This window comes from Chamaea fasciata, unplaced genomic scaffold (assembly GCF_029207755.1).
Source record: "Chamaea fasciata isolate MVZ Bird 193981 ecotype frontalis unplaced genomic scaffold, bChaFas1.0.hap1 SCAF_21, whole genome shotgun sequence".
NCBI classification, from domain to species: Eukaryota; Metazoa; Chordata; class Aves; order Passeriformes; family Sylviidae; genus Chamaea; species Chamaea fasciata.
In genome coordinates, this window is record NW_027094106.1 from 9,599,597 (window position 1) to 9,880,308 (window position 280,712).

The following is a 280,712-nucleotide window of genomic DNA, read 5'->3' on the forward strand; positions in this document are numbered from 1 at the left end:
CTCCGCCGGGAGAGGCGATGGGAAGGGGCGGCCGCGACCCCCGGGACCCCGGCGGGATCCGAGCGGGGCCGGGATCCCGCTCCGCTCCGCCGCGCTCCAACTCTGCCCCTTTAAAACTCCTCCTGCCGCTCGCGCTGACCATGCGGCTGGATTTATGGAGAGAGATGTTTTAGCAGAATCCCCCCGAGTCCCCCATCAGCCCTAAATCCCCAGCCCGCGCTCCCCGGGAGCCCTCCTGACACAGAGCATGCCAAAACAGCTTCGTTTTGCCTATGCATTAGCAATCTATTTTACCTTTTTGACATCTCTCACACATAAAACCGTAAGAGAGAAATAAAATATCTGTCTCTGGGCGAAAATAAAGCTTTGCCTCCCTCCTGATCTATAGGATATAAAATAAAGCCATGGCTTTGATAGTGGCTTTTCCTTAGACCCGAGTTGCTTTTGCACACACGGAGACAATGAAGATGGATGAGCCGGGAGCGGAGCGTCCTCCGGGGGTTCGCTTCACCCTCTTTTTTTTACAGCCCCCACCCCTCGCCCCCTCCACCTCTCCACTTTTCTTTCTTCCCTCTTTTTATTCGCCTTTTATGCGCCCTTTAAGGAGGGAAGGATCCCGCTCCGCTGTCCCACAGCCGCAGCCCCCGGCCGGGCTCGGGGACCCCCCCCGGCCACCCCCGGCCACTTTCCCGTCACTCAAAGGCAGAGCCGCACACCTCGGGTTTGTAATTATTTATTAACCGGATTTCCCATAAACAATGCATGAGCTCGGAGTGTAAGCGACAACATTTAGCGACGTGGGAAGGGAGCCGGGAGGGCTGATCGCGGGGGAGGGGGGCAAGAAAATAAATAAGGAAAAGGAAAAGAAAATGGGAAGGAAATAAAAGAAAAAGGGAAAGGCGAGCGGAGCCGAGGGGCGACAGTGTGGTGTTTACCCTCAGCATCGACCCGAGTGTGGCAGGATAAACTGAGACCTTCTAATACATAATTTAAAATCTTTTTCTTCCTTTTTTTTCCTTTTTCTTTCTTTTTTTCCAAGCTCTTTTAAAACAAACCTGGGGATGGGTCCTTGTCCAGCCGTGGGGTTTATTGCGCGGGGATGTTCTACAGGCTTAATTACGTCTTAACTTCAATATTTGGATAGTGCATTAAGCGCATATATATTTAATCAGGCGGAGGCGCTCTTTCTGCGGGGGAAAGTGCCGGGGACGGGGGGAGAGGTGTGACCCCCTCCTTCCCCGCGGGCTGTCCCCACACAGCGTCACCCGGGGTGGCTCCGCCGGGAGAGACCCCCGGGATTGAGGAGGGGTCGGAACGGGAGCTCCGGGAGTCCCCCCCCGTCCCGTCGGGGAAGCCGCAGCTCACCGAGCAGCCCCGAGCCCGAGAGCGGGGCTGGAGAAAGGTTCAAAAGGAAAGGAAAAACAGAAAATAAAATTTAAAATGAATGGGGAAAAGAGGGAAAACTTAGTGCTGTCGGGGGTTGGATGGGGTGGAAAGCGTCTGCCAGGGAAGTTTTTGCCCGGCTGGAGGTGCGGGGATGCTCCACAACGAAGCGCGGTGGGGGTTCAGGGGTTGTGCAGCACCGGGACCCCGTAAAGGAGAGAGAAATCCCATTACTGAGCGCAGCGGTGGCGAAAGGGGATGATAAACAGGGTGATGTTTAACTAAAAAGACGGGAACGACACCCATAAAATGCAAATTTAAACTCGCCTGAAAGGGTTTTGGTTTGGGTTTTTTTTTTTTCCTTCGGTATTAGATTTAAAATTAATCTGAGTTTGGGTTTGTCTGGCTATTTTTTTCTCTTTTATTTTCCCCTCACTTTATTTGGATCTCTCAATTTTATTTGCATTCTATATTTCTTTAAAATTTTTTTCCTCTTTTAATTTCCATCCACTTTTTTTTTTTAGTTTTTAGTTTTTAGTTTTTAAATATCCCTTTTTAAAACACCTGCTTATTTCCCTCTTTTGTTTCTTTCCTTTTTCACTCTCCTAATGTCCCTCCTTTCCAGCACTGCGGCCAGCCGGGCTTGCTCTGGAACATCCTGGTCGGGTTCCCTGCGGGCCTCGGGTGAGCTCAGCCCCGCGACCCGGGAACGGACCCGGGCGAATTGCAAAATACAGTGAAAAACAAAAAAAAAAAAAAGGCCCCCGTGCCCAACAGCCGGCCCTATGAGGGGTTCCCGGGGGGCACAGGGGGCCGGGGCAGCCCGGGGGTGGTGGGGTTTGATTTTCGGGCATTTCGGCCTCTCAAACGCCTGCTCAGGGTCGGGATCCCCGCCGGGGAGGGGGTGAGGCAGAGGGGACACCCCACTGTCCCCCCCCGGTCTGTGCTGCCTCCTCTCCCGAGCTTTGGGGGCTTCGGGTACCCCGCGGGGAGGGGCTGGGCACGGCCTGCGCCCCCCGGGGAGAGCGGGGGAGAACCAGATGCTTTCGCTAACGCCTGGGAAAGGAGGAGGAGGGAGGGGGAAAAAAAAAAAAGAAAAGAAACAAAACCGCTGTGAAAAACTGGTGCTTGATGGACACGAGCTGCTCATCCCCTTCCCCTCATTCATCCCCACCGACACATGGCACCGGGGCGGCGGGGAGCGCTCCCCTGACGGCAGCCCGCAGCTGTCGCCTTCCCGGGCGGCCCCGGGCCCGCGCCTCGGCATGAGAAGCGCCCATGTGCGGGCACCGGGCGGGGCGAGCCCCGGCGCTATTGATCCCCGGCTGCGGCCCCGAGCGAACCGACAGCTGCGCGGGGCCGAGGATGATAGCGCCCGTGGAGCCCGCGGCTTTTAAACACCCGCAGCAGCTCCGAGGAGATGTCTCGGCCCTGGAATCGCCTCTCCCGGCCCGGGCAGGCTCAGCATCCTCGCCGGTCCCCGCGGCGCCCCGCGCGGAGCGGGTTTGCTGCTTTCCTTTTTTTTTTTTTTTTCCTGGCTTCCAATTTATGCCTTCCCCCTCTATCTTTTTTTTCTTTTTTCTTTTTCTCTCTCTTTTTTTTTTTTTTTTTCCCCCTCAAGGACGAGGAAAACAGACGTGAAAGAGAGCGAGGGCGGTGGGGATGCTGCGGGCTCCGAGGCGGGCCTCCGGGTGTTGTGTGTAACCCCGGGCACGCTCGGACCTTTCCATCCGCCGTTCCCTTCCTAATTCCCCGCCCGGGCTCAGCCCGCTGGGACGGGAGGGGCCGGGGCCAGGCGGTGACACCTCCCCGGAGCGGGGGCTCCCGGCGGGCAGCAAAGCGCCGAGGAAAGAGAAACCTCGTCCCTCCGCACCGCCCCGGTACCGACCGGCCCCTGGAAGGTAAAAGCGAATTAATTTTTATTTACCAAAAAAAAAAAAAAAAAGAAAAAAAAGAAATAAAGAAGGTAAATCGCGGTGGCCGGTGCTGCCCGGGCCCGGACGGGCTCTGCGAGCGCCGGTAACGGAAGCACGGCGAAGTTCCCGGCGCCTCCGCCGTACCCGCGGTGTCCTTCCCACCGGCGCGGCCCCGCCGGGGCGTCCCGGGCCGCAGATCCCGGCCCCGCCGCGCCGCTCCTCCCGGGACAAGCGGCCCGTCCCGGGCTTCCGCTGGACTCCACGCCCCGCGGAGACCCCGCGCCCTCGGGCCGCGCCGTTTGCCGCGGAAAACCCCGCGCCGAGGCGGGATCTCGTTCGCCGGCGGTCCCTGGCGAGGCGCTCCGTGACCCCGCGGGGCCGCCGGACCACAGCGAGCGGCCGCGTCCGCCCGCGCGCACCGTGCCCGCGCATCCCTGACACCTACCGCCGCATCGCGCCGGGGGGCCGCGCCGGCCGTGGGTGCGGCGCGTCCGTCGGTCGGTGCGTCGGTCGGTGGGTCGGTGGGTCGGTGTGCCCGCGGCCCGGCGGGCGGAGGCGGCGGCGGCGCCCCGGCGGCTCTATAAAGGGGCGCGGACGCCCCGTCCGGCGGCGGCGCGGCGGGCGCGGGGGGGGGCGGCGGCGGCGCGGATTGGCCGCGGCGGGCGGTGACGTGCCAGCGCGGAGCATTAAGGCCGCGGCGGCGGCGGCGCCGGGACCATGCAGAGCCCCTGCGCGGCCGGACGGCGGGGCCGCCCCTCTGCCCCGCGCCCTCCGCCCGGCCCGGCCCGCACCGCGCACCGCGCACCGGGCCCCGCGCTCCGCCGCCGCCGCCGCCGCCGGGCCATGCCACGCCGCGCCCGCTCGCCGGGGACACGGGCGGCCGCCGCGGGTAGAGATGCGCGGGGGTAGGTAAGGACGGACGGACGGACGGACGGACTGACGGACAGAGCCGCCGAGACGTCGAGGGAGAGAGAAAGAGAGAGAGAGAAGGAGAGCGAGGAGCGGCGGAGCGTGTCCTCGTCCCCGCGTGTCCCCATCCCCGCATCGCCGATGTCGCCGCGGCAGCAGCCACAGCCCGTCTGACCGCCACCGCCTCTCCATGTCCCGGCTCGTTATTTATTATTATTATTATTATTATTGTTATTATATTTTTTTTTCCTCCTTTGATTTCTCATCGGGAAAAGCACTTTGACTCCTGACTGCTCTACCTCAGACCTTAGAAAAACTCATCACGCTCGCTTTTTTGGCGGTTTTGTTTTTAATTTTTTTAATTTTCAATTTTTTTCTGAGCGCCGATCTTTATAGCCGTTATTGTTTTATTGTTACTATTATTATTACTATTATTATTATTATTATTACTATAATTATTATCCGTGTGGTTGGTAGCGGCCGGGATCCTGCGGCTGTGTCGAAGCGCTGGGCAGTGGGGGGTTCTGCTGTGTACTCCTCCTAAGACACTCGAACGAAGATTTTTCTTCTTCCTCCCTTTTTCTCCTCCTTCACTTCTCCAAGGCTTTTAAAACATACATACACTAAACCAAGAAAAAATAAGAGAGAGAGAAAAAAAAACACAACAACAAAAAAAAACAAAAACAAAAACAAAAACAAAAAAAAACCTTCGTCGGTGTTGTCGTCTTTTTGAAAAAAAAAAATTGTTTTTATTTTTTTTTCCTTGATACCTGGGAAACCGCTGCCCCCCTCAGAACTAACCAAAGACAATGGTTCACTGTGCAGGCTGCAAAAGGCCGATCTTGGACCGGTTTTTGTTGAATGTACTGGACAGGGCTTGGCATGTGAAGTGTGTTCAGTGCTGTGAATGTAAATGCAATTTGACAGAGAAATGCTTTTCGCGAGAAGGCAAGCTTTACTGCAAAAACGACTTCTTTCGGTGAGTACCGGCCTCCGCCCGCCCCCGCCGCTCCTCTCCATTCGTTTTCCACCTCCATTTTTTTCCCCCCTTATTTTTGTTGTTTCCCCCCGTTGTCAGCGGGACCCACAAGCGCCTCTTCCCTCCCGTGACACGCGAGCATCTCCAATCGCGGCTGTTCCTCCCGCTGCTCTCGGAGGGGGGCACGGGCGGGAGTCGGGCCCGGGCCCCTTGATGCCGCCGCTCTCCGCGTCCCCCGGCCGAGCTCGAGTTGCCCAAAGTTCCCTCCGAACTATCGACCGGCGGGCCGGGCCGGGCCCGGACTGGGGAACGGGGGAAGCGTCCCGGGCCCGGTGCAGCGGAGCGGGGCTGACCCTGCCGGGGCTCCCCGCGGCCGTGAGCGCGGCGCTGCCCGGGCCGGAGCCCGCCGATGTTCCCGGTGCCGCCGGCGGGGAAGGCCCGGGGCGAGCGCTCCGCGGGCCCAGCGCATCCCGCCCACCGGAGCCAGGCCGGCCCGAGGGCAGCGACCCTCCGCCGGTGCCTGGATGGATGGATGGATGGATGGATGGATGGATGGATGGATGGATGGATGGATGGATGGATGGATGGATGGATGGAGAGGGAGGCGGGGACCGACGCTCGCTCTCCCCGCGCATCCCGGCCCGCAGCGGCGCCGGCATCAATCCCGGGCTCCGAGCGGCCGCCGGTGCCGGTGCCGCTGCCCCGCCGGGTCCCGCCGCCGCACACCGGCCTAAGGGCAGGGACCGGCTCGGGGCCGGGGTGACCGCGGAGCCCCCGCCGCACACCGGGACAACGCCCGGCCCGGCCCGGCCCGGCCCGGCCCGGCGGAGCGCGGCCCCGAGCCTCGCCGCCGCTTCTCCCTGGGCACGGGGCCCGGCGCTTCTCCGAGCTCCACCGCTTCTCCCCGGGAATGGGCCCGGCACTGCTCCGGTCCCGGTTCCCGGAGCGCCGCGGGGCTGAGCGGGGCACGGGAGGCCTCAGGCCCCGGTGCGGATCCGGCCCCGCCGTCCCCCGGCTCCCCGCGCCGGCCTTGCCCGCACCGGCGGCTCCTCCGGCCGGAGCGCGACCGCGGCCGGTTCCGACATCCAGGCCGTGTCGAATTAGTGCGAGCTGTTCGTCGGAGCGCCCTTAAGGCAGGTGTCGGGGCGCGGGGACAGCCGGGCAGCGCGGCCCCGGCGCTCAGCGATCCCCAGCGCAGTCCCGCGCCCGCCGCTCGGGCCGGGTTTGTTTTTTATTTTTAAAAGCTCTAATCACGGGAGGAGAGAGAGCGCTCTGCAGGGATGCTGTGTTTCGTTGAATCCCGTTTTGCATGGCCGAGCAGGGTGCGCGGGGGCCGCGGCTCGGGGCCCGCGGGCGCTGCTGACCGCTGCCCGGCCTCTCTCCGCAGGTGTTTCGGGACCAAGTGCGCGGGCTGTGCCCAGGGCATCTCCCCCAGCGACCTGGTCCGCAGGGCGCGGAGCAAAGTGTTCCACTTGAACTGTTTTACGTGTATGATGTGTAACAAGCAACTCTCCACCGGCGAGGAGCTCTACATCATAGACGAGAACAAGTTTGTCTGCAAAGAAGATTACCTAAATAACAGCAATACTGCCAAAGAAAACAGCCTGCATTCAGGTGAGGGAGCGCGGCCGGGGCGGCGAGGGCGGGATGCGCTCAGCACCGGCCGCTCCTTGGGATGAGACCTCCTCTTCTTCCTCCTCCTTTCTTCTCTTCTTTCTCCTGTCTTCTCTCTCCTCTCCCTTTTCTTCTTCCTTCTCTTCTTTCTCCCTTCACTCTCCTATCCTCTTCTTTTCCTCTCCTTCTTGTCTTCCTTTTTTTTCTTCTTCTTCTTCTTCTTCCCTTTTTCCTCTCCCCGGTTCCTGCCGCGGCCCGTCCCTCGCGTTCGGTATTTTTCCCCGACTGAGCGTGACCCGGGTTTGTTCTCCCGCAGCCACCACCGGCAGTGACCCCAGCCTGTCCCCGGACTCTCAAGACCCCTCCCAGGACGACGCCAAGGACTCGGAAAGCGCCAACGTGTCCGACAAGGAGACGGGGAGCAACGAAAACGACGACCAGAACCTGGGGGCCAAGCGGCGGGGACCCCGCACCACCATCAAAGCCAAACAGCTAGAGACTCTGAAAGCCGCCTTCGCGGCCACCCCAAAACCCACCCGGCACATCAGGGAGCAGCTGGCACAGGAGACCGGCCTCAACATGCGGGTCATCCAGGTACGGCCGCCTGCGGGCACCGGGCACCGGGCACGGCTCCGGGGGATGCGGGGGCGTGGAGGGGCCGGTGCCCGGCACGTTCCGCACTGCGGGGCCCGGGGAAGCCCCGCCGGCCTTTGAAATCGTTATTACCGAGGCGTCCCGGAGCTTCCCGGGGCTTCCCGGAGCTTCCCGGGGCTTCCCGGTCCCCCAGCCCCGGCCGCTCGGCGGGGACAGAGCCGCGGGTTTATTGATAAAAGTCCTAAAGAAGCTTGCAAACAGTATGGAAATTAATAACCAGAAATGTGAGGGGTTAATGGGTAAATAAGAATGACAACGCGCTGGAATTATTAAAAGGTTTATAAACCCGCAGCGCTGGGGTAATGGGGGGTTAAAGGACCATTACAGACGAGGTTAGATTGGAGAGGCTCAGTGTGAGGGTAATTAGCAGCAATCTTGTCAGAGTAATAAGAATTAACTCAATCATTCTTGACCTGCAGTCGGTGGGGAGCGGGGCCGCCGTCACGCGTGGGTTCGGCCGCACTTGGAACCCGGCATCGGGCAAGAGAGACCGGGAGAGGGGAAAAGCGCAGCCCCGGGATGGGGATGGAGATGGGGATGGAGGGGAAGGGAGGAGCGGGAGCCGCGGCTCCCGTGACCGGCGCCTCTCCCGCCGCCCCGCCAGGTCTGGTTCCAGAACCGGCGCTCCAAGGAGCGGCGGATGAAGCAGCTGAGCGCGCTGGGCGCCAGGCGACACGCGTTCTTCCGCAGCCCGCGCAGGATGCGGCCGCTCGTGGATCGGCTGGAGCCCGGCGAGCTCATCCCCAACGGGCCCTTCTCCTTCTACGGAGGTGGGTACGGCTGTCCCCGCGCCGCCTCGCTCCGTGCCGGGCTGCGGGCTCCGGGCTCGGCTCCGGCCGCCGTCCCGCCCGGTTCCCCGTGCCCACGGCGGGACTCCCCGCAGCCGGGAGCGGCCAGAGGGATCCCGCCGTTCTCCCGCTGTTCCCCTGGCGTTTTCGGGAGCGCTGCTTTGTGCCGGTGTCCCCGCTGCTCTGCGGGAAGGGGGTCCCGGGGCTGGCCCCGGTCACACGTTTCCCCTCGGGTTGGCGGGTGACACCCCGAGCCCGCCCTGGGAGCGCGCCCGTGTCGTCCCCGCTCGGGTACCTGCCCGCCTGTTACCTTCCCTCTGTCTCTCTTTGTCCGCCAGATTATCAGAGCGAGTATTACGGCCCTGGAAGCAATTACGATTTCTTCCCGCAAGGACCGCCTTCGTCTCAAGCGCAGACCCCCGTGGATCTCCCGTTCGTGCCCTCCTCGGGGCCGTCAGGGACCCCGCTGGGGGCCATGGACCACCCCCTGCCCGGACATCACCCCTCGAGTGAGGCTCAGCGCTTCACTGACATCATGTCGCATCCCCCGGGAGACTCGCCCAGCCCCGAACCCAACCTGCCCGGGTCCTTGCACTCCATGTCCGCAGAAGTTTTTGGCCCCAGCCCCCCATTTTCGTCGATATCCGTCAACGGTGGTGCTAACTACGGCAATCACTTGTCCCACCCTCCAGAGATGAACGAAGCAGCTGTGTGGTAGCTTTAAAACGAACTGGGTCTAAGTAAGTGATGATCATCTAGTCTGCTTATTGTTATGGTGTACAGAAATGAATTCATATAACATCTCTCCCGCCCTAAGACAATTTTACCTTGGGAACGAACTGAATCCAATCGCTCCAAGGCAAGCTTTGCTCTAGACCAGGACAATCTCCATGTTATGGTTGTATCAAACAAGCGAGGGGACTTTTTTTGTACCATTGACAAAGGAACTGGGGAAGCTGTACAGTAAAAGTGCTGCCATTCCGTAGGATGGCGTAAGTTTGATTACCCTGTTGGATGTCATCCTAAGAGCCACAATCCTTAGAAACTTCTCGTTTAAAAAAAAAATTAAAAATAAAAAATAATTGAATGAAGGAGAGGTCAAAGAAAAGGGGAAAAAAAAAAAAGCTTCAAGAACTCTCTATAGCGTTCCCGGTTAAGGATGGTTCTGGCATTATGAATCTGTTTGTTCATTTTTGTCTCTCAGAAAGTTCGACAACAAGAAACTCTTTTTAGCTTCAGCCATTTCAGCCTGCTGATGATCAGGTGGGACAACTTTTCCTTTTTCCTTTTTTTTTTTTTTCTTTCTTTTCTGTTTTGTTTCAGTTGTTTTGGTTTGGTTTTGTTTTATTTTGTTTTCCAAAAATAGCAAATACTAAATGTTAAGCCCTCAGCACCAACTCTTCTACCTTCACAAAGCTACACGTACAAAACCTCCTCATCATAGCAAAGGTCACCGCCCAGACCTCTAACGAAAATGACTTGAAAAAACAAACAAACAAACAAAAAGTATTCTACCTTCACAGAGAGAGAAAAGCTAAACAAAAAGACTCTATTGAACTAAGAAACAGTCAACTGTTTACGTCTAATGTTAAATTCAGGAGCTCAATGTTTTACTAATAAATCCTGTTTTAGAAAAACCTCTTGTTCAAAAGCAAAAGATTTTGAGCAGCCAACCAAAATAGTTCATTTTCTTTTCTGTAGATGTTCTAACAGATTGCAGGGCTTGTGGTTCACTGTGCTAGTTTGTAAAAGGTGTTGTTTACAGAAGGCAAAGAAAAAAAATCCACAAAACCCAGACAGTTGCCAAATAAAGTAAATATATAGCACAAATACTGTAAGGTGCTTTGCACCAGCAACCCGAGAAGGTGTTTAAAAAGTGTTACAAGGTTAAAAAGAAAAAAAAAAAAGACAAACATCTTTGCTAATTTTTAGTCCTGTTGAACATTCATGGAATTGTTAATATGACTTATATAGACCCACACAGGTTTTATTTTTGTGTCTTTAAAATAAAAGTCCAAAATATTTAAATTTTATGGTCAAATATGCAGTCAACAGCTGCTACTTTTTTCTTTATATATTAAATTTCTCATATGTCTTTTATTGTTCTAATGAACCTAAGCTTGTGTGACCTCCAGTGCATATTAGACCATTCACTGTATGAAAGAAAACATGTTGGATAAAATTTGTGCGTTTTTAATAAAATTAGAAAATCTGATGTTTAGATAACTCGTGTTTCATTTGATGTTTTAAGCAATTTTTCGAAATCGATTCTCCGGGGTAAAATAGCCCTGAGAAGAAATGATCCACTCTGCTGCTGATCCTGGGCAGCTCTTTGGCTCTGGTGGAAGTCTAAGCCCTGGTGTCGATGCAGACAGCGGCCAGAGGCAGCTCCAGCCTTTCTTTCCATCTCCAGACTCAGCTGTTGAAGTCCAAATACCCTGTTCCGCTGCATTTTAGATTTTAAAATTCAGGAATAATCTGATTTTTCAATATCTTCAGTTATTCGCATTCTGTGCTAAGAGAGAACATTCGAAATGCTGATTTTATGCATAAACAAAAACACGTTGTAAATGTGAAGTGCTTGCAAAGATACTGTTTGCAATTGATCCAGTTTTAGTTAATTCTCCAAAGGTAATTTGACTTTTTCTTTTTTTTTCCCTCCTGATTGGATGGTTTGGACACAGCATAACCTCAATGTCCTGAAAGTAATTTTAATCCTTTTTTCTTAGAGCTGAGGCAGAGTCAATGCTTCGGCGGCGATTGGTCGTTCTGAAGTTCTCTAAAGGGCAGCGGGAGAGAATATTTTGCTTTGCCTCATTCTCTTGGAGAAAAATGAAACAAAACAAAACAAAAAAGATCCTGGAGCCTTGCGAAATGCCAGATTTCACGTTTTAATTTTCAAGCGTGGCAGAACCCTGAATATTCAGTTCTTCAAAAGCAAAAGTCCCGCTGATCCCGAGAGGACTCAGAGCTGTGCTAGGGACAAAGAGTCAGGTCCGGTTCTGCAAAGTCTCTGGTCTGAATGTTCCACCTGCTGGGTTAATGGAAAGGGATGAGCTGCGATTGCATCTCCTCCTTCCTCTCTCGACTCACCGGGGCTTGGGCTGGCTTCTCTTTGATTTGATGTAGACGCAGAATTTCATGCCAAACCCCAGACTTCCCCATTCCCAGTGATCCCATTATTTCTCTCTTTGGACTGGGCGTGGGAAAAGACCCAACTCCAAATGCTTTTCAGTTGTATAGTTTGTAATTTTCGATGGTGGTTTTTGATTTTGTTCGCTACCTAATTTCTACGGCCGGCAGAGGGGCCACCTAGATGAAGCAATAGTTCACTTTAAACATGAAATGTCTTATATAATAACAATATAAAGATAAAAAAACTATCTGCAAGGGATCTGTTAGTGTTTCTAAAGAAAATAATTCATGCTTTATTAAATACAGGGGAGACTTCTTAAACTCCTGGACTCCGTGTCTAACTCATTTGTTTGTCTTTTGTGCTATTGCCGTGTTTTGTTGCTCTGGTTTGCATTTATATTAGCGGAGGAATGGGTGATTTATTTATTCCAAACTTCTGCTTATCTGGGAAAGATAAATACTGCTGTTTGTGCTGCTGGGCTGGGCTGCTGCTTTATTGTTGAATCAATGATTTAAAATGAGGATTTCGCCAAATATGTTTGTTTTGGAGGAAATTTTGAGGGGTTTGTTTTTTCTTTCTTTCTCTCTCTTTCTTTTGGTCCTTGTGCAGTTTATTCTGTGTTCATTTGGGCAGTGACAGAGCTCGGTTTAGGTCAGCGTTAGGCTCGATTTAGGCCAGTGTTAGGCTCCGTTTAGGCCAGTTTAGGTTGTAAAAAGGAGAGTTTGTCTTTTTGTGACGCTCCCATCACTTCCTTGGGGCTTTGCAGTGTTTGGGGGAGCCCAGGAGCCGTTCCCATGGCCGAGGCCGAGCCTTAGCCCTGTGGAGATTGGAATTCTGCACTCCTCAGAGCCAGCTCGGTGCGTCTGAAGCCCCTAATCCAGCAACAATTGCACAGTCAAAACTCCTTTTGAAAGCATTGTCACGCTGGGTTCTTGTAAGTCCTTGTTTACAAGAGCATTTCCATTGACTCCGGCAGCGCTCCCGTGGATGGAGGGAGGGATGGATGGATGGATGGATGGATGGAGGGATGGATGGAGGGATGGAAAGATGGATGAGGGCTGTAGGAGAAGGGCCTGGAGGGATCCCAGGATCCTGCCCTGCCTCTGCCGTGCAGTGCCCAGCTCTGTGTCCGTGCAGAGCCCCCCAGGAGCCTTTTGGGAAGTAACTGCTCTCTTTTGATCTCTCCTGCTGCCGTTACCGTGACCTCGGGGCCGTGTCCCCGCTGAGGGCAGCGGGGTGATGCCGCCCCTGCCCCGCCTGGCTGCTCACCCGGCTCGGGGTGGCCAGGGGTGCTGGGCCCTGGAAGGTGCCAGGCTGAAGATGTGAGCGCAGCCACATGTCCGAGCTGCTCCAGGCCCCAGGAAAAGGCTTCCAGGCACATCCCGTGAGTACCACCCCTGTGCAGCTGCTCTGTGTGAGGGGGGTTTTTGCATGTTGATCCAAGTCCGTGAAATGCCGCGAGTTTCCAGCAGCCAACCCCCTGCTTTTGGCTCCAATGTCCCACACTGTCCCCACCGAGGCTCCTCTCTCCCATCCCCACCCTCCCCAGGCTCTGCTGGGATCTGTTTGCTTGGGGATGGAAAGGGATTTGGGAAGATCTGTATGCCAGGAGTAAGGATGTACTTAAAAGATGATTTGTGGATAACTGATTTGTAATATTTTAATGCCCGTACCCAGGTGCTGAGCAATGGGTACAGGACACAAACTGATAAATAAATATAATTTTAAAATAGCAGCGGTGATTGACATACTTTGGCCATCCTGGGTAGTGGCAGATATTGCAGCGTCCTCTCAGGAATGGTTCCTTTTGCTACAGTCTGGATTTTTTATCTTGAATAACTGTGTTGTGTTTAAGCTTTGCATGTCCTTACAATATGAAAATGCAGCGTTTGCAATTTCCCCTTCTGTTCCTACCCCTAACAGATACATTCACGTTTACTAAGTTTAAACAACTGATACAAATCCTTCTGTGCTGGTGAGCTGGGAACAAGGAATTGTGATGCTGGGGCGGATTTTGGAAGGTCCTTTCTTTGTCTCTGCCATGGCACTGGGGTGCTCGGCATTCCTCACGCCAACAAAACACCCATGAAGTTACAAATGAAATTAGCGGGCCCATTAAAATGTATTTTGACTATAAATCTGGGATTTGTATATTTGTTGATAGTACTCGTGGTGGTTTAGCCACAGAGCGTGGGCTTGGAAAGCGGAGTTTGGTGTGGCCCAGAGAGCTGTTCACTCATTAAATGCAGAATCGTAACGCAGGAGTTGGAGAGGAGATGTGGCCTTGTGGTGAGGTGGCCTCCAAATTCCTAAATCCACGTCCCTGGGCTTGCTGGGACCGTGGTTTGGGGTGTTCTTGGGGTGCTTTTAGGCTGTTCCCACCAGCAGACAGGATCCCAGTTGTTGGTTTTGTTGGCATCTCGTGGTTTTGTTGTGGGAGCATCCCTTGGTGACACTGCTGGGACAAGGGAGTGACTGGGCTCTGTGACAGCTTCTGCTCCAGGATGTCACCAGATTCAGGGACAGCTCTGCCTCGGTGCCACTTGGGCACTGTTCAGTTTGGAAATTGTAAGAATTAGGGACGTTTTTGCTGCTTGGTTTCACTCCAAGCTCCCTTCCTGAGGAATCTGCCCCGCTCAGAGGCCGCTGGATCCCACGTGGTGTGGGAGGAAATCCGTGGCTCGGCTCACCCGGGAGCCCAGGCCTGTCCCGGGGTCCCTGGGCAGTGTGAGGATTGTGACACAGTGCAGGCTGGAACCTGGGCTGGAAAATCCCCCCTGCCTTCCTCAGAACCGGGGTAAGAGGAATTCCCAGGGGCTGTGGGGAATTTCTGGGGGTGAAGCCCATGGGAGAGGCTGTCACACACACTTCCCTTGTGCCTGTCTGTGTGCTGGCATGGCTGTGCACAGGAGAGCACACCTGTGGTCCGCTTGAAAATCAGACATTTTGCTCCTTCTAAAACCAGTTTTTGTCTAGTTTTTAGATTGCCTTTGGGTGGCCTTTAAAATTCTTATCTGCTGGAAGCATCTTTGGGCTGTGCATCTCCTCAGACACACTCTGTTCCTTCTATTTTTCAATGTAGGAACCATTAAGGATTGATAAAATCTTTAAAACAATTGTGTTTTTTGAATGAGGGATGGGTTAGGCATAGCAGAAGTACTCAAGTAAATAAAAGCACAGAAGAAAAATACTAATAAATATTTATAAGGAGAGGTTTTTTTTATGTACATAATCTAAATTTTATGTAATTTGTTTTAGTGGATGGGGTTTGCTTGTGTTCTTTTCTGCTTCTCCCCGGGTTTTTTTTTTTCACTTCTTTTTTCTCTCCTTTTCATGGATAAATTGTGTTGCTGGTTTGAAAAGGAAATTTTAACAGAACTAGCGTGACTGAGATGATAAAGGTCAGTTTGGAAAAGGACATTTGCTCGCCCAAGCGTTGGCGAGATCAACCCCAGCTCGTGGCTATTTTTGGCCAGCACGAGGCCCTCTGTATATGGGTCAAATTTTGCTGTTGATGAAGGAACTCAATTAACTTCAGCAGGGGTGGGTAATTCCCATGGATCTGGCCGGGAATGCTGATGGAATGGGCGCCTGCAGCCGCTGTGGGGTGAGCTGAGCCGGGAGTCCCACACTGGCAGTGCCCGAGAGGCTCCTCGTTTCCACCCCGGCCCATTCCTGTGTTCTGCTGAAGGAATCTGAAAGATGGAATCCTATTAACAAGCTGCAATTATACAGACACGGGAGGATGGTGCAGCTCTGCCCTGCCCAAGCTTCCAGCTCATCTGAGAATTTCCCAAAAGCTGACGAGCTCCACGGGCACGGCACTGAAAGGAGCCGAGTGGGAGGAATTGGAGACCCCTTTTATAGCCCAGCCCGCTCCACGGCCCCTTGTTCATCTGCTCTGCGTTCAGGGTGTTATTCCCGTTTTAGCAGACAGGCATGCCAATCAAAAAAGTAAAATTAAGAGGGAAAACGCCAAAGAAATGATGTCAGTGAGGTTGATGGAGTTTCTAAACAGGCCAAGGGTTTCTCTGAGCCGACCGTGAGGCATGAAAAGCCTTTCATGAGCATCTGAAATGAAAATGTATCGATAGAGTTTTCGTACAAATATTCCCCCGCTCTATTCTGAGTCCCAGGCACGGCAGCATGGTTGGAGGGCACGTGAACCAGAAATTAAAACCCAGCCCTGGAGTCTGATTTAATTACCCTGCTAAGTGAAAGGCAGAGGAGAGAGAAGAAACGGCAGCGAGGGTGACTCTGTGGGTGAAATATTTTAACAATCCCCGGCTTCCATAGGCTGCAAGTTGCCGTTTGATGTGGCTTTGCATTGACTGCATCTCCACCTGAAAAACTGTGAATTAACAGGTGCTGTGGCTGCGGGAGTGAGGTTGGGGTGACCCAGTGGTGGGGGGTCCCCCCACACCTGAGCACACGTTTTGTTCTGCACGGGTGTGAGTGATGGATGTGGCAGAGAGGAGGAACAGGCGAGCTCTGCCAGGACCCCTGAGTTTACAGCTGTGGACGTGGATTGGAATGCATTGCTGGGTTCGGGATTTATATGGAGCAATTGTCCCATTAGTCTCAGTGGGTGAAATCCTGATCTCAGCGGCCTGAGTATCAAAAACGCTGTGACTTCAAGGAGCTCATTTTTTACTCCAAAGGACTAATGCAACTCGCTTGTATTTTTTATTAATTCTACTGGGTCTGTTTTATTTAACCATCACTAAAAGCCTCTCTCCCTTCATTAACAGGGCAATCCATTATTGGTGAGGGGAGAGAACATCCCTTTTCCACTCTAAGAGTGCAGAGGTTTGAAAATGCAATTATGCAGGAGAGCCTTGGCACTAGTTCTTTGGTTTGTGTGAGTGGTTAGTTACTCAGAAGTAACTGCACAGGTAAGCACTTGTTCCTGCTACTTCATTTTCCTCGGATTTATTTCTCCAGGCTCCTCCCTTTGTTTATGGTGGCATCTGGGAACAAAATACCAACCAAGTCAAAGGGGGAAAAAAAAAGAGGAAAACCTAGAAGCAAAGCCAGGGAAGATACACTGTGCACCTCTCCTGGTTTACAAGTTTCTTGTTTTTTCAAACCATGTCTTAGTAAATAAATAAATTTTTAAAAAATCAGTGTTTAATTTCTCATTGCTGGAGCAGGGGCACAGATTATGCAGAGCATTAGAGCCATCCATCCTGCCGTGATAAAATAAATACGAACTACAAAACTGAGCTGGATTTTGTGCCGTTGAATATTTTAAAGTTGGGGGGGGAGATGGTCGTGGTGAAAATGTGCGTTTTCAGTAAAGACCGGGTTTTATATAAATCGAGCTTTATTTTGTCATCAGGGTTCCCAATGGCACCCGGGTTTGAGGGGAGGGTCACAGCGGGGCTGAGAAGAGGAGGGCGACGTTTGGGTTTTTCCAGCCGGCTCCATCTCGGTGCCTGCCAGGTCTGTCCCCGGCTGGAGGCGATGGGAATTCCTGATATTCCTCTGCCCTCTGTAGGAGAAGCGCCCGCATGAGCCGTGCTGCGGGATGGATCCGGCACCGTCCTCCCCGCACAAATCACCTCCGGCTCGTCTTTCCGGCCTCCAAAGGCACCTCGGGGGCAGGGGAGGAGAGAAGGGGATGGGGGTCAGCCTGCTCAGGCTCACAGCGGGCTGCTGGAACCCGCGCAGGTGAAATCCCAGCGCTGGATGGGCAAAGCCCAGAGCTGGAGCCCGTGCTCATTGCGGGCTCTGAAGCTCAGAGCTACATCTGCAGCTGGGATTGGGGAGGATGACTTGGGTCCCTGCTCACGGAACAAAATCCGTGCCAACCTCGAGTGCTGTTCCCCAATCCCAGGGAATTCCTCGAGATTTGGGGCCACCTTAGAACAACAGCAAGGGGCCGGGAGAGGCTGTCAGAGGGCAAACCCAGAGATCCTGTCCCTGCCAAGGCTCTCTGCAGGTCACGTCTGCATCCCTTGGCTGCTGCTCCTCGGACAGAGTTTGACCCCAGGAGCCAAAATTCCCGAATTCCCTGTGTAACTCAGGTGTAACTCAGGTGTAACTCAGGTGTAAGGATCTATCAGCGTGCGAGGCCTGACCTGAGAACCCAGCTTTGGGACCCCACTGCTGCGGGAGGTGCTCCAGCCGAGGGCGCAGAATATTTAACGCAGGACGGGAGGAGAATTAATTCAGTTCTGCGCAGCGGGAGGGGCTGAAAAGGTTCGACGTTGATTTAAAGCGGTAGTTGCCACAGTGCGCATTATTAATGGGGCTTGGCTGCTGCGCTGCCGCCAGCCGGTACCGTGAGGGCCCGATCCCCACGGCCCCGCTGCCCTCACGGAGCGGCAACCCCCGGCTGTGGCGGGGGCCGAGGCAGCGGGCAGGGCTTCGGAGGGTTCCCGGGAGGATTCTGGGTTCATTCCCGGTTGGATCCCGGGCTCATTCCCAGTGTGGCCCCGCTATTGTTCCCGGTTGGATCCACAGTCCATTCCCGTTTGGATCCCGGGTTCATTCCCGGTTGCATCCCCGGATAATTCTCCTGGGGACCCCGGTTTCATTCCCGGTTGGATCTCGGTTTCATTCCCGGCTGGATCCCGAGTTCATTTCCGTTTGGATCCCGGGTTCACTCCCGGTTGGATCCCGGTCCCATTCCCGGCTGGATCCCGAGTTCATTCCCGGCTGGATCCCGGGTTCACTCCCCTTTGGATCCCGGCCCCGTTCCCGGCTGGACTCCGGGTTCACTCTCGGTTGGATCCCGGTCCCATTCCCGGTTGGATCCCGGCGGCACCGGGCTGGCCCCACTGGCCCCGCCCCGTCCCCTCACGGAGGCCCCGCCCCCGGCCCCGCCCCGGCCCCGCCCCGCGCTCCCCCGAAGATGGCGGCGCCCTTGGCTCTGCGGCTGCAGGAGCTGCTGGACCCCCGGCCCTGCCCGCGGGACCCCGAGGATGATGCGGAGGAAGGTGCGGGAGCACCGGGGCACGGGGGGGTCGGCACCGCGGCCGGCGGGGCGGGAGGCGGCCGGCGGGGGCGGCCCGGGCGCTGCCGGAGCGGCCGCACGTGGCGGCGTGAGGCGGTCGGGCTCCCGCTGTGCCCCGGCCCGGGGAGATCTCAGGGAGCGGGGCTGTGTCGGGGCTCGGGGACTGAGTTCATCTCGGGGATCGAGCCAGCTCCGGGCACGGGGATGTGTCCAGGATCGGGGCTCGCAGGGCCTGGGGCCAGCTCCGGGCTCGGGCCTGTGTTAGGCTCAGCCTGGTTCTTTCCTGCAGTCTGTGAGAGCGATGGTGACTTGTAAGAAACGTTTTCGTAACCACCGAGGGAGTTCCCGCGGTCGGCAGAGGCGTTTTCCCATTTTACTAACATGATTTCGTTCCAGACTTGGCAGAATCCCAGCCTGGTTTGGGTGGGAGGGAGCTCGGAGCCCACCCAGTGCCATGGCAGGGACATCTTCCCCTGTCCCAGGCGGCTCCCAGCCCTGTCCAGCCTGTCCTTGGACACTCCCAGGGATCCAGGGGCAGCCACAGCTGCTCTGGGGAGAACTTCATCCTGCGGTGGTGCCGAGACTGAGGATTCCAGGGGATCGCTGGAAGGATCTGCCTCTGCCCCTGCTGCCCGGCCCCTCCTGCCCGCCCAGCATTTCCCCTGGCTGGAATGACTGTGCTTAGAGCAGATTTAGTCGCTTTGGTTATGAGCAGGAGATTTTTTTTTGCCCCCCTCTGCCTCTAACAAACGCTCGGAGCGAGGCATTAACATTTCCAAACACACGTTGGGAGCACTCAGCGATTTGAGTCGCTCGGTTGCCCCAGCAGAGCCAACCCTGTAATTTGGCACAGGGTGCCTTGCACACGGATGAAAGCGGGGTGGGAGGATGGTGGGATGTGTTCTCTGGGCTGCCCTGCTCCGCTCTGTGTCCTGGAGAAGATGGGCATGAAGGGGGGCAATAACCACAGCGACCATTTCCTCTGTTGAGCTTTTCTGAAATGTTTATGTGGTTTGTATTTGTAGCAAGAGGCCAAAGTGCATCTGAATCGGAGTTTTCCTCTTTTAAACTGCAAGCATGAAGTGAGTGAAGGCATTGCGGCTTGGCAGAGTCCTGCACACGAAGGGCTGTACTTCTCAGAGCCCCTCCTGCCTCCTTGGGTGGGCTTGGGTGGGCTCAGCTCCTGTTCTGCCTCAGGCAGGAACCTCTCCCCCTTGCAGGGAATTATTTGTGTGCCTTTCATGCACTTTTCAAAGTTCCTATTCCTCTGTGCAGTGCACTGTTGTTACAGAGCATGAGGAGCTTCCCAGGGCTCCTTCCAGACTGGAATTCAGTTCAATTTCAGACCCTCTTCCTCTTTCTTTTTCTTTTTTTCCCCCCAACAGCTACAGTTGCCAAAGTGATTGACAGATTTGAGGATGAAACCGGGGATGAGGTTTTGCCTGTTGGTAATATCAGGAAAAGAGCTTCAGCCTCTCTCCTGGAAGCTGATAAGAGGTACAGTGGGAAAGCCACGTCTCGGAAAGCTCTGCAGGAGGAGCTCTGGGGAGATGCTCTGTCTGAAGAAGGATCTGGTAAGAAATCTCATTTTTTCCCCTTTTTTTTTGCTGGCAAACCATGATGTCAGCACGTGACTGAGCATGGCAAACCTCAGGGCCCTGTTACAAGGAACAGCAGCAATTAACTTGGACATCAAATAGCCCAAACCTGTGCTGTTGCTGATGAATTTTCCTGCTAAGTTAATAACTTTTTTTTTTTTCTCTCATTAATTAGCTGAAGAAGCATTGGATGACTGGTACAGTGACAATGAAGGCACAGAAGAGGAGGACAGTGTTGGCAGCAAGGCCAGGGAGAGGCCCAGCAGTGCTGGCAGTGGGCAGGAGGGTGACTTGGAGGATGAGGAAGAGGCCAAGGCACCAAAGTTCAGCTTCCAGAATATCACAGACTTTGAGAAGTTTACAGAGGGGATGGACGATGCAGGGAGCAGTCAAGGGGAGGATGAAGATGAGGATGAGGATGGAGATGATGCTGACATGGAAGAAGGAAGTGAGGAGGAGGAGGAAATTGGGAGTGAAACCCACGATGATGGAAAGGAAACCAAAGACAGCGAAGATGATGGGGGAGTGCTGACCTTCTCCAGAGGACAGGAGTCTGAAGAGGTGGAGAAGGGCAAGGCTGTGAGGAACCAGCTAGGTTTGTGCATGTTTGCTGTGTGTTTTGTGGCAGTGTAAATAAAACCAGCCGTGCTGGTGAGGTGCTGTCAGCACCCTGCTCGTGCGTGCTGCAGCAGCCCCACGTGTGTGCAGATGTTCTGCCACATCTGCTGTCACTGCTGCTGTAACAGCTCATGGTGTGAAGTGTGTTTATCCATTAGCTGCACTGAACCAGTGCTGGATATCCTCGTGGGTTTGGGAGCTCCCTGCCCTGCTCCTGCTGTGATCACTTTGTTTCTTTCCAAAGTGTAACTCCCCAAACACCATTTCTTCATTCATTCATCTCATTCAAATCATTGCAGATTTGCTTTGTCCAGGCACACCTTGTGGGACCCGTGCAGTGCTGCTCGGTGCATGCCAGGGCTGCCCTGAGCAGTAGTGCAGCCCAGAGAGGGCCTGAGCTCTCAGGTCCTGCACCAGGAGAAGGTCCTTTGTCTTGCTAACTGATTCTTTCATTTCCTTTGTGTCGTAAAGCCCTGTGGGACCAGCTGATGGAAGGGAGGATCAAGATGCAGAAGGTGCTCCTGACAGCCAACAGGCTGCCCCAGCCAGACACCTACCCCAGGTTCAGGAAGGAGGGGGGACAGGACTTTGACAACGCCGTGGAGAACTGTAAGAGCCTTTTCATCTTTCTCCTTTGCTCAGAATCTTATAAACAACTGCTGTTCGGTGCGCTGTCCAGTGCTGCTTTGTCCAGTGACACTTCTTACCAGTTTTATGCTGGGCCAGTGAATGCAGAGGTTTACCCAGAGCAGGAGTAATGCAGCCCAAAGGAGGGTGTGTGCAGGTGAACTCCAGCATGGAGCTGCTTCATCTGTTCACTCCTGAGATCCCTGCTAATGACACTGATCAGATGAGATCTGTAGGAGATTCTGCAGTGTGAAATCAAAGCATGCAGGCTCCTGGGTTTTGGTGTGGTGTGGCTCTGTTCAGTTTTTGTATTTGGACACACTTATTTTCTGGCCTTGAGGTGAATGCACAGGGAGAGAGATCAGTCCTGGGTCATCAGACATGGCCCTGACCCTTGGCTCTGCAGCGGGTTCTGGCTGAGATCCTCTGTCCCTGCCCAGGGCAGTCAGCTCACCTGCAGTTACAGGTGAGCTCCTTTCTGCTTTAAACTTGGCTCTGCTGCTTTAAATGAAGTGATTAAGGACGAAAAGGCAAAACTCCCACCAATGCTGTGCTGACCTTTCAGTGGAACACACGTTATTAATGTCCTTAATGAGATACATTACAAAGTGCCCCAGCTCCGTGTTTCATTACAGGTCTAAGATGCAATATCATTAAAGACCTTTAACAGAAACAATGGTTGACATTTTGGTATTTCCCATAAGCAAAATACACCCAAGTGCATGGAGTGTAATGGCCCCAGTGCTGCAGAGGCTGCTCCCTCAGTTGTGCAGAGCTCTGAGGGAGCCTCCACTGCTGGGAGCTGCTGAAAGATCCCCTCCTCCTCCTCCTCAGGGCAGGGGAGTTGGGGGAGTTCCCTCTGATGTTCCTCACAGCTTTATGTCCTGTGGTTCATCTGTGAGGGCAGGACGTAAAGCTGGAGTGGCCTGGGCAATGTTAACAGAGGAAATCTCAGGCTGGCAGGTGGGAAATGCTGAATTTAGGGACATTCTGCTACTGCTGCTGCACTTGTACAGCTTCAGCCTTGGACAGGGTTTGGGGTCATCATGGCACAGACATTATTTTGGCCTGGATGATGCTCTCCTTTCAGGGAAGCCTCAGCACTTCTGTGCATACCCACAGGGTAGATCTGGCACGTTTTCATCATCCTCACTGAGCAGGAGGGAATGATTTGGTGCTCCAGTTGCATGAAGGACTTGGTGCCAAAATCCCAGACTCTGGGTGAGCCCTGCAGGATGCTGGAGTCAGGAGGCTCCCAGTGCTCTCAGAACTCCTGCACAAGAGTGTTTCCAGTAATTTTCCCCAAATCTTTCCGTTTCTCATGAAATTTCTGCTCTATGCTCAGAGGAGGATTGAATTCTTGGAACTGGAAAATGGTCCTTTGTGTATTTTCCTCTTGGGTATCTCCTACTCAGGACAGCCCTGTTGTGGTGCTGGAATTCCCTAAGGGCTGGAGTGTCATTGTGTTAAAGACTAGACAGCAATTCTCCATCCATTTGCAGTTTTAAAGCCAAACCCGGGGGGAAATGGCAAGGTCATGCTCATTTTCCAGATTTTGAGATCAGAGGTTACGAAACCTAAAGTGTTTAATTTATTTTTTTTGTAATCTTTTATGATTTTTTTTTTTGTGTGTGTGTTACAACATGCTTTGGACAACCTTAGATTCCTGAGATCTCAGGTTCTGGTAGATGATTTACTGCAAAATTGCTTATAAATTGAAGTAGAAAATGTTTTGCAGACCTGGCAGCTTTCAGGCTTCACACCCATTTGTCACCCAGCATTTCCCTTTGTGTATAGAACAAGAATTAATTAGGCTGCACTGCAGGAAAAGTTTATGGCCATAATTTATATAGGATGAATTTCTGTTTAAAGAGACAGCATTGCTTTGTTTGTGCTGTCTTACTTTTTATTTCCCCCCCCCTTTTTTTTTTTTAAATCTTTAATTATATCCCAGATTTTTTTCTTTCCTGTCACCCTTTTTACATACAAATGGGAGACCAAACTGTGGTAGTGGAGCTCATGTTTATTCCTGGTTTTGCACCCACTGAGAAAGTCTGGATGGTTTTTAGTGCTGAGATCAGAGTGGCTGAGCTCTGAGAGCAGCACAAATGTCCAGTGCTCAGTGCCCTGCGCACACAAACCCTCCCAGCTCACAATTCCAAGGTGCTGCTGCCTCTTCCTCCAGGACAGATTTGTATTCCCCTGCACTGCATCTTCCACTCTTGTCCAGGCCTTGAGATGTTGCCTCTGTTTGGGGTCTCTTGCACGTTCAATTAATGTTTTTCATAATCAATGCGAGTCAGAATTTGCAATCTGCTCCTGATTTGCACATTAAAGAGACCCATTAATTAAAAATTCCAATCCCTGGCATGTTCCCGCAGGATCCCTGCGTTATTTACATAGAAAAGGAGTGCAAGGTGCAGGTTGCTGTGGCTGTGGCTGTGCACAGATTGCAGGCCTGCCACTCAGATTTCGCTGTGCTGCGAGGCTGGGAGGGGATCTCCTGAAATTGGCTCCAAAAATCACCTCAAGGGCAAGGGAGAGCCAAAGCAGAGGTGGAATAAGTGTTGGTGGAGCCACGTCCAGTGTCAGGAATTAAACAGTTGCAGGGTTTGGGGCTTGTTGTGTTAAATCTTGATAGAGTGACAAAAAAAAAAACCAAAAAACAAACCCACAAATAATTGAGGGACAAGGAGGTAACAAGGGCTAGAAGGAATTAAATCTCCTCATCCTCAAAGGTCCTGAGCTTCTCAGTTCAGGCCTGTGGCTTTTTTCTTTCTAATTCTGGTTAAAAATACTAAACTGGGAAACGTTTCAGCGACCAATACTTCCTGCTTTTCGAAAAGAGCTGGGAATTGCAGCTTTTGAACAGCAGATAGTGTTGTTTTCACTTTAGAGTTGGTGAGATGAGTTAAGAATGCACAGAAACGCAGGTGAGGAAGGTTTTTTTGCCAGAAACTGATGGAAATTGCAAGAATTTAAAGGGACAAGTGGCTGTGCTTTCCTTCTGCAAGAGTTCAGGAAATGTAAACTGCTCACTGCATTTTTGTAGATTATTTTTTTTTTTTGGCTTAACTCCATCTGTCAGTGGATTAAGAGAAAATACCAGAATCCCACATTTCTGTTCCTTGGCATAAGCTGCAGGTAATTTCAAGAGATGGAGGAAATAGTGGGTTTGGTAAAAGAAGATGTGCAGGGTGTGTGGGGATGGGTTTGCTCAGTGGAGGAGCAAAAATGGGGGACAACAAATATTAACTTATTTGCACTTTGGAGAGCTGTGGTGAAGTTCCACCAAGGTTTGTGATGAGTGAGAAAATAAACCTGAGTAAAGTGAATCAGATTAAAAAAAACCCCAAAAACTAACAAAACAAAACCACAGGGCTTTGTTGCTTTCTGGGAAATGAAGATGTTGGATTTTTGTTCCTAAAACTTTGAGTGACCCAGAAATGGCTGTTTCAGGGGTGGAAATGGGTGGAAATTTGTGGTGAGTGTGCTCCCATCTGGAATAATTCCCTGAGCTGGGCCCTGGCACAGCAGGTTGGGTACCTGGTGCCATGACAAATCCTGTGGCTTTCTGAGTCTAAAATCCTTTTAGGTCTCTGTCTCTGAGTGCTTCACACTGAGTATCTTCATTTTCTTTGGGTGGGTTCTGCAATATTTTGACTTTTGAGAGAGAGGAGAACCTGTTTAGTCTCTGGTCAGTGTATGAGCATGTTCTCAGTGTCTTTTTAACGAGGATTTTTGTTGGGCTCTCTTAATCCCAGTCTGTAAAATAAGATATTTACATCCTCCACGACATCCAGGTAAGTCATGCTGGGGACACTGGTTAAGCAGGGACTGGTTTGGGCTAAAATCCAGTCTGCTGTAGGTGCCAGGGAAGCTGTTCCACTTCCTGGGAGAGAGGATGTGCCTGGCAAGCCTTTCCCCTGGCCACACCTGGGCTGGGGAACAGCTCTGTGATGAAATGGGATTCACTGACACAGGCTTGGAATTTTTTAAGGGAAGCCTGCAGGACTCAGCAGCCAAGAACTCCCTGGTAATTTTGTTATCACCTCCATTCCTGGCTGGCTTTTAGAGCTCCAGTATATCCACACCTCCATCTGGAGATGTTAATGCATTAATACAGAGCAGGGTGAGTGTCACAGGGAGGGGGAGGAACTGAGGCACAGGCAGATTACACAGTTTCCAGAGGCATAGAGCAGTTACAGGATTAATTGGTGCTAGGCAAGATCATGGACTTAAATATATTCTTGCTTTGAAGATTTTACTGGGAGCCTGCACAAATGTGTGACAGCAGAACTGGGTTTCAAGCCTGAGTGTAAATTATTGTGATCAGATCTAGCCCACTTAAAACTGGTAGTTCATTTTAATTGAATTGTATTAGTCTGGACACTTTATGAATACAAAAAGCATCAGGCCTGTCAGTTCCTGCAGGGTTGGATGTGATTTAAATGGATGTGGATGCAGGTGTCCCCAAATTTCACCTCTCCTCTCTGATCTCATGGAGAATCTGTTCAACTCTTTCTGGGGCTGAGCCAAGGCCTGTTGGCATTAATGAAGTCTCTCCTCTCAGCTGAAAGAAATGAATGGATCAGATACTTTTTTTTTTTTTTTTTCCTAAATTTTGTGGAGTACACCATGCAGAGCTTTTGGTGAGGAGTGGGGCCAGTGAGAATAAACACTCCATCCTGGATGTTCTGTCTGTGCCAGTGAGTGAGAGGGAAGAGCCGTGGAGTGAGAGGCTTCAGGCAGGGCCCAGGGCTCAGTTTTGGAGCTCAGTTGTTGCTGTGTCAATGTTGGATCATGAAGTCCGTGATGTTTTGATCACGTGCAGAATTTGGGCTGTGAGAGGTACCAGGGAGGTGTTTTGTGGTTTGGCATCACTGTCTGTGGTTTGTTCAGGAATTCTGTGTGGGAGGTGGTGGAGAAATGCAGGACATTAATTTAACATGCAGGTTTGGGCTGTTTTCAGACAAAAAAAAAGCCTCAAGCCCTCCCTCACAGAGTGCCAAGGCTTTTAGCTTGTGGTATTCAGTATTTTCGAGCAGAATTGTCTCCTTCTCATGTGTGGTTGTGCTAAAATGATTTTACAGGTGATCTCCATAGCCATGTGTGTTGTTCAGTGGTGATGTCTGAGGTTTGTTTGAAATCTGCCTTAAATTTCAGTGCAGGAAATGCTGGGACAGTCCCTGCTTGGTGATGACCCCGATCCAGCTGAACTCCAGCCCATGGGATTGCACCACACTCACACAGCTTTGCCTACACCTGACTTTCTCAAGATTAATAGCTAATTAAACTGAATTTAGCTAAATATTTGTGCGTGTTAGTGTGTGTACTGCACAAACAAGATGCAGGGAAACAAAGGCTCTAAAAGTGTCCAGACAAGCGTGTGCAAATGTCAGCTAACTGGGATTAATTGGCAGTTGGGTACCTTGAGATGGAAACTCGGGCCTTGTCATGATAAATATAATTAATGGCCTGGTATTATTATATGGGGAGGTCAGTCTGGACGGGCTGATGTTCCCTTCTGGCCTTAATATCCAGGTAGAACTATGAGATTTCATGTTTCCTCTTCCTTTCTCCTCCTTGCCCATGTACTTGGGGACTCCAGAGGCAGCAGCAATGCGTGCTGTCAGCTTCTTTGCATTTCCAGTAATGGAAAGCATCAGTTTTTATAAATCTCATTTTTGCCCAGCCCCGTCCCCTTCCTGGTTTGGGCTGATATCAAAAGATGATGGTTGAGGCGAATCAGCAGAGCATGAACTCCATGGAAGTGTTTCTCTTTCTCTCCTCCTCAGCCTTCCCCCCTCCCCCAGGCCCCTCTAATAAACCCCTGAATACCCAGCCTTTATTCTGTTGTTGAATCCAGTTATTTTCTTTACTTTTAGCAGGCTCATCTGTGTCTGATCCTGTTGTCCTCCCTGTCAGATGCAGCAATATTGGAGTGAAAGGGCTAAATTGAGGCTGTTCTGGGACTCTTTGGGAGTCAGCTGAAGCTCTGCTGTGCGAGGGGAGGGCAGCCCTGCCTCCTTTGTGCCCGGGGAATACAATCTTCCCCTCTGCAAAGGCTCTTGCATCATTTGCATCCCAATGGAACCAGCCAACTGGGCTTGGGTGCTGTCAGCAGCAAAGTCAGCCCTTTTCCTGCTATCATTTGGTAAAATTCCCCTAACTCACTGTTTTGGGAAGCATGAAAGGAGTGTCGATCCCATCACTTCCTAAATTCGGACAGAAATTTCCCAGTGCTTTGTGCTGAAGTCTGTGCGAAATGGGAATGTAACCACACCACCTGTAAAACGTTCACCTTTAGCTTGTCACTGAGCCTGGGCTGGCTCTTGGAGCTCCTGTCTGAGCCTTATCAAACAGAATTAATTCTTTTATTTCTGTGCCACGTTGATTTGGGACCCCAGGACGCTCAGGGGTGCCGGATCCACGTTGTTCCTCCACTCTGGGAATGACATCCCAGCTCCTGTCCACAGCCCCATGTGTGAGCTGTGACACCTGGAGGGAATTCCCCCTCCTTTTCCTGCTGCTGGGAATAGAGAGCAAGCTCCAAAAGTAATACTGACAGGCTTCAGAATTATGATACACCGGAGCTGCGGCGTAATTCTTTGTCAAAGAAGTTAGAGGCCTAAAAATGTTAAGGCTTATTGTTATTCCGAGTTGATAATCTCTGCCTTGCTTTAATAATTTTTCCTCATGCCTGGATAGCCCGCGAGTTGCACAATAATCACTCACACAGCTTTGTAATCAATGCCCAAAGTAATAGGATTCCGCTGGCCAACGGCAATTAATAAATTTGTGTCTTTTTTAAAACACTAGCAAGTCGGGCCTGAAATACGACTGACTGGCTTTCCTCATTTGCATATTTATTGCAGTGGAAAAATTCTTGCCGAATGATTGATGTCGAGCCTGCCTCTTGAATTCCAAACAGCACATTATTATGAAATGAAAAATGCCGGCCATACAGTTGATTAAAGTTGAAGACAGTGGAATCGGTGTTTTTTAAGATTGTGGGAGAATTAAAGGCATATTTTAATAGATGTTGACAAGAAGTGAACTAACAAAAGCAAAGCAAAGGATTTGCTTGAAAAGATTTAATCAAACGTGTTTGGTGGGGGATTAATTGCTGGGGATGACGAGTGCAAGTGGCTGGCTGCTGGATGTGAATGGGGAGCATTGTTCCCAGGCCAGCACGTCGAGGGCCGTTTTGACCTGGAGTTTAACTCTTGTCCCACAGCCCGTTGAAGGGAGGGAGGATTCCCCCTCTCCATCCCAGTGCTGGGATAAACCTGTGTGCCAGGTGGAGATGCTTCTCACTGTGTGCAGAAACAGGAGGTTGGGCTCCTCTCCTCCTCTTGGTGGGGACGTGGGAGCTCCGTGGGGATGGGAGGGCTCTCCATGGAGGCAGGGGATTGCTCCCAGTGTTGTGCAGCTCAGCTTTTACTCTGCATCCCCTCATCCCAATGCCTGCCCTGCTCCAGCTTTTCTGTGGAGGTGCAGGGAGAATGGAAAGCATTGCATGCCTGTGATGTTCCAGTGATGCCAGAGCCTCGGATTCAACTGAGAGGAGAAAAACCCCTTAATTTCCAGTGCTGGCACGGGCTCTGGAGTGCAGCTGTGTGCTGGTACATCCCAGGAAGGGCTTTTCCATGGATTCAGTGTCCCTGTGGCCGCTCCCACTGCTCCACACAGCTGCATGGGAGGGTGAAATGAGAGCCTGTCCTTAAAGGTCACGGAGAGGAGTGCCGGGCTGGCTTTTCCTGTGTGGGAAGCTGTTGGGAATGCTGGGCCTGGATGAGCACAGCAGCCCATCCCCATGGGCAGTGCATGGATTCCATGGCAGCTCTGGGGGCAGGTCCCCCCACTCCGGTTTGTCCACAAGCACTGGCACTGACAGAATTGATGTGGTGTGGTTTGAGAGCAGCAGGACAGGTTTCCTTCCTCTCTGCTGGCTCTCCTGACACTTTGATCCATGGCAGTGCTATCCCTGGATGGAGCTAAATACTCCAGGGCTACTTGCAGCCTGGCTGGAGGGCTGGATGAAACCAGGACATATCAGGAGTATTGAGGGAAAGGCACACTTTGATTTACTGTTGCTGACTCCCAGCGTTCTGGGTGGATTGATCTGCTGCCTGCTGGATCTGGAGCAACTTTTTCCCTCCTGGACACAAAATTAAGGGGTTTCTGTGGGCTCTTCCAAGGGACTCTTCCAAGGTAGTGTCTCACCTGTGACTCTGCGTCCCGTCAGAGCTGGAAGTTGTGCTCCAGCCACGTTTGTTGTGCTCTTGTTTTCATTACAAAAATCCTGCCGGGGGTAGGAGGGTCAGTCAGTGTCCGGCCTCCTCTCAAAATGACCCAGTTTGCGTCCCTGGAGCAGTTCTGGTTTGTGCTGAGTTCATTCACAAATGGGGCAGGCTCTGCCCCAAAGCAGGCAGTGTAAAGGCAGACAAGGGCTTCAGAAGGAAGAGGAGGAGGAGGAAAAGGAGGGAAGGAAACAGCCCCTTCTGGAATGAAATGTGGGATGGATAGGGCAGGGCTAGGTGGGAGGAGAGCAGAGGAGGGTGAAGCTGAGTTTACAGCACACTTAAGCAGCCAGCAGTAGAAGTGGGAATGCCATGCAGTGATGCTGTTAAATACACAAGAACTGAGAGCAGGGAAATTACCCAGCTCTAAGAGGCTCATGATGAAGCCACTGCCTGCAATAATTAGCCCTCCCACCTGGTTAGACACACGGTCTTTGTCTTCCCTGCCCTCTCCAGCCCCCTCACTCCAAATCAAATTGCTCCCCATCCCCACTTCTGCCGGGCTCTGGATCTCATAGCCTGGGGCAGCTCGAGCCTGTCTTTATTTCCTTGCCTGCTCGCCATGGCCCTGCTGTACCCCAGAAGGGCTGGAGTGCTACTCCAGTTGTAATTGCCAGGATCAAAGCTGCCTGGGGTGCATTAGCTCTGCTGCTGGAGGAGAGGCAGCGGGGAGGAAATAAACAGTTTGGGAAGCTCTGGGGACATTGGGCTGTGTTGCAGGCAGTGGGAAGGATTTTGCTGGTGTAAGCTGTGCACTCGGGCTAGGGTGGGGGCACTTGGCTCCTGCAGGTGATGCTTTAGCTGCAGACACCTACAACAAATGCATTTTTTCAGGGCTTTTGTCTGTTTGTCTGGTGGAATTGTTTTGATGCTCGCACACGTCTGATTTACAAGTGCAGCAAACCTAATCCGTTAATAGGTTTATATAGAGGAGTTGTCAGAGTGTGTCTATAATGAACCACGGGCTCGGGGAGGGCGAGCCCAACAGCTGATGTGCAACAAAAATCTTAAAGCATCTTCTCCTTGACATTGCTGTTACTGAGGTCAGGCCATAATTTATCTGGAGGTGGTGACAACTGAGCAATATCACAGTGGGAACACGCAGGAGATTGAGACCTCTGAGTGTCTGGGCTGATTTCTGCCTCTGTCTGCCTGAGGAAGATTTGCTGTTCACTCTACCCATGATCTCTGTGTCCCTCACTGAAAAGCAGAAATAAAGAAAAGAGTGGAGTGGGGAAAAGCTCTCCCTGTTCTTTTTGAGCCGGGTACAGAGGGAGGTTGGGGAGTTAAGCAGTGGCAGAGGAGGCACCAGGGGAAGCTCTGGGGAAGGTCCCAGCTCCTGCTCCCCACACAAACCCACGGGCTCTGTCAGCCAAAGTTCAGTTGGGGTTTTTGGGTAGGGGTGTGCCAAGTGTTTCACCTGGGAGAGCTGGCCCTGTGATGGATGTGCACAGGGACAGTCTGTGTAGGTCTGGGCAGACACTTGTTTTCTCTCAGAGAGTTCTGCAGGGAGGCTTGTTGGTTGCCACAAAAGAACTGCTTCTGAAGAGCAGATGCTGTGGCAGTGTGCAGTTAACCTGTCCCACAGTCAGCTGGAGCTGTGTGTCCTTGGAGAACCCACAGCCACTGGAACAGGCACTGCATGGACACAGGAAAACTGTCAGCTGCAAAAGCCTTTGGATACACAGCGTCACATCTGTGACTCAGGACTTCAAATTCGGGATTTGTCTGTGTGAACGCCCTGGAGTGCAACTGCTCATCCCACTAAAAATCACATTCACACCATGTGTTGATCAATTTACACCCCTCCAACCCATCTTTTTTTCCCTTTCTCTTTCCTCAGGATCTCTGGGCCTGCAGTTCTGCTCTTCTGATCAGAATCTTCTCATTAAACTCGCCAGGTCACGGTTTAAAAGTTTCCCCCGTAGATCAGATCTTGTCACTTGTGTCCCTTACTCTGCAGGTTGTAAAACCCTGGAGGCCTTGCTGAAAGTGCTGGTGGAACTTCAGGATGAGCTGCTTTATCAGTACCCAGGCACGAGGCATCTGGTCGATGGAAAGCAAGCAAAAACCGAGAGGTGAATGCAAAAAGAGATCAGATCTTTCTGAACCCTTTGTCTCCAGCAAACAGGACAATGCCCAGCCTTCCTGACCACCCTCACCCTGCTGCTCTCTCAGTTGCTGCTGTGTCTGGGGGACAGACACTGTTATTTGGATTCCTTCTGCCTTGTGGGAAGTCTGGTTTGTGATATTTGTGATGATGGAGCAGAGGCTAAACCACGGGGCTTTTAACAGCAGTATCAGTGTGGTGTGGGCTGGTGGTGGAGGGGCCGTCAGGGACTCACACATTGCCTTGGGGAGGGACAGAGTGTTTATCCTGAGTGGTTTTGTTCCAGTGAGGATGAAATCCCGAGCAGCAGCGATGAGGAGCCAGTGGAGAAGGCTCAGGAGAAGAGGAGGAGGCTCCCCAAACGGAAGCTGAAGTTTGAGGAGTACCCTGAGTTCATCGCCAAGCGCTACAAGGACTTCAGGACCTACAGGAACAGCACCCTGCAGAAGTGGCACGACAAGACAAAGCTGGCAACTGGCAAAATGGGGAAGGCAAGGCCTGGGTTGTGTGTGCTGACACGGCTCTCAGGGAGCAGGGATCTGGGGAGCAAGTTCAGACTGAAAAAGGGGAAATTTGGGTGGGATACATGGAACACGTTCTTGCCTATGGGTGTGGGGAGGCCCTGGCACAGGGTGCCCAGAGCAGCTGTGCCTGCCCCCTCCCTGGAAGTGTCCAAGGCCAGGTAGGATGGGGCTTGGAGCACCCTGGGACAGTGTAAGGTGTCTCGTGGTAGTTTCTGTGTTCCTTCAACCAGACATCCCATCACAGCCAATCTCCAGCGGCAAATAATCTCCAGGAAATTGTCACTCTTGCTGCTGCAGGAGCTGTTTGTGGTTCCTCCCAGAAGCAGGGCCCTCTGAGGCTCTCCTCCTCCATGAAGTGTAGGCTTTAATACAATGGGTAATCATTTCACCCAGAGATCCAGGGTCTCCTCACTTCTCTGAGTTTGTATTAATCATTGAGAAGTTAATCTGAACCAGAACAGCAAAGGCATTTTATTAAGCCAGGCGTCAACTTGCCTCAGGTTGGGAAGGGAGAGCGAGGGAGAAACAAATAAAAAATCCTCGCAGAAATCCCTGCAACAAGCCTAGACCCCCCCCCACCCCTCCCTCCTCCCCTTGGAACTGCTTATCCAGTGACATGGAAAGATAGAGGAACAGTGGTGCCTTGAGGAGAGGCTGTGTGTGTGTTATCTGACACTGCTTAATGCCGTGCAGGGCTTCGGAGCCTTCGAGCGCTCGGTGCTGGCGCAGATCGATCACGTCCTGCTGGACAGGGAGCGATTGCTGCGGCGCACCCAGACCCGCCGCTCCCTCTACACCGTGCTGGGCAAGCCGGAGCAGCAGCCTGCCCCAGCCCCTCAGCCCGGGCCTGACAACTCGGTAAGGAAGGGTTTAATTCTCTAACTCATCCCGGGAAACTCCACAGCGAGCATTTAGCGGGTGAGGTGCTGGTTTGGGAGATGGGTGGAGGTGTCTGAGTGTTGATTCCTGCAGTGGAATGGCCAAGTAAAAGTATTTAAATTTAAACATTTGAACTCCCTCTGCACCGTGCTGGGCAAGCAGGAGCAGCAGCCTGGGCCTGGCAACTCGGTAAGGAGGGCTTTAATTCTCTAACTCATCCTGGGAAACTCTGCAGAGCAAGTAGCGAGAGCCTTTAGAGGGTGTGGTGCTCCTTTGGGAGATGGGTGAAGGAGGTGTCTGAGTTACAGTTCCTCCAGTGTAATGGCTGAGTAAAAATATTTGAATTTAAACTCCCTCTATGCTGTGCTAGGCAAGCAGGAGCAGCAGCCTGGGCCTGACAACTCAGTAAGGAAGGGTTTAATTCTCTAACTCATCCTGGGAAACTCCACAGAATGAGCTTTCAGCAGGTGTGGTGCTTGTCTGGGAGATGGGTGGAGGAGGAAGTGTCTGAGTGTTGGTTCCTGCAGTGTAATGGCTGAGTAAGAACAATTTAAATCCCAGTTTTGTGGTGTTTGCAGTATCTCCTGTCCCAGTTCCTGACAGGGGAAAAACAGGTTTGAGCTGGGATTGTTCCCCTCCTTTGCAGATCACTGAATCTGATCTTTGAGGCAGCGGCAACAAAACTTGGTTTTCACCCTGCAGCTCAGAGTCTTTAACCCAGAAAGTCCCTTTTAAAATCATACTGCATATAACCCACAGAATACGTTAGTAGTAAGCCCGTTATTAATTTAGTATTTAAGAATGAATAAATACTCAATTCTGAGAGATCAGGTAGAATTACTGGACTTGCAAGATGTATTTTTGCCATTACATTAAAAATATCTGTAGTATTTTGCCAGAAAGACTTTGCACAGCCCTATTTATTTCCCAGTAAAGGCATCATAAATCTAGTTCGGCATTGGCAGCGTTTCTGCCTTGCCTTTAAATGTATTCCTGGTCCTTTAAAGCTGGTTATGTTGGGAATTTTTTTCCCCATTCCTTCATATCATCAAGTGTGTTTACAAGCTGCTGCACGTGATGTCTCTGGAGTTAGGGACAGAAATGTGCACATGTGAGCTCTCATATTTCCTTGGTGCTTCCAGGAAGTCCTCCCTGCCTCAGATTCCAACAGGCACCTGAAGGACATCGACGAGGAGATATTTGATGATGATGACTTTTATCACCAGGTAGGTGATGGTAAACGTGTGCCGGAATTACAGCTCCAGTTGGGTTTCAATCCTTAGAAAGAAAATGCAGTTGGTTCTATGCTCCGTGTTTCTCTTCACCTGTGAAACTCCCTGTTTTAACACCCAAAATCTCTGCAAGTCCCTCAGGGGACTCTGCTCTCAGGTTTTGTTCTGGGACTGTGATGTGAACTTGCTGATGCTTGAGTGTGTCAGGGCTGCAGGAGCTGTGCCTGTTGTTCTCTCTGAGAAAAGGCTCTGAATTCTCTGCAGGTGACTGTTCTCTGTGGGCAGAGCCCCCTTGGGAAAAACAATCCCAGGAGATCCTCAGGAGCACTGAAAGTTGCTCTTGTCTCCGCCTAAATCATCTCATTTCCCTGCTGAATGGGAGAGCTCCTGGGCTGCTCTGGCACTTCTCTTGGAATTGGGCCAGCTTGGATCCAGGCCAGTTATTCCTTTTATTTGCAAAATTCTTAGAAGCAAGGAATCTGCAGCCAGTGCAGGGAAACACTGTGTTTGTGGTTTATTGAATAAGGACAGTGCCAGCTTTATCAAAAACTGGAATTGTCACTTATTGAGGAATATGTCACTGTAAGTGTGTGAAAACCTCTGCCTGCTTTGATGATCCACACAAATTCAGGACTAAACAAATATTATATCATTGGAAAGACAGATTTTTTTTTTTTAATCTGAATAGTTATTAGAGTGGCCAGTAGAGTGCTAAGGGAGTAGGAGAGAGCTGATGCCATGTGAGGATGCCACATGGTGATGGGAGAGGGCCTGTCCTGTTGGCAGCAGGGTTTGAAGGGGCCACATCTGTTGAGATAATGCTGAGGTGGAATTTGGGGTCCGAGTGGCCCAGAAGCTCAGCTTTGGGGGAAGATTGGACCCTAAGAACACAGAAGGAGTGAAGTTGGGATAACAAACTCATGGAGTGGAGGAGCAGCTGAGGTTGACAGACCAAGGACCTGTGCAGAGAAGGTGCTTCTTGGCCGTGAAATGTTAAATTTTTAAAAAGAAAACAGCAATGGATGAGTGTCCCCCATCTTTCCCTCTAATAACTGTAACTGTGCTAAATGGTGATTTCAGAAATATGAGCAGGCCCAGCTTAGCTTCTCCCCTCACTGGTTAATTGGGGTGCTGGGGTTAATCTAAATTAAAACTTAAACTAATAGAGGTCATCGAGGGAAGAGAATCACCTGAGTAAAACAAATGGGTCTGCCAGGCACAACTGTATCTTGGCCATTTCCCAGGAGGGAAGTGGCAGCAAATTGGAGCAGTTTGAGGCCCGGGCAGAGGTGAAGGATGGGTGGCAGGGGCTCCCTGCAGAAGGCAGCGCTGCAGATTGCGTTCCCTGCTGCTCCAGCTGCAGGAGCAGGACCAGCCAGCAGCATCTGGCGGCACAGCCAGGCATGGGTGCTACTTCGGGAACCCCACGGACTGGAAATATGGTGCTTAGCCTGGTGCAGGCTTTAATCACCTCCCAGTCCTTGGCAGCAGCTCCGACAGCTTCCCCCGGCCTCGTACATCACACACAGACATCTGCTGAGCCGCCGGGCAGCTGCACATCCATTTTCCTCTCTTGCTGGGGGTTTGTTTTGATCTCCCTCCCTCCCTTCCACCCTTCCCCTCTCCTCCATCCCCCAAAATGCTTCCTCTGGCAGAGGAGGATCCGAGCAGATCCCCGGTGTTTGTGGGGATGGCTCCGCTGCCCTGGTTCATGTCCCGTGCTCGGTGGGGTTTGGAGGTTGGAGCTGCAGCCAGTTCAGGGATAAGGCTGAGGAAAATGGCTCTGCTGTGTTTTCTGTCACCTCCTCAATTAAATTGGATTCATAAAGTGCTTTCCTTTATTTGTCAGGGCTCTAAGCTTGGAGCTGAACATTGCATTGAGAGCAGGGAGAGCGCAGCACAATGGAGCTGCCAAGGGCCTGAATGGCTCTGCTTTCCCTGGGTCAGAACTGAGCAGTGCTTTTGTGTGTGTGTGTGTGTGCGTGATTGCATGTGTGGGCATGGAAATAAAACCCAGGGAGGGAGCTGCTTCTCCAGGAGTGATCAGCACCGAGCTGAGGGTGCTCACAACCTCTGACCCCTGTGCATAAGGCTGATTGCAGCGTGCATTTCAGCACCTGCCTCTCCCTTCCTATTTAAATCTACATCCAGGCTTTCCTTGGGGTCCTTTTCATTCTCCTAAACGGCGTTTTATAGTTATTAATTTGTTTTGATTGCTGCTTAAAAGGTAAACATTGGGATAAAGAACAGCACTGGGAAGCAGCTTCCTCTATGTGTCAGTGTGAAATTAGGCAAGTAAAAACGAACCAGATTTGATGAATGTGCACGAGTTAATGATAACAGAATAAGTAGTTATACTGTTTTATTATAGATTATAATGAAAAGCTCTTTAATTAATCTGTTTTTCTTCTGGAAAAAAACAATTTTCTTGTCCAGGTCTCAATATTCAGTGGAATTCAGCAGGTGGGTCTGGTGGAATTTTCTGATGATTCAGGATTTAACTCTCTTCTGCGTGTTCATCCCACTTTGTCTTTTCTCCCATCCTTCACTTGTTTGAAAAGCAGTTCCAGTTTTTATTGTGATGACCCATGCTGGATGGTGATGGAAAGCTGAGCTGGAATAATGCAGTGAAATAGGTTTATTTGGGTGGGAATAGTTAAAGTGTTTCAGAAGGCTCCTCATTAGGGGCAGCAGTGAGAGGCTGGAGCCCATTTCCTTTTCCTTTAAATTCTCCTTCATACACGGTTTTTAGGGAAGAAAAAGGCTTTTTATTTTTAGAAGTCATATTTACGTAAAATTCATTACAGCTGATATTGCAGCATTAGGACTTAAAATTCCAGCCTGCTACCAGGGAGCTGCTGCTCTGACATGCTACAGTGGAGATTTTATTGTTAGGTTGAAATACTCCTCTGGTAAAGGAGAGAGTGGAAATTGGTTTATTTCCAACAGGAATTAGGTTAGTGTTCATATGCTAAGTGTTCCACTGGTAGCAGCTCTTCCCAGAACAAATGTTCATCACTGCTGGCAGCAGGTATGCCTAAGGAGAATTGGGAATATCCATAATCCCTTTTTTTTCCTCTGCTCTCCTGCTCCCTCCTCCCCTGGTCTTGGTGGTGGTGTGCACACAGTCCTGGCTGTGGGCACCAGAGAGGAGCCAGAGTGGAGGGGGAACACCCAAGGAAACACCAAAACCTTCCAAGAGGGATTCTCATCCCCCCCCCAGCTGGGATTTACCCCAGGGTCAGCATCCTTAAACCCCCCTGTGTGATTCCTTGGAAAACTTCCCTGATGGGGTGGATGTCCCCAGCAGTTTCCTGGGCCCCCAGGAATCTGATAATGCCACAAACAAGGAATTACCAATCCAGAGAACTATTAAAAGTCGATGATGGTGACGAATAGAGAGAAGCCTGGCTTTGTGACAAGCTGGTTTACCTTAATTAAACCGGTGAGTGATTAATATGGACAGCTGATCTTGTGGCTTTAATTAGATGCATTTAGAGTTTTGTGTGAATAAGAGATGTCTCGAACCATCCCACAGGTTAATGGCAATACAATACTCTTATCACAGGCATGTATCTTTCAAATGGCTGGGTAGATGGTTAATAACACATTTTAAAGCTTGATTTGGAGCTTCTCTTAATGGGTTATTCGAAAATAGGCAAATCTGTGCATCCTACACAGCCCTGAATTTGACTAAAATGGGTTTTAAAAAGAGACCGTCCAGTGATTTCAGCTTGCATTTTATGAAATATAAAAAATCAGGTTTTTACAAAGCATTTCAAGGGGGTTTAAAATAATATTTGAGCTGCAAACTTATATTTTCTCTGCTCTTGGTAGAGATGTTGTTACACAGCTACTGAGTAGGACCTTAGAAGAGGATCTTTAGTAATTTGATTTGCTCTGTAAGGTCTAAGACAAGTGAGCCTTTTGTCACGAGGCTGATTTCAGCTCTCCTTAGCTCTTTGTCTCAACTGGAAATTCTTAGGGGTCTGCAAATCAGAAAGGTCAGCGAGTGTAGGATTAGAAACACTGATAGATAGTGCATGAAAATGAGACCTAACCTCTAAAATGAAAATTGACCTCTCAAATGAGAAATGAGTCTCTGTTACCCTTGAGCAGCACCCTGATGGCATTTCCAAGTCCCTCTGATTCTGTCCAGTGGACTCGGTGTGCGTCTCTCCAGCTGGCACTGAGGGGAGCTCTTTTAGGGGAATTCTGTAGGAGGGGATCTTAGCTTTGGTGTCAGGGCAGGTTTTGGGTTCTACAGGAGCTCTCCTGGCAGACATCAGCACTTCCTGCCAAGGAAAACCCAGCTGGCATTGACAGCTTCCCTCTGCTCCCCTGCAGTTGTGTTTCCTGCCGTGGGAGGCTGAGCTGAGGTTCTGCAAGTCCGGGGAAGAGGTGAAGGAGGGAAAGCAAAACAGGATCTGTTTGAAATCAAAGCCTTTTGATGCTGGAATTGCCTGACTCTGTCTTCACACATCAGGGCTTAACGCTGATGGTGATTTACTCACACTTCCTAGTTAATAATTAGACATTGGGAGACACCATATATCACTCCTAATGGAATATATGGGGTCTGATGAGAGTTTTCTGTTTTGACTAATAAATTTTAAGCTGAATCGCCAGGCTTAATGAAATATTACCGTTTGGGAAGTGGTTTAAGTCTTGTGCTGGGAAAACAGTGTTGCTTTATTCAGTAAATGAATTTATCATTCACTCTGTATCCCGAGCCCTGGCTGGCTTTGGAGCACGGGCTGGATGCAAGACTCTGAACCAGAAAGCAGAAAACTAATCAAATCCTTAAAGACCAAAGGCAGCCAGGCAGGCCTGGGCTGACTTTTTCAGAGGTAGCCTCTGGCTACATCCACTTTTATTTTAGTAACCATTGTTAGCATGATTTATAACCTCAGCTCGGAGACGTTCGCTATTTAGATGTAACAAGATGCTTCACAGCTTTTATTTCCTTTTCCTAATTTCCCTCTTGCTCCTGCTTTGTTTTTTTTTTTTTTTTTAAACTTCTTTTCCTCGCTGTGCTCTCCCAGGCTGTGTCCCCAGTCCCATAGCTGACATTGCACTGGAAGAACATGTGGAGCACTGGAAGGCCTTGTCAGCCCCAAGGTCAAGGGAGTTGGTTCAGGGTTAGGAGCCTGCCCTAAAAATGCATCTTGGAATTGTGGAATGGTTTGGGTTGGAAGGAGCCTTAAAGCTCATCTTGTTTCACCCCATCACAGTCAGGGACACCTGCCACTGTCCCAGGCTGCTCCAAGCCCCATCCAGCCTGGCCTTGGACAATTCCAGGGATCCAGGGGCAGCCACAGCTGCTCTGGGCACCCTGTGCCAGGGCCTGCCCACCCTTCCAGCCAGGAATTCCTTCCCAGTATCCCATCCAACCCCCTGTCATTGTTCTCACCAGTGTGGGCACAGCTGTAAGATCCTGGGACCCTCCTTGTTGTTTCAGTCTGGATTTCTGGGCCAGCAGGAGGAGCCAAGCCCTGCAGGGAATGTCCTGCTGCTGCTTCCCCGGGAGCACCGGGGTGTGTGTGTGACATCTGTGCCTCAGCAGCTCCTCTGTCAGCAGCACCAGAGCAGACAGCAAACACCCCTGACTGCTGGAGCAGGAGCAAACCACTCTCACCTCTCTGCACCACTTGTGGCTGCTGCTCCAAGCCTCCCTCCCACCTTGCTTTTGACAGAATATTGACTGGAAAGCGAGATCCCATTTCTGCTTAGCCTTAAGGGCAGCTGTTTGCAGAGTGGCAGTGTTACACAGGTTTACTGTGTCGTATGTCTGTGTAACACTGGATTTGGATCTTGTATTTAGCTGCCAGAAGTGACTGTGATGAAGTGGCAGAGATAAACTGATAGATTGTGTGCCAGAAAGATGTTGGGAATCAATCAGATAAACAGGGCAGAGAAGTAGCTTGCTGTTTTCTTCTGATAATAAACCAGCGGCCTGGCTCCTGGAATTTTAAAAAGTAATTGCTGCAGTAATAATCTCCAAAAATAAGCAAGTAGGAGAAAAAAAAAAAAAAACTAGTGGCAGGTTTTTAATTATGTTTGAATCACTCTTTTTTTCTGGTAATGTGATGTATGCCTGGAAGGAGAGGGAAGAACAGGGTGCAGGAAAAGCATCCTGCATCCTTTCTTCCCTGGAATTGCCTGGATTCTGGTTCTGGGTGGGTCTGTTTCAGGCAGTAACTTCACTGGCTGGTGAAATGTAAGGTATCCATAAAGCAGCTTGCTCCCCTCAGTTTTGGAGGGTTTATTTCTGTTCCTTGTGTTGCTGTCTTGGCCAGCACCCAAGGCACAGCACGCACGGTTTGCAGCGAGTGCTGATAAACACACAGCACCAGTCAAGGGTCCAAAAAGGCTGTTCACAACATCCTCTGGCTGCAGGAAGCAAAGAGGACAAACCCCAGCCCTCAGGACACAAAAAGAAATAGAAAAGGCTGCCTGAGCACTCCTGCTGTAGCTATAAAAAGGATTTTGCTGTGCTGTTCTCCGAGCGAGCATCGCTGCCCAACTGCTCTTTGGGGATTGTTTCAGTTCCCCCTGCCCTTCCCCAGGAGTGTGGGGCAGCCCTGTGGGGCTGAGCTTCTGCACATCTGCCCCTGTTACACCCCTGGGAGCTGGCTACACAACAGCTGTGCTTATTCCAGATGGGATTTTTGTCTTTCCTGCAGCTCCTGCGAGAGCTGATCGAGAGGAAAACCACTTCCCTGGACCCCAACGACCAGGTGGCCATGGGCAGGTGAGTGACGGTGGCTGTGACATCCCTGCCCTCAGCCCAGAAAGGGACCTGTGTCCTTCCAGTCCAGCCCACTGCAGAGGGCAAAACACTGAGTTCATCTGGAAAAAGGCATCGTGACATTTGTCAGGGAGCTCATCCTCTCTAACAGACTGCTGAGTTATGGATCACCCAGTCTGGCTTTTGAGCTGTTTGTGTGTGATCCTCTGCAGGTATTTCCCCATTGGAAAGGTTTGGTACAGTTCTTCCTGTCTCTCAGTGGTTCCTGCAGCACTAAGTGCCACAAAAACTGGGTGCCCACTGCTGAAATTTGGCTTTGTCTCTTTATTAACCCAGCTTTGATGTTGTCATAGAAGAATAAACCTTCTGACCTCAGTTAAAGCAATTCCTGTGCATCCCTCCCGTAAGAAAAGCTTCTGTACAATTAAAACAATATCAGGGAATGCTCCCTGCTTGCAGAAGTGAAATATAATTCCATGCAGGGAATTATTTCTCTGTTTAATTCTAGAGTTAGAAAGTAAAGAATCTTCCAAATGCCACTTGATGAGCCGTGTACATTGAAACACCCACAGGCTGTAATTCAGAGAAGTGGAAAAGCTGGAGTTGGGCTCTTCCCTGAAACAATTTTGGAGTGGTTGTCTATAGGGAGGGGAAGAAAAGGCATCAGGAAATTTTGTTGATGGTGAGACAACTTTTCTTCTTGTAAAATATCGCCCAGATTTTAGTGCAATGTGTCAGATTTATTTTGTGTACGTCTGAAATATTATGGAAAGCTATTCACTGTGATTTAACACGATATAGACAAAATTACATTTAAGTGGTGATTGCATTGTACATTTATCTGACTTTGCAATAAAATAGATTACAGTAATTAAGATTATATTAAGATTGCAGTAATTGGATTTTGTTAGATTTTTTCCCTGATGTCGAGTTTTCATTGTATAAATCAGGTGAGATGACTCTCGTTTCAGTTTTTTTAAAAAAAAGTATTTATAACCAGGAGAAGTTTTTCCCTGCTGGAAACTTCTTTGACTTGAGGAAGTTGTGGCTGAGAAGTGGAGCTTTTAATACAGTTGGGGATCAAAGAGTCTTTTTCTGGGAGTGTTCAGTGGTCCTGAAGTTGTGTTCCTGTGGTTCTGCATCCCCCAGGCAGTGGTTGGCCATCCAGAAGTTACGGAGCAAAATAAAGAAGAAAGTGGACAGAAAAGCCAGCAAAGGAAGGAGAATCCGGTGGGTGACGCCTTCTGCAAGCACACACAAGTCCTGATTTCACAAAAAAAACCCCAAAGCCTGACAGCTCTGGGTGTGTTTTACCCCAGCTGGCACTGGGGGTGTTGGGTGGTTTGTGGCTTTGAGGGCATTTCTTGCTCTGGGGCAGCCAGTGGGGAATGCTGATGTTGCTGGAGCCTGGAATAAGAGCTTGGTGGATGCCTTGCCCCAGTCAGGGTCTGAGGAAACACCAGAGGAAGGTGCTCAGGTGTCCCTGAGCCATTTGGGGCTGGAATTTCCAGAGAGAGCCGGGAAACCCCCTCTCGTGCAATTTATTTTTCCTGACTGAGACGTGGGCAGCACATCCAGGGGAAGGTGTGCAGAAATACCTCGGGTAAATCTCTATTTCTCACTGAGTGCCAGTTGCAGTTTGGTGTCAAACCTCTCCTTGCTGGTAACTCACATCACAGCCTCCTTCGTGTCCAAATCATTTCCCTCCTGGATCGCTCATTTGGGTCGGACTCAGTGGAAGAATCTTCCACGTGGGAAGGGGAGCAGCCTGCAGAGCAGGAGGTGTTTCCCCTTTTGCAGAGCAGCTCTCTCCGAGTCTCCCTGAGATCAGCATGATTTGTGGTGGAGGAGGGAGGATGCTGAAAAGCTGCTGTGCTTCCTGAAAAATCCACCACATTAACCATCCTTTGTGAGTAAACTATAAATCCTGAGTTTAGATGGCATCTGATAGAAAGTCAGTGGAGTCAGTCTGGGTCTGGCCTGGCATAGCAATTTTTAAGATAGATGTCATAAGATAATTTATTGAAAGAGGGAAGAGCTACTTTGTTGGCCTGAAAAGCCTATAATTATTGACTATCAATATTCTTTTCTGTCAGCATCGCACATAATTGGATATATTCAGGATTCAGTCAAAACTCCTGACAACATCACACAAGTGAGGCAGCCTCGTAAACCTCCAGGAATAATGGGGAAATCTCTCATGGTGTGCAGTCTGTGCCTTCAGCAGCCCTGGGAGAGCAGCTCTCCACCCCCAGTCAGTTGCCTCTTACATCTTGGGTGCCTCTTTTCGCTTCTTTAAATGAAAGTTGTGCTGACCCTGCAGGGAAAATAACAATAAAAGAAAATCTCGTTGTGGTTGGGATTAGGATGCTGTGAAGCTCCTGCATTTTTCAGACTAGGGCGGTAGAGCCCAAGTGGGTGTTTTTAAATAGTTGGTGCTTCCACTGAGAGATTTGGTGTCACCCCAGGCAGATCCCTGACCCTCTGTTCTTCCTTCTCTTTCTCTAAAATTGGAACAGCAAGTGCTTAAATTTGCCTGCGTGACTTTGAGATCCTGGAGAGCCAAGTCTTTAACACCAAGTTTCATCTGTCTCCTTGACTCTCCCTTTTTAGCAAAGCCTCAGTATTACAGCCTGTTTGGATGCAGTGTCTGTTGTAGGGGCTGAGGATCTGCAGGTGCTTCCAGAAGCAGTCGAGTCTTCCATGAGGGAAATTTGGGCATTAAGAGGGGAAATAAAATCAAACTTGAGAAAGGGACGTTTGCACACCTCTTCCACATGTCAGCGTTTTCTGATCTGTGCTGCTGCAACGTGGCGTGTCTTTGTCCCCACTAAATGAAATATTTTACATCTGCTGGGCTGGGGTTTCCAGAGCCCTGGTTTCAAAAGGAATCAGATGTGGACAAACAGCTGCTGCTTGGGTGGCCACGAGCCCTGTCCCCATGGACAGAGCCCAGGCTGTGCCCTCTTGTTTGTGGCTGCTCCTGACTGCATCCTTGCAGCCTCACACCAGGGCAGCTCCTTCCATAGCCAGGGACAAAGGCAGCAGAGTGCAGAGAGGCCCTGGTGTGAGGCTGTGCCTGAAGAGCCTTCTGAGATGGGCTGTGAGCTCAGCATCCCCCAGGGAGTGTTCCTGCACGGGCAAACAAAAGGGAGTGCAGAGGTGACAGAGTGGAAAGGTGATTCTGGGCAAATGCTAGTGAATCCTTTTGCCTGCTATTTGTCAAGCTCTAAAAATAGCAGCAGCCTGGAGGAGGCGGCTGGGGCTGGGGCAGGCAGGCAGTGCACACAGGCGCCTGGGTTTGGAATCCCCTGCCCTTGGGCACAGGGTTTAAAGCCTCCTCATTCACAGGTTCTCAGTGCCCTGTTAAATTTTATGTCAGGTCCTTGAATATAAATCATGAAATTCCTGCGGGATCTGCCCAGGGTGGCAGATGGGAAGGGGATCCTCTCTCTGGAGGTGCAGGGCAGCTCCAGCAATGTTCTGGTGATGAGAATATGCCCCATCCCATCTCTGCTCAGGCCTTTTCCCGTCTCCTTCTACCCAAGTTTTTGTTTTTACATGCTCCATTTAGTCAGTAAGATTTTCCAGCTCTGGAAATGGCTCCAGAGTGGGGTTTTGCTGTCCTTCAGGGCCCTGCAGAGCACAGAGCAGGGCTGGAGGGGGAGCAGAGGGATGCTGGAGCTGCCGATGCTCCTGCTGCCTGCAGTGGGCACGGATTTGAGCAGGTGATGAGGATGGGAGGGCTGGGAAGGAGGGGCTGTTTGTCTGGCTGGGCCTCACAGGTCATGGCTGCTGCTGTCCTGTCCCTCGCTGGGATGAGAAGGGATTTGCTGTTCCTCAGTTCATTGTATCACCTGATCATTCCTGATCTGAGAAGGGAGGGGGAATTGGCAGCTCCAGCTGGTGGCTCCTTAGGGATGAGCCCCCAGGAAAGCTTTTCCTGTGGGAGCTGGGCTGCTCCTGCTCAGGCCTGCAGCATTTCCTCCCCGCGAGCCGTTGCTGATGTGCTGCCTGCTGCTCTCCTCAGGTACCATGTCCACAGCAAGCTGGTGAGCTTCATGGCACCTATTGACCACTGCACAATGAATGATGATGCCAGGTGAGTAAGAGATTAATTATGTTTCTCAAATGGCTCCATGACAGCGTGGTATTGACCTGTTCTTCAGCCTGTCACCCTCTCCATTCCTTCTTATCAGTTCCCCATTTGTCACTGGCGTCATAGCCTGGGTGTCTTGGTCACATCTGTCCTGGCAGCTTGGCTGAGCTTTCACTCTGTAATTACTGTGACACCAAACAAGGAGTTGTCATAAATCTCAGCACCTACCCTTTGATTCCTGCTGCGGAAGCTCCTCCCATTTTGAATTTTCCCCGTTTTGTGGAATTAGTTTGGAAATCCACAACTAAAGCTACCTGGTGTCTTCAGGTAGAATCAGAATTTAGAGAGAGCTGCTCTTCTAACAGAAATGGCAACTTCTGTATTCTGGTTGATGCGCACTTTCTTAGCTCAGTTAATAACTGGAATAGTTCTCTCAAGAGTCACTCGAGACTTTTATGTTGCTTGTGTTTATCTCTACTTAAAGAGTCAAGAATTTTATTGGGAGACTATAATGTTTGAATGTGGTAATTAGTAAAGGGAACACCAGTGAAGTTTTGTGCATGGTCACCAGGCAGCTCCCCCACACTTCCACCCTTATTTCTTCAGCAGAACACTTTAAACCCAGATCTCCAAAAGCTGAGCTCTTTGTGGGAAGGAGGTGGAATAATTTTTCCAGTGAATGGATGGGAAAAGCTTGAGAAACATCTTTCCCCTGGGTTGTGGAACGTGTTTGTGCTTTGTGAGGGAGAGATGTCATTTGTCTGTTTGTGAAATGGAAACCAAATACCTGCTGCTCTTTTGCTGCTGCCTTTTGGGGGATTGCAGGGACTTACGGATGAGAAGTTTTGTGTCCACAGGACCTGTGCTGTTCCATCAGTGCATCTTTCTCAGAGTTGCTTTACTCTGGTTTTTTTCTCTCTTATTTTTTTTTTCAAATGAGAGCAAAGCCCAGCTGCTCTGATTTTTCAGTACTGTTTGGATCCTCTCATCACAAAAAGAAACGTGGTGAGGCTCCGAGCCATGTAGTCCTAATGTTCAGCTTCAGTTTGCCTCTGCTGTAATTTAGGACCATAATTTCTTGTCATGTTCCAGGTGGGAATAGATTCTTGCTTCCTCTTTGCAGCAGCCCTTGCACCTTCGAGTGGGAATTCTTGTGAAGAGCTGGGAGTTACTTTTTGTCTTCCTCCCCAGTTCCCACCATTTGTGTTTGCATCCGTACACAGAGCACATCCAAAACCCTGCAGTGGGTGTCTGAAAATCTGGCTTTTTGTAGGTGTTTTGCCTCAGCTCTCCCCAAATGAAGAGACCTGCTGCTCTCAGTGATTTGTTTGAAAATCAGAGCCACTCTCTGGGGGTCAGCTCACCTCTCTGCCTAAAATGCCCCTGCCCTTGGCACAAGCCACAAGACCTCTGTCCAGCCCTCAGCTGGACCACACAGGGCAAGAAGAATTCAACATCTGCAGGTGAATTAAACAGAACGCGCCAGGCCTGTGTGCTGGAGAGGGAAGCAGCAATGATAACAGCTTCCCTTTGTGGCAGAAGGAGGTAATTTTATTGTTTGCAAGTGTGGGCTACTTGAAAATGCACGCGTGCACTTCACAGAGATGTGACTGCCCTCTGAGACAGTTTGGTTTGTTTATTTTTTTCTTAAAAAGCATGACCCCAAAATTTATGCAGCTCTGAGCCGCAGGCCACTGTGCCGTAGTGGGAGAGGTTTCCCAGTACCAGCGAGCTGTGTGTAAAATGGGTGTAGAAACAGCTGGCAGAGGTTTCCCTCTGAGTTCTACCAGTGGCCACAGGGGCAGGAAGACACCAGGAAAATGCCTCTAAATAACTGAATATGTGTCTGCAGGTGTGGGTGGGCTTGGGGGTGCTGCAGGGTGCAGGCAGTGAGTGAGTGGTGCTGTGGCTCTGGCTCTCCCTTGGCTGTGCAAACAGAAAGGGAAGAAATCCCTGAGCACTGCCAGGAGAAGGGGATGCCTCCGGATTTTGCAGCCTGAATTGGAAAAGAAAAGCACACAAGTCAAATAAGTGCCTTTGTCAACATCCCTGCCACACTTTGCGCCTCGCTCCTGCTGCTGGTTGGGATAACAGCATTGCTGGAGGCAATTCATCTTCCCCTTGCCCGTTTTCCAGGCACCCCAAGCATGGGCAGGGCTCTTTAACCTCGTGCTCACATATTTTATGTTGTAATGTGTGGGGCACTGGTGGCCTCCAGCCCTCCTCCTTTTTAACCCCTCTCTGGCAGTATTTTAAGCCGTACCCTGGGAGGTGATTTTTATGGTTACCTTGGGGTCTGTGTTTATAGACTTGAACACATTTATTGTCCTCCTGGGCCAAGGTTTTTCTCATCGGGCCAAGGTCATTGCTGTGTAAATGCCCTGCCCTGGGACAAGGAACCCAAAGGCAAAGCTGGGACTGTGCCCTGGGGATTGTCCAGAGGAGAGAGGAGCTGTCTTGGGCAGGACAAGGTTGGTTGTGCTTTCTCCTGGGTTGGAGGATGGCATCATGTGGTTTCCCCCTCCTTGGACTTCCCTTGAAATGGGTTTTTCCCATCATCAGGACGTGGCATCCTTGTGCAGCAGGGCTGGGAGCAGGCCAGTCTTTGCTTTGGGAAATGGGGCACAGAGAGGTGGTAGCCCCCATCTCCACAGGCTTTGGGGTCCAGAGATCCCTGAGGGAAGAGCCTCAGGGAATTCCTGGAGATGTCACACAGCACCGGGCTGGAGCTGAGGTTAAACCCAAACCTTCTGGGGCATCTTCCCTGCTCTTTTAGGAGGTCAGACAAGTGCCCTTGCAGAGAGCTCCTGTGCCAGGTAGATGTATTTATTTATGGGCAAGCTGAGGCTCAGGATTGCCCCTGGAGACCTGCAGGCCCTGGGCAGGTGAGGTGTTCCCAGTCCTGGGGTGGATCCAGTTCCCAGCCCAGGTGAAGTCTGTCGTCCTGGAAGAGCATTTGGGGTTTATCCTGTCTGTCTGTCTGTCTGTCTGTCAGCTGTGACACACAAACCCTCAGATCTCTGCCCTGTCCCTGTGTGAGGGGGACAGAGGCCGAACACAGACACTGGCACAGCCAGGGCTGGTGTCACATTGCTGCAAAGCCCGATGGACATCCTGATTTCACCTCTGGAGGACAGTAACCTGCAGGGAGAGACATCCTCTGAGGACACAGATGTTTGGTCCAAACACCTTTATCTCCCAAGACAACTCAGGTTACTCTGACAGGTAAAACAAGATTGTGCAAATATGCAACAGTGATCTAATCAGCTGGAACAACAGCAATATTTTAACTGGCGCTACCTTTTAACAGCATCATTAAGGGCTCTCATTACTCTTTTATTAGAGGCTCACTCTATTTCTTATCAGATTACAGAATGAACATAACTCATGGCACTGATTTGATCTCTTGTTAAAGAGGATTACAGCTTTGCATTAGCTGGGATTGACATGGTTTATAATTTGCTGTTGATACCCAGGCTGGCGGTGTCACACGTGTGACCCCTCCCCACAGCCCCCCCGAGGGGAAGGGCACCCATACATCATCATTAAACGTGGCGCCCAGGCCTCTGCAGGAGCCTCAGGGAGCCTTTTCTGCAGGAAAGTCAGGCAGGACACCAGGGACACGCTGGGAATTCCAGGTGGGGATTTACAGCTGGGGGAAGGAGGGGGGAGCAGATCCCGTTTTCTGTAGGTTGATCTGCTCCTCAGCAAATGGATCCTCGTTAGGGAGGAGGAATTTGCATCCTTTATGAGCTGGATCAGAGGGAGGAGGATGGCTCTGATGGGACTGTGTCAGGCCATGCAGTGTCTCCACACCTTCAATCCCACATCCGAGGGCAGGAAATGAAACCCCTGACTCCAGGACCCTGCGAGGCACAGGAGCCTCCAGCCCCGTGCAGGAGCAGAGTGGTGCCTGCTGGGAGGCTGAATTAACACCCAGATTATCCAGCTGCCACTGAGGTTTGGATTAGAGCCTTTCCCTTGGATCCTGTGCGTTTTCCCAATCAGCACTCTCCCCTTAGTGCAGTTGCTTTGTCACAGAGTGTCTTGCTGCAAGCAGAGGGGGGCACGTAGCAGGAAATCCTGGTATTAAAAGATTAATTTACTTATATGACATAAGAGTTTAATAAAAAAAAAATTAAAAAAAAAAAAGGTTGGTGAGATACCAGCCTTTAACTTGGCTGACTTTGTGCTTGGGGTATTAAAACACCACGAGAGCAGATTAATGGAGGAATTTGGGCTCGGCGATTGTCAATCCAGGGTGTTCGCCACCACAGAATTCCTGGGAGGAAGCAAAAGCCCTTCCTGCTGGAAGAACTGGGCCAGCAGCTCCTGTGCTGCACAGCCCAAACCCCACTGACCCTGCTGGTGTGAGGAAAATGCCTCCAGGTTTGTCCAGGCACAGCCTGGAAGAGAGGATCCTGCTTTGGCTTTGCTTTAGGAAACAAAGGGAGCAGCAGGGGCATGGAGGGCAGTCTGGAACCAAAGGAAAAACCTTATCCTGGGAAACTAAACCTGCTTGGAATGATCCTGAGACACCACAGCTTTGGTACCAGAGAATCCCAGACTCCCAGCCTGGTTTGGTTGGGTTAATTAAAGCCCATCCACCTTCCACTGTCCCAGGTTGGGTCCTGGCTTTGAAATTCCTTCTCTCAGTGCCTGATTTTTGTTTTATTTAACCCCCCCCAGCCTGTGGCTGGGTGAGCCCCTGGAGGTTCACTCCAGGGCTGTTGGAAGGGCAGCTGCTGCAGCTCTGTGGCTTCAGCTGCCAGCCTGAAGTGTGACCCAGCTGGTGGCTCTGGGCTGGAATCATCGTGTCCCCGCAGCTGATGTTTGACATCCCTGGCAAGAAGACAGAGGCGCCTCTGGTATGGAAATTTCCCTCTTAAAGGAGGGGGAAAAAAAAATAACCTGTTAAGGGCTGCGAGATGATTTGTCGTTTTTCCTTTGTGAGACAATTTGTCTTCTCCTGCATCAAATCCGTTATAAAACAGGCAAGCTGTGAAGGAGGGAAATCGTCCTCGGAATATGAGGAGCACGGAGAATGGTTCTCTGTTCACAGGGCACTCCCCAGCAGCCTCCCAGAGCCTGCCCTGCTCAAACAGCCATCCCAAACCGGCCTGGGAAGGCAGCGTTTGATGGATTTCCCGGGGAAATCGGAGCTGCTGGAACAGTGGAGCAGCCTGGAGGTGTCTGCACCTCCCTGTGCTTTGCTTCTCTGCATCTTCTGTGCCTCGTGCTGCAAAAACTCCTGTGAAAATGGGGCTGGGACCGAAATCAGGATGACCAGCCCCACCTGTGCTCCGTGTCTGTGTCCCAAGCTTGGGGCTGGGTGCTGCTGGAGGGGAAATGTTGGAATTGGTGGCAGGGATGAGCCCCAGGGCTGGTTATGGGGACACTGCCTTGGGCTCCACCTCTCTGCTGTGCAGCCCATCCCCACATCCAGCCCCTCCAGATGTGCACTGTGCCTTTGTTTGGGGCCAGAAACCAGCGCTCTGAAATATTTATAAACCCTGTGCCTGCTCTCGGGGGACAGGCCAGAGGTCACTTGTCACCTCCTGTAATTTAAAGCCGTGGGGCTCAAAGGGTCTGCGGGGGCACAAAGGACCCAATCCGGACCTGCCTGGGAGGGAGGGAATTGCAGGAGCCCTTTGTGAGCCCCCTCCAGGAGCTGGGTGGGCTCTGGCCGGGGATTTATGGCTGGAATTTCGGGAGGAGGGTGAGTGCCACCTCCTGGTGCTGCAGCAGCCCCTGGAACCCCGTCGCAGTGATCCCAGCTGGGAATGCTGGAGCAGGGAGTGTGTGCTGGGAGCTGTGGGAATGCACAGTGCATCCCTCCTGGCTTTAGGGGTTGGCTGGGGATTGGGTAGAAATTGGGAATAAATGGTTTCAGCCTGTTTTCCCTTCCTGGCGTGGAGCAGCAACACCTGGGATTCGGAATGGGGTAAAATCCACTGGGCACTGAGCACACCGAGCTCGCCTGGGATTCCTCTTCCTTTCATTTCATTTTTTTTAAGAGAAATATTCATTTTTATTGAGAAACGTAAGGCTTCAGCTTTGTTTTGTCTTCCTGGTACCTGCTCTGCTTGCTGGGCACTTTAATCTGAATTTCACACCACCGGACAAAGCATTTCACAGAATATTCCAGGCTGGAGGAGACCCAGATGGATCATCAAGTCCAATTCTTCAGTGGATGATCCACCCATGGACTGAACCCCCAAATCTGGTGTGACCAGCACCCTGCCCTGACCAGCTGAGCCAGTCTGGTACAGACAGAAAGTTTTCCAAGGAAATCATCAGCCAGCTTCAGTTCCCATCAGGAGCTGTGTTTTCCACGGGTGTTCATGTTCCATCTTCTTTTCCAGTTTTTGTGAATTAAAAATTCCTAGTTCCCAGTGGAGGATGGCAGTAGGAATGGGGGAAATACTCATTTCAGTGCTGCTTGTGGCATATTCTAAATTATGTTCTTTTTTTGGGGGGGGGGGTAGAAGAAGAGAAGAAGTAAAAGGTACTTGGGAAAAGGCAGAGAAATTGCTTGGAGGGTATTTTTACTAAAGAGCACAGCAGTGTCTGGAGCACTCTTGCTATTTTCCTAAAAAACCCACCCCCCTAGAAACTGAATTTTCCCCCTTAATATTGTTCTTCTAGTGGTTTACAGAACTATATTTTTAAAAAAATATTAAAAAAAGGAAATAACGTGACTGTAATTACACAGCACAGCCCAGCACTGGCTGCTCCCCTCCCACGTGCTGGCACAGCTTTGGTTCCCCCTTGGAGCGTTTGGTGCTGCTGCAGGGTGGGCAGAGGAGATTCCTGGGCATCTGAGTTCTGAAATGTGCTGCAGCTATTAATATTCATCCAGGGCGCTCCTTTCTCTCCGTTGTGCCCATGAAATGTCTGGAGTGGCAACAGCACCTGGGATTTGGAGGGGGAAGAACCACCCTCACCAGCTGGACTTGGCTGCAGCTGCTTTTATTTAATTTTTAAAAGTGATATTGTTGACCTGGAAGCAGCAGTGTCCAGGTGGGGAGGTGCCACGTGCCATCCCCTGCCTCTGGAAGAGAGATGCATAAATAATTAAGCCAAGGTACTTACACACACATGTTTTATGGCAAACGGCCCTGTGGTTCCTGATATTTTTTTTTTTTTCCAGAAACAGGTTTTATGATAATACAGTAAAAATATTAAATTAGAAAATGCCTCACTAAGGGTGATAAAACCTTACTACAGTGGAAAGAGGTAATTATCCCCTCTACAGCCTAAATGACAGTTTAAAAGAAATAAAAATGTTAGTGCTCATTACTTGCTTTTGTGGGTTGCAATAAAGGGTAAGTTAAATTTTAATTCAGGGAAGACCCCTGTATCGACCTGCTGTGGCTGCACCTGAGGTGGAAGTGGTGTTAATTACCTGCCCAGGTTATTCCTCAGCACAGGCTGCCTGCACAACCTCCTTGTGCTAAAGTCACCTTTCCCCCAGCTCCAGGTAGCGCTGGCTGTTTCAACCCACTGGCTCAAGTCTGATGTTTAATATCTGGGGGTGGAGGAGAGAAAAATTTTATATTTTTTTAACCAAAAAATCCGAGTTCATTATGCATAGCCTTAAGGGGGCTGAAAGTATTAAAATCTGCACTTACCCTGGTGAATTGAAACACAGACAAGGTTAAACCTGGAGGATTGATGAGTTTTACTCTCTGCATGGTTAAATCCTGCTGAGGGGAGAGGCTGGAAAAGAAAGGGAGCCTGGCTGATGAGGAGAGGAGGGGGAAAAAAGGGTTGGGTTATTTTATATTTTCAGAAAGAAAAATATTTTATATTTTCATTTTCTTTTGGGGGTGCTGGGGTTACCTGATTTCTCTCTGCCAGGGTGTCTGTGCCTGCTGTGTCCTTACCCAGACAAATCCAGTGGGATTTCGCTCCGTCCCATTCCCTTTACCATTCCTGGGAGGATGAGGGAATCCCCCTGACCCCAAAACCTGGAGTTCCCATGTCACACAGCCTGTCAGTGCCAGCAAACATTGCTCTGCCAGCCAAGACAAATTCTTCCTTGAAATCTCCCCGGGCCTTGCTCGCTTGAAAAACGGCTGTTTATTTAAAATCTGTGGGATTGGAGCAAATTCAGCATCGATCCCTGAACTCCTGCACCCACCGGAGAGCCTCAGACCCACAAAAACCAAGACAAAAACCCGAATAATTCTCCTCCTGGGTTCTCCCCCAGCGGGAAAGGCAGAGCAGCACTTTTGGGGTTCAGCTGCTCATGGGGCAGACACAGCTTTGCTCTCTCCTAATTCAAGTTCCCGTGGGGTTCCCCAAAATGTGCGAAATGTTGGTTTTGAGCTCCCTCACGTTCCTGGGGATGGAAAAAAAATGAATGCGGAAGGGAGAAGAGCCCAGAGAGCCTGGAGAGGGGAGCAAGGCCCCTCTGGATCTTCCCAAATGCCTGTAGGGTGGTTTTTGAGGAGGGGTTGGGGCTGTTCCCTGCGGGCAGGACAAACCCTCGTCCGTCCATCCTGCACTGCTGGCACTGAGACTTCCTTCCTTCCCTCCCTGGGGAAGTTTTTCTGCCGTCACTGTTGAACATGGAATTCCTCCTTGGGAAGCTGACAGGGAACCTTCCCATGGAGCTGTCTGCAAGCAGGGGCAGGGCCCAAACCCAAATATTGCTGTGCTTGGAATGGAAAATCCCATAAATCCCATCTGTGTACCCAACACTCCCCTCCATGCGTGCAGCCTTTAGGAACTGCAGTCAGAGAAAATCCAGCTTTTCCCGTGCTTTCCCATGCCCAGAAATGCCTGGTGTATAAGGATCCCTCCTCTCCTCCAGCTCCTGTTCTCTGGTTCTAAAATTAAAGATAAATAAGACCAGCCCACTTTTCTTTTTTCCTTTTTTTTTCTTTTTTTTTTAAGGGAAATTTGCTCCTGTTACCAGAATTGCTGCACATGGGATATTAATTGGAACCTTGTTGCTGGGTCATTTTCATTGTTTTTCAAGTACTGTCCAAGAAAATGTATGAAAACTAAATTACAGCCCCACGTTGGCTGTGTGTGATTGAATCCTCCTCACAGCCCCGTACATCCTATTAAAATATTCAATCTTGTTTTCTTACTTGAAGAGCCTGTCTGTAAAGGGCAAACTTATAGAAACCCTCATTCTCTGGAGATCCAATATCCAGCCACACTGGAATATTTCCATATTTCTGTCCTGCCTGGGATTGGGCTCACCCAAGTTCCCCCGCCCCCCTCTGCCTGTATTTATTAATAAAGATTCTCCAATGTATTTTTAATTACATGAGGCCTTTCCTGTTGAAGGAGTGGAGGGTTTTGCTTCCATTCTGACCTTGAGAAGTAACTTTTCTCTCTCCCCTTTTTCCCCCCCCAGGACGGAGCTTTATCGGTCGCTGTTTGGGAAAGTCACGAACGGAGAAGAAGCGGAGCAGAATTAGGATCTGGGCTGGAGCTCCCGGTGCTCTCCCTGCTGCTTCTGCCCCCAGCTGCTCCCTCAGGCTGCCAGGGCCTGAGCCAGCTCTCTCCAGCCTCCGGTTTGTCCCTAAAATCCTCCCTGAAGGAGCACCAAACCCTGTTAAATCAGAGGCTGAACACCCCCTGTCCAGCCTGAAGTGCTTCCTCCCAAAGACAATCCATTTTTAACTATTCCTTTTAAATCCCTGACCTTGATTTTGCAGCCTGGGCGCAGTGTGTGGGGGGGAGAGACAATCCAGCCCCTCCTGCAGCTGGGCTCCCCACGGTTGGGTTAAAACCTTGGAGATTTGGGGGCTGGGAGGGGCTCGGTGCCCTGTTCTGGTGCTTGGCTGCATATTGGGAGTGTGTGACTTCATTTTTCACCAGTCAAGAGGATTTAAATGTCATTTCCATAATTAACACGGCCTTAGAACAGAGGAGAGGTGCTCCTGTGCAGGCTCCAGAGCTCCCAGTTGGCACTCTGCTTGTCGAACACACACAGGGACATTTGCTGACCCTGACAGGGAGATGTGCCAGGGTTTTGCTGCTGTAGGAAGATCCTGGGGACTTCTCCAGCCCAGCCCTGCTCCTGCACGCTCAGTCCTTGCCAGGGTGTCTCCAGCAGGGCTGTGACATCGCGGGCAGGATGCCAGCACAGCACAGAGGTGACTCCTCTGAGGGGTTTGTAGTAAATCCCCATGAAGGGAATTTGGGAGCTGCCCTGATCAGTCAGAAATGGGGCAGCTCTGGTGTCACTGATGCTCTGCTGGCCGTGGTTTGTCCCACGGAGTTTCCCTGGCCCTGGCTGGGGTTTGGGCACTGCAGTTAAAGAGGTTTGTGAGCTGCGTGTCCCGGGGTGATCCGTGCAGGATCCGCAGCACGTCCCTCCCTGTCCTGTGGGAACACCTCGGGTTTCCTGCAGAAAGCAAAGCAGGGGCCAGGTGAGGAGTGACTCTGGGTGGAGCAGAGCTTTCAGGGGTGAATAAATCTCTGCTCCCCCGCAGAGGAGCTGAGCTGCAGCTCCCAGGGATCGATTGCCCTGCCCTCCCTCCCTCCCTGCCAGCCTCTGTGGTCCAGGCAGAAAAGCGCCCGGATTTCAGGCCCCATTTGTGGGATTTTAATTCCCCCACGTCCAGCAGAGCCCATCCCAGCAAAGCCCCCCAGGGAAACGGGACGTGGGCACAGGGAAAGGCTGGGCTTTGACACCTGTGCCAGGTGAGCAGCCCTGCCTTGGTTCAGCTCAGCTCCAGCACAGAGGAGCCTCCCCATCTCCTGGGATAACATTTCCCATGGAAAATTCCTTGGCAGTGCCGCGTCCTGTCCCCATCAGCCCCATGTCCCCGACACCAGGCAGGACCCCCGGGCTGCCGGGAGCTGAGGCGGTGTCACCAGGAGCACGAAACCGCCTGGGTCTAACCCCGCGGGCAGTGAATCCCTCTGTTCCCGTGGTTTTGGGGCTGTCGCAGCCCTGTCCCTGTGCCACCCTCCCCTGCCACCACTCCGTGTCCTCTGCAGCCGCAGCTCCGCCGCTCTCGGTGGGTTTTATGGGTTTTTTTTCCCCGTTCCTTTTCTGGCTGTAATGTTAAAAGGGTAATACGAGGCACTTTAAATGTGATAACTTCTCGCCGGTATTGTTGGAGGAGATAAGAGCCCGGAGCCGCGCCAAGCAGCGCTTTTGAATTCACTTATCAGTGTTTGAGCAGCCGCTTTCCCCGTCCCCATCCCCGCCACCACCTGGGCCGGGGGGACACGGGGACAGCCCGGCCCGGGGGACGCGGCCCCGCCGCAGCTCTGACCTTGCTGGGGAGGAAGGAAAAGGGCAGGAGAAGGAGCCTGGTGTGGAGGTGCTGCGGGAAAAGTGCCCGAGGAGCAGCCCGGACAGGCTCTGCCGTGCTGGTGGCACCTCGCAGAGCCTGGGGACAGCAGGGACAGGCGGTTCTGTGCCCCAGGGTGGTGATGTCCAGCACGGGCACAGCTCCCCGAGCCTTCATGGACACCCAGAAACAAGCAGGGTGATTCCCACCAAGTTTTCCTAACGCTGCCAATTAACAGCAAGTGACATCTTCCCTCTCTCTCCCCCCCCCCAATTCATAGAATATTAATTCTTTATTAATTCATGATACAGCTGCTAATTAGTACCTCCACAAATGGGCATTACACCTTAGCAAAACACTCAGAGGTGTTTTGGGGACTGGGGTGTGCAGAGGGAGGGACAGGGGGTTGTGTTAATCCTCTCCCCCCAACCCCGCCACAGCGAAGAATTTCAACTTTCAGACAAACAACTTCATTTACAAGTGTGTCTCTAATTAGCTGCAGAATTAGTAAAGCAGAGTTTTCCCCCCATAGATCGGCCAGAGCCCCGGGGGAGGCTCTGGAATGGAGAGAATCGCATTTCCAATTATTTTGTTGAATTGCTAATTTAGTTATTGTGCCTGGCGTAATTGTGATGGGTATTGGGTGTGCAATTCAATTTGTTTTAAATATTTGTGGGAAGGCTGATCAGTAATGGAGCTGACCTATTTCATGGCCCAAATTGAGAGAAGAGACTAAAACAAAAAACAGCTACAAAGCCCCAGTTTGTCTCAGTTTTTATTTTGATGTCTCTCATCCCTCTTAAGACTGTTGATGCAACAAAAGGTTTACATTAAAAGATGATGGCACTTTGATCTTGGGCTTTGGAGAGCTTACAGCTTTGGTACGTCTTTTCTTGGCATTTTAATATGGAGAGATTTTAGGCTAAAGAGTTTTAAATGTGATGTTGGAGTTCAGTAGGGTCTGTCCCCTCACCACCCCCCCAAATTTTAACCGATTTAACCACGATTCTGGTTTGAGAAACAGGAAAAGTCAACTGTGATGGTTCCTGTGGGCAAATTTCAATCTCGCCTTTCGTGTGGAGACCTCCAGAGGGTGTTTGTGGATCAGCTCCCAGGGACATCCTTTAGCCAGAGTCCTGCTGGGCCCTTCCCTGCAGGCTCCCAGTGACCAGGGCACAGGATGAGGCTGGAAAAGGTCTCCAGGATCACCCAGTTCCAACCATCCCTGCCAATACAACAGCCCTGGGAGGAGGGTCCCCAAGTTCAGCAGCAGCCACTGGGGTTTGGGGGCTTTTCCCCTCTCTGTCCCATTGTCTGTGATGGTAAAGATGACAGTAAATGATGGAGGATGGGAATGGGGAGTGGGCACCCTCAGGCTTGGGGGCAGCGGGGACCTGGGATGGGGCAGAGCTGTGGGATGAGCTGGGACCTCAGGTGAGAGCACAGCCGACCTGGAGGGGTTCCACAGAACCATCTCCTGGCCTCAAGCAGAGCCCAGCTCCCCCAGCACGCCCGGGACAGGGGTGACAGATTCCACTCGCAGCAGCAGAGCTGTAATTCATTCTTTTTATTAAAAGAAATTGAGGTAAGTGAAATACTTCAGCACCAGCGAGAACCGTTCGTACCCAGGGGGTTTCCCTCACCCTGCCCCACCCGGGGAGCCCCACACACCTGGGGACAGCTCAGGTGCTGCTGCCACGGGGCCCCAGCAGCCCCAGACCCCCAGGGCCAGTCCCAGACCCCGATGTCACCCAACAGATTTTTTTTTTTGGAGCTGCTTTACCCCCAAATTCAGCGGTGCTGTCACACTGAAATGGGGGGGCTGCTCTGCACGAGGCTGTGGCAGAGTGGGCAGTGGACACTTCCCAATGCACCTGCAGATGTCCTGGGAAAGGGACTCAGGTGACACCAGCACGGGGGGAATCCTGGTGGCAGGGGAGGAGCCCCACAAGTCCCGGTCCTGCCTGGCTGACACATTCTCTGTCTGTGTCCTGCTGCAGCCCACCCTGGCCTAAGCAAAAGTGTCTTTGGGGCTTGTTCAGGGGGCTCTAGTGGAAAAAAACAAATCTCTTAAATCAAATTAGGGTTCTTAACTATTAAGAAAAAGCAAGTCCCCTGCAGGTGGCAGGGGAGCAGCGACCCCGGGCTGGCACCTCCAGTCACTGGCACCACAGGCAGAAGGGCTGCATTGCACTTCAGGAGGAAAGGAGGAGAAGTGAGAGGCACTGGCAGCATCATTGATTAATTCTCTCTCGTAAGAAGAGCCCTTCTGCTGTACCGTACTCCTGACAGACAGCCCTTCCTGCTGTGCTGAAGGAGGGGCTGTGAAATCTGAAATCCTTCCAGGACCATCACTGGTGAGCCCGGACCCGGCTCCGCAACTGGAGCTGTGTGTGAGGGGTGGGCTGTGCTTCCCTCCAGCACTGCAGCTTCTCTGAGCTTTTGTTACATAAAAAACCGAGTAGAAGGAAGTTGGGGAGGGACCTGGGCAGCTGCCACCCCTTCCTGCACTTACCTGCCACCCAAATCTTCCTGACCTTTGGAATGAGACACCAAACCCAACGTTTTTTTCACAGTCCCAGGTAAGAGTGGCCAGCTCAGGCAGCTCTGGGGCAGGGCAGGGTGATGAAGAAAAAGCTCTCCTCAGATCCTCAGACTGAGATTTCCTCCTGCACTTCCAAGCCCGCTGGGGGGTTCGGCTCTGTCCTTTCTCCTCCCTCACCTCAGCTGCCTGGATCTGCCTCCTGCTGCCCCCAGGAAAGGGATGAGCACTTACACCGAGGATACACAGTGGGGCTGCTCCACCCGTTATCCCCGAGAGCATCAGGGAAAGGAGAGCAGCAGTGCCGAGCAGCTGCACTTTGGTCTCTTGTACCTCCTCCCAGAAGGGCCTTTCACACAATTCACAGCCTGTCCTAAAGGAATTGGGCACAAAGGCAAAGCGAGGGGGGTTCAGCCCCCAAAATCCTGCCCCCCCCCCAAAAAAAAACCCCTCCACAGCCCTGGGGAGCCCGGGAGCCTCCTGGGGGCACGGGGACAGCCCCGGCCACAGCAGCTAAAGGTTTTCCTCTACCTACGAGACAAGACAGACGTGGGGCACACAAATCAAATCACCACTGACAGAGGGTGACACGCGAATCACCAGTGACAGAGCCAGGGAGAGGGGACAGGGAGACATTGGCACTTGTCAGCACGGAGCTGCTGCTGCCGGGCACGGGGGAGGAGAGGAGAGGAGGGCAGGGTGTCCTTGGAAGGACAGGGGTGTCCCCAGAAAGGACAGGGGTGTCCCCGGACAGGACAGGGGTGTCCTTGGAAGGACAGGGGTGTCCCTGGAAGGACAGGGGTGTCCCCGGACAGGACAGGGGTGTCCCTGGAAGGACAGGGGTGTCCCCGGACAGGACAGGGGTGTCCCTGGAAGGACAGGGGTGTCCCCGGAAAGGACAGGGGTGTCCCCGGAAAGGACAGGGGTGTCCTTGGAAGGACAGGGGTGTCCCCGGACAGGACAGGGGTGTCCCCGGAAAGGACAGGGGTGTCCCTGGAAGGACAGGGGTGTCCCCGGACAGGACAGGGGTGTCCCCAGACAGGACAGGGGTGTCCTTGGAAGGACAGGGGTGTCCCTGCAAAGGACAGGGGTGTCCCTGGAAGGACAGGGGTGTCCCCAGACAGGACAGGGGTGTCCCCAGACAGGACAGGGGTGTCCCCGGAAAGGACAGGGGTGTCCCTGGAAGGACAGGGGTGTCCCCGGAAAGGACAGGGGTGTCCTTGGAAGGACAGGGGTGTCCCCGGACAGGACAGGGGTGTCCCCGGAAAGGACAGGGGTGTCCCTGGAAGGACAGGGGTGTCCCTGGAAGGACAGGGGTGTCCCCGGACAGGACAGGGGTGTCCCTGCAGGGCCCTGCCACGCCAAGGCCTCGCGGTACCGGAGCACCCAGCCCCGCTCCGTTCAATAAATAAGGGACAGGAGGACAGCGGGGACTCAGTTCCGCAGGCGCTTGTGTTTGTTTATACACTTTCCTCGCGTCCCTGGCCAAAAGGACAAGGCTTCCTCTGGTCAGTCTGATTTGAAAAAAGACTAAAACTGTCACTGCAGCAGCGTTCCCTGAGCCTCCCCGTGGCGGGCCGGCGGTGCAGACAAAGGGCAATTCCCGGCTCCCGGCTCCGGGCTCCTCCTGGCGGCGCCGGGCTGGGAATCGAGGCTCTTACGTGGAAGAAGACGAGTCCATTGTGGAGAGGATCCGCACGACCTCGGCTCGCTGCGTGGGGGAGATGTGCTGGGTCATGTGCACGATGGAATCCATGGCAACCTCGGGATTGGCCTGCACCAGGCTGCAGAGAGGACAGAGGTGAGGCAGGCAGCTCCCCACAGCTCCCGGTGGGAATTCCAGCGGGCTGGAATGTGGGGCTGGGAGGGGACACGGGCCCGGCTGGCCCGGGAGCAGCTGAGAGCTCCCTCAGGACGCTTTGCCCGGCTGGAATCCTGAGCGTGCGGCCCCGGGTGGGAGAGGGCAGGAGCTCCCATCCCACCCACGTCCCCTCCCCGCTCTCACCTCCGGATCTGCTTGAGCACGTAATCCCTGGAGATGTATTTGATGTTCTCCTCCACCACGGAGCGGACGCCCTCCTCCTCCGTCAGCTGCTTCTCCAGCCACTCCACCAGGTCCTTGTTGCTGTCCCACAGGTAGGCCTGCCGAAACCGCACGGCTCAGCCTGTGCCCCGGCCCTGCCCGCTCCCCACGCGTGCCCCACGGCGCTGGAGCGGCGGCTGTGGGTGGGACAGATGTGCGCGACACATCTGGCTGGGGATGCCCGCAAACACACCCAACAACCAGCGCCAAGTCTCCCGAGGTTCGTTATTTCTTTTGCATCCTGCCACGAACGCGACGGAAGGGGATAAAAGGAGGTGCTTGGTCAGTGCCGCGCCAGCCCCAGGCGCTGTCCCAGATAAACCCATTGCCCTGGTTATCAGCTCCCCAAATCCTGGTGGAACGTGGCTGAGCTGAGATGCAGCTGCTCTGGGAATTCTCCCCTAAATCATCAGGGCACCTGTGAGTCCCCATCTCCTGCAGCCTGTGCTGGTGTCTCCAGCCGTCCTGGGAGCCCTGACCCAGCTCCTTGGGCAGGGCAGAGCAGCTCGGGGTGTCTGGAACCCTCAGCCACAACCCCCTTTCTGCCTTTCCCGAGATCATTTCACCTGATATTTGCTAGATAGTTGGCTGTGTAATAACTCAGGAGTGTGCGAGCCCCTAACAGCCTTCTCTCCTCTCCTCTCATTTTCTTTACAAATCATTTAAGAATCATTTTGTTAATGGTTTCCGGAAAAGCAAGTACTGCCATTAGCACTCATTCATATTTATGTCATTTTATTTGGGTAATTAAACACAAAGCTCCTCATTTAAAGGTGCACTATCCTTCTCTGTTATCACTAACCAAGTCAAAGGCAGAATGACAATGAGCTGGGGGCGGTGACACCGTGGTGGCACCTCCCTGAGCAGCCCCTGCTGCTGCCAGCACCTGCCACACCTTTGGGACACAGAACCAGGGAGCCACAGCGTCCTCAGGGCTGGGAAAAACCTCTGGGATCATGGAGTCCAACCATTCCCCCAGCACCGCCAAGGCCATGTCCCCCGACCGTGTCCCCAAGTGCCACAGCCACACCGCTTTTAAATCCCTGCAGGGGTGGGGACTCGGCACCGCCCTGGGCAGCTGGGCCGGGGCTGGGCTGCCCTCTCCAGGGAGGAAATTTCCCTATCCAGGGAGGAAATTGCCCTTTCCAGGGAGGAATTGCCCTTTCCATGGAGGAAATTTCCCTATCCAGGGAGGAAATTTCCCTTTCCAGGGAGGAATTTCCCTTTCCAGGGAGGAATTGCCCTTTCCACGGAGGAATATCCCTTTCCAGGGAGGAATTTCCCTTTCCAGGGAGGAATTTCCCTTTCCAGGGAGGAAATTTCCCTTTCCAGGGAGGAATTGCCCTTTCCATGGAGGAATTTCCCTTTCCAGGGAGGAAATTTCCCTTTCCAGGGAGGAAATTTCCCTTTCCATGGAGGAATTGCCGTTTCCAGGGAGGAAATTTCCCTTTCCAGGGAGGAATTACCCTGTTCATGGAGGAATTGCCCTTTCCAGGGAGGAATTTCCCCAATATCCCACTCGGCCCTCCCCCGGCCCAGCCTGAGCCGTTCCCTCCCCTGCCGTCCCTGTCCCTGGCTGTCCCCTCCTGTCAGGGGGTTGTGCAGAGGGGACACTTCCCACTGTCCCAGGCTGCTCCCAGCCCCATCCTGGCCTTGGACACTTCCAGGGATCCAGGGGCAGCCACAGCTGCTCTGGGCACCTCTGCCAGGGCCTCCCCACCCTGCCAGGGAGGAATCTGGGGCCAGGGGGTTTTGAGCCCAGCCCAGCTCCTGACACACTTCAGAAAGCCCAGGATTATTTTATCCCCTTTCACACGACGTCTCCGATTGTCTCAGCCCGGTGATGTCACTTCAAGATTTTGCTTATTTCATTGTTTTTCCTCCTTATTGTGATTTGAAACTCGCCGGGTTTCGCTCCCTGCCTGCGCCCTGCCATGCAGCAACACTCCGTGCATACAAAGGAAGGTTCCAGGGAAGGGGGGAAAAACCCAGCCCGGGAAGCTCCAGACCTGTGTAAAGCTCCATTTACCCAAGAATCCCAAAGCTTTTAGTTTAGGAGAATATTTAATACTCTTATTAATCATTTTTAATCCGTTTGCTTTTAATTAAGAAACAGCATGATGCTTCCCTATCAACATATGCCAGGGAGCAGATTAATTGTGGCTTAAGATAACTCTCCTTGATTGGTGTAATGTATTAGCTAACGAGCTGCCTGCTTTTGGAGAGCTCAGGCTCTACCTTGGAAAGGCTGCTGCCCTCCAGAGAACATTCCCCCCTTCCCTGGAACCCCTGGGTATCGGGGACTTTAAAAACAGGATGAAAAAAAAATTAGAATTAAAAAAAAAAAAAAAAACAAAAAAGACAATGGAATAAAATAGAATTTAAAAAAAATAAAGTAAAATAAATAAAATGAAGTTAAATATAATAAATAAAAGAATGTAAAATAAATTAACATAAAGTAACATAAAGTAAAATAAAATGAAACAAATAAATGAAAGAAATAAAATTAAATAAAGTAACATAATAACAAAGTAAAAGGGAAGAAATAAATACATGAAATTAAGCAAAATAAAGTTAGATGCAATGAAAATAGAATAAAATAGAAGAGAGTAAAATAGAATAAAATAGTGGAATAAAAAATAAATAAATTAATAAACAAAATAAAATAGAGTAAAATAGAATAGAATCTAATAAAAGAAAATAGAATAAAATAATAAATAAAATAAAATTTAAAAATAAAAATAAAATAAAATAAATAAAAACAAACATAAAATAAAAAAATAAAAATAATAGAAAAATAATAGAAAAATAAAATAAAATAAAATAAAATAAAATAAAATAAAATAAAATAAAATAAAATAAAATAAAATAAAATAAAATAAAATAAAATAAAATAAAATAAAATAAAATAAAATAAAATAAAATAAAATAAAATAAAATACTGAGATTGGAGGCTTGTGACAAAACCAACCCCAGAGCAGCTCCAGAGCTTGCCCTTCCTTCCGAGCGTGCAGGTTGAGCACAATTCCCAAAGGAATCCCCAGGGTCTCCGCTGTCCATTCCAAGGCAGCCCCGGGGAGGGGCTCAGGCTGCCCTGGGGGCAGCAGCACAGGGGACAACGCCCCGGGGGGACAAACCCCGGGGGACAGCCAGGACTGACCTTGACTGTGCCCTCCACCTCGACGAACCAGCGGCGCAGCATGGCCTGGATCTGCCCGTCGGTCAGCTCGGGGTTGGCCTCGTGGATCTTGCCCTTCACGGCCTCCTCCAGCAGCAGCCGCCGCAGCCGCCAGTAGAAAAATGTCCGGGAGGTTTTCCAGTCCAGCACGTCCTGCCCCAGGAATGTGGGGAGGGGGAGAGGGGTGAGGGACAGCACTGGCACCACTGGCACCTCGTCCCCAAAGGGAAAGCCAGGCTGGGATTCCTTCTGTCCCAGGCACGAAGGAAGATGGAGACTCCCCCACTGATGCCTTAAGTTTTGTCTTTCATGTGTTTCAGGTTGTGCGGTGCCCAGGGGTGCAGCTCTGAGCTCACAGTCAGTGTCACTCAGCTCTGCACACAGCGGGGACACAAAACAAATCCTTCTCCTGCTGCACACCGAGGACAATGTTCAGCCCCAACAGCACAAACAAGGGTGGGCTGGAGGGAGGGACAAGGACGGGACCTCACAGCCTGGAGCTGGAACTGGACAATTCAACCCCAATGTGCAAATGGACCGAAACTTTAAAGAAATGTAAAGAACAGAACAGAACAGAACAGAACAGAACAGAACAGAATAGAGTAGAACAGAACAGAACAGAACAGAACAGAACAGAACAGAACAGAACAGAACAGAATAGAATAGAATAGAATAGAATAGAATAGAATAGAATAGAATAGAATAGAATAGAACAGAATAGAACAGAATAGAATAGAGGCTGGTCATCCATTTTCTGCCCATTTTGGGTCTATATTCTGCCCATTTTGGGTCTATTTTCTGCTCATTTTGGGTCCATTTTCTGCCCATTTTGGGTCTATTTTCTGCCCATTTTGGGTCCATTTTCTGCCCATTTTGGGTCCACCTTGGGTGCAGCCCTGGCCAGGCTCCTGTCCTGCCCAAGGTGTGCCCTAAAGGCCTTTTAATAAATCTCTACTCTAATCTCCGGCTCTGTCCAGTCTCTGTCCCAGCTCAGCCTTCCCAAGGCATCACCACGAGGGACTTGTCACCCACCCTGCCACACCAGGGTCACCCGGAGCTGCCCAGGGCCGTGGAAGGCTCTGGCTCCATCCCCAGCCCCAGGGAAGCCCCGGGACACTCACGGTTATGGTTCCTTTCTCCTGCATCCTGCCGGGGGTGTCGTGCAGGTCAGCGAACTGTATGGCCACCTGCTGATACATGGGCGCCAGGAACTCCTCCCTCTCCTTCAGCTTGGCCTCCAGCTCCTTCCTGTCAGCCGGGCTCAGCTCGGGGCTGCCTGAAAGCACACAAAGCTCAGACCCTGGGGGAAGCTCGGCAAGGCAGCTCCAGGCAGTCCAGAGCCTGCAAAAGCCGAAGGACAAACCCCGGAGCATCAGCCCCCAGCAGTGCCCAGCAGATCTCTGTGGTCCAGGCCGGATTTTGTGCCACAGAGACTCAGGCGAGAGCTCTGAGGGTGTCTTCACCATGGAAACTCCGCTCCATTTAAATGCCAACGATCTAAGCCATCAATTAAGTGACATTTACGGGACTTACTCCAAAAAGAGAATAATGTCCCAACACTGCTGTTCATTTAGCAGCAAACACAGAGCATGGCACACCACCTTCACCACTGCGAGTCCTCCTCGAGGCTGCTGCCTGCCCACTCCAGGGGCTCTGCAATCACAGCAGCAAGCCAGAGCCACCCCAAGCCAACAAAGCCAGCTTCAGCCACTGGGCAGAAGCTTTACAGAAACCCCAAGAGGGACCAGCTTCACCCAGCGCAGAATCCAAAGCTGGAATTCACTGTCACTGGGCTCACGGAGGGTGATCAGACAAATTCATGCAAGGAAATCCCAGCACAGGCTCCTGAGCGTGAAGATCAGGTATTAATCTGTTCTCAGGAAGCCTCTAAACCACAGCTGGAAGCTGAGCCAGCATCCTGGGGGCAGCATCCCATCCTGCAGGACGCTGCTGCTCTTTCCATGGCTCATTCCCGCAGACACGATAACCCGAGGCTGCCGGTCCACAGGGAAGAGCTCCCCAGTGGCCTGAGCACTCCAGTGCCTGCTCACACATCCCACATCCGTGTTTTTCCAAGGCACAGCCCCTCCAGAACAAAGATCCTTCCCAGGGCAGGAATGTTTCTTGCTGTGCCTACCAATATAAACGCCACCTAACCCTTCAGATGCGAGTAAAGAAGGTTTTAATTAAGAGAAGCTTCCCCTTACAACCTTCAGAATAAAAAATTATCTATATTTCTCCACGTTGAACTCCCGGGCTCCCCGGTTTTAATGGCAGCACAAGCACTTAAGGCAGCCCCGCTGGTGAATTCCGGCCCCTGCCACCGAGTCCACCCAGCCAGGCCCAGTAATGATTTAGGTGAGATTAACAAATATGTCAATGTCTATTTTCTGCTTAATTTAAAAGCAGCGTCTATAAAGATTTTTGACTTCTGAACCCTGTTCTCCTGGAAGAAAGAAGGTAACAATGAGGAGGGGGGATAAAGAGTGATTATCCCATCATCGATCGTTTGTCAGGAGCATTTCTTATTCACTGGACTATTGTAAAAAGCTAAGCTCTCGATCAATCCCGTAAGCCCCCTGTACAATTAAATATCTTGGAATGGTTTTCTTTCTTTCCTAGTCAGATCTTGAGGCCTCAGGGTTTTTTGTTTTTTTTTTTTCAGAAAGCCCGGGCTTTATTTATTTATTTCTCACGGAAAAAAAAAAAAAATTGAAAAAAAAGAAGTCTCCTTTCACAAATCTTACCCTGGCAAGGAGAGGGGAGTTAAAATATGGGATTCCTTTGCTCTTAGAGGTACTTGACAGTTAATGAAACTGTTAAAGTTTAAATCATAGGAACATTATAGACCTCCAGGTATGGATTGGCTGCTGATCAATAGGGAAACAAAAGGAGCAGCGCTCTGAGACAGCCCCACTCGTGTGAGCAGAGAGCCTGGCACACAGCTGGGGCAGCACCAGGAACACGTGGGACCTTCCCAGCCTGGCAGGGAGCACAGGGCACCCTCCAAGGCAGCTCCAAAGTGCCACTGAATGTCACCTTTCTCTTGGCCTGCAGCCCCACTGTGGCTCCAGAGAGTGCCAGGATGGGAAGGGGCTGCAAAACCTCTCAATTCTGTTCCCAGCACCTCCAGAGCCCACCCAGGACAGGAAACACCCCAACACCTCTTGGTTCGACACTCTTTTCTCCGTTTTAATCAGTAGCAAAACTGCCTTAACCAAGTCGAAAAGATGCCCTGGGAAAGCTTGGGGGTCCCACCCCGTTTCCACACCTGCAACAGGAGCCTCACACCTGAATCTCACCTTCTCTTCTCCTGCCTTGGGCAAAACAGTTGCCAGACATACATTTTTTCCCTCCTGTGAGGGTGGGCAGGCCCTGGCACAGGTTCCAGAGATGCTGTGGCTGCCCCTGGATCCCTGGAAGTGTCCAAGGCCAGGTCTGGGGGGCGCTTGGAGCAACCTGGGATAATGGAAGGTGTCCTTGAGGAGCTTTAGGGTTCCTCCTAATCCCAACCACCCTGGGATTCCATGAAATTCAGCAAAGGCAGCAGAAATGCCAAAGGTGTCCAGGCTGCCCAGGCAACTCCCCCCAGCCCAGCTGGAGGGAGCTGCTCCAGAGGGGAGAGGGAAGGTCACAGGGAGGCACTCACGTCCCTGGAGAGACAGGCATTTTTGGATTGTCTCTTGTTTCTTTAAATGAGACGGGCTGTAATTGCTTCACTAAATATTCAGCAGGATTTATGTCAGAAAGGTGCAGCATGAACAGCCAGTGAAGGTCACACACGCTCGTGGCACAGGCTGCAAATATCCTCGCGCAGAATCCCTGTGATTCCCACCCTGGCCCTTCCCACTCTTTGCTCCTGAGGTTCTCATTTCCCAGCAGGTGAAGTGTGGCCAATAATTCCAAAAACTTCCTACCTCCAGCCCTCCTGGGAGGATATCCCAGGTGCCAAGAGCCAGGGAGGAGCTGAGGGAAAGCAGGATTTGCTCTCGGAGCCTTTGCGATTGTGAATTAACACCAATTTAAATGCAGCAGCATCCGCACAAGGAAGCAGCTACTGAAACCAGCGTCACCCACAAAACAAAGTTACAAGCTGTGTTTATCCAACAGCCCCTGAGAGATGGGATCAAAAGAGCAGTGATTTCCCCCAGGTTCTCCTGAAAAACTGGCAGTGGGGGGTCAGATCTGGTCCTGCACCCCAAAGGGTTTATTTTCAGAGAGGAACTGCTGTGCTGAAGTGGAGCTGAGTGATGAATATTTGAGTGTTCACTCGTTATTTGGAAATTTAAAGACAATTTTGGACGCTCTTTAGCCAAGTAAGGTGTGAACCAAGGCCCAGCAGCACAGAGTGACTGCCCTAGGAAATGAAACAAATGAAATCAATAAAACGAGAGGTGCACTCCAGCACACAGGAACACCTCACAGCGAGGAGGACATGCCACTGTCACAACACACACCAGGTGATGAGTGGCTGCTGCCTCTTCCCTGCAAGGAACGTGGAAATGCAACAGCCAGCCTTGCTGTCCCTGGAGCCATCCTGCCATTCCTTCCCCTCGTATCCCACCCCATTCCTGACCCATTTCCCTGCACTTCTGACACAAGGCACAGGATCTGTACGACGAGGCTTATTCTTTCACTCCACCCCTACGTGGTTTAGCGTAATTGTAATGAATAAATAAAATTGAATCGCTGCATTTCAAACTCTGGCCCAAGGCCTGTGGGCTGCACTGCTCCTACCCAGAAATCTGGGATTTCTGGGTGATCCCTGCTCACCCATTCCAGGTGGGAATGTGCTCTGGGGCAGGATAAGGGCCACCCCTCTCTCTCCCCCTGCCCTCTGCTGGAACAGCCCAACTCTTGAGTGACACTTTAATAAACCACGGGGGCTAATCAACATTTCAGCCAATGGTGCTGGAGAATTGATAATGAACAGATTTATGTCAAATGATTCAATATCTGCCAGCCTCCCCTGCTCTCCCACTCCCCAGCTGCCAAGTCCAACCCCGGCGTGGGCTCGTGGGAGAGCATCTCCCCGGTGCCTCTCCCCAGAGCTCCGGGGAGGGATGACAGCCACTCAGGGGTTAAAGAGAGGCAGTGAACCCCCAGCTAATGAGTAAGAATTCAGCAGGCAGTGTAAGATAAATGGAGCTTTCTCTGCTTCTGCTGGAGTCAGCATGAACTGCGGCCCTGCGGCTTGTTTGTGGCAAATGGAGTGCGCGAAATATCAAAGGGCAGTGATCCAGAAGAAGACCGACTTTGACAAATTTTAAATTGGCCAGAAAGAAAACCGGGAAGGGGGAAAAAAAAAAAAAATAAAAATTATGCAATTCAGTGTGTCCTGCAATCTTGGTTTTTCCTGCTCTGGTACTGGAATCAGTGCCAAAACAACAGCAATGATCACCCGACGCTGGGAGCAATTACGATCCATCTCAGGGAGATGCTTATCAGCGACTGGAGCTTTTAGAGCTCTGCCTATGTACAGTTGTAAGTGACTTGCTCTTGTGTTGCAGTCATTTTAATTAAAGTGTATGGAGTTTGCTGGGAGTAATTACCCTGTAGAGGAAGAGGGGGGATAAAACCCTGACCAGGCTCCTGCCTCCTCGCACGGCGCCGGGGTTTTGGGGCTGTTGGCAGGAAACTCTATCCCACCTTCCCCCTTGTGGTTTTTTTTCCAGCGTCCCACAGGATTCAAGGGCGTCCTGCACCCCCAGGGGTGAGTGAAGGTGATGCTCTGCTCCCCTCCCTCCAGGATTTCCACACCCCAGCCTTTGTGCACAGCATTCCTGGTGGCTCCAATGCCGGGGATGGATCCATCCCCAGGCCACGGGCTCTGCCTGCAGCAGGGCTTGGTTTGCTGCTGGCACAGCCAGGGCAGTGTGGGGAGGGGAAGGGAAACACCTCCAGCAGCAGCAGCAGCAGCGCTGCAGGGCCATTCATCTGAGCTGAGCGCTCAGCACATTCCCCTCCCTGAGCACACATCTGATTTCCCCTTCCCTGGAGATTCCTGCTCCCCCTGTCTGACAGACACCCACGCGAGGGGCAGCTGGGGGTCCTGCCTGCCTGAGGAACTCCACTGAACACCTCCAGAGAGTTGTTTTGGGACTCTGAGCTGGGTCCCCGTGATCTGGGGTGGTCACTGGCCCTCTGCTCCTCAAGGGACACTGCCAAGCCTGACAGAGGCCAAAAGTGACGCTTTCTGAAAATAACCTCCTTGCTACAACTGCAGACTGTAAAACTGGAGTTTAAGTCACAGAGTAATGGAATGGTTTGAGTTGAAAAGGACTTCAAAGATCATTTCATTCCGCTCCCTGCCATGGGCAGGGACACCTTCCACTATCCCAGGGCATCCCCTCACCCTTCACCCGTTATTATTCTCTTCCTGAGGCGTATCAGGAGGGTTGTTTTGTATACAAATTGTTGCCCTGCCATAAATTTAAAAAAAAAAAACCAAACAACAAAAAAACTGCAGCAATAGCCAGGATTTATCAGTCATTTGCAGAACACTTTTCCTCCTGAAGGATCCCGAAAGGCTTTATAAATTCAAGCCATACCCACACGGCACGCTTCTCCCTCCACTGAAATGTAGTCAATTCTGGAGGTAAAAGGAGGCTCTGTAAGATTATGCTCTTACAGTAAGAGCCAGTAAAGAACTATTTAAAGAGCCTATTCCCCCGAGAGAGAACACATCTGATATTAAGTGCATTTTGCTGAACACTCTGTATTTTGGGATGTTGAGTGTGCAGCAGGCACCGGGATCCCTCGGAGTGGTGATAACACAACCCCGGCCGTGCCAGCACCGAGCTCTGCACAGCCCCCCTGGTTACAGAGACATGGACAACGTTCCTCATTCCCTTGAAACTGAAGAGCACGCCGACATCATCACTGCAAGCTACCCCAGACACTCAGAGACAGTCCTGCAGCCCAAAATGTCTTTGGTCAAACCCTTCCTTACGTGAAACGACGCCCGCTCAAGGTTCGGCCCACAAACCTTTAGTGAGCCAAGGTGGAAATCAGACGCAGGCACGTGCAGTGAGGGTCTGTTGTGAGACCCAGTCAATAAAATATGATAGGAAAGAGAAATCAGCTCAAAAAGCCACATATTACACACCCTGGGTGTGCTGAACGCCCATGAGTATCACCTCACCTGGACACACATGCAGTGCTCTCATCTGGTTTTCTTCCCAAGTCAGACAACAGCAAATAAAGATGGAAATGACCCCGATCCAAGGCCCCAGTGGCCCTCAGAGGGGTGCCCCAGGTGCCAGTGGCCCCTGGGAGGGTGTCCCACGTACCGAGGCGCTCGGCCAGGCTGATGTACACCGGGTCCACCCTGCGCATCGTCTTCACCAGGTCCTTCCTGCGGAACCGGATCTCCACCGTGCCCTCGGGCTCCAGGATCCCTCCCCTGCAAAAGGAAAAGGAAGAGGCACTTCGTGCACCTGGCTTGCAGGTCACCAGACCCCAAACCGGTTCAAGAACGGTTCAAGGTTAGCTGGAAAGCGTGTGAGAAGAGAACGGGGAGGGAGACAAAACGAAGGGAGAATTTTTAGCTCCGGTTTATCCGGGCAGACAAGGCTCCCCCCACGGAAACAAACTGCCCCAGGCCGCCGGGAGCAGCCCAGGCAGCCCCAGCTGGGGACTGCAGGCAGGCAGAGGGGTGTGTACCTGCTCTCTCTGTCAGCATACATCTCCATGTGGCGGGGGTTGATGGTGGGGTCGATGACCACCCAGGAGCCGCCGCGCAGCTCGCCCTGCGGCGGGACGTAGATCAGCACGGGCTGCCGGTACTCCCGCAGCCCGTCCACGATGTAGGCACCAAACTTGAGAATCTGGTCGTACATGTCTGGGGAAGGACACGGAGCTGGTCAGACGGGGCTGGGACAAGGACACGGGGCTGGGACAAGGACACGGGGCTGGGACAAGGACACGGGGCTGGGACAAGGACACAGAGCTGGTCAGACGGGGCTGGGACAAGGACACGGGGCTGGGACAAGGACACGGAGCTGGGACAAGGACACAGAGCTGGTCAGACGGGGCTGGGACAAGGACACACAGCTGGGACAAGGACACGGAGCTGGGACAAGGACACAGAGCTGGTCAGACGGGGCTGGGACAAGGACATGGAGCTGGGACAAGGACACGGAGCTGGGACAAGGACACGGAGCTGGTCAGACGGGGCTGGGACAAGGACATGGAGCTGGGACAAGGACACAGAGCTGGGACAAGGACACAGAGCTGGGACAAGGACACGGAGCTGGTCAGACGGGGCTGGGGACAAGGACACGGAGCTGGGACAAGGACACGGAGCTGGGACAAGGACACGGAGCTGGTCAGACGGGGCTGGGGACAAGGACACACAGCCTGGAGTCACAGCTCATCAGTGCCCCAACCTTGGACACTTCCAGGGCTGGGGCATCCTCAGGTTCCCAGAGAAGCCAGCACCTTCATAGGGAGGATCTTCTTCCTGAAATCCCGTCTCAATCTACCCTCCTCCAGGTTAAGGCCACTCCCCCTGTCCTACCACGCCACACCCTTGGGAAAAGTCCCTCTCCAGCCTGCAGGATGCTGCCACACCAGTCCAGCCATGGGACCTCCTCTCTGGAAATCCACTCTGGAGGCTTCCCACGAAACCACATCTATGCCAGGGCTGCACGTCCTCAGTTCACACCAGCTGCTCTCCACCAGGTGCCCTGGGGACGATCCATCCCTGACCTCCCAGCCCAGAAGCATTCCCACAGTTTGGGAACTCAGGCTGGGTACGTCTGTACTGCCCAATTTCAGACTTACTACCCTGGACCTCTCCCACAACTCATGTAATGGGAATAAAATGCACCTAAGGGCAGCAGAGCTTTTCCACATCTTCATAAAAAACGTGTGTGGGGAGGGATGGGGAACAGCACTCCGCTCTTCCTCCATTAGAATTTGTTTAAGGCATTTTGCTCGAAATTAATAAGAACAACTCCACAGTGTAAAGACAGTACCTTGAAAATACCAGCCCCAAAGGTGATTTAAATAAAAGGGAGGAAGAGAAGGCAGAAGAATTTCTCCGAGATGATATAGTTTCTAATGGATACAGTTTGTAATGGAAACGGGCACTCTTGAATACATATATATTTTTTGTTACATATAATTATATCTAGCAGTATTAAATCAAAATACAAGAAATGAAAAACAGTTATTAGGCTCATCTTAGCCCACCTCTCTGTTCACACAGGACCGTTTCTTCCACAGTGCTTTTGAAAGCTCCCATTCAGAAGCCCCAAACAATAAATCCACTCCTTCTTTAGGGGCATTTCCACGGCCAGACAGATGAGATTCCCCTCGGAGCTCAGCCAAACTTCCCCTCCCTCCCCATTAATTTCATGTCACCTCCCCTTGTCCCACCCTACACAATGTCTGCCCTCCTTCAGGCTCACCACAAACAGCAGCAGGATTCTCAGTGGGGTTTGTCTTTAAGCACCACAGGTACCCATCCCTCCTCCCTCTTCCAGCCCCCTCCATCACTGGGGGTTTTTTTTGCTTGGACCCTCCCAGTTTTTCTCTATTTTTTTTTCCTGGCCATTAAAATACCAGTGCAGAGAAACTAAAGGAGCTGCATTTATTTACCTCCCAGCTGCTGCAACAGGAACGGTCTGAAAACACTGAGACACTTTTATTCATCTAAAACCCTTCTACCCCTCGAGAAAAGCCTCATTTCTGGGGAAGAGGGAGACTCCAGCCAAGGTCCCCTTTGTCATTTAACCCTCATTTCAGTGTTAAGCATTAACATGAACATAATGAAGCAATTAACTCTTTGGGAGACACACACTCCTTTGTATTTTAAATGTATACGCACAAACAAATATATAAAAATATATATTAGTACCAGAGGCACTGATAGGATCTCTCCATTTCATTTCCAAGGCCATTGCCCAAACACCCAAGAAAAGGAATTTAATGTTATTTAAGAGGTATCAAATGCTGACAAGAGGAAGAACAATTTATTCCCTCTAATTGGGAATAAACCTAAATCCCAGCAGAGACAGTGAGGACTGAGAACCAAACAAAACTCCAACCTTTCCCTTTGTCCTGAGCAAAGGAAGAGACTCAAAAGGGGTGACAAATTTATTACTAATTATACAATTATTTTATTATGTAGTGCTAGTAATAAACCACTTGAAGTACTTTCAGCTAATTCTAGTGTTAAGAAAATAATTGCTTGATTCAAATTATTTTAACTGAATTAATTCTTTACTAGACATTTTTTACTAGTGCTACATAATAAAATAATTGTGTAATTAGCAATACATTTTTCACTCCTGCCACGGGTATATATTTTACTCAGGTGAAGTGCAGAGAAGAGCAGCACTAATTGTTTGAACAGGGCAGAGGGAGGAGGAGCAGAGAAATTGGGGGAGCTCGGTGCCTTCTCACAGCTCCAAACCTCCCTCAGGTTTCCCAGGAAAGGGTTTGATTTCCCAGGTGCCAGCAGGTGGGTCGGGGAAGCATTTCTGTGCCCGTGGATCTTTTGGGATCAGCTTTCCAGGAGGATGAGCCTCGTCCCCCCATGGTCCTGCAATGCAGCCCTGCAGTGCCCTGGAATGTCCCAGCAGCCTTGGCATCCTGATTAAACAACTGATCAAACCCCAGTATTGGTTATTAAATCAAAGCAAGTGCTGGCTTCCTTTGCACACTCAAGGCCAGTGGAGCTGCTGCTGCTCCTGGGGCTGGAGACACCCTTGGTGCTCCCAGATCTGCTGAGGAGCATCCTCCTCCCTGACTGCCACCACCCAAGGGTCCCCACGGTGCTCCAGGCCAAAATCCCTGTTATTCAGTTAAACCTCAGCCTCATCTGAGCAGCCTGGCCTGCTGAGAGGTGTCCCTGTCCATGGCAAGGGGTTGGAATCAGGAGATCTTCAGGTCCTTCCCAATCCAAACCAGGCAGGGGTTCCACGAGCAGCCACCCGCAAGGCAGAGATGTCCCCAGGAGAGCAGAGCTGGGTCTGCAGGAGGGTGGGCACAGAGCTCCGTCCCCTTCTCTGCTGTCCCACCCCACAGGGACCCCACACAGCCTGCTGGAGGTGTCCCCATCTCCCTGTGTGTAAATCCTGTCCCCTTCTCTGCTGTCCCACCCCACAGGGACCCCACACAGCCCGCTGGAGGCGTCCCCATCTCCCTGTGTGTAAATCCTGTCCCCTTCTCTGCTGTCCCACCCCACAGGGACCCCACACAGCCCGCTGGAGGCGTCCCCATCTCCCTGTGTGTAAATCCTGTCCCCGTCTCTGCTGTCCCACCCCACAGGGACCCCACACAGCCTGCTGGAGGCGTCCCCATCTCCCTGTGTGTAAATCCTGTCCCTTTCTCTGCTGTCCCACCCCACAGGGACCCCACACAGCCCGCTGGAGGCATCCCCATCTCCCTGTGTGTAAATCCTGGCTCTCAGAGCCCTCCCTGCCCTTCTGGAGAGCTGGACCAGATCCCACCAGCCTGGCTGGAACATCAGATGGCACATGAAGACAACCCAGCCCAAGGCACCCCATCAACCCATCCCACACAACCCCTGGAGCCCAGCCACCCCCAGCTCCAAACTTCTTCACTCCACTCAATTATTTCTTTTTTTTAATTGCTATTTATAATCCGTCCCGGGCAAAAAGGGAGAAGGAAAGCACGAGAGCAGAGGGATTTGCATGTGCTCAAACCCTCCCTGCCGAGCCCAGGACCCTGGTGCTAATTTCCAGGGAATTTCACGCTCGGATGTCTCCCCGTCGTGGGTCACCGCCGGTTCGCCCAAATAAACCCCAGCCAAATGGCTCCTCCACTGGAATATTCCAGCCAGTTTTTCATAATTTAATTTCACATTATGCTCAGGAGCCTTCTGGCCACGGAGAGAGCTCGTTGGGGGAACCACCAGCACCACCAGCACCACGAGCTGCCTTTATTCGGGGCGTTATTTATTTATTTTACAGCAGGACTTGGACCTCCCAGGCCGACTAGGAAAGAGGGGGTTTAATTTTTTTTTCCCCCTCTTTTTTTTTTTTTTTTTTTTTGCCTTCCTTCCTCCCCCTTCCCTAATGTCAATTTTCAGCATAGCAAGAGCTGTCTCTAATCTTTTCCTACTCATTACACACAATTTTGGAGTCATTTTACCCACAGTGCAGTCGGCTCCTGGCAGTGTGTTTGTGTGCACTGAGGGGTGGCATAATTGTTTATTTTCCCTCCCCGCATAATCCCCAGCCAGCGCTGAAACCAAAACTGCAAACAACTCCCCGAGGGACACCCAGAGTGTCAGGAGACACCAGCAGCAAGCAGGAGGCTGGAAAATGCAAGGAGCAAACTGCAATGGCTCTGTCCTTCCCTCCTCCTCCTCCTCCTCCTGCCAGCTGGAATAACTCAGGATATGCAAGATAAATATTAACATCCTCCTGGCTGCCTTGTTCCACCCAGCTCCAAAGCTAAAACTCTGTTTCTGAGGAACCCAGCAAGGCCAGATCTGACATTTTAAGGTAAAAATGATATTTAAGGACTAAATAAGGTAAATAAACAAGATAAAATTACATCAACTCCTTCCCAGTGAGTTAGTTGTGTGGCTGGGAAAGCAACTCGGTGCAGGGAGAGCAGGGGCAGCACAGGGAGCAGAATCCACCCCCCAAAGGCAAGGGGTGTTTTCCGGAGGGATGAATTTTGCCCTCTTTTGCCACCTCTCCCACCCTGGCGTCTCTCAAAGGCTTTGCCCTGTGCCCAGCTGAGGAGCCAGCAGAGCCCAGCAGCCTCCGAGAACTCCCAGCACCTCAGTGCCCCTGGAACTTCCCTCACACAGCAGAGAGCCCCTGACCTCATCTTTCACTTCAGATTTCACAGCACCAATCCCACGCCCTTGGCACTTCACAACATTTCAAGCAGCGCCCCGTGGTGCCCCGAGCAGCCAAGACTGAGCCAAAAGCACCCCCAGGAGAGCTCCAAAGCGCTGCTCACCTTTCATTCCCCCGGAGAAGCCTCTCCAGTTTGCAAAGACCATCAGGGGCAGCCCTTCCCTGTTGAAGTCCTTGATGGCCTGGGCTGTTTTGAAGGCAGAGTCAGGGAACCACACCTGCCCAGCCTGCTGGATTATCTGGTGGGAAGAAAAAGTCCACTGTCGGGCCTTGAAGCACGTTAATGTAAGAGTGAGAACAAAGAAAAAATCCTCAGGAGCTGTGATGTGGGATAAACAACGGGGAACGTGGCGAGATGCGTGGGATCTGCCTGGCCACGGGAAAATTGGGGCAATCCTTTTGCCACCAACTTCAGCGGCAGCATTCCCATTAATTCAGCCAAGAAAACAGAGAGTATGGACAGCCTGACACACTGTGATGCTGTAAGGAGGGGAAGGAGGAGAGAAAGACAAGGACACGGAGAGGAGAAAGCCCTGGAGAGACGGGGCAGGGCCAGGGCTGTGAAATCAGGCAGGGGGAGAGCAAAATGTCAGAGCAGGAAAGCCATGGAACACCCCAGTCACAGCAAGAGGGCAGGGAGGTGACTTTTCGGGCCCCAACCCCTGAGTGCAGAGGGAAGCAGGAGCGCTGCAGGAATGGTCACACAGCGGTGCAGGCACTGCTCCAGCAGCTGCCAGGCACTGCCAGCTCTCCAGGAATGGGGACAGGAAGGAATCCCACGTGCACAAGGGCTCCTTGCACAGGGACAGAGGACAAACAGGGCCGGGAGCACACACAGCCCACCCACCTTGGCCTCCGAGTCCAGGTTTGCGGGATCAGCGGGAATGCTGAGCTCCACCGACCTCGTTTCCACGGCAACCACTCCTACAGGTATTCCTCCCAGCCTGCAAACAGGTGAGACACACCAAATTCCCACTCCTGCTCTTACACAGCCAAACACCCAGCAGAGACACGCAACAGGAGCAGCGTGCTGGCCTTCTGGGGCACGAGGCTGCAGAGCCCCAGAGAGGTCACAGCTCCCAAAGCAAAATCTATTCCAAAAACGAGCACATTCCCCATCTAAAAAACTAAACAGGATCAACCAAAACCCGGATTTTGAACGGTAAATCAATGTATCCACCACCCTGCACCTGCCACCACCCAGATTTTGGTACTGATGGTCTCGACCGTGAAAAACCAGAGAATCCCAGAACGGGCTGGGAGGGACTTCAAACATTTCCTGTGTTTTGCCCAGCTCTGCAGCTGCAGGGTGAGTGCCCGGCGGGCAGGGTGCAGGGCCCGAGGGATGGGCAGGAGCGCAGGCACCAGGGAGGATTCCCAGCTCTGCCTCCCAGGGGATCCACACACAAAAGCCATCACACTGCCAGGACAGTCCCAGCAGAGCCCTCTCTCCCTCCTCAGCCACCCCAAGCTGATGACACACGAACAGGCAGGGAAGAGACAGGGCCCATGTGCACTGAGGGGCTGGAAATATTCCCATTGCCCATGATTGAGGGTCTGCTGGAACCCCGTAATTGCAGAAGCCGTCTTAAATCGGTAACTTATAACTTCTATATTAGGGCCCATGTGACCTAATAAAGAACATCTTTATCCAAGTATTACAGTTATTTATTGAACTTGAAAACAGCTCAAAATAACTTCTGTTTTCCATAATACTTCATATAAATTTTATCAGGCTAGCACATGAAGATGCTACATCTTGTTTTATAGTGTGTCCCTGGACAAGTTGCCATAGAATAATAAAAGACAATTTACAGCCAACAGCACACATATTCCAAACATACATACAAGAGATGAGTTTTGGCAGCACTTACAGTAACAATCCCAGAAGAATTCATTCATATTTGGTTTTTTTTTTTCCAAGTGCCACTGCTTTTGAAAGGAGTCTGTTTCATTTGTGTTATATAGCCCTGCTGTGTGAGAGTCCAAAGCCACTTGGAATTTGACAGAAGAAAGGAACTGCAAGTGAAGCTGAGCATGGACAGAGAGCTTCTGGCTTTGCCAAATCATTGATTTCCACCCCTGGCACACTGCTTAGCCTGGAAGCCTTTAAATTACAGAATTAGAGAGCCATGGAATGGGTTGGAAGGGACCTTAAAGGTCATCTCATCCCTTTCTTTCCAACTCTTTCTATTAAATAGATATATATACACACAGAGAGAGAGAAAGAAATAATCACAGGGATGTTGTGCTCCAGAGAAATGCAAAGCATAACCCAAACTGGATTTCTACAGTTGTCTAGAACACCTCCGAACTTACCTTGCTCTCCCCACCACGACTGTCTGTGCCCAGGGCTGCATGATCTCCATGAATGAGCCATGGTCGAAGAACCCACTCAGCCACTGCCCTTTCTGATCTAAAGGGAAGGTGAAAAAGGAAAATATCAAAGGAGGAAGGAGGGAGGGAAGACAGAAAACAGAATATCAAAGCAGCAACTCGAACTTGCTTAAAAATGCCAACTGAGTAACATGGCACTGTCTTCTTATTTATTTCATTTTAAATAGATGGCAATACAAGGGAACATTAGACAGCTGAGCATTTGTCTGCCTTCAGCCATCATGTCTTATTTCATTTCCTAGTCTGCATAAAGACAGCAATTTATCAGCAAAAGCATCATTTATTGTTAAACGATGGGGTTCGGAGAGCAGAGGGACTTCCCGTGCTTTTAAATAAATAACTCTGCTTTTTTCAAGACTACAAACATTTGTCAAAAGGCAGTAAAGTCATTAAAGGCGGTTTCCAACACATCTATTTCTATTTTTAAAACTTATCTCATATTCTTCTCTTGATCCTCCCTAATCTTTCCTTGAAAGAAGGAAAGCTGAAGAAACCCAGGAACTAAATACAAAAATGTCAACGATACTTTAGAGCCAGTCACAGAGAACACAAGTCTCTGGGGACACTTGCTTTGCACTGGGGTTTTGGGAAGCCCAGCATAAAAACAACCCACAAAAAAATCCCCCCAAAACCCCAAATCCCTCCCAGCTTCACCCCTCGGCACAGAGCTCCCGAGGAGCTCTTTCCTCTGAACAAGCACCTCTGCCTCAGCAAACCCAAGTCCAAAACCAATTAAAAAGTGGAGATCCGAGCACGCTAACCTCTGCTGACTTAAACAGGATGGAGAGTGTTTTATCAAGCCCAAACTTGTAATTACTGTGTTCTACATTCCTTGCCTCTGTGGCCCCACTGTAAAATGTGACCATCCATTTCAAAATTATCTCTTTATCGCGAGCCCGAAGCTGATCGTTTAGATTCTGGCCTCGTGTCGGGCGTCAGTTTGAAGAATATCACGGCAATATCTCCTCTAATAAATGGCTTTAACTTTTCACCTAGGAGATATCTGCTTTAACTTATCACAGGGAATCATCTGCTTTCCTTAACGCTTCCACTAAATTAAAATCTGAAGTCACTCGATTTGGAAGCCGGCGTTCGCGGCGCCCGGACAGCTGGATGAATTGCTTGAGAGATGATGAAAAAATATTATCCAAAACCAGAAAACTTAGTTTATCACAAATCTCATTTTAGCCCCCCAAACTCATTAATAACAGCAGGAGTAATGGTCACCCGCTTTGCGGCTTGTACCTACACGAGGCTGCACAACCCCAGTGGTGCCAACATAGCAACTGCCCAAGATCTGCAGGAATATTGTGATTCCTTTAACATACAGATCCTCTGTGGATGGACTTTCCCTTAAATCATTAAAAAAGATCCGTAAAAGTGACTATTCTAAGTAAATACATCATCTGTAAAAGTACGGTGTCGTTGAGCACTCAGAATTTACATGCCACTTTTAGATACTGTTTATGAATAATATTATAGATTAATATTATTACATGTAAATATTTAAATTTTATCTCCACATTGCTTAGAGGTAATTATTTTACAGAATCTGAAACATATTTGGGTTGCAGGCATCTGGCAAGCAGCCCTGAAACAAGCTGAGTTGCCGCATGTCCTGGCCGTACTTGGGTTGGGGCGTCCAGCCAGCATCCAGCGAGGGTCGTAGGGGGTCTTGGTGGGAACAAAGTCGATGGTCCTGTCTATGGGATCCTTGGCCTTCAGGATGGGCACGGGGCTGTGTATGTTCTGAGGGAAAAAGGAAAATACAGCAGGAAGTGAGAGCCCCTTTTCCCAAAACCCCGCAGACAAAGCCAACAGCGGCACCCCAGAGGTCTGCAGGCCTGGGAGTTACCTTGGGCATGTAGGAAAGCCACTGCAGAATGGTGTAGACCCCTTCAAAGTCATCGCAGACAGTGTCGTGTGTCACCCCGTTGTTGTGCATGATCTGGATCCCTCCCAGCTGGTTGTTGGAGGTGTAAACTTCCCGCCCAAGCACCTGGGGAAAGAAAAAGGGGAAAGCCATCGGTGCTGGGATGTGACCAGGAGGTGCTGGCCAAGGAGCTACACACAAAACTCGCCCCTGCAGCTCCTCAGCATCACCTGGAAATGAAAAGGATGGAGCAAACCTCTCCCAGCACAGCCTGCCAAGCCCTGTGTGCAGGGAAGAGCTGCTCAACAGGGGGCAGGGGTGGATGGGATGTTGGGCAGGGATTGTTCCCTGGGATGGGGGGAGGCCCTGGCACAGGGTGCCCAGGGAAGCCGTGGCTGCCCCTGGATCCCTGGATGTGTCCCAGGCCAGGTTGGACAGGGCCTGGAGCAGCCTGGGACAGTGGGAGGTGTCCCTGCCCATGGCAGGGGGGTGGAATTGGATCTTTAAGGTTCCTCCCAGCCCAAACCATTCTGGATTCTACGACCCCCAAGGGGGATGATACCAGTGGGGAAACTGAGGCAGTTTTCCCATTTGCCTTTCCCTAGCTGCAGTGTGACCAAAGCTCCCCAGTGCTGAGCCCAGCTCAGCTCACTAACCCCAAACTGCTGCAAGAAAACTCTAGGCTGGACATATTTAAATGGTTAACTGGGGGGGGGGGAAAAACCAAAACAAAAACCAAACAGACAAAGGCCCAGCAGCTCCTGGGAGAGGCTGGACAGAAGCAGGCTGGGGCTCCTCATTCTCTTGCACAGCTCCATCTCTAATCTGAGCCTGGGCAGCACAGCTCTTTTCTCATTCTCCTGCTGTCTCTTCCCATTTGCCCTCTCCCTGACTGATACACTGATCTCTCGGTCACTTGGCTTTCTGCTCCACTGACTCCATATTACTAATAACACCTCTGCCACGGCCAGTTTACCTCATGAAGGCAGGAGCACATCATTACAAAATAAACTCATAACTTTGACATTCCAGCAAATACACGCCGTTTGTTATTTTTATGGGTTGAGTCTTTCTAACAGACAGAGGACATTACACACCTGCTTCATTTGGATCTTAAACCCCCCCCCCCTCGAACACACACCAACAGCCTGGCCTCCCCCAAACAACCCAGCACGGCTCATTTTGGGAACAGAGGAGCTGGCAGATGCCGGTCAAGGTTTATGTACAGAAGAAGCCGAGGCGCAGATGTCACAAAAGCGACTCCCAAATATAGAATTCAGCGTGTGTTTTAGCACAGGGATGTCCCTGGGTCTCCCTCCCGAGCTCAAACACCTTCCTCCTCCTCCTCTAACAAAATCAGTGCCGAGCAAAGCCAAGGCACACAAGACAGCAGCACAGATTTAGCTTCAAGGGTAAGAAAAGCCCAGGCCTCCAGATGCCAGGCACAAGCCTAGCTAAACGCTTCCCACAGAGGAAAATAAAAATAAAGAGGATTTAAACTCCCCTTCTCTGAACTAATGCAAACGCATGTACATGCAAAACGGGCCTCTGCTCCTGCTTATCTGGAGACTCTGCAGACAGCTCGGGTTTAGCACTGCTGACAGGCAATGAAACAGCCTAATATACCACTGCTCTCGCCCTTAAATCCCTTTTTGGAGATCAAGATAAACACACAGCTCCTCCTCCTGAGTGCTCCAGCCCTTCCAGCAGAGCCTGGAGCAGGTGGGAGATCCCAGAGCAGGATGGAGCCAGGGGCAGAGGGTGCCCAGCTGCAGGGAAAAGCTGCTCTGAGGAGAGTTTGATCCGGGATTTGGGTGAGCTGGACGTGCACAGGTGAGCACCTGTGCAGGTGAGAGGGGACACTCCTCACCCTCAGCACAGCCTGAGCTGCTCCAGCCCCAGGCTGGCACTGGGCACTGAGAATCATGGAATCCTAGAATGGTCTGGGTGGGAAGGGACCTTAAACCCTTCCCGTGAAGGAATTCTTCCTCATGTCCAACCTGAGCCTCCCCTGGCAGAGCTTGAGGCCGTTTCCTCTTGTCCTGCCATTTGTCACCTTGAAGAAGACTCCCAAAACATTCCAAAATACTCGGAATGCATTCAAAAAACTCACTAAGAAACCACACTTCTCGTTATTTCAGAGGATCTTTTGGCAAACACAAGCAGAGCCAGGATTCTGACAGCCTCCAAAGGATGGTCCTCAACAGGTTCACAGGCCCATCATGTGCATGTTAATAATTTTCCAGCACTCCAAACCCATGCTGAGCAGCTGCTTTCCCCTCTCAGAACCTGAGCTGCTGGAGAGTTGGGACTTTCCCTGCAAAAGCTGGGCTGGGTTGGCTCATCTGTTTCACCCAGGATGAAAGATCTGCAAACACGACAGCTGGGAGGGCTTGAATGGGAATCATTATGTAACATAAGTGCCGTTATTATTACAAGCGTATCATGTGTTTAGATCAAATATAACCGCCAGATTTTTACCCAAATAATTTCAATAATTGCAATTCCCATCCCACAATTTACACTGTCTGCCAGAAACGCGAAGCAGAAGAGGCATATGCACGTCCTATAAATAGCCTATTTCTCACGAACGGGCAGAAATGATGGGAATGAAGGTCTCATCAGAAAAAGAATGTAGCAACACAATGCAGGAACTCCAAACCTGACTGCTATTATGTGCAGCCAAGCCTCCACAGAGCTCAGTGCTCATTTCCAGCTCTTCCCCCCACAAGGATCATGTATTAGAGGGGGAAAAGCAGCAAGAGGGAAGAGAGCCCAGCTGAGCACAGCCCCTGTGCCTGGCAGCGGGAGCACAGACAGCTCCTCTCTGCCCTTCCTGCATTCCTAATCCCCGAATCCGTGCAGTTCCTGCACTTCTAATTTACGAGCCTTCGGTGGGGGACCCTTCTGACTTGGGAACAGATTGGCTCGGTCTAATGCTTGGAGATTATTAAAGGCAGAGCTATACTCCACTATCAAGTCCACAGATCTTTTATTTAGAAGATATGGTGCTCTAAATGCACAAAGAGCTCCCTGTCACCTTCACATTAAAGCCCCTAGTGCCTGGTAAATGGAATTATATAGCTGTCATCTCCTTTCCCCAAAGTTTTAAGAGTACAATGGGCTCATTTTTTCCCACTCCATCCCAGCTTCAGAACTAAGAGACCTACTTTGTATTGATTTAGAGTCTCGGAAATAAATAAACCTGCTTCTCCAATGTGATTCACAAGAAATTCATGATACACTATTGCATGATATATTTCAAGCTGCAGCTCCGGCTCTTTTTTCCCTTTGGTGAGTGATGGGGGAGGTGGGAGCTGGGGGGAGGTGGGGAGCTGACAGCCTGATGGTTATTGGGGATGGCTCCTGACTGCAAATCCACAGGCAGGTCCTGCTGGTAGAGCCTTTCCCTGCTTTGATTTGGTGAGAGCAGAGGCGGAAGGGACAAAAAAAGGAATTGCACTTCACCCGGCAGGGAGCAGGGCAAGGTGCAGCCAGGTGCACGTGGAACTGCGGCTCCTGCCTGGAGATCCCAACACTCCTCACAGATACAGAGGGAGCAGGGCTCCACAGCCGCTCACACACACACGAGAGATTCTGTCTGTCTGCAGCACCACACGTCTTTGGTGGGAAGGTTTTTCCACCTTGCGGTCACTGAGGAGGATTTTGGAAAATTTCTGGGTTGCAGCAGAAAAATCTCGAGAGCTGAACTACAAACTTGAGATCGGACAGGCTCCAAACGACCTCTAAAGTATTTGTTGTACGTATTAAAAATAAAAATTAATTTGGGAAGGAGAGTCAGCTGGGAAATAAAAACCGAACAACTTTTCACTCGACCCAAAAAAATTCCAAAGGAGGAGCTCATCCAAACTGATACTTTTTCCTGAGGAGCTCCAGTTTCAGTGAAGTGGCATTTCCAAATGAAAAATGTCTCGTCAAAACCCTCGTGCCCCTCTCTCCTCTCCCTGCGTGTGTCTTGCTCAAGGTCACTCCCTCAGCCAGTGGTAAATCAAAAGGACTCAATACACTTCTCAAACTAAAATTACAGCCCCTATTCTACATGGTGCCAACACCCATAAATCCCAGCTGTCTCAGCCAGGGGTTCCCTCATCTAGATATGAACCCCATAAACAATATTAATGGTTGTCTGCAACTTAAAGATCTTGGTCATTTCCTTTGTCACCCTCTGGACCCCTGTCAGAGAACCCAGTTACTCAGAGATCCCCGGGGCACAGGCTGCAGGGCAGGGACCTCTTCCCCAGGACAGAGAAACTCTCTTCACTTTCCAGCGTGAGTCTAGGCTCAGTCACGAGAAATGCTGCAATTCTCCAGCGCTGCTCCTACAGTTCCCATCATGTGCCCAGAATCACAGGGGATTTCTCAGGAAAAGACCCCAGGCAGGTCACCCCAAGGTCCTCCTGGGGGCATCCCAAGAGGGGTGGTCAGAATATTTCTGGGATGTGTTTGGAAAGTTCAGCTCCTGTGGAACACCAGGGAGCAGAGTTAATGCTCCAGTGAGAACATGCCCTGCAGGATGCCCAGGAGCTGGGACACACTGCTGGGGAAGAGATCTGGACAGGCAGAACGTGGGCCACGGTGTTAAACTCCTGTTTGGCAGAACTGAACACACACAGAGCCCCCACCCACACAGATAAACTGAGCAAGATCTGTATTAAAAATGATAGAAGGAGGGAGAATTTAAAAAAAAAAAAAAAGTCAACAGAAATCTATTAGACTTTCTTCCCTAAGCAAACACCAAGGGACTGATAATGGCATGCCTGCAACGTAAATTGTCTCTAATGGGAACAATACACAAATATCACCACTTAAAGAAAAGCAATTAAAAGGAAAATGCAGCAGTGGAGGGTGCTGGTTGTTTTTCTGCACTGAGGCCAGGCATCCATCCTGCCTGCATCCCCTGCTCCACACACAGCAAGGACCCGTGTGCCCCCAGCAGTGCCGCCAGCCACAGCCCCCAAAGCCCCTCACTGGCAGGGAAAGGAAGGAATGAGCCTGGCTTTGCTGGGTGTGAGCCACGGGGACCCACACCAGGGACACCTCCAGCAGCACCTGATCCTGCTTCCCACGAGTGGGACAACCTCGGGAAGCTCCAACCTCCACACAAGGAACCAACGCCTGATGCTTGGCGAGCGCTGATTCCTGGTTGACACTTCCCAGCCCTCCTTGCTCAGCATCCCCCAGCACCCTGCACCCATTGGGATCTTCCCAAGAGTCCTGCCGTGCCACTACAGAAAGATTCATATCATGCATTAATAATTATAATGCTCCTTTGAATGACAGGGCTGGCACTCGCTGTTCTAACTCACATGATTGCTCTCACACGATTGCTTTGATCTAATCCCAAGGCTGGAGTCATCTCGAGCAGACGCTGCGCTATCCCTGCCTTGAATCTCAAAAAAAAAAGAGCTTTCCACAGTACAAACCCCAAACAGCACCAGGCTCACAGGGCTTTTATTTATTTTTGCAGATTGGGAAATGGAAGGGTAAATATTACTGTTGGCAATCACTCCCCAGCCTGCGTGAGCCTCCTGTTCCTCCCCGAGCTCCTCCAGGGAGCCTCAGAGTTGCCCAGACCTCTCTCACACGGGCACAGCCCCCTGAGCAGCCCTGACCTATTGTCTCATCCTGTTATGTCAATCCCAGAGCATCCAAAAAGTTCTGCAGCACAGTTCAGGCCTGAACCAAAACCACAAAGATATTCTCTTCTGGCCTCACGCAAAGGAATCCAACAAGACCAAACAACACTTCTTTTTGGTTTTTTTTTTTTCCCATTCTGGTCAAAAGTATCACCCCAGGGTGATATTTTTATACATCAGGCAGGGGAATCATCTTCCCTGCAGACTCCTGGCACGTGGCATTTGTCCAGCTCATCCTTGGTACTCTTGGATGCTCTGAGCAAACCATGGTGAGCACAGGGCCTGAGGATTCAGGCAAGTCAAAACCAGAGAGTTTGGGGGAAACTAAAGCTAAAACAGGAGGGGAACAAAGCAGTGCTGGTCAGAATTCTGTGGCCTCCAGAAGGGATGGCAGCTTTGGGGCAGCTCTTCACCACCATCAAAAAAACAAACTGTTGGAGAGCCTGGTTGGGCACCTACATAAACTGATGGGAATGCTGCTTGGAGCAGCTCCTGAAAGTCTCAGCTGAAGCTGGCTTCCCCCAGGAAAAGCCTAGAACGTGTATCTGCGGGGAGAATGTGACTGAAAGCCACTATTTGTTTCCATTAACACAACAGTCTCCAAGACGGGATTTCTTTTAAACACAAAAGACAAGGAGGAGCGAACTGATTAAAAATAGGTCAGCAGCAGACTCTGGAACATCCTTGGGAGGGCTCAAACAGAACACAGCTCTGGAAGCTTGAAGCACAGAAGCAATGCAGGAATTGGGAATGCCAGGCTCTTGGGTCTTACTTCCATTGAAAAAGAAAACCCATGGAAATGAAGGTGTTGGTGCAGGGCACAGCACGTCACGTCTGAAATCACCCCGTGCTCAGCTTATGACGAGGGAATGGAGTGAGGGAGGAGGAGGAGGAGGAGGAGGAAGGTTTGGGGGTGGAAAAAAGGGGGAGAGGCAAGGGAAGTTTTAAAAAAAAATAAAATAAAAATCTCTGCCTCAGCAAAAGTTTTCATTAAAATTTTAGACAAATGATCTCTGTGTCCTTCTCCCATGCTGCCTGGGGCTCCATGCTATTTCTATGCAAATAACAACCTCGTGGTTTATATCTTATTATTTCCACCGGAGCTGCGGCGACATGACCCGAGACGTGTGTGAGGTAGAGACAGCGACAGAGAGAGAGGGAGAGAAAGAGAGGGAAGGGAGGGAGGGAGATGGAGTGGCTGCTCGCTGAAGTGTGAAAAAATATTGTCAGGAGTGAGCAGCAAGAACAAAAAAAAAAAAAAAAAAAAAGAAAAAAAAGAAAGAAAGAAAAAAATTGCAGGGATAACGTGTTTATTTCAGCCCCTCTCCCCATGTGAACCAGCATCTTTTAAAATTCATTGGGCATCAGGCGATCATGCACAATCCATCTGCTTTCACTTTATCATTTGCATTTCATGCCTCCTGGCTTTTGATGTGCTGATACTTTGATGCAGTCAGGAGACGCGCATTATCATTATTTCAATTTGCAGGGGGGTCAGCGGGCTCGGCACACGCTCACCGAGAGCAAGGAAATGGCATTTCCACCTCTCCACCCCCTGCTGAAATGCACTGGGGAGACAAAAGGGGGCCAGCTGAAACACAGCCCCGTGTCCCCAGTGCTGGCACTGTCCCCAAAGGGGAGCACCACACCTGGGCCTGGCGGCGCCCAGGACAAAGACAGCTCCAGCAGGAGCACAGGGAAACCCTGCACAGCCCTGGGGTGTTCCCTGCCAGGGAATGGGGCTGGAGAAAACCCTGCACAGCCCTGCCAGGGAATGGGGCTGGAGAAAACCCTGCACAGCCCTGGGGTGTTCCCTGCCAGGGGATGGGGCTGGAGAAAACCCTGCACAGCCCTGCCAAGGTAAGGGGCTGGAGAACGCTTTAACCCTGGTGTCTCCCTCTGGCAGCACATGAGGAGCCAAGCCCAGGAGCTGCAGCTCCAGATGACACTGACCTTGAGCTCATCATCTGAGTTAGAGGTCACCCTCTGGCCCTGGCAGCTGGACCTTTCCCTCTACACCTCAACCCTCAGGCTGGTTTTACATAATGATAATGAACAAGACCAGCAACAGCTCTGGCTGCACATAATGTTTGTCACCATTCCCCTCTGCTCCCTTTGCAAATTAGAAAGAGTTCAGCATTTCACAGGGAAAAAAAAAAAAAAAAACAAAATAAAATTAAACAACTTCCCAGAAAAGCCTGCCTGCCCTCTGAAAGCCCAATTGTCTCCACTGCTGCAGAAACAGTTTTGCGCTGCACGTTCTGCTGGCGGAGAGGAGACGTTTTGAAGATGTGTTTGCAGACACAGGAAGTGTCAGTCCTGTCCTGAATCCTTTGGGAACACACATGTGGAAAACTCAGCAATGGAAAAATTGTCCCAGATCTCTGGCACCTAACTGGGAAAAGCTGAAGGTGGCAGTTTCCATGGATTTATCTTTGTTTCAGCCATCATCTCTCCTGAAGCCCCTGCCAAGCCCTGAGTCCCCAGCTCCTCCAAGGAAACAAGCAACACCAAGGTTGACTCCAAACAGAGCAAACACAACAGGTTTCCCTTCCTGGAGCCTCATTCCTGCCCATGAGCAGGAACACATCACATCCCACACCCCAACAGCCTCTGCACTCCTGCAATCTCTCAAAAAATTCAAGCTGGCCCTCTGAATCCCAGGGAAAAGCGTCGAACAGGTTTCAGGGAGCACAGGGCGAGTGTGAAGTCACTCCAGACTCCACGGCAGGAGGGTGCCAAAGGAGCAGCATTCCCTGCTTGCTTCAGATCCTCCAGAGGATCAGCCAGACTCAGCTTGGCCATTCCAGGCTCGCCCTGGACACCAGCTCCCGACTTCAAACACACTTCTGGGACACAACTGCAGCTGGATCCCTGCAAGAAGCCCTGAGCAGGACTGCAGGGCCTGGAAACTGAGGATCACGTGAAGCAGCAGACACATCACACAGCCCCAGGAGTGAGTGGGGGCTCCCACTGTTCATATTGCTGGGTCTGGCTGGAAAAGCTGCACAGGATGCAACAGGTTCTGCCCTCACCTTTAGACAGGTGGAGGTTCAGAACTGACACCAACATACAAACATCCCAACAGAGCAGGGAGGAGGGAAAGGGACACACGGGATTATTCAGCCCACTGAAATCCTCAGGATGGGATAAATGATGGCATAAATCCGCCCCCAGAAGGCAGCTCCTTCTGCCTACGCCTGCTGACAGATGTCAGGTGCTTCATTCAGTCCACACCCTGAATTTTTAAGTGCCTAGAATTCAGTGAGATGAATCCAGCCCTGTGAAAACAGCCACTGACTCCACGGGCAGGGAGTGCAGTTGAACCTGGGGAGAGGGGGAGAGCTGAACAGCCTGGCCCTGCCATCTGGGAAACTCTGCAGGGCCCCGAGCCCCAGCAAGTGACAGCTGGAACCAGGCAACCCACTGCACTCCAGCAAGCACTAAACTGACTCAATTTCTTTTTAAAGGCTGGATCTTCAAATGCCTCTTCTCCTCCCATTGACGCAGGTGTGTGTGATGTGTGTAAGAGATCTAACTGAGGGTGCCGCAGCCTAGAGTTGATAGGATCAACGCTTCATTTTCCGCAGAGCCCCCTTTATTCAGGGGAATAATTCAACAAGAGCCTGTTTTCCTTTATCTCCCATTGTCAGGCAGGCACTCCTGGAAACACAGCTTGCCACGGAGCACAGCCACCCCAGGTGCTGAGAGTGCCTGAGAACAAAGCTGCTCCATGTGGAAGGGCACTCGCAGCACACAGCCCCAACTCCAGGGAAACAAAGCCCTCGGGGACAGGGATGGGAGCAGAGAGGGCTGGGAGCCGTGTCTGCACCAGGCAAGGAGCTGGAGGCTCTGGGATTAATGGGCTTGGGGCAGCAGGGGAGAAAATCTGCCTCTGGAGTGGGGGAAAAAAAAAAAAAAAAGAGCCACTTTAGTAGTGAAGCTCTAAGTTTTCTTTGTAAGAGCCCCAGGTATTCCTCCTGTCCCCACAGCCGAGATTTCCAGCAGGAAATGTCGTTCCCAGCCTGGGAAATCAGCAGCCAAGCTCCTCAGGGTTCGGTGCTCCCCAGAACTAACGCAGTGCTGTGGGTGAGTGGAGGTTGATTCTGGAAGTCCTGGATTCTGGGATCGTTTTGGAACAGCCCTGTGTCCCCTCACGGCACTCAGTGGGCGGGAGAGGACACTGCCTGGGCTCCTCCACTCCGGGGGTTTAACCCGTGCCCACCATTGAAAAGCTGCTTCTCCTCCTTCCACGTCCTTCCAAGCCAAACCCAAACCATTCCAGGGCTCCAGGACAAAGCCCAGCTCCGCTCAGGAGAGCTCTGAGGGCTGAAATGCAAGGTCTCACCTTGTTGAGGGCCCCACAGCCAGTGAGGATGATGTGGGAGTTCTCCACCTGGATGGTTCTCTGGCCCAGCCGGACGAGGTAGGCCCCAATCCCAATCGCCCGACACGTGACCTGGGAAATAAAGGGGAAAAAAAAATAAAATAAAAGCAATGGCATCGATTTCTGTCTCTCCACACAGCCCCGACCTATTGATTCAAACACTGAGATAAAACTCAAGGTGTGTTTGTAGTACAAGGCTCGCTGGAAAAGTCCAGAATCCGTTACTTCGTAAAACGCAGGATCTGAACGCAAACGTATTTTATTAAAAAAAAATAATAATAAAAAAAAGGAAAAGCAGCAACTTTCAGACTGAGCAAACAGGAGGCCAAATGCCTGAAGTGTTTTAAATTGAGTGTGGAGGGGACCCAGGCCTGCAGTGGTGCCAGGAGCACTGCTCAAAGCCCACAGGAGCCCATTTCCATCAGCCACGAGGCTGATCCCAGATGGATGTTGGGGATATCATCACAGGATTTTTTAGCTGAAACAGACAATGCATTTGAAGAATAGAAAGCAGTGGGGGATTACCAAGCTGATGGTGATAACACTGTCATAGGCTAAAGATGATTCTCCAGCAATCATGCCACATCCTCTGAGGTTCTCTACTCCAAGCCCGTCCTCCTTCCCGATAATATCCGTTATCTTGTACCTGAGGGAGATACAGACAGCCTCTGAGTCACAAGGTCCAGTGATTTGCTGAATCAGTTTGCCACAAAGAAAATGAAAAGTGACTAAATATCATTAAGGCTCCAAGGAGAAACGTGCATGGAGGCCGGGCAGGAGCTGTGCAGGGCTCACCCTGCAGCACCACGGAACGTTCCCACAGGTGCAGCACTGCAAGGGGAAACGCCAGGAGAGAGAAAGGCCTGGGAAAAGCGTCCTGTCACTCCCACAGGACGTGAGGAGCAGGCTGATTAATAAAGGAAGGGAATGCAGACAAAGGGAAAAAGGAAAAGAACAAGGATTATGAGGCCCTCACCTTTTCTTCACTTCCTTCTTCCACGCCTCCAGCCCCTGACCCTAAGGGATGCCCCAGCTGAGGACAAGGACACGCCAGGCATCACCCAAGGATGAACAGCAAGCTTTTCATTCCTACCTGGACTCTCCATTTTCCTCCACATGTTCGCAGTGGACAGAGTTCAGGGCGCTGACTTTCTTATAGTCTTGAGGAGTCAGGTACAAGTATTTGTAGCCCTGCAGGGAAAAACAGTTCATTCATCCCAGTCCCACCCGTTGTCCCCTCCTGATTCCCAGTAACCCCTTCTGAACAGAAACTTTCATGGGACAGAATTTAATTCCACAGACTGATAACAACATTCTCTCAACACTGCAGATGCAGCTGAGGCCAGTGTCGGCTGGGAACGGTGCAGTATTTAGCACTAACTCCTTCTAGCTGCCGCCTGGGAGATTGTCAGATCCTGTCACGGAACGGTCTGGGTGAGAAAGGACCAGCTTGCTCCCAGCTTCATCCAGCTTAGCCTTGGACACTTCCAACGTTCCAGACCCAGCGCCAAGGAGAACCTTGGAGGTGACACTCCGAGAAACGCTTACCCCTCACCTCTGTTGGAAGAGGCGGTGCCAAAACGAGACTCCTGTGGGCTGCTGCAGGGTTTCCCCCTCTGCTCCCCGCACACCCTCACCTTGTAGGGGTTGTCTGGGTCTTCCCAAGCCACGTGGAACATGTGCCGGATCTCCTCGGCCAGCCCGATCCTGGCCCCGCTGTTGGCAGCCACGAAGATCCGGGGGATGCCCTGCACCCGGGCCAGCTCCGATGCCCTGAGGAACAGCAGGTCCTCCTGGGGCCCAAAGGAGCCGATTTTGTAGGTGATGTCGTTGCTGATGACGATGATGTCCCGGCCCTCCGGGTACTCCGGCGTCTTCAGCGTCATCCTCCAGGCCACCATCCCGATCTGCAGCGCAGGAGCAGAGAAACAGCACAAAATAAACGTTGTGTCTGCCAGGTGTGGAGGAAGGGGGTCACACTGGTGCCTTGGGAAAGCCGAGCTGGAACAGAGCCTGGACAGGGCTGGAGAATAAAGTAGAGATTTATTGAAAGGCCTCGAGGATATACCTTGGGCAGGACAGGAGCCTGGCCAGGGCTACACCCAAGGTGGACTGAGAATGGCCACAAAACGGACTCAAAATGGACCCAAAATGGACCCCAAATGGACCACTGGTCACAAGATCTCACACTTTCATAAGTTTTGGTCCATTTGCATATTGGGGTTTAATTGTCCAGTTCCAGCTCCAGGCTGCGAGGTCCCACCCTTCTTGTTTCTCCCTTCAGCCCACCCTTGTTTGTGCTTTTGGGTCAGAAAGTTGTCCTTGGTCTTCAGCAGGAAAAGAATTTGTTTTGCCTACCTACTCTGTGAACAGAGCTTACTAGAGTTTAATGTGAGGCTCAGAACTACACCCCCAGGCAGCACAGAATCTGGAAAACATGAAAGCTGAAACTTAAGGCATCAACACAGGGAGCATTTCTCTCATTTGAAGAAATGGTCTCTTGGATTCCCTTGGACTTGGCATATTTTCCTGGGGAATCTGGATAAAGCAGCTCTGATGGGCTCTGCCAGTGCACAGCACAGCTGGAAGCACTTGATCCTTCCCACATTCCCTGGAGCACGTTCTGCACTGCTCTCATCCCACCAGGACCCTCACACTGGTTTTCCCTCTCCCCGTTCAGGGGTTTATCCCAGGTCCAACACGTCCTGTCCATGTCCCTCACGGGGAGCTGTGTATTCCCCGTGCTCCCAGGGCGAGGTGGGATGTGCTGCTGCACAGGATTCCTGACCAGCTGCTCAGCCTTCCCAGGTATCACCTACCCCACACCCTGGGGTCTCATCCCTGGGAATGAGCAGGAACACATCACACCCCACACCCCAACAGCCCCTGCACTCCTGCAAGGGGACCCTTTGCAGTCTCCCTCATTTTAACCATCTTTTTATTCCACTGCTGTCTCAAATTTCCACCCCCGTCCTCTCTTTCATTTCTTCCTCCCTTCCCCTTTCCCTTCCCCAATTTTACAGCGGCTCCATCCCAAACCTGCCCGGCTACGTGACGCTTTTCTGCCGCCTATTTTTTTCTTCGCCAAAAAAAAAAAAATCAGGGGATGATCTCTCCAGGAGGATGAGCAGTGCCTCCCGTGCCTGCCCCATCCCTCAGGCTGCGCTGGGGGAGCCGGCCAGCTCGGAATGCCATTAACAGATGGGAACAGCAGCGTCCCTTGAAAGCCACATGCATCACCCAGTCCCCGCTCGCCCAAGGATCATAAGCTCTGAGTACACATTCCTCAAGCCGATTGCACATCCTCTGCAATCAGCAGGGCTGGAGACTCTCATTGTGGAGCCTCGGAATTCTGAGCATGATGAACTAACGCGGGAGGGGGAGAGGCGGCAGACAGATCTGTGCCATTTAATCCACATCCAAATGGCACAATACACAGCCCAGATCCAATCAGCATCGGCAATAAGATATGCCATAATAGGCTCATTAAAAAAAATAAAGAGGCAGAGGAATTAATCAAAGGGTCATTGGAAGTAAAGCAGGCAGCAATCCAAAAATATTACAGCCAGCTACTGGCAGATCCTTCCTTACACCTCCCCTTCCAAGAGCTGAGATTGCAAGTTAACAGAGTGTTCCAGTTCACCTTCTCCTTGGATTCCTCCACTCCTCCTCCGACAAGTCAAAAGGGAATAATCTGCTTGCCTCTGAATATTTGCAGACTTACAGTTCCACCTCAGCATCCAGCTGCAGGGTTTGGAACAGACAGATGCTGCAGCAGCTTCAAAGAAGGGAGCAAAAATCCCTAAAAGTTGTTTCCTTACAGCCACACTGATCACATCAGGCAGGGCCAAGGGACCAGTGATGGACCAGGGAGTTCCCAGGGCTGGTCCCACAGTCCATCCCACTCTCCAGGATGTAAGAGATTTTCCTCACCTCCAGCAGCTTGATGATTTTTGACAGCACAGGAAACCGGCCAATTTAAGGTATTTCTTATGTAGAAAATTCAGACTGTAATGGAAATGTTGGAATAGTTTCCTAACCCAGGATCATGTGTCCTCTACACCAGTAAAGCCCCTTTTGCCAGCGCTCACCAGTAGAACAGAAAACAATCCAGCCAGGGCACAAACTCCTGAAAACAGTTTACACTTGAGAAATATGGAGCAACCCTACACAGTTTAGGAAAAGGAAAATTAGAAGTGCACCACTATTAATTGGGTGTCTTTTGGCTCCTCAATTCATTGCATGTTTTGTGCCGTTTATCCAGTCATAAAAGCCACGGGGATCTGCACAACTAAGGATTTTTTTTTTTTGCTATGAATTTGCAAGATTCGGTTGAGATTTATGGGCAGTGGAGAATGGTTTTCTATTCCAGAAAAAAAAAAAAGGGAATAATGAGATTTTTAAGTTAACGGCAGCACTCCAAAAACTGGAGAGTTCCCAGGTTAATTAACCAGGCTGAGCTAATCACCTAAGAGCACTGGCAGGCAATAGTGGGTGACAGTGAGCAGCCCTGGCTTTGGAACAGGCTCTTTTGAAGAGGCAGCACAGTTTGGAAGTGCTGCCCCTGCCACGGCTCCATTCCCAGCACACCCAGGAGTGAAGAAGAGGCGGAGGAAAAAAATAAAAGCAGGAACCGTCTTATTTAACTGTTTTTATGTTGGCAAAATGATTTGTGCCACGGTATTTCCATAAGAAGTGGGACCATTATTCTCCTGTAGGAACACATTTGGTTTGAAAAGTATCAGTGGGCAGCACGTGAAAATCAAAGGGGATGAATTATTCACGAGCCCCGATCAGAAGTGATCATTATTTCTGATGCTCCAAACTGTGATTAGGATTCAGTGCTCAGCTGTCATTTGCTCCCTGAACGGCCCCAGCCCCGCAGAATTGCAGGACGCACGGAGATGACACCCAAGTTTCAGATGTATAATTTCACACACACCTTCTCCCTCTCCATCTTGGCCTTAATGGAAGCATTAAGAGCCAGTAAAACGGGCGCGCTAACGAACGGCGCTTCCCCGGCGCTCGTAAACGCCGCTCGTTTGACACCCAGTGTCAACACTAATCATGGCCTAAAATTAACACCAAAATTGACTTCAACATTAATTGCACTATCGATGGGAACAGTAATACACACACTGATGCAGTTCCAAATTGACTGCCGGTGGCAGCCGGAGCTGTTGACAACAGGCATCGAGGGGAACGGGGAAGGAGCCGATCCCAGGCTCCCTCCGGGAAGCTCCGAGCAGGGGGGAGCCAATGCGAGTGGCAGCTGGGGCTGGGGAGAGGGAGCTTTTCAGGCCCTGTCTGGCAGGTTCTGTAATTCCTGGAGAAGCACAGAATATCCTGAGCTGGAAGGGATCATCCAGTCCAACTCACGGCCCTGCACGGACACCCCGACAATCCCACCCTGTCCCTGAGAGTGTTGTCCGAACACTCCTGGAGCTCTGGCAGCCTTGACCATCCCCTGGGGAGCTTGTTCAGTGCTCCACCACCCTCTGGGGGAGGAACCTTTTCCTGAGAGCCAACATAAACCTTCCCCTGGCCCAGCTCCAGCTGTTCCCTCAGGTCCCGTCACTGGGCACCAGACAGAAGAGACCAGGGTTGGTTTATTCTTCTTCCCTCACGACAGGACAGAGCTGAGCCTGGGGACTGGAGGCCAGGCTTCATTTTAGCTATTTACATCCGAATTTGGAAAGCTGACTTTGGGGATTTACTTGGTGCAGATGCAGCAGTTTTGGGATTTCATCATTTGAATCTGTTGCCTGGAACTTCAGCTCCAGAAGAGCAACTCCCTGCATTTACACTGTGCAGAGCTCTCCAACTTTTATCTGGAGCATGAACCAGCTCCCAGGAAAAGGGCAGAGTGCACGTGGTTTGCCAGAGGCATTCCAGCTCCGTGCCTTGACAAGGGTGGAGTGCCAAAACCCAGGATTCCTTCTTGGCTCTGGAAAAGGTGTCCCTCAGCAATCCAAGTGTGGTGGTGGCAGCCCAGCCGAGCACGCTGGCACGACCGATGGGAGGGAACAGCTCCAGGGTGAGACCAAGTGCCCAGGGAGTGGTGTCACACAATCCCAGAACCATCCAGGTTGGAAAAGAACCTCCAAGATCATCGAGTCCAACCTGTGACCCATCCCCACCTTGTCACCCAGACCAGAGTGCCACGTCCAGTCCTTCTTTGGACACCTCCAAGGACGGGGACTCCAAACCTCCCAGGGCAGCCCCTTCCAGTGTCTGACCACCCTTTCCATGGAGAAATTCCTCCTGAAGTTACAGATGGGTAAAGACACATTACAGAGAGCAACAGACAACCCTCATCGGGAGCTTTCCTGTGGGCAAGAACCTTCCTGTCCACAGCATCCATGTGACCCACATCCATCTGTTCAAACATCTATATTAAAACAGAGAATAAAACCGTGCCACCTCTTCCATCTCTGTTCCTGGAAGGCTTGGATTTGGGGATTTTAAAACCCTCCAAGAAACCTGCAGCTCTCGCTGCTGTTTTAATTCCCTGTGCCTGCCATAAAATGCAGGAACAGGGGGTGACAAAGCAGAACATGCAGCTCAGACGATTAAGCTGTGCTTGTATAAAATGCATTAGCTACACCTTTCCGCCTCTGGCAATCCGGAGAGCCACCAGAGCAGCGTTCCAGGAGCCCTCTGCCATCCTGAATTTCCCCTGGCCAAACCTTCCCAGCCGCCCAGGAAGAGGTGCTGCAGCCAAAGCTCCAGCAGACAGCGGCGATTGCGGGTTATTTCTGATCCTCGTGCTACTGAGGAGGAAAAACTGTGACATCTAGTGCCAGTGGGGAAAACGACACGTTCTCCACGGGCAGCGGGATGAAGGGGGACGTGGGGTGCTGCTGCAGGCCCTCCTGACATCACTTTCTCCTTGTCCTTGAAGATTAGCTGGGTCTTATCAGCAGCTGGAGCTTTTCCTGGTGCCAGAGGATCAGGGGAAATTGTAGTCAAAATACATAAAGTGCAAGAGAAAAGCATCCAAACGCCCCGCTCAGGACTGACAAGGAATATATTGAGTTCTGCAAGGGGCTGAGGGAATTACCTTTTCACACTGAGATTTCTGCTAATATGCTAATCTTGGGAACAAAGCCCTGGGCTTTGGAGGGGCTGTCACCGTGCTCCAGGTCTTGTCTCCAGCACGGCGATTTAAACAGTGGTGGATACACTCCTGAACTGCTCTGTGCTCACCCAATTCCTCTCTCTTTCAGAGGTTTCCCCACGTTAGCCCAGCCCACGGCAGGGGTGGAACAGGATGAGGTTTAAGGTCCTTCCAACCCGGACCAGTCTGGGATTCTGTGCCAAAGTGGTGAAAGAGGATGGTCGGAGGCTGGGAGAAGGTGTATTAGTGACGGTGCTGTGCCCCAAGGGCAGGGCCAGCAGCACCAGGACTGGGAGCAGCCAGAGCAGCCTAGGAATAAAGAGCAACTTGTATTTTCACAGTCCATTAATTCCTTGGCTTCTTTGTTGAGACCACAGCAAAGAGCTAATTGCTGCAATGGCCTGGTGGGCGAGGGGAGTGGTCGTGAGCTACACAGAGAAAAACCTCACGGATTGGGAAAAGTCTTGAGACATCAAGATTTTCCTGAAATCTCCGGCAGATTTTTGCCCAAAACGCTGTTTTCAAACTCTGTGAGGACAGGGAGAACCCCAGCTTAGAGCTCCTGCCCTGCCCCGTGTCAGAGCAGGGATTGCAGCTCTGGCTGAACACTCTGCCCGCAAATCTCCCGGATTTTTATGTTGGCTTCTCAATTCCTCCCATCAGCTCAAACACTCAGGGCACTCAGCTCAGCTGAACGCTGTAAGAGCAAGAGCGTCTTGACCCCTTTTCACAGGGAGGAAATGTAACTGTCAGGAAGGCCAAGCCCTGGCTCTGAGACACCGATTCCCCAGTGCTGGAGCTCCCACTGGAAGTGTGGGAACGGCTCTGAACCTCTGATCCAAAACAAGGAGAACCTAAGTGTACCCAACAACAACAACGGCATTTACCACAGGCAGCAATTCCCACCAGGTATCTCCTCTTTACTGAAAACCACCACGGGCGACCTCTCCAACGGCTCTGAATGCAGAGAATCAGCGCCTTTCGCTGGCAAGGAAGGAAAATAATGGTAAAAATCTCACATTTACCTGAGAAGTTCCTATTTCACCTGCCAGTCAGCTCACTGGAACGAGCACTGGATCTCTGGGGCACTGTGGAACTGGAGGGACCTCAAAGCCCATCCAGTGCCACCCCTGCCATGGCAGGGACACCTTCCACTGTCCCAGGGCGCTCCAAACCCATCCAGCCTGGCCTGGGACACTTCCAGGGGTGGGGAGCCCACAACCTCTACAACCCCTCTGGACAGGAAGACATTCGATAGATCACATCAGCTCCGATTAATTTACACACCAACACTCCACACACCACAACAGCCACGTAATTTCTTTACAGACTGAGCACGACGAAGTCTTACCAAGGGTTAAAAAAAATCCCCTAATTTTTTTTTTTTTTTTTTTTTTTTTTTTGGTGGTCTTTGGGTACAGAATCTCTTATAATAAGACTATTTGTATTCATACTGGCAGAGTAAACACTACATGTTCATGCCCAGGCAGCTCTGTGCTTGTAATTTCAGCAAGAACAGAGCGACGTCCCTGAGGGACTTTGCTGTTTCCCCAGCCACCATCCACTCAAACGCTGAATGAGAGCAGGGAAAGAGAGAAAGATGATGGCACAGGGCTCCCCAGCAGCCTCAGCGTGCACTGGGAATGCAGGGAATAGCTCATTCCAGCTTTAATTAGACCAGTTCAAACATTGCTCCTCAAGTCCAGCAGAAGACAAGCCCGCAGCGAGCCCAGAGTCACCATCGGGGGCGGTTTGCAAAAATCCCGTTCCAAACCTTCCCCTGGCAAGACCCATGCAGGAAATGGTGAGGAAAACCCCTGTTCCCTTGCATCACTACCCTGGTGGGTTTGAACAGAGCCCTCTGCAAACCTTAAGCTGTGTATTTAGGAAAATATGGTTCAACGACACCAAGGGAAAATAAATGACACCGTCACTTAGAACTGTTCAAATTCAAGTTACTTTGGAACGTTCACTTAATAATTCCCACAAAAGTATCCACCACATCTTCTAGTGGTTCTCTTTACTCTGCAGTCATCCCAAAGCTGCAAATTTTGCCTTCCTAATGGGAAGATACTCCAGCAAAACCCCACCACGACAGCAAAGCCTCCTCCTGCTCGAGCTCCAGGAGTGACTCTGCCATCGCCAGCATCAGCTCGTTGTAAGCCTTGAGTAAGTCCTGCTCCAGAGGGGGAGGTTCCACACACCTTGATACAAACTGTGTGGGGAGCATGGAAATGGAAGCATAAACCAGATTGTTCTGTGGTTTGGGTTTGTGGGTTTGTTTTTCTTTTTTTTAGCAAATGAAAATATTTCTCTTTAGTCTTGTTAAACACATTTTGCCCAAATACAGACCCCAGTTACCTGGAACAGCTGAACGAGCGTTTTTTAATTACGAAGGAAGCCCAGCATAGGCACAGGTTTGAAATGGAATCATCACTTACTATGGAAGCTAAAACAGCCATTGTAGGGAAGGTATTAATTTTTAATGAAACAAAAAAAAAAAAAAAAAATCTCATTTTCAAGAGTGAGATTCCATCTGTGAAAGGCCGGAAGAACAGATTTTTGTGCCCGGCTGGTAAATTTTCATTACAACTGTCAAAGCCAGCCCCAAAGCACAGCGTCTTGTGGGGCAGGGAGGGAGAAGCAGCACGAAAGGAAAGGACACTTGCCTCATTTCCTCCTGGCAGCCTGTTCATGTGCACCAGCTGGCCCTGGTCGTCCAGCACCAGCTCCGTGTAGGTCAGGATGTCCGAGGGCAGCGGCGCGGGCGGCAGGAACGCGTGGTCATTCATGGAATTCCACAGCTTGATCAAGGACTGAGGGTGGGGAGAGAAACTCTGGTCAAGAATGTCACCTTCTGACAGATTTTTATATCTATATTCAATATTACATATTTTTATATTTATTTATATTCAATCCACCCCAGTGTGGTGCTCCCAACAGAATCTGGGATTATTCCCAACTCAGTATTCCCAACAGGACACCCTAAGATACCCCTCCTCCCAGTGCCTATCCCTGCTGACAGCATTCCAGGGATATCACCCGCTTTGGGATTTGAATCATGAAAGTGAAATTTGAATAAGGTGGTTCAGGATAGGACCCAGCAAACCAGAAACACCACCCAGGAAGGGCAGATGACAAGGCGGGAAAACAAAAAAAACAGCAACAAGAAAGGGGAGATGGTTTATGCTTCAGCTTCTACTCTCTGACTCATCAATGGAACTCCAGCAGCAGTTTATCCTAATTTCATTCAAAGTAGATTCAATCCATAGCTGATAATCCCTGGGGACCCTGGCAGCCACTCCAGGCCTCTGACAGTCAGGATGGTGAAGGGAAGAGCAACAAGAAGAGCCCAAATACTCACCTGCCTGAACATCTCAGGAATGTCATAGACGTAGGATGTCCCTAAAGTCTGCGCCTGGAACCTCTTGGACTGCAGCAGGTCTTTGGTCACGTAGGGAGTGTTGATCAGCATCCCATGGAGTGGTCCCTGCTTATCTCCATACGCCTGGAACATGATCTGCAGGACAAACCACGGCCAAGCCCTGCTTAATCCACGGGTTCTGTACACCGAGCTCTTCCCAAAAACCCTCAGAGTGACTGTCCCTGCCCTCTGCGAGGCTGCTCCTGCTCCACCACACGCTGCTGCCCTTCGGAGCCACCTCAGCACCGACGCTGCACGATGCCAGCAGAGCACAGAGCACACACAGAGCCACATCCCCAGCACAAACCCGGGCCTGAGAGGAGCTCCCAGTGGCCAGCAGCTCCCCTGACACCGTGCCTGTGCCGATGGATGGATGGGGAGAGCTGGGAGCAGCCAGGAGAACTCGGTTATTTATGGAGCGGGACCCGCCGGCTGCGCCCGCCAGCCGGGTCAGGACTTGCATATGTCACCGGGCTTGAAGTTTTGATATTGTAAGTTTAAAAGATTTTCCCAGGGTAGCAACATGAATTATCAACTGCCGTGCCTCACGGCACTAAATATTCCGGGCAGGCAGGGTTTGGAAGGGAAGCTTTTCAATGGAGAGGCAGGAGGAAATAAAAACGGGATAAAAACGGCCCAAATGCTGCTTAACAGGGACACACCTGGCAGGAGGGACATGACTGGGATGTCCCTCAGAATTTATCTAATTGAAGATGAATTTATCTGATTGAAGAATTACACAAAATTCGGTAAAGCCTGTTTTTGTTTTTATTTTGTGCCTCTTCAGTCTGCACAGACATTAATTTGGGAGGCAGCTACTTTAATGGGAGAAGCATTTGTTCAGGGTAAGTGAGTGCTTGTGACACTGCCAGTCTTGGGATCTGCCAGGATCTGCACTTGGAAATTCTCCTCCCATCTCTGGAAAGCTCTGTAGGGAACTGGAGAAGTCTGTGCTGAGCATCACCACTTATCACTCCTGAGAAACAAGAGATCAGGGTCATTGTCTCACCAGGAAGCCTTCTTCCCGTTCTTCAGAAGTCAGGAAAGTACCCAGCACATCAGAAATATTTGAATTTTTTAAAAGATTTCTCTAAGTTTAAAGGAACCCTCTGAAAACACAGGAAAAAATCTGAACCCACCCTATAAACCTCCATCGTGAGGGGGAAGTTTCCTAAAAATATCAGGATTTTTTTTTTTTTTTACTAGAACCTGGTTCAATATTCCGGAAAACAAATCAAATTTAATACCGGAAAAGCTGCTCGAGCCACACACACCCACATGAGCCCATTCCCCAAGCTTTAAATAATGAAGCTCAATCAGTCCAGAGTTCACTTGTGACCTTCACAAGTGACTGACCCAACTCAAGGGTTAAGCTGAGCTGCTGGAGATTATTAAAACGTTCTTTTCTTTCCTCATCTCCCCTCAAAGGCAGGAATGAGGTAAAACACACTGACACTATCTGCTCTAGGATCTCAGGGCTGGATGGACTCCACGGCCAGCAGCTCGCTGGAAAAATTAAATGGAAGAAAGGGGGAGAAAGGTGACTCAGCACTTTGTGTTCTACATTCACAGCGCCCAAGTGATTTATTCTGCTGCTTCTCCTGCCTGGCAGAGAGATGATTACAGAGGGAGATGTAAACATTTCTCTATTTAAATATTTCCCATGCATCCCATGCTCCATGGATTTTAGCATGTGTAGGTATTTCAGTTAACCACGCTGTCCCTGCACCACGGAAAACAGAAACACCACAACAGCCACAGCCATTACAAAAGAGCCCATTACGCTTCACGAAAATGATATAAAAGCACCTTCCACGATTTTACATCATCCTACCCAGGTCATTCCTTGTATCTTCAGAATTTAAAGGGCACGTTCACAGATTTCCTTCTATCTACTCAGGAGAACGTATAATTAATAACATTTTTTTATTACAACCTACAGGATGAGCATCGGCAGTGATTCCTTTTGTAGCACTTTTTTGAGCACTCTGAGGAAAACTCTTCGGGAAAACAGCTGCCCAAATGACTGAGGGCACGTACAAAACAACCAGAAAACGCGACTGACTTCACTGATCACATTTTCACACCTGCTGCGGCAGGTTTATCTTTACATTCTCCTTCCTCTGGCTAAGTTGAATGGCAATTTTGTGTTATACCAGAACACGTTACAGGGCTTGAAGCAACCTGGTCTAGCGGAAGGTGTTCACACCCATGGCAGGGGGTTGGAATGGGACGAGCTTTAAGGTGCCTTCCAACCCAAACCATCCCGTGATTACCTGGAAACACCACTGTTCAGGGCATTTCCACACCCAAACAGATGTTTCCACATAAGGAAAAGGGGTTCCAGTTTCACCCCTGACTTTTTAAGGAGAAGCACCAGAACTTTCTGTGTTTCTCTCGCCAGTGGTTGGCTCAGTGCCAGCACAGGAGCACCTGCCAGACCTTGGAGCTGCTCCTCAGAAATGAAGCTGTTTCTACTGGGCAGCAAGCCAAACTATCCCTCCTTGATCGTTGTGTACTTCAGAACGAGCGCAGAGGTGCTGGGGGCTTTTTGGGGCGTCTTAGCAAGGTGTCAGGGGCTTCTCTGTGTACAGCTTTTGTTTCTGTGTCGTTATTTTCTCATTTATTAAAACCTCCGCTTCAGAAAACACACCTGAAGAGCCCTCTCGCAAATATTATTCTAAGAAGTGCTGAGAAGGACTCGGTACATCTTCACGGGGCTCATGACAGGCTGGCCTAAGCAAGATTGCATCACCCCACAGCCCACAGAAGAGCTCCATCAGGTACAACGTGTCCCCTTCCCAACACTCTCGCCCTTGGAAGCAATCCTTGGCATTCTGTGTCACATTAGAACGTATTAAGGGGCTCGAAGCAACCTGGTCTAGTGGAAGGTGTCCACGCCCATGGGCAGGGGGTTGGAATGGGACGAGCTTTAAGGTGCCCTCCAACCCAAACCATCCTGTGATTACCTGGAAACACCACAGCCCATATGACAGCAATTCCACTTCTTGGAACCGCTTCCAAGGCACCTCACTGGCGTGGCGGTGAGCACACACCACGATCAGGTGTGCACGCACACAAAACCCCGGCTCCGCAGGGACGCACCTGCGCCGTCCTGGAGTCCGTCACCTCCTTGTAGAGGCTGATGTCCAGGTAGTATCCCGACTCGTTGGTGAGGAAGAGGCGGATGGGGATGGCCTTCCCCGTGGGCGTCAGGCGGATGTTGATCTTCAGCTCGGCCTGCAGCACGCGCAGCTTCCAGAGGCGGCTCCCGTAGCGCATCACCATGGAGCGCACCGACTCCTCGATCTGCGCGGGGAAAAGGCTCCCTCAGCAGCCTGGGCAGCCTGGGGGAGGCGGCCCTGCCTGTGCCAGGGGTGCACTGAGATGGCTTTAAGGTCCCTGCCAACCCAGAGCGTCCTGGGATTCTTTCTGGATCCACCACTGCTCCGTGTCCTCCCCCCATCCCGCTGCTCCGAGGTGATGAGCCACACATCGGCACGCGCCCAGGGCAGTTGCACGACCTCGGTGACCCGTCGCTCCTCATCCTAAGCCTTGAGACAGGCAGGAACTCCAGCTGGGGATTACTGATGGAGCGGGACAGTGCTGGGCTCACAGCTCTGTTTCCTCACGGCACACGGAACCACAGAACCATTAAGTTGGAAAAGACCTTGATGATCACCAAGTCCAACCACCACACCCCACCCCAGCACTGGGACCCCCCTGCCTCCCCTCCACAGGCCTTGCTCACACCTGGGAACCACAGAACCCAGGGAAGCCAAATCCTTGGCAAGCAGTTTCTGTAGCCCTTATATGCACAATAATCACATTTCACTGCCTGCACGGAGCTTTAAATCAACAAAGCAATTACCACTCGGAGCTGGGCCTTCTGCTCTTCTATTAAACTTTATAAAATACCACCGTGGGCAAAGCGCATATTAAAAGAAGGCAATTTATAGGCTGGGCTAAGCATTTTTCCCAAAAAAAAACCCCTCTCTTTTGCACAGCAGCTCAAGGAAAAAGTCATGGTTTGGATCTGAGGGCAGCCCAACTTCCAGGGATGAATATTCCAACTTGTTCTGAACTTCCTGGGAACCAACGGCTCTGGACACGCCAGGAAAGGTTCATTCATAAAAGGGATTGAAGCCACCAATTTTTAATCATGATTTAAAAGTCAGCAAGCAAGAGAGAGTTATTTTGATACCAAATTTATCTTTTTAAACTTCCAGCTGTTCTCCTCAGGAAAGGTCAGCTCCCATCTTTGGGTGCCCATGAACTGAATGCTGATTGCCAGCTAAATTCGGCCTGGATTTGGGACTTGCTTTGTGGTGATTCTGCTAACCACAAACATCCTTTATGCCTGAACACTTTCATTTGTGCACCTGCAAAGCTTAATGTTCATTTATTTATAACGTTCATCTCTGTGGTTTTGTACCAGAGACTGAAAATGAGGCACTTCAGTAGCTGAATTTACAGATTCTTTTTAAGCTCCTAATTTATCTTATGGTTTTTTTTGGATGGAACCTGAACTTTTGTAACAAACAGAAGAGCGTTTACATCTGCTTTCTTATGAAAACTGTTTACCTCAAACACACAAGGGAAAAACAGGTTTGGTTTCGAACACAAAGCATATTTCTAACAGTTGTCCCCTCGGTTTACACAGAGGAGCTGAGCTGCACAACAAAATGGATTTAAACTGTCAGAGGGCAGGATTGGACGGGCACTGAGAAGAAATTCCTGACTGTGAGGGCACGGAGACCCTGGCAAAGGCTGCCCTTTCCCTGGAAGTGTCCAAGGACAGGCTGGACGGGGCTTGGAGCAACCTGGGCTAGTGGAAGGTGCCGGGGTTGGAACAGGATGACCTTTAAGGTCAGTTCCACCCCAAACCATCCCACGATTCTGTGATTCCGTGAACAAAAGACCATTTAGCTCAGACAAGTGAAGCCCTGAAAAGACAAGCAGCCCCGAGCTGGGCAGGAGCTCCCACCTTGGAGGGGTCCATGATGACGGTGGGCACGAAGTTGAGGAAGATGTGGTTGCAGTCCGTGCGCACGTTGGTGTTGTTGAAGGCCACCTCCAGCTCATCCATGGCCTCCAGCAGCAAACGCTCCCCCTCGTTCTGCAGGTACTCGAAGGAGGCTTCCTGCCAGAGAGCGCCAGCAAAACATTGACTTGTCATTCACAAATCACGGCCAGAGAATGCAAGGCTTGGAAAACTGCAGAGGGATACGACGGGGAGAACAGAACCCACGGGTGCCGCTGGATGGGCAGCCCTGGAGCAGATCCACCCCCAGCCCAGTGCTCCCAGTGCTCCCAATGCCTGGATCCCACACCTGGCTGCCCGGTGCCCTCCTTTAGCTCAGAGTAAATCTGAAACCAGACAGGGCAAGCCCACCGTTGCCCTCAAGATCTACGGCAACAGATTTAAGTTCAAGATTTAAGTTCAACAGATTCCAAAGATCTAAGGATTTATGACTCTTCTCTTGGGCCCCTGAAAAAACCTCCCTGGAGCACAGGAATACCAGGACTTCAAAGGGATGGTCCTGCAGAGCAGCACCAGCAAGGAGAGGGCACAAGTCCCAGCTCTCCATACAGGGAATGGTCAGTTTGGGATCCTGCAGGTCCCTGGGATGACCCTGGCTTTCACCCGCCCTTTGGAGAGGGCCAAACTCACCTTGGTCACCAGGTCCGAGTGCCTTATGATGGCCCTGACGAAGAACCTGTAGTCTGTCACCTCTGTGCCCACCTCCACCTTGGCTGCCCCCAGGTAGAGGTGCATTTTGTGGTTGGCACAGGGGATGGCCGTCAGGTCAAAGTTCCTCATGCGGTTCAGCTCCAGCTGGAAGGCCAGGGCCGGCTCCAGGTGCCTGTAAATCCTGTCCTCCTCGAACTGCAGGGGCCAAGGGCACAGGAAAGAGTGGGAAAAAGTGCATTGAAAAGGTGAAAAACTCAGGGCAAGAACTCCACCACACCCCTCGTGAAATTTCACATTTAAATCAAACTCTAAAACTTCAAACAAACCCAACCCAGATTTCTCTATCTGGCGCTGGGAGCTGTGAAATTGTTGAAGCACCCAGAGCATAATGCAAATTGCAGGACAGCAACTCCTCGAGCTCACCCCCCCAAAAAACCCTCTTTTCCACAGAAACCAGAGGGTTTTGTCCTGATTCTGAGTCATGAATCATTGCATGAAAGAAGGATAAGGCCAACCAACACTTGGAGAAAAGTATTACGAATATCCAACTCACCTTATCCCGGGCACGGAACGTGAAGAATTTTGGGAATTCCCTCTGTTTGAAAATAAAAACAACAGTGTTAGTCCTCCCCAAGCAAGCACTGATGTCCCCAGAGTGCTCTCAGGCCACTCCTGGGGCAGCACAGGAGGTGACACAAAGTTGTCCCCAGCTACTTTTTCAACATCACAAAGGTGGTGGGAAATCAAGTCACCTCCCAGACAGCAGAGGTAGCTTAAAGCTGCCCTCACTAATGCAAAAGAGGCTACTTGATTGGCTTTGGATTATTATTGCCAGTTAGTAACAGAGAACAACACAGAAGTGTCCAGACAGCAGTGGGAAACTTTTTCTAGTTCTGATTAAGATTCCCGTGGAAATGTCTGGAGCGATATGAACGCTCTGCTATGGATATGCAGATGTACACAGAGCAATGATCTCACTCTACAGCTCTCTTCACACCATTACTGCCAGAAGTACTCTCTTCCCAAGGAAAACTGGGAGTTGTAATCAAATAACTTTATTATCCTGTATGGAACAGCACAAAAATTTCCAAAAATCCCCCATAAACCACTCAGTTTTTCTGACTTGCTGTTGCATAGATAAAACCTTGGCAGAGCCTTGGGAGTTTTCTGCAATATTGGACAAATCTTAGATGAAGAGACAAAGCCCAGACAGCATCCTGTCCCTCCAGTCAAATCCATCCCCTCCTCTGGAATTAGACTTTTACCGGGCAGGGCTTTGGTCAGTGCTTGGCACCACACGAGAACACTGCTGCCTGTGCTGAAGGTGACCTGAAGGGACACACACAGCTCGCCAGAACTGTCTTACTAAGCAAAAAAACCCAGGGAATCTGACCTGGAGTCACTGAATTTCTGCCTCACATTCCATTATCCATGGAAGATGAACAACCCCAGCTGGAGGGAGTGCGACACTGTGCGAGCCACCACTGAGCAGCACAGATTTTAAGGCTGGAAGTATTGTTCTAGTCAGTCATCTTCCTTTCTTCCTAAGTAAAACAGCCCCCAAACCTCACCTGATGACTCTCAGTTGAGCAAAGCAACTTGTGTTTGCCTGGAAACCCTTCCAAAACAGGCAGTGGTACAAGAAACGCTGCCTAAAAATTCAGTCTCACCCAACCTATCCATTGTCTGGGAGCCTCATCTGAGAAACAATCTCTTCCATGTTTCCTCACTTCTCCCAGTCCCTCCTCCCTGTCCTCCTCTGCACTCTGCCAGCTTCTCCCACCATCTCCAGGCTCATTCCACCACTAATGGAATTGCTTCCAGGGCACCTCACTGGTGTGGTGGGCAAAGTGTCATAATTAGACGTGCACGCGGACAAAAATCCTCAGTGCCCTGGTACCAAAATCCAAAAAGAGTGCTCCATTTCCTAGGCAGAAGAATTATACCCCTGCTGTGTTCTAATCAACCAACCATCATCAAGACAATCAAAATAATTTGCCTAAATTAGCCAATCAAGACACCCTGCAAACCGCAGAATGCGAAAAGCTACACCAGAAATCATCAGAGTTGATTATTATACTAATAATCACGTTAAAAACCTAATGAGATGAGGAAATTGGAAGCTTGCTGGAGCAACTCTCTATTACCTCAACATGCTGGGAACTAATTATATAGACTGTAATTAAAACAAAAACAAACCCAAGCCCAGGCCCTGGCTAAGTTAATAGTTGGTCCAGTAATGAAGGGGCTGGGATGGCAGACAGTAATAAAGACTGACAGAGCAGCTCCCAGAGGTGCTCCACAAACTTTGCAGCCAGATGACACCACACTGAGGATGCAGGGAGGGCGTGGGGATGGCTCCTTCTGCTCTGTGCCTCCTCTCTGACCCCTGACACGTCCCACAGCACTTACTCAGCAACTCTGATTTTTCAGTTGCCCCAACACCCATTCTGTTCTCTAAAACTTCCTTTTTCAAACCTCAAGCCGAGATTCTTCGTGCGAAATGTCCCAAAAAACTCTCCACAAAATCCACTTTGCTAAGGCGTTGACTGACACCTCTGTGCCTGTACTGTGAGCAACAATTCCCACGTGGTGACTCCGAAATAAGTTCAAACACTGCTTCTGCTGATTTGTAAACTAGTTTTCCCTTCATAAAGCTTCCTAGACCAGCTCTGTGGAGCACAAGGGTGAAATTATTGCACTTCAAAGGCTCCTGAGAACTTCCAGAATTGAAAAGTAGACACCCAAGAGATAAAAATCTGGTTTATGCCTTACGTTGCCACCTAAACCAGGCCTCACTGATGCCCAGGCCCTGGGGAAGGAAGTAATTCTCAGCAGTAAGAGCATCAAACATTTCCCACATCACAAAAGCACTCTGCAAAATTTAACAGGTCCCTTCAGCGACTGCTGCGAGTTGTGTTAGAAATCAGCAAGAAGCCGAAAGAAATCACCACACTACGTAAGAAACACCAAGGTGTCACCGATAATTGCACTTTAGAACAGAAGACAACACTGAAAACACAAGGAAATGTCGATCAGTGTGGCTTCCCGAGCTCAGCCAGGTAACGAGGGAGACTCAGAGCCTCAGCGGCCCCTCGGAATGCCACGGGCCCAGCCTGGGTTTGCAGTCAGATGTCCAAACAAATAACTTCACCACTTCACTTTGACACCATTAAATGGCTGCCTGAGATCCAAATGAGAAGCCCAGAGCCCCCCGTGCGTCTCCTGGCCTCACGACAGGAATGCCACCATGCTCCAGGCCCTTTTTACTTACATGGAATCTCTGATCCACCTCATAGTTGACCTGTTTCCTGAAGTCCTTACAAACGAAACACACACACACAGGAAGAAAAAAAAAAAAAAAAAAAAAGCAGAAGACAGCTAGCAATTAGGATTAAAATCAAAAATTAATTAATTCAAGAATACAAGAGGTGTCAAGATTGTTCACAATTGTAAATTAACTTTCTTAAGCGAATTCATGAAAACCATCTCAAGTTTTAGAAGACAAAAACAGTGAAGACAGAACTAAATACAGTAAATACAGTGTTCAATTTGGGGGAAAAAAAACAACTTGTCAGATGCCAACATTATAATGAGCTAGAAACCAAAGAGTGCTGAGCATCAGGAGAGACACTGAAATACCTTTTGTGCTACAAGGAAAGTCAGCCTCCGGATGCCATGTTCAATCAGGACTGATTTCTGCAAAAAACAAGCATGGAAAACAGGTGACTGGGCTGGCAGAAAAAGAACAGGCTAAAAACATGCTGAAATCCTCTGCGAAGTGAAAAAGCTCTGCAGATCCTTCTGCCTCTGAGCTCCTGCTCCCCTTCAGCCTCCTCGGAGCCAGGATTTCCCACCAGATGCTCCTTTAGCAGCATAAACACCCAAATCCTCACCCGAAACCCCAGTTCTACCTGAGCAGGTAAATAACTAAACCACAGGAACAGTGAATTCCAGCTGAGCCTGAAACCAAAAGAGTCACACCCAAATCTTGCAGGAAATTTCCTCGTTCGTCTGCCAGGATTTGCTTTTTGAAGGGAGCACGGCGTAGACGTGGTAAAAGTCATGGAAGATGATGGAAAAGGAGTTCTGAAGGAGCTATCCCGTGGAAGCACGTAGCTCATACTTGCCTTGGGCACAGAAAGCTCGTGGATAACCCGGCCCAAAGTACACATCCAGCTCTCAGCCTGGGGAAACCTTTGGGGGGCCCTCACTGTGACCCCCCCAGTGCGTTAAGGGCATTAAAATAGAAGGGAGAGGGGCTTTTTGTATGGGCAGAGAGGAACGTGGCAAGAATTAGACGGACAAGGGTTAGATGGGACGTCAGGCAGGGCCTTAAGGTCCCTTCCAACCCAAACCATCCCTGGGAGTCCACATTGCAAAGGCGATGCAAGTCAGTTATTTTTTTCGAACGGATCACAGAATTTCCAGTCTGGCTGCTTCTTCCTCATATTGCCCCGAGCCCCCTCTCAGAGGAGTGCTGCCACGTCAGAATTTGCCACACCACTGATCCTTTGAAGTGTTGAGATCTCGTAATTCTCCTCTTTTTCAAACTTTTCTCCTTCCTCCTCCCTCTTCCAATTCAAAAAAGGAACAACAAACTCAGCTCAAGCAGGAACAAACCAGCCCCTCTCGGCACAGACTGTGATGTTTCACTAAGGTTAAGCCCTTTGAAAATGAGCACCAGTGACTATATTCATGGCAAGAGGAAGAAAATAACTTTAATAACGCCGCGATTTAAAAAAAAAAAAGCAAAAATTGTTATTGCTTTTAAAATTCCACAAGTGGCAGACAATAACAGCAGAGCAACAGGATTCTGATTACATGGTAATAATGTGGGTCTCCCAGCAAGGCCACAGCTATTAGAGAGCGATTAGCCATCAGCACCTGGAGAAACTCCATTTCCACTGACTGCCTCAATCTCCTCCACAAGTCATTTACAAGTATATGATCCTAATTTCTATTAAAAAAAACCACGCACAACATGCTGGGACTAGAAGATTATTTGGACAATTTGGATCAACCTATTTGATAGTTTAATGCGGTTTTGGGTTGGTTTTTTTTTTTAATATATATTTTTTTTATTTCTTTCCTTTTATTCCCCCTCCCATAAAACGCCTGGAGCATGATCAAGCAGATGAAAAGCAGAACTAGTTTTAATTCTTAGATTTGATTGTTTTCCTTGTTTAAAGAGACAGGAGGCTGCTGCAGCCACGTGGATGCCAGCCCCATTTTGGAAGCCCTGATTTCTGCAGGATATCTTCCCACCTCCCACACTGCGAGGCTGGAGGTGCTCTCACAGCACTCCCCAAGCCAGTACCAGGAATCCCAGTTCCACAAACTGGTGGAGTTCTTCACACCACCAGAGAGTCAGGTGCAGGCGGAGCCCAGAGTGGACACAAGGAGGCTGCTCCCAACCCAGGCTGTCTCACAACTGACCCAGCGCTCACATCTGGGTCTCTAAGGTGTGTCCCACGCTTAGGAAGGAGACACAGAACACGCCAAATAATTCCTCCTTGTGCCAGGAATATCGTAAAAGGTGAATGCTCCACAAAACCACCCCAAACCTGGGGAACAGACAGACTTTTCCCGTCCTGCAGAAGCCCAGAGAGGCAGAGGGGGGATGCAGGGAGCTCACCTTGCTCTGGGTGAACTCCCTGAACATGGCAGCCAGGCTGTCGTCGTCGACGTCGCTGTCGGTTTTGATGGCCACGTTGAGGATGTGGATGGGCTCCTCCCGGGCACTCTGCAGGCACAAGGGAATATTCCCCGCGGTTAAATAATAACCAGCTTAACACCTGCCACTCCTCAGAACAGGCACCCTAAACCCAGCTTTAAAGCAGAGATGCTCTGGGGGAAACGACCTCAGCGGACAGCAGGGAACACTCTGAGGGGAATCCTCGACCAAAGAGCCTCATAAATCTGCAGTTTCACACAAGTCAATGGCCACAAACACCAAAGAGGAGCCTCCTTTGGAGAATCCAAGTGCGAGGATGAGACAGGGCACAGGGTCAGGGCCTCTCTTTACCAGACGCAGCACAAGGACAGGAGAGGACTTTGACATCAAGGAAAGCAAATTAATCCAATTGCAGGGGCAAAACAACGTGAGTTTTCATATCTACAACAGCACGAAATAATGTGGAAACATCAATTCCATTAGAGCTCCAAGCAATTGCATCTTCAGCCTTCAGGAGCCTGTGATTAACTGGGAAAAACTGAGTCTGGACAGGAAATTACCTTGGTGAGGTGAGGGGGGCGTAAAGAGAGGGATCTGGGGACATTAAGGTTGACAGTGATATTCTGGAAAAGGCTACAGTGCTTCCATACATCAGGATCCACGGATCAGTGGAAAACAAAGCCCTGTTCTGGACACAGGCTCGATTCCAGCAGAGCTTCCCACTCTAGTGGAGCAGCTACCTGTGTCTCTAAGGGAAACTGGACTTCTATCCCTACGGATTAGGGACCACCTGCTTCCTCTGCACCTGTTCTCCACATCCCTGCAAAAAGTGAGCGGCTCCACTCAGCTTTTCCTCCCAAAAACAGTTCCAAGGGGCGGAACAGAGGGAAGAATCAGGATTTAAGGTGACTGGGAAGGGTGTAAGACAGGAAACAAGGCAAGCCAGACGTAGGACAAAGACGGCTGAAGATGCAGTTCAACATCCTGCTGCAGAGAGAGGGTCTGGAGACTTAATGGTGGGTTTAAACTCTGTTATGCTGCTGTGGATCCCGTAATTCTGCTGATGCTAAAAGCCATAAACTAAATTTACATGGAGAGCAAGAGGCAGAGCCGTAGCTTTAGAACGGAGCCGGAAAGCGGCCGCCTACGCCGAGTCACCTGCTGTGGAACAAGCAAGCAAATCACAGCCATAAATACACAGAGCTCCCAACTCCTGCTCCCAGCACTCCAGCCGGGGAGGAGCACCCAGCCTCAGCCCTGCTGCCAGCCTCAGAGCTCCTTCCAGAAAAAAAACTCCACCCTACCTTGTCTTCATCATACAGGGAAGCGTGGCCGGCCTCGGGGAACGTCGGGCTCTGCGGGGGAGAGTCGCAGAAGCATCCCATGACTTCATCAAAGATCCTGGAATACACCAGGGAAGGAGCAGTCACCTCCACGCCGCTGCCAGCCCGCGGAGCGCCCAGCACTGAACCCACCAGCCCTGGGAGGAGAGGGCTCCTTCCCTTGCTGGGCTCAAAGACGAGGAGGCAATTCCTCAAACCAGAGTCTGGACTGTCCAACGTTCGGCAGAGGCCTCCTGGGTGCGGGCTGAGGGCTCTGCTGGGGGTTTGCCAAACCCAAAAAGGCTGGAGGCACAAAGAACTCCCCTCCCACACACACCAACAGAGCATTCGGAGACATCGGCACGTTCCCAAAAGGTTTCCAACCAGCAGGAGCCCGGGATGCTGACCCCTCTGCCTGCAAACCGCAGCCTGAGACAACACGGGGACACACACGGGGATCCAAACAGGGAAACACGCTCAGGACCAGCCTAAACCTGACTCCAGACCTAGCAAAGCCTTCCCCCAGCTTTACCAGGGCCCAGGTGGGGAGGTGGCCACAGAAGCAGGGCCCAGGGCTGCCCACAGACCTGACGAAGTCCTCGAAGGTGCGGAAGGAGACCATGCCCCCCATGCGCTGGCACGGCGGCGTGAAGGAGTTGTCCAGCAGCACGTCGCTCACGCTGGCCACGTGCACCATCCCATAGTGGTTGAGGTTGGAGGAGAAGGACATTCTAAACGGCAAGGCAACAAGAGCACGGTCAGCGGGGACAGGGGAAGGGGGGGGACGGCACTGGGAGCAGTTTGGGCGCGGGCTCTGACCACCTGTGCAACCCACGGTGGATTTCCCTGCCATGCCTCTGGTGCCACCCTCACCTGGGTGTTGTCCCAAGGACAGGAACACTCGAGAGTTAGCAAATAATGTTACAACCCCTTAAAACAAGCATTTCTTGGGATGACAGGAGAATTCTGGCTGTGCAAAGCTGAACTGATTTTTCCTCCTGTCTTTACGTTTTTTGCCTTACAGGTGGAACATGATTCAAACAGCGACAACGCTAAGATTTGACACTTGAAGGATTCAGTACATCTTTGCAAATGAGGTTGAAAAATACGCTGTGTTATCTTATTGATTCCAGGATTTTTCTGATCACACTGTAATTTGCACTCCCCAAATGCAGCACGGTACAGTGACTCCTCCAAAATTCTTTCCTGAGTCTTACACTCACACTCCTACTCTTTCCGTTCAGGAAACAGCTGGACAGGGCACTCAGTGCTCTGGGCTGGTGGACAAGGTGGGGATCAGTCACAGCTTGGACTCAATGGTCTTGAAGGTCTTTTCCAACCTCACTGATCCTGTGATTTTTTATGTTTTTTTAAAGCCTCACAATGCCACGGTCAGGACTTAGGAAGCCTCTCACACAGTGAGGAAAAGAGCCCACGATTAGATTGGACCTTGCTCTGGTGACCACAGCTGGGGTCTGCCTTCTCTGCAGTAATGATCACCAATTTCTGAGCTGCACTACAGACTCATCTTCATTCAGGCTTCCCTCAAGAGCTGCCTGCAACGTGGCGACACTTCTGAAGAGGCACAAGCAGGGAGCTGGCCCAGGGACCACGCGCTCCTCGCTCTCCCTCCCCGGGGCCTGGGGACACAGGAATTCTGCTCCTCCCAACCGCTGCCACAACAGGAGGAGACGGGGGAAACACTCAGGGAATGGATTCCCCACCACCTAGGCTGCCTCAGAGCTGTGAAGTCCAAGGGGTGCTGAGCTGTGTGGGAAAAGCAGGGCCAGCCGCTCCTGCCACAGCCACCTCCCAGCTTTGCTGAGATCCCCTCCTTTCCACACGCCAAACCCTCTGTGATACGGCCCTGAGTACAGTGTTAACAAGTCTAAAGTATCATCAGTGTGATTAATAGCTCTCCATGCTTAAAGTCACTCTCTGTTTCCGCAATTTATCTCTGATTAAGAGCCGTGAGACTTCCAAGCCCGTTTTTACTATTTTTTCCCTAAACAGGCTTGTAAGCAGTAATAAATAATAGGTATTCACGTTTTGGAAGAGAGGAATTTTTCAGGACATGCCTCGGTGTACATTTCTTACAACTAATACAAAAACTATCACAGAACAGGAACGGAACAAGGAGACAGCAGACATTTTTCATGTATTATTTAAAACAAGAAATAGTTTTCAACTGAGACACAGGAGGAAAAATTAGCGTCCAAACCACAACAAAACATGCTGTCAGCTGTTTGAGATGCAGGTTCATCTATGGTGTGAGGGAGGTGAAACAGCCTTGACAAATTCTAAGCCATGGACAAGAAACCAGGGTAGCACCAGGTAGGGCTGGGAGGAACTGCCAGAGGGTCACCACGTGGGAATCCAGTGCCAAAAAAGACCCTGGGACAGCACTTTGCTGTGTAACACACTGCAGACGAGCTGAGTCACCCAGCAAATCTGATTTCAAGGACTGCCGCATGCAAAGATTTTATTCTTTTTTTTTTTTTTTTAATGAAAAGCTGAAAACATGTTTTAGACAAAGGGAGAGGAAAAGGGAAGGTAAAAGAAGAGTTATGGTTGAGAGTTTCCCAAGTCAAGAGAGGGGCACTACAACAAAAAGATGTTAAAACATTCAGGATTAGGCTACTTCTTTCTAGGGTGGCTTTGGAAATTTGAAAAGATGACGAGTACCGTACCTGTTTAGCGTGGGGATGTTCCCTCTGTAATCAAACAACCACAGTTAGTCACAGACTGGTTAGTGAAGGCCATCATAAAGAACCATCATCAAACCGATGCACACAACCAGCAACACCTTTACAGCTGACTCTTCCCACATTTGGCAGCTGCCAGGGGCCCTGGGGAGGCACCCACCGCCTGCCAGGGGCAGGGCCAGGCCATGCACAGAGCAGGAAAACCACGGGATACACCCCAGGAAAACACTTGGCATCTGCAAGGGAGCCCACATCCCACTGTCCCCACTTCGAGCCCTCTGCACACACCAAGTGTGGGAGGGGAGGGGAGCCTGCGCTCCCTGACGGACCAGCAAACAGCAGAGATGCAAACCAAAAAAAAATAATAATAAATAAAATAAATGACTATCTCACACAGGAAAACAGCAACAGGTTCAGGAAAACAAGCCAAATCCTCAGTGCCAGAGCTCCAGGCTAAGCAGCAGCCCACGCACAGGCTCCCACAACGCAGGAACAAAGCAAACACACACAGCACCAGGGAACGCGCTGCGTTTTCAGCATTCAGCACTGAAAAAGAACAACCTCGAGGCTAAAAGGAACGCACCTCAGGCTAATTTGAGGCAAACTTTACCAATTCTTTTGGAACACCAGCCCAGCTCTCCCTGTATTTGCGTGCAGCCCAGGGCTCAGTGGTGCACACAAGGCAGAGAGGAGCGAGAGGCACGTTTTCACACCAGCAGAGCAGCAGCACAGCCCAGCCCACACCAGGGACAGCCAGGAGGGTGCTCCGTGCAAGGTGGAAAAACTGCTGGGATCTGACATGCAAAACAGCACGGATTAAATTTTTTAAAAAAGGTCCTTGCGCACAGGAGGCTTGTGCAAAGGGATAAGCAAGAAGGAAAAGATGGAAAGGAGAAGCTTTGAGGAACACCTGAGTGGACATTCACCCCCTTCCCTTCAGGAGATCAAACCAAAAACTTTTTTGACACCCCGGACCACGGGCAAGACCCCAAGTTCCGGAGCACGAAGGCTCAGTGCCTAATGAGCAGTGAACTCCACGGTCACCCTGGTCAGGGCCTGCCTGCCCTGCTCCTGTCCCAAACTGGTTTGCTCACAGCAGAGTCACCTTCACCACAAGGAGATGCGTTGGGTGCATTACTGGTAGAGGCACAAAAAAAAAAATCCCCATAATCTCCTTAAACCGCATGATGGGGGGGAAAAAAATTTGCTAAAAACGTATCTGTTGTGGTGTAAGTAACACAGATATTTAATTTTTAGGGGGATGGTGGGGACAGACCCTGTGCTGCAGAGCCTGTGGTCAGCACAGAACGGGCCTCCAGCCCTCAGGGGGTTGGGACTATTTTTTGAGCTTGGCAAAGAGTGGGAAAGCTGCATGTGATCTCCTTCAGTGGGAAAAAATAGTCTGGAGAGGACTGGCAGTTCCTACCCCCAGCAGGAACACTCCTGTAGCCGTCCCTGGAAGGCTTTCAGGAAAGAGAGGGACAAAAAAAAAACCAAAAAAACCAAAAAAAACCCACAGCAGAACAAATGTTCAGTTCAGCCTCAAGAAGGGCACCCTGGTGCTGTGCTCTGGGAGCTTCTCCTGCCACTCCACACGGAGCTGAAGAGGCTCGGGCAGGAATGGCAGGGAGGGAAACAAGACAAGGAGGAGAGGACTGGAACTGAGGGAGAGCAGGCTCGAATGGGATGTCAGGGAAGAATTCCAGGTGAGGGCCTGGCACAGGGTGCCCGAAGAAGCCGTGGCTGCCCCTGGATCCCTGGAGGTGTTCCAGGCTGGACGGGGCTCGGAGCAGCCCGGGACAGTGGAAGGTGTCCCTGCCCATGGCAGGGGTGGAATGAAACATCTTTAAGGTCCTTTCCAGCCCAAACCATGCCCTGGTTGAGTGCCAGGGCCACACCAGAGCCCCCAGCAGCAGCAGGGGTGAGTGCCGGCACCCCCAGCCTCACACCCTGTGCCCCACAGCAGCCCCAGCCCTGCCCTGATCCCTCCTCAGCTCCAGCCCCATTGCTCCCGCACCCCCTGGGCACTCTGAATTCCGTTCCCCTTGCCCCCTCCTGCCTTTCTCCCCGTTTTCCTGTGAGGAACAGGAGCTCTCCCCCCAGGCCATGGCCACGCATGCAGAGCTGCAGCTGCCAGCGAGTGCCAGCACAGGGCAAGGCTTTGGAAATGAGGCAGCAAAGCAGAATCAGCAGAGGTTGGCTCAATAACCCACTTGTAGTTATTAACAGCAGTACCACAGGAGAAAGAGCAATTCCACTGGCTCTGACCAGTGCCATTCCTCTTATGTTTCTTCATTTCAGCAGAAGAATCTAACCAGAAGGCTGTGAAACATGCCTCAAACCATACATTTTGATTGGTTTTTTTTTTTTTTTCCCTCTCCCTCTTTCTTCCCTTATTCTTCTGCTCCCTCTGTGATTCAGCCAAGCTGAATCTGCTACAGAAGTCCAATTTGCATAAAATTATCGTCGTTCCATTCAGTTTGCTGCCCCTTCCACAGCCCCTTCTTTGCTCTGCTGGAAGATTTTGCCCTTTCCGAGGCAGGCAAGCCAAGGGAACAGCAGCACATTACTGCTGCCTGCTGCCTAATTAACATCAAACCTCAGCACGGGGCTGCAGGGATTTACAGGTGTCCTGGAATCATTTCTCCCCCTCCTCCCTCCCCGTACAAACCACTCTCACAACAAGGAGAGGACCTCAAGCTTCCCGACACCCCAGGAGTTTTCCCTTTGGGGCTGCAGGTAGGGTCAGAGCCCACAGCAGCACAGCTGGGTCACTCCTGGCATCCAAAGACTGATGCCAGAGGCTGTTCCAGCAACTAGAAAACGCTTTCAACTCTGCCAGAAATTCACATTTTATGAGCAGATCGTTGCGAAATGATAGTAGGGAAAAAAACCTCTACGCACTGCTCTCCGTGGGAGTGAGTGTGGGGTTCCTAAAAAAGCCCAGTTTGGGGCCAGGGGTATTTAACCTGGCTTTCAGCCTTCCAAAGGGTTTCTACCTGTGAGCTAAGGAAGAGGCTGACGAAAAGGAACAACCAAAATACCCCACAGATGACAAAACATCAGGAGACAGCAAAGGAGAGATCACGCACCACTCGTAAGCCTTGAAATCAGCAACACCAGAGGCCAAGGTGGGGCATGGACAAACATGCACAAGCACAGGGGGAGCGGATTCCAGGCAAAACCAAGCACAAGATGAGACATTTATAATGGTGGAAATCCCTTTGGATGGGGCCGTGAGCAACCTGGTCTGGTGGGAAGTTCCCTGTCCATTGCAGGGGGAGGAATGAGATGAGTTTTAAGGTCCTTACAGCCCAGGCCACCCTGTGGTTTGATGAAACGCAGAGCAACTCATGCCAGGGCTTGAATGCCACCCTTGAAAGCACCACGGACAGCAGGATGCAGCCCCAGGAAGGAATTCAGCCCACACAAGGCGTTTGCCTCTGCACCCATGTTTGTGGAGCGTGTGCCTCCCTGGCTCCAGAGGCCCCCAGGGTGTGCTGCCATCACACATCTCCTTTGCCACACCTGCCCTAGAGCTCAGCCCGGCCCATCATCAAAACTTCATCTGCAGCGCCCAAACCCTTCCTTACCGCCTCCTCCCAAGGCTGCAGCCTGATCCAAGATCCCTCAGGACATCCCAAGGCCCAGTGTGGCAGCTGGGGGTGTCCACGGCACAGAGGGAAGGTGTGGGCTCAGTGCCCAGAGGGCTTGGGAAGGCAAGGCTGACCAAAACCAGGCTGGGTTCTATTTCAGTTTCCTCTGGGGCTCGAGGAAGCAGAAGGCAGAGCCCTGGGCTACCCATCCCTGCCACACCCCAAAACCAGGATATATCCACCCCCAAGAGCAAAATCAGGATATATCCAGCACCTCTGGGCCTCCTTGTCTCAGCCCCTGACACAGGGGACACATCCAGCTCTGAGAAAAACAGGGGAGTGTTTTGTGGGAGCACATTTATCTCCGAGTTCTTCCCTCCTGATCCTCCAGCACATCTGCTCCTGGGGAAGGGGGGCTCGAGGAAGCAGCTGAGCAGCCTGGCTGGGGCGGCTGGAGAGAAAGGGATGCTCTGGGAGGAGCAGGGCAGCAGCAGAGCTGGCTGCAGCAGACAATGTCCCAGTTTAATTTAAACCTTACAGCTCCAGACATAAGAAAGGCTGCTGGAAAGCAGGAGAGGAGAGGGGATTAGAAAGCAGCACTTTTGTTGAGAAAGCGCTATAATTCCCTCTCCTCGACGCACAATGTTTCTTTGAACAGGAGATTTTAAGCTAAGATTAGGCAAGGCCAGTTCCACGAACACCTCAGAAAGGCCTTTCAGTGTCTGTCACCTGGGCTGCCAGGCTCACAAAGGCAGCTGAGCCCTCGGAGCACCAGTCAATATTCCTGCCATGGCAGCAGGGCTGGCAGAACGAGCGGGGAGCAGAGCACAGCTCCGAGCAGGGCTCATCCCTCCCTCCTTCCCTCCCATCCCCTCTCCCCAGGACCCTTCCTGGCAGCTCCAGGCAGGTTCTCCATCCCCGGGCAAGGGCTCTGCTCTGGTCTGCAGCGTGGGGCCATCAGCATCGCAGAGATCCCCCTGGATCCACGCCTCCAGATTGGATTCCTGCTCGCAGAGGGCTCCCCAAACTCCATTTGCTGCCAGATGGTGACACTGCACTCCTCATCTGCCCTGCACCGGGCACAGGGAGTGCTGATGGAGCCACAAAACCCTCTGGGATTCCCATCAGAAGATATTTTCCTCCCTGTGACTTCCTCTCGCCGTTCAGTGGGGATTCTTACATCAGGATGTTTTCTGTTAATTTCAACAAATAATTCCCCAGACAGTTTTCTGCCCACAAAACCCACCAGGAGCAGGTTGCACTTCTGTGACTTTGTCAGCAGATTTAACAGCTTTTCTGTCCTCTCTGCTTCCCTGTGGGCAGCTGATGGCAATCCTTCCATGGCCAAAAACACAAAGCCTGAGCCCGAGCTGCGATCAGGCAGCTCGGGAGGAGTGACTGGGATTGTTTCTGCCCCAATTAAGTAGAGGCATAGCAGGGTTAAATACCAATAACGAAGAATTTAAATGTAAATTTAAAAACCTAATTAGAATTTAAACCATTAGCAGTTTGCTGTTTTCTCTACGTGATTATTGGCTTCAGTAAAACTCGGGCTCTCGAAGGTTCACAGACATCTGACACAAAGGGACCAGGGTTTAAAAATACCTGAGGCAGTGGTGAAAAATGGGTGGCACCATGTAACAGCAGCTCCCAAAGGGAATGCTCTCTCTCCTAAGGGCATCTGCTCCTGGGTCACCAGCCCTGCACGGCCTCGAGGGACATTTTGGGATATTCTGGCTTTGGGGTTTGCCCTTGGAGCGCATTTTTAGCTTTTCAGCCTAAGAATCTGTGCCACAAAAGATACAGAAGAGCACATGATGAACACAGACCGTGGCCAAGAACAACAGAGAAGACTTAAGCAGGACAATGCCAGAGTTTTGAGATTTGCACGTCCTGGGTTTAACACCAGGGGTGGCCTCAGAGCTCCTTAAACCCTGTGCCACCATCAGCCCCTGGGCACCCTGCAGCCACCCCAGGGGGAGAGCAAGAAGCTGCCCCAAGCACCAGGAGCCAAATTCATCACTGGCAGCTGGAGGCACCCCCAAGGAGCTGAAGCTGCTTCCCCCTGCACGAGGAACTCGGGGCATTTTCCAGCAGCCTGGGGAGCAGAACTGAGCTCCGAGCACTGTCCCAGCCAACTCAGCGTAAAGGGAGAGGAGATTTCAGGCCAAAGAGCTGCTCCTGGAGCAGGGAACATCTCTCCTCTTCCAGCTGACCTTGTCTGACTAAGCCTGGGCGCGGAGCAGTGGGCAGCACTGGCAAGGCCAAAAGATCCCTGAGCAACAAAGGCAACTGAGGCCAGCAGAGGAGAAATGGAGGAAGAACGAAGGGGAGAAGAGAGCATTATAAAGGGGCACTAAAAATAGCGTGCAATCATTTACAAATATCCTAGAACTGCAGGGGCCAGATGAGCCCCAACACATGTCCCATTTGCAGCAGGAGTGGTCCAGGGGCTGGCTGGGGACAGCCATTCATTTCCAGCAAAGCACACCCTGAAAACCATTTCATAAAGAGGTACTGATGGATTCTCAACGAAGCGAGACCGGAGCCCACCAAAAAATGAAAGCAGGGAGAAGATGTTCGGGAACAAAGGAGGGAGGAAAGGGCCGGCACGGACCAACAGTGGCACCCGGTGGCTGCGGGGACTCACTGCCACCTCAGAGCCAGCAGGGACAAACCCAGGGGACAGCTCAAACACCCTGCCGGGCAAAACACGGTACGGGCTGAGCCCACTGACACCCACAAACAGCCTGGTCCAGGGCAGGGGGGTGGAAGGAGCTGAGCTTTAAGGTCTTTCCAACCCAAACCACGCTGATTTCAACGCTCCCGTGTAAGTTCTGACAATCAGGTTTTCTGGTTTTTTAGATGACCTAGAGATGCCACCCCTGCACTCCAGGAGGAGGCAGCAAGAGTCGATGCTTTTGGTCGTAGTCACAAGGAATGGCAAACTGAAAATCAGACTGTGCCAACCCCAGGGTTTTGGGTAAAACTCTCATCTCGGTGCGCTCCACCAAGAAACGGTGTGCTGCAGAAGATGTCACCTCATCCAGCAAAGCCAGGAAGGAGCAGAGCCACACAAGCAGTGAGAACGGGCTGGCAGGAAGGGGACAGAGACTGTTGGACTGTTCTGTATCGCAATTCCAATTAACTGATCATTCTGTCTGGAACTGTATCCTTTGGAGGGCTCGGGATTCAGCCAGAGCCCACATCCCAGAGATAACCTACCACCCAAGCTGAAGCTAAAAACCAGAAAACACACGAAAAATTATCACACTTCAATGAAGCCCCCCTTCTCCAGCGGACCTAGCACAAGTTTCCTCTGCCAGGGCAGGAATGAGCCCCTCCCAAATGCCCAGCTGCACAGGCAGGTGATCTGACCTGTTGGGGTGGGAGGTGGGCAGCATGAACTGGAACTCCACCACGCAGGTGTTGTCCTTCAGCTGGCGGTGCTGGACACTGTTCAACTCATAGGCAATGTAGGCTCTCCTAACGTACACCTGGGGACACAGAAACTCCATCAGAGCACTGGCCTGAGGCCGAGGCACAGCCCAGAGAGCCCAAAAGCGCGAAAAAAAAAAAAAAAGGTGCCTCCAAATGAGCAGCTAGATAGACTCTAATTCAACCAGAACTAAAATTATTCTTTGAAGAAGGCCAGAAGCATCAAGATTATGTGCCTGTCCTCTGACAGCAGCTTCACTTCCTGCCTTCAACCACCTCAGTCCTCACACAAACGTAACTTGAATTTGAAATTTCACTCAGTTGTCAGTGTTAATGCGGTTAAATACCAGGTTCTAAGCATGCCCAATCCCACACTACCTACAGCTCTCTTGGATCTTGCAGGGTGACAGTGCTCAAAACAAACCAAATCCACAGGAAAATTTAAAATACTGATTTTTTTTTTTTTTTCCAATGGGAATAAACTCACCTCCAAAGCTGCCATTCTTACCACCTGGTTACTGTGGTAGAAGAAGTTGGGAAGCACATCAAAGATGGATGTCTCGGACAAAATGAGTTTCTAGGAGAGATCACATTAAGCAGAGGGTTAAAAGAGAACTCTGTCTTGCAACCAGGCACAGGCAAAAAAGGAAAAACTCCCAAATCAAGCCTGGCTAGTTCTGATTTCTGTATTTTCCTGTTGCTCATCAAGGATTATGACTTTCTTATATTAAACCACAGAAAAGCTGAAGGTGGAAGGGATCACTGAGTCCAACCCCCTGTTCCTCACAGGACTGAAACTAAAATCACATGAGAGGAGCTGATCCAGGTGCACCTGGAGCTGTGGCAGCCTCAGGGCTGTGCCCATTCCCTGCTCAGTGCCCCACCACCCTCCGGGGGAAGGATCTTTTCCTAATATCCAATCTGAACCTCCCCTGGCACAGCTCCACTCCATTTCCTCGTGTCTGGTGACCAGAGGGAGGAAGCAGCACCTCTCCTCTGCTGTCCCCTGGGAGGTTTAGCTGAGATTAAGGTTGGGTTGGACTTGATGATCCTGGAGGTCTCTTCCAACCTAATGATTCTGACCGTGCAGGACTGGCACGAGGTGATCCCCACATTGGCGCAGGGGCGAAAACAAAAACCAGGGCAAAGCTGGACACAACAGATGTGTCCAGACCAACACAACTGAACACCACAAGGACCTCGGGACGTGAAGGACAGCGAGGAGGAGGCAGGGAGCCGGGGGGAGGAGGCTGGGGGGTACCTGCAGGTTCTCAATGCAGAACTGGTGGCCGTACATGTCGATGGCCGACAGGAAGATGGACTCCACCTGGTTGTGGCGCAGCTCGTAGGAGGGCAGGTGGGAAGCAATGAGAACCTGGGGAAAACACAGGGGATGTCAGAGAAAGGAGCCACGCCGGGCCATCAGCAGGGGGCTGGCACCTCCAGGCAGGAGCAGTCTGCTCCATCCCTGAAGAGGCACAGCCAGATTCTCCCGGCTGGCACCCGGGCGACGCCGCAAAGCCTCTCCCCTCCCCGGCCTCATTTGTGTCTCTGCTCCGGTTCGTATTATTGGCAATTCCCCACGGAGAAAAGGGAGCAGCTTCAATCAAGTTCCATCAGTGCATGTGATTTAGCAGCGCAGAGCTGCTAGTCCTGGGGATTGCCTGCCCAGCTGTTAATTGGGAAGCAGAGCTGGCGGGGAGCAGCTGTGGGGAGCCCCATGCTGGAGCCAGGCTCTGCTCCTGGGCAGGGCAGGGAACACACACCAGTGCCAGGTATTAAATGCCCGACGTGGAGGATGCAGAGGTAGGAAATGGAAGCAGCTAGCGGGGAAAACGAAGCGGAAGAGCAACACAAGGACTGCAGCACCATCCCCAGTTGCTGCGGGGAGGTTCAATCGCGGAACGGTTCAAGGACACAAACACAATCCTGAAGGAAACAGAAGGTCACTGAGCAGCTTCAAACACCGTGCTCATTTTCAATAGTCAAGCTTTGAAATAAAAGGAGAGACCCCCGAAGTGTGAGCTTTCCTGTTTTAGGCTGGAGACAAGGGCTGTGGAGTGAGAGGAGTGATCAGACTCGGGGGTCAGCCTTATCAGGAAACCACTGCGCCTTCTCACCCCTTCCTGGCAACAGAGGGAGGGTTCAACTGAACTGCTGAAGAGGAAGCTCACAACAATATCTGGGTGCCTGTGTGACATTCAAATCAGTTCTGCAGCAGACTCTTGGAATTTACGGCACCCAGAGTTTTTCCAGTTATTTCCAGGTTAAAACAAAACTGACAAAGCGCAACTCAACGACGGAAGAAAACAAAAGGCCAGCATCATTCTTTGTGGTAATTCCTTAGCAGCTGCCAAGAACATCTGGTTCTTGTGCAAACGGCTCTCCCTGCTCTCTGCACACATGGATCCACAACTGGAAGGCAGCTGAGGAACCTGGAGAGCCCGTTCCACGTTGCTTCTGCACAATCCAGGCAGCCTGTGCTGGTCAGGTTTGCAGATGACCAAACCACCTAAAACCACGGTGACCAAGCATTTCCACTTCCTGCATCACACAAACCACGGGCTACTCCCCCCTAACTCCCGCGTGAGCCAGACAAAACTTTCTGGAGGAGCAGTGACAAAGGAACACACGTTGAATTTAAATATCCCAGTGCTTGGGAACGCGCCGCAATCTTCGCCTGTCACCACGGTTAATCACTGTTAATTAGCTCGGCTGTCAAAGTGCTGCTCGCAGGAACCTACTCTCCCCATTTGCATAGTGATCAAAATAAACATCAGGAGGTATGGATTTCCCAAAGGGGCGAGCTCCAGGCAGGGGCAGCCTGAGCAGGGATGCCTCACCTGCCGCGCTCGCAGGGCCACCTTGGCGTTGGTCGTCTTGCTGAGCTGGGTCAGCTCTGTCAGGATATTGATCAGCTCGTCTGTCAAGGTGGGGTCACGGCCACAGAGCTGGTCCTGGGAACGGAGAGAGCAGGAAATGCTTAGAACAGAGGGAAAACATCATCTGTGCTCCCCCAAAGGAGCCTGAGCCTGGAATACGGACACACGCCCAGGGCTGCATCGCACCGTCCCCAGGAGTCCTGACCTGGATTACCCCGGAATTCTGGGCTGACAAGGACACAAATATTCAGCATTCAACGATTTCACCCACATAAATAAAAGGTGAAAGAAGGGACAGGCAGCGTCTCCCATTCTCCTATTTGTGGCACCCATGAGAAATGGCTGACTTGTCAGAGAGACTCAGAAAACCTTTTCCCATTACCCAGTTTCAGGTTGGCACCAGAAGTTTCTCCTAGCACCAGTGCAAAATTCCAAGAGCTTAAATTGTAGCCAGACACCTCGTGGAACATGTAAAGGACAGCAAACCTCCCCCATGAAGGGTGACCAGAGTCACGCTGCCAGAGAACCTCCTGACGTCCACTTAAAAAAACACCTCAAACCTCAGAAGTCGCCACAACTCCACAGCCACAAACCACCCAAGCTGTGTGCAGCCTCAGCCAACAGCAGAAAAAAGATCTGTCATTCCTGTGACAAGGCTAAGCAAAGCTAACTAAACCCATGAATAATGTACTGCATTTCCTGCCACGGTACAGGACTGACTCCATAATATTTCTTCTACCCAGAGAATCCTGGATCTGAGGAAATCCACAAGCTTACCTTCCTGTCTAAACTGGCTGGATAAGACAACAAAACTGAAGAGCATAAACTTCCAGTGTTAATGCTGTTCCAAAACTCTCCTGAATTCATCCATTCAAAAAAAAAAAAAATGCCAACAGTAAAGGCTTTCTTCCAAAAATAGTTTCAATTCCCATGAATAATCCCACAGTCTTCAACACTTCTTGTGAGCCTCCTCCCTCCCACCCCGAAGCTGGAAACCCTCTAGGAGCCTCTAACGTGATTCTTCCACACAGCACTTAACAGCTTGTCTTGATAAATTAATCATAGGAGGGAAATGTGAGATGAAACAGGGATTTGCCACGAGAAAGAGCCGGTGCCTAAAAGTTTAAAGAGATCTTAAACACCTACAGACCAGAATAGGCCACTTGAAGATCCAAGAAATAGAAAAGGATAAGGGGAAACCCTCTGTGCAGCAGGTGGGATTGACAAACCTGCCAGGGAAAATGAAGTCAAAACCAAAGCCAAATAATACAAAAGCCCCACAGAGTGAATAACTACACAACAGCTCCCACTCCACGAGATTCCAAGGCTCAACAGCTTTTCCCTCACACTGCTCTTGATCCCTGTCTCTCCAGCCCCACTCAGGCACGATGGCACCTCCAGGAATGATGACACAGATCTCTCCCAGGGAGACAGACCACACTCAAGCCACTGAGAAAACATCTGAGCTCCTAGCTCTGATTAGACTGCTGTGCCCTCCTGACCAGCCCTGGGCCACCGAACACCAGTGTGATTGCTCCCAAAGAAAGTTCTGTGCGGTTATCCACTCCCGGGCACTGTGGGGACTCACAGGGAGTAATTCACGAACTGCTGGGTTTGAAACACAAACTCCGGGGTGTTGTTCTGTTGCTGCTCCAGGGAACAGAAATCCAACAGGACACGGGCCCCTGCCATGCCACCAGCCACTCCATCCTGTTCAGGCCAGGATGTGCCTAAGTTAAGCACAGAAAATGAACTTACAACAACAAATCACACCATACTTCAACAGCTGCATGAAGGATGGAGCAGTTCCCACCCCGCCTTCAGTGCCTGCTGGCTAAAAAAGGTGAGTGATGGCAGCATAACACCACTGCTAAAGCCATCCTCAGAGCCCCTGGTTAACGACGGATTCCTGGGATACATCAACAACAGCCACACAGGCCGCCCTCACCCCACGCCACACACACAGCCTGGCCACCCATAAAACACCACAGCTGTCACCCTGGTGACACCAAACGTGCCCCGGGGGGACACAAAGAGCCACGAGCTGGGAGGGAGAGGAGCGATGGTCTTCTGGTTCATGGAGTGCCTGGAAGCTCAGGGACACCCTGAGCTGTCAGTTCCAAAGCCAGCAGTTCAAACCAGCTGCGCCAAGGGTGACCACAGGCACACTGTCCCTCCTGGGCTGCTGTCCCCACCCCAGAGGAGAAATCCCTGTGAGGTGGCACTCAGGTGACCAGGAGAGGCTCTTCCACCACGGTCGCCCTGCTGTTTCAAGTTCTGGCATCCTGGGATGTTGGCCTTTACTTGAGCAGAGCTAACTGGCAGCGGTGGTGGGAAGAGTGACCCAACAGGAGAGGGACAAGGGAGACTCCCTGAGGTCTCCCCACATGCTCCTCGCACGGCCAGCACCCAGAGCCAGCGAGGTGACAAACCAGCCCTAAAAGTTCCAGTGCCATTTTAGCAAGGAATAATCAGGATGACAACAACAGCCCAAAGCCAGGCTGTGGCTGTGCCTGCACTGATTGGCAAAGGCAGCAGCAAAGCCTCAGCCCAGCTCTCTGACAAGGGCTAACGCCTCGCCGGCACCCCCGTGTAATTACACACTTGAGTGACTGGACTCTGAAGAAAATTGAAGGCCTGAGCTGTGAACAGCTGCCATTTTCTCTCTCCATCACGCCAGCGTGATTACTTGAGAAATGAACAGCCCCGGCTCAAAGCTACTCCAGAATTCTCAGAGGAAATATGGCTCCGTGTTCAAATAATGAGATTCTTAAGGCAAGCGTTACTTACAATCACGCCACACACCAGAAAGGGAAAAGGGGGGAAAAAGAAAAGGGGGAAAAAGGAGAGCCAGGAAGAAAGAACACCAGGACCCTTACATCTTACAAATGAGAATTTAAGAAACTCAGCCTCGGTCTAGGAAAATTATGACACTTTTTCTTGCTTTGGAGAGTTATTTCGTGGATGGCTACTTTGGATGTGGTTTTGGCAGTAAGAGACCACATTACGCTTGTAAAATAAAAGGGGAAGGAGGGAAGGAGAGAAAAGCAGCAGACACTTACAATGAGCATTGTAACCAGCAGGTTCTTCTTGGTGACCTGGGCATGGGAGAAGATGTAGTTCAGCACCGCGTTCATGTCACTCTTGTTCTCCTCACGAAGGGTGAAGACACACTTGTCATAGTGACCTGCAGGCAGAAACGCACATTTCTTCTCCAGTCCTCACACCTCTGTGGCAAGGACTGCAAGTTACTAGATGTGTCTTTATTTTTCTGTGGGTGTTTTTTGAGAATCTCCTTGGCATGAAGACAAGGAAGATGGAGAGAGACTATTTACAAGGGACGGAGTGACAGGACAAGGAGGAATGGCTTCACACCGACAGGAGCAGGGTTAGGTTTGAGTATTAGAAAAAAATTCCTCCCTGTGAGGGTGGGGAAGGCCTGGCACAGGGTGCCCGGAGAAGCTGTGGCTGCCTCTGGATCCCTGGAAGTGTCTAAGGCCACGCTGCACAGGGCTTGGAGCACCCTGGGACAGTGGGAGGTGTGGAATAGTGGAATGAGATTTGCTTTAAACTCCCTTCCAACCCAAACCATTCTGTGTTTCTCTGTGGTCCACACAATCAATTTGGGAAGGAATCATTCCCACCATCACCTACTGCAAACTTTAATTCTAACATCCCACTCTTATTAAACAGCTCCAACACCAAATGCCTCCTTTGTGAGCAATACTGACAGAGGAATAGGGAGCTCAGACTATCATTCAAACGGCAACCAAAAAGAAATAACAGCAAAAAGCCTTGCACCATCCTCTGCTGCCAGCAAATTGAAGTGGAAATGAATCTGCAGTACCATTAGGCTGGGGCAGGTAATGGAGCAGGACAAAAGAAGAGAGGAATCTGAACTACCTGTAAGAGCCAGAGCCTTGGAATTAGCCAGGGCTTCATTGCCATCTTGTGCCTGGATACAGCAGTGCAAGGCGTTGATTTCACCCCTCAGCTTCAGCAGAGCTTTGGGGACAGAATCCCCTCTACAGAACCCGGGATCTGACTGCAGACCCTTAAAAACAAGGCTGTGCACCTCACCCTGAGCACAAAGCGAGAGCAAACCTCCCCCAAAGGGCCCACATGGACTTTCCAACACCAAACACAACTCTCTAAGAAACAAAATCCCTGATGTGCCCAGGAACTCACCGTGCTGGAACTGAGTCTCCACCTTGAGGTACTGCCGGAGCAGATCCATCACCACGGCCTTCATGTGGCCCCGAATGCCACTGCGGTACCTGCAGGGGCAAAGACACCAAACCCGGCCCTGAGCGAGGCTGGAGGCACACGGAACAAGCCCCGCCATGCCTGCTGGGGGTAGCTCCTGGGCTGCAGGGCTCCCCTGGGGAAGGCTCACCTCTGCACCAGCTGCACGATGCTCTGGGTGTTCATGAAGAAAACCTCGCGCTCCGACTTGCGGTTCAGGGTGGCCGCGTGGCTGTCCAGGATGTTGGCAATCTGAAAGGGGGAAAAAAAAAAACCAAAACATGGAAAAAAAAGCACAGGGAAGAGCCCTCGATGGGCTGGACAACCAGCCACACATCAGAGCCCCAGCAGACTCTAGCAGAGGAAGTGCAAGGCCTGCCAGTGATGCAAAAATCAATGCACTGTATCATACAGTGGAGAAATCAGCTTCCAGCATCTCCTTACCCTCCCTTAGCTGCAATCATTCTTTTCTGAGGTGACACTGGCACTACAAATTGCACTGCAGCACACGTACATGCAAAAAAACAAATAAATGCCCACAGGGCCACCGGTAAGATTAAAGTGCTCCCAAAGTGCCTGGTTAAAGCTATACTGAGCAGGGAACACGTAGCCTTCAGCACAGGTACAGACAAGCCTTGAAGTGACACAGGCAAGTACGTTTCATCATGAGGACCCCATGTTCAAACACACCTTCAGGTTCAATTAACCTCCACGTCATTTAAAGGACCTTTCCCTCTCTTTCTGCCCCAGCACAAAGCAATTTTTATCCCTCCATGAGGCGTGGTTGGTCACCTGCTGGCTGGGAAACTGGCAGAGGACCGAGGTGATGTTGCTGGCGTACTGGGCCATCTCCTTCTTGATGGACTTCTCTACGTTGGGTGGTATCCGTCCAGAAACACTGGTCATGATGTCCTGAAGCTCCAGCAGGGGCAAAGATGGATCCCTCAGGGTCTTCATCAACCGCTCAACCCAGCCCTTCACCTAGAGACAGACAAGGCATGTGAAGGGAAGAGTGAAGGAGAGAATAAACAACAAGAAGGGGAGAAAGGAGAGGGGTGATGTCCAACATCCCATCCCATGGGTGCTGCCCCGTGGCAGAACAATTGCCCAGCCCTTCCCTGAGCTGCAAGAACGTTGTGTTTTGGCTCTGGAAGAAGAGGCCCCCAGTACCTTGCTGCTGAAGAAGGGCTCTGGCAGGCAGTAGCCATTCATCACGTTGACCAGGTTGTCCAGGACGTAGTGGAAGATGCGGTGGAGCTTCTCGCCCCGCAGCGCCGTGCTCTGGATCTGGGGCAGGGTGCCCGTGTGCAGCTCAGCCTGCAACAAGGAACAGCCTCACTGAGCCTCCTGTGGGGCAGCAGCCGGGGGGAACAGCCAGCTACCCTCAAATGGAGCCGAGGTTTAACCTGCAAGGATCCCCAGAGTGGGAAATGCACTTGGTTGGGAGACACATCCCCACAGTAGCACTGAGCTAAAGCAGAGAGCAGCAGATAAGTTTAGCCTGAATCAGAGAAAGAGAGAAAAATCTCAGTCCCAATCTTCATCTGAGACAAATAAACGGTGAAGTGACAATTCCAGTACAACGCGCAAATGGGGAACTGTTCACTGGGAACCGGTTCATCTCGTACCACTCTCAACGTCACTCCTGCACTAAAACCCCACAGAACCTGTGCCTTCTGCAACTCCTCACCTGCTGAACCCTGCTGGGATCGTCCAGCTGGAGCTTGGCAATCACACAGCCTGGATCCAGGACTGCCCCTGGACGTTTGACATAGTGGATGCAGCCTGATTCTCCTGCTGTTATCGTCATCACCATTTTCATCACCTGTAGCAAGGAAAACAGGTTACACACTCAGCTCCAAGGGCCCCAAAATGGTTCTAGTTTCGGGAGCCAGCAGGCAGTGTCCCACCACAGACAGACTTGCATGAGCACCTCTGGTATTCAGGTGTTCCCAAAACTACCAAGCAAAGATGCTGGGAACAAAGCCCAGACAACTAAAGTGAATGGGAGAACAAAACAACTGGCCAGAAAATAGCGCAGCAGGAACTTCAGGAATGTCAGTGCTCACACTGCCTGAACCAACAGGTGACTCAGGAAGGTCCCACACTCAGCACAACGAACAAAGCAGACAATCTTCTGCTGCATTCCAAAGGCTACAGCCACACCTTCACTTCAAGCAGAGGGAACCAGCATCGCTTTCTCGAGCTCTCAGACAGCTCTTCCCAGACAGAAATGCTTCCTTGGATCAAGGGCTGCTGCCTTTGCAGCAGAAGGGCCGAGAATGGGGGAGCCAGTCTGGTTTTCCCCGTGCTCTGCTCCACACCACTGGGAGCCACGGGGATTGTGTGGGTGGTGCCTTCTTAGCCATGACCTGTTGCAGTGCAAAAGCACTTACATACAACAGCAGGATCTCTGTCTTGATATTTTTCTCCTACACATTGTCCCCAACTGGTTTAATTGCCCCTCTGTTATCACACACCTTCCCCTCCCTCAAATCTGTTTTGAGCCACACACTCCTACACAACCCCTTGTGCTTTCCTCACCGTGATGCAGAAATTGCTCATCCTCCTCCTCTGTAAGAGTTAAGTAACTTCTCAGGGACAAGGGAGGAGTGACACTTATTAACTTATGGGATTGACCTGATAAATGAGCAGCTAACCAGGATGAAGTTTGTTGCTTCACCCTGGCTCTGTGTCAGTACTACAAGGAGAAGGCCTTCTTCAGCGCAGCTGGGTAACACATGGATCCCACATTCCCTTGGAATCTCAGGAAGGTGATAACCATGGTCTCACTGCTGACAAATTTTGCTCACCACTTGGTGTACAGTCATTAAAACTCAAATTTCAGCTGTTAAGTAATTCCTTCCCCACCCCATCACTCCCACTGATGATTCCCACTGTGGTTCAGGTTCAAATCTGTAAATGAAATACTGTGAATTATCCCTCTCGCTCAACTCCCAGTCCCAAAGCATCCAACATCCCTCCCCCTAGAGCTTTCTCCTGGGCAGCCAAAACAGCTCTCTGAGACTTTTACCTCAATTTCTGCAAAGCACTGGCCTGCAAACACGTGTCCCCCGTCCTCCACCACATACTGGATCAGCTTCCCAGCGGAGGGCGAGCGCAGGATGGAGGGATCGTTCTCCTTCTCAAACACACAGGTCTTGTTCCCAATGGTGATGCGATACCTAGGGAACAACAGGGCAGATCAACAACAGAATTCCTTGGGGAAGGCAGGGGAAAGGGAAAATCCAGTCTCCCTTTCCCCATTCTCCTTCGGAACAAAACTACGGGAAAACACCTCAACCAGCTGAGAGGTGGAGATTCAAACCCAGAAGGTTCCCCAAATTCTTTGCCCTCCTGAGCAGATCCATTACTTTTCCCAGAAGATAACACAGCAGAGGGGGCAGAGTTCACATTCCAGACCTGGTGATGCCCTTTACTGCAAAATTCCTTGCAGGGAATTTTGAGGGGATGCACTGAAACAGTACAACTTGTCTTTACTTCTAAAGCAGCCGCGGAATTCCAAGAATTTTAAAGACTTTCATGTTCTGTTCTTTTGGTTTTTATAATCCCAAAAGTCACTTTTAAGGACCGAGCAGAGGAATATGGATGTAGTACACAGCTGGATCCTTCTTCTAACAGCAGCCAAGATCTGTTCTGCCTTAAAACTCACCCACAGCCCACCTAGTGAACCCTTTCCAGGAGAGAATCCCATTCCCAGCTGATCTTTTGGCAAGCACGAAGCTACAAATACACCTCGTTCTGGCTGTGTAAATGCTGAACATGAAGCTGTACAGGCTGCTACCTGTCCACTTCTTCTTTCATGTAGGTGGTGTAGCTGCTGCCATCGTAGGAGAGGAGCAGCCCCCCGTCACTCAGGCGATGCACATCGACTTCCACACAGGAGCTGTTCATGATGACCACGTAGGAATTGGGAGACTGCCTGGTCACCTGCAAACCCACAAGAATGGGAGTTAGCCAGTGAATTGGACACAGCCATTGAGTGCCTCGGCTGCCACAGCACAGAGTTTTCCAAGTGCTGCAATAGTGGGGATTAATGAAGAGGAACGGAGGTGCTCGATGTCATGGAAAAAAAATCGGGGTCACGAAGGCAAGCAACCAAGCTGATCAGAGGGATGGAGCACCTCTCCTGTGAGGAAAGGCTGAGAGAACTGGGATTGTTCAACCTGGAGAAGTTCTGGGGTGATTTAATTGTGGCCTTCCAGTGCCTGAAGGGAGCCCACAAGAAAGACGGAGAGAGACTTTTTACAAGGGCCAACCCAAACCAGTCTGGGATTCTGTGACACAGCAGCCAAGACACGCCAGAACCAGTGCTGTCCATGAATGTTGGCTTAATCCTCTCACACTTTTGCACCGATGGCTGAGGTTTGATTGTGCAACCACAGGCCATTTTCTCACCCTCATCTACTTACAAGTCACAGTCGTGTACTAAAACTGCACAATGGAGGAGATCACTTGGGGAGAAAAAAAGAGAGATTGTCTCACAGGGAAAGCAACAAGGGATCCTTGGAGATCCCTGGAGAAAGGAATCCTATCCCAGCCTCCACCTCAGAGCTCCATTTTGAAGCTGGGTAAATCCTTTACAGAACTCTCCAGCTGTTGCTCAATGCCTCTAGTCCTCATCAAACATAAACCCAGGCAGCTGCAGAGGTGCAGCATCCTCCCCACTGCGAAACCCAGCCCATGGTCTTGTCATTAAAAACTCCACCGCCACAAATCTGCCCAGGGAAGCTAATGAAGATTGCACAGGCAGCCTTAAGTCTAACATTTCCTAACTTTCCAATGTGTCGTTTTGCAACATGGGGTTTTGCATGCAGCAAAAAAGCAACACCACGGGGGAAAAACTGCTGCAAATTCTGTCACGTTGGTGTGTCAAAACCCCAGCAGAGCAGACCTACACATCCAGAAAAAACAGCTGGAAGCTTTGGTCAAGCTGCAGTAATCTTTGCCTGCAACAACGTAATTTTCACCCTCCTCAGAGCAAGAGGCTGAAATGTTTACAGAGACACTGCAACGCAGCGACGTGAGGGGTGTTATCCTAAGGGAGGCTGCGCTCGTTTCTTCACCCACTAAAGCAGAGAAAATAAACCCTGCTCAGCTAGGATCCCCCGTGGAGATCTGTGCAGAGCTGAGGCCAGAGCAGCACACGCAGCCGTGTCCAGCTCAGAGGCAGGAGGGAGGGCCCCACACTGTACCTTCAGCACGTACTTCCGTCCCTCGTAGATGAGCTCCACGTCCACCGTGTTGAGCAGGGTGTGAGCAGGGAGGACTTGGCCCCTGGAAAGGGAAGCACAAAACAAACCCCATCTTCCACAAGCCACCAAATGACTGCCAAGGGTCCACAGAGCTTCAGAGATGCGTGCAAGGGCTTTAGGAAACACCGGCAGAGAGATGGGAGTAGGTTTTTGTAGAGTCTTTTCTTAGGAGAGACACGGATCAGTTTGACCAAGTCAAACAAAGTCCCTCCAACCACACAGGCCAGCTTTGCCCTCCTTTCCATTCACTCCTGGGTGATTCGAGACTCGCTAACGGTGCCCTGGCAGCACACAGAGAAAGAACTCCGTGTTTCTGAGCCATTTCCTGGAGCTCCAGCTAGAAACCAAAGCAATCAGTGCGGACAGCAGGGGATATTTCGAGGAGATGCAGATACCTGCCAGTTTTCTCAGCAGATAAAGAGCTCCCTGGGGCCAGGGAACAGTCAGCAGATCCCAAGCCCTGAGCATTCCTGGACTGGACTTGAACAGAACTCGTACACCAGGGGTAATTACTAGAGAGCAGCTCGAACTTTTACCTTTCCAGGGAGTGCAGGAAGTTGGAGACGCTGTTTCGGAAGCTGACGTCAGCCACGTGCAGAGCCCCACACACCACCCCCAGCATGGTGTCAGGCCTCTCAGCCTAAAAAAGGGGACAGACACAGTCACACCTCCTCCAGCCTCAGCCAGTCTGAACACCCAGCCAGGAGAATCAGCAGCCTCAGCTCTATTTTTGGTTCATGGCCATCTCTCTTTAAAATCAAGTCAGTGTAGCAGCTGTGTGAACTCTACACAGAATTATTTCCGTAACTCCTTAAAACTCCATCTTCTTCTGCCTGGATCAAATCTCGAGATCCCAACAACACTTCCACAGCCATCAGCCCCAGATTCCAAACGTAACACTGGCCTCAACGCTTTTCTGGACAACTCTAAGACCAACTTCCCCCAACGGGATTTCGATATACGTAGGAAGTGACGCCACCCAAAATGTTTATTCATTAAGTGGACATTCACCACTCCTAGAGCCTTTTGCTGCAGCAGCAGCAGCCCCCCCCTCCCCTGCTCCCTGCCATGTGTGTCCCTGCAAGGGGAAGCAGCTGCACCTGCACTTTCTCGGCGATGAGCCGGTCCAGCCAGCCCGTGTCGATGCGGTTCTGCTGGAAGCTCTCCGTCTCCAGCAGCTTGATCAAGTATTCCACAGTGGTCCTGAAGTCCCCTCGGATGGACAGCTCCTTCAGAGCCACCACCATGTTTCTGAAAGGGGGAAAGAAGCCCTGTTATCGATCCCATCCTAGTGGTACCAGGCAAGCTGGCAGCTCCAGACAGAAAAGGTCAGAGCAGAAGAGCACAGGCACTGGAGCAGGACCCTGAAGGAATGTTTGGGAATGGGGGAAGATTGATTTCCCTGCTGCTGGTGTGAAGAGCAGCTCAGCGGCATCAGGAGATCCCCCCGTTATCATCACCCAGGGCCCTGGCACATGTCAGGGGTGTACGACAGACAGACAGACAGACACGGTGTCCACCCCACCCGGAGTGGAACTGGGGAAAGGCTCTGATGAAAAATGTGCATGACAGGTCAGACAGGTCTGCCTGAGGACCAGGTGATTTATAATCCCACACCACAGAGGACACTCCATGGTTCACAAACCATCCTGAAGCATTGGTAAGTCAGGTTAGCTCCTGTTAGAAGCCTTCACCTGGATGTTTTAAAGAGAGACTTTCACACTGTGGTAGCACTGTCATAGCCCAGCAGCAGTTATACAAGGCAGGGATGAAAGAGAAAGGAAGAAAAAGAAAGAAAACGAAGCAAAAAGTGTAGAAATGTAGGTGCAACACAGTGGAATTGCAAAGCAAGACAGGACGAGAGGCCTGACCGTGAAACAGAAAACAAGATAAAGACAAGGAAATTTCTCTTGCAACTCCTAGAAGAGAGGAGCCTTGTTTTCCCGTGGCACTTTGGATCAAAGGGAACAAACCCGAGCCATTCCCAAGGCTCTCCCCCATTTCTGACTTACGAGATGGCTTCCTCACGGTTCTCTCCCCAGGAGAAGCAGTGACCAAACTGGGAATCAGCAAACTCATGGAGCCCTCCCGCAGCAGCCACACTGAAATAGCCCCAGACATTCTTATTGCTGCGGAAATTCAGCTCCTGAACCGTGCCAGAGCTGGGCTTGAACCCCTGCAAAGACACACAGACACTGCTCTAGGCCCCAGAGAAAAAGGTGAATAATGCAGAATTAGGGTTCTGAAGGCTCTGAGAACATCTCTTTGTGCTGCAACATGGAATAACAAGGCCAGGCTGTGTCTAACCGGAGTCTAAGTGAGGTAAGGGAAGAATCGGTTAAATTTGCTGCCAGCATTTCCAGCAGCAGCAGGGACTGGCCCTGCAGAGCCCACAGTGAGCACCAGGCACAGAAGCTGAGCTCTCACCTCGTCAGGATTCTCACTGGTGATGCGGGCAGCGATGACGTGGCCACGGGGACTGGGGACGTGGGCCGAGTTCTCAAAATCAATGGTTGTGTCTCCCCAGGGAGAAACGCCATACATCACCCTGATATCCTTGATCCTGTGCAGGGGGACCCCCATGGCAATCTAAGGAGAAAAAATAATAATGATAAAAAAAAACCACCCGGCACTAAGCTTCTCTCCTCACAGAGTCAAACATTCACACTTCCCAGGACAAGTCAGCCCAGTGTAATATCCACCTTAAGCCCTTCAGCCAGTATTTTCCATTGACTGATTAAAAGGCTCCAGGGAAAGCTGGCAGTGCCAGGTCAGCTGAGGATGGGCGTGCATTAGGGCTGTTAAAAATATACTGAGGTCCCAGAGAGACAGAAGGGCCCTAATTGCTTACAGGAAACTGTGGAATTTTGCAATTATAAACTGTGGGGAGAGCAACCTGCAGAACCAGCTGCTGGCTGCATCCTTATGGAGCAAAATCCCACTTGCCCTGTTCGTTAGTTGGGTCTTTTTTATAGATAGAGTTCAAAAAGGAAGTAGAAAATCATACAGAGCCTTAATGAGGTGTGAGGGGACTGTGGAAAGTTGGGGCTCAGGAGTCTGGGGGGACACACAGGGGACTGACAAGCCACAGCATACCAACAACTGCTCTGCACAGGATCTCTGAGGGATCCCCTCGTGGCTTGGGGGAACTTCAAACAACCCCTGAAGCTGCTGAAAGCTGAGAAATTCCACGTTCTGTGCTCACCTGGAGCTGCGCTGCTGGCAGGTTGACATCTGCCACCATCTCGGTGCAGGGATGCTCCACCTGCAGGCGTGGGTTCAGCTCCAGGAAGTAGAAGCTGCCATCCTGGCTGTACAGGTACTCCACAGTGCCTGCACTCACATATCCCACCATTTTGGCCAGCTTCACTGCACACTGCGACACAGAAAAAAAGAATTTTGCATTGCCAGTTAGCCCTGCTCTCTCCGTTCAGTCACCACACCCACTTGAGTGTTTTCCTGGCATTCTGAAAACATCCTAAAACTTGTGACAGGCCCAAGACCTGCCCAGAGACAAGCCTGTGGCACAGGAATTTTGATTGCCAACTTATTTCATCTACAATTTACAGAAGGCAGAGGTTGAAGCAAGTATTTGCTGCTCTCAACATGAGGCAATTCCTGCAACTCCCGAAACTTGCTTTTAATATGGTGACACACGTTTAAAACACACTTCCCTCCCCTCTCCGATCTTTGAAAGGAGCTGTTGGTGAGATTTAGTGTGGAAATGTGAGCGGCTGCCCAGACTAAGCAGCTCGAGACACACCACCCCAGATTGCTCCACGAAAACAACCAACAGCGCAAAACCCTGGGTGATGTAAAACGAAAACACAAAGCCCTGCCTGCTCCTGGAGCCCGGCCAGGGCAGGGGGAAGCTGCAGAGCCACACTCTCACCTGTTCCATGTGCTCAAAGACTGTTGAGGTTGCAATAGAGGCTGGAGCTTCCTCGATGATCTTCTGGTGCCGGCGCTGCACGGAGCAGTCGCGGCCGAAGAGGGAGATGGCATTGCCATACTGGTCTGCCAGGATCTGCACCTCCAGGTGCCTGGACTGCTTGGCCAGCCTCATCACGAAGATGGGAGAGCCTGGGACTTCAGTTTGAACCTACAGCAGGGATAGAATGGACAGGCAGAGCACCTGGTGTGAGACGGGCCTTCAGCACTTCTCACAGACACCCAGCCTGGATAGATCAGAGGGACAAGTCACCTGTCTGAACAGATTGGGGAAGTCATCTGCATTGTTCACTTTCCTGATTCCTTTCCCTCCTCCTCCTTCAGAAGCCTTGATCATGACAGGGTAGCCAACCTCCTCAGCAGCCTGGCAAGATGGGCAGAACAACGGGGTAAGTCCAGAAAGGCGGCAGAATCCAGTGAAAAGATCATTATGTCCCTGCTGATTCACATCCAAGCTTCCAGATCTGACTATTTAGCAACCAATGGCATAGAACCCAAATATCCCATTGGAGAGACTGCCCGTAGCTGGAAAAATCAGCAGGAATTTTGTGATTACAGAGAACTCCGACCTCCCCAAGTGACCATGAAATCTCTTGCCAGTGCTTCCATGCCACGAAATCTACGAACTCACAGAAAAGCTTTTGTATAACACAGAAAATCACTGAGCTGGGTGACATGGAAAAATCATATCCCTACCCCTGCTCTTCACACAGGAAAACTCCAAATGCCGTATTGTGCCAGGAATATTCCTTATTCTAAAAAACTTCCCCAAGGAGAAACTCAAAGGATGAAGCGTGAGGCTAAAAACACCTTCCTCGTGCACTAAACAAAACCTAGATGACAGCTTTTAATGCAACGCAGCCTTCACCCTGTATTTTGCTGCTAATCCCCACCTAACTCTGCAGGCCAGGGCCAAAAAGACACGTGAATGATCACCTCCCAGCTGGCAAGAGGCAGCTGTGGGGCTGCAGTTTGTGCTGCCATGAGGAGAAAGCTCAGGCCCAGCTCCCTGAGCCCCCAGAGAGCCCCAGACCCACCCGCAGCCCATCGTCGGCGTCCTTGACGTAGCCCTTCTCGTAGAGCTCCTGGGGGACGCTCAGGATGCGCTTCTGCAGGTCGTTCTCCTGCCAGTCCACCCGAAGGCCTGGAACACAAACATCACCCTCTGAGCTCCCTGTGCCTGCCAGGCCGTGAGAAGCCACCCGTGGGACGTGGGTGACGCAAGGCACAGTCACAGCAGCCTGAGGAACCAGGCTGGGAGCCCTCGGAATGGAAACAGACATTCCCCATCTCTGGGGAGCAAGTATTTTTATCCAGTCCATTATATCCTCCTCCATTTATCTGTGAGGAGCAGGCTGTTATTTACAGTGTTTTGAAACTGCAGAGGAACGTCCATGGAAGCAGGGTATGGGTTCCAAAACGACACAGAATCATGGGATGGTTTGGGCTGGGAAGGACTTTAAAGATCATCTCGTTCCAACTCCTTGCCATGGGAAACAGTAAAGGTAGGAAGACTTTCAGAAACTGTGCAAGTTTCTCTCCCTTCCATTAGACCAGGTGTCTCCAAGCCCTGGGTGTACCAGGTGGGTCTGTGAGCACCAGCTGCTCTCTAGGAAACAATCTCTTCCATGTTTCCTCCCTTCTCCTCCCTGTCCTCCTCTGCACTCTGCCAGCTTCTCCCACCACCTCCAGGCTCATTCCATCCCTAATGTCATTGCTTCCAAGGCACCTCACTGGTGTGCTGGGCAAACAGCACAAATGGGAAACCCTGAGCAGATGGAACATCTCCTGGAACACACTTTTGAGCGTGGAGCTTCTAAAAAAATAGACACGTTGAAGGAAAAAAAAAAAAAAAATCAGGATGATCTTGATAAACAGGACAATTTCCTTCTTACCACTGCCACTCCAAGGAAGAGTAGGAATGCCAGCAGTCTGAGCCACGATGGAAGAAGCAATTTTATCTCCTAAGGCCCACATGGCTTGGCTGGGAGGACCTGCAAAGACAACGCATGAGAGAGGCACAAGGGGTATCAGACACTAGGGGAATTCTGATTTAGGAGAAACTCCACTCTTCCCATGAAACTGAACCTTTAAAATGAGAACAGGGACAATCTGGTTTAACAGGAATCTTTCCTGATTGTTTTATCTCAACATTAAAGGCTATTTTGGAAAACTTTCCCCTTCTTCACACAGAAGAACTAGAGTAAAGAACAGACCATCCATCTTGCACTGCAGACCATTCCTCGTGGCTCTTTCCTGGACCCAGGATTTTCTATCTCCCCAAACATCCCCACCTCCAAACAAGGACTAGACATCAGATGAGCAGTCCATCTCCTCACCCATGAAGGCAATCCCGTTTTTGTGGAGAAGTTCTGGCAGTTTGGGATTCTCTGATGCATGGCCCCAGCCAGCCCACACAGCCTGCAGGAGAAAAGAAACAATTTGCTCTTTGTTTGAATAAAACAAGCAAGTGAGCAGAAACAGACACACGCAAACACTCCAAGTCTTTCTTTTCCTCGTGGAAAACAGAACACGCAGGAGCCAGAGCAGCCTCTGAGCTGCAGGGTGTGCTGAATTTAAAGCACGACTTGCACCTTGCAGACAAGTGCAAGCAGGCTGCTGCAGCACCCTGCTGAGGAGGAGCTGGGTGCAGGGAAGGGCAAGGGCACCTCCCTGTCCTGCAGATATTCCTCCTGGGACAGCCACTGCACTGTCACATGCGCTGCCCTTGGGTGCTAATTTGGTTTGGGACTCCAGTTTCTTTGCCCTGCCTTGCTCCCCAGGCACAACTCCTTACGGAAGGAGAGGAGGTTGCTCAGTGTGTGTGGCACCCCTCACCTGCACTGGAATCCTCTTGGCGATATCGAGGATGAGCTCCACGTTTGCATAGTTGTTGTTGTTGGGTCCTCCCGGCACGGGCACGTAGTGATCTGCCATTTTAATGTACTCTGCAAACAACAGAGGAGGTGCCACTCGGGCTGCAAATCTAACCACAGGGCTAAAATTCTGCTCTAAAATCCTCCTTTTCTCCAGGCTGAGCCCTCCCAGCTCCCTGAGCTGCTCCAGAACATCCCATTACTTCCACATCCCACTCTTTGCAACCCCAGGGCTGTGCAAGGAGAAGGCTGTGACCTCTCCCCAGCTCCCCCAGCTCACCTGCATTGGCTTTCAGGTCCTCAGGAGTGACCATGACCACGAACCTGATGGCCCTCTCATTCCTGAACATCTCGTAGGACCAGCGCCGGATGGACCTCATGCACTTCACCGCTGCAATGCCATTGTTTGCTATCAGGACCTGGGTGCATTAGAAGCTGGGATGAAATAGAGTCTAAATAGCACAAAACAATTAACCATCCTGAAAGAAGTTTTTCTTCCCCCCCCCCCCCCCCAACCCTCCACAGACTCTTTTTGCCCAGTTTTGGGCTGTGCAGTTTCCTCAGCCAGCATCCAGCTCGTGGCCCATCTGTCAAGTCAGTGAGCAGCTCTTGTTTCACCATAAAATTTTAATGTGTTATGCCTTGGTTGGATTAAAGAGCAGAAGGACTCAAATCAAATTATTATGCATTTTTAAATACATTTCTTAGTGTTTTTCCAGTCTAGAGATCTAGACTGGATTTTGTTTTATCTGTCTAGAAATCCTTCTGCAGAAGTGCTCTGGCTCACTCATGTTTTTGGGGTTTTTTTATTACATTAAGCTGAAATAATGAGATGTTTGTTTATCACATGGAGAAAGGAAACACAATGATTCCAGGTGGAAGCACAACTTCCAAGCTCAGAAATATCAGTAATTTGATACCTGCAACGCACAGCCTTAGAGAGAGAGACAAGCCAGAGCTCCAGAGAGGAGCTAAGAAAGGTCAGGGAGTTACCTTCTCAATAACTTTATTCCCTCCAAAACGAGTAACAAATTCTGCTGGAGAAGCCACGGTGAAATCTCGCTGCACATCCACCTTCTTCCTGTCCCGGCCTTGCTTGACAAGGTGCAAACCAGACATGCTGGGCCTGAGGAAACGGGGAGACAGAAACAACCCGTCAGTGCAGCTGGACACCAGGAAAAGAAAGTATGTGAATAATGTCAAAGTTCTCTTTGACCACATTCCCCAGTCAGACAAGCAGAATCTCTCCTTTCCTCCAGACCTTCATGCTCTGGTCCTCAGTTTTACAGGGATGACTCCTTTGAAACTACTTTTCAGTTATTTCCATGTAAAAGTTTCAGGTCTCCTGGAAAAATTCCAGCTATGCCAAAATATAAATAGGTAAAATTACGTTTGCTGCGTGTTGCTGCCCAACACATCAACAACAATGCTCCACCAGATCGCTTTCAATCCATCTAGAGAAGCTGGAAACAACAGTGATTTCTGGCTTTGGCAAAACAAGCCATAAAGATCAGATTCTGTAAGGAAATCCTCTTGGGAAGCACAGCAAATTTATCTCCAGGTGCAAATGAGAGACTCAGACTGGCTACGGAAATCGTTTTCCAAGAGTTTTCCTCTACTCCAGCGTTTAATACCTTCCTCAAAAGCTCTGAGAGCCAGAGGACAAATTAATCACGTTACTCCTACTACAAACACAGAAAGCCAATTTTGTGCCTGCCAAGACCAACCCCGTGTCCTGCCACAGCCCTTCTGTGTGGGAATGGCACAGCCACATCCCCTCTCTCTGCCTCAGCTTCCACAGCAACAACACAGGGACACATCACCCTTTGGCTTTGATTTGGGGGAGTTTACAAAGCTGAGCCTGTGGGAGGAAATTCCAGGGAAAAGCGCAGAGCTGAGAGTGTCTGCCATGGCGCAGCACGACTGGGAATCGGGGAATTCATGAGACGCTTTTTACTGCACTTAAGCTTCACCCTCTCTGCTCACCCCACAATTTACTTGCCGTGCTTTCCCCAACAGTTTCCCTTCCCGGGAACACAGGGAAACCCTTTCCCTGCCCCTGGCACCCTTCTGCAGGAAGGAAGAGCTCAGCTCGGAGCTTTGGAAAGCACCAAGGGGTCGGTGCTGGTCACTGGCAGCTCTGTGCCCAGGAGCCCTCTGGATGGAACCTCTGGCCTAATCAGCTGCTGGAGGGCTGCTCCATTGAGTAATTCCATTGGGAAGGGGATGGGATGGAGCAGCTGGGGGAGGGCACAAAGGGAAAACCAACGCCAGGAGAAGCCAAGGCACATTGACAGATTTTCTTATACCATCACAGGCACCAAGGCAAGGGAGCCCAGGAGCTGGAGCATCCCTGCTGGAATGAGTGAGCTGCTGTTCCAGGGAACACACAGATTTTCCTTCAGAAACACCCTCTGGCCCATGAAGATTTACCCACGTGGATCACAGACCCCCCTTCACCAGGAGCACAGGACCACCACAGAGCAATTCTGCCACTCCCAGTGACATTCTGGGACACAGAAATGGTTCTGCCGGGTCAGGCCAACTCCATCCAGCCGAGTATCTTATCTCAGGGAAGAGCAGGGAGCTGACAGCCAGAGAAAGGCAAAGAACAAGCTCTGGGATCCCTCCCCTCATACTTTCCCTTCCTCCAGTCAGCTGCACTTCCAGACACTGTCACCAAACTTAGAACCTTAGTGTCCCTGTGAGCAAAAGTTCTCACATTCCTGTGAACTCAGCCTGGGAATACAAGGACAGGAGCCAGCAGGAAAGAAAGAGAGCAAATGTGCCACCAAGGTTGAATTTCTACTAAATTCGTGCATTTAAGGGTCAGAGTCTTTCTTTCTGGCAAGGAAGGGGCACAGTCCAAGGAGTGAGAGAGGTTTATGCATCACAGGTTTATTCAGACCAGTCTCAACAAAAAAAAATAAGAAGAGATAAAAATCCCAAGGCGAGAATTTGCGAACACCTTTGAATATGAACTGTCCCACCAAGAAATTACTGCACACAGAGATACTGCCACAGGCAACACGTCAGTAGAGCCTGAGGTTCATCATCCAGGATACAACAAACACTTGGACATAAACAACCACAGTTTGATTTGTGAGCATGCCAAGAACATAAAGTTTATTTATCAATAATCACAGGCCACGCATTGTAATCAAAACAGAAGAGTTGGGGTTGTTGGGACTTTTTTTTTTTGCAGGATAAGATGAGGTAGAAGCTGGAAAGGAAGGAAGGAAGGAAGCACAGAGCTCTAAACAAAACAGAATAAATGCTGAGTTAGTGACTGGCATCCCTATTAATCACCACTGCCATGTTCTGTGACGGAGGAATTTCCAAAACGCTCTTCCACCCTTCAGAGCCCACAGGGGGCAGAAGTTGTGCAGAAGCTCCAACACCCCCGAGCCCCCAGCTGAGCTGCACCCCGGCATCTCTGCCACAGGCTGCATGCAGGGACAGCCCGCGGGCACAAAAACGAACACCAGAGGACAAAACGAACACCCGAAGCTGGGTGGGCATCCCCAGCAGGGGCAGACGTGCCATCCCTACCTTTGCAGCATGTGGTACCTCATCTCCTGACTCTGCTCTGCGGAATCCTCCATGCCGCCTGGGCGCAGCAGTGAATGGATTTCGGGCTGGCTGGCGGCTCCTCGATGCTGCCAGCTCCGCAGCTCAAAGGAGGAGCCGCAAAGAGCCTCGGGCGCTCTCTCCTCCCAGCAGCGGCACTTCCCCGGCTGCTCCAGATCTCCTGACCTTTGTCCCGGGCTCCCCCCGCCAGTGTCACCCCGGCGGTGACGCAGCGGAGGGGACCGGCCTCCCTCGCTGTCACCCGGAGCGGCGCAGGGACAGGAGCAGCCACAGGTTACGTAATGAACGAGCTTCAGAGCGCCTGCACGGCGGCTGCTCCGAGCCACGGGATGCGCTCCCAAACTGGGGGAACACCGGGAGAGGGCGGCGCGGCTCCCCGCGCCCTCCTGCAGCACCCACCGGGATGCAGCAGCACCCACCGGGATGCAGCAGCGCCCACCGGGATGGAGCAGCACCCACCGGGATGGAGCAGCACCCACCGGGATGGAGCAGCACCCACCGGGATGGAGCAGCACCCACCGGGATGCAGCAGCACCCACCGGGATGCAGCAGCACCCACCGGGATGCAGCAGCACCCACCGGGATGGAGCAGCACCCACCGGGATGGAGCAGCACCCACCGGGATGGAGCAGCACCCACCGGGATGCAGCAGCACCCACCGGGATGGAGCAGCACCCACCGGGATGCAGCAGCACCCACCGGGATGCAGCAGCACCCACCGGGATGGAGCAGCACTCACCGGGATGCTGCTCCGGGAGCACATCCCCACCACAGGGTCTGCAAGGGCTCTGCAACCCCAGGAATTCAGTCCCCTTGTAGGATTTCATATGGGATTTGCAGGGACAGCACCCCATATCCTCCAGCAGCACCTACAGGGATGCAGCAGCACCCACAGGGATGCTGCTCCGGGAGCACATCCACAGCTGCAGGGTCTGCGACCCCAGGAATTCAGTTCCCTTGTAGGATTTCATATGGGATTTGCAGGGACAGCACCCCACATCCTCCAGCAGCACCCACAGGGATGCTGCTCCGGGAGCACATCCCCAGCTGCAGGGTCTACAACCCCAGGAGTTCAGTCCCTTTGTAGGATTTCGTATTGGGTTTTTCAGGAGGGGTGGGGAAGTGACAGGGACAGCACCCAGGGACAGGCACAGCAGCTGGAAATTTTTTAATTTGGGGGTATCTGGGTCTGTCCTGGTGGAGGGCCATAGCCAGGCAGCACAGCTTTGATTTGGAGCACAGAATCCCAAAATGCATCCAGCCAGGAGGGGATCACTCGACAAAGGAACAAGTATCCAGGGGAGAAGTGCCACGTTAACCTGAGACAGGAGGTGACACGGTGACACGGTGAGGGGCAGCAGCAGTGCCATGTGCTGCCAGCTCCAGGCACATCCAGGGACCCGCAGGGAACAGGGTGTGGGGTGAGGGCAGCCTCACCCTGCACACAAACCTCAGCAGAGCCAAGGGGTCTGAGAGAGAACAGAGTGTAACCAACAGGAGCACCCCAACACCATGTATCTACCCCAGAACTCAACACCTGGCACTTGCCAGCCTTTATTCCTCCTGGAAAGGCATCTCAAACTACCCAAAGATCAGGTACCCCACAAATTCCCCATTCAATTCATTCCCAAAAACCCCACCTGCAGCCCCCCGTCCAAACAGGTTCCGCCTGTTGTGGCTGCAAGGAAACAAATCCACACACAGCTTAATGTGGCACCGCTAGAAACATTCCCTGTGCCTTCCACCAGAGGAATCCACTGCTGGGAGAGAAATGGCCACGATTTGCTGCTAGAAGAACACACCCAGAGGAGCAGCTTCAGCATTGGTTAAAAATAAAAAACATTCTGCCAGCTGAATTCGCAGCTGGGAAATCAATGGCCACGATTTGCTGCAGCATCCCTACAAGAACGAGCTGCACAAGGATGTGCCACTGATCCAGGGCTGGATCACACACACGTCCAACACACACAGGCTCCCCAGAGCTCATTCCCTGCAGGCAGCGCTCCCCAAATCCCGAGGAATCCACCCCCTCCTCGGCGCTGGCAGACAAAGGGAAAGGCCGTGCCTGCTCCTCTGCTGCAGCCTCCAAGGGAAAACCCTTCCTCAGGGACACGTACCTGCAGCACATCCCAGCCAGGAGCCGGCACGGATCCCAGCACTGCCACATGCCAGGGGCTGTGGGCGACGCTCCCGTGGATTCCAGAGGCAGGGATGCATGAGCTGCCTCATGTGCAAGGCAGCCTGGAGCAGACTGCAGCACACACACACACACACACACAGACTCCCCAGAGAAAGGGCTGGGGATTGCTTCCCTCTGGATGTGGCCTGTGAAGGGTGTGGAAAGGGCAGCTCTCCCCATCCCTTTGGGCTCTGTGTTTTGGAAAGACGATGAGAACACGTATTCCAGCCGGGTGATAAGACTCAGGCAGCTGAAGCCTCCCTAAGATCTGCTCCAGTTTTAGCTCTGCCCTTGCATCTGATTTCACGGGAAGGCAAAAGGAAGGAACGAGCAGAAATGCTGTCCAGCAAGGGATGCAGAATTCCACAGCTGGAATAAATGGTTCCCTACACCTCAGGCAACAGGCACTGCAGGCAGCAATCTGCACTCTGTCAGAGACAGCTTTGCCCGTGTTTTAAGGAGCCAGAATTGGCTTGAACACAGACACTGCCAAAACCAGGGCTTCACCTAGAGGTCAAAACAAATGAAACTCGACTCAGCTCTGACAACGAATTGAGCCTCAGGATTTCAGGAAATTAAATAAAGGATGCAGCACAGAACAAAACCAGCCCTCCCTGCACTGCCTGGTAAATAACTTCCGTTCCATGGTAACACAGAATTCCAGCGTCAGTCCAGGCAGGTCTTTAGCCTAAAGCAGGAATTTTTACAGAGCTCAAATGGGTACAAGCTGCCAGAATTCCTCCCAAAATAACCAAGTGCCAACAGTCTGCTAGAAGTTCCTTTCTCTAACCACACACCTGGCTGTTTATCTGCCATGCCAGGTGCATTTGGAACGGGACCATTCCCAGGACACACAGCCCAGATCACTGAGGTTCCTTGCAAGTCCAAAAGCAACACCCTGACCCTCACAATACCCACTGAATCCAAGCATCAATCCAAACAAACAGCCAGGTTTAAATCAAATCAATATCCATGCTGCAGTTCCTGAACCTACAAAGTACCAACTTTTGCTTTTAAATCCTCATGAAGTATAAAATTCCACATGTTCCTGGAGCAGCAAACAGCCCAACACTGTCCAGGGCAAGCCCTGACACCAAGATAAAAGTGAACAACAACAACAACAGCACAAGATAGTTCTGCAGCAGAGAGTGGAATGGAATTGGAGTCCCTGGCAGGGAGCCCTCCCCGCGCTCTTTGGCCAAGTCCAAGTGTTGAACAGATCTGATCTGCAGGAACACGAGAATGGACCCTTTCACACCAGAGTTAGGGGGCAGGTGGGGGAGTCTCACATTAAATTTACCCAAAGTTAGAGATCCTTTCAGTTAGAAGGATCAGATAAGTGAGCACGTGGCAGATGCTGTCACGCCGTGGTATCTCAGCCAGGGAACCTCCACAAAATCCCCCAACAAATGACTGAATTGAGAGAGGACATTCCCTCCGTTACCTGAGGTTAAAGGGAGTAAAATAACACCAAAATAAGAGTGCAGCTTCTGAGAGGCATGCAGAGGTATAGAGTGTGTTTGTTCAGGAAGCAGAGCACCTCCCAGGGAAGGGAAGAGCTGCAATTCCCTCTCACTGTTATCAGCACAACCAGGCACAGCCACGAGTCCAAACTACCTCCTTTTCTTTCAACAGAGAGAGGAGGAAACCAGCTTTTCACTCCAGGTGGATAAAGTTCATGGCCTTAAGCTGAAGGAGGGCAGGTTTAGATTAGAAGCTGGGCAGAAGTTCTTCCCTGTGAGGGTGGTGAGGGCTTGGCACAGGGTGCTCAGAGAAGCTGTGGCTGCCCCATCCCTGGAAGCATCCACAGCCAGGTTGGGATAGAGGAAGGGGTTCCTTGCACACAGAACCTCCAGCATCACCGGACAGCACAGACAGAGCCAAAGAAGACCCTGCAGACAGCCAGGACTCCGTGCAGCAGAGCAGAAATCCTCTGTGGAGCAGCCCTGCAGAGCCCAGAGCACATCTGTGCCTCCCTGCCCTCAGCTGGGCTCGAACCACAGCGGCACCAACAGCTTCACAGCATCACTGCCCCACAGTGCAACCTCCCAGCCACACGCTGCTGGGCTGGAAAGGAATTTTTTCACATTCAGGAGAGGCTCAAAAGGATCTTTCATTACGTTCAGGACTCTGTGCAGTCACTCTGGGGCTGGTTTCTAAGCAGGGACCTTGTCCCAGCGCCAGGCTGGGCACGCTCAACCACCACTGTCCAGGCTAAAATTGGAGGCATTTGTCCAAATTTCCTTTAGCAGATGATTAGTCCTGCTTAAGCATCCCCATAATTTATGGAGACAATGCACTGGGAAGTCCAACCAGTGTCAGGAGCAACGAGCTAAACTCTGTGGGCTTCACATGAGGTAACAGCTGAACTCCATCCAAAAATTTGCCTTTCAGCTGATACAAGTGGATTGTCAGGTGACTCTGTGCACCCATGTCACTGCTTATGAAACCAGAGCCCTGATGTACAAATACCAGAAGACATCCAGGTTTTGTTCTATTTTAAACAAGAATTTGATACAAGATACCGCCTCGGAAGCTAGAAATTAAAATTCAGCAAGAATCAGCAACAATTCATTGAACAAAACAGATGGGCCTGAAGTACTTTGCAAGTGGCATTTATGGAGTTATTTAATCTGCCACTAAAACTTCAGAAAGGAGCGCAGCAGCTCTACAACAGCTCACTACAAGGAAAACTGTACCCCAGCAGGACTGGTTGGAAGTGCTGATGGAAACTTTTGAACTCAGAGACAACACAGGCAGAAAAAAAGGAAAAAATGCCAGGCTTGGTTCTATTATTTAAAGGTGCAAAAGGCAACAAAGACCCTCTGAACGCTCGGCCTGTGCGGTTACTGTCCCCACACACCAGTTTTGAGGTGCTGATGATCCACACAGCAACTGAAAGTTCATTTCTCAACCCTCCAGAGGAGCAGCCAGCTGGCACAAGTGAAGGTCTCCACAGATGTCCAGCGGCAGGAGAGCCCAGAGTGCACAACCTGTCCCAGCAAGAGCGTCTTTGGCAACGGCATAAACGCTTCACAAGATCAATAAGGTCACACAAACCTGCCCTCACAAACCCTTTGGCAGCTGAGTAAATCCTGCATTTTAATCATGATTGTTCCCCGAGAACTGCTCTGCAGCAAAGCCCCTCGCCTCAGAGAACGAGCCACCTCTGTTTTAATCCTGTAGGAAAATCACCAGCAAGTGGAAAGATTTTTGGCAGCTTCTTCCACAAGATATGCTCCCTTGGACCTGCACCTTGTGTCAAAGGGTACAGAACCGCCTGTGAATTCACCTCTGTCACTTTACAGAGTGTGGCACCTTTGTGATCACCAAAAGGAAGCTGGAAGCAAGAGCACCTCTGTTCCATTACGTGACCGTCACAGGGTGACTCCAGGCAAGTTGTTGAACTTGTCTCTGCTGTTGTCTTTGCCTCAGTTTCTCCATCTGTAAACATGATTTAGAAATCTCCTGATGAAAGGGACAACCATCCTGAAAAGTATTTCAGCTCATCCGAGTTTATCTCAGAAAAACAGCCCATAATGGAGTAACTTTTTTTCTATTTGAATTGGCATTTCTCTCCAATTTAACTCAAAAGTCAAGTGCTCCCCAAAGGGACTGCCAAAGTAAGCAGGTTACAACAGAGGTGCCCAAGGCTGCACACTTCTTGCACTGGGGCTCTCTGGTGCCAGGCACTATCCTGGAAGTTTCTTGCTCTGATTTTGTCCATTTACACACTTGTGGTTAGGTGCTCATTCAATTTTTTCTTCTGCTCCTAAGATATATATTTACAGTTACAGTTTCCTGCTTCAAAATTACCTTTTGTGCTGCCAAATCATTGCAGCTGGCAGGAATGGAAAGGTAACCCTCTGTAAATTTGCTTTAAGGTTTTGCATCAGTTGTGCAAGTGCCAGCTGGCTGAACGTGCCCAGCAGCCTGGCCACCACAGCCCTGTCAAGCACAGACCAACGTCCCCCTTCTGCCCCAAACTGGGAGTTTGGGACCGTGTGTTCCCAGAGGCTTCTCCCTGAAGTGGGAAGGCAGCCACCAAAAAAAAAAGGGAGAAAATACGATTCCCTAACCTGCACAAGCAAAGCAACCAGTGAAACACAAGAACAAGGATTAGCTGGTTGTGTAAATACCTCCCACTGGTCAGTAAACCTTTCTGGAATCAAACACTCCTTCAAGAGCAGCACAGAGAAGGCAGTGAGGGATTGTCCAGCAGAAACTGGAGTGGGACTCACACTGTCCTGCGTGTCCCTGGAAGAGCAGACCTCCTGGAATACGGCAAACAAATGAAGGATACGCGGGAGAGTGAAGCAACACTGACCACGCACTGAGAAACTGTGACCTGCACACGAGAAGTGCCCAGAGTAGAACAGGGAAAATCCAACAGGCACATCCCATTACTGGAATGCAAATCAGCACCACTTAAAAATGAAGGGACCTTTGGACAAGGAAACACCACGACCTCCAAAGCCCAGCTCGTGGCTCATTCACAAAGAGCCAGGAGTGGGGCAGCCCTGAGACCAACCCCGAGCTCAGGCAGCAGTGACCACACTAAACCTTGGTTTAACTGCAGGACTCCAATCCTTACTACAACCATCACAAATTTCCCTGTCCAAACCAAACAAATTCCAGCATGGAGCCACTGATCCTACCCACTGCCAAACCTCTGGCTACACTTAAAGCAGAAAATCCCGTGCAAAGACAAAATAAGCAAATATTGTTCTTGCTCTCAACAAACAGGGCCCAGGAAAACCACACACGAGTGAAAACTTTGAGTATCTCAGTGAAGACACTTGCATTTTCTGAAAGCCAGGACAAGGCAGGCAAGGTGCTTAAGGAATTTAGGCACAAATATTTCAGAACTGAAGGAAAATGGAAGGGTTTGATACAGAGAAACAAACAAGAGGTCATTCAGAAACAGAACACGCATCTTGGCAAAACAAAAACATTTGAAGCCAAACAAATCAAGCCATAAAACTGAACCTTTGGATTATCTTTGGACTTGACAGGGTAAAAAAGACTGGAGAACTACTTGTCCATACCTCATATGGCTGGCCAGGCCATCCTGAGGGTTTGGAAGGCCCAGATCCGACAGGGAATCGGAGCAGACGGACGCGGGGGACAAAGACCTCTCCTTCTCCTCCAGCAGGTCCAGTTTCACCAAGGAGCTGGTCTCATCTTCAGAGTTATCCTCTGACACAGAGCCGATGATGAAGCGGGAGTGAGCGTTGGCATCCAGGGCTTTGTTGGCTTCTGAAGATTCCTCCATGGCTCCCCCAAACTGGGCTCTCAACACTGTAAGGGGCGAAGGAAAGGGAAAAAAACCACACCTGGGGTGAATAGCTGCCCTTGGAGAGGACAAAGCAAGGTTCACTGATGGGAAATGCAATGTTTAAAGGTCAGAGAAGAACCCTGAGTCCAGGATCCAAAACTCTTCTGCTCTAAGCACTGACTTCCCTGTTTGCACAGGGACTCCGAGATTCACCAGCTGCAGGACCTCCCACCCCAGACAAAGCTGCAGGAGGCACTTAAAGGAGAAATAAAACCACCAAAATAACTCCACACACCAGACCCAAAACCTACAGACAAAGGCAGGGAACGCTGAGAATCGAAAATCACAGGATCAGAGAAGCCCTGACTGGTTTGGGTCAGAAGGGACCTTAAATCTCATCTCATCCCACCCCCTGCTATGGGCAGGGACACCTTCCACCAGTCCAGGCTGCTCCTGGCCTTGGAAACGTCCAGGGATGGGTCTTTTCCAGTATTCCAGCAGGGAATACAGAAAGCATTTCCTTAAAAACCAGAAAAGGAAAAAAAAAATTCAACTGAGAAAGAGCCATGAGAGATGTGGAAAACAAAGGTGGGATGGGGAATAAACACTTGATACCCCCTGCTCTGCCTGACTTTGCTGCACTTACATGACAACTACACCCAGCTGGAAACACCTCATCAGGAAATGAGGAAGGCACTAACCTCTCGATATCCGCGCAATCTGAGCAGTGAGCCACTTCCAAAACGAACTGGAAAAGAAAAGAATTAGGCAGTAAGCATTAGGGTTATAATGAAGCATATTCCATGCGGGTTTTCCTGTTTGTACCATGAAAAAAGCCCCAGGGACACCAGGACTGCCTCGTTTGCTCCAGGTACAGATTAACCCAGGAGCTAAACCCGAGTCCAAGGTGGCACATCCTGCTGGTCCATCCTTCTGGAATCTTCTGAAAGACCCGGCCCTCCCACCTGCCAGTTCACTCCTGTCAAACCTTTCCTGTCACTTTCTGCACCCGCTGGCTGATTCCAGCTGACTCCCAAGGAGTATATCCCAGTAAAAACCTCATCAGCCCTGCTAATTACAGCCACGAGGACGCAGCAGCACAATCAGCTGGACGACGGGAACGCGACAGGGCACAAAAACCTGGCCCCTGGTGTCACACAAATGGGACATGACGGGGCCTCTAATGAGGGCCCAGACAAGGATTTACAGCCAGAGCAATCCCTAAGCACCACACTCCTGCTTTCCATCAGTAACTGAGAAGGAAAAACTCATCCAACTGGCTCATGCACTTTTGCCATGAATGTACTTGGCTGAATTATTTAGATCAAGTCCTGTGTTGACATCACTCCTCCCACAAACTCCAGTTGCCCTGGGGCCACGGGCACTTCATTTGACAGAGGCGTCATTAACCATTTTATAACTGAAAAGCCACAAATATCTGTCTGACACGGACATTAAAAGCATTAAAAAAATCTCTTTTTTGAGGGTAGAGATGAGAAGAAGGGGAAGCGTGACCAGAAAGTTCCCCTGTCCACCTGTGATGTGCAAGCTAAACCGTGCAGGGAGGTTTATTTCTTCACCTGAGGTGCTCAGACAGCACAAATCCAATTCTGTTTGTGCATACAGAGATGCAGACAGTATTTACGTGGATATTTATCCTGGCATCAGATCACTCCTAAAGATTTTCACCCAGACAGATTTACTGCTGGCACAATCACCAGAGCTGAAGAGGTTGGGACGCAGCCAAACTAACTTCAACCCCACTTCATCGAAGAAAAACCTTTCCTAATTTCACTAACTAATATATTAATAACCAAGTTTCAAGGTTTTGGGGGTTTTTTAATTTTTTTTGGAAGCAGAGAGGAGCAGGAAGTGAAGTGTTTCACTCAAATATTCCATGAGAAACCATCCACCCAACGCCAGGCACCGCCACGCTCACACAACCTCACTCCAACACCTTGCTTGTCCAATTCAGCTCCAAAAAACCCCAGTTGTTATCCATGAAACCCCACACTCAGATCCACTTCCCAAGCCCTGGGAGCCCAGTCCCACAGGCAGGAGTTCTGCTGGGGTTGTGCAATCAGCGCTGGGCTGGAGCGATAAGCTCAGCTTGTTCTCAGCACACCAAGAGTCCTCGTTGATAATTAAATTAATTCCAGCATTGTCTGGGGCTAAATTACACCGGGACTTTCTCAGAGATCTCCTCACCGAAGCCTCTGGGTTTCAGTGCTGTGAGTGGAACACACAAGGCTGTGCACTGTACACCGGTAGATTGCATACATTGAAATATAAAGGTTAATTTTACATATATATATATAACTATAGAGGCGAATTACGTATAAATATAGAGGTGTATTACACACACAAAAATACACTTCTATTATCTATATACATATAGAGTGATATTTTATAAATATATTATCCATAGACCTATAGAGGCACATTTTATAAATATACTTGTAATATCTACACACACAGAGGTGTATTTCATATATATACAAACACAGAGGTATGTTACATATCTCCAGATAAAGGAGGATGTTATATATATACAAATAAAGGAGTGTATCACATATATACAAATAAAGGGGTATATTTCTGCACCTCTGCATATTGTATTGGCTCTCTGAAATGCAACTGCCACAGCTCCATTTTTACACAAGCACCTGGAATCCAGCTGAGCACCAAGATAAATTCCTGTGCCACAAACCACTGCAAACGCACTGCTTGTCTCAATAAGGCTCAAGTGGACCCTACAACCCAAAATCATCCAGATCCTCAGCTGTGCACAGCCCCTGCACTCCCTCCTGCAGGTGCCAAAGGCCTGTCCAACAGGTACCTTCTGCAGAGACTGAGAAAAACCTGCAGTTTATGGAAGGATGGGGATTGAGAGCTCACCCCTGTGATGATGTAAGGACAGGTAACAGCACTGAGCCTGCTCAGATGCAGAAACACATTTAGGCACAGCTGGATCTACACAGACTCACTGTGCTTCCCTTCAGCTCCAGCTCCCAGCTCTGCATTCAACACTGAACACCCAACTCGTGTCCCCGCTACCAGCAACGAAAACTCTGCAACCCAAACCCAGAAGGTGTTGTGTCTGCTTTTGCTCGAGGTGAAACAAACCCCACTTCCCTCCTCCACAGCTCTGCTGCTACCATTAGTCACATCTTTGCCTTGACAGTGAAATGCACTGCGTAAGAATACCAGACTTCAGAAGTTCTACAACAGCTCCACTTTAAAACCACTTTCAATGCTGTAAAATACGCCCAGGCATGAAACTTGGGCAATGACAGGTGGGAATTAAAGTTTCCTGTTTTTCTCTAAGCCATCCCGCTCCGAAGACAAATCCACAACTGAAGAGGACATCAGAATTTCAATGGGCTCTTTCAAAGAATCAGAGTAACACCTCTACCAAATTGATATGGTAGAAATTAATAAAACTAGTTGTATTCAAATGTCCCCTGATTAAAGCCCAGGGAGCTGTGGCATTGCTGATCAACGTGAATCACTTTAAATTTGTGCTCTCACAGCTCTCCCTGGAGAAACACAGAAAACAACGGAGAGAAAAAAAAAAAAGTTAAAACTGAATTAAAATAGAGTCTCTTCTCCTGACCACAGAAAAACCAGCAGTGTGCTCACCTATACCAGGGTTGGGGGGGGAGTTCCAGGTCGGGAGAGAAGGGATGGCTCCTGCCCCAGAGGGTTCCCAGCTCCCAACAGCCTCGGTGGCTCCCTGGCCACGCTGTTTTAACCCACGCTGGCCCCACCTGAGCCTGCCTCCTGGTTAATCATTGGGCATTGCCTCACTGCCGGCCCAAAACGGCCTGGGCACAGAGCAAACAGCCCCAGAGGAGCTGGAGGAAAGGCTCCTCACCTGCTCCTCACCTGTTCCACGTCCACTGTGTGCTGCTGGGAGCAGCTCGGGCTCCACAGCACGAGATCCAGAGCTGATGGAGAGTGTCCAAAGGAGGGACACGAGGATGGGGAAGGGTCTGGAGGGGCCTCAGGAGGAGGGCACTGGGTTTGTTCAGCTGCAGGAGGCTGAGGGGACACTCACCGAGGGCTGCTGGTCTGATTTCTGCTCCCTGTGACAGGGACGGGACCCGAAGGAGCGGCTGGAGCTGTGCCAGGGCAGGGTTAGGCTGGATACTGGGAGAGAAACAACTACCTAGAACTTTCCACCTGTGGATGCAGAATCACAGAATCGTGGAATACCCTGAGTTGGAAGGGACCCACAGGGATTATCCAGTCTGACTCCCAGCCCTGCCCAGACCCCCCAGCAATCCCAGCCTGGGCATCCCTGGCAGCTCCTGGAGCTCTGGCAGCCTCAGGCTGTGCCCATTCCCTGGGGAGCCTGGGCAGTGCCCAGCACCCTCCAGGGGAAGAAGAACTGTTTCCTATTATCCAGCCTAAACCTCTATAGAGACCAAAATAAGAGCCTGTATTTACAGCTATCCCAGCTTGCTAAAACACTCGAGACTGTCTAAATCCCACTGTCTTTCAGAGATTTTGGCATCGCTTAAACAGTTTGCTGAGTATTTCCTGCCTGCTAAAGTGGAACAGACACCACTCACGCTTCGGATACTTTCTAACACAGTAAACTTCATTTTAAACTTCTTCAAGAATATTTAGGAGAAGAAAGGGGCAAGAACAATTTGGAACAACAATTTGGTTTGCTCTGCCAATCTGCCTTTAAAACTTCACTGCTTTTGAGCATCTCAGGGCTGCTCTCAGCCCCTCGGCAGAACTAGACCCAAACTGATCCCCGGGATCCTGAAATCCCCGCAGGGATAGCAGAAGGATGAGATGGAGGAGGGATGCCCGGGGCTCCAGCCGCGGAGCTCCAGCCCCGCGGGGCGCTCGGTGCCGGACCCGCCGCCGCCCACGTGTTGTTTGTTTCAGGGGACGGGGTGAGCGGCGAGGCCACGCGAGCGGGGCACCGGCGGCTCCGGGGGCGGCACCGGCCGCGCTGGCCCGGACGGAGCGCGCGGTACCGGGAGGGGAGCGGGCGGCGGCTCCTCCGGCGGGCAGGGGCGGCCCCGGCCCGGGAGACCCCGGCCCGTCCCCGGCTCAGCTCGGCCCAGCGCTGCTCCGCTCGGCTCGGCGTGCCGCCACCTCCCGCCGGCACGGCACGGCACGGCACGGCTCGGCTCGGCATGGCACGGCTCGGCTCGGCATGGCACGGCCCGGCCACCTCCCGCCGGCGCGGCGCCCGGCCATGTCCCGCCCGCCCGGTACGGCATGGCCCGGCCATCCCCCGCGGCACGGCCGGCCCCGCCCGGCCCGGCCCGGCCCGGCCCCGCCGCCCGCCGCTGCCCCGCGCCCCCCGCGCTCCCCGGCGCGCCCCCCCCGGCGCGGCCCCGCCCTCACCTCACGGTGCCGGTGCAGCGGAGGCGCCGCGGGCCCCCGGCCTGGCGCTCCCCGCGCGGCCCCGCCCCGGCCCCGCCCCTCCCTGCCCGGCCCCGCCCCCGCACCGCCCCCCGGTGGTGTGATCGGGGTTACCTCGGGTCAGGCCCCGCGCGCCCCGCCCCGCGCGCGCCACGCCCCCTTCCCTGCTCCCATTGGCCGCCGCCCGGGCCGCGGCGGGGGGCGTGACCAATGGGGCGGCGCGGCGGGGGCGGGGCCCGTGGGGCGATGCCCGTGGCCTGAGCGCCGGGCGGGGCCGCGCCCGGGCTCGAACCCGCGACCCCCGGGACCGCCGGGACCGCCGGGACCCCGCCGCACCGGGAACGGGAGCATCGCTCCTGGGAGGGAAGGCCGACGGGGCTGGGCCTCCTCAGCCTCCACCAGAGGTGACCGAAGGGACCTCGTCAGTGCCCATCGGTGTCCGTGGTGGGGGTGCCAAGCTGGGCCGGGTTCTCGGCGGTGCCCAGCAACAGCACGAGAGGAGACAGGCAGGAAGTGATGCGCACAGTTCCACCTGAACATGAGGGGGAACTTCCCCCCTGTGCAGGTGATGCTGTGCGGGAACAGAGACCAGGCAGGGTGTGGAGTGTCCTCACTGGGGATACTCCGGAATGGTGTGGACGCAGCCCTGTGCCGTGTGCTGTGCCGTGACTCTCCTGCAGCAGGGAGGTGGGACCCTGTGTTCCCCCCAGGCCATCCTGTGAGTGTGGAGACCTCAGCACGAGGTCCCCGCGTGGCTCGAGGACAGTGCCCTGTCCCCGCCTTGGCACAGGCAGGGAGGACAGAGCTGATAACAGGTGGTGAGGACACGGTGAAGCAGAGCCAGGCACTGCCAGTGCCTCTCCTGCTTGTCTTTGACCTTCAGCCGCTTGTTCTGTCGAAGGGCAGTGGTTTAAAGAACTACCCCTCTTCCTTTTTTTCCCCACATTTTGTGTTTTATTTAAGCTCTGCGGCATTACAAGGCTGCTGAAATTCAAATGGAGTGAGTGACACAAGTTGAAATCCTAATGCTGCTGGACGTGGTGACCTGTGCAGGCTGATCCTGCTGGAGGTGCCAGGGACCCCAAGGATCTGCACAGAAGTGGGATCCACTGTCCCAAACCAGAGATAATTTCCACCAAGGCAGTGGTCAGAAGGTGTGAGACCCTGCAGGGAACTAACACTGACCTGGGAGCACGTGCTGGGATGGGTGCCTACTGCAGGCAAGAATTACCCAGCCAGAAAATCCAACTTGGGGCTTTGTAGTAAATAAAATTATTGGGGGAACAGACCATATTCTCACATCCACTTGGGCTAAATCTGGAAAATTTGGGGGCATGGACACTTTTATTTATACCTCTGTAGACATAAATACATAGATACAGATGTGCCTTTTACATAAAGAATCTTCCTCTGATTCAGTATTTCATGAAGGAGCTAAAGAGAAGGGGTTTGGTGTTAGTTAATCATCTCCAGTGCTAAATCCCAGCTCCTGCAGAGTGAGGGGGAGTGCTTGGCTTGCGAGGGGTTGGTCCCAAATCACTGATAATCACTATACACAGAACTCACCAAACCAGGAGATTACGACAGGTGCTGAGTTCATCCTGGCTGCTGTTCCCAGAGCTCCAGGCGTGCTAAAACCTGCACCTGCACTCTGCCTGTCTGCCCAGCGCATCCATCCAGGTACAAACACTGTCCAAACACTGCTGGGGGAGGGATTGCTTCACACACTGAAATCCTGCAGCAACTCTTCCACTCAAGGGCAAAGAGAGGCACGAACACGTGGAAAGGAGCAAGTTAAATACTTTAACCTTAAGATTCCAGCATGGATTTGGAGGGAGGGTTTTTCTGGGCTATGAAGATGGTGAAGGGTCTGGACGGGAAGGCATGTGAGGGGAGGCTGAGGGCATTTGGAACGATCAGTTGGAGGAAAGTGAGGGCTGATCCTTGTGGGTCCCTTCCAACTCAGAAGATTCCACGATTCCATGAAATTAAACTACTAACAGTGGTGGAGTCCCCACCCCTGGAGCTGTCCAAGGAATGCCTGGATGTGGCACTCAGTGTTCTGAGTGATGATCTGAGAGGTCTTTTCCAACCTAAATGATTCTGGGATTCAAGTCTGGGCAGGAACAATCTGTGTTTTAATTGTTTCACCAGGGTTCAGACACACTTTCCAGCAGTTTTCTGTTAAATTTTTGAATCACAACCACCTTCTGCTTTGGAGGAGGGGTGGTAATTGCACGTCCTTTTCCTGTCCTGCTCCAAAACTGTTATTTACTCTCACTCCATAACTTCCAAGCATGTGCACTGTGAACTCATGCCACTCCGTTTTCTCAAAAAAAGGGAAGTTCAGCCTTAGTTAATCAACTCCAAAAAACGCAGGGGGGAAATGTTTTCACCTTTCCTGGTGACGCCAAGGGCCGGTCCCACCTCTCCTGACCAGGCTCTGGTGACACCCCCAGTGCAAACACAGCACAGATCACCCCAGGTGAGGGGGTCAGTGACACTGCCAGCCTGGCACCACCCGTGCCCTGCCAGCCCAGAAACAGACAGAAAGGTCACATCACTTTTCAAAAGCAAAATATTGACAGGCCAGCCCTCGGAGCTCATTTTGCTCTTGTTCCAAACATAAACACCTTAATTTAAATAGTATCAATGCTGATGAGGAAGTTTTCTGGATTCTCTAGAGCCTCGGCCACTTGAAATGTCAGCGGTTATTTGGGACCGAGCAGAAATATTTCATCTTTCCATGCTCGGGGACACACACGTGTGGTTACTTCGCACTCCATGGCCCGAAGCTCGGGAGGAAAAGGTGATTTCCACCGCCACCGTGTGTCCGAGGCAGAAAACGCCGATGCCGCATAAAAACTCCACCCAACAGCGTCTAGAAATCCCACCAGGACTCTGTGACTCACCTGCAGGGAGAGGCCTGATAACGCTCCCACTGACTTCTCTGGATTTGCTGGGCACAGCTGCCCCAAAACTGCTGTGTTTCACCTGGGGCTCAGCCTGCAGGCGAGCACAGGGAAAGCAGAAATCATCAGCAAATAATTTCAAATAGCAAATGAAAATTACCTCATTCACTAAAACCTCGGAGTAGCAGTGTGTGAGCACTGAATTCATTCCAAATTACCCACTTGGATGCTCTTGGAGTGCAACTGGAGTGACAAACGTGCTTGGAGAGAGGTTGGGAATTGAGCTGAGACCCTTTGGAGCCGTTTCACACGTGCCAGTGAGCAGCCACAGGGTGGTGGCACCTTCAGGCCTCTGCTAAGTTGGAAACCATTGGGGCAGACTTCAAAAAAAACAGATTTTTCCTATCACTGCTCCCTCCAGGAGCCATCAGTGGTCTGTGACTTCAGCTCAGGTCAGCCAGGAGATGTCGTGTCACTAAAAGGCTGGTCTGAAAAACCTGTAAGACTCCACAGATTTTAAATGTTCCTCATGAATATTTTTTCATCCCCATGCCAGAGGCATAACAGGAAGACCCTAAGCACAGAAATATCCGAAGTCCACGGAAAGCTGCAGGTTTCAGGACAGCACTTTTACCTTGCAGATCCACCACCTTTCCTCGGAACAGCAGGAACCAGCTGCTGAGAAGATTCCCATATGCTGATTCTTCCCATTAACCACCCAGAGTCCTAATTCCCAGATGCAGGAAAAACCTGTTAGCAGAAGCAATAAATAATTCATTGACATTCCAGACTTCCACCTCTCCCAAATCCTGAATTTTTTTTCCCAGAATTTTTCACATGTACTTGCAGCCAGGGCAAAAGGGAATAATTGCCAGTGTTTTTAATCTTGTTATTCAATAGTTCTGCCAAGGAGCAGGGATGGAGGAATGGTTTCAGACTGCCAGAGGGCAGGGTTAGACGGGAATATTGGGAAGGAACTGTGCCCTGTGAGGGTGGAGAGGCCCTGGCACAGGTTCCACATCCCTGGAAGTGTCCAAGGCCAGGCTGGATGGGGCTTGGAGCAGCCTGGGACAGTGGAAGGTGCTCCTGCCATTGCAGGGCGTGGGGCTGGACGATCCTTAAGGTCCCTTCCCACCCAAACCACCACTCTGGGATTGTCTCTCGTTATATCCTGTTCTAATCCCCCAGAAGGGCACTTCCTGCCGTACCTGTTTCACAAGGCCATCCGCAGCGCCATGGGAGAGCTCTTTCCCCATAAAAACCATCCCTTTGCCACCTGGAGAGCAGGCAGGATGCCCTCAAGGCCGAACCCCGCCGGGAGCCGGGGGAAAGCCGCTCCGGTGACTGCGGGCAGGAGCGCGGGGCTCTCTCGGGCCCTGGGGGCTCTTCCCCGCGGGACACCCGGCTGCCACGGCCGCTGCCGCTTCCCCCGTGTGAGCCGCGGGCCGTGCCCAGACCCCGGGATCACCCCGGACCCCCGGCCGGACCCACCCCGGACCCCCGGCCGGGCCCATCCCGGACCCCCGGCCGGGCCCACCCCGGACCCCCGGCCGGGATCACCCCGGACCCCCGGCCGGGCCCACCCCGGACCCCCGGCCGGGCCCACCCCGGACCCCCGGCCGGGCCCACCCCGGACCCCCGGCCGGGATCACCCCGGACCCCCGGCCGGACCCACCCCGGACCCCCGGCCGGGCTCACCCCGGACCCCCGGCCGGGCTCACCCCGGACCCCCGGCCGGGATCACACCGGACCCCCGGCCGGGATCACCCCGGACCCCCGGCCGGACCCACCCCGGACCCCCGGCCGGGATCACCCCGGACCCCCGGCCGGGCCCACCCCGGACCCCCGGCCGGGCCCACCCCGGACCCCCGGCCGGGATCACCCCGGACCCCCGGCCGGGCCCACCCCGGACCCCCGGCCGGGATCACCCCCCCCCGGCCGGGCCCGGCGCCCTCAGGCCCCGCGAGGGGCGGGGCGGGCCTTGCGGCGCGGTGCACCCCGGGCCCGCCAGGGGGCGCCCGCCCCGCCCCGCCCCGGCGCGTGCGCACGGCGGGGCGCGCGCGGGCCCGACCCGCCGCCCCGAGCGAGGTGAGAGGCGGCCCCGGCGGCCGCGGATCCCCCCCCCGCCGCCCCCAGCGGGCCGCACCGGGGCCGGGCCGGGCCGGGGGCAGCGCGGAGAGCGCGGTTCGGGCGGCGGGGGGCGCGGGCAGCGGGGCGCCGGCACCGCGCGATCCTCACGGAACCTCGCGGGCCGCGGAGGGGCCCGGCGGGGGCGGGGCCCGGGGGCGGGACCAGGCGGGGCCGGGGCCTGGAGGGGCGGGGCCCCTCGGTGGCGCCGCCTGGCGGTGGTGGGGAGAGGGGGCAGCCGGGTCTGGGTATGGGGTATGGGATATGGGATATGGGATATGGGATATGGGATATGGGGTATGGGATATGGGGTATGGGGTATGGGATATGGGGTATGGGATATGGGATATGGGATATGGGATATGGGATATGGGATATGGGATATGGGATATGGGGTATGGGATATGGGATATGGGGTATGGGATATGGGATATGGGTTATGGGGTTGGATATGGGTTATGGGATATAGGAGAGTGGGATGTGGGGAGTGGGAACTGGGATATGGGAATTGCTTCTGGGAGGTGCAGCGCACTTCCTTGCACAACACTTGCTCATAACTCTCCACTCAGCACACCCATTCCCACTGAAACCGTCCCTTTGTGGTTGCATCCCCATCACTCCAGATCTCCGTGTTTGATTTCTCCCCATACCCAGAGAACAGACTGACCCGTGTGGAATGGGGTCTGAAGGCTGCTGACAACCCTTCTGCTTCCTGCTCAGGACATCCTGGGAGGATCACACCCACGAGGGCTGGGAAAGAGGTGGCTGCAGGGAGAGAATTCCCTTTGGGATACACAGTTTGGGACAAGTTTTACTCCAAGGAGCACGACCAGCACCAGGGGGGAGGGATGGAGCGCCTGGCCTCCTTCAGCAGTAAGTGCCATCAGATAAATCACCTCCCACCTCTGGTCATGGAAAACCTGCATGGTACAAGGATTCCTTGCAAGCAGTGGGATTTTGGGGTCACCATCCCCAAAGGTGTTCAAAAAATGTTGGAATGTGGCACTTTGGGGACGTGGTTTAGTGGCCACACAAATGATTCAGTATGAGTTTTGTCTTATTTCTCTCTGCTTATAACTGAGCTGGTTCGAATCCATTTTCTTGGAAAAAAAATCAGAATCACAGAATCCCAGCCTGGTTTGGGTTGGAAGAAACCTTCAAGCCCATCATATTACACACCCTGCCTGGGCCAGGGACTCCTGCCACTGTCCCAGGTTGCTCCAAGCCCCATCCAGCCTGGCCTTGGACACTCCCAGAGATCCAGGGGCAGCCACAGCTGCTCTGGGCAACCTGTGCCAGGGCCTCACCTCCCTCACAGGGAAGGATTTCTTCCCAATACTCCAATCTAACCCTGCTCTCTTTGAGTTTGAAGCCATTATAACCTGACAGTTTTATTTTGTTGCACAATTGAGTTCGTTTAAAACCCACAGAATCACAGAACATCCTGAGCCCGACCCACAACAACCTGGGCTGGGCACAGGTAAATTTAGGGGCTGCCAAAGCAGTGCTGTGCTTGTGTCCCAGGAGATTTCCTTTTGTTCTGCCAGGTGACCCTTTTGATAAGCCCCCGTGCCGAGGCTGCTCCTCGTACCTGACAGAGCCCTACGTGAAGTGTGCTGAGTGTGGCCCTCCTCCCTTCCTGCTGTGCCTGCAGGTGAGTGCCAGCAGCAGGGCAGAGCCTCTCCCTGCTCTGAGACAGCCACCAAAGCCTGCCTGGGGCCAGGGACACATGAGTTACTGCTCTCCCCAAACGTGGATCAGCACACTCCTTTGCTCAGGGAAATGGCAAAGGGGGTTTGGAAGGTGAAGGATGGAGACATGGGCAGGTGGGCAGAGAATGGAAGTTAAGAAAGGGACCAGTGAAAATCTTCTCAGGGCAGAAGTAACACAGTTCTGATCTTTTGTTCTGCAGTGTTTCACCCGAGGATTTGAGTACAAGAAGCATCAAAGTGATCACACCTATGAGATAATGGTAAATATTATTCCTTTACTCAATCCTGGCCTCTCACAACTTCCCAGGAGTTAGGGAGCCTTGCTTACCCGTATTACATTGAAAGGTTAAGTGATGCAGTTCTTTGATTCAAAGGCTGAAAACTATTAAAAAAATAAAAATACCCACCTAGGACAGAATGGAGTAGTGGAGTCATCTACAGCTGCATCTTTTTGTTGTGCCTGGATAGCACAATGCACCTCACTAGACTTGCAGTCCTCTAACCAGGTACATTGACTTCTGTTTCTCTGGATTTGGTTCTTCTTCCTCAAGATTAATCATTCTTGAAGTCTCCAGTAATTTTACTCTGTTTCATGGTATAACATTGTGGAATTACAGCTGGGAGACACAACACGTCCCAGTATTTGCTGTGACTGATGACCCAATGCCCTGAATAATCCAATAATTATTCAGTCAGGTTTTGTGAAAGTTGAAAACTACCAGAATTATCTCGTGTGTCACCCCGTGGTTCAGAACTTTTTTGCCCTTTCTGAGGTGGGTTGGAAGAGAGGATCACAGTTTGTTCTGTTTTTCTCTTCTCCAGACATCTGACTTCCCTGTCCTGGATCCCAACTGGACGGCTCAGGAGGAAATGTCTCTCCTGGAAGCTGTGATGGACTGTGGATTTGGGAACTGGTGAGAATTCAGTGGTTCAGCCAATTTCAGTCAATGATGGGCAGTTTTCCCTCTCGTTTCCCCGGATCTCACTGTTGAATTCATCAGGGCACATTGACTGTTCAGTGACTTAGTGTGGGCGAGGCACTAATTCAGCAGCTAAAGTGGAAGGCTGGAGTATCAGATCCTGTTTTCATGAGTTATCCGTCTTCTCCTTTATTAAAAATAGTCGTGTTAAAAGTACAGAACTCCAGAATTCACAGAAGCAGAACTGAGGGTTCTTAGGTGCACACTGCTGTCAGAAGTAAGACTCATAACTAATTACAGAGTTTACCATTAGCTGGAGTCAGTAAAATGTGTAAAAAGCTCTCAGATAACATCAGTAAATCTCCAGCCTGTTAAAGATGTGTTACATTCCATCAACCAGACAGTTTCCCATATGGAAACAGTGAGTTTCATTGTTCACAGACACCCAGAAATGCTCCCTGGCACAAACATGTCAGTGTTGGTGCTGAGAATGTGAGTTCAGACACCACCACAGGCCAGTTCTCTGCACACAACCAATCTCTTGTCCAAAATTACCTTTTCCCACTGGAGAAATTAAAAAAAAAAAAAAAAAGAAAAACAAAAAACCCCAACATTTCTGTGCTGTTCACACGAAGCCTCCCCCTCTCCCCGCTCCAGGCAGGACGTGGCCAACCAGATGTGCACCAAATCCAAGGAAGAGTGTGAGAAGCACTACATGAAACACTTCATCAACAACCCCCTGTTTGCCTCCACCCTGCTGAACCTGAAGCAGGCAGAGGAGGCTCAGCACCACGAGACAGCCATTCCCTTCCACTGTGAGTATCCCTGCCCTGCACTCCCCGGGATCAGCAGCTCTGGGAAGGACACAGGCACCACAGCTCCTGTTTGCTTTCATTCCCAAAGGGATAACCCGTTCTGGTAACTGGCTTGAGGAAAGTCAGTAGTAAGGTTCTCTTCACTCTGGATTGATTCCTGGCTGCCAGTTCCATGGGAAAAGGCAAAGTCTGACATAAACATTATGGTCTCAAAAGCAGAAGTTCCTCCACAGCCAGAGCACACAGGAGTCACCCCAGCAGAAACCTGGATGTTTCATCCATTGCATTACAATCCACCCCAAAGCTCCTTCACATGTGTCCCTCAGGATAAATACCAGTGTGGTTCTCACCCTGTCCAGCACAGCAGGGAGAACTGAAAAGGCAGAACTTTCCTGCCTTCAGACATTTCCTCTGATCGTGTGCACATTGCTGTGTACACACTGTGTCCCAGGCCTAACTGCTCATTTAATTTGTCATAAAATCACTCCTTTCAACTACGCTGATTTCACACCTCTCTCTTGAAAACTGCCTGTTAAAGCAGTCTGCAGCAAGTTAACAAATTCTCAGTTTTCCTTGCATTTCACATCTTTAGCATTCCCCCAGTCTGGCAGCTGTTCATTCCAGAGCTCCCCAGCCTCTCTGGGCGAGGCAGTTGCTGGCTGTCTGGAGGTTTACGTTTCCCACTAAAGTGCTTAGAGCTTAACAGTAGGAACCGGGCAATTTTGGTTCTGTCCCTGGCTGTTATGGATATTTTTACGTGCCCTGGGCCAAGACAAACTCTCTGTGCCTCAGCCTGTTTTATCTGTGCCGTGGGACACACAATGCTCAGCTCCTGCACAAGTGCATTGTGAGCCTCAGACTATTATTGTCTGTAAAACGGCGAGCTCCTCAGCTGGGAAGTGCTGTAAAAACGGGGAGTTCTCTGCCTTTAATTGCAGCCCTGCCAATGGCCCCCAGAAGAAGGCAGATTTAACACTCCTGTTGCTATTAACTGAAAGAACCTGCACGCTGAGCCCCAGGGACCTGCAGGGGTTTAGAGGGGGATGCTTAGCTCCAAAATGTAAAGTTTACATTTTATTACCTGTTTATTACCTTGAATTTGTGTTTGACTCCTGAGAATACTGCGAAGATCTCAGATTGCTGCATTTTTCTCTGGATGAGCTCTGTCTTTTCTGACTATAACGCTGAATAAAATCCCAATCAGGGTATTTTTCTTCAACTAATTATTCCCACTTTTCCTGCAAAATAAACACTTACTTACAGATCCTTAAAAAAGTATCTCAAGGCCTACTCAACAACTGAAAACCTTTGTTTTTTTCAGCTGCTGATGATCCCCCACGGCCCACCTTTGACTCCTTGCTCTCCAGGGACATGGCCGGGTACATGCCAGCCAGAGCTGACTTTGTTGAGGTAAGGATTACTCTCCTAATAATTTAAAAATGATTTTAAATTTGCTGCTGGGTGCAAGCTCAGCACACACACAGCCCTGTTTCGCCCCTGCCTGTCTTTGCTCTTCATTTAAAAACACGACAGGAGGGTGCAGGACTGAGGGATTAAATTAAAGGTTATCCCACGAGGAGCAGGGGGTTGGACTCTGATCCTTACGGATGCCTTCCAAATTGAGATTAAGCCTCTGGATTATGTAAATTCCGTGATTAAACCTCGGGATTAATTAAGGGTTTGATGCCAGAGGTGGCGCTGGTGGCTTGCAGAGCCGGGGGAGGCAGCAGAGGCTGCAGGACATGCTGCTGCCACCAGATGTCCGTCCGTCCATCCGTCCGTCCGTCCATCCATCCATCCGGGGGTGGCCCTGCAGCGGGCTGGGCACCGGGAATTGGCTGCTCAGCCAAAGGATCCGCTCCAGCACCATCCCCTGCCCGAGGGGAGCACGCATAGCCCTGCTCCAGACATCACCTGGGAGTTGCTTTCCATGCTCTTGGCTGGGGGCCCAAGCCCCAGGTCCTGCTCCTCTCCATGGAGGAAGGAGTTCAGCCCTACAGGGGCTTGTTTTTGTACCTCTGAGCAGAATCAGCACCCAAAAATCACACCCAAGGCTCTCAGGGCACTCTTGGGGGTGTCCTGAGCCAGGCCAGGAGTTGAACTTGGTGACCCTTGTGAGTCCCTTCCAACTCAGGACATTCTGTGACTGATTTCCAGCACAGTCAGGGAGTCATGACCTGATTAATTCCCACTGTCCTGTCACAACATCCTGCCCCAGCTGCAGCCATTGCACACATTTTCCCCAGGTAAAGCTCCCCTGTGCTGTTTGTTGCTCAAGGATTGGCCCTGGTGCCCCGAGTCTGAGTAAATATCCCTGTTCCCAGTCCTCCTGCATGCTCTGAAACCTGAGGCCGATTTCTGAGCGCTCGTTAGTGACAATGTATTAATCACCTCTGAACAGGAGTTTGACAACTATGCTGAGTGGGATTTGAGAGATATTGATTTTGTAGAAGATGATTCAGACATTTTGCATGGTAAGTGCCATATTTTTGTACCCAGCCTGAAAACTGTTTCAGGAGCCTGTGCAGCTTTCCATTGGGTCTCTTCCTCTACACACTTCAAAAGGGAGCATACGCTTTTAATGTATGGGGTTTAATGTTTGGCTTTTTAATGCATTAAATCTCTCAGAGTAGGTATTAACGCAGGCAGCAAGGAGGTGTGTAGTTTATGTGAAACACATTGAAAGTGCTGGACTCGAAGCTGTGTGATTTTTATACTGTGTTCAGCATGCCCTGAGTTAGAGTAGCATCAGCTGTGTGTGACAGCTTCCTTTTTATTGTCAAGGTGCTTGTACGAGCCCAGTTCCTGCTCTGAGTTCCTGTGAACGTGGCTGCCTTAATAACATGAAATAACAGGAATTACCAAAGTGACATTTTAATCCGCGGGGAGGAAAAGATCCTGCTTTTCCCCACGTTTGTAAGTACACCCAGGGTTTAAAAGTCCCGTGTTTGTGCCTCAGAATTCTGCCATCTGTGTCAGGCAGTTCTGAGCTAAAGCCTTTGCATCCCTTGGAGACAGACAAATCCTGTTAGGTACAGACAGTCTTGGCGAAGTTGAAAACAGCAGTTTGAAGTTGAGCAGTGTACACAGGAGCTTTAGGAATGCAAACTCCCCTGGCTCAGGGAAGGTTCTGAGTGTCATATGTCAGCCTCTCCCCTTTCAGCGTTTATTGAGAGGGGGGCTGGCTTGAGGCCATGGCAGGGATTCCTCGTGCCAGCTCGCTGCTGTTCCATCCTCTTCTGGGTCCTGGTGAACTGAAAAAGCCAAATAATCTCCTATTTCTGCACATTAACTGGTAGGTTCATGTTCAGCCAAGCACTCCCCTCCACCTGCCTTCCTCCCAGGCACAGCTCAGCCGTTTGAGGCCTCTCCTGCCAGGTCCCACCCTCCAGGAGCTCTGCTAACTCCTGCCGGAGCTGGATCTGCTTGTGCTCCTGCACATCCTGCACCAGGGACTTCCACAATCGAGTTAGGAGTTCACAATTCAATTACCTGTTGTGTGAAAAAATACTTCCCCCCAGTCTGTCCAATATTTTCGCCTGATAATTTCATTGGGTGTTCCCTGCTCCATCCTTCAGTTGCCTTCTGTGTTTGGGGAGAGATGCGAGGCATTTGCTCTGTGCAGAGTGCTTGGCAGAGGTTGTGGAGCGTGACCAGCTGCATTTTGGATCCCTGAGCCCCGGAACTCTGGCATCTGCCTTCCCACAGCTGTCCCAGATCTGCCCTCGTGAGAGAGAAAAAACCTCCCAAAAATGAAGTCCCAGGGTGCAGCCAGCTTTTTTCCCTTTCACTTGAGGCATCTTGGGGAGAGAAGGAATTCTTTCCTGAAGAATTTGGAATGAGATCTTTCGCTTCTGCCATTTAATACGAGGAAAGGAAGGAGCCACATCCTCCCTGTCCCGCAGTTTTAAAGGGCTCAGCTGCCCACTTTGCTCGAGAGAGTTTTGCAACCCAAATGGAAATGGTTCAACATGTGGTCCCCTGAGAGCTGGGGTGGTTTAAGGAGCTTTTTGAGCTGATGGGCAGAGGAGGCTGTGAGGCAACCTGGGTGTAAAGGTGAAAATGTGACACATTTTAACGCATTATACAGCCCAGAGAAACCCAGGTGGGGCCTCAAAGTAAGGCTCAGGTTGGTAAGGAAATCCTCCGTTTGTTTTCCCGCCACACGTTAAACCTCACTGGGTTCAAGATTAATTTTTGAAAACTACTTTCATATTTCATTTTCTGCAAGTCACCCAGGCTGGGCCCTGGGAATACCCCAGCCAGTCCAGTTTCTGTGGTCTCTCTTTCCTTCTCTTGGTGCACCAGTCACTGCTCAGCGCTGCACATCCCACAGGAATATTTGTGCTTCCATCGGAGTGGAATTCCCCCTTGTTCCCTTTCTCCCACATTGCTCTTTGTAATATTTTGTAAAAATATATATATTTTAAGGAGTTCTAGATCTGAGCTGCTTGACCTCTGTTTTCTGATGTATCTTTTATATGACACATGAGATAAATCTATAAATATATATTTTTTTTAATCAGTTAGATTTCCCTGTGTCACTCTAAACAAGTTCTAGGTATTCCCAGGAGAAAATGCTATTTAATACATGGTGGGAGGGCTCCCAGGCAGCTTTTGTGAGGAGCACAGAACCTGTACCTGCTGCCTCCCCAGCTCTCCCCACCTCACAGGAGGTCACAGGCATCACTTCTTGGTATTAGTGAGATGGCAAAAATATTCTATGAAATCTCTCACACTTCAATTAAATTCTGGAATTGTTCTCTTTTGTTCAGTGCTGGCACTACAGTAAGGGCATGCAAATACATATTGCAGTTACACAAAAACATAATGGACAGATCAAAAGCACCAACCAGTTACAACCCTAATTCAGCCCACAGTGCTTGAATATTTCATGAACTACAAGTTTTCATCAGGCTGAATTAGAACGTTGGTAATTTATCTTTTTCCCAGCTTTTTTTTTTTTTTCCCCTTCTCATGTAAATGATTTTTCACTTCTAACACTGCAAAGTAATTGCTGAAACCACGGATTTAGAAGTGAGTGGAAATAGGCTGCAAACTGGCAGGGAGATTTGATTTGAAGCTGCGAGGCAGTTCAGTGTCCTTCCTCACAGAACATGGTGTTTGTTCTGCTCTGGAAGTTGCTGCCATGCTCCAGAGGCAGAGATAACTGTTTGCCGTGGGTCCTGCTTTGCTCCAGGGTGGGTGAATTTGGCCTGCAGCCCTTCAGCTTGTCCCCAGCCCAGCACACACTGGTCCCACAGGCTGTTTACTGGGATTAGTTTGCATTCTTGCCATTATCCCTGCCAGGGCAGGTTCTCTCCCACGGAACAAAGCTCTCACTCATTAGCCCTCGACAAAGTTTCCTGCAGACCAAGCTGGAGGCTGAAGTGAGGAATGAAAAGCAAAGGAACTGTTTTGGACACACTCTGGAGAAACCAAAATATTTGGGGTTTGGTTTTTTTGGAACGGAGGAAGGAGCCTTGAATTGCTGCCTATCAGAGCCCTGCAAAGAGCCTTATCAGAGCCCAGGGTGGACACCGAGCACCGTGTCGGCTTGGATTATCTCACATCACCAGCACAAACAAGTGCCTCCCCGCCAGCATCCAGGGGGAGAAGCACGGGCAGATCATTCTCATTCCCCCAGCATCTCCTCTCTCATTTCCATGCAGTGTGGAGCAGTGTAGTAGTCGGAGTTATTCATGCATTCCAGATTTGGTAATCGCCTGGTCCTGTGTGAATATGGCTATTAAAAACAAAAGCCCCTCCAAAAAGGGCATGTGGCAGCAAATACTAATTTCCCTGGGAGCAGAAGCTCCGTTTTTTTATTTCCCTTCATTTGTTCCCTTCCTCTCCCCGGCTGATCATCGTTTCTTTGGAATATTGTGCACTCAGGTGAAAGCATCAAAACTCCATGGTTAGAGGTGCATAATTACTTGTGATATTTATAGAGGTTCTCCAGTGCAGTTTCTGCATGTACTTATTAAGTTCTGCCCACACAAACCCCAGAAAATAACACGTTGGCTGAGCTTGCAGAGGGTTTTCAAAACTACAAAAATATTTTCCATAAATTGGCACCAATTCCAGCCCTTCCTAATGGATTTCATTCATGTTTAACTTGCTGCATTCCCAATTTCTCGTCCCCACATTTTAGCACGAAGGACAATTTGCCATCTCTGCTTGTTCTTAAATTAGGAAACTTCAATCCCTCGCTACGAAAACACACAGTGATGCTGGAAAATGCAGGAAATTTGGAAAAAGAAGTAGGAATATTGCAGCACCCCTCCTATCTCATGCAGAATCCTTTACTCTTAGATTAATGTCAGATCAATTTGGGATAAGCTGAAGGGGTTTTTTTCCTTAGGATCAAGCTCCTGAGCAAATCCCCACAGCCTTTGGGCTTCAGCTGTCCCTGATTGTATGAAATTTGATTACCCAGAGGGATGCAGGGATGAATTTCCCAGAGGCTGGGGGCTTCCTGGTGTTTACACCCACATACATATTTAAAACAGACACATAACCACACTTCTTAATTGCATTATTAATTATTAATCTGAGAGTACAATCAATAAACTGCCACTATCAGTTTTGCTCTTTTTGTGTAACTACAGAGAGGAATGGATCCTGGGTTCTGTCCCCCTTGGGCCACCCCAGTTCCCCTTTTTCCAAAACCTGCTTGTTGTGTCACAGCCTCTAAACCACTGCCCAGCCTCGAGCCTCTTCCTTCTGAGAGCACATGGAAATTATTAATGTAAAGTTAAAAAAAACCCTCTAAAAATCAGCCACCTCTACACTCATTTAATGACCCAGAATTTGTGTGTTATCTAACAGAGCGAGGGAAGGGAAGGTGATAGGTGTCTCTTTATCTTGTCGTTCCAGAATTTACCCCAAAAAAGATTAAAAAAAAAGTTTATTAAGCTAATGGCTGCAGGAAAAAGGAGCTGCAGGCTCTGTGAGTGGCTCAGCCAGGCTGCAGACAGGTTTGATTTTGGGAAGGATGTGATTTCTAACGAGCATGGCTTTTTCCTGGGCTCCTTCACGTTGTCCTGAACTATCCTTTGTTCTCCTGGCAGACAGATAAGTTTGGGAGTTAACAAGCTGGACTTTTCCAGATGTTTTTAACAACTGTAGCAAAGGCTACTTTGAGTCCTCACAGTTCAGAGCTGTGTCTGCTTTTTGGAGTTCCTTGTGCTGGGCAGAGCAGCCTTTGCCCAAAGATGACACCTCAGATCCTTAAATCCTTTTTCAGGAGAAGGAATACTTGGCAATTTCACGTATGAAGGGACAAGTAAGTGCTGGTAGCAAAACAGCCCAAGAAGGAAGAGGAGAGGAGTTCTCAGGATCTGCCCAGGTTCATGTTTACATGAGTGTATTTACAGTGATGGATTTGGCAGGAGCAAGCAAAAGAATCCTTCCCCAGGTTAGCCAGGACTGCAGGTTTGTCTCTTAATGAGTTGATGCCACTGGAAAATTGCCTCGGGATTTTTTTAAACCAGCAGAGCGGTGACCATTTCAGCCTAATGTGAACATAAAAGCTTGAAATTCAGCCTCCTGCAGTGACTGCTTATGAATTCTTTAATCTTTGTGTTTTGCAGCTCTGAAGATTGCAGTTGTAGATATCTATCATTCCAGGCTAAAGGAGAGGCAGAGACGGAAAAAGTGAGTTTGGAAGCAGTAACTGTGTTTTTTCCTTCCCTGTGCAATGCTGAGGGATTACACATCATTAATTTCCTACTTCAGGGGAAAAAAAAAAAAAATCCTGCCAGACTGTGACTGATTGCTGGACCCCCACTTTTCCCCCAGAAATATTGGCATCATTATTTTTAATTCCTGGTGGTCCCTAATTCTTCCACCCCGAAGATAACTCTGTTGCTGACGTGGGCTTGAATAATTTATTCAGCTCATTTGACAGCATTCTAGAATGACTCAATCTATTAATTAAATTAAGTTTTATAATAACTTTGAAACACTTTGTTCAATATTTAAAATTATATCTTGCTGGATTACTCCCTGCCGGAAGAATTAGTGACTTGAAGTGAGGCTGCTCCAGTCCTCCTCATAAAACTACCCAGTTCTGCTGAGTGACAGGAAGGATTGACCTGCTTCTTTATAATTCATAAATAAAAAGTATTTATGTGGTGTAATTCCCATGATGATCAATCTTGTCATACTGAAGGAAAGTGCCACAGGGCTCTTCATAATTCTTGTGGTCGCATCAGTGTCAGGTTTTGTGAAGTTTCAACAGCAGGATGGGACAAAAAAAATCTGGAAAACGACACAAAAGTGCTGATGTCACTCTCAGAAAGGTGACTCTGCACGGGACAGGAACGTTTTGTGCACAGCAGAGGGAATGTAATGGATTTTATAAAGCAAATTCTGACCTGACCTTGACAGCCCAACTCTGTGCTGTCTCATTTGCCAAAGTGGAGTCACCACAGAGCAATGAGCACGTGGCACTGCTCACACTGGTGACAAAGGGATTTTTCAGGCACCTGCTTTTCCCTCTGCTCCTTCCCCTGATCCTGTCAGGAGCACTTCAAGCCCAGAGTTCCCTCCATCACCTCTTTAAAACCCAAGCTGCCATGGGAAAATTCCTTTCTCTTTTTCCCAGTGATGGTATTGACAGTCCAGCTCTACCCCGTGCTTTAGCAGAGGGATGTTTGTCTGTCTCTGAAGCTGGAAATCACGTTCACGACGCGTTCATTACCTCTGATTTTGGAAGGACAAGTTATAAGATGCTGTAGATGTGAAATCTGTGCCTAAAGAAGCGATTTCCAACCTTTAAAGTGATTGCAGCTCCCTTTGTGCTCAGGGCTAATGCACACCACTGTCCAGAATTTACCCTGATTAAAGACACACTGCATCGTGTTTCCATTCCAGCCAGCCCAGGGCTTATGGAAATTTCATTCATGTTTAGTTTTAGACCCCTCTGATGGTCTAAATCAAAGTTTCTTCTGAAGCCTTTGTGCTTGTGAGGCAATGCAGGAGTAATGGCCTTTATTAATATAATTCTCTTTCATTTCCAGAATTATAAGAGATCACGGCCTGATCAACCTCAGAAAATTTCAGAGTGAGTATCAGGTGTAACTGCTTCACTTCAAAGTGGCAGAGCTTCACACATGCACCATTTCCAGGTCACCAGTGTGGTTTGTTCATGCTGGAACATACTCAGACGTTCCAAATTCCAGCAGATTTCCTGCCCCAGCTGTTTCCAGCTGTCTGGTCTGAGCTACTCCCAGCTCAGGGTTTTAGATATTGCCTCAGAATTGCTCTTCAGAAGCATTTGGGGCTCTGCTGAGTGGGGAAAAGGGGGAAGGTGAAACCCAGGCCTTTAAATGCACCTCACTCTTGCGAGAAACGGCCAAACAACATTTAAATATCACCCTTTATACCTTAAGGATTTTAAGGGCTGTGACTTCTGTTGCCTTTTTCTCAGCAATTTGTAGCCGTGACACCAAAAAGCGGATTTTTAGGCAACCCCGAGGCCGGCGCTGACTTCAGCCCCCGCAGAGGTGTTTTCTCCTGGCAGCAGGAGTGGTACTAAGTGACCTTTTTCCCCCCCCTGTAGTTCTGGAAAGGCGTTACCCCAAGGAGGTGCAGGAGCTGTACGAGACCATGAGGAGGTTTGCCCGGATCCTGGGGCCCGTGGAGCACGACAAGTTCATCGAGAGCCACGCGCGTGAGTCCCGGGGCTCTGCACACACACACACGCGCGGGGACAGGGCTCTTGCATCATCTCTTTCCTAAATAGATCCCTCTCCTGGAGGGCAGGAGGCGGTTTTTTCTCCTCCTCCCCCATCCAGCTACCTGAGGAAAACAAATCCATTTGTGGTTTGATACGTTGAATGAGCAGCAGAGTTGGGTTTTTTCCACTAAACTGTGTCCGAGCTCTTCGTTTGAGCTCGCAGCTGACTGAACATTCTGGTCACGTGTTAGAGGTAATATTTTTTTTTTAGATAAAGACCACTGTTTATTTACTGGGACTCTGTATTGGGGGAAGAATAAAATCCCTCTATTACGTCTGTGTGGAGAGATTGGGAGCTGGCAGCAAACTGAATTCTTTGAAAGACACACGTTAAACTATTACATGTCACATAATTACACAGTGCAGTGGTCATTATGTCCTTACCTTAGGGGAGAGGCATTGTTCCATCCCTTGAATCATCCCATAGCCTGCATTTAGGCAGATTCCAGTCCGAGTCACCACATCCTGCTTCATTCTGTGACTTAAACTGGGAGAGTTGGTGCTCATTAGAAAGAACAAAGCCTTTACGCAGTTGTGCCCGTGTTTTCGGGACACCCTGTGTGAAATACCAAGGGCATGATCCTGCAAAATCATGAGTCCTACCTGGGAGTGCTGCTCCTGGGACCTGGATTTGTTGTTGTCGTGGCTGCAGATCCTCAGGTGAACCTGACAGTCACTACACAGGTCTCCTGAGCAGCAGCAGGAAATAAATTCGCAAGGAAACTTGCTCCCTGTAAAACCGAGCAGTGCTGGAAGGCAGCTGATGAAAGCAACAGACAGGAAATATCTCTGAGCAAAAGAAACATTTCATGATTTCATCCTACTGAGTGCAGGGAAAAAATTGTCTGCGAGGAAAAATTTTGGAAGGTCCAGCTCGGAAAATCATAGTTCCAAGAGAATATTTGATGTATAAGGAGCCTGGCTGGAGTCGTTCCTCAAACCTATTGAAATGCCTTCTAAAAATCCCACATTATTGTTACTTGCCTTGTCTAGGGTATGGCAAAGGGGCTATCAAAGCATGAAGAGAAAATGCCTTTTCTGAGCACACAGATGCTGGAAACCAGCTGAAATCTGTGACCAAGGAGCATGAGGACACAGGGAGATTGAGATCTTGTGGAGGGAGGTTCACCCTGGCTGTGGTTTATGTGTTCAGAGCTGACCTGTGCAGGGAAATGACAAAGAGCCACACTCCCAGTCCACCCCACTGACCCACTTTTGCTTTTCTGGTTTTCCCTCCTGCCACCTCGTGGGGTCCAACAGTGGAATTTGAGCTGCGCAGGGAAATAAAGAGACTCCAGGAATACAGAGCAGCAGGAATCACCAATTTCTGCAGTAAGTACCTGATGCATTATTCAGCCCATTCCCATCCATCAAGGAAGGGAAGGATGATTTTACAGCGTTCAGGATGTGTTGAATAAAAAGACGCTCAGTTCAGAGAGGCTCTGGAAGTGAGCAAGGCTTCAGCAATGATGCACAGTCCAGCTGGGCTGGTTTAGAGCTGGTTTGAGCCATCAGCTTGGAGATCACAGCGTCTAACACAGCTCTGCCCTGGGCCCCACTTTGCAAAAGCTTCATTAAAAAATATTTACGTCATGGCACAGTGGTCTCAGGGCTTTATCTTGGGACACTTTCACTGCCTGTCGACTCGTGTGGTATTTGGAGAGAGGCCTGAGACCTCCACATCAATGAAATGGCCTGTTCTATCCTGGAATGAGATCATGGAAGCCTTTTTTGTTTGTCTTTGGGCCTGAAACGACCAGGGGGAAGGGTGCAGGGTGGAATCTAATCCCTTGTGGTGCCAAGCACTCATCGCAAGGCGCAACAGCAGAGCTTGGGCCAGAGGTGGAGAACTCCCCAACATTGTCCTGAAGCAGGGGGAAAGCCAGCGTGGCCTTTTTGTGTGAGGGCAGGGTGTTTGTGTGCCACAGGTGCCCGCACCTACGACCACCTGAAGAAGAGCCGGGACGAGGAGCGGCTGAAGCGCACGATGCTCTCGGAGGTGCTGCAGTACATCCAGGACAGCAGCGCCTGCCAGCAGTGGCTCAGCCGCCAGGCAGACATGTGAGCCCTGCCCCGGGGTGTCCAGGGGGACCTGCCCCATCCTGGGAATGCCCACAGCCAGCTTGGATGGGGTTTGGAGCAGCCTGCTCCAGTGGAAGGTGTCCCTGCTTAAGGGACGCGATGAGCTCCGAGGTCCCTTCCGACCCGAACCTCGCTGGGATCCTGCGGTTTGGTTTGCGTCAAACACGTTTTCCTGCCTGCTAGTAACAAATCCCTTCCCAGTTCATCAAAGTGGGAACAGCCTGCAAAATTCAGAAGGGCAGAGAAGTGGGTGACAGCAGTAGTGCTCGTTGAGAGCAGGCAAAGGAGGGACTCAAACCCCTCAGTTTTATATTTCAGGAAGTCACGGAGGGAAATGAGCTCTTTATGGATATTAATGAGGGCACAGCTGACGCCTGAAATATTTCAGATGATTTTAGATGTAGCAGCATTATTAATGTGTCATCACCCTGCATGAGCACTTGGATTTAGGGAGCAAGCCGCAACGTAAAGGAAGTTCATCCTGTGCAGGAGATGGGTTGGAATTTCCCCACTCGGTCTCCAGTGGATTTTTAATTGTGTGCCCCTCCACCTTTCTTTGTTGGGTTTTTTAACAGACATAAACAGACAGGTTTCAGACATATTTTTCAATGTGGGAACACCAAATATTTATAAATCGTGTTGACTCCTAGTCAGGGCTTGGGTTATGCAAGTTGAATTGTATAATTATTACAAGTTGTGGAAGAAGCTCTTTCAGGGCCAACACATGCAGTTATTCTTAAAAAAAAACATGAAGGCAATTTGAAAATTTCCTTTCTTTTCAGTGATTCTGGCCTGACACCCACGGTACCAGTTCCTTCAACTACAGGTAAGTGTTAGATGATGTCTGCTAACAACCCAGTAATGTCTCTGTGACAGCCTTTTTCTGACTCTTTTTCTTGAGTGCCAAAGTGTCAGTCCTCAGGCCTCACGGTTAAGCGCTGCTTAAGTCAACATTACATCAATCTGCAAGTCATTCCACTCCCATACCCTGCAGGACTTTTTGCTGAATTTCTAGATTTTTCTGACTAGAGGTCAAAACCCATCCTAAAGCTGCGTTAGCAAGGCAGGAAACAAGAGAATTTTCACAGTCTGTAAGCACAAATCGGGGTTGTTTCCACCAAGAGGACCCCATCTTCTTTCAGTGCCCAGTAAGGACAGATTCAGGGGGTCAGTCAAGGTCCTCATGAAGAAGACTTAAATAAATTCCCATCTCATTTGTTGAGGTCATGGGGCGACTGAGACTGGGATAAAGTTTTACTGCAAGGTTGTTAAATGTTGCCAGGGAAAATGGCTTTGGCTCTGCCCCAGTTTTTATGGGGATGCTGTTAAACCACTTGAATCAAACCTCTCAGAGGTGGACACTGGGTCTAGATGTTCTTCCTCATTTCTTCCAGGAGCCTCAGAAATTTGGGTCAGGATCCCAGGCAGTGAGTCAGGGCACCACAGACTGTTCTAAACCTATTTGGTGATTGCTAAGATCTGATATTTTGGAGGAAAAACAGCTTTGTGGAACTCAGGGCGTCAGAGTCCATGAAGGGAGGACAGTGTCTTCCAGCTGAAGGTCTGGGATGAGGGATGAACTTCCTTTTTTTCTCAAGGATCCCGTGTCCCGTGAAGGGGATTGTGTTCCTGCGGAGCTGTGATAGCTCACAGTGTTTACAAGCAGCATCACATGTGGAACAAAACCCAAACAAAATACCATAGAGTTGCTAATTAAGCAAACATCCTGCCCAGGGAACGGCGGGATGCTGGGGAAGAGCTGCCACGTGGCTCTAATTAAAGGCTGCATCACTCTGAATATACAAGAGGGCAAATTAATGCTTCACTTCCAGATTCTAAGCTCTTGACTTCGCAGCCTTGATATGTTTTCTTTAACGTAGTTTGTGTGTCTGTGTGTGTGTGGTGTTTTCTGGGTTTATAAAAGAGTAAAACTGAATTCTGTCATGTCTCCTCCTAGCACAGTCACCCCATGCCATGGGAAGAGGGAGCAGTGCTGAGAAATAACTTCCTTTACACCTCCCACAGACTCACACTTCAGCTTCTCCCCAGTCCCTCAGCTCTCTCTGCTCAGGCTCCTCACACCCAGCCGGATCCCTTCTGTTCCTGCAGATGCCCAGAGACAGAGAGACTTCCCAGTGCCAGGGGCAGGACCTGGGCAGGGCAGGGTCCTTGGGAAAAACAAGGAGAACATTTCCCAAGGTCTCATCACTTTGCCAAATTTGGGAAGTTGTCCTGGGATAGAGACCTATCTCTAACTAAAGTGCTAAATATGCAGCTCACAGCACAGGGGTGGGAGACTTTTTCCAATGTGAATAAATAACCCAGATTTTGTCCTGAGCTCTGCAAGTTTCAAAAAAAAAAAAAAAAAACTATTAGGGGAAAAAAAAGCCAACCCCGCAAGCAGACAGCCCTTGTGAAAGTCTAGGCTGTGCCAGGTAATGTCCAGCAAAGTTATAAACAATAGTGAAAATGAGAAATACCAGATGACCTTGTGATAAATATTCCTTCAGGACTGTTTGTCGTAACAGACAAAAAAAAATCCCCAAAGTGCATCTGCCTTGCAAAACCTGCATCATATTTAAAGGCATTTGAAGAAATCTCTGCCTCATGAAGTTGTCAGTAATCCAGAGAGAAATGGGCTGCTTAATCACACCAATAAACAGTCTCAGCATCCTTACAAGGCACCGGTTTCAGCACACCTGGCACGCCCTCCCCGAGCTGGGGTAGTCATGCCCAATGCCAGTCTGACACGAAGCTTTTCTCTTGCAGTTCCTCCCAAAAAACCACCAGCTCACGAGTCTCATGCAACATTCACGGAGCTTGAAATTGCAAAACCAAACCTTTTTGTCGCATCAGCAGAGCTTTGTGCTAAGCCCTAAATGATCCTGCCTGTAAACACTTGGCTCGAACTGGGCTGAATTGCCTCCCTTAACACACCCCAGGAGCAGCCACCTCCAAAGTGCTCCAATTCTCCAGCGTTTCCTTTCTCATTCCACAGGCAGACGGAGCGCCCCACCACTGAACCTCACAGGCCTGCCAGGCACGGAGAAGCTCAACGAGAAGGAGAAGGAGGTGAGGACAGGATGGAAGGATCATCTCTATAAACTGTGTCTCCACAGCACAGGGCTGCCCACACCGCGTCTGGGGAGCTGTGAATATCACCTCAGCTACGGGCCCTGACTCCTCTTCCTTTCTCACGGAAATCATTCAGGTTTTCCAGTTGGCTCCTTGATTTCCTGTGCTACGCATGCAGCACAAACTGGCTCGTTTAGCCAAGAGAGGAGCAGAGCACCAGGGTGTGACTTGGTGCTGTTACAACACCCATCTCCCTGCCTGCACTGTGGGGCTGGGCTCTGCAGAAGGGTTAATTTTCTTCATGAACACTGGTTGTTTTTTTAGCCCAGTGCAGGCCTGTCCCCTAACTCAGTGAAAAACTATTGAAATAAGAGATTGTTATTTTTTAATGGAAGTCCTGAGGTGTCCTTAGGCTGCCCCAGGCAGGTTTGCAGTGCCCATGAAGCACAGCTGCATCTCAGCCTCCCCTGTGTGTGCGTGTTTCCCTTGGCTGGAGCTGGCAGCATTGGGAATCAGCTCACGGCTCCATGTGGAATTGGCATTTCTGGCTCCATTCAGCACGGGAATAATGGTGGCAGGGCATCAGTGTGTGCCTGTGTGTGTGTGTGTGTGTGGAATCTGATTTCCTGGTCAGCTGAGACAGAAAGTCTGAGGAATCCTGCAATTTCCTATCCGTGAGGAATGAGCATGAAGCATTTCCTTATTAAAGGGAGGAGACAGACAGCTTCTCCAGCGGGAGCAGCGCCGTGCTGCTGGAAGGCAGCTGGAATTTGGGAGCTGAGCAGGAGCTGTGCAGCCCAAGAGCTCAGGGGCTGTGCTGAGCCATTCCTTACCAAACGCCCAGCCACAGAACGCCTTCCCTGCGCAGCCTCCACTCCAGGCTTCTGGAGGGGGCCAGCAGAGCTGCTTTTGTAGAAGGTATTAGAGCCCGAGTCTGCAGGGGATTAGCAGCCAGATGCCCTCCCTGGCTCCCGGCCAGCGAGGCCAGTTGCTGCTTCCAAGTCTGGCATGTGTGCTTCCCGGGCTTTGGAAGGAGCAGCGCCCACACAGGACACGCTCCGAGCTGTGCTCCTGCGAGCCCAGGGCTTGCTTCCCATTCCTGCTCCTTTATTTTTCCACCAGGAATGTTTCTGAAGGCAGCAGCCAGCAGGCTCCTCCCCTCCCTACCTGTGGATCCAAACAGGCATTCCCGAGTGCCTCCCCTGCGCAGAGAAACACTGAAGTGTTCTCAGGGAAATATTCCCCGTGTTCCTCCCCCGGCAGGGCTCTGGGAGTGGAAGAACACGACGAGTGTTGGTGTTTATTAACTTCACCTTTTGTCTCGCAGCTCTGTCAGATGGTGAGGCTGGTCCCTGGAGCCTATTTGGAATATAAAGCTGCTTTAGTGAACGAGTGCAACAAACAGGGAGGCCTGAGACTGGCGCAGGCTCGAGCCCTCATCAAGATTGATGTGAACAAAACCAGGAAAATCTATGACTTCCTGATCAGAGAAGGGTACATCACAAAGGCCTGAGGAACAGGCAGCAGTGCTTGGCCGGAGCAGGCAGATGTGGAGAAGCTTTGAAGTGGCTTTGACAGCGTTGAAAGATTTTTACCAGTGTTGAATGAAGGACATTTCCTTTTGTTTAAAACCTTTCGGGGCTTTTTTTTTTCTTTTTTTTTTTTTTTCTTTTTGTAAAAACAAGTAGGGAGCTTTGTTAAATTGTATGAATGCTGACATTTGTCTGGGCTCCTTTTGACTCTGCTGTTGTCAGGATTCCTCTGCCTCGAAGCACACCACATAAGCTGATCTTAAACCTGAATGGGCATTCATTCCTCACACCTCCTGTGACTGCAGAGAGAGGATCGCGGTACTTTTGTGCTGATGGTGACAAAGAATAAGGACAGAGTCACACTTTTGTGCGGTACAGGGCACAGAAATGCAGTTCCTCCCTCCTTGTGTTCCTTCCTAAATCAGCAGCAGCTCTCAGAGGCAGCAGCACGTGCCCGAGGGTGTAAAAATACATCTTGCAGTGGTCCAGTCTTTTTTAACTTAATTGTGATAAAGGATGGGAAAGGACATGGCAGGGAAGCTCCTCAACAGTTGTTACTTTTATGTGGTATTAGCACATATCCCAGCAGGAGGGCTCTGCACAGAGCAAGGAGCTTCAGCTGCTCCCCCCGTGATTTGGGGGTGTCAGGTTATATATAATCCCTCAGTTTCAGTCTTCTGCTCCTCGGGAAGGCTGGAAGCTACAGCCACTGCAGCTTTTGGGAACAGGAATAAAAAAGTTCTCGGGACCCTGATGTTCTCCCACAAAAAAGGGAGTGAAAAGCACAAAGCTCCCGTTTGTGGGGTTTTATTCCCTCAGCGTTACCAGGGATGTGCCTGAGGAGGTGCCACAAGTAACTGCTCAAACACAACCCCCATCACATCAGCTGAGCTTCAGCACCAAACCTTTGGATGTGGCAATCAGCTGGAGGACGAAGATGCTTCTCTGCAGATGCAGCTTGTGTGTTCATTGAACAGTAAATTGTTTGTCAGGCAGCTTCCTGCTAAGGTGTAATGCTGGAATAATGTCCCACAGGAAACCTGGGAGCCAAAGCAGGAGGGGTGGTGGATGCTCCCGAGTTTGGGATCCTGTGGAAGAGCCTAACTGAGCTACAGCTGCACTATCCAAGGTGTTCAGATTTGAGTTGTTGTTTGTTCCCCAAGAGTAATTATCCTGTGGACCTGTGGTGCCATTGAATGTGAAGTATTTTGGTTTGTAATAAAATCAAAATGACTTGAAACAATCTTACATCCGCATCCCTGGACTCGGAGTGAGACTGTAAAGGTCACACAGCTGCCTGGATCTATATCCATCAGCTCCTCACCAGGAGAGAGGAGATAAACACCCAGCAGTGGCTGTAGGGACGTGGCCACTGCATTTCCTAGCAAATATTACTATTTAAAGAAAAGCAGCAGTAATAAACGACGTGTTGAAGATTAAAGTCTCGAAATTGAGACTGGGAATGCCAAGGGGAAGGGCACAGTAAGCTGTAAAACCTTGGGAATGCTTTTCCCACGTGTCTTCCAACATTAAACAGCCGAACTGCCTTTCTTTTGCCCGGCCTTTGGGGTGACTTGCAGCCAAGGGCAGTAGAGGAGTGCCCTGGAGCCATCCTGGGATCAGCTGGGGTTGGATTTGGGGGCTTGGGAACGCCAGCCCTCGCTGCACTCCGGGCTCACGGCTGGGGGATGCAGATCCTTAATTACAGACTCAGCTGGGCACGAAGCATTAAATATGGAACGAACAGAGCAGGTGGGAGACGGGCGCTTTGGGACCCGCAGAATTGGTGCCAGCGGGGCCGGGGGGACGCGGGGAGGCTGCGGCTGCTCCAGCCCAGCGCGGGCTTAGTCACGGCCCCGAGTGAGCTATGCGCGGAATGAGTCTTCCCGGGGCTGTGTTATCCGCCTGTCATTAAAGCATCAGCGCTGGGGGGTTTTTTTTGGGACTCACAGCTGCCGTCACCCCAGCAGCGAACGCACCGGGCCCGCGGGTGACTCAGCCCGGGAGGTGGCGGCTGCCGGCAGCAGAGCCCGGGGGCTCCTCCCGCCCCAGCACCGGCTCCTGCTCCCCCCGGAGCAGATAACGCCGATAAGGACGGCACACAAGGAGCCCTACTTTTAGTGCCTGCTCAAATTCCAGTCAGGAGGGGCCCGTGAAACCTAAACCGCCTCCTTGGGAGAAAACGCCGCGCTGGAGGAGCAGCTTTTTTGAGCCGTGGGTAGAGAAAGCCCAGGCTGCCATCGTGGGGAGAAGGGAAAAGGGGAAAATCCAAACCACGCGGTGATGCCCCATGGTGATCTCTGGCCTTCAGCAAACTGGCTCGGTGACCTCCCAGGCAAAGCCAGCATGGATTTATTAGTGACTGGGGAGAAAGAGCATGCAGTGGCACAGGCAAAGCGGGCACGTTCCCGCAGCCCTCCCTGTGCCTGCAGCCGATGGACAGAGCTGGGAGTGAGCCCCTCGGCAGCACCAGGCACACGGATTCCTGCAGCCCCCAGCCCACGGGGCCTCTCCCCACCTGGCTGCTGCCCAGGCAGGTGAGCACACCTCCACAGGGGAGCCACGGCCAGGCCACTCATCCATCCCAGCCATTGTCACACCTGGCAGAGCTGGGTCGGGACCATGTGGGAACCCAGCAAGGAGAAGGAAGAGCACGGGGAACACAGAGACGGGGTCAAGCAGCAGCTCAGACTACACAGGTGTCCAGCATTTTGGGGTCTCATGGAGTGGGAGCTGTTGGGGCAATGCCTGCCCCACCGCAGGCTCTCCATGGCCACAAGCAAGGATTGTGAGCACCCTTTTCTCCAGGGAATGCACCCTGGCATCTCCTGAGCTCCCTGTACAATCACCAACATCTCATTTCTTTTGCAAAGCCTGTCTGGACAGTCAGTGCTTTATGAACCGGGCGCCAGCACTCCTCAGTGGGAGTGAAATGGGGACGGATGGGAGCTCAGAGCACCTCACGCAGTGCTGGAGGGGCCGGCACTGCCAGGGCACCCTCCAGGCCCAGCTCCCAGGGGATGTCTGGGGTCCCTGGGATGGGCCAGCCCCAGCTCAGCTGCCCAGGAGGCAGGTGGTGGTGATGTGCAGGGCGGGATGGGGAGGGAGCAGCAGTGCCCTGGGGAGGCTGAGCTGCCAGGCCATGTCGGTGCTCCAGCCCTCATTGCCCAGCCTGGCCACAGAGCCTGGCCCTGGGCTGTGGAGAGAGGGGTCAGGGCTGGAAAAGGAGCATCCCCGGCCGGGCTGGAGGCACGCAGGGCCCGGCTCACGTGGCTGCTCAGCCCCTGACTCAGCAGGTGAGCACAGGGTGAAACTCACCCCACCCTCCCGGGACAAAGCAGCACCCTGGCACCCCTCTGTGCCCAGCGTGTCACCGAGGGAGCTGCCAAAACACAGCCCGCACCGTGGAGTCCCTGCACTACACGGCATCCCTCTGCCTGAAGAAGGGGCAGCCAATGCAAAAAGGGGACCCTAAATGCAACAAACACAAACAGCAGAGCTGCTCCTCCTGACCCTGTCGAGCCCACGGTCACCCAGAGTCCATCAGAAGGAAAACTGGCCTTGGGGGACAGCACTTTCCTCCATGGGGCAGCGGGGTGGCCAGGAGCAGGCAGGGATCCTGGCATGCAGGGCAGGGCACAGGGATTGCCCCGGTGGTGACTAAGCTTGTGGCACATGTGTGGCTCCCCACAGCCCCACACACCCGGGCTGTGGAAACACTTCCCATTTCACCCACTGGCCCCACACATCAGAGCACCCCGCGGATTTGGAAAGGGTCACACCCTCATGGCCACATCCTGGGAGCCCCTCAGCCAAAATCCTCCTGCCCAGGGAGCTCGGATTGGAACACTCTCCCTTTCTGCTCCTTGTGCCGCTGCAAAGCGAACAAACCCCTGCTGTGCTCGGCATCCTTGTGGAGCTGTGACATTCCTGCCTCCTCAGCGAGGCCACTGCTGACCCACATTCAGCCACCGAAGCCCCACGTGGTGACCCAGGCTCGGGTTTTGTTCTCTCCCATGAAGGAGCCGCAGCCCCAGCGTCTGCTCCGCGCTGTCACCTCGCATCGAGCGCCAGGCGGCCGATGGCCCGAGCTGGGATTTATCCCCAGAAGATCCTTCTCTGCCTCCCCTGGCCTCCCTGATGGCAGGGAAGAGTAAACTCTGGTGTAGCCATGGAAACTGGAGGGGATGGAGGGATGGATGGAAGGAGGGATGGATGGATGGATGGATGGATGGATGGATGGATGGATGGAGGGACGGATGGATGGATGGATGGATGGATGGATGGATGGATGGATGGATGGATGGATGGATGGAGGGATGGAGGGATGAAGGGATGGAGGGATGGATGGAGGGATGGATGGACGGATGGATGGACGGATGGATGGATGGATGGATGGATGGATGGATGGATGGAGGGATGGATGGATGGATGGTGACTGCAGAAGGCAGCACCTGCTCCCCTCTCAGCAGGCCTGCGTGACCCTGAGCACACCCCAGCCAGATCAGGGGAACACCCGTGATTAAGATAATAGCCCTAATGACCAGCTAATGGCCCGTGGTCAGGCACACCCTTGGGGAATGTGCCCGTGCTCAGCCCAGCACAGCCAGCGGGCACCTGCCAGGCTGGGCTGGGTAAGGTGCGTTCACAGAATCACAGAATATCACAACCCACAAGGATCAGAGTCCAAGTCCTGATCCTTCCAAAGCAGCACAGGGTGTCATCAGTCACCACTTCAAGCATCTTGTCCCTACACAGTCTTCAGAACTTTTCCAAGAGATGCACAGTTCCTATGGGAAGGGGGAAAATCTATCCACAACACAGTGTCTGCCTTAGAGGAGAGCTGCTGCTGCCCCACAACCCCCGGGCTGTACGGGTGGGAGCTCAGGCTGCCTTCCCAGGGCTGGGGGTCCCACAGAGGCCCAGCTGTCCCCCCCATGCCAGGGCAGAGAGTGTGCAGCTGTCCCAGAAAGCACCCAGTGCCTGACACCTCCCCTGTGCTCAGGAGCAAGCCCTCACAGTCCCACCTGTCCCTCAGACACCCATCCTGGACAAAACAGCACTTGGCAGGAGGGGGCTTGGCAGGACACCAGCCTTCAGCAGCCCCAGCCGCCCACCGAGCTCCCCCAGCTCCCGTGAGTGAACCCCTGGCCAGGGTTGAGTGGGGTAAGGACTGATATTCCCTTTTAGCTTTGTTCCCTGCTGTGTCCCTGGGTCAAAGGCCTCCCGGGTTTCCCCTCTTTGCACCCTCTGTCCCTCACCAAACACGCATAAAGCTCCCAGCAGGGTGAGGGTTAGAAGCACAAGTTGTACCAGCATTAAAGACACCTTTAATTGTGTGAGTAGTTAAAAACTGCACGGGATGAGCAGTGCTAGAGTCTTTCCGTCATTCGGTGGTGGTGAGGGGGAGTGAGGGGTTTAGATGCTTGCGGAGGGAATCCCACAGGCCGCCACTCAAAACCCATCCTCGCCTCTCCCTATGCTGCCGGTGCCCAATAAACACCACCCCGGGGCAATGAACACCCTGCCAGGGCTCCGAGCCCCCAGCCCAGGGACCCCAGCCCAGGGGACACCCCGGGGGCTCAGCTGTCTCTCAGCTTCTCACACACTCGTGGTCACCCGGGGACTCGTCTCTGCCCCTGAGACGGTGTAGCTCCAAGGAAGGCAGCAGAACTGATGCAACGTGGAGGCAAAGCAAACCTTGAGCTCGGGGAGCCAAAACCCTCACATTTTCGTTTTTTGGCCTTTTGAGGTTTTCTTAATTTGTCTATTTTTGTTCCTCGCCCACCTCCGCGCTGAGCGTGACGCGAGCCCTCGCTGGAGAGGCAGGGTTTTAAGGGAGAGCTCTGGCTGTTATAAAGCAGCGAGGTTCTTGGAAAAAACAGCCTCTGGAGCAATAAACAGATTTGGAGCTGAGGGCTGTGAGGGACGGCTCCATCTGGGCTGCTGAGTCATGAAACCTGCCCGAGCGAGATACCAGCCGAGGGCTCGGGCTGGGGGAAGCTTCCTATGAGGGATTTGGGCTATTTCGGTCGGAGCGTGCGACAACAAAACCAGAAAGCGAACAAAAGCGGGCTGGGGTGGCCACGCTTCGCTCCAGCAGCCGCGGGGTTAAGGCAGAGGCTGCCCTCCTCCTCCTCCCCCTCCTCCTCCTCCTCCCACCTCCTCCTCCTCCGATGCCAGTGCCAGCCTTGTCCCGTCCCTGCCATGGTGGTCAGGTGGTGGGAGCAGAGCCTTCCCCTTAATCCCACAGTTTAGCAGCTAAAGACAAGCTCCCTTTGCTGTGTGGATCCCCTAAACCATGGCATCCCTCCTTGGGATTCCCAGCCCATGGCATCCCTCCCTGGGGATCCAGCCCATGGCATCCTCCCTGGGGATCCCAGCCCATGGCATCCCTCCCTGGGGATCCCAGCCCATGGCATCCCTCCTTGGGGATCCCAGCCCATGGCATCCCTCCTTGGGGATCCCAGCCCATGGCATCCTCCCTGGGGATCCCAGCCCATGCCATCCCTCCGTGGGGATCTCAGCCCATGGCATCCCTCCGTGGGGACCCCAGCCCATGGCATCCCTCCGTGGGGATCCCAGGCCATGGCATCCCTCCGTGGGGATCCCAGCCCATGGCATCCCTCCTTGGGGATCCCAGCCCATGGCATCCTCCCTGGGGATCCCAGCCCATGCCATCCCTCCCTGGGGATCCCAGCCCATGGCATCCTCCCTGGGGATCCCAGCCCATGCCATCCCTCCGTGGGGATCTCAGCCCATGGCATCCCTCCGTGGGGACCCCAGCCCATGGCATCCCTCCGTGGGGATCCCAGGCCATGGCATCCCTCCGTGGGGATCCCAGCCCATGGCATCCCTCCTTGGGGATCCCAGCCCATGGCATCCTCCCTGGGGATCCCAGCCCATGCCATCCCTCCCTGGGGATCCCAGCCCATGGCATCCTCCCTGGGGATCCCAGCCCATGCCATCCCTCCCTGGGGATCCCAGCCCATGGCATCCTCCCTGGGGATCCCAGGCCATGCCATCCCTCCCTGGGGATCCCAGGCCATGCCATCCCTCCGTGGGGATCCCAGCCCATGGCATCCCTCCCTGGGGATCCCAGGCCATGCCATCCCTCCGTGGGGATCCCAGCCCATGGCATCCCTCCCTGGGGATCCCAGCCCATGGCATCCCTCCCTGGGGATCCCAGCCCATGGCATCCCTCCGTGGGGATCCCAGCCCATGGCATCCCTCCGTGGGGACCCCAGCCCATGGCATCCCTCCACACGGAGCGGAGCCCCCCTGCCCTGGGCAAGGCTCCAGCCTGGCCCCCAGGGTGATGGCACAAGAAGCCCCGGGAGCCTCAGGACCACCTGCCCTTCCTTCACTGTGCTCCCAGCGTGGGGAGGAGATGTGGCTTGGGATGTCCTGAGTCACAAAAACCAGGTTCCTCTTTGTCTCCCTCAGTGCTGGCCCAATGAGCACCCACAGAACCGAGGGACTCTGGCACATCCCCACCCCTAAGGGACCCCATCTTGTCCCCACACACTCCGGCAGGGTCCCCACGGGGACATGGCATGTCCCATCCCTCACAAGGGATGCCCTGGGCCCTGCCACATCCCCACACGCTGTCCCGTCTTCGCTGGGACCCTGTGCCCACAGGGACCACCTCTCCCTGCCCTGTCCCTTCACCGATCCGACACATCCCATCCCCACAGGGACCCCATCCTGTCCCCGCTGCGGGTCCCCTTTTTCCTATCCCCACAGTGTCCCCGCCGTCCCCACCGCGGCTCCGCTCCCCACAGGCGCGGCGGGCCGGGCGGCGGCGGCGCCTTTAAGCGGGGCCGGTCTCCCGGAGCCCCCGCCCGGGGGCCGGGCCGGGCCGGGCCGCCCCCCGTAGCCTGGTAACGGCGGCTCTGCGGGCGGGGGCGGCCCCGGCAGCCGCGGTCAGGTGGCACCGCCGAGACGGAGCCGGCCGAGCACGATAAAAGTCCCGGCCCGCCGCCGCCACGGCCGCGAGGGAGCGCGGAGCTGCCGCCCGGGAGCCATGGTAGGGACGGGCCGGGCTGGGCTGGGCGGGGGGGATCCGGGGCGTGAGGGCTGAGGGGGCCCCCGCGGTGGTCGCCGTCCCCGACCCGCCCCGCTCGGGTACGGTGCCCTCCGGAGGGGCCCCGGCGGGCGGGGACGGGACCCGGGCGGGTTGCGATCCCCGGCGGGCTCGGGGTAGCGGGGCTGTGCCGTGGGACGGCGGCCGGGCGCCCGGCGGGACGGGGCGGCGGCGGCGGCGCTGCCCGGAGGAGCGGGACGCGGCAGAGAACGCGGTGGCCGCTGCTCTGAGCCCGGCGGGAGAGCGAGGGGCAGCCGGGAGAGCCGCACCGGAGCGGCCACGGGCACGGCTCCGGGAGCTCCTCGACGTGGAGCCAGCCCCACGGCGGGCTGTGCTGGAGCCGGGCTCCATCCCTGGATCCTGCCGTCGGCGCCCGTCCCCGGCTCCTGCCCTGCGCAGCCCCAGCTCCCGGGGCGCCCCGGTGCCCCCAGACCCCGGCGGCTGCCCCGGCCTCGCATCCAGCCCGGCTTGCGTGCACGGCCCTTGACTCAGCTCCGGAGCAAGCTGCTTTGAGCAACACCAGTAATCAATGAGTGGCATTTGGCTGTAGGGAGATGGGGCAGGATTATAACCTGTTCGACTGGGCAGCAAATGAACCTTTTATTCTCGAGGTTTGAGGGCTGGCAGATGCCCTAGTATCATGTTGCAAGTTCAGTTTATCCCTAATGCCCCTGCCTCGGGAATGGTGGAGGATTAGCACTGACAAAACACTGTTTTCCCTTACGATACACCGGATCAGCTGCCCCTGCTCTGGCAGGGAGTGGATTCCCCCCCCCAGGCCTCGCTGCAACCCTCGGTGTTTGCTGTGTTCCCGGAGCTTGGGACGGGCTCTGTGGCACTCTGGTTCCCAGGGGATGAGAAGGAAGGATCCCTGATTTGGGGGACACGTGCTGTTCCCCGCTGGCAGAGAGATCTGCTGCCACGACTTGGCTGACGTGACCCTTGTGAACGTCAGGGGAGCGGTAATGCAGCAGGTTTTAGTCGATTTATGCCTGGAAGGTGTGAACGTGCGGCTCTGCCTTGTCCTTCCTGCCCCCGAGGGCTCGCCTGGGTCCTGGACAGGGCCACAGACGTCCCGGTTTCCTCCAGGAACAAAGGTGAAATCCCGGGGATTTCACCCGAGCCCTCTCTGCGCTGCGGGGTCTGCTCTGGGCTCTGGCACTGCTTCCCCGTTGGTCAGGGCAAGATGGAAATTTGCATGGCTTAATTCAATACCTGATCCCAGCTGGAATCTCGGGGCTGGAAAGCCAGAGAGCTCATGCTGCTCTAGTGTTAGAGACGTACAGGGTGTGGGGGGAGATCTGCCTGAGCCAGGCTCCATGGGAGGGAGGAAAGGGATGCAAAAAAAGTCTCAGGTCTCTGTTCTGGGAGCCAGAGCCAGCTTTGTCCCAGGGAACCGGCCACCTGCTCCCCTGGGCGTGCAGGAAGAGGCTGGGAATGAGGAGTGGGGAAAAGGCACCTGGGCAGGGCAGTGGGGCCTGGGAGCACCACACACTGACCCCACCAGAGCTATCTGCCAAAGGCTGTTCACCAGAGAAGCCTTCCAGGCTTCCTGCCACCACTGCAGGACTTTCCTTCCAAGGTGGTTTTCCCTAGGAGAGTGGGGTAACACCTCAAACCAGGCACGGGAGCTTCTCCCAGCCCCTCCTCTCCAGGTACACAACCCTCAGCGCACACACACCCATTTATGGCTTCAAAAAGGACACTCTGTGAAGGGAAACATCTAGCAGAGAAGGCTCTGGCGTTTGGAAATAGCTGAGGAATCTCTGAACAGGAGCCCCAGCTCGCTGGATGCTTGGGAATAAAGCCAGGAACTGGGAGGCAAAGGCACTGCCCACCCTTCCCGGGGCACCTGTAGTGCAGGCAGTGCGTGGGCTCGGCTCACACAGCTACCCCCCCTGCTTTAAAAATAGTATAAAATGATAATCATCAGGCAGGTTTGGGGTTCCCAGCAGGAAGGATCAACAGGTGCCGCCACAGTCACCCCAAGGCCAGGTGGGTCAGGGTTCCCAGGCTAATGAGAATTAATTCTCATTTATTTTCACCATCCCACCCTGCAGTGTAGGGAGGGTCTGCAGGTCCCTCCCTTCGAGGGCAGGAGTGGAGGAAATGTGAATTTGCAGGGAATTCCCCCCAGCCTGGAGCAGCCAGAGCGAGCTCCTGGGAGCTGAGGGGCGCTGGCCCCACGCCGCTGCTCACGGGGGAAGCTCCACGCACAAACTCCATTTCCCCCTGACCGATTAAAATTGGCCTGGCTTCCTGTCACCCTACACAACCCCACGGATGTGCTCAGAGGTGACCTCATTCCCTACAGCTGCTGCGGGCACATCCCTCTGCTCCCACCCCTCTCCGGCCAGCCCCTGCCTGGCCTTGGGAAGCGTGGGGAGAGCGTGGGCAGCCCCTGCCCGCCGGGAATTCCCACCGAGGGGAATGTGTCACCATCAGGGTGCCAGCTTTGAGACCCCCTGAGAAGCCAGGCAGCTGAGAGCACGCAGCAGTTGGCAGTGCCCCTGGAAGAGGCCCGGGTGAGGCCAGCGCCGAGGCACCGGCCCGTTTCCAGGTCACGTCGCAGTGAATTTGCAGCTGCCTTCAATTTTACGGGCTCTGGGGTGGGCTGGGGCAGAGCCCCAGGAGCAGCAGGCACAGCCCTGGGCCCGGCAGGGTCGCACACGAGCAAACACACCAGGTCCCTGTGTTTTGTTCTGCTAACAGGGAAGAGATTGTGTCCCTCCTGTCAGCTGTGACTGCGCAGGGCACGGCTCCGGAAAAAACAAGGCTCCATCTTGCAGCACCCCGGGAGCCGGAGCCAGGCGTGGGTCTGCTCCCTGAATGTGCCCCCCCTGCTCTCCATCCACGTCCCCAAGGGTCACACTTGGACACAGGGAGCAAGGGATGGAGCTTTCCTAAACTCCACCTGCAATCCAGATGCCATCAGCTGGCGCTGGAATAATCTGTAGTGCTCCAGAAGAGGCGGTATCTCCACCCGGGGCTGGAAAACAGCCCTCGGTGCTCAGCCGAGTAGGGAACCGATGCTGCACACAACTGTTGGATTCCGTTCGTGCCTCCTCAGAGCTTGGTTCTGGTTTTTAAAGCGTTTCATGCACCTACCAGGAGTTTTTGAGCAAGGATGCAGGCGGCTCCGTGCTGGGGGAGAGCCCCGTGCTCTCAGCGAGCAGCACGCAGAGCGTGGCGTGCAGAGCCCGTGGCTCGGAAAGCACAGACGTGGCGTTTTAACAGAAAGATGGTTTGTTTTTCTTGCATCAAATCCTCCTGCTGCCTGCCGAGGGAGGCTTGTCCTCGGAGCAGAGCAAGGATTTATAAATACCAGCGCGCCCCAGGTTGCGCCCGCCGCCCGTCTCGCTCCGTCGCCGCGGCCCGGAGCTCTCCCTGTGGCCAGAGGTTTGGCTCTGGCAGCTGGCAGGATCCAGCTGCCAGCTGGAGAGGGAGCAGTGCCTGCTCCTGCTGTGGAGGGGGTGGCTGCATGGCGGGCTCACAGCGTGGCAGGATCACGGCGTGGCCGTGGGCAGCCCCGCTGGCACAGGAGCTGGCGGCGGTGGGAACGGAGAGGCAGCCGAGCTGCCGCCCTGCCCGCCAGCCTGGGACCCTGCCCAGGGGGACGAGTGGCATCCTCAGAGGGATCCTTGCACAAACCTCGCCACCCGTTTTTTCCTGCCGGGAGAATGGCCGTGGGGGAGTGAGCCTTTGGCTGGCAGAGCACTCAGACACCGCTCAGCTGGGTTAGAGTCGCCGCCCTTAGCCTGGTGCCAGCCCCAGGCTCGGTGCTGCCATGTGGGCTGAGCCTGGCTGTGCAGCGAGGGTGAGCCTTGCCAAGCCCTGGCCTCACCCAGGGCGCCGGGCACCCCACTGGTGCCAGCGGGAGGGACAGGGCCGTGACACAGCAGTGCCAGCTGTCACCCCACTGAAGGCAGCAGGCTGGGACAGGCTCCTGAGGGATGGCCAGCCCTGCAGCCCGGGGAGCTGCCTCGGCTCTGGGAGCCAGGACTCTGCGCTTGTGGGTTAAACAGCTTGATGTGGGGTCGTTGAGCTTCCCAGGAGAGCCTGGAACGGTTTGCATGGTGTCTTGTTGTGCGTTTTGGGCATGATTCGCCTTTTTGTGGATCCTCTGGGAAGTTACTGGTGTGTTCTGGCAAGCGCAGGGACCCGGCTGTGCTGGGAGCTGCACAAGCAGCCAGGGCTGCTCAGAGCTCCGGGCAGACAGATTATTATCTTGATTTAACATCTGACAGCTCCCATCCTGCTCGGAGAGGCCGGCACAGGCTGCCAGCAGAATCAATCAGGGGCTGGTCACAGCATCCTCTGTCTCAGCCCAGATCACCCCGCCTGCTCCCCTTCCTTCCCCACTCCAAACCCGAAACACTCGACCTTTTTCCATCGTGAGGATGTGCTGATGGCCCTGACCCAGCCGGGAGGAGCCTGTAATGGCTCCGGGAGCACAGGCAAAGGCAGGAGAGCAGAGCCCCGGCAGAGCAAAGGGCTGCAGGAGCGCTGGGAAGAGGAGCCGGCAGCTCCCACACATCCTCTCCCCTCCCGGCTCTGCTTTGGGCTCCCTCGGACTCAGCACAAGCAAGCCCTGACCCGAGAATGGCTGCAGTTCGTGCTCTCTGCTGAAATTTATTTGAAATGCCACTCTCCAGGACCATTTCTGAAGCAATTTGCTGTTCAGCCTGGCTGGGAAGAGCCCTGAGCAGGCTCGTTCATTCAGCGCCTGCGATATTGACTCTTCTCTTTACTGCAGGATTAGAGAGCATTTGTCATCTCCAAAATGAATAACTTTTCCTCTCCTGGGAGGGGGGAGAAGCCTTGCCTCAGTACTGACATTTTGCACACCCAGCCCACAAACCTGCTTCGAATCCCAGATGATGATCTGGGAGTTAAACCAGGGGCTTCAGTGTCTCTGCTCCAGGTCCAGCCTGCACTAAACCCACGGTCCAGAGGGAGAGAGAGGCCTGGGGGAGCTCTCACCTGTCCAGGTACCAGCCCCATGGTTGTGTTACTGCCACACAACCCAGCAGACACTCAAGTCCCTCAGGGACAAGCCACAGCCTCTGCTCTCAAGGCAGAGGAGCTGTGTTAAACAACAAACAAACAAAAATCAGAGCAAGCCACCCAGCAGCACCAGAATAAGAAGGCAGAAGCTCAGACTTGCCAACTCATTGTCTAGAGCCCAACCAGTTCTCCCTCCTGTCCTGGAGATCACAGTCTTTAGCTCACACACTCACCCTGTTTGTCATTTGAGCTTCCAGAGGTGTTTTCAAGTCTTTCTCAGGAGGCCCAGGAACCAGCAGTACGTTCCCATGGGAATTTCAGCCTTTGTTAACAGGACTGCGTTCCCAGGAATGAAAGCAAGAGAAACAAACTCCAGCTGTTGCAAGACTTGGAAGAGCAGAGCCACGAGCATTGCCGGCAGCAACCTTTCCAAGGGGCTGCATCACCAAAACACCAGCCACGGCACTGGGATTGCTGCGCTGCTTTGGAAATCCTCTTACCTGGAAAGGAGCTGCTCTGAGGCCAGGAGATCCAGCCCAGGTGGGATACAGCCAGCCTTCCATGGCAGCAGCTACCCCGGGCCGGGCAGCTGCCCCTCCTGAGACAGGGGACGCACGGATCTCAGCCTGGAGGTTCAGCAGAAGGACCCACCTGAGAGCTGAGGAGGGTGCAGGATGAGATCCAGGCTGGATGGGTGCTGGAGAAGTATCCCCTCGCCATAAACCTGAGGATGGTGCTGGCCAGGAGCGCTGGGAAAGGACCTGGAGGCTTTGAAGAGCGCAGTGTTCTCCAGGCTGTAATTAGCCACTGGCTTCCCCCACCCCTGATTATGCAGAGGAGGGAAATGGCAGAACCCACCAGTCTGCCGGGGAGGGAGGAGGCTGCTCCCGTCCTGCCCCCGCTGCACCAGGGTCCCTCTGCCACCCCGGGGTCCCTCTGTCACCCCGGCACCCCAGCCCTCCCCACGGGCAAGACCAAGGCGCAGTCTGGGAGGGGATTTACTGTTGGTCAGGGCTGCTACAAGATGAATTCATTCATTAACTGGAGTCAGCTCAGAAAAAGGAGGATGGGATGGCAGGAACAGCTGGTTGCTACCGGCCCACAGGCTTCTCCTGAAGGACCATCTGCACCTCTGGGAGTCTCGGCCCTTTGCAGGAAACCCCAGTGACATTCCAGCTCCTTTGGAAGGCATTCCAGTGCTGCTTTAGGGAAGGTTCTGGGTCCAGGACAGGCTCCAGCACCCCGGGGCACCGGCTCTGGGCTGGTGTGACTCCCCAGCCAACGCCGTCACTCAGAAACCCCAACCGAGGAGAAGTGGGAGCAAAGGTGGGGTTTTTATTTCACGTGAGTTGTGCCCTGGCAGTGCAGAGGCTGAAGGGGCAGCTGTGCCCCTCCCTGTGCCCTGCCAGGAGCCTCTTGTGCCATCGGCCTTCCCAGGCACAGCCACGCCAGGCTCTGTGTGCGCTTTGTTCTGTCTTCAGCGATTTCCTTCATTTTTTTTTTCTTTTTTTTTTTTGTTTTGTTTTCTGCACTCAACAACGGCTGGGAAGAGGCTTTTCATTCCTTTTCTCTTTCCCTGCCCCAGCACAATGACGGCAATGGCTGCATGAAGAGCAACAGCGCTGGATGACAGCGGGGTGCGCTGGGATAAGGCGGCTGTGCTGGGAAAGGCAAAGGGACTTTCACGGGAGCAGAACAGGCGACTTTGGGCCGGGCAGAGGGATGCGGCCCTGGGGACAGATGAAGCCCGGGGGATCTCAGCCGAAGGCGCCGGAGCCGCTGGCAGCCCAGGCAGACGAGGCCTCTTCCATTCGCAGCTCCCTGCACGCCAGCAGCTGCTCAGCCTGGTGTGTGTGGGCAGCAGCGTGGCTCTGTCACATGCCCGAGACAGCGCGGCGCAGTCGGTGCCATCCCAGCCGGCTCCCGCTGCCAGCGCCGCCGAGCGCGGCAGGGGTTGGGCACCCGCCCCGCTGCCCTGGTGGCTGTCCCCAGCAGCCTCATCTCCCACTTAAACAATGAGCTTCTCTCCAAAATATTCCTTCCTTCTGGCTGAGAGCTGCTCTGGGTTGGGTGGGAGCTGTGGCGGCCATTCCGAGCCCCGGGGGATGTCGGTGGAACTGGGATGAGCAGGTCGGGGTTGGAGGGAGCAGCTGTGGCTGTCCCTGGATCCCTGGAGGTGTCCGAGGCCAGGCTGGACAGGGCTTGGAGCACCCAGGGAGAGTGGAAGGTGTCCCTGCCCAGGCAGGGGAGGGGATGGGATGGAATGGGGTGGGATGAGCAGGTGTTTGCCATCAGCGCAGCAGCCCCGGAGTTTGCAGAGCGAGCCCAGCCTGTCACATGCAAATCCCCGGATAAGTTCCTGCCTGCGAACAGGAACCACTTTATGGAAAGCAGCAGAGCCCTTCCCCAACCGCCTCAGGAGTGCCCCGGCTCCCCCGGGAGCAGCTGGAGGCTCTGCCTTGCTCACAGCTGCTTTGGGACGGGAGCAGCTCTGGCTCTGCCCGGGTCCAGCAGCGTTTCCCAGGCGATTCCCCTCCACTCTGGGGGCCTCTGGGAAAAGAAGGGGATGTTGGCCCCATCCTCAGCTTTTCGGGTGCTGTGGCTCTGGCATCAGCTCTGCCCCTTCCCACTCACAGGGAACAGGGGGTCCCAGTGGGTGACTTTGGGCATTGTCAGAAGGACACAGACCTGCCCCAGCTGTCTGGGCATGGGCAGATGCTAAAGGAGACATTAGAGCAAATTAATTACTGAAATGACTTCTATTTTTTTGAGCCATGACTTGTGTGCCAGCCTCACATTCCTCTGGGCTCGCCGTGACTTTGAGTGCCATGTTGGCAGGAATTGGTGACATTACGGTGTTGGCAGCAAGTGCCACCCCGAGTCCTCAGTCTCTCTGTGGGGAAGCTGTGGTCCTCCCTCCCAGTTCTTGGACACCCACCTAATTAGAGTCCAGTGCAGATCCCAGTAAAATCCATGCTGTTTTCTCTCCCCAGCTCGGCGTTGGACACACTCCATGAACCATCCCAGCCCCAGGTGCCACCCCGTGATTTAGAGCAGGACTTTGTTACCAAGTGTAAGTGTCTCAATCCTTTGCACTGTCAGTAAGAGCTGCCTGAGAGCAGGGTTTTCCCCTGCTCAAAGAACTTGATTCCTTTGAAAAAACCACACCTTTCCTTGCTGTTCCAGCTGGGCGACTGCAGTGGGGGGAAGCTGAGCACTCGTAGCTGCAGCAGAAACCTTGTTGGGGCAGGAACTTTTTGCAGCTTTGGGTCCACAGCTTCAGGAGCTGCTCAAGTAGCTGCCAGCAGGGAAGAGCCACGTTGTGCTCATTAAGTTTCTGTACCACAGAGCAAAAAATCCACTGGCAGCACCGCCAGCCACTGCTGGGATCTGCCAGTGCTTCCCAGAGCATGTCATGAGGGCAGACAGCTGAGGGCTGGGGAAGCCACAGCCCTTTAAAGGACCCTCTTAACATAATGAAGGATTGCTGGAGGGACCCTGAGCATCCCCCAAGTCCCCTCAGCTCTGCCAGTGCCACCAGGGTGGGCTCAGAGGTCCCTGGGCAGGGGCTCCCCGGCCTGCACCGACTGGAGCCTTTCCCGTGGTCCTTCCCCAAACAGAGAACACACAGACTGCCAAATTATTGATACTCCAGAGCTCATCCTCTGGCTTTGGAGGTGCCCCAAAGGAGCAGAGGGAGTCAGAGCAGGGACCCCCGCGGGCGACGCCAGGCCTCTGCAGCGTGTGTCTCCCTGCCAAGCATTAGTCAGGCATTGAGGCAGGAGCAGAGCCTCCCCTGTCCCAGCCTCTGCTCTTGGGTTTTACTCTCAGCTCCTGACATAACCAGGTCACTCTTTCCACACTTCCCCTGCCTCCATGAGGGCTGATGACTGATGGGGATGGACGTGACTCACCGCCTTTCCTAATGAGCGGCTTTTCTCTGTTTATGTGCCTTGGTGGGGCCTTTCCTACACCTAAAAAAGGAGAAGGGTGGCACTGGGAAGAGGGCACTGTGCTGGAAATTGCTGGCATCTGCTGTTCCTCACCATCCCTTTGAACTGTGGCCAGCTGTGAAGGTGTTGTGTTTGAGCAAGGAAAAGGTGTAGCTCACCTTCCAGGTGCTGGTCCAGGTGAGATGCTGTCCAGGCCCACAGGTGAACCCTTGGCGAGTAATTGCAGCTAATTAGGCTGGAAGATTTTTTTTTGTTCCTATCTGTCCAGGCAGTGCCTGAGGAACAGTGGTAATGAGCACTGTGAAACCAGCCCCACATTCCCCACGGAGCTTTGCCAGGCCACAGCAGGGCGAGCTGGGCTTTCCTGTTCCCTCGCACAAACACGGATCAGGGCCAGCTCCCCGCTCATGTGGCCTCGCTTGTGTTTTGCAGTGACTAAGCAGCGGGAGCTCTCTCTGTCCTGCCACCACCAAGCCAGACAATCCCTCCCTTGGCCGAAGATCCCGTTGGATCTCTTCCCATAATGGAAGCCTGAGCGCCAGGAATCCTCCATGACCTCCAGAAGCCACAACTCCCTGCCGAGAACTCTGATGGCTCCGCGAATGCTCTCCGACGGCGCCCTGGGGGGCATCGCCCAGATCACGCCCTCGCTGTACCTGAGCCGGGGCAGCGTCGCCTCCAACCGCCACCTGCTGCTGTCCCGGGGCATCACCTGCATCATCAACGCCACCATCGAGATCCCCAACTTCAACTGGCCCCAGTTTGAGTACGTCAAAGTGCCTTTGGCCGACATGCCCAACGCCCCCATCTCGCTGTACTTCGACAGCGTGGCCGACAAGATCCACAGCGTGGCGCGGAAGCACGGGGCCACGCTGGTGCACTGCGCCGCCGGCGTCAGCAGGTCGGCCACGCTCTGCATCGCCTTCCTCATGAAGTACCACAAGGTCTCCCTCTTCGAGGCCTACAACTGGGTCAAGTCCCGGCGCCCCGTGATCCGGCCCAACGTGGGCTTCTGGAGGCAGCTGATAGACTACGAGAGGAAGCTCTTTGGGAAGACCTCGGTTAAAATGGTACAGACGCCCTATGGCATCATCCCAGACGTTTACGAGAGAGAGAGGAGACCCCTGATGCCTTACTGGGGAATTTAACGGGACTGCAGACAAGGGAAGCACAACAGAAGGGACGCGCTGTTCCGAGTCGACCAGACTGGAGACAATTCCCTTCTCCTTCTACAGCCAACTTTCGGTTCTCTACCCTACAGCAGAACCTCGATTCTCACCTCACTAACCTGCAAGGCCAACGATTCCCTTCGAAGCATTTTTCTCTATGGGGATTTCCCATCCACATCTCTGATTTAGCAAAACCAGGTCTCATTACAAGTTTATTCCTTCCATAAAGCCTCCGTCTTTTATTCTTTTTTTTTTTTTTTAGTCAGTTTATTAGGATCCTCCGAGGAAAGGCCTAAGAGGCACTGGGCAGAGTTGATGACCCAAGTGCGCTTCCTGCCGCAGCAGTAGCCTGGATATTTTGTTATAGCTTGTTTGCTTCCTTGCAAAAAAAACCCTGTAGTGGCTCAGGAGCAGCACTAGCGAGGCCCTGCTCCACAGCAGGTTTTCCAAGCACCGGGGAGGCAGGAATACAGGGGCTGTGGTGCTGGTGCTGGTGTTTTCCTTAACATCCATAGTGACTCTCAGTATATTAGTGTTTGAGATCTTTAGTCAGCTCTTAATCATATTCAAAGTTAGGGGGAAAAATAAAAGGGAAAAAAAAAAAAAAACCAAAAAAAGTGCATCAGTCCGTGTCGGCCACAAGTAAAATAAAAATCGAGCAATTCAAATCAAATAAATACAAGATCCTTTTTCACTCCTTCCATGCCAGGAATAGTCCTGGAATACACTTCAACTACCAGAAAATGCTGGCGTGTTCTGCGGGCGGAAAGTTGACAGATCTTGTCCAGATGTGGCTCAAGACAGAAGGAGAGGGTGGAAGCCCCCGGGCAGCCAAAGAGATGCTCAGGAATGTGCGTGGCCCCTGCCCGGAGCTGGGCTGTCCGTGCCACATTCCAGCAGCCCGCCCAGCCCCGGGGAATCCGGGAATCCGCTCAGTCCCTCGGCTCCTGCTCTGCTCGGGACCTGCCTTAGCCCATTCCTGCTTCTCTCCATTCCGTCCTCAAGGTTATGCTGCATCCCCGGGTTGCTCCTCTCTGTCCCCGGGGTGGGTGACAGAGCCTGGCCTGGCTCCGGCTGTTCCAGGAGCGACTCCAGCCGCAGCCCTGCCCTGGGAGAAGCCTTCCCGAGGCTCCAGGGGCAGGGACTGGTTCCTTGGAGCGTGACTGGAGCCCGGCAGAGCCCCGCTCCTGAGCAGGCACCGGAGTTTCTGTTGCCTCTGGAGGAGGAGCAGGCAGAGCGCTGCGATCGCTGTCTGATTTAAATGAGATTCTATACTTGGGAAAAAAAAAAAATCAATAAAGATTAAACCAGAACATGTGTTGGTTTCCTGTTCCAAACGGTGCTAATGGAGCTCCAGCAGCAGCCTAAGGCCCAGCAGTGCCTTTGGACAATTCTGGCTGAGGGATCTTTTCTCCTGCTTTTCCTGATGAGGTTTTTGCCCCGCAGAAATAAAGGGGAGGTTTTGCCATCAGCTGCTCCCAGCTCAGGTTCCGTGGCTAGATCCCAGTTCCAGTGGCAGGCAGACCCAGGAAATTAATCTCCCTAATTTATCAGGAGTTAAACTTCAGCCAGGGAAATGGGAAGTGAGGAACTTGAGAGTGAAAAATCAAGATTAATCACTGGTCTGGAAGCGTTCCAACACATGACATTTTAAAGGGAAAAAAAAATGCTAAAAACTGAAATCTGCTCCCAAAATTAAACTTTACCTAAAAATGGGCAAAGGAGGGTTTAGCAACGTTTTTGGTATAAAAAAATGAAAAGTTAAAAATTCTCCACTTTAAATTATTCTGTAGACTTTATACACACATTGTCCCCCCGAGGACTGAGGGGAGAGGAGACGCTGATGTTCAGCCAAGAAGGCACCAAAGGCTGACTTTGAACGCAAGGGAAAGTTAGACCTATAAAAAGTGAAATTGCCTAATAAAGCACATGAGGAAACAAAGAATTCACCTGAAATCCCCATTCGAGGTTCTATTACAGTGTTAGTGCTTGTGGGGATTTCACTGCAAAAGCTCCTCTTGGATTCACTACAGCAAAAGATTTTACACAAATGTTTTCCCCCTCAAAATCCAGTTTTTTCTCCATTCTCAAATCTACAGAAACCAAAGAAGAGAGGGCTCTGGTTTAGCTTGGATTGCTCTGAGCACACCCACTGGCTTTGAGGGGAACACTCCTTCTCCCGCTTTTCCAAATGGTATCTTAGTTGTCTGAAAACTATTTTATATCTTCCAGTATTTGGTGAGACACCTTCCCCATCCCAGCCTCAGAGCAGGTTTCACTTACATTATGATATAAATATATCAGCTTCCCAGGCTGGTCAGATACGAAACGAGCTTTTTATTGAACACCAGGTCTGAATCTCAACACAGGATTTATAAATCATTGCAGGAATTAAGGGAGTAAACAAGGTACTAAAGTCAATTAATAACACTTACTCTCATTGGATTGAAAATATCAGCAGCAACTCCAGCACAGCACAAACCCAAACAGCTCCAACTAATAATCACAAAACCACTTCTGGAAGAAAAATAACATTTGCCCAGAGGGCAGGAGAAGAATCACAATAGAAAGGGAAGTTTTTTCTGATCGCTCTTCTTCATTAAATTGTGACATTCCTACTTTAACACTGAGAACTGGAATTAAATACAGGTGCAGAATTAAAAGTAAATCCAAAGCAGCAGTTTGTACACTAGCAGCTTTTATTGGAAGGGCGGGTTTTGTTTCAAGTTTATGATTCCCAATGGAGCTGACAGGACTCGGAGCATTCCGTGGGTTTCCATGAGCTCCTGCTCAGCCCGGGGCTGAACTTCAGCCTCACTCCCACATCCTGCAGGGATTGCAGGGAAGGAGCTGCTCCCACCAAACCCAACGAGGAGAAGCTGCTGCCAGGGAGGGAAAGTCCTTGGGATGAGTGGTGAGTGCGGGAGGTGACAATTGCCAGGGCACAGGTGACCTCGGAGGGGCCGCAGAGGAGGAGGAGGGAGAGGCAGGAAAAGGCTGGAGCAGCCGCCAGCACCAGGGAGAAGCTGCCACGGCACGGAAGCACCAGGAACACAACGGGGTTAAGCCATAAACACATTAAATAACCGAGCAAATAATTCCTCAGAACTCCAAATGTACACAAAGAGACAGAAACCCTACTTCCCACAGGTCACGCCAAGGCAGAGCCCCTTTTATCTATCTACACATGGATTTAAAAAAAAAAAAAAAAAAACCAAAGAAAATCTCGTTTCTCTTTTCCAGTGAGAGAATCCATGCAGGAAATGGAGTTACAGGTCTGAAATTGGGCACAAGCAAAGGGAAGGCAGCGTGTCCAGGGGCCTGCAGCAGAGGCAGCAGGGGAAGGTGGGCTCTGACAATCCTGTCACCTTGGATACAGCTTGGAAGGACACTGGGCTTTGGCTGGCAGCAACATCCGAGAGGATGCCGAATGCTCCAGTGAGTCATTGGAATGACTGGGATCTGCAGCTCATCGTCCCTGTGCAATGCCTTCATCGAGGGGATCTCCATGCAACCCCTCCCCGTGCTCCCCGGGCTGAAGGTGCAGGGAGCAGAGCCCTTCCTGCTCCCCACACGGCCAGGGATGCTGCCTGCTGCTCTCCCTGCTGTGGGAGCAGGAGAGCAGCAGTGTCACCACCCTCCAGTGAGCTCTGCTGCAGCTGGAATTGGAAATGTCCACTGCTGTGAGAACACTGGTGAGGGGCACAGCAGCCCCTGACTGCTGGAAAACAAGGGCTTGTGGGCACAAGCTCTGGTGCTGGAGCTCTTGCCCACCTAATAAATGAAAGGGAGAGAAGCAAGGAGTTGCTTCCCTGTTTTTTTGGTAATTCCTGGGCAGGATGTGGGAAGCACAGCACGGGAAATGTGCCTCTGGATCAGCTGGAGCTGGAGGCACAGGGTGCTTTATTTCATGAATGAGCTAATTTGAGGCAGCAAGGAGATTTATTGTAATTGGTGTAAGGAAGGAGCCAGACACCTCTGAGCCAAGATTCTTTCATTTGGGCTAATTAATAGTTTGGTATAACTATGCCTGTTTGTTTTTTACATACAAAGCATCGTTTTCCTCATTGTAATTTCTGTTTCAGCAAATAACCACAGGTCAGTGTCAGGTACTTGTAATGGGGGCAGGATTAACTTGGAGAAGCTGTTGAGATCTCCGGAGGAAAGGGACAGATCTGAGAGACTAAGCCAAAGAATTAAGGAGAAAGTTGTTCCCTATGGATTTGCACCCCACTTCATTCCCTGCAGACCTAGACAGGCTCGTGGGATGTCTCCTGTAACACCCTGAAGCTCCCACAGGTTTAAAATCCTGTAACCAGCACTCCATTGAGTGCTCTGTCCTCTGGATATTGGATCTGAAGGAGGAACCAGGTACAGGTAACATTTAGTGAGAGTCTGTGACACAAACCTGTCCAGGGAGGCACCTACAAAAGCCACAAACCAGCAGGGACACAATGCCTGCTTCAAACACAGCTTGCTGAGACCACCAAATTCCAGGGTGAAATCCCTCTGGGTGTTAAATCCCACTCCCTGCTGCAGCAGCCAGGGGCCACCTCGTGCTGCCAGCTCTGAGTCACAGGAACACGTTGCTACAGGTAGCAGCAGACTGCAAACACAGCCATCCCATCCCATCAGGAACAGCATCTCCACAGCCAAAAAAGGTAAAGATTCTACACAGAGCAGATGTGCTGCATCAGCAGAGTCCAGCCTTCAGCAGTGCTGCAGCCACACAGCTCCCAAAAGGTCAGGAGAGACAAAATCATACCTGGAGCTCAGGGCAAATCCAGGGAAGTTTATCTGTATTTACAACAAAGACCGTGAGTTTGCAGCTCCAGCTGCCTGCACTACAGAATCCACACAGCACAGGGAAAATTACAAATTACAACAGTTTTCCAGTCCTCACCTTCCAGCACTAACCAGTTCTGCATCCAGCACAACTTCCAACACAGAGCAGTGGAAGCACAAACACCCAGCAGCTTCTCCTTCTGAGTCAATAATTCATTCTGCCTCGATGCTGCTGTGACTCATGTGCTGTGATATCACAGCAGCAAAAATGCTTAAAGAACATCAAGGTCCGTGTCCCAAAAACGTTAAGGAAAAGATTTGCTTGCAAATACAGACTTCAAGTATTCAAGTGGTTGTTTCTATGCAAATCAGCCCAGCATTCCAGGTTCTCTGGGAAGCTCCATGCTGGCATCTCCCAGGTTTATGCACAAGGTTACCAGGCTGCTTTTACACAGGATAACATTTTCATTTTCAGAAAGACTGAAATGCCACCTTTTTTTTTCTTTTTTTTTTTTTTTTTTTGCCACACTGCATATTTTCCAGTTCCCTCTGAAACCTTGGCCATTACAAGTGAATCCTTCACCATCTGTAACAGCGGCTTTAATCTGTTGATTTTTGGACCAAAACCCAACCCCGAACATGTCAAACCCTGCCCCCAGCTCCAGCCTCTCCAGCACAGCAGTTACCCCAAGTCCCGCAGGGTTAGAGCCAAGGCTCCACCTGCATGCAGCTGCTTTCAGAGCAGGTCTGGCAGGATGAGACCTGGAGGTTTGGGCTCCACGCAGTTGATCCAGAAGTTGGCACAGCTGGCGTGGTACTGGTGCCCTCCGTACGCCAGCTTGAAGTTGTCTGTCTCGGAATTGAAGGCCTGCAAGAGGGATGGACACAGGTGTGACAGTCTGATCCCCTCCAGGGTCTAAACCTAGAGTGGAAAAGAGCACAGGACTCTCCCCTGAGCACTCCACCCCATCGACTCTGTTTGATTTTAGTTGCAGGTGGACAAAACCTTCAGCCGGCACACCTAAGCCAAACTACACCTGCAGGAAGGGAGCCCTGGCCTGACCCCTGGCAGCTAACTCACCTTGTTTCCTGCATCTTCTGGTTCTGTTCCATCTCCCTACCCAAGGAAAAGCTTGTCCTGCTTGCCAGCAGACAGCTCCTGCATTTATTTCCCTGGCTCCAGCCTGGCTGTGGGTTAGGCAGGTGCAATTCTTGCTATTAGTGTTATTTCAGGTTGAATTTGATCCACTTCCTCCTGTTAATTGAAGCTGCTTTACAATAGAAGCCTCTGAGTGTGTGAAGCCATGAATAGGCTGAAACCACCTCGCTGTTTGTTGCTAGGAGATACTTTCCAATGCCTCACAGCTCCCTTTAGAAAAAAAAATATCCCAGCCCTGCTCTCCACACCCTGGATTTCCTGCAGAGATTTCTAAAAATGCCACTGCCTGCTACACAAAGCCAAAAGTCAATACTTCCAGCACAAAGCCCCTGAAATCCCCCCTCTCTTGCTACAGACACACAGGCAGCACAAATTCAGGAACTCAGGGATTTTCTGCCACACAACAGAAGGAGCACAAAACCAGAGAGCTGGGCACAAGGTACAGGCATGCAGACAGACAGGGGGAGGCTCTGGAGCGTGTTAGTTGATCAGATCAAGAGTTAACGGCCACAAAACACGACTGGAGAAGAGGATTAATGATTGGTACAATTGAGAATGACAGCCGAGAGCCCATTAGCAGCTCAGCCTTCCACACTCAAGGAGAATGAGTCTAGAAAGAATGTCTTTTACAGGTTCATACTTTTTTGGGAAGTTCTTCCACAGGTTTCTCTTCTTTCTGAAATAACGTTGAAACCAAAAAGTCAGGAAAAGTGCCTCTGCTTTTAAGTGGTTGGCACAACTCTGCACATGTCCTGGGAGTCCCTCCCAGCTCTGCTAATGACAACAGTCCCCTCTGGTGAGCCAGCTCATAAAGAGAAGTCATGAAAAGATTTTTATTTGTTAAAAAAAAAAAAAAGTATACTTTAAAAAAAAAATCTTAGTATCCCAGTTTCTTGCCCATTACAAACAATTAAACTCAACCCCTTCTCCACAGCTGTGTCACACCAAAGCCCAAGGAACACTGGAAATTCCATTATTATAATTCCATTATTTCCAAGATTTTATTGAGACCTATCTACAGGTCAGAGTTTAAAAATTATAACCATGAATTTTTTTTTTCAATACACCCATCCCTGGAAGTGTCCAAGGCCAGGCTGGACAACCTGGGACAGTGGAAGGTGTCCCTGCCCATGGCAGGGGGTGGCACTGGATGAGCTTTGAGGTCCCTTCCAACCCAGACCAGTCTGGGATTCTACAAATGGAAGCTCGAAAGGAGTTTAGGCACCACACTTACTTTGCTTCTGGAATCCACATTGAGGAGACACACTCCACAGGCAAGGTCCTGGGCATTTTTAATCCCTGGGCGCAGCATACAAGAAGAGAAATCCAGGGAGTTTTCATCTGGCTAAAGAAAGGGGAAAGGAACATTTTAGGCATTTTCAGTGCCTGAGAAAGTTACCAGGCATCATGATAAAAATTACTGAGCAGCAAGAGCCAGCGTGTCACACGGCAGGGCAGGGGTGACAATCATCAAAGCTGTCAGGATGGATCTGCCATCTCCATCAGCGCTGATTTATAACACTCCACGTCTTCAAAAAGGGCCTCAGCTACAAAGGAAGGAATTCTGGAGTTGCACATTGCCACATCCAAAGGGGAAGAAGGAGCACTGAGAACTGGGGGAAGGCAAACAGAGGACGTGCAGGTGTTTGTGCAGCTGTGGGGAGGGAGCTGTCCCAGCCAGCCCTGGGGAGGTGGCTGCAGCGGGGTTCATTGTCCTGGGCTCCCTGGCGTTGCCTCAGCAAAAAAGGGCAGCTGGTTTTCTCTTTTTTGGGTTTTTTTTTTTTGAACGTACAATATGGCAGAGCAGTACAAAATGGGATATGAAGGTTAACCAAACCATGGAATTCAGGCCACCAGCCACACACATGCTCAGGTTAAAGAGAGCCAAAGGGTGGGAGAAGAAACCTGTAAATAATAAATTACTGTGGTCACTTTTCCAGTACTTAACCTCACATTTCAGCCACAGTCTAAATGATCGATTAAAACACTGCATAAGGATGACACAAAACTGTTCAAATTTTGCATGAAAATAGTAACGCAAATAAAAGCAAGGACTACAAATGCAAGAAGCTTAAAAAATGGTGTGATCCCAGGGCATTTGTGTCTTAATCCACACTCTGGGTATGCTGCTCACGCTGCCCTGCTGAATGGCTGGAGAATAATTGGAATCCTGAAAGAAAAAAACCCACCCTTTAATCTCTAAGGAGATCAATCAAATTAATAAAGGCACTCTAATATTTGTTTACCAAATGCATGAGTGAAGCAAATGAGAAGGTCATCCTGCAATTTGCTGTGAAAAAAACCACAAGGCTGTGCATAAAATTACCTTGTAACAAAATCCTTTAAAAGATAAAATTAACCTTTCCAAGCACATGCCTGGGAGCTGGAATCCTTCTCTGCAGTTAATTGGCACTTCTGCATCATTTCGGATCCGTGGCTGTAACAGCAGAGGGGTGGGTTCCACCCCTTCCAGTGAATCCCGTGGGGAAGAGAAGCAAGAGAAGGGGTGATCTGGGGAATTACAGGAGTCATGAGCCCCTGGTTTTTGGTAAGTTCAGCTGGACTGTGTGTGCATGTGAGAAGTCACTGTTCGCAGCTCCTGATGTGATTAAACTTTAGCTGGAGCTACGAGCCAGGAGCTGCTGTGGCTCAGAGAACACGGGGCCAAGCTTTGGACTCTCAGGTAATCCCTGTAATCTCCCAAGGAAAATCACTTTAGCAACTGTGTTTTAATCCACCTGCTTAAATTAGGAAAAGATCCTGATAGCTCTTGGGATTGTTCCTATCAACAATGCCCGAGTTCAAACAGGTGAATCCAGGTCTATCAAATTCCTCTGCCAGGCAGTAAAATGCTGAGGATATAAATTTCCTAGGATGGCAGGCTCTGTCCATCACAGAACATCCCAAAATACCTGGGGAGGTTTAAAATGTGCAAAAGGTGTGTAAAAAGGGACTGATCATTTATAATACCTGCCTTGCAGGGAATGACAGCGAGCTGGAGATGGGTATTTCAAGCAGAAACCAAGAATTCCAAGCCTTACTTATAAATGAGTGTTTATTGGGAAGGAAAAAAAAAAACAACCCTTTTGTGGGCACAGCTGCAGTGCAAGGAGGAAGCCACAAATTAAAATGCTCAGTGGAAACCTCCCCATGGTAATGATGTGCTCAGTGATGCCTGGTGGGATGTGCTGATCCTGAAGGCTCCTTGGGTATGCACTGAGTCAAAGGGATCCAGCGTCAGTCAATACAGAGCACACACAAATGGGTGAGCCCCTAAAATTACGAGTTTTTCCACGGTTAAAGGAAGACATTTTGCACATTGTATCTCCTGCAACACAAACCCCACAAGGTATTGGATGGCAGGGTGATTTCCCTGCCTTCTGTTAGTGTCTATTCTGCACCTCTGTGTGCCCCTCTCTATCCCAGCTCCTCTGCAGACCCTTCCCATGGGATGCTCCTGCTCTAAAGGGCCACCCCTCAGACCATCCCAGATATGTCCAAAGCTCTCCAGCTCCTACCAGGCTGTCTGGGAGCTTTTCCTGGCAGTGCAGAGCAGGAAAAGCTGTTTAGTCTGTGGCAGGAACCAAAACAAACTCAGACATTTCCAAAGGCAGAGAGAAGGGAAAACAGTTCAGTCGTTCCTGTGTTGCTCCACTGTGTGTTATGGAATTGTGAGCATTAAAGCCAATTGCAGGGATATTAAAAAACAAGACATGGCCATGTCGTTCTGGTTTTGTAAAACGGCTTATTTGGATTTTATTAAATATGCCTTACTGGAGATGTCCACAGACACCCAGGACATCATTTACATCGTTAAGGTACTAGGACAAGACCATGTTTGCACATAAATAACAGTTTTCATCGAGGGTTTTGAACTGGCTTTCACAAATAAGTCCATTTCCATTTCCCAAGAGAAGAAACACAAGCTGTCAAGTCAGCACACCCTGCAAAGCCTCTTTAAATAAAATGATGACATTTGTTTTAGTGACCAGGCAGCTTATTTGGGTCTTACCGTTAGAGCAGCCAGGGACATGAAGCTGATCAGGTTGTTCCACACTTTATCAATATCCTTCAGCAGCTGCTGCAGCTTCTCACTGCAAACAGCAGTGGCTTTGATGCCCAGCTCCACCCTCTTGGTTACTCGGTAGACTTCAACGACCCCTGTGGATGTAAAACAGGGCAGGGAATGCACTGGATCCCCAGCCTGGAACTCAGAAACGGCAAAACAAGAGTGGCCCAGGAGGGGTGGCCATGGAGGGTCGGTTCAAAGCTGGAGTTATATTTATTTGGCAGAAAAGTTCTTCATTATTCAGATGCAGGCAAAGATTAAGATTAAAAATAAAGCCATGTGGGAAAGAGCGATTCTATATTCCTGGTTTTTCGGGAAGAACTTTCAGTGTAAAACAGGTGGAAAATTAGAACCTACCCTGTAAATATTCCATGCCTTGAGCAGACTGGATAACTTCAGTGCAAACTGATGAACTGCTGATTCCATTTAAGGTGTCGTTTGCTTTCTTTATGACCTGGTGGAAATGAATTTCATAAAATTATGGGGTTTCTATCTTGAAATAATCATTACAAACAAGATTGCTCCCAGCAGAAACTGTTATTCGGAAAAGGAGGCAAATTAAACAAGAAATGATTGCCACACTCCATCACGTGTTTTTATACACTCCTGCAGAAGTAGATCAGGGGGAAGTATGAACATTTAAAACCTTAATGTATTCCCCCCAATAGTTCCATTACCAAAATAAGAGTTTTAAGAGCATGCATGCCTTGCTGTCTAATTTAATAACAGCATTCACACTTTGGGCTCTCTAATACTCAAATGTTAAGGAGCACTGATCTGGCTGTGAAATATCAGATGAAAGGTCCCTGGGCACAGCACAACAACAGCTCTGTCCTTCAGGAAGCCCTGAGGAGCCAGGCACTGGCACCAGTGCCCTGAACACACAATACTGGGCACCCAAACACGGGACCACCCCACTAACCAGGGAGCTGGAATATTTAGGGAAAAGCCAAACTAATCCCCAGTGACAGGGAGATTAGTGTAGGGTGTTTAGCTGAGGAGGTGGCAGCTTTTGGTTTAAAAACTCTAATTCCCAGGGCTGATTCCCACACTTTCTCTGCCTGTTGGTCTCAAACGCTGAGTGAGGCAGGTCCTGCAGGGAGGAGGGAAGGATCTGGAGGGGGAAGAGGGGTCACACTCACCTGCAGGGCACTCTCCAGGCACCTCTGCCACTCGTAGGCGTACCTCTCACTCTCCTAGAGCCAAGAGAAGGACAGGCTCAGTCTTGTTCCTACACACACTTCCCTCCCTCTCTCCTACACAACAGACACGCAGCAGACAGGTATTTTTGAAAGACTGTTTGCAGATCAGCCGTGTGGACTTTTAACAGATCTGTTCCTAGTTTCTCCCTGTTCTTTCAAGGTTCTCTTTGCATCTGAACTCTAAAGTTTGATTTCTGGGAGTGAGTTTCAAAAGGAGAACATACAGGAGTGGGTAAAAGGTTTCATTGCACACACCTCCTCCTGGCACATTTGTTACAGTCTGCTGTTCTAGCAATGGGGATTAGCAGAATTTAATCTGAGTCCTTTTCCCATCTCTTCTCAGGATAAGCAAGAGAAGTAACTACCACACAGCCAAAAAAGTGATGCCATTTCCCAAAGCAAACGGTCTCTGCCAAAACTGGGATTAGATTTAAACTGTAACTAATTTCCAGTCATAAGCTTAGGCTGCAAGGTCAAGTGATTCTGTGTTTCACACAACATTCTGTGTTTTCCCACTTCCCTTTAAAGACATGAGAGAAGAAACTTCCAGGTTCCACTCACAGCATCCAACTGCACCCGGGCACCATCTCACAGTCACAGCCATATTCAAACAGGTGAAGCCCCAAAAAGTTGGATACAGAAGGCCCTTAATGTCAGTGCCAGCTCAGGTGTGGCCCAGACAGTTCCTCACCTCCACCTCCCCAGTCAGGTCCTTGTACTTGTCCCTGATCACAGGCAGGGCTGGCTTCTCACTCAGCGTGTTCGAGCGGTCCCTGAAGGGCTGCTCCAGAGCTGGCAGAGGTGAGGAACGACTGATTTCTCTGTCCCCCAGGCTCAGGCTCCTCTTATGAGACCCTAAAAAGTCAGGTTGTAAAAAGTTAGTCCTTTACTCCAAAGACCCAGGCTGTTTAAAATGAATGAAGTGGCAGCGAGGGTTGTCCCGTTCCTCCAGAAGAACAAATATTTCTCTTTACTCAGTGACTGTTGCAGATTTCCCCAGTCCCTCAGTTCTTGCAGGTTTTTGGCACAACAAATATTTTCCTTGTAGAAAAAGACCTGCTCCAAATGCCACAGAAATCAATGAGAAGATTCAGGTCGTTTCCAGCAGCCTTTAGAACAATCCCCACTAGCTAATTTATAATTCAGTTAGGAAAATCAGCCTTTGATAAGCACATGCATCATGAGGTCCCTCCACTGTGGGCAGGCTTACCTTGCACAGACAGGTCAAAGGTGGCCAGCTCACTCTTGATCATCTCCTCACTGGATTTCACCTTGCCTTGGGAAGTTGCCACCAAGAAGTCGAACTTGCTGATTTTCGGTTTTTCACTTTGGAACTCTCCAAAGTCATCTGTGGCCTCTCCCCGCAGCTCAGAGGAGACCCCAGCGAGGAAATCAGCACCCAGGGCTGGCTCAGCTGCTGCTGCATCCTGAGCTTCTGAGGGAAGCCTGGCAAAATCCCCAAAGTCCCCGACGTCGTCGTCGCTCGGCCCCGAGTCCTTAAAGTTTGCAAAGGCCGCGAAGGAAACATCCTGCAAAGCATCCTCGCTGGAGAAGGTTGTCACTTTGGAAACTGTTGTCATGGTGATGTTTTCTGAGCTGCCAAACAAGGTCTCCTTCTTCTGGAGGACAGAGGTGGCCGTGGAGGAGCCGCTCCCCGAGGGCTGGGCGAGGCAGGGGAGCTTCTTGCCCTGCTGGGCGTCGTCCCTGTCGGAGCCGGACCAGTCATAGCTCGCCAGGCTGCTGACTGCAGAGCCACTGTGACAGCTTCCAAACGGGCCACCCTTTAAGTCATCCACATCTGAAACAAACCCCCACAATTAGGAGCTGAAGTTGAGACCCTGAAACTCTCCACGCCGCCTAAGAACAACTCGCTGAGAGCCTGGAGGAACTGCAAGAACAAACACAGGGAATTGTTGTTCTCACTGAGGCTTGAAGTGGAGTTTGCACAAAAATAATCTGGAAAATACCTCAGCATTTCATACAAGCATTTCTCTGTTCAATGAGTGTAAGCCTTGACCTTTGAATGCCGTCTTACATTTTAAGCTGAAAGTCACCATACCACTATGGTAGTGAAGAAACACCAAAAAAAAAAAAAAAAAGTGTTTCTGGCCAGTCCAGGCTGCACAGATCACCAGCTGAGTTTTCTGGCTGCAGAATCTACAATCAAAATACAAATGTTACAACTCAAAACACCTTTAACGCATTATTTCATCTTATCAAATCCAACCACACAGAAGACTGGGCTGACTTCTCCATTCCCCCGACAAAGCATTAATGCACTTTAATTTTACATCCATGCATTGATACAAACAACGTATAAAAATGTGCTGCAAGGATCTAAAAAAGCCTGGAAATCCTGTTTGAGCTTATCAGGGCTCCTGCAGCGCCGCATGGCCGACTCGTCAAAACTTCCAGGTGCCAGCACTGACAGGGATACTGCCGAGATCATGTTTTAAGGGAACAAATAGTTTGTAAAAGCTAAGTCTAGAGAAAATCCAATTATTTTGCAGAAAGCTCCAAACATTTCATACCCACCTGGTGATTACACGGCCCAATAGGTTCTTCTGCCTGCCAGGGGCAGGTGTGAGGTCAGAGCCTGCAGCGCCTGGGGGCTCTGGCTGCTCCCACCTCACTGATCTCTCACCTCCAGGCTGAGGCTGATCCCCAGTGAAGGCACACGGAGCCCGGGCAGTTTTCGTTAGAGCAGGAGCCCCCTCCCCAGCAAACCAGCCCTCCTGGCCTACATTTGGCATTTGTTTTCCAGCAGGAACCATTGTCAGTTTGGATCAGAGACGCGGCGGCTGCAGGGACAGCAAACCCAGACCATAGAAATGTTTTCCCTGAGCCTCAGTGGGGCTGAGATCCCGGTGCTGAACACCATGGGCTGGCACACAGCGCTTGGAACAAGCTGACTTCCCAGCTGTCCTCTTTATTCGCTCCAGCCACACCAGCCCGAGGATGAAAACCATTCTAACAAACCATTCCTGCCTTGGTTTCTGCACCTCGCTGGAAGGGGAGAGCAGGCCAGGCTCCAGGCTGCTTCCCAGGTATGACCCACATCCACGGCTAATGAAAACCCTGACAAAACACTGGGCACAGCGGTGGTTTAATGGCCACTGCCACGGGTCAGCGAGGCACAGCGTGTCACCCGTCAGCTCCTCCCCAGGGCCGCCCTGCAGCCGCCACTTTGTCCACGACAGCATCCCAAATGCACACCTGAGCTTCCCCCGCACACAGCCCACATCACCCAGCGCCACTCGAATTCTGAATGCGCAGAGGGCGAACGGAGATGAAATCGGCTCCTCCCGGCACAGGAGGCGGCTCGGAGGTGAAAGGAGCCGCCGGCAGAGGGGTCGCTGGTTTATCATCACACGCCGCACCCCGTTGCTCTCAAGTTTTTGTTTAAAGAAGGGAAACGAAAGCTTTGCATGAAAGAGAGAGCCAGAAGCGCCTCCAACACGTGAGCCAGCTGTAATTAATCCCGGCATCCTGCAAACACCACCGGCAACCAGGCAACCTCTCTTCTCCCTTCACTTTGTGTTGACTCCAGAGCCCAGCAAAGATGTGAGCCTCGCCATTGTTCTGGTGCTCCCGGGAGAGAAAGGGAGGAGTGATGATCCCACCCCGAGGATCTGCACACTCGCACGCTGGGGGGAATTATTCCTTTGATAACTGCTAAGATTTTGAGCTGCAAACACATCCTAAAGGCCCAGGTCAGGGCACTGCTGATCCAGCCCTGGCTCAGGCACAGCAGCAGGCTCCAGGGGGAATGCTGACCCGACCTGCAATCAATAGGGCAGGGGAGGCAGAACAATAGTTTAATTATTCACAAACTAAAAGTCAAGATTCTCTGTGTGTGGATTCAGGCAGACACAAAACCTCTGAAGATGTCAGGTGAAAATGTAATGGTCCGATTCTGTACATTTGACTTTTTTTTTTTTGCCTAATTCCAGAAGGATCACTCCGGTGAATAAACTTTTTCCTAGGAATATTCTATTACAGGGAAAACACTGAATTCAGAGCAAGTGTTAACAGCTCAAGCAGTCCTAAAACAATTTAGTGAGAAGTATGAAATATAAGAATGTGGAACCCCAAGTCCAAGCTGCCTGACCATCACCTGGGACCAGGTGCTCCTGCAGGAGCCAGCCAAGGCACAGCACTGGCTGCAAGGGACCTACAGCAGGATGAAATACAGCTAAAATACTGTTCCCCAGTCTTATCTCATCTACAGAAAAACTTGCCACCCCTGATTTGAGCCAACTACAATAATTTATTTCAACTACCAAGGATTAAGTTATGGCTGGAGGCAAATTACAAGCTGGAGCCTTCAATGTCAACAGTTTAATCATTTAAGGAAAACCCTTGACAGCATTAGTGACTGCCTGAAGAAAACCGAGAAAGACAATTCAGGGACATCGGAATAAATTTAGGGATTTCAGCCAGCACAGGAGACTTCCAGGTTTTTGTTATTTCAGTGGATATTAAAGCCTGATGAATAAATCTAAGTCTGATGCCACGTTTTGGTTGTTAGGGTGACACAGGTGGAGCTCTGCTCCCAGCAGAGCAGCAGCAGTGCTGTTACCCTGGGAACATCCCCGGCAGCCCTGCAGGAGCCCAGAGCCTGCACGGGGACAGGCAGCACCTGCTCACTGCTCCCAGTGGGGCTCCACCTGGGGAAAAGGAGATCAGGCTGCGGGAACACAGAGTGTTCATGCACTGCTGCTATCACTGTCAGGCCTGTCAGCAACCACAAAAATCCAAAGCCCATTTCTCAGCTGGGGAAGCCTGGAACAGTTAACAATAAGGGAATTATTCCCATTTGCTTTCTCTAAAGAATGGCTCTAGCTAAGGTGGAAACCATCAATAATGCTGACCGTAAGATACATGAAAAATCAAGGAAATAGGAGACAAAAGGCTCCAAACCTTGTGGAATCACAGGATTTGCTAATTATTTTGAAATGATCACAATAAACGACGTTTCACAGCAAAATAAAACCCCTGAGCTGGCACTGGGAGCTCAGTGCCACAGGGGCCCTTGGGAAGGCCCATGGCAAACACATCCACACCCTCCCTGCCAGAGCCTTCCCAGGATAAACCAGGGGGGATAAGCTCCTCTGTGTGCAGAATTAACCCAAATGAGGGCAAGGGAGGCAATCTGACTGTCAAGTCTGGACAAAAACATAATAAATGCAGTCATGAACGTTCCTCTCCCTCCTCCAGGAATGATTGGCTGAACAAACACAAACTGCACCAGCCCTGCAGAATTAGGTCTCAGCTTTATGTTCAAAGCTTTGGTTTAAAAACCTTTAGGGCTGGGCACGACCTGCTGATCTCCAGAACCAAGGAGGGGTGTTGTGGTTTTCTCCCTTTTTCTTTTTTTCCCCTTTTAAAGTCTCTCCAGCTCGGTGTAAAGAAAAGCCACTTTCTGCTTCCTGGGCTGGTTTCTGCTCTTGTGGCAACTCCAAAACCCCACAACACTTTTAACTATTCCACATCTCAATTATTTTTAGTTTTCTACCTTGTCTCCTAATTTCATGCTAATCCCAAGCTGTCAGTGGCTGAGGAGCTGGAGGAATTTGAAACGACATAATTGCATGCCACAAATTTGCAGCTGTCATTCATGTTGGAAAGTTTCAATATTCAGAAGGCAGAACTTCCCAAATGGAAAATTTACTTTGGGGTTCTGGTTAACTCACACTGGATTAGCTAAATAAACATCAGAATATTACTGAGTGGGCTTCTACTCATAAAAGTCTAGACAGCAACACAGTTTTTCAGTGCCAACTCACAGAAACAACCCTGCCACCACACATTTCCTCCCTCTCCAACACAGATCTTTGGAAAAACATTATTTAGGCTGATATGTAAAGATTCAGAAGGTCACAGGGAGCGAGGTCAAAGCGTTGGAAGAGGAGAAAGAAGCTCACCCACACCCTGCTCTGAAAGAGAAAGGCACCCACCAGCTTAAAGGGGATACTAGAACCTTAAACTCCGTATTTTTGAAGAAAAAGAGATACATTGCTGGTTTGCAACAAATCACACACATCCCCACGTTTTCAAAATATGCCAAGGTAATATTTATTAACACAGCAGGACTTACAGATCACAAAAGATAGTGATACAGAGGAGCTCGGAAGGGCGGTATCAGAGTAAAGCATGCAGGTCAATACTTGCAGAAGAGAGATATCAAAGCAGATCTGAAAAGGCACATTCACACAGGAAATGTTTAGTTGAAATCAGACATTAGAAAAAGCAGCAAAAAAAAAAAAAAAGAACAACAAAAAAAAAAAACAAACCCTGCAGTTGATTAAAATATACAGAGAATCTCCAAGTGATGCCAAAGAAAAAGGAACTTTACAGGCGTGTCAGTGCAGCAGATAACCCTTTGAGGGTGCCCAGGGCAGGGCTCCTCTCGCTGCAACCTTTGGCAGGAAGAGCAAATCAGGTTCACCCAACATTTAAACGCTCTCAACTGGGAGTGGAAAGGAAATTTGGTGTAAAAGAAGCAGCCTGGTTCAAACTAACAGCATGCAGCCAGTGCTCAAAGGGTTATATGGAGTAAATGCAAGAGAAAACAGGCAACATTAGTATCGTCTACCTTCCACACAGAAAGTTAAGAGCCCAGTTTAAAGAGACTGTAACCCCTTTGGAGAGAGAAGAACTGGAAACCTTTCCTCCCTCAAGAGACCACAGGGCCCTGGCATGGGAAGCAAGCCACGGGTTTCTCCCTGATTCCCAGCACAAGCACCTACCTGCCCATACCTGGAAGCTACAAATGTCAAACCTCACAGCCAAGGGGCAAACGCCTCTGTGTGGGCACATCACAAAGTCAAACCATCTCTCTGCACCTCTGTCCTGCTGCTGCTCCCCTGGAGATGTGACACAGGGCTTGCACACCTGGGGCAATCTCCCAGCAGTGAGGTGGCAAAGGGATACTGTTCCTTTTTGACATTACGTTTACAGATCGAAGGAAACGATGAGGAAAAAAGGAAAAAAAAAAATCTGCTTTTTAACTTCATGTAAACTGTAAAAAAAAAAAAAAAAGGAAGAAGAAGAAAAAAAAATGGACTTGACCATCAGCAGTTCACAGCTCGAAATGCATCAAACACACAGGAAGGAACACATGAGCACAGGAGTGTTTGTAGCAGAGTGTCCAGAGCACGTCCTGCTACCAAATCCAAACAGTTAAATGGAGCAAAACTCTCCCTTCTGGAATAACATCTAACTTGGCACCATAGGAGAATACAGAGTTAAGGTTAAGTTTAATAAAAATAGCTTCTAATTAATACTTCAGAGTTCAAAAGTTTAGCAACAAGCACATGAAGGGCTAACCCCTTGAAACAAACCAAAAAAAAAAAAAAAAAAAAGGCTTTCCTGCCACAAACAGCAATTTTTCATCACGGATTGCTGTGGCAAAAGCACACGTCCTGTAAAGAGCTACAGAAGTCAAACTACCACCAAAAGAGGCTAGAAAAATATTAGGAAAAAAGTGCTTTCAAACCCAAAGTAAACATTCAAGAATACACTGTTGGTGCTACGTTTTGACAGCTCACTCAACTTGGAGTTTTCCCAAGCAGTAATATGAAAATTAAATGTCTTTGCTAATAAATTATTCCTGATATTTCGTACCCTGTTAGAGAGTATCTTCCACACCGAAGTTGCCGACTTAATTCTCTCCCCTACTTAAAAATATCATATAATGCAAAATTACAGTACTGTATATTTTTTTCTCTACCCCTATCTGCAAAAAATGGAAGAAATATTTCATGTGGAAATAACCAATTCTTGCAGTAAGAGCTTTTACATTTACAGTTTGTAGGTTCCCCCTGTTCAGAAAAGCCTTTGACTGCATAAAACTTGTCCTAGAACACAGTAATGGTTCCCGTGTTGTTGAAGGCCACAGAACATTGAACTACAGCTTATCTCCTATGTATATATGAAAAGAAAAAGCAGGACACTTGGGAAATTTGTTTTATGATATGTGATCAGGTCAGAGATGGTCAGTTCACTCCCTCAGGAATGTTGTCATAAAGGGAAGTTAAAGAAGGTGGAAACCTGATAAGGATAAAGTGAAAGTCCCATGGTTTAAATTTAGGTCCAAGAGCTCCCAATCATGAGACCAGCACTGGCAGTCCCTTGGCACAATGATTCCCACGGGGGATTTAACACTGGAAGGTGTGTGAAATACTCTACAACTGCAGTCCTGCAAAATCCTGGCTACCCAGATTGAGCCCCGCTGCAGGGGGAATACACTGGTGTTGGCGATTAGTCAGCTTCTCATTAACAGCCCCAATTAGTGACCCTTGGAGCAGGGGAAGTCCCCAAGCCAAATGCTTTGTGGAAAACAAGAGATTGAAGTGAGACTCTGCCATCATCTTGCTGATATAAATGGAATGACATTGTTTGCACTGGAATATTTTCCACTCGAGTCCCTTAAGAGCCAATAGCAAACAGGTACCAGCGTGATGATGTTAAATCTCAAAAATAAACTGGCCTGGAGTTCAAACTGTTCCAGCTATTTATATTTATAGTCTTCTAAGACAAAAACTAAAGAGCGCCCTGCTGAGGGGCCGTGGCTGGCGGGGACACACACTGAGGAGTCTTCCACTACTGAAAGACGAGTGCATAATACTGTAATTGAGCACAGAGAACACGGAATCTGCACCAACCTACGTTACCAGAGCAATCTAACCAGTTCCTCACCTGCTGCTGGTGGATGCTGGCCACTAACTGTTGGCAAATCCAAAGAGCTATCAGACATGACATGCTTAAGATCTCCTCCCACATCAGCCAGTTTCATGTCAAACTGAACAGACAGCGCGTCTTCGGAGTCCTCCTTGCCCACGCTGCTGCCGCCGATGGAAGGCAGATCCAGGGATTTCACCGAAGCAGAGTCTTCCTTGGCCTGCTTGAAAGCTGCCACTTTGTCCACCAGCGACTTCTCGGCGCCGCTGGAAGAAAACTTGCTGGAGTGGAAGTCAGCAAAGTCATCATCGCTCTTCCCCGAGGAGAGCGCGCCGTCCTTGGCCTCCTCGAAGCCCGCCCCGGAGCCTTCCAGGGACAGCTGCTTGAAGATGTCGTATTTGGTGGGGGTAGCAGTGGTGGCAGAGCTCTGCCCACCCTTCACTGTGCTGCCTGAGGAGCCAGCCTGAGCTCCGGGGCTGGCCTCCAGCTTGAGCGCAGTGTATTTGTCGTCGGGTTTTTGTTCGGGAAACCCGCCGCTGTTGTTGAAAGCCATAAAATCTGCAAAGTCATCCTGTCCGCTGGCTGACGCGCCGTTAGAAAATTCCCCAAAAAGGTTGAACTCTCCAAAGTCATCAGCTAAGCTCGAAGTTTTGGCGGGTGCTGGCTGGGCAGAGGCGGATGGGAGGGGTGGGGGGGGAAAGGAGCCCGGCTTTGAGGTGTTAAACGCAGGTGGGAAGGATTGCTGCTTGTTTTCTCCGGGAGAGGAAAAGAGCTCCAAGTCTGCCAGATTCAAAGGGGTCTTGGCTTGTGTTGGCTGTTTTGGCTGAGCGGGCACAGGAGGGAAGGGAGCAGGGAAGGTTTTGTCTTTGGAGGGCGGCTCTAACGGGGAGATGCTGTCGGCGGTTTTGAAATCTGTGAAACCATCGTCGGCTCCTGTGGGCTTGAACTCTGCAAGGTTCTCTCCTGGGAAGGGAAAACAGGGAGAAAACAACAGTTAAACCCTGCACAATAAACACAGCATATTCACACCATGCAAGCAAGCAAATTACTTCATGCAGTGTCGGAAGGTTTCACACAAACTGTTTGAGTGAAAGACCTCGGGATGCACACGGAACCGCAAACTCAACTTCCATGAGCCACACAAGTGCCAACGTCAGTGATTCTACTTTTCACTCCAGCAAACACTTAATTCTCTCAAATAGCCTCAGAGTCATATTAAACTCCCTTTACACTGAGTTAATATCAAAACACACCGTGAGAAGCAGATTCACAAGGAGATCAATACTGCTTATTTGGCCTCCATGCAAGTTCTTCTCCCCACCTCATCCTCTTCGTGTTTGCCAAACAATGAATGTAATTTTGAATTTCACTTATACCAATACAGTATCTGCTTTTTATGGAAGCAATTCCTGCCCTCCTCCCTCTGAGATACTGCAGCTTTTTCAGGGGAGATCACCAGATGGCTGAGACAAAACCAACATGAGGTAACAATGTTTTCATCGAATTTACATTAAATATTTTGGTGTGCTAATTCTATAACTTTCTTCTTTTGAACATGAAAACATTGTTTAACCCATTCACCAGCATGTACATACTTGGACTCCTTGTAATTTTAAAGTATTGGTGCTTACTTGAAGACAAGAGTCCAACAAACAGATTTTTTTCTGTTTTAGAAACACACCACCAGCATTTAATTCTTAAGCTACCACAGAGTCACACCTTAAATCAGCTTAACCAAGATTTAAAAGAATACTCTTAATAATGGCAGTAAAAGACCACAACTACACCTGACCTTTTATTCCATTCTCCCTCCCCTCCAAACAATTCACTTGGCTCAGCAACAACATAAATATTCCTGAAATTGCTACACATTGATCAAAACTGCAACAGCACAGCAAACTAAACTTACTGAAGAATTGCAAACTTTTCCATTAGAAATGTAAGCTGGTGAAAGGGTTAAGAGTGGTCAGACCTGGACAGCAGGCAAATACAGCAACTTTCTATATTTTAGAACATGTACAGAAAGAGATCAAATGTTATTTCATTTTACTGCAAGCATTTAATCCTGAGGAGGTTCCAAGCATGAGAAGCTCACAAAACACCACAGGGGTTTCACAAATGAATGACTCCTCACTTAAAACAAATTCCAACTACATCATTACTTTAAAATAAAACTCAGGAGCACCCAGAAGAGATGCTAACCTTCCAGAAATACCGTCAGCACATTGTTCCAACAGGATAGTGCCCCGTTTTCTCAGGATACTTCCTACCAAGTTTTTTAGAGAAGCAGCACCACCATTATTTTAGGATGGCAGAGATGGAAATTCTGCAGCTCAGAGAGAAATGCTAAAAATGATCATGAAAATACAATAAAGCCCCAGTGCTTACCCAAGTATTTGCTCTCTGCTGGTTGCTCCAATTCCCGGAAAGCGCTGTACTTGTCCCCTCCATCTAGAGAAGAGGAGAAAAGAAATACATTTGCACAGAGAAATGATGAATTCATATAGCAAAATTATGAATTCATGCAGCAAACGTTGCATTCGTTGCTCTGATTTTTAAATATTAATATCTTATCAATGCCAAAAAGAAGATATATGAAATTGTACAATAAATTGCTCATAGTGGTTGTGTGTTTGTCCTTTTACCTCCAAAAGCTGCTGCACTCTCAGAAGGCTTCTCAGCTGCCATTCCTTTAAACACAGCATATTTATCAGCTGGAGAGAGCGGCTTAGTACCTGGGAGTGGCATTAGTAAAGAAGGAACACTAAAAACAAAAGAGATAAAAGCAAAGTTCCTTAATTTATCTGTAAGAAATCAGCATTTCCAGGTTTTATTTAAAGGAGCCTCTTATCATGCCTACACAATTTGGCTCCTAAACCTAAGCTTATGCCTTAATGAGTGTTTAATCCAGTCCCTGATGTAAGTGACCTCAGCTGGGTATTCCCACTTTATCTCACCTAAAATCATATTTCTTTAGTTCAAAGTCAATTTGCACCATTCTTGATTTTAATTTCTGTCAAACCGTGAACAAAACACTCCAGAACTTTATACCACGAATTCGTAGCCCAGGAGAGAACCAGCACAGACATGCCCCAGCAATCACTCCTGCCTAATTTATCCCTTTGAGAACCCTCCCTGGTAGACCTAGATACAGTAAAGAGTTAAAACTGCACGAGATTTTGACAGCTCCATACTTTCAGCTTATCTAATTCTGATTACATCTCATTACATATTGTAAAATTAAGATAATAAAGTGGGATCACTGTTCAAAGGAAGGAAAATAATAACTCTGAACTTCTGTCAGTGAGTTTAGGCAGGTATCTAGTCAGCAAAATAAGGATTAGTGCACAGTTACACAAGCAAGTCTTTTTGCATAAACACACCCTATTTCATCCGGTAAAGCTGCCACAACAACCTAACACCTTGTTAGCAAAAGCTGGAAGATTTAGGAGGGAGCTTTGCTTGCCCTCCACACAAGCCCCGTTATCAGACCTTGGCAGCTCCACACAACAACATCCTTTACATATGAATGATGCATTCTACCTCCAGTTCGTGTCATTCACATTGAAAACCTGAATGGATTTCTATCGCGTTCTTCAGCCCGGAGCAAGAATCTTTCCAGAGCCATTTAAATCTCCTTATCAGCAGCCTACAAGCAACACACAAACGAAGCACTTGCACACATGTGCTGATGCCGGTCTGTGACGCTTGCAGACAGACAGTGCAACGGCAAAAAAATAGAGCTTATGGTAATATAATTAAATTTCCCATCCCTGCAAAGCAGGCTATTAGATATGCAATCTTGGCAAATGGAATGGTTAATCAGCTGTACTCCACAGATGGCTTTTTTTTAAATAAAGCTCCATAAGCAATTAGATTATAGCTCATTGTAACATTTTGTTCAAAACCGAACGCTTTCACAACTGAATAAAGAGAACTGCTGCGGTGAAAAAGAAACACCATTTTTTGAAATATATTTTTTATGATCCTCTACTTCCCATTGTGCAATTTACAAACAGTTTTCTGTCAAAACTTTCAGCAACAGATTAGCTTCAGCTGCAAAATGACATCTAACACAAGATATACTTAAATCAGCATCTTCAGATCCATATGGCAGTGACTGACATCCCTGGGAGTGTCCAAGGCAAGGCTGGACAGGCCTTGGAGCAATTAATGGAAGTGTCTCTCTGCCCATGGTAGTGGGGGGAACTCCTGATCTTTAATGTTCCTTCCAAATCAAAAGATTCTGGACTTCTGTGCCATCAGCAAAATTCTGTTTCTTACACAGAAGCCATTTGCCACAGTGTAGGAGAACAACTGGGCTGAGCATCCCCATTTGATGTCACTGCTGCGGAAGCACCTGGAAATCAGGGCTCCCATGGAATTCAGAGCTCTGTCTGCCACTAAGAACAGCCAGTTCCCACCCAGAAAATGTGTCTGTCTACAATCAGACACCTGGGAAGTGCACAAAGAGGAAAGAAGGGTGATATTTTGTAGTCTTTGTAGACCTTGAGAGGTTGATTGTAAACTATCAAAGGGAGGAAACATGTTTATTTATTTTGTTATACAAAACCTGCCAGATCAGGAATTACATCTTGGCTCCCAAAGGAAAAGCCAGGATTGCTGGAGTCCAAATGATATTTCAACTGAGATTTCTAGTCAGGTATCAAAAGTTTAGGCACTGGCCAGAGAAATGACAGAAACACCAAGGACCTGGTACCTGCTCCGGTGCTGTGAACTGGCTGCTTTGGCTGCCTCCCCCTGGAAATCAGTGAAGGAGTCATCCAGGGAGCCAGACTTTGAGGCATCCTGAAACTCCTGGAAGTCATCCTCTTCTGGTTTTGCTACCTGAGTTACAAAGAACACATGAATTGCCATGCTGTTAGCTCTTCAAATTGTCATACAGCACAAAAGCAGCTCAGGGCAGTGTGATTAAGAGGGAAAAAAAAAAGGAAAAGAAGCTTTCAACACCAGCATCATCAGCATTTCCACTTTGTCTGCACCTCACCCTACTCAAACACACACAGGATTACAGGGAGGAACTCCTACTCCTTTCACAATAAATGTGTTATTGATCACAGCCATGTCATCTTTTAACACAGGAGAAATATTAATAATTTAAATCAATGAATAATTTAAAATTAATGTTAAAATTAAATGCAAAAAATATTTTCTGAAGGAGGAACCATGTCTGCAAACACCAAAATTTATCCCCCACATCATTTACCTTTGCAAAGTGAAGGTTTTCAGCGCTCTCAGCTGCTCCTGAAACTCCTATTTTACCAGCTATTAGAGTCTGTTGCGCAGTTTACCCCAAAGTTCCACTTTAATTGCGTTACAAAATCCTAACTACAACTGAAATCCTCTTTGCAACACAGAACACTTTTGTACCTCTTCTAACGCCACCAGGAAGAACTGAAAAGACAAAAGCACGCCCTTAACGGGCACTTGACATTTTTAGACATCACACGCTGGATTTCAGCTCTGGTTTTTTGCCAGCTACTTAAAACCTGTTATCACCGTGTAAGTTTGGAAGTGCCAGGCTAATTTCCCTTCCAGGGAAGGGGGTGTTCCAGGCAGGGAAGGAGCTCACCTGGCCGGGCGGGTAGGAGGGCAGGAAGGCTCCGGAAGGCTGTGCTGCAGCTCCTCCCGCTGGAGCCGGGGCTGGAGCCGGGGCTGGAGCCGGGGCCGGGGCCGGAGCAGGGCCGGGGATGCTCATGCCCATCACGGAGGGCCCGATGCCCAGCCCCACGGAGGCCGGGGCAGCGGCGGGCAGCAGCGGGGGCTGGCTCACCCCGCCGGGCAGCGGCACCGGGAAGCCGGACAGGGTGGGGACGGGCGCGGCTGGAAACTGGTTGAGCACGTCAGGGCTCACGGCAGGGATCCCTCGCTGCAGAGGAAACAAGCAGACAGACAGTTACACGCGCAGCCTGGATAAAAGGGTGTAGTGTGCTCTCAGTTCCAGTTTGCAGCTTGTGGCACTGATGCCAACAACGAGCAGGGTGCTGGTCAAGCTCCCAGTAAATCTCCCACATCACAACGTGCCATCAAGGTCCATGTAAGTGAATTAGATACAACACAGAATTACTGAGGTAGGAAAAGGGCTCCAAGGACATTGAGTCCAACCTTTGACCCACCCTGTCACCCAGCCCAGAGCATGAAGTGCCAGAGCATGTCCTTCCTTGGACACCTTCAGGGGTGGGGACTCCAGCACCTCCCTGCGCAGCCCCTTCCAGTGCTTAATAATCCTTTTCATTAATAAATTCTTCCTCATGTTCCAGCTGAAACTCCCCTGGCACAGCTTGAGGCCACGTATTCTTGTCCTGTTGATGCCTCAAGTTCTACCTTCCATATTTTTCAGATTCTGTGCTGCCTTAGTGTGTAACTCTGAACTTCATACGAAGTGTTACTAAGTTCTCTCCACAGAGCCTCATTTACTCATTGCATTTGATATTAAATATATATATAGATGTGTTTTGTAGCTATATCTAAGAACTTCAACTGACACTAAAGAAAACTGAAATGCAAGCAACGAAATCAATAAAATTATAATCCCACCAAAGCGACAAGGGCAGTTTCTCCTGTGGGCTTCAAGAGCAGCAGTATTTTAGTGGAGGTGCAGGGCAGGCTGCTGAGGGGGCTGCCAGGTGAGAGGCATACCTGAGTGACTGCTATCATGGCCAGCACGGAGTAGAGCTCCTCCTTGGTGAGCTTGCCGGGCGTGGTGCGGTTGGCCAGAGCCCAGATCTGCCCCAGGGTCTCCCTGGGCAGCCCCGAGGACATCAGGATGGGGTAGAGCTTGGCTGTGTCAATTCCAGCAGGAGTCAAAGTGGTTTCTAAGATTTTCTTATACAGCTCTGTTGAGAGGGAGGCAGTGTTAGACAGTGACAACTGCTCTTTTCAAATATTATTGCTTTTTAATGTTGTCTTGAACTCAACATGGTATCAAACCAGGAGCGTTCTGGCACTGTATTGTATCATCATGTTTCATTTAAATGTGTTATTGGATGGTTTTTACAGACAAGTTTAACTCAAGCAGAGATGTATTTTATATAAAATACACTTAGTGCTGCATTTCAAACCAAGTTTCTTTAATGAAACTGCAGGATAACTCATATAAAAAGACAGTGCTAAGAGCCTTATGCATTTAAACCTCAGTGTAATCAATATTTACTACAGCAATTCATTTTCTATTCACTGTGTTATTTACACACAGAAGACAAACAGCCTTCAGAAATGAGCCTGCCTAATTATACAACATGCCAAAAACCAGAATACCCATGAAAGCAGCATTATCAGCAATGCATCCTCTGCTGGGATAAGCTGCTGCCACAAATGTTTAATCTGGAATTTAACATGCTCGAATAAAATCCCCATTTCACCAAATGCAGATAAGACACCATAAATATGTAACAAATCAAAGATCCAGGACTCCTCTGATAAGGGAATAAGACTTTGATCAATAAGTGGCCACGCAAGCACAGGTATGTTCACACCCTGCACTGCCCACCTGGCCAAATGCCCACGGGTTGCTTTACCTGGGACCAAGCTGTCGTTGTAAATCCAGGGAGGCATGATTTGCTGGATGGGGTCCTGGGGAGGGAACACTCCAACTCCTAAAGGTATTCCATTCAGTAAGAAAAACAGTTGTATTAGGATACAGAGTACAATGATCTGTACACCACAGCTGGTCAGCGTAATTCAGCAGTTCAGGCAAAGATTTCAGACAGGAATCACTGTGCTCAGAGGAGAAACAGATACTGCAGGAATATGAAATAATAACTGGAATGATCTGGCAGTAATAGATTATAGTTACATATGTAATGAAATAAGGAGCTCCTCACGTGCATCCCTCTTAACAGCCAGATGTCAGACCCTAAAGTCTCGCTGTCTTCAAAGTTTCACAGCAGTTCTGTGTCACGACAAATTCAGCTTCCCATCAGCTCCCTGCTATTAGGACTATTTGTGGAATAAATCAATCCATACCTACCATAAACCCCACAATGTCCCCCCAGAACATCCTCCCCAGGGAAATCCACAAACAGCCCAGCAAGATCGTACCCCACGTCCACAAAGGTGTATCCACTGCTGCCAGTCCTCAGCTCCAGGGGACACCACAGCCACCTTCACTACTACTGGCGTTTGTAACATGATCTGCCACACTTCACTCCCTGAAAATCAGTTATTTCCTTCTCCACTATGTGGACTCTTCCCCTCAGTCTCCCTCAGCAGATTTTATGCTCATCTTGGACGGAGCTCTGACCAAAATCAGCATCATTTCAGATTTCATTGCCTTTCCCAGTACCCTTGCATCTCCTCATCTTCCACATGGATTACCTCCTGACTGCAGTCTAATTTCTAATCATCCCACATCCAAGCATATTCTAATATAAGTAATTCCTTCCATTTCACCAAGCAAGTAAAATAAATTTGCCACTTCCTCAGATCTCATTATTCTTCTGTTTTTACCCCCCCGCTTCCATACTCAGTCAAGAGTTTTAACAAAATCCACACTGGAACAAAACCTTGTTTTAAGTTTTCATCTGGACCATCTTTTCAATATTTACCCCTAAAGCACAGGTAGTTTTAGACATAACGTGCATGAGCAGAAATACTTGAGAAACAAGAAATAACTAGCTAAGAGTTTTAACCTGGCCAGATTTTTTCCCCTCAAGGTTAAAAGATTAAAACCTACCATGACACTGACCATCTTCAGTGGTAAGTTTCCATAAATAGTTTTTCAAAAATATCTTTAGACAGCAAAAATATCTTTTTCCCCAAGACAGGACAGAATATTTTAAAACAGTGAACGTGATTAAACCAACCATGTTAAAGGTGATTACAACAATAAACTGACATGGAGAAAGTTCAGAGCAAAATCATGGCAGTTACACTTTGAGCAAGGAGCAGGAGGCACTGACATATTATTCAAGCAGGCATTCAGAGCAAAATTACGCAGAGTTGGCCTCGGAATTAGTGAACAGAGCGTTAGCACCAAGCAGCATCTCATTAGATTGAAATTCTGTCAAACGTTTCGATTGCTCACCACACTCTTCAACTGCTCTGTTTTGTTCTGAAGCCTTGTGCACCTCTGCAGCAGCAGTGGGACCACTCTCATGTCCACCTACAACATCCCAGTCACTGCTGGGGACACTGGGATGGGCTTGGCTTGCAGCCGAGGCTTTGTGCCCAACTTCGGACGTTTTAACTTTGGTTTGCTCTTGTTCAGAGTCATCTGAGCCATTAGCTAAGGCTTTCTCCTCCAAGGAAGAGCCTGAATAAACAGCAGGAGGGATTATTTATACTTTGTTAGGAACTGCCCAGACTGCACTTCCACGCTTTTCAAAGGAAAAGTTCTTTTGGTACCACTGATGAGTTAGAGATGATCAGCCCCAGCTCAGACCAACAGCACCACCCTCTCTGGACACTTTCAGAGCCTGGTTCTGCCCTTTACTTACCACAAACACAACAAATTCAACGAGCAAAAAAACAAGAGGAGGAAGACACAAAACTATTTCCTGTACTAGGATTATTGCTGCATAACCATCCAGGCATCAGGAGCAGAAGCGCTCAGTACCTACTTACATCTCCAAAATTCTCCATGTTCATCTCACCAACATCCCTTCAGCCTCCAAGGCAGGAAGCACACAAGTGCTCCACAGCAGCATAATCATTATTTTATATACTACCATCTCAACTGTGTCTTTTTCTACCACAGAGGCTTAGGATTATGCTAAAACACAAGATTTAATTCACCTAAGATCAGGCATGTGTATATTCAGCAGTATTTGGATCCACACATGACTTGCTTTTACAGGCAGTTCTAAGGGAAGGGAGAGGAGGACTTAAATCATCTTTTCCCATGGATCAGCAGGTTTCTGCTTAATTGCCTAAATTATTTTTTCCAGCCAGACTGAAAAAAAAAAAAAAAACAAAAACCAACCCAACAGATTAAGTAAAGACTCTGTGTAGCTCAGAGGGTGACATGTAAAAGAAGACACTTTAGAGTTACCTGTTTTATGGGTACTGGATGGAGATGCAGAGGTAGGAAAATAAGGAACCTGCCCAGTTGTACCATGCAGGGTGGATAACACTGGAGCCTGGGCTGGAGGGACAGGTTGGAGCACAGCCCTCTCTGAAAGCAGCTGCCCAGCCTCAGTGGCAGGATGGAAAGGCTGAGAGGTGGATTGAGGCACCAGTTTGGGGGTTTCAACAGGCCCTTGCATAAAGTCACTAAATTCTTCATCATCGAGAAAAGCAGAATGGGAAACAGACACAGCACAATGGGATGGTGTGGGATGATCTGCAAATGGAATGAACACACAAGGCAAAGTGATGAGGAACAAGGGCCACGGGTGGGGGTGTGGGGAAAGTGGCAAACACAGGGAATACGGAGCAAATGGGCGAGGAAGAGCAGCGTGGAGTGTGTGTGGTGACAGATGTGAAGGGTGTCACTGCCAGCGCAGCAAACACAAGGTAAAACTGAGCAGCCACTTCCAAGCACACATCTCCTCTCCCGGGTTTTTAGGATGTAAACACTGAAACTTGGCTCTTAACGCTGGCTGTGAAAGTATTCTGTCAGTTTTAAGCAGACAGGGTGGAAACAAATCCAGAGGTAATATTTCAAACTGGACATAATGGGGTCTGCCAGGGGGACATTCTCCCTCAAAGGAATGTTTTATCCACAGAAACTCAGCAATATATCATAAGATACAAAAGAAATGTCTGCTCATATAGACAATTTTCTGCTTGATCCCTTCCAGTGTTACCCATTTTAAAGAACTGGTGGAGGACAGGCAAATCTACAGACAAAGGGAAGCTGTCAGAGACCACCTGTAACTGCAAACTTACCAAGGAGTGAATCCACAGCAGAGACACAAATTTTATATAGGAAAAAGCTCTCCTAGATAAGCTTTGTTTCAGGCTAGACACTAAAAAACCTACACTACAGACCATAAGAAATCTGAAGTGGCAATTGTTTCCAGTGTAATTACTGAGAACAGAGGCTCGGTTTGACCATGCCCAACAAACATCAGCCAGCTGAGACACTCCACTCAAATCTTTATACACGGTTTTGATCATTCTTAGCACTTAAACAGCACTTCTCATCTTCAAAAGCACTCTGCAAAACATTAATTAATGCTTTGACTAGAAAAGAACAAACGCTTTATCAATTTCCTTGATGTTTCACATTTAGCACAGCACATGAGGCTTTCTGTTAAAGATTTCAAGCCTTTTTTTAATAAAGGCTGATATCTAATGTTTCACCCTCATACCCTGACCAAGCAAACAGTTGCCAGAATGACCTTTGATTTTACAAAACTGTGAATCCACTCATTCTGTACCACCAGATAAAAATACTTGTTGGAATTAGTTCCCTCTGCTGAGGAATTCGAACGCTGGACTTTTATTTTCAGTTGCAAAATGAGGAAAATTACAAACCTGGCTTTTTTGGATGTGTTGCTGGTGTTGGGTGCATTTTAGCATCTCTAGAAAAGCCATCTAAGTTCCCTTTAATGGCTTCCAAAGCATCATCTCTGCTTTTTTCACCTGTCTGAAACAGCACAGAAAACGTTTGGAAAAATTCACAGAACAGCTCAGTTTTCTTCCAGTACCCACACTCCTCCAGTACCAGAATTAGCAATGTGTGTAAAGGAGTGTGTAAAGGACTAACTCTTCCAGAGGTTTTTCAAGCCATAATCTGGCATCTCATACAATTCCCCACTGATTTGCTTGTTGAAAGAGACCCTCCCATTAAAAGCTATTAAAAAAAAACCCTGAAGAAAGAAACATCCCCTCGTTGTCAGGCCATACCTTGGGTTTCACACTGCTCAGGAGTCGCAGCTTTTGTTTCTGCTCTTCAAACTGCCGCCGTTTTCTTTCCTCCTCTAAGAACTTCTGCTGGTGCTCAAACCTCTTCCTGAAGGAAAACGATTCAAAAAAATATATATACAGATAAAAATAATTCTTGTGAGACTTTTCCTGGCAGGTTTGTGCTTGATTTCTCCATTTCTACTGTCTCAAATTTAGATAGTTTGGTGCACACGCTCCTGCTTTTTCTCAGACCTGGCCACGCTCTACAAACTTCAGAGGCAATGGGAATATCCAGCAACATTCAACACCCTGAACAAGAAGAAAACACGTGTTCCCCCATCCCAAAAGGATTCCCCAGGAGACAGTGAGGTGTCACTTACTGCTGCTCCTCTGCAAACTGCTTCTGCATGTCGGGGGTGTACTGCGGGGCGGCCGGGCGCATTCCCAGGAAAGGGGCCTGTCCCATGTAGGGCATCCCAGCTGCTGGCATCGGCCCCAGGGCCATGCCACCCTACAACCAAACACAGCACACAGCTCCACAGGATGGTTTCTTCAACTCCAGTGTGTTCTTTTTTTTTTTAGAAAACGTCAAGCTGCTGGCAGTGGCAGTAAAATCGAGCCCGTAAAATCCGGTGTTAGGGAGTGTTGGAGGAGCAGTGCCCTCAGTAGATGGCACTCTTCCTCTCCACAAGGACTCACACTCCACACAGCATTCGGGAAGACTGCCAAAAATCAGGCCTTCAAATCCCACCTGCCCCAAGAGCAGGAAGGCTACAGCCATCCTACACAGATCAGCAGGGGTTCCCTTGGGATTTCTGGTTCCTGTTCTAAGTATAATACTTTTATATTCCCTCCTACCAACCACGGACGCTGGAAAACGTGGTGCAGGCATTTCCCAGACATATCCAGGGAACCAACAATATATGACAGCAGCCAAGAAGAACCTTGTCGGAATAAACTGTATCAGGAACATTTGCTGAGAAATACATTCTGGGACATTTAGAGCAGCAAAGCTGCCTAATATAGAAGGAGGCAGAAAATAATTTACTTTTCTTACAGTTCATTTTGCATTTGGTCACAGAACACGTAGGAAGAGAACAAAAGTTGTTTATGATTTTTAGACCAGCTCTCATAAAAACATCTTCCTACTATAAATTTTGCCAAAATAACATCATAAATTCCAGGTGGGGGAGGGAAGGGAGTGCAAGGAGATGGCAAAACACAATAAATTCAGTTTGTGACACAGCAATTTGGTTAGAAAGTCATGCAAAAACATTAAATTTCAGCAAAGTGCAAATTTGAACCTAAGCACATACGGTGCTAAATAGGAAACAGCAGATTAAAAGAGAGAAAACACAATATAAGCTGCTCATATTTCATTCTTATGCCTCAATTAGCAACAGCAGCAACTAAAGACAAAGTTACTTTAAGGAAAAAGAAAAATTATAGTGATAAAACAGAGGGAATGACCTTAATCTGAAGGGGGGCAGGCTTAGATTGGATATTGGGGAGGAATTCTTCCCTGTGAGGGTGGAGAGGCCCTGGCACAGGCTGCCCAGAGAGGCTGTGGACTCCCCATCCCTGGAAGTGTCCAAGGCCAGGCTGGATGGGGCTTGGAGCACCCTGGGATAGTGGAAGGTGTCCCTGCCCATGGCAGGGGGTGGAACTGGATGATCTTTAATGTCCCTTCCAACCCAAGCCAGCCTGGGGTTCTGCAGTTCAGGCCCACATTTCAGTCACACACCTGCATGGCCATGGGTCCAGGAGGCATCTGAGAGCCATAATTCATTCCCATCATCCCTGGCATATTGGCCTGCATGACAGGAACCATTGGGAATCCTTGCTGCTGCATAGGAATCATCCCTGCAATGAAACATTAAACAAGGTAAGTGCCCAGTTAGTGCTAAAAGCTTTTTTTTCCCCCCCTTCCCTAACCCTGCCTCCCCCATTTAATTGTTCTTCTTTGTTTACTAAACCAGCAAATGAAAGTAAAAATCTCTGAGTTGTGCTGGACCGTTTAAAAATAAAAATAATAAAATTTGCTACACTGCAGGCAGCCACAGAATTTCCTTAGTTTAGACACTGGTCAATCTATAGGGAAAAAATGTTACATGGCTTTTCAGTAACTAAGCTGACGAATTCTCCCACCATCCTGAGGATTCTCTGTGGGTTACTTCCCCTATGATTTTTGGAAGGGTCATTTCCAATTAAAAAGATTTAATTAACCAGGGTGACTGGTGCTGGTAATTCCCATTTCTCTTGAAAGCAGCAGCTTCTGAAAATAAATCTTGGGAAATAGAGTCAACCTTTCACAAAGCAACTTCACACTCTGACCTGGCTGGATAACTTGTCTGCAGGTTAATTAGCACACTTTAGGTTAATTAGCCCTGCACAGTGTGTTATAATGGTAACAATACTTGTCAGTAAGAGCTAAACTTGCACAAAATTGGACAGCTCAAGCTGGAATGTATTAATTCACTGAATAAAGCAAGTGTGTTGTGTTTCAGTATCTTCCTGTCTCACATTTTGTTGTCTTGGGAGACAAACACTAACACGCACTTGTTACCAGCACACCATGAGATAATTATGGAAAAACACTCCAGGAGGGCATGACACAGGCAGGAATAATCCATGAATCAGTCCCTGAGATTTTAATTAAAAACTCCCTATTTTCCCCATAAGTTCTCTGCATATTTTCCCCTAATTAAACAAACAGCACTGCATCAGGAAGGAGAACAAAGGCAATTTAAGGCTGAGGCTCTCCTATTGTATTAATACTTTCCACACAGGTTGTGACTCTTGTCCCAGGGTCTTGATGTGCTTTGTAAATATTTACCAGGTCTTGCAACACCCACACAGCTGGGAGATGAAGCAGAGAGAGGTGAAATACCACACTCAAAATAATACCAGAATCTAAAAGGCAAATTCAGGTTAAAAAGGGAGATGTAGTTTTCCTGGACCTTTAATCCAGATTCTGGTGACACTGCTTCAACAACACGCAGGAGGTTTTCCCAACAGAGGGGTGAGAGTCATTTGAGCAGAGCTGAATTCAAGGGAAAAAAATAGCTACGGAGTTCAATTAATAATCCCACCTCTGAACATCACTGCAGACCTGATTTAGGTCTAACTTATCTAAACAAAGTAAAGGACTTTGTGCTCCAAATGTGAAGGTGATACGTACCTTGAGGGGGACCTAAACCGCCAGCGACAGGAAACATGAAGCTGCAGGAGGAAAACAAGAGGAGGTGAAATTCTGTCACTTTAGTGCAAATATCCATAATGGATAATCCACCTCGACTTCCACGCCAGCACCATCATCTGCTCCTGCAGGAACCACAGAACCCAACCCCATCCCAGGGAACAACGTTATCCCTCAGCGGGACCCCCCAAATCTGCGGAGAGCTGCCACAGGCTGCAGAGCCACCAAACACAGACCCGATCCTCCCAGCAGCCCTGACACGGCTTTGACTCATCCCCCCATCACCCACAAGAGACTTTCGGCACCCACACAGCTCGGCAACAGGTCAGTTCCTTGTGTAGGCTAAGCACAGGATGAATAAACATCTCCTCTTGGAAGTATCTGACTCAGCAGGACTATTAACTGCACCAGGGAACGTTTCTCGGCTGCCTAGGAACAGCTTTTCTGAACAAAAACGAACTACCCACAAAGCCCCATCACTTTTTGCCCCCTTTAGAAACATTAAGTATCACGAAATAATGGAGTTTCTATTTCCTCAGTTATCTAATTGCAAAGAAAGCACCTTGGAGAAAACAGCCATTCATATATTGAGGGTCAAGTGCACCTGGGGGAAGAACCATCAAAATTTCAGCTAAAATCCTAATGGAAATTGCTCTCAAACAGCTGCCAAACAGCAAAAAAGGACCTAGTTTAAAATTCTCATCTGCAAGCAAGTTGCAGAAATCCATGTCAGCAGCAATTTCCCAAACAAGAACCTCACTCAGTGTCCCAGGCAGTTATTACAGCCAAGTGCTGTGGAAGAGAAACACGCTTAGAGATATTCAACGTTCAATTCCAAGGGTGGATGGAAAAGGAAGTGCCTAAGAGTACAAGAGAAAATGCCATCAGAAATGGCTGCAGGAAGCCCTGAAAGCCAACCTGGTTTATAAATATAAAAGAGCTGTGTAATATGAGCACTAAGATAAAATAAGGAATTTAAATTATGCATTTGTCCAGGAGCAAATTGCACCTCCCCACTGTACAGGCAGCAGGTCACACGGTCACCAAGACAACCCATTTGCTCTTCACTTCATCCTCTAATCCGGATCTTCATCATCCTGAAGCTTCTTCTTCAGCCCTGACCACTGTGTGCTGATTTCTCCTTCCACAACTATCACACACCTGCGCTTTCCAAATCAGTCCTGCCATCCTCCACCGCCACCATTTGGGGATGTCCCTCTGAAGAACTCTGCAGACTCACACACCTCAGCCCCAAACACGTGCAGGGCTTGGTTCTCACCACAGCCAAGGTCTGTTCAACTCAGTTCTGTCATTTTAATCCACTCCTCGGCATCCGATACCAACATGAAAACGAACAGACTTACTTTAGTCAGAATGATGAAATGTTAAATGTAATTTCTGAAGATCTCCTAAGCATGCAGAAGTGTTCTAAGCTTCATGCTTCCCTTCTTGTTGGGGAGCCTGGTCAAGAAGAATTCCCCAAACCAGTAAATGCAATGTAAACTGAACAAGCGTTGGGAGGTACCACGGCTTGCTGGAAGCAAGTAAAGGTCAAACTATTAAATATTTATCCCTTTCTACAGAGCTCCTGGTTTATTTATAAGTCTCTGCTGGAAAAAAAAAAATAAATAAAAAGAAACAATTGGCAAAAACCCCCTCAGCTAATCAGAGGGCACTGGAAGAGGAGCCAGTGCAAAGCAGCAACGCAAGCTCTGGCAGCACAGCCCCGCTCGGATTCACCACGGATCCGCTCCAGGATTCAGTGTGCAACTGCCAGCCCCAGCCACGCTGGCACGGCCACAAACCATCCCACCAAGGGGAATTTATCACTGAACTGCTTTTCTGGAGATGAAAGGATGCCCAGAGCAGCCAGTGAAAGCAGCTGGTTCTCGTGGCTGAGGGAGCCAGGGCAGGGACGGCCCGGTGTGAGACCGACTGGGGGAACGCTGCTCAAACACAGGAAAGAGAAGGGAACAAGGTGATCGCCCCACAACAGACCTCTTAAAGCAGTACTCCAAACCTGTAAATTCCTACTAAATGAGTATTTTAAATATGGAGCTTAAAAAAAAACCACCAAGAAGCCCCAAACCAAGCAAGCAACAGCTCCAGGCAAAACGCAGGAGCGTGGGGAGAAGGGACTCCTTTTCCGAACTGAAATTTCACCGTCACAGCTCCAAACCATACAGAACATTTTCCCATCTACAAGTGGATTTTTAAACCCCTTAATTCCCAAGCAGTACAACTCCATCGATGAAACAGACTGTCAAGAGTATTTTTGAATGGCAGAAATGCACAAAAATTGAAGTGAAATAAGGCAAAGAACCCACACAGACACAGAACAGAACTTCTCCTCTACCTCCAGACTTTGTCCTCAAACAAACCAAAATACTATCAATGGGAAATGGTGATTTGTAAATCCTTTTATTTTTCAGAACCTTTATTTCTCTGACAACATTCCCAACAACACAGACAAAACCGTGGGCTTCGGATATCCAAGACAACTCTGTGAGCTTAATTGTGAAACGCAAAATTTCTTCAGCCTCCCTAGAAGTAGGACAAGAGATAAATAGCAGACAAGAGCCTACACTGAAAAAAAACCCCATTACTAGAGTCTTTAAAGGTGGTGAAATCCAGTTTTCCAACCCTTCCAGAAACACACGAACATCTCTTTTAACACTGGTTCCTTCTCCTGACAGGATTCCTCAGTCCTCCCTCGGGCCAAGGTGCCCTTTGTGGGAAGGAGGGGAAAAGGGAAGTCCCCAGGGAGGCTCCGTCCCAGGAGGCCACGGCCAGACCTGCCCGGCAGTGACAGGAACATCTACTGCTGCTGACAGCGGCAGCACCCGAGCGGGGCCGGCACAAGCCCCGGACCCTTCCCACCCCAATATCGGAGACTGCAGCGGCAGAGCCTGATGGCAAGTGGGGCGCAGCTGCCCGAGCCTGGACACACCGGGGGAGACCAGCCGGGCCCCCAAAAAGGCGAATAAACCTCAGCAAACGCAGAGCTGCCGTGGCTGCATCCCCAACAACACAGCCAGGGCCCCACCACATCCTGCCTGGGACCTTGATGTTCCATCCAGGATCACAGGTACCACACCTGAGACCCACACACCCTGCCCAAGACCCCCCAAAGCTCACCTGACAACCCCTGAAGCCCACCTGGGACCGCCACCCACGACCCCACGGAGCTCACTCGAGACCCCACGTACCCCACCTGCGAGCCCCACATCGCCCCCAGGACCCCGTGTAGCACACCTGAGACCCCACGTACCCAACCTGGCACCCCCACACCCCAGACAGAAACCCCACACGCCCCACCTGGGCCCTGACCCCTCTGCCCTCACATCCCACCTGCGCTGCGACCCCCAGCCCTACCATCGCCCCCCATCTCCCGCCTGCTCCGCCCCTCCCCGCGACCCTTTAATTCCCCATCATCGCCCTCCCGTTTGTCCCCTCCCTCTCCACAGCCCCTGGCCCGCTGTCCGCCGTCCCCACCGACCTGGCGGCCCCGGCCGCTCCTCCGCCCGCCCCGCCGGCGCCCCCCGCGCCGGGCCCGGGCCGCAGCGCCATCTTCGCGCTCGGCCCCGCCGTCTGTCAGCGGAGCGGCGGCGGCGCCTTCCGGGGCCGGCCCGGGCAGGCACCGCCCACGGCGCCGCCGCTCCCCCGCTCGGCCCCGCCTCGGGCCCTCCGGTGCCCGGAGCCGCGGCTGTACGCAGCGCCACGGAGCCTCCGTTCCTCCGTGACACAGAGCTACGGATGTACGCAGCCCCACGGAGCCTCGGTTCCTCCGTGACACAGAGCCACGGATGTACACAGCCCCACGGAGCCACGGCCCCACAGAGCCTCGGTTCCTCCGTGACACAGAGCCACGGATGTACGCAGCCCCACGGAGCCTCGGTTCCTCCGTGACACAGAGCCACGGATGTACGCAGCCCCACGGAGCCACGGCCCCTCGGTTCCTCCGTGACACAGAGCCACGGATGTACGCAGCCCCACGGAGCCACGGCCCCTCGGTTCCACAGCCCCACAACCCCTCGATTCCTGTGTTCCACAGCCCCACAGAGCCACGGCCCCTCGGTTCCTCCGCTTCACCGACCTAAAGCCCCACGGGTTCTCTTTTTCACAGCCCCACATGCCCTCGATTTTTTGTTTTCACAGCCCCACACATGCCCTCGATTTTTTGGTTCCACACCCCCACATCGCCCTCGATTCCTCGGCTCCACAACCCCGCGGCTACCCGGGGAAGGCCTGGATGGGGAGGAGTGGCCCTGGTTTCCCCTCGGGAATGGTTTCCAGCATCCAAATCACTGCTTTTCCGTAAAAAAGGAAAAGAAAGTGCCGCCTTTCTGCCCGACCTGCCCCGGGGGTCACCCGGGGACATGTGACAAGAGCCTGAAGCGACAGGACAAGGGGCAATGGAGGGTTAGATGTGATATCGGGAAGAAATTCCTCCCTGTGAGGGTGCTGAGGCCCTGGCAGTTTGCGATATTAAACCAAGACAATCCTGTCCAGAAATTCTTCCTTAAAGGGTTGTAGTTGCAAAGAAGCCGTTCCTGCCTGACTGGAATGCTGATGACAAAACCAGGGTGGGCTGAGAACACACTGGGCAGAGGAAGACAGGGAAAACACAGAGCTGGATTTTTTTGTGCCTGCAAATTTGTTCCACCGAGAACGCACAGACACACAGGTATCTGAATTAGCATCTTAGGACCTTGTTTATTCTGGTTTCAGGCTCAGTTGTAAAACAGTACAAAATTACTGGACGTGTAAAGTATTAGTTATTTCAAAATAATTTTATAGAACAGTAGGAAGAGCAAGGCTTTGCTTTCACATACAAGTGGGTTTGTCTGGGCTTTTTTGAAGTGTCCAGAGAAGTCTCTGACAGCTGTGTTTATCAAACCTAATGGTAAACATTGTGTGGTTTTGGCTATGTATCTCCTGAAGGTGTCTAAAAAATGTATTAGGGGCAATCTGAACACAAACAATATTGTCAAGGAGCAATACAAAACTGTGTGAAAATAACACAAACTGATGCTGCTGTTGAAGTCTTCTCAGAAATACACGGCATTCACTGCACGAGCACATGCTCCAGCTTCTATAAGAAGCATGCAGGAATTGTCTGCTGGCATTGCAGTAGAGACTTTCTAGCATGTAAACCTTCACCCTCACCCCAAAGGAAACATGAGAAATGTTTTTCTCCTTTCACCATCACTGCCATCTTCATTCTTCTGTTCCAACACAGAGGTGTCAGCCCCAGCTCACCAGTCTGAATTCAGCTTTCTGAAACAGTCTGTAATTTACTGCTCTTTTTGTCTTCTTTACCTTTCTTCTTTCCCTCAGGATTTTCCTTTGTAGTTTTCCTACAAGAAACACATTGGAGATCAAGACACCTGAACACAACCAGTGGCTTAAACTCAGGCTGCTGTCACCTGACACATGGCACCACACAAGGCAAAATGCTGGCATTAATCCAAGCTCCAGTAAACAGATATTGACATTAAAACTTCATCACTAAAATCATTATGACTGGGTGGTTCATCCAAACAAGTTATCTGTTACCTTGCTTAAATTTTCTGGGCTGTTTCTGGATAAACAGCATGTCTTACCTCCTCTTCAGCAAAACCTACTTACATTTTTCTTTTGCCTTTTTTCAAGAAGCACTTCGGGGTGGTACAAATGGATTCTCTTGTCAAAGGTTTCTTAATGAATTTCTTCTTTTGTTTGCTGAGAACAACATTTAGTGAAGAAAGATGAAATTACTAGGGTTTTTAGTTCTAGAAAGTACCATAGGTTATTAAAAAGCACTGATTAAAAGACTGGTAAACTGCTCAAAGGAACATACCTCTGCAGTTTGGGCAAATGTTTTATGTATTCTGGCACAGGACAGCCAGCTCGCTGGATAACGTTGGCAATACTGGAAAGGAGACGAGGGAAGAGATCAACTCCAGTGCTTGGACAAGTGATAAATATTTTTTCTGGGAAACAGCAAACCAAACAAACTGGCTGTTTTGTTGTTGGCCTTTTGTTTTGTGGTGATTTTTTTTAAAATAAGAAATAAAGACATTATTAATAAAGACACGTTACCTCCGTAATAAAGGTTTATCATCCTCTGTAAAGAAAGTGACTGCCTTTCCTCTGTGTCCTGCTCTTCCAGTACGACCTGCCAAGCACACATTTTGCAGAGTAGAGACTTTGCTTTAGACATCTCCCTTTATTGCTCCTCACAGCCCCATCCTCCTGATGCATGTTCACAGACTAAGGACACACCAAGCAGCCAATCCCCAAACGCTGTTCCCAGTGAATGAAAGCACAGCTGTGTCTGAAATGTCTAAATAAGGTTCACTTATTTACTTATTTGTCAGAGCGCTGACAAAAACAACATTAAAGACCTCAGAAATGGGGAAAAGGAGGTGATTTGTGAGCCATGCCTCACCTATCCTGTGGATGTATTCCACTGCACTCGTTGGCAAGTCATAATTGATGACCATATTCACACCTTTGAAGTCAATGCCTCGAGCCAGTAACGCCGAGCAGATGAGCACCCAGATCTTCCCAGCTCTGAAACTCTGCACTACTTTGTCTCTCTAGGAAAAGAACAGAAAAGATATTTGGAAACAGACCAAATAGCAATTTGAGAAAGGAGGTGAACTTGTCTCCTTAAAGTCACCATGATGTTAAGAAATACAACTAAACCTCTGAACAAAAACCTGCAGGAATTTGCTGCCACGGTTACCTGGAGTTACATTCCAACACTCCTTGCTTTTACCTTTCTTTCTAAAGTATTTCTTCAAAAGAAATAAAATCCTCCTACCTGTTGCTGAGTCTTGTCGGCATGGATGACATCCACATTGATGCCTTCATAAATAAGCTCATGGAAAAGCTCTTTGGCTCTCTCAATAGACTGTACAAAAACAAGGACTGGAGGAGCAAAACCCTGCAAAAGAGTAAGTTAATCTCAGATTCCAAAGTCCTTTTTCTTGCAGAAACTGAGACACAGCAGATTTGGGCCACAGTTTAACATGTGTCATAGAGAAGTGGAAACTGGGAGTCTCTGACAGAACATAGTTGAACAGGAAGAAGAACATGCCCAGTCTCTCCAAAATACCTTTTTAACAAGTTCTCTCATTGCTGTTAGTTTTCCTGTCTCAGACCCAACAAACAGCAGCTCTTGCTCTACTGTCTCTGCTGCAGAGTTTCTGAAACCAGAAATCCAACAGAAACCCTTCAGTGTTTTTTACACACATTAACAAAAATTTATATATTAATAAATATATGTAGCATATACAACCTCCATATTACCTGCTGGATGAGAAATACTGCACAACAAAACCTATTTCATCAGTGCACGCTCCTAAGATGGATGTTTATTTGACGATAAAGTAATTGGCAAAGGAAAAGAACACTTTACTCAACACACAAGAAAAACCTACGTGCCTACACAATTTTCTCTGGAGACAAACAACCTGCAGCGTGCTGACTAACAACAGCCACAAAACCAAGCAGGCGAAGAAAACGATTTCCCAGGAAATAGAACACCCAGGAAACACCCACCTTGCACCAACAGACACCAGCACAACGTTGTCCAGGTTGAGCTTACACCACTCCTCCACGTCGTGGGCAAAGGTGGCACTGAACAGGGCCCTCCTGACCAGGTGGGAGGTGCAGGCCAGGAAGATGGAAGCCAGCTGGTCCCGAAATCCTGACTTGCCATCCTCAAACAGCTTGTCTGACTCATCCACCACCAGCCACTCCACGCTAGGAACAGGGAGCTTTGGTTTTCAGGAGTGCCACTTGTGAGTGGCAAAGCACGTTTGAGTCAGACTCTCGTACCTGCTCAGGTCTATTGCTGGAGGATCTTCTTTCAGCAAATAAATGAGTCTGTTGGGAGTAGTGACCAGTATGTCTATTAAAAGAAAAGAGGCAAAATGTCAAAAAAGACACAAAATAAACCCAAAGAACAGAGCCCTGAGAAACAGCAGTTCCAACCCAATCTGCCAGAGGTACAATTTAGCAGAGCCCGTGTCAGGCTCACTTCTTATTTCTTCCCTGCCACTTTTTAACCACACAGCCCAAAGACAAAGGTCAGTGCCACTTAATTTTTTAGAATACTTCAGTCATTAGAATACTTACCAAATTTCTTGGAAGACTTGGGCCCAAACTTCTTGGCTGCCTCAGCTGCCTTGTGGATCATGTGGATCCTGAAGCCTGTGCCCTCAGCCAGCTTCACCAGCTCCCGGTGGGTCTGAAAAGGCACCAGAGATTGGATTTGTAAACTGAGCTGATGAGCTTTTCTGACCAAAAAACTGCTGGCAATCACGGAGCCATGGAATGGTTTGGGTTGGAAGGGACATAAAAGCTCATCCAGTTCCCCCTGCCATGGCAGGGACACCTTCCACTGTCCCAGGGTGTTCCAAACCTTGTCCAGCCTGGCCTTGGACACTTTCAGGAATCCAGGGGCAGCCACAGCTTCTCTGAGCCACCTAATCCTGAAACTAGAGCTTCAAACTCACCCTGATTTCAATGTTAAGAGAAAGCTCTCTGGTTTCCTTAGCATAATAAAATGCAGCTCTCTATAGGGCATTATTCACATCACTGCCATATGTGGCTCCCTCTCACACATGAATAAAAACTGCCCAAAAGTGTCATTTTAATTTCATTTTAATCACACAGCTTTGTTATAAAGTTATTCCTCAAAATTCCAAGTTTGGGACAAACAGATAAACCTCTCGTGGCAATCTCAAGTAGGAAAGGAGGTTTTAAGAGCACCTGAGCATTGCGCAGTTGAAAATATGATCAAAGAACCTTGAGCTTCTAATCTAATCATTTAGATTAGACTCAGATAATAGATATGTACCTACTTCACAGAAGCCAAAAGACTTGAAAGAATCATTTAAATCAGCTTTCTCTGATATGTGAGGGCAATAAAGGAAAAAAACATTTACTAAGCTGCTGTTTTGCTGACACAGAGTGAAAACACTGAAGTCCATCAACTTGAGATTTACAGAATCACACACCTGGCTGGCAAGTTCTCGGGTGGGCGATATGATCAGAGCCCTGAAGCCTTTGTTCCTGGGTTGTTTCAGATGTGTTAAGAGAGGGATACAAAAGGCCAGTGTTTTTCCAGACCCTGTAGGAGCTGAAGCCAGGAGCTCCCGACCCTGTGAGAAAAAAAACCAAGGGTTTATATTTCAGTAGAGAGAAAAAAAAAGGACTAAAAATGACATTCCCATAAAGATCAGTGCTGCAGAGTGACCCAAAATACCTTAGGAAAAGCACAGATGAGGAAAACTGTGAAAGCCAAGCTTTCAATTCTGATGCAGCTGATCCAGCTTTAAAACTGCCACAGTTTTTTAAATTTAAAAATGCAGCCATGGCCCCAGATTTTGGCAGAATCCCTGAAATCCCAGAGCACTCACATGCAGCATGGTGGGGATGGCCTGCATCTGGATGGGTGTTGGGACATGGAAGCCTGCAGCCTGGATGTTCTCCATGATTTTAGGGTGCACTTTGTACTCCTCCTGCAGCTGACCAAAGGTGGCAATGGGGTCAGGGAGGTCTGTGCCCTGAACGTTGATCCTGTGCTGGTTCCTGAAGCGATTTATCTGCAAGGCAACATTGAATTTTACACCATAAACCTCACCACGCATGGATTCACCTCCATTCACACTCCTCCAATGAGGAACCACCACAAATAAACCTCAATTTTAGCTCAAACCCCCACAGAACAGCAGGAACCTGTTGTTGCATCAGAATTCCCTGGGCCCACCTTTTCCCTCCTCAAGCGTTCAAGCTTCTCTGCAGTAGGTTTTTTGTCTTTTGCATCCTCAGATTTTGTCTCCATGGAGGACATCCACTTGATCCCATCGTTTTCTGCCAGCTCTGGCATTGATGCTGCTCCTGGAAGTTGCAAACAAAGTGAAATTTCCTTTAGTAAAATACAGACAGGCATTATTTGGAGACAAAAAAAAAAAAAAAACCAACAACCTCAGAATGTTTTTTGTCTCATTCTCAATAAAAGTAATGAAGAATCCAGAAGGACGGCAAGCACATCCCAGCTCTCAGCACTGAATCCTGGCCCAGTTGTTAGATCAGCTGTGAGCCAGGCCAGCCAAGGAACCCAGAACTGGGTGGGCTTTCAGGTCCCTTCCAACCCAAACCACTCTGGGATTCTTTGATGATTCTGCCGGGGATACACGCGTGTGTGTACAATTACCTCGTGCCTTCTTCTTTTTTCTTTTCCTTTCACCGCCTTCCGCCGCTCTTTTCCTCTTCCCATCGTTTTCCCCTGCTCCATCTCTCTGCTCTTCAGCCCCCGCGAGCCCCCAGCCCTCCTCGGCAGATCCCCGAGGGGCTCCCTCCTTGCTCCCGAAGAAGTCGAGGCTCTCCAGCGAGACGCCGCCGCGGTTCTCTTTAACCACCTGCGGGAGAACAGGGAAAAGGCTGAGCCGCCATGGCCAGGCCCGGCTCCTCAGCGCCGCGGGCGGGGGGAAGGGGGGCTCCGCAGCCTGAACCGCGCAGCGGCCGATCCCCGAGCCCTCCCCTCGGCGTCCCCGCACCCCGAAGCGCCGCGCGTCCAGCCCGAAGCGCCGCACGTCGAAGCGAGCCCCGGCGCCCAAGCGGCGGAACAGCTCGTGGGTCTCCATGCTGCCCCGCTCCCGGCAGCCCCCGCGGCCGGCGGAAACGGGGAGCGCTTCCGGCCGGGCACCATGGCAACGCCCGCGGGCCGCCATGGCGACGCGTTCCCATGGCAACGGGCGGTCAGGCCTCCCTAGGCCGCGCGGGCCCGATGGGAACCGCTGTCGCGACAGCACGAGGGTGGCGACAGAGGATTCCTTCCCTCTGTGGGGCTGCGGGTGGTTCCATGCGGCTCTTCCAGCTCTGCTGCCGTCCTGGAGTCTGGGGGGGGGAGCAGACCGGAGGGTGTTGTTGCTGCCCTGTGCACAACCACTCTGCTTAATCCTTGATTTATACTAATACAATCCAGCGTTCCTGGAGAAAGAAATGCTTGAGGCCGTGGCAGGAGCAACCTGGCAACTGGCTGAGCCCCTCAGGGCATTCAAGAAAGTTTTCCCAGATTACGATCAGAATTTATTTAATTAATGTATTTATTTGTTATGATAAGATGTGAGATCCAATAACATGGGTAAATCTAGTACTCTCTATCAGATCAAACAATACAGATTTTTTCTGGTTGTTCATCATGGAAAACAAACAGAAATTTAATTGGTAGCAACAAAAATTATTTAATGCAACGAAAGTCTCAAGGGCTAAAGGTATGTGTTGCTGAAATCCAAGAGCTCTAAGACATATAGGCCATGGCTGTTCCTCCTGTAACATTCAGTACTTTAATAACAAACTCCGAGATAAAAACTGGGTAAACCCGAGCCTCCCCTCCGCCCTTCTCTGCCTGATTTATATTCCTTCTTCCTTGCCAGACTTTTAACTTCCCAGCAAATGGGTGGAAGCAGACCCAGGGACCTGGGAGCAGCGACAGTTCCCTTTCTTGTGTCCCCCGTGGTGCATTTACAGTGAGGAAAGGCTCAGCTCTACACCCTTGGTGCAGTTCCCAGGCTGAGGCTCCTGCCTTCTGCTGGGAGCAGTGACCAATGGTTGCTGCGAGAGGATGGGGAAGAATGTGGGGGCATTTGTGTAACAAAGAACTATAAATCATCTCCAATATCCATCACTCACCAAGGGATGCTGCTGGCAGATTCAAGAGTGAGGAAACAGGGAATATTCTCTCCATGGGTCAGCTGGGAAGTCCCTTTGTGTCAGGGCTGAGGGCAGAAAGCCCTGTGCCACCATCAGAATTCACTCAGTATTTTTTTTATAAACACAGAACAACAAAAGGCCACAGTGAAGAGCTGTGGCACAGCCAGGTGCTCTCTTGACCCCGACACAGCCCCACCCCTGCAGGGCTCAGGGACCTCCGGGGTGGCCAGAGCAGCTCAGGTGAGATGTGCCACTGCTCAGGTCATTGGACTGTGCCCCAGGCACGGAGCTGAAATAAAATCCCGTGAGATGGCAAAGCAAAGCAGGTGAGTGCATTTATTCCATCACAGGCACAGCCAGGCCAGAGTCCCTGCAGCTGTGGGCTCCTGGAGAAAATCCACACATCTTCTGTGTGTGTGTGTGTCCATCTGTTCCACGGGTGTAGGGCAGGAGTCACAGGCCAGTGGGACTGCTGTGCCCCCCACGCCCTGCCCTCCTGCTCCATCATCATCTCTAATATGCACATCAGAGTCAATTAGCCCGGCTGAGCACTCTGCTGACCTCTGACCCCCGCTGTGTCCCCCGATCCATTAACAGCCCCTCAGCCCCGAGCTCTCAGTATGAATTGATGTAGCATCCATTCTCTTGCAGCGGAGAAACATGCGTCCTCATTCAGCTGTCCATTTCCACTTTCTGTTCCTTTGTGCTCCCCTTCTGTTCCCTGTGTCGCTAACCTGGTCACCACTTCTTGACCCCACGTCCTCGTCCCTCCCAAGGGTGTTGTAATCCCAACCACTACCGAAAAACTTTTACTTTTCCCCCCTTTGCTCACATCTTATTTAGCGAAAAATGGTTTCCAGCAGTGTGGGAGCTTTGATCCCCCATTCAAGAAATCCTTGCAATGTTTTTTTTAAAGACTTTCTTTCTAAGGCAAATGAATTCTTCATAAAGGGGGAAATGGTGTGCTGGTTGGGCTCTGTTCATCTGAGGAAGACAAATGACCTGTTTTATTACTTGAAAAGCATAGCAGTTGAGTGTGTAGATTTGTGATTTATCTGTAATTAAGAATCCATTTGAGCAGCATATTAATTCCAGAGAGGAGGATTCGTTTTGCTGAGTAGAAAAGTAAAATCAAAGTTCCTTGAATTAGACGACAGCACAAAATGCCCGAGGCTTTGTCTTTCTGTGGCTCTGCATTACGCCTACACTGGGGCAAAACAACTCTACGGCACATTTGAGCTTCTTCACTTTCAAGTTTTCTCTCTGGGTCAGAAAAATAAAGTCCAGGGGGTGAGGGACCTTTCCTTGTCGGTGCTGGTGGCTCCCCCAGCGCTCCCGTTCTGCCTGCGCTGCTCGCATTTGCCCTGGGGCTGCAGCAGGGGAAAGGATCCTCCAGGATTCAGTGGAGAATCAATTCAACGGGGAGCCCAGGCCACGGCAGGGCAGCGCCCGGAGCTGCCGGAGCAATCGGAGACGCACTGGAGCAGGCACAGAGCTTTTCTCTGGACGCTGAGCGCGTTTTGAAGTGTTTGGGTGCAGCGCATTTGCTGCAGGACAACAAACTGCTGCAGAGCTGTTGTGCTGGCCTCCCTGGCTCTCATCTCTGCCCCCAACAAACCTGTTCACGGGCTGGCGCAGGTGCGTGTGCTGCGGGCACATCGCGGACATCCCGGTCAGCGGGCGATGGGATCAGAGCCTGGCACAGGGCACAGGGAGAGCTCCGGCTCCTGCCCCGCGGCCACAGCCCGGCAAACAGCCCGGCCTGGCAGGCAGCACTCCCCGCATTCCTCTGTGTGTGCTCCTCAAACTCCGCCACCAGCCCCACCAAACCCGCTCGAAGGCTCCAAAGGCTGAGCCTGCTTGCAGTCCGCAGGGAGTGACAGGGCTCTCCATCCCCTGTGACCTGTCCGGGAGCCCCGGAGAGGAGCAGAGCCCAGCCTCGGCACAGCCCGGCACCGCTGCTGCCTTTCCTGCTGACATTCCCGGCAGATCCAGCCACCCGGCTGGACTGGCAGAACGGGTCTGGAAAGCCGCGTGTGAGCCCTGCTCTTGTGCAACTGCGCCTTCCTGACGTGTGCACGCACTCCCAGAGAGGATTTGTAATCACAGAAATCACTCGGCCGCACTTTGGTGTCCCTGGAGAGGCCGATTCGGTGCTTCCATGGCCAGCAGAACATCAGAGGGATGACCTGAGACTTCCTTAGCAGCCCAGCTGTTTGCTGCTGGCCCTTGTGCCATCCCTGGGTGACAGCTGAGCACTGGCAGCGAGGGGGGCACCAGCAGGGACAGGGACCCAGGCACCAGGCCCCCACACCTCAGCCCTGGATCCCCCTGCAGTGGTGATAAGCCCAAGGGACAGCCCCGTCCCCAGGGCTGGTGGTCAGGGTTTGCTAAGCCCTGTCATGGTTCTGGGGTGGGCAGTGAAGGCAGCTCAGCTGGTTCTGGCCCAGTGACTTTGCTGGCAGCACAAACAGGAGGCTGTCGGGGCATGGGACAGCCCGTGTCACAACTGTGCTCTCCTGGGAGGTGAAGGAGAGGTCATGCTCCTGCCCAGCCCTTCACATCCCACCTCTGCACATCCCAGGCTTCCCCGTGCTCCTCCCCTGACCCTCAGCCCACGGGCTGGGGAAGGAGCATGAAAACACAGAGAGCTTTGGGTGATACCCCCATGGATGGAGCAGGTCCTTGTGTCACACAGACCCACAGCAGCCCTGGCCACGGCTGTTACCTTGGCACTGCTGGGATCTGGGGGATTTTTCCTTCGTACCCACCCCTGCGCTTTAAATTAAATGCAGCCTCGTCCCCGTGTCCATGAATGAGGCTGCAGCTCACATGAAGAGACACTGCTAAAGCCTCATGGCTGCCTGTGGATCCTCACGTGCCAGGAATTCTCTTGTAAGCAGCTTTGAACTGTAAAATAATCACTCAGCCCTGTAAAACTGTACTGGTCATAAATGACCTTTGTCATGGTTCTGCTGGTTTCTTTGCCCCATAACAACTGCATCACACACAAACACCACGTGCCTGACAGCAACAGGAGGAAAGAGGTATCTTCCAGGAGCTTCATTTGACATGACATTGCATTTTCTAGCAATTTAATGAGGCAGCCAGGGCACATGTGGAAGCAAACACCCCACCCAGGGCTTCTCCAAGCCAGGTGAGGTCTGGCCAGGGACAGCCCCAGCCCCAGCCCAGCTGCTGCAGAGGCTGCTCTGAAGAGCTTTGTGTGGTGTTTGCCATCCAGAAAGGTTTCCTCAGCCAGAGATTAACTCAAAATCAGAGGAAGCTTTCTCCCCACGCAGGTATGTGTAGCACCCACAGCACCTTTAGCAGCCTGTCCTGCTTCCCTCCTTCCCAGATCCTGCTGCCCGGGGATGGGAAGTGACAGCACACAACAAACTGTTCAGCAGCTTCATAAATCCACACCTCTGGGGACAGCATCTGTTATTAATCATTTGTTATACTGACATTATTGACTTTATCCTGTTTGCTTCATACACTCTGCTCCGTGGGAGTCACCTGCTCCATGTGTGTCCTCATTTGGATGTACTCTCTGCCCTTTTCCCCCCTCGTTTTCTTGGGTCTATCCCCTCTTCCCTCAGCACATCCCTCTCTGGTGGGGTCAATTCTCAAAGCTTCCTTTTCCCCAGGTTTTCACTTACCTTCTCTGCTGTCTGGAGAGCAGCACTGACCCTGGACCATTTACCAAAGGGTTCTTCACACCCCAAGCTCCATCCTTTCAGTCTGACTCTTACAGTTGGTGCAGAAATCAAGCCCCAGAAGGTACTGCATCAGCTCAGCTGCACCAGCTCTAGTGCCTCTTTCTCCCACCTGCTTCCCACTGGATTGTCCATTCCCCCCCTCTGCAGGGCCAATTCAACCTGGATTTGCATCATCCGGGGAAAGCTTTGCATTGCTTCACATTAACCATGAACTTCACAAAGGTTCCACCCTTTTCCACTGCGGGGCTCTGAGTCACTCAGCTCTGTTAGCTCTTCACAGTCAAGGATCTTCAAAAACTTTCCAGCCCCTAGGGCACACCCTGCCACCTCCCCCTCGGGCTGCACTGACCCACGGGCTCAGCAGCCCAAGCGGATGGGGCTTGGCTTTGGCGCTCCCCTCCTAATTGGTTTGCTTAGCACTTGGCTGCTAAAGTTAGCAGGGAATGAGGGAGAAACCCTGGGCTAAGGGCAGCGTCATTAGGGCATCATTAGGAGGGTGAGGACATGGGTCTCCCCACCTCCAAAAGCCTCCTGCAGTTTCCTGGGAATTCACAGGAAACACTGGAGTCCCCACATCCAGGCAGGATAAATATTATATATATTTATTTATATATATATATATATATATATATATATATATATATATATATATATATATATATATATATATATATATATATATATATATATAATTTTAATATATATATATAATCTCCACATATATATAATCTCCATATATAATATTAGAACAATTATATATGTATATAATCTGCATATAAATGAAGATGATCATTGCAAGGGACAGCAGCAGGGACATGCCACCAGCCTGTGTCCCCATCAGCCTGACCTCTGCCAAACCACCGCACACGACCACTGTGGAATTCACAGACCACGCAGCAGCAAGGACTCAGAAGAAATGGTGTTTAATTATGGTGTACATTAAATTAAATGTAATTCTGAATATTGGTCTCCGAATTCCCGATGACTGGTTGGCCGTAGGGCAGCTCCTGTCAGTCCCAGCAAGGGTGAGGGTCCCACTGTGCCAGGCAACTGAGGCAAAGAGCCTTTCTCAGCCCAAAGAGAGCATCCAGTGTTCTGCTTTTTACCAGTGGTGATCCGTCCATGGGCACCTCTGCTGCTGTCCACCTCTCTAAATCCCTCTCAGCAGTTGGCACATGCCACAAAGTTAATGAAAAATCGGCTCATCTGGGGAGCACTGGATCCATTTGCAGAGGGGAGCAGGTACAGAGGAGCTCGTGTCTCACAGAGGGCAGACGATGCCTTTGACAGCTTCCATGGCCCTGGGAGGTTGGACTTGGGCACCCAAACTCCTCCAGGGCTCTGGTGTGTGTCCTCAGCGGGTGTCTGAGGGGCTGGACGTGCCCTCACCACGGAGCTGGGATCATTCACAAGCTGGACATCTTTCTGCAGAGCTTTCCATGAGACAAGGCAGCAGCTGGAGCGTTCGCACCACAGCCCATATTCCATCCATCCATCCAGGGCTCCACGAGGGCAAGAGCACCCTGGGCACTGCTAAGGGTGGAGCCAATAAGGTTCGTCATCACCTGCTGAAGGTGGAAAGAAGCCACCTGTACTGGCCATTTATTGGGCAGGAGATGAGGCAGTAACTGGGCACCCAACCCCTTCTGTGCCTTCAGGGAGGACAGAAGGGAGACAGTCTCTGAACCCACCTGGGGAAGATCCCATCAGAATTCAGTGTGGCCTCATTCACTCTGTAGCAGCAAATGCCCCAGGCTCACCTGGAGGCTGCTGACACTTCCCAGCAGCTGGATGTGTTCACCAGGCTGCCAGCTCCTTCCCCACCCCACCAGAACCCATCTCAGAGTCCCCAAAAGCAGGGAAGTCCATTGAGATTAATTCTTAGTCGCAGTTGTCCCCACATGGATCATCCAGGTCCTGCCAGGGCTCTGCTCAGCTCTCCCTGTGCCCTTCCTTCACGTGGGATGTCACCGTGCAGGGGACACGTGTCTGCCTGTCCTCCTGCACTGCAGAGCCCAGTGCTGCCTGACCAGGGTCCTCGCCAGCCCCAGGATTGGAATGAACTCATTGAAAGGAAAAAGAGAAATACAAAAACCAAAACCATCCTCAGCTCTGACCTTTACCATAAAAAAAAAAAAAAAAAGGAGAAAAAGAAGATATTCAGGACCGATATATACAGATGGGGGAATTGCACTTAATTACAGTAGTTTACATCCATTGGACAAAATTTACTTCTTTTTTATATAAATCTCTATGTATAGGAGTGGGGAGGGGGGGAGGATGGAGCAGACTGTACCTATATTTACAGTTTAATTGGCTCAGTTCAACAACACATGCAATTCCTCCCTCCAAACGCCAAGTAACAGACCCCGGTCCCTCTCAGTCCGCCGAGTGGAGGAGTACAACTTAAAACATGATCCATCTTCCCTTTCTGCCTGTTCCCAGCACAGCTCCTGCCTTGTTCCTCGGGAGAGCCTCTTGCAAGGCATGAATACTTCTCAGGAAAAACAATCCCCGAGACGCATCTCGGAAATACTGCGTGGAGGGAAGGAGAGGCAGGTCCCGGGTGGGCCCCGCGGCTCCGGGGCTGGTCCCCGGCGGGCTCGGGAGGGCGGCGGGGAGCCTCGAGCCCCGGCTCCGTGTCGGGCTCCTGGCTGCTGGGCTGCGCTCCGGCTGGCGACTCCCGGGCTGTGAGCGCAGCTCGCCGGCGGGACGTTGTGGAAAAGAAGATCCCGTTGCTATGTGCAAAAGCAGCGAGGTGTGGAGCATCACCAGGCTTGCAGGGGACACTGCGGAGGGAGAGAGAGAGCAGCGCAGTGAGCGGCGGGGAATGAGGAAGAGGAGGAGGAGGCAGCACCACAAAGCATTTGGAGGCATCACCTCCCGCACCGCTCCGTGACCTTGGTGTTGCCCTGCTCAGCCCCGAGCCCTCCCTGGAACTCCTGTGGGGGAGGCAGTGGGAAAATACTTTCTTAGCCAGCTATCGCCACCCCCTCCCAAAAATAATAATACTAGAAAAGGTCCTGTTTGTGCCCAGGCCGTGCCACGCAGCCCAGGAGCAGCCAGGCGTGAGGCTGAGCTCGGCTGGGGTGGGAGCGCTGCCGGGGGCTCATCGCTGTCCCCCAGCACGGCTCTCATCTCCAGGGACAGAGCCACGCAGCCCCCCCTGCCACATCCATCCCACTGCAGAGGCCCCTTCCCCATCCCTGTCCATCCCTGGGGTGCCCCCAGCCCCCGGTGACTGGGGGGCCAGGGGTGGGGGTGACCTTGTGGGCTGGAGCACACAGCAAACACGGTCAGGAGGAGATAAGGAGACGCCAGGAGCCTCCCGTGACATGTCATTAGGGGCTGGCCGTGGCTATCAGGTGTTTGCCAACGTAATAAACATGGTGGCTCGGCCTCAAGCGTTGTCAAAGGAACCGGGAGGTATTTGTCCCTTCCAGGTCTAATAACAACATCTGATAAGAGAGCCACAGCAAGCGAGGGGACAGCTGGGGAGTGACCAGGGACCTCCCTCCAGCTCCATCCCCCCCCTGCAGGACCCGAGGCAAAGCGTGGAGGAGCCAGGGCACAGCCCTGTGTAGCCCCAGTCAATAACAGAAACCCAAATCACCGCAAATGCCCAGGTATTTGAGCAATTTGGGTGGTGAGCAGCATTTACGGGGCCCCCGTGCTGCGTCTGTCACACTTCATTCACCCCTGGCTAATGGAACTGCTGACCGGCAAGAAGGAAACCCATGTGAAAGATAAATTTCTCCTGCTGTAGCTTGGGCACGGAATGGTTGGTAGGAAAAGAGACCCTGGGGGCCTGGGAGGGTTTGCTCTTGGAGACGGGTCAGATCCTGCCCTGGTGTTCGCAGGATGTTTATCATGTATTGGGGGTAATGGGGGGTGCATGCACCTTCTCCACAACAGGTGAAGGGTCCTGGCCCCATATCCCCCGTCCTGAGCTGTGACACCTCCTCCTGCTTTAATTAAAAGTGCAAAAACGTGATGGAGACAGAAAGCCCCGGGCGCCCCAGCCCCGCAGGCAGCGCTGCTCAGGGCAGGGTGACGGCGGGGCCCGGAGGCAGCGGGGATGGCCGGGCTCTATCTCCCTGCCAGGGACATTTCCTGTGTCCCGGGGCTGCCTCGGCCAGCCCGGCATCAAAGGCAGGAGAGCTCGATTAATCAGGGGCAGTTCGGGCTGAGCGCGCAGCAGATGGGCCGATAAAGCCGCACGGAGGAAATGGAGCTCGGAGGGGCGGCCGTGCCTGAGTGGTCACCCTGAGACCTGCACACGGTGGGATCCCCGGGGGAGTGGCGTTCCTGACCCCTTCCCAAGCACCCCAAACCCCCGCCCACCTCTCCCCTTTGCAGCCCCAGCCCATTCCTTCACCCTGGCCGAGGATCTCACAGCGATGCCGGGGGGTCTCACAGCAATCCCACACTGTATTTACTCTGTGGTCATTGCAGACATTTTTTCCCCGTCCCCTGTCAAACCTCGGGAAGAAAGTTTATCTGAATGCAAGTTCAAGGCTCTCTCTTATTTATCTAGCGATCAATAAGGGCCACATATTTCCCACAGTCCCCAGAACTGGCTCTCAGAAAGGGACTATTGTCTAAGGAAAACCTCTCACACCTGATTTGAACCAGGATAAGTCCGGCCTTACACCTGCAGCGGGCAGATGATAAAGGTTTATGGGCTGGGGGAAGCTGGGGAGCCTTGGACTCCACTTGACTCCAACCAGGGTTGATCCCCCTGGGGACGGGCAGCAGAGCCTGCTCGGTTCTACCTTCTCAGCCCCAGAAGGATGCTCCCACTCTCATGGAGTTGCCCCATGGATGAGCAGGGCCTGGCTGGTACCACCAAGCGTTAGACAAAACCACCCAAATGCCTGACACACCACCTACAAGCAGGTGTTCTGGAAGGGGCTGGAATGTGGCTCTCATCCTCAGCTTCCCACACGAACAGAGCACAGCAGGACGGGCTCTCTGCTACTCCCACCTCCAGCCCCATATCCAGAGGGGGGGAAAAGCGCCACTCCAGCTCCACACCCCCACCCCGTGCCCCCCCAGCCACCTCTGTGGGGCCATTACCTGCTTACTGGAAGACATGTTGGTGAGTGTGCTGATGCTGCTGGTGTCCGTCACCACCATGGCCGAGGGGAAGCGGGAGGTGTGGGAATACTGGGGAGGCTCCTGTTTGTGTGCGTACACTGCGGACAGGAGGGCACAGGTCAGGGAAAAGCCACCCCAGGGTGGCAGCTCCAGGGGTGGGAACGGGCAGCAGGGAGACAGGGATGAGATAAAACAAGGCAAGAACCCCCCACTCCCCTCCAAGCCACTGCGTTCTCAGGCAGCAGCTGGCCCCCAGAAAGCCGTGGGGACTGAGGGGCTGTGGCTGGACCAGAGGGATGGAGTGGGGGAAGGAAGGGATGAGGCAGGATGTGACCACCCTGCACCGCTGAGCATCCCATGGGCTGGAACCACGAGAGAGGGGCAGCAGCCAAGGGGGGCCAGCTCGGGCAGGGGAGAGCAGGGAGGAGAGCACAAGGTGATTTCCCATCTGAATTCATTTCCGGGGCCCTTTGCAGCTCCCCGCAGCCCTTACTGTGTGAGTTCTGCAGCTGGGTCACGGTGGCCATGAAGGGCTGCTGTGTCATGTGCCCGGGGGACTGCTGCATCAGCGGCTGCTGGTGCGGGCTGTGCAGCTGCTGCGAGAACTGCACCGGCTGCAGCGCTGCCAGGCTGCCAGCCACGCTGTTGATGACGGGGACACTCTGAGCCTGCGAGGTGTTCAGACCTGGGAGCAGGGAGAGAGCAGAGCAGGGGTGTCAGTGCCAGGCAGCGTCACCTCCCTGTCACAGGGCAGGGGACGGGGGTGAGCTCGGGGCACACTTACTCTGGGCGATGGCCATGACTCCCGAGAGCGGCGTCATGATGAGGTTCTGGGACTGCTGCGGGTTGTGGTGGGACAGGCTGTGGATGTTGGTCAGGGTGCTCACCGGGGGCAGCCCGCCCCCTGACACCGAGATCTGCCGGGATACCACAACAGGCACCGTCAGAGCACAGCCCCCAGCCCCCTCCTCCAACTCACAGGGACACCAGGGGCATCAGCAGAGCCCCCTGCTCGGAGGGGAGCAGGCCCTGACTGCAGCACCTCAGCTTCGTGTTAATATACAGCAAAACGGCATTGGGAAAGACTTTGCTGGCACTGGCTTCCAGCTCCACTGGAGCATGGCACCGGAACACGGCACATCCCAAGCCTTTGCTGTTTTGTACCCCAAGTCCAAGCTCCAGCCCACGGGGACAGCTGAGGGCTTTTGACACTCATTAACTTCTAACCATGGCGCTTGCAGGGGAAAGTGGGACCTATAAACTCAGGAAAGTGAAGAAGAATGACAGAAAGCAGGTTAAAAGGGCCTCGTGGTGATGATCTTAGTCACCAATCTGGCAGGATACTGGTGAGACAGGGCGGGTGTGCACAGCCAGAGCCAGTGCCCGGGGTTTCAGGCCAAAGTTTAGGGATCAGACAAAGGCACTTGGCATGTGCTGCGAGGACTGGAGCTGGTCCCCAGGACACGTAAATGCCTTATTTCTAAAACTGCTGCACCTTCCCCTAATCCCTGCCGTTAGTCCTCTTGCACTGAGTGACCTCAGTCCCAACTCAGAGCCATCCCCGCAGCCCTTCAGGTGACATTTCTGGACACCAGTTCCGAGCGCCTTGTTTATTTTGCACATGTGAGCTGGAGATAGCAATTGAAACAAATCCATCAATAAATTCCAAAGCCCGGGAGTGACTCACATTTCCTGATCCGGTATTTTCCACTTTCAAAGTCCCTTCAAGGCCGGGTTACACCACACTCGGCTGCACAAGTCAAACAGCTCCCGGCAAGCACACGCCGCTCGCCTGCAGCCCCAGCTCCTCTCACAGGGTGTTTGGCCCCAGAGCACTGCACCTGGATTGTGCATGACTGGAAAAGACCCTCCAGGCACTGCAGCCTCAGGGTAGACCCTCTGGCACTAACACAGCTGAGGCAAACACTGGAGCATGAAAGAGCGAGCCACAAGAGACTTCTGGAGCCTCAGTAACGCTCTTTCCTGAAAGATGCAGCAACTTCCTTGGCAGCTCCTTGTTTCATGTGGGGCATTAAAGGCACATGTTTACTTACTAGAAACCACAGCCTACAGCATATTTCTATTAAATCACTTGCAAGCACCAGCTAGCCCTGCCTGGAGATCAGAGATAAGCTGGCAGAGCCGCGATCCCCACGGCGCTGGGCACTTCGGGAGAACTCAGCAGGGCTCTTCTGCTGCACTTTACCAAGGGGCTTTTACCAGTTTCATCCACTCCCTTCCCTTCTCCCGTGCTGCCCAGCCCCTTGCAGGGGTCTCTGCCCTGGTCCCAGGAGCTGGCAGGGGGTGCCTGGTCCTCGGGGACCCCCGCCCTGGGCATGCGGTGCTGCTGCCACCTCCTTTATCCCTGACTCATTTTATGGCTTCAGGCTGAGGGTTATGAGGCTCAACACACCCCTGAGGCCACCTGGGCGTGCTGGGGCAGAGGGAGTGGGCCGGGGGAGCTGGGGTGTCGCTCTGCAATGTCCCCCCGGCTTGGCAGGGGACGTTTGGCTTTGCAGGGTGAGCGCCAGAGCCCGAGGCGCTGCACAGAGACCCTCTCCAGCCAGAAGAAAGGCACAATGGAACGGTGCCATAGCTGAGGGAGGGGACAGCGAGCCCCTCCATGGCCGCCCAGCCTGGCCAGGAGACCGATGGGATGGCCCAGCAGGGACAACCCTCTGAAAATGGAAGTGAAAACCGGGGCAGAACTGGCTTGGCCCCGTCACTCAGTGCCATGTTTGACTTTCGATTTCAGCAGGAAAAAAAACTCCCGGAAAAGCAGCAGCTGCAGGCAAACCTCTGCCAGCCTGCTCCAGGGACGGGCTGTGCTCTGCTATCACATCCCATCCCATCCTGGCCTGAGCCCCTGTACCCCTCCTTGCCTTTCTCCTTCACCCCCTCCTCCAGGGGCTTTGCACCAGCAAGGGGCACCCCGAGTGCTCGGGCCCTGCAGCAGCAGCACGGGGACATGTCCAGCACCACAGGGATGCTGATGTCCCATCTCCACTCCTGCCATGCCGATGTTGGCAGCTCTGCCCAGCGAGGCCCCAAGGACGTGGCAAAGGGGAGGGGGAGAGGCAGGAGCTGTGGGGCCAGAGCCAGCACGAGCAGCTTCAATCCCCTGGGTGATGCCCGGGGTAAGAAGGTCTCTGCTCGCAGGGAAAGCTCTTCCCAAACTTGGAGAGGGCTTAGGGAAAAAAGTAACGAATGAGTATTTTATCGATACCATGTCATGGGCAAGGGAAAGCAAATAGTGATCCACCCAGTGGATCAATGAAGCCCCGGGCTCTGCCAGATCCATCTGGGAAAACACTCCGTGTCCCACCGGGGGCGGTGGGGACAGTGGCACCCCGGTCCCCCACAATGCCCCATTGTTCAGCCCGGGCCGCGTGTGAAACCCGGGGAAAGCGTGTTTGCTCTGCCCGCTGGGCCCTCTTATCTTATCAGCGCCGCCGCCACAATGGGCCAGGTGTACTCACCATTTTACCCTCGGGAGAGAGCAAACCGTGGCCCGGGTCCAGGCTGGCCGGGGAGACCTGCTGCAGGACAGCCTGGCTGGTGGTGACCATGGCACCGCTGCCGTGGTGGCTGATGGCCCCCGAGGACGCCGCCTCGCCGCCGGCCTGGCTGTACCTCACCCCTGCAAAACACCACCGGCATCACCCACGGCCACCAGGGAGGGCTCCCGGGGCCCTGCCCACCCCCTGGGGACCCCCCGGCCCTCCCGCAGCGTGTGGCACAAGGATGCAGATGTGCACGAGATCCTAAAGGACGTGAACGACAAAGAGGAACAGGGGCACTGGAAAGTGTGTCCCCTTCCCTTCCCGGCTCGTGCCTGGCCCCGTCTCCTGGAATTACAGTGAGGAGTTTACGGCTGGAGCTGCAATCCCACACTGCCCAGTGCCACGGGGGGCAAAGGGAGCCCCAGCCAGGCCGGCAGCCCCAAACCCACCTGCACCCCTCGTGTTTCCATTGGCACAGTTCACAAATTCCTGTCCTGGCACTTGGACGCTGCCTGGGGAGCCTGCCCCATCAGGAGTGACCCTGCACCCTCCATCTCACCCCTGTGAGGTTCTCCCTGCTCCCCACAGCCCCCAGGCGTCCCGAGCTGCCCAGCTCCCAGCTCCAGGGCTCCCACTCTTTTCTCAAGCCCTTCTGCATCCCCGATTCCCTCCCAACACCCTCTCCACAAGTGTATGATTACCAGCAGCAAGGCAGAGGGACCAGACACACACCAAGCCCCCAGAGCAGACCCCAGCCCTCCACTGCCCTGGAGGGAAATCTGGCCCCAGCACAGGTCTTCTATATAAATTTATTTAATTTGGCTAAAGCACCCCACCCTGATAACCATATGATCAGCCATGTGTCATGGAAAGGCATCTACAGATCACAAATAATTAACTGAGGAAAACCCATGGGAAACAAAAGTGGCTTTTACGGGGCCGCCTTGACAGCTACGGCGAAAAGCCATTCGTTGGGAGGAGTCCAGCCCTGCGCTCCCAGCCAGTTACTGAACTGCTCTGGGATCGAAGAGGTGCATGATGGACGGACAAACCATGGCTCTCCCGGGGGAAAAAAACTCCATGGTGGCAAAGCCCACCCTGCCAGCCACCAGGAGCATCATGAGTGACCCCTGGCCACTGCAAGAGGACATGGGGACAGCTCCTCAGAACGGCCATCACAGGGGACATCCAGCCTGTGGCTGGTTCCAGGAAGGATGCTCTAAAGGCTACTCTAAAATCAATCTCTGAACCAAGGAAAAGCAGATAAATAATAACCGGAGTCCAGGAGCTTTCCACCAGCTCCAAAACCATCTGCCCAAGCACAGACCTACCCACACCCCCGCCACCAAAACCACAACACAGCCACTCGGCAATCGCCGCCGAGTTCTCCCCATCAGCTGGTCAAACACGACCCGCAGATAGGAATCTCCTCGCCGCGTCTGGGTCCTGATGATTTCCCAGCAAACCCCTTTATCCCTGATAATAAAAGAATGTCCTCTGGCAGGTGGATATTTGCCGGCCCGAGTGGCCGTCCCTGCCGTGAACAGGGTAAACATTACTCAACCCGGGCACTGTCACACACATTCCTCCCGTGGCCCCGGCCCCGAGCACAGGGTGCTTCGCTCCGGGCCGGGATCCCGGCGCTGCTGAAACAATGGCAGGGGAGATAAAACAAAGCCCTTTCTTCTGGGCGTGATCCGAGAGATAGACAGACGGCTCCTCTCGCAAAAGAAATCAAGGTTTCTGCTGTCTTCGAGCTCTTCTGGGCTCAGTAAGAACAACAACAACAACAAAAAAAAAAAAGTCCATTTAAAATGCAAAATCATGCCCTATCCAGCTGAGGGAGTGGTAGCTCATGAGCCAAGCCACTCAGAGCTGTGAAGTCGGCTTGAAAACACACAAGAGGTTAAATGCTGATTTTCAAGCTCTTCCTTGCAACCCCAAGGACAAGACTTTGATTGTTTGAGGAACAATAAGCAGCGCCGAGATTCCCAGATAGGCTGGGGACTGAGATTTTGGGTCTCCAGATAAAACCACTGAAGACTCTGTGTGTTGATGAAGAGTCTTGATGAAGATTAACTCTCCCCAGGAGAGCCAGGCTGGGCTCTGGGGCCGGTGACGGCGGTGCCACTCTCCAGCCCCACCAAGGACCACCAAAGACCCTGCGCAGAAGCCTCTTGCTGGGCAGGGAGAATCCTTCTGCCAGGGCTTCCTTTAGGAAACAGCTATCCTCGCTGGGCTCTCCCCATTCCCTCAGTGGGAGGGGTGTTGTTATTTATGTGTCCCCAGGGCTGGGCTGGATTTGGGCAGATCAGATCATTAAGATCAGGAAGCCACTACAAGGCATTGTTGCTGTTGTCACTGCTGTGACACAGGGAGCTCCTTGGTGATGGGGGTGCCTTTCCTCGGAGCTCCCCAGGCCTCCTTCCATCCCTGAACCCTGGGATCCAGCCATCCCCTGGCAGCACAAGCTCTGGGAGCTCCCCAGAGAGCCCCCACAGCCGGGGTGAATCCATGGGCACAGCTGCTTGCTCCAGGACTGAAGGATTCCTCCCGGAGCGAGCCGGGGGCTCTGGCATGCAGGGTTTACGAGCTGGGCTCAGACAGCCATCAGAGCCCAACACAACGGTTCTCCTGCTGCTCTCCTGTGCCGCCACAGCTGGAAGCAGCCCTTGTGCAAAGGGATTTATTCCCCCTCAGTCTCCTCCTCAGGAGAGGAGCCTGGATGGGGATCGCCGGGAATGGGTCTGGCCGTGGAGCCTTCCCTCCTCAAGGCTTTTTTTTTTTTTTTTTTTTAACTGGAGCTACAGCCATAATATAAAAGTCTGTTTATGGGATGGGCCATTGTGTGGCCCCTGAGCTGCACAGCCTGTGAAATGTTTTACTGCTTTCCCCTGCCCCAGACGAGCCGCAGGGTCGGGCTCCCATCGCCTTAACCCCGTTCCAGCCAATGGATGGGGACAGCAGCGTGACAGCCCCCAGGGCAAGGGGCTCCTGTGCACCCCGAGACAGCCCCAGCACCTCCTGACTTCTCTGGGCTGGCACACTCATCCTCCTGACTCGGCTTTTGGGGGCAGTGGAGGGAGTTTAGGGCAAAGATCTGTCTCTTTACCACTTTCATCACAACCATTTTCTCAGAACACACCAGTCCCCTGCCTTTGGCAGGCACCAGCAGCAAAGCAGTTTGGTTCTGCTTGGCTTTGAGTCATGTTTGATATTAATAAATTGTATTTAAAAAAAACCCCTGGCTGTACTTTTAACTGTCTTTCCCATGCAGCGGGAGCTCTGCTGCCACCGTGCCCCAGCCTCCAGTGTGTGCCCCTTCCCCCAGCTCTGGGCTGCACTGCAGCCCAGACCTTCACCAATGTCCTGCACATCACCAGCAATGCCAAACCCCGAAGGAGACCCCAAAAATTCACCGGTGATCTGGTGGTGGCAGGGATTCAGCTCTGGCTCTGTCTGAGCCCCCAGGATGAAGCCACTGGCGTGGACCAGGGTGTGAAAGTGGGGTGAGAAAAGCAAAGTGTAATTTTTGGGGTCATGCTGGACTCAGTGATGCTTCACCCATTGACACTAAGGACAGCCAGGTCGCTGATGGGACAATTTCACCCTCCCAAAATTCAGGTCTCCAGGCAGCACCGAGGGCAGCTCTGATTTTTGGGCTGCCACTCAAATTGTCCCTAAAGTGTTAATCTTGCTCAGTTACAGAGGTGCATAGTTTATATCCATTATAAACCCGTTTATGGGGACTAGACCCTCCCATTTCGCTGCTGTCATAAAGTTCTAATTACCCCCATAAAACAGGGAAAAGCTCCTAACAGAGCACTGTACCCACCGAGCCCCACAATGCGCCCGACAGTAAAATATTACAACTGCTGGCACCGGGTCCCAGCCAGAACCAGCAGCCCAAGAAAGACCAGGAAGGATCCAGGTATACACCAGGGCATCCCCAGAGCCAGGGTTTGCGGATGGGATCTCCTTTTAAAGGAAAGTTAAAGCACTTCAATGGCCCTTTGGGTTTTAGGAAGAATCTCGGGGGTGGCACTGGGTTATTTTTATCTCCATCCCTAGAGATATCTAAATGTGTATATATGTATATATATAAATGTAAGTAATACCTTTTAATATATATGTATGTAAATGTGATTGCTGTGATATTGCTCTGCTATTCTGATGTTTACAGAGCAGGGATAGAAGGATTGGGTGGGTGGGTGGAGGGATGGAGGGATGGATGGATGGATGGAGGGATGGATGGACAGGATGGACGGGCTGGAGATGGTTCCTTGGGGCTGGGGCTCTGTGGGGCGGGCAGCTCTTTGTATGCAGGGCGGGCTCAGGGGGCCGGGTGGTTCTTCCCCTAATCTCATCAATGCCCCGATTGTCTTCGGGGCTCTTGAAGATAAAAATGGCATAAGCCAGAGTCTACGGCATGGCACCGAGATAAAGCCCCGAGTGAGTGACCTTCAAATCAAACAGGGAACCAAGATTGCTGATAAAACCCAGAGTAAGGGAAAAGTCCAGCCTCGGAGAGGAGCCTCCGAGATAGAAAGGCTTTAAGTATTTACCTCCAAATAGTTAAAAACTACAGCTCCAGGCTCGACAGATGGGTCCCCAAGAAGAGGCCGGAGGATGTTTGACTTTTACAGCTCTCCTCCCTGCCCCGCTGTCATCCCGCCCTTTTGCAAGACCCCATTGATGTCCCAAGGAGAGGCGACCCCTCTTTGTCCACGGGCACGGGAGAGGTTTTGCAGCTGCCCCACAGCTCCAGCCCCATGGTTTGCTGCCGGGGACGTCACGGGGGCCGGGCAGGGCAGGGGCAGGGTCCCTCCCAGGGCTGTCATTAAGCTGTTAAGGCATTGAGCGGCCCAGACGCCGCCACATCGGGGCAAGGACAGTTCAAATCCCAGCATGGACAGCCACGATGGGGTCAGCCAGGCAGCGGGGCCAGCGCTGATTGTGCCCCACCAGGAGGGCATCCCCAAATATCTCCTGGAGGAGGCTCCAGCACTGATGGATCCGGTGGTGTTTTGGGAGCCGGAAGCCTCTCAGACCCAGCTTGGTCCAAGCACCCCAAAGCAACCACAGCTGAGCTCCATCCCTGCCTGCCGGCCCCCAAATCAGCCCTAAAACCCCACAGTGTCTCCCTTGCCATGCCCATCTCCTCCTGCTCACGATGGACACAAGCACCGACCGCCGAGAAATTCCCGCAGCCGAGCCCTCCTGACCCCTCCGGAGGGGCTCCTCTCCGCAGCCATCACTCCTGGCCTGCTCAAAAGCCCCTGGGAATGGGCTGTCACCGGCCCTATAGCCACGGCCGGCCCCTGCTGGCACCGCTCCGACGGCAAAATAAAGGTTGGGGCTTAACGGCCCTCCAGCCGCAAGATAAATGCCCGCGGTTACAGTAATTGCTGTCCCCTAATAGAAGAAAACAAAGGCTCTCGGGGGGTGCCCCATGTGCGCTGGCAGGCCGGGGGCACATCAAAGGCAGCGGGGTTCGTTCAAAGCCCCGGCTTAATTGTCAATTAAGCATGCACGGGGGGGGACAACGCCGTGACAATGCGGGGCTGCATGCTGGTGGGGCATTGTAAAGCCCGCCGCGACACCGAAAACAGCTGATTCTGCTGACAATGTGCTTGTAGGGCACCTTGTAAGCAATCAGCCGGTGACAGGAGGGCAAACGTCCTCCCTTGTCCCCGCCATTGTACGGGGCATTCCTGGGGCAGGGTCACATTTTGGTCACCGCTGGCCGGTCCCCGGGATGCTGCCGGTCCCTCCCAGGGGGATGGGATGTGGGATGTGGCCCCGCACATCCCCGCGTAGCCCTCGGGGGGCTGCCACCGCCTGCCAGCACCCGGCACTGCTGTCCGGCCACCCGCCGGCAGCGTCCCCAGGCACCTTGCCCTTCCCGCGGGGACTCTCCGCCACTCGGGTTCCTTTTGATTTGCCTTTGGAACGAGCTGGGTGCGGGTGACGAGCCAGGCAGGGTCATTTCCAGCAGGTGGCCGGTTCCAGCCTCCCCGGCCGGGCTGTGCCAGCACCGGGGCTGTGTCCGAGGGGACGCGGGGCAGCGGGGACACATCCCCCCCACCACCGAGCCCCCTGTCCCGCCCGCCGGGGGCTGCAGAGGGCAGGTAAGGGACAATGGGGATTGTTCTCCCAACAATGCCTCTCTGATGGGCTCCCCCCGGTGTGCAGCCCCCTCCCCACGGCGTTTTCTCCCACTTCAGTCCCCCAGGAGTGCTCGGCGGGTCTGCTCTGCTCTGCCCAGTCCTCGCTGGGCACGGGAGGTGTGGAGAGGAGGAGGTGGGAGTGAGCCTGCACCCCCAGCAGTTTTCTTCATCCACCTCCCTCCACTCTGGCATGGGGACGGTGCAGAGCCCTGCACCCAGCCCGGGCTATCTCCAGCCCTGCAGCGAGGCCAGGACATGCTGCCAACCTTCCCTGGGGCATTGCCTGTGCACCCCCAGAACCAGTGCTCCCAGTGGGCTACACCCCACGGGTTGGCACTGGCACGACACGGCAGGCACGGGGCAGCTCCTCCTGCCCTGCTGGGCACGGCCTCTCCCTGCCCAGCCGAGCCCACACGGAACTCCCGTCAGCCAAACCAACCAAGCAAACCCTGATTTGTCCTCGGCACGACGGAAATCCAGCCCTCCCCATGTGGCCACAACACCGCAGCCACAGCACGTGCTCCTCTCCATCACCACCCCTCCCTGAGCCCAGGCTGAGCATCCTCTCCCTGCTCACACACACACAGCCCCGCGGGCTCAGCACCCCCAAGCTCTGCCACCACCCCCCCAAGAACGAGGGCTCACCTGGCATTTTGCTGGGCGGGGAGGCGCTGGGCTGGTTGTGGTGCGGGGAGCCGTGGGACAGCAGCAGGTTCATGCTGTGTGGGGGCTGGCCCGAGCTGTAGGCGTCCATGGCCAGTTTCTGGCGGAAAGCCTCCTCCTTGCGCCGGTTGGCAAACCAGTTGTACACACGGACCTCTGTCACCAGGTTGGAGCCCAGCCCGTGAGCCTTGGAGGGGGACACTCCTCGCTGCAGACACTCGGCCCTGCCAGTGCAAGGGGACACATTGGAGCAAGGCTGCTGCTGGGGGGGCAAGCAGGGGCCTCAGCACATGGCAAATCTGGGGGAGTTTCGGCCCTTCCTGCAAGCCCACCTGCTCTCTTCGACTACAGCCACGCTGCAAAGGCCATCCCCGCTCCCTCTGATATTGCTGGAACGCTGCAGCATCCCTGTGGTATCCCTGCTGCATCCCTGTATCATCCCTGTTGCATCCCTGTGGCATCCCTGTATCATCTCTGTATCATCCCTGTAATCATCCCTTGTTGCTTCCCTATATCAGCCCTGGATCATCCCTGGATCATCCCAGGATCATCCTTACAATCATCCCTGTATCATCCCTGTATCATCCCTACATCATCCCTCTATCAGCCTCATCACGACCCTGCCCAAGCACGGAGCTCCCTCTGCCCCAAACATCTCGCAGAGGGAGAAATCACGGCAAGGAGGGGCCTGGCAGCTCGGCAAAGCTGTGCCACAAGCTGGGAGCCGGGGTGCTGAGCCGGGAGCCCGACATCTCCCGCGGCTTTGGGAAGGCAGGCTGAGGCTGTGGGGCAGGAGAGGCAGCACAGGCCGTGTGGGGCAGCTGTTACCTGTTGCACTCCTCCACCAGACTCTCCCTCTCCTCCTTGCTGGGGTTCTTCTGGCGCTCGTAGGCTTGGTACAAGATTTGCTGGGAGGCCGGCCCCCACTTGAACCGATTACGCCGCATCTTCTTGCTGGGCGTTTCAGAGCAGGCGTCGTCGAGCTGGGCAGCCCCCTGGTTCTGCTGATTGAACTCTGGAAAGAGAAACAGCAGCTGATCCTGACTGCCTTTGTCTGTCATATTTCCACAACCCTGGACTGTCTGGTTGAACTCTGAAAGAGAAAGGAGCAGACGTGAGCCGGCCTGTAGCCGCCGCTCGGAGTCACTGTCCCGCGCCGAGGTGTCCCCCCCGTGTCCCCTCCCGCAGCAGCCCGAGCCCAGGGCAGGCTTTGGAGAAGCCAGGTGCTCCGTGCCACCCATCCCGGGAAGGGGCCAGCCCGCTGCCATCCCTGTTTAATGGGGAGGCATGTGCAGGGCATGCCTATGGCCATGCATATTCATGGGCAGGGCTCCTGCCAGCCTGCGCTCGTTTTGGGAGGATTTTTCCAAGCCGGGAGCTGGGCAGGATGACTGCAAAGCCCCCCGAGAGGGTGCCCCTCTGTGCTCACCCCACAGCTCCCCTCCCACTGCCCTCCCAGCCTGGTGGGACTCCGGCCCCGTGCCCGGGGCGGGCAGCACCAGAGGTGACCTTCGGCAGCCGCCCCAGCCCCGGCGCTTGTCACCACGGCAGTAAAGGGAGATTAATGGCAGGGTTTTATTATTCCCAGTTTTGCAGGGGAATTCTCCCTCTTTTTATAATGGCTTTTCCCCCCCTTCCCGTGACGGAGGGGGGGAACCACAGGGCAAGGCTGGAGCAGGCTCTGTTTGCTCTAACGTCTCAAGGTGTGTTTTCAGAGCAATGGTATTCGGTGCTAAACCCTTTTCTGCACTTCCCGTCTGCTGGATATTGCATCCTTTTGGAGGAGGGAGGCAGAGCCCTTTCCTGGGGAGGGTCAGTGCCACTCGAGGCTGCTTTGAGAGCTACGGGACAGATCCCAGGGCAGGGAGGAGTGGGAGAGGGGCACAAAGGAATAGTCTGTGTGCTCGGTCAAAATCATCTGCATTTTAAACAGCACAGACTGCCCCAAACCCAGCTACAGACAGCAGCAATTCAGGAGTTTTTCATTTTCTCTCTCTACACTTTTTAAACTCAGTAAAAAAAAAATGAGCAGCCTGAAAAATAATAAGGAGAAGGGGCCAAGGTGGGAAAGGCACCTAATTGTGAGGCATCATTAATTGCTTCCCCAGCTCTAATAAATACAAACACCCAGAGATTCAGCCGTGTGGATGAGCCGGGGGCCAAGAGGGGCTCTCACCCGGTTTTCCTGCACCTTAAATTCATTTCACTTGGAAAACCGTTTTGGGGAGATGCTACCCAGCTGGCTCTGGGGGCAGTGGTGGTACCCAGGGGCAGGACAGGGACACGGGGACCCCCCTCTCCCCCTCCATTCCCACAGGTACTTACGGCGGAGGATCTCCCGCTGCTTGCGGACGTACCACGTGTACAGGGCAGCTCTCTTCTGGGTCTTCATGGGGGTGCCCTTGTTGAGGTGCTGGGAGAGGTGGGACTGGTTGAGGCCCGTGACATCCACCACCTCCCTCTGCGGGATGTTGTGCTGCTGCATGTAGCCCTTGATCATCTTCGCTGCCCGCCACGGGTCCTCGCTGTGGGCAGGGAAACCAAGGGTTAATATCTGCTGCCAGGGAAAAGCTCACAGCATTTGCTTCTTCCCATAATGGCAAACTTTCATTACTATCGTTATTATTATTATTATTATTATTATTATTATCATTATTATTATTATTACTGTTTCAGAAGGACACAAGATCCTCAGAGCTCCCCAAAACAGCCGTGTCCCACCCCAGGGCTGGCGGGATGGAGGCTCACACCCACCCCGGGGCTTGCCAGCCAGACTGTTCCCCCAGGCAGGGAGAAGCACAGAGGATCCCAGTGTCCTGATGGGACACACCAAGGTCTCATTAATGCCAGCAAAGCTCCTCCAGATCCTCCATGGAGAAGCACAGCCGGTCCCTGAGCTGCTGCCGTGACGTTCAGCGCGATTTCTCCCGTGGAAGATACGCACACACCTGGATGGGCACGGGAAACCCATCCTGGTCTCTCCATGACGAAAGAGAAGTGCTGGGGATGCTTTTCCTGCCCCTGCTCACGGGTGCAGCACCTGCACTGTGCCCCGTGTCCCCGGGATCACCACCAGCAGGCAGGGACCCCTGCACAGCCACCAAACCCAACCGCCGCGCTTGCCGGGCAGCTTCTTCCTTCCATTCCCACAGGGATAATGATCTAAAAATCTCAATATCCCCTTCAAAAGGACCCTATTCCCTCGCCCCAGAGCTGTGCGCCAACCACAGGTGAAAGGCTGAGAAGCCAAGGTCAAACCAGGCACACAAACCACAACGAGTCCCTGAATGCAAAACCGAAACCAAATCCCCCCCAAATTTTGAGTCATTCCTGATTATTATTAAACACTTGAATTTGGCTCTTGTAGGATCCAAGTGTGAATGACTCTTCTCTAAACCACACTACTTTACCGTCCTTTGGGGTAGCTGACGCTGATTAGGGTCTTTTTATTTCAGAACAAATAAAATTACAGCTGAAAATCCAAATGCTGTCCGTGGTCTTTAGCTCTATCGAAGGCCCAGTGTGACAGCAGAGGAACAGGCCAACACACCTGTGCTGTTATCCAAGACCCCAGGCTTTATTCTGGGCTAAAAGGGAGCACTTTCAGCGCTGAAAAAACCGGTGTGAGCCCAGACCTGGTCACAGTCCTGCACTCAAATAATGCGATACCCCAACGCCGCGCCTGGAACCACCCTCCGACTGCTTTCCCAATTCATTACTTATTTTGGATCCTTCAACTTGTCAAGTGGAGGGGAAAAAAAAAAAAGAGAAAAAAAAAGCCCAACAAGTATATTTCTTACTTTTTTTCCTGAATGCAGCTTGAAAACAAAGCTGGTTGGATCCACGGCAAAAGTACCGGAGCAGAGCCAAGCAGGGCTTTGTCACACCCCGGGAAGGAGCCACGGAGCCTTCCTGGAGTCTCAGAGCTTGTGCCCAACCCTGCATCCTCCAGGCAGGGGAACCCCACGGTTTTTGGGGGTCCTTCCCATGGGATGGTTCCCAGGAGAAGGTGGGAAGCAAGGAGAAGGATGTGGAGGATTTGTCCTTCCCAGCGGCACCGGGCAAAGCCGCGGCCGCGCCGGAGCTGAGGGGCTCGGGCAGACCTTTGGCACAAGCAGCTCGATGTCACCCAAGTGATCCCACTAATTACTGATTAATAACAAGTTAATGAAACAGAGCTCATTATCATTTCTAAGAGCGGTTTGGTTCACAACCGAGCCCAGGGCAGCGCTTTCTCGGAGTGAAACCGTGAGCCAGAGCACACTTGGAAAATGTCAAACGAGCGACTCGGGGGTTACAGATGAGATTTTGGAACTCAAATAAAATCTGGCAACGTTTTGCCTGGAAAAATATCTGAGAATTAGCAAAAAAAAAATTCCCTCCATTTAATTTTTTAAAAAAAGGCTTCACCTTGACATTTCCAACGTGTTTCACACTTACACTTTCAAAACAATTATTCAGCTCTTAATTTCTGAGCAGTGATTTTTCCTTTACAAATCAACTTGACCGTATTCAAAAGGGTTAAACAACCTGAAACCAAACCCAAACATTTTGTTTCATGTTAAACAAAATGTTTGGACTTGACCCAAAATGAAACGTTTGAGTGTTTGTTTGGCCTCTTTTTTTTTTCCTTTCTTTTTTGGTAACCTAAAAAGCCAGAGAGGAAAACCTTTTGAGTCAACATCAGCCCTTTTTTCTTTGATTCTGTCACCAAAATGAAATAAAACAAACATTAATTGTCCAATCTTCAACAACAGGACTTTACTTACAAACAAAACCAAAACCCGACCCAACCCAGGAGTGCTTTCTAATACTGGAAAACCAGTTTATAGCCCTGGCTCCACGATCCTTCTCAACCGAAATCATGGAAAGGTGTTTTTTCCTGCACAGAATTAGCCCCACAAAGCCTGGCTGCCAACGCTGCCCAAAAAAAGAGCCATTTCCCCATTCAGCCTCACACACAGGTGGGGGGCAAAGCCTGTTTGTCTTCCCAGGGATCCCCAGACCAGCTCACCCATTTTGTCAGCATCAAAACCAGGTAAATACACTCCACATCCTCGGAGAAATATGCCAAGAATTTATAGAGATGGATTATAAGCCCAGCTCCCTGCAGAAATGACACCCTGGTCAGCATCTCCCTGCTCCAGGGAATCGGCCGGGCCTGCACTCCCCACACATTGCGGGGTGGCTTTGCTGGGTCCCCAGGGCTGGTGGCTTTCCCCAGGTTCCCAGCCCACGGATGGAGTCTGGGTGCTCCTGGGATTTATTATTGGCCAGAGTGAGGTCTGGGTGAGCCCCGGCAGGTGGGATGGGGCAGGGAGGCAGCCACGGGGTGTCTGTCCCAGAGCTGGGCTCTCCGTGCCCAGGGTGAACCCACCGGGACACGGCACCCACGGGTGGGCAGCAAAGCCCAGACCACGGTCCCGGAGAGCTGCAGAGCTGGGCAACCCCAGGGATGTGGGAATAGCCCGAGAGGGACACCAGGGAGTGTGGGAATAGCCCCGGGTCGGGACAGCAGGAGCAGAGGGGGCTCAGCCCCCAGGCACGGCTGCAGTCGGTGTCTCCCGGCTCCCCTGCCCGCTCCCTCTCCAAGTACAAAGGCCTCTCTCAGAGCAAACACGAGCTCTTTGCAAAGGCTCCTCAGGGACATGTGCCCGCTCTTGTTTGCACCCAAGGCAAACTTTGCACAGAAACACCTGTGGGAGCACCGCGAGCCCGGGGCTCAGCCGGCTCAGCACCCCCGGCCACCACGGGCAGCCCCGGGGATGGCTGTGGCCAGCACGGAGGGCACCGGGGACAGGCGGGAGCGCCCAGGGGTGCAGGGCTCCGGCCAAGCAGGAGGGCTGGGAACCCATCGGGAGAGGCCTGCGATGGATCCTCCCTGGCACGGAGCACCCGAAGGGTCCCAGCCTGGGCAGGCACGGGTGACACTGCCCTGTCCCCAAAGGGCACCACCGTCTGCCCTGCTGCTGCCGGGGCAGGAGTGCAGCGCGGCGCCGCCGGGATCCCGGCGTGTCGGGGGCGAAGAGCCGGGGCTGTCGCCGGGCTCTGCAGGCTGGCGGAGGGCACGGGCACACACGGGCGGCAGCACCGGGGCCGCGCTCCGGGTACCGCGCCGGGCACCGTCACGGGCACCGGAACGGCAGCGCCCAGCGGGGCACACACCGGGGCGCCCCCGCCGCGCTCGGGGTGTCCCCGCGGGGCTCCCACCTGCTCACACCGGCGCCGCGGCCGCGGGAGAGGCGGAGGCCGCCGCTTCCCAGGAGCTCCGGAGCGGGGTCGGTGCCGCCCGGACACCCACGGGCCGGGGCAGCGCTGCCCGCCCAGCCCGGGGCTGCCTCGTTCGGCCCGGCCCGGCCCGGCTCGGTTCGGAGCGGAGCCGCATGTCGGGATGGGCCGCAGCGGAGCCGCCGCCGTCGGGGGTTCCCTCCTCCTTTGCCCGCTCCCGGGCCGCTTTACAACCCCGGCAATGAGTAACCCTCCGGCCCGATCGCCCTGATCGCGGCCCTTTGTGTATCTTTCTGTTGATGATTTATAGAAATAAATTAATAACGCCCCGGGCTCCACGTGGTGCGGTTTATGTTTGAGCCGCCGGCGCGAAGGGACGGAGCCGGCGGCCGGTCCGAGTCCCCACGGCCCCGGCACCCCCGGCCCCGCCGCCACCGGAGACGGGGGCAGCCCCGACGGGGCGGGGGGGGACGCGGCCGAGGGCTCCGGCTTCCCCCTGCCCGCTGCCCTCCACCGCGGGGTCCCCGTCAGCGCCGGGCAAGGCAGCACCGGGACCCGCCACCGGGAGTGACGGCGGGGCGGGCAGGGAGCGCCGGGACCCGCCACCGGGTGGGACACACCGAGCAGGGAGCGCCGGCACTGACCGCGGGGCGGGCAGGGAGCGCCGGGACCCCTCACCGGGTTCGGCACACCGGGAACGAGCCCCGGGCAGGGCGCTCGGCGCCGGGGCCGTCGGACCGAGCGCCTGCGGGCGGATCCCGGCGCGGCGCGGGGGAGCGCCCGGTGCCGGTACCTGATCATCCTCTCCACCTCTGCCCGCTGCTCCACGGCCTCCTCCGTGTTGAGCGACTGCAGCTCGCGGAGGATCTGCGGCGTGTCAAAGTCGTCGCCGTCCTCGGAGCCCTCGTCGCCCGAGAGCTTGCCCTTGCCGTGCCCGTTGGCCAGCGGCGGGAGGGCGGCCCTGCCGTCGGGGGGCCCGCCGGGAGACAGCGGAAGGCTCTCCAGCTTGACGCCGAAGCCGGCGGCGGGCACCATGTCCTCCAGGGCGCGGATCAGCCCCTCCTTGGTGGCCCCGGAGCTGAGCAGGGCGCCCAGCAGCTCCCGTTGCAGGGCGCTCAGCTGGGACACCATCCTCCTCCCGGGGCCGCGGCGCGCCCGCCGCTCACCTCCCTCCTCCCCGCTCCGCCCCGGCCGCGGCTGCTGCGGGCCGCGGGCCGCGCTCTACCAAGCCATGACCGCCACCATAAGGCATTATACCTTATGCAAATCAGCGCCAAGGCCTCTCCTCCGGCCCCCGCCCCGGCCCGGCACGGCTCGGCCCGGCCCTTAGCGCCCGCCGGGGCGGACTTTGCCTCGCGGCCGGCGGGAGGCCCCGGGGAGCGGCGGGGGCAGCGGCGGGCGGGACGGCGCGCACGGGACGGCGGCTCCCGGCGCCCCGGAGCCGGCTGCCGTCGGGGGGTCCCGGTGCCGTGGCGCCCCGGGAAGGGAACGCCTCCCTTTGCCCGAGCTCCCCGGGGCCGAGCGAAGAGCCCCGGTGGGTTCGGCGCCCCCGGGCGCTGTGCCCGCGCTGGAAGGGAGCCAAGCTGAGAATCCCTCTGAGTCTCACAGGGGAGATTTCTCCCCGCCGTGTCCTCTAATGTGTGGAGTCCTGCTGGCCAAGCCCTGGCGCAGAGCAGGAACAGGCTGTGAGGGTCCAGGGGAGCACCCCCAAGATGGGGGTCACCAGTGGGGTCGTGGCCCCCGCTGTGGGGCAGCTCTGGGGACAGGCTCACTGCCAGTTAGCTGTGCAGGACATGGAAGGACACCTGGTTATGAAGGGGACACTGCAGGGACAGGGGTCGCAGGGGACACAAGGCCCCCACTGACCCTTGGCAGCAGTCAGGGCGGGGAGCAGGGAACAGGTTTGGGAACGGGCAGAGGAAGAGATCCAAGCTGTGCCCTGGGATCTGAACAAAACCTGCTTTTCCTATTGCCAAGAATGCAAGTCCCAAAGATCAACAAATTCACTTAAAGCAGCCACAAGACAAGAGGCAGCACCACACCCAGAGCACGGCACAGATGGGCCTGGGACCCTTCAGGGCAAGGCAGGTCTGAAATTTCCACTCCTGGCTGTCCAGTTGTCCAAAGCTCTTCCAGTTCCTGCTGCTCCTGGCTGGCACCTGAAAGGCAGCCCTGGCAAAGGCCAACAGTTTTAAACCCAGTGTTCCCAGCCCAGATTCAGACTTTTCCAGGGCGCCCAGAGTTACCTGCCCATCTCAAAACACACAGAAAATCCTGCCAGCCACCAGCACCCATGGCAGACCCCAAATGCAGCTCCAGAGCCCCTCAGGAGCTCAGCTGCTGCTCCCTGACAGCGCTGGCCGTGGATCCCCTCTCAGTTAAACACCCTGGGCAGCTGGTGGCAGTTTGGGTTCCTGCAGAGCCAGGCAGAGGGAAGGGAAGGGAAAAGGCCCGTGGCTGGGCAGGGAACAGCCTGTGCCCGCCGGCAGGAGCAGGTGTTGGGAGCTGCACGGGCTGAACAGGCTGAACTGTCCATAAAACCATTCCCGCTCCGTGGAACAGGAGCAGCTGGGGGCCAGGAGGGTAGCACAGCACCCTCAGAGCCCCCCTGCCCTTTGGGGCACAGGGCAGAGCCACAGGCAGGGGTGGGACGCTGGGGATCAGGCACCCAGAGGGAGCAGGAAACCTCTCCGTGTGTTGGGGGGGAGGCTGTGCATGAGCACACGATGGCCACACAGGGTCTGTCCTGGGCGCACGGCTGCCTGAGCACAACCTAGAGAAGAGAGGACTGAAAAATCCCAAAGAGCCCCTTCCTGGCTCCCAGCTTGGAGCCCTGGGCCCAGCCAAGCAAATTCCCAGCTCTGGTCCCAGGTGCTGGGGCTCCACAGGGAGGGGACAGCAGCTCCCTCACCCCCAGCACTGTGTGAATCCTCTGGGTGAGGGTGAGGGGCTCCCCAGCCCTGCTGTGCCCTGCACCCAGAGGTCTGTAGGGTGCAGGGACCAGGTTACTGGTGAGTGTCCCCCCTGTGCCCAGCTCTCCCACCCCTGAGGGTGGCACATGCCCAGCGGGTCCCTGCACCCACAGCCACCCTCATCCTTGACACCACAGCAGCTCCCTGATCGCCCCAAAATTCTCCCAGGTGATGGAAGAGACACCAAACCCCCACCCGTGGGGGCTGAGGGACCACGTAGGGCCTCTGCCAGCCCCGAGCAGCCACTCAGTGACACCAGGACCTGTGTGACACCCCCGGGCTGCTCTGCCACCGCTGCCCCTTCACAGGCTCCTGCCCAGGACGGTTTGTGGGAGGCTCTGCAGGTGCCAGGGGAGAGCAGGAGCCGGGCTGAGCGCCCAGACCCCCCGGCACGGGCTGTGACACCCCCACCCTGCGCCGGCCTGGGAACAGCCTGCCTCCTGTTCCCAGAAGATCCCCTTTCCCTTTCAAGTGGGCTGGTGAGCTTTGACTTGGTCTTTGCACAGGCTTCATGGCATCGCATGATAATAATGTTCTGTCACAGTGGGTGCCCTGGACCTTGTCCTGTTTCCACACATTTGGAACCACCTGGCTAATGAAGTGGATATCGTTTTCTGGTCCATCTCTCTCACCCCACTGCTCTTCCCCCTTGTTCCACGCCCCGCTCCTCGGAGCGATGTCAGGAGCCTCGGTGCCTTTTCCCATCGTTGTCCGGCACAGCTCATTAACTCCTCTCAGCAGAAGAGCGTGGTCATTACGGCTCGGGGGGCCGGTGGGTGCCCCGCGGGGCTGGGAGCACATAGTTTCCCAGCCCCAGCCCGGCGGGAGCATCGGCCCGAGCTTTCAGCGGGAGGTGACTGCGGCTGGGAATGCAGGGCAGCTGCACCGGGGAGGGTTTTTTTGATCTGAGCATGCTCTGCTCTGCCCCTCAACCCTCCGAAGCCACCTGGTTCGCAGCCAGCCCGCATTGGCCGGCAGCTCCCAGGGCTGGAACGGCCTCACCTGCCGCTCCCCATCATCTCAGAGACTGCGGGGACCAAACCAGCCGTGCCTTCACGCTGTCCACAGGGAGGGAATCACCATCCCGCTGCCACCACCCGCTCCAGGCCATCCCTTCCCCGTGGCCACATCCTCCTCCATCAGCACGGAGGGGCCAGCAGCGTTTGCCCCGAGCCAGGCTGCAGCTCCCACTTTGCCATGGGTGCCAGCACAGGGCCAGCGCGGGGTCAGCCACGGGCACGGCTCACGGCGCGGGGGACTTTGCTCCTGGCACTGCCTCTGGCACAGGAGCCACGGCCAGGACAACCCCTGTCCCCACTGGGGCAGCCTCGTGTCCACCTCACACCAGAGTGGGGACACAGGAGCCACATGGCTCTGGTGGCACTTTTCCTGCCAGCCGCCGGGGCGGGCACAGCGCCGGGGGATTTCTGCCACGCATTTCGTATCTGCCTCTCATTTTTTCCCTTACAGTTTCATTTAACGCCTGAGCGCGTGCAGACACCGCCTCTGACCTCGCGGGCAGTGGGCAAGAGAGTTCCCACCAAAACCAGGCCCATTAAACCCCCTCACGGAGATTTTTTTTTTTTTTTCTCTCCTCTGCCCCCACTTGCGCTGAGATTTTCGCATTCCCTGCCTGCCTCCGCCTCCCCCACACCGAGGTGATGTAATGTTTTGAAGGCTTCTCCCATCCCCACCTTTATTAAATATGACCCGCCGTTGATCCCCGCGCGGGGCGAAGGGAAGCTGTGGTTTCGGGAGGGATCAGACATGAAAGGAAGAGCTGCCCGGCCCGCCCGGGGCCGGCTCGGCAGGGCCCTCGTACCCCGCCACCCCGATATTCACAGCCTCCAACACCACAGAGGTGCCACTTTCACCCTCCGGGGAAGTCAGGTCTGTTGGCACTTTGGTTTGGGATACAAATCACCTTTTTGCTTGTCTTCTCCCTCCCAGATGGAGGACAGAGCCTTGGCTCTCCCTCGGCAGAGCTTCTGCGAGAGAGGCTCAGTTGTAGGGTGCCCCAACTCTGGGCTGAGCCCTGCTGTCCCTGTCCCCTGCAGACCCCACTGACACCCTACAGATGTCCCATCATGGGCTGTGCTGCACAACCCGCTCAGCTCCCAGGGAAGGGACGTGTCCAAGCTGTCACCAAGGTACAGAGCGAGGCTTTGGTGTGGAAATGACTCCTCTTCCACCTGTGTGCTCCCTGCTCCAAGCATGAACGTGAGCCTGGGCATCATCCAGGAAGAGATGGGGCCCAGCAATGGATTGAAGGGTGTGGATTTATCCCCATCTGCTGTCCACCATGTCTGGTCTCACTCCACAGGAGCACTCGGGCAGGGCTGGCACCAGGTGGGCTGTGCTGGCAGCAGTGTCAGCACCAGGGACACAATGGTCATGTTGCCCCTCCAGCCATGTGGGTGCACCCGTTCTGGGGACAGGCATCACCCTGGGGACATCCATCACCCCAGTGCCCTCAGCCAGAGCCCCGCAGGTCCACCTGGCACAGGTGGAGGAGAGGAGACAGGAGCTGGGACTGGCACACAGGGGGGACAGGAGCCACCCAGGACCTGCAGGGACAGGGCCCAGGGTGGGCAGGAGGACACCCGGCAGCAGTGTTTGTCTGTCACGC

At 51.7% G+C, this 280,712-nt stretch overlaps 8 protein-coding genes across 19 annotated transcripts; 4 read left to right on the forward strand and 4 right to left on the reverse strand.

Annotated features, from left to right (window-relative positions):
• Positions 1-4,109: 4,109 nt before the first annotated feature.
• On the forward strand, positions 4,110-10,642 carry LHX1 (LIM homeobox 1). The gene is made up of 5 exons (XM_066202111.1): positions 4,110-5,187; positions 6,575-6,801; positions 7,118-7,395; positions 8,060-8,225; positions 8,582-10,642. Exons 1-5 carry the CDS (start codon positions 5,018-5,020, stop codon positions 8,959-8,961), a joined length of 1,221 nt encoding a protein of 406 aa, XP_066058208.1. The 5' UTR covers positions 4,110-5,017; the 3' UTR covers positions 8,962-10,642.
• A 7,591-nt stretch (positions 10,643-18,233) lies between these two features.
• On the forward strand, positions 18,234-57,301 carry AATF (apoptosis antagonizing transcription factor). Its single transcript, XM_066201962.1, has 12 exons — positions 18,234-18,323; positions 19,726-19,914; positions 20,114-20,533; positions 21,028-21,165; positions 31,453-31,567; positions 31,886-32,090; positions 32,817-32,981; positions 34,145-34,228; positions 40,921-40,988; positions 42,135-42,215; positions 45,016-45,087; positions 54,461-57,301. The coding sequence occupies exons 1-12, from the start codon at positions 18,239-18,241 to the stop codon at positions 54,522-54,524; spliced, it is 1,686 nt and encodes a 561-aa protein (XP_066058059.1). The 5' UTR covers positions 18,234-18,238; the 3' UTR covers positions 54,525-57,301.
• A 3,029-nt stretch (positions 57,302-60,330) lies between these two features.
• On the reverse strand, positions 60,331-160,018 carry ACACA (acetyl-CoA carboxylase alpha). 6 transcript variants are annotated; one of them, XM_066201960.1, is made up of 56 exons: positions 159,948-160,018; positions 155,276-155,322; positions 154,345-154,597; positions 144,520-144,652; positions 143,807-143,945; positions 143,489-143,598; positions 142,990-143,071; positions 142,546-142,644; positions 141,688-141,794; positions 140,904-141,014; positions 140,592-140,801; positions 139,905-140,075; positions 139,127-139,288; positions 138,712-138,875; positions 137,800-137,950; positions 137,236-137,339; positions 136,640-136,721; positions 135,229-135,374; positions 134,458-134,608; positions 133,114-133,248; positions 132,594-132,740; positions 132,216-132,404; positions 131,575-131,675; positions 131,367-131,455; positions 130,241-130,365; positions 127,140-127,253; positions 125,558-125,671; positions 124,784-124,873; positions 124,237-124,355; positions 117,248-117,271; positions 115,145-115,288; positions 114,540-114,636; positions 113,197-113,304; positions 111,201-111,257; positions 110,833-110,877; positions 108,112-108,153; positions 107,538-107,753; positions 106,851-107,006; positions 104,969-105,172; positions 101,804-101,959; positions 101,109-101,255; positions 92,957-93,226; positions 92,413-92,510; positions 91,845-91,965; positions 91,281-91,391; positions 81,258-81,401; positions 81,031-81,151; positions 79,325-79,421; positions 77,853-77,949; positions 77,109-77,244; positions 71,823-72,000; positions 71,450-71,562; positions 65,279-65,433; positions 64,140-64,310; positions 60,902-61,038; positions 60,331-60,680 (listed from the first exon to the last, which is right to left on the reverse strand). In XM_066201960.1, the coding sequence occupies exons 3-56, from the start codon at positions 154,569-154,571 to the stop codon at positions 60,554-60,556; spliced, it is 7,044 nt and encodes a 2,347-aa protein (XP_066058057.1). In that variant the 5' UTR covers positions 154,572-154,597; positions 155,276-155,322; positions 159,948-160,018; the 3' UTR covers positions 60,331-60,553. The 6 variants fall into 6 exon arrangements, with proteins under 6 accessions (XP_066058057.1, XP_066058058.1, XP_066058052.1 ...); XM_066201961.1 differs by lacking the exon at positions 159,948-160,018 and adding an exon at positions 158,217-158,284; XM_066201955.1 differs by lacking the exons at positions 117,248-117,271; positions 159,948-160,018 and adding an exon at positions 158,217-158,245.
• Positions 160,019-164,913: 4,895 nt separating this feature from the next.
• Positions 164,914-185,070, forward strand: TADA2A (transcriptional adaptor 2A). The gene is made up of 16 exons (XM_066201916.1): positions 164,914-164,965; positions 165,659-165,877; positions 166,552-166,658; positions 166,917-166,976; positions 167,539-167,630; positions 168,294-168,451; positions 169,773-169,861; positions 170,853-170,925; positions 176,047-176,110; positions 177,478-177,521; positions 178,020-178,130; positions 179,457-179,528; positions 180,125-180,257; positions 181,061-181,104; positions 183,277-183,350; positions 184,681-185,070. Exons 2-16 carry the CDS (start codon positions 165,853-165,855, stop codon positions 184,864-184,866), a joined length of 1,332 nt encoding a protein of 443 aa, XP_066058013.1. The 5' UTR covers positions 164,914-164,965; positions 165,659-165,852; the 3' UTR covers positions 184,867-185,070.
• A 7,697-nt stretch (positions 185,071-192,767) lies between these two features.
• On the forward strand, positions 192,768-204,413 carry DUSP14 (dual specificity phosphatase 14). The gene is made up of 3 exons (XM_066201765.1): positions 192,768-192,914; positions 200,972-201,051; positions 202,364-204,413. The coding sequence occupies exon 3, from the start codon at positions 202,483-202,485 to the stop codon at positions 203,077-203,079; it is 597 nt and encodes a 198-aa protein (XP_066057862.1). The 5' UTR covers positions 192,768-192,914; positions 200,972-201,051; positions 202,364-202,482; the 3' UTR covers positions 203,080-204,413.
• Positions 204,414-205,417: 1,004 nt separating this feature from the next.
• SYNRG (synergin gamma) lies at positions 205,418-241,606 on the reverse strand. Of its 6 annotated transcripts, XM_066201755.1 has the most exons (23): positions 241,513-241,606; positions 237,996-238,036; positions 236,559-236,677; positions 235,195-235,325; positions 234,815-234,920; positions 234,443-234,554; positions 233,013-233,303; positions 232,047-232,274; positions 230,539-230,616; positions 229,661-229,857; positions 228,594-228,890; positions 227,721-227,848; positions 225,646-225,764; positions 225,389-225,451; positions 223,019-223,963; positions 215,526-216,113; positions 215,007-215,170; positions 214,256-214,309; positions 213,471-213,567; positions 213,057-213,205; positions 210,279-210,389; positions 209,685-209,720; positions 205,418-208,753 (listed from the first exon to the last, which is right to left on the reverse strand). In XM_066201755.1, exons 1-23 carry the CDS (start codon positions 241,581-241,583, stop codon positions 208,622-208,624), a joined length of 4,257 nt encoding a protein of 1,418 aa, XP_066057852.1. In that variant the 5' UTR covers positions 241,584-241,606; the 3' UTR covers positions 205,418-208,621. The 6 variants fall into 6 exon arrangements, with proteins under 6 accessions (XP_066057852.1, XP_066057855.1, XP_066057854.1 ...); XM_066201758.1 differs by lacking the exon at positions 233,013-233,303; XM_066201757.1 differs by lacking the exon at positions 232,047-232,274.
• Positions 241,607-242,709: 1,103 nt separating this feature from the next.
• Positions 242,710-248,666, reverse strand: DDX52 (DExD-box helicase 52). Its single transcript, XM_066201989.1, has 15 exons — positions 248,570-248,666; positions 248,227-248,431; positions 247,780-247,910; positions 247,430-247,615; positions 247,028-247,171; positions 246,144-246,255; positions 245,844-245,916; positions 245,565-245,768; positions 245,119-245,209; positions 244,825-244,947; positions 244,447-244,597; positions 244,098-244,173; positions 243,856-243,927; positions 243,645-243,737; positions 242,710-243,373 (listed from the first exon to the last, which is right to left on the reverse strand). The coding sequence occupies exons 1-15, from the start codon at positions 248,654-248,656 to the stop codon at positions 243,286-243,288; spliced, it is 1,836 nt and encodes a 611-aa protein (XP_066058086.1). The 5' UTR covers positions 248,657-248,666; the 3' UTR covers positions 242,710-243,285.
• Positions 248,667-255,553: 6,887 nt separating this feature from the next.
• Positions 255,554-276,329, reverse strand: HNF1B (HNF1 homeobox B). Of its 2 annotated transcripts, none has more exons than XM_066201764.1 (9): positions 275,905-276,329; positions 271,209-271,408; positions 269,712-269,898; positions 268,866-269,107; positions 262,027-262,187; positions 259,332-259,464; positions 259,041-259,232; positions 258,527-258,645; positions 255,554-256,236 (listed from the first exon to the last, which is right to left on the reverse strand). In XM_066201764.1, the coding sequence occupies exons 1-9, from the start codon at positions 276,240-276,242 to the stop codon at positions 256,216-256,218; spliced, it is 1,593 nt and encodes a 530-aa protein (XP_066057861.1). In that variant the 5' UTR covers positions 276,243-276,329; the 3' UTR covers positions 255,554-256,215. The 2 variants fall into 2 exon arrangements, with proteins under 2 accessions (XP_066057861.1, XP_066057860.1); XM_066201763.1 differs by having other exon boundaries at positions 269,712-269,976.
• Positions 276,330-280,712: the final 4,383 nt, after the last annotated feature.

What these genes read in the sequence shown, in the direction of transcription:
- LHX1 (XM_066202111.1), top strand. Translation starts at nt 5,018, where the DNA reads ATGGTTCACTGTGCAGGCTGCAAAAGGCCGATCTTGGACCGGTTTTTG. An exon ending in TGCAAAAACGACTTCTTTCG is followed by an intron (nt 5,188 to 6,574) that starts GTGAGTACCGGC and finishes CTCTCTCCGCAG; the next exon opens with GTGTTTCGGGACCAAGTGCG. An exon ending in TCAACATGCGGGTCATCCAG is followed by an intron (nt 7,396 to 8,059) that starts GTACGGCCGCCT and finishes CCGCCCCGCCAG; the next exon opens with GTCTGGTTCCAGAACCGGCG.
- AATF (XM_066201962.1), top strand. Translation starts at nt 18,239, where the DNA reads ATGGCGGCGCCCTTGGCTCTGCGGCTGCAGGAGCTGCTGGACCCCCGG. An exon ending in ATGATGACTTTTATCACCAG is followed by an intron (nt 34,229 to 40,920) that starts GTAGGTGATGGT and finishes TCTTTCCTGCAG; the next exon opens with CTCCTGCGAGAGCTGATCGA. An exon ending in ACAATGAATGATGATGCCAG is followed by an intron (nt 45,088 to 54,460) that starts GTGAGTAAGAGA and finishes TTCCCCCCCCAG; the next exon opens with GACGGAGCTTTATCGGTCGC.
- ACACA (XM_066201960.1), bottom strand. Translation starts at nt 154,571, where the DNA reads ATGGAGGAATCTTCAGAAGCCAACAAAGCCCTGGATGCCAACGCTCAC. An exon ending in TTCCTGCACTCCCTGGAAAG is followed by an intron (nt 136,722 to 137,235) that starts GTAAAAGTTCGA and finishes TTCCCTTTCCAG; the next exon opens with GGGCCAAGTCCTCCCTGCTC. An exon ending in GTGCTCAAGCAGATCCGGAG is followed by an intron (nt 60,681 to 60,901) that starts GTGAGAGCGGGG and finishes TCCTCTCTGCAG; the next exon opens with CCTGGTGCAGGCCAATCCCG.
- TADA2A (XM_066201916.1), top strand. Translation starts at nt 165,853, where the DNA reads ATGGAGCGCCTGGCCTCCTTCAGCA. An exon ending in GACTGTGGATTTGGGAACTG is followed by an intron (nt 167,631 to 168,293) that starts GTGAGAATTCAG and finishes TCCCCGCTCCAG; the next exon opens with GCAGGACGTGGCCAACCAGA. An exon ending in GAGAGGCAGAGACGGAAAAA is followed by an intron (nt 176,111 to 177,477) that starts GTGAGTTTGGAA and finishes TTTCATTTCCAG; the next exon opens with AATTATAAGAGATCACGGCC.
- DUSP14 (XM_066201765.1), top strand. Translation starts at nt 202,483, where the DNA reads ATGACCTCCAGAAGCCACAACTCCCTGCCGAGAACTCTGATGGCTCCG.
- SYNRG (XM_066201755.1), bottom strand. Translation starts at nt 241,583, where the DNA reads ATGGCGCTGCGGCCCGGGCCCGGCGCGGGGGGCGCCGGCGGGGCGGGC. An exon ending in CAACGACAGCTTGGTCCCAG is followed by an intron (nt 229,858 to 230,538) that starts GTAAAGCAACCC and finishes CCCTCTCAACAG; the next exon opens with AGCTGTATAAGAAAATCTTA. An exon ending in GCCTGGAGAGTGCCCTGCAG is followed by an intron (nt 213,568 to 214,255) that starts GTGAGTGTGACC and finishes CATTTCCACCAG; the next exon opens with GTCATAAAGAAAGCAAACGA.
- DDX52 (XM_066201989.1), bottom strand. Translation starts at nt 248,656, where the DNA reads ATGGAGACCCACGAGCTGTTCCGCCGCTTGGGCGCCGGGGCTCGCTTC. An exon ending in CCATCCCCACCATGCTGCAT is followed by an intron (nt 247,172 to 247,429) that starts GTGAGTGCTCTG and finishes TTTTTCTCACAG; the next exon opens with GGTCGGGAGCTCCTGGCTTC. An exon ending in CATTTGCCCAAACTGCAGAG is followed by an intron (nt 243,738 to 243,855) that starts GTATGTTCCTTT and finishes TGTTGTTCTCAG; the next exon opens with CAAACAAAAGAAGAAATTCA.
- HNF1B (XM_066201763.1), bottom strand. Translation starts at nt 276,242, where the DNA reads ATGGTGTCCCAGCTGAGCGCCCTGCAACGGGAGCTGCTGGGCGCCCTG. An exon ending in GCAGCGGGAGATCCTCCGCC is followed by an intron (nt 269,977 to 271,208) that starts GTAAGTACCTGT and finishes TTTCTCTTTCAG; the next exon opens with AGTTCAACCAGACAGTCCAG. An exon ending in AGTCATGGCCATCGCCCAGA is followed by an intron (nt 259,233 to 259,331) that starts GTAAGTGTGCCC and finishes CCCTGCTCCCAG; the next exon opens with GTCTGAACACCTCGCAGGCT.